The sequence below is a fragment of the Siphateles boraxobius genome, unplaced genomic scaffold (genome assembly GCF_051911475.1).
Source record: "Siphateles boraxobius isolate OS27281-9 unplaced genomic scaffold, OSU_SipBor_1 25, whole genome shotgun sequence".
NCBI lineage: Eukaryota > Metazoa > Chordata > Actinopteri > Cypriniformes > Leuciscidae > Siphateles > Siphateles boraxobius.
The window spans coordinates 16,348,265-16,597,368 of record NW_027508866.1 but is presented as its reverse complement, the minus strand read 5'-3'; the positions used below and the strand labels follow the sequence as shown (position 1 = coordinate 16,597,368).

The 249,104-nt window shown below is 40.5% G+C and overlaps 1 protein-coding gene and 1 long non-coding RNA gene across 6 annotated transcripts; one reads left to right on the top strand and one right to left on the bottom strand.

The window, feature by feature from the left end:
* Positions 1–15,258: 15,258 nt before the first annotated feature.
* Positions 15,259–220,068, top strand: LOC143750108 (uncharacterized). Of its 4 annotated transcripts, XR_013207113.1 has the most exons (5): positions 15,259–15,350; positions 32,281–32,365; positions 68,691–68,736; positions 218,422–218,492; positions 219,837–220,068. It is a non-coding gene; the product is annotated as an uncharacterized LOC143750108 (long non-coding RNA). The 4 variants fall into 4 exon arrangements; XR_013207114.1 differs by lacking the exon at positions 68,691–68,736; XR_013207112.1 differs by lacking the exon at positions 219,837–220,068 and having other exon boundaries at positions 218,422–218,747.
* Positions 89,823–166,560, bottom strand: gfra2b (GDNF family receptor alpha 2b). 2 transcript variants are annotated; one of them, XM_077242942.1, is made up of 10 exons: positions 165,594–166,560; positions 163,415–163,729; positions 144,196–144,273; positions 114,564–114,948; positions 101,338–101,447; positions 100,667–100,807; positions 100,255–100,442; positions 91,829–91,879; positions 91,093–91,236; positions 89,823–90,978 (listed from the first exon to the last, which is right to left on the bottom strand). In XM_077242942.1, exons 1-10 carry the CDS (start codon positions 165,643–165,645, stop codon positions 90,910–90,912), a joined length of 1,533 nt encoding a protein of 510 aa, XP_077099057.1. In that variant the 5' UTR covers positions 165,646–166,560; the 3' UTR covers positions 89,823–90,909. The 2 variants fall into 2 exon arrangements, with proteins under 2 accessions (XP_077099057.1, XP_077099058.1); XM_077242943.1 differs by having other exon boundaries at positions 90,942–91,236.
* Positions 220,069–249,104: the final 29,036 nt, after the last annotated feature.

Here is a 249,104-nt window from a genome sequence, read left to right as displayed (position 1 = left end):
GTTGTGTGTGTGTGTGTGTGTGTGTGTGTGTGTGTGTGTGTGTGTGTATATATATATATATATATATATATATATATATATATATATATATATATATATATATATATATATATATATATATATATATATATATATATATATATATATATATATGGAAAGTAAAAATATCAGGAATCTGTATGACTGATCTTGATGTTAAAATATTGGTGATTGGTATCTGCCTCAAATTTCCTGATAGGTGCAAAACTGTTTCTATTTCTTTTCTCTTTCTATTTTCTTCAAAGCTATAACTTATCAAAATCTTATTTTACTTCGAGTCTTATTTCACCTCCAATGTTTTTGCTCTGAGCCAGACCCATGGTTGATTTCAATTTGAAAGGGTTATTTTTGGCAATTGATTAACAATTGCACAAAAGCATGTTGGGCAGAGATACAAATCAGTAAAACTGAGGTTAAAAAAACTGAAGATAAAAAATGCTTTCTACACCAGTTCAAACTTAAATCTTTTGAAGTCTGTAGTAGTTGGCAGTGCTGCAAGGTTTGAGTGGGAGAATCATGTTATTCAATGGCTATTTACAGTAGATAGTCTGTAGGGCTACCAAAGTTCACAGTTTACTTTCTCATATTACTGCTAAAGATTCCCAGCCAGAGGAAAATGTCAGGACAAACACCATCGACCAGGCTTCTGGTCCATAATAAATCTGCATTTATTTTGTGTTAATTTAATCAAATTCCAGATTTCATTTGTCCAAAGCTTTAAACAGTTATGAATAAGATCTTGTAGATGACATTCAGCAGGCTCCCACAGAGTGGTGCTGTGGTCATTACCAAGAACTATATAAAAATAACCCATATCTCATTGGGCTGTCTTTTCTTTTGAGGCTATTTCTGAGAAATTTTAGTGGGCAACAGTGCATAAACAACATGGCATTGTACGTATGAAATTATGCATATTTGGCATTGATTTGATTAAATGAATGTTTAACTCCTGATTATACTGTGCACTGTACAATGAACAGAGGAAACATGAGATTAATATAAAGGCCAGATCATCCAAAATATTGCTGTGTATTTACTACAGATTTGATGATTGTGGTCTGGTTCAGCCCTGTTATCTCATTTTCATGTAATGTTCTTCTGTGATAATGCTGCTTTAAAGGACATGCGTTATATGTTTTCCATTCTGTCCAGCTGATGCGAGTACGAAATTGCTGCAACCCAGTGTGGGTTCAGTGTTTGAGGAATTTTGATGATAGAAATGGAGTAGTATTTCCATGGGTTTATATCTAACTGTACAAAGTCATATAAATAATGTTATTTGCACAGGAGGGACCAAAGTGAAGGTGTTCGGGCATAATGCACAATGCTATTTCTAGCACACTCCTAACCAAATGTATCACAAAAAGCCCCAAATATAATATGAGATATCAAGCCTGTTGGTGGAGGGGTGATAATTTAGGCTTGTTTTGGAGCCACATGCAGGATCTGGCCTGCTTCCGGTCATTGACCCATATGAAAAAAACCTGCATGGTTCATATACAGCAACCATATATCTTCCTTACTTAAATTGGCCAGAATTACATTGTGTTTCATGTTAGACCAATACATGTCCTATACAAAATCAGACCGATTATGGCCCCTTTCATACTAAATAGCACACATACAACTTATAGGGGATTTTTGCGTCATATATGAATACTGTAAAAAGTCTTATGAGTTGTACATGACAAAAGTATGCAATGGTGTATGGTATTAGTAGAAAACACCCGATATTCATATACAAATCATTTAAATTTCTTATATTGAATCATATGCTAGTCAAATTAAAGTCATATAGGATTTATACACATTTTGTGTCATTTTTTTATACGTGTTATATAAAGTGTATCATACAGATTTCATGTTTAGATGACCAACATCACTTATATGAAGTTTGCAAATTTGGAAATTGTACAGTGCAGAAGCTGGTTGGAGGACGTAGTGTCAAAATATCTCTGACCTTTATGAGAACTGGTCATTTTCCTTCAGGATTTGGACAGTAAATTTGAAATCTCAACACTATCAAAAGTGTTTCCTCTTCCAACACTGACACAGTGGTACAATATGAACACTAAGAGTAAAATATGACCACCAATGCAGAGAACAACAACACTGTTACAGAGCTGGGTGCAGCTTTGTAGCAAACACTGGCAGAGTTACAATTCTACACTGTTCGGGTGTCGACCTAACACTTTAAAAGAAGATGAAAATAATTCATCATGGAATTCTTCTCAGCCTTAGGAGTCGAGTATTACACCATCCTGGTGTTGATAGAACACCTTTTTACAAAGAAAAACAACACTAAAGGAGTTACCAGTTTTTCTTATTAGGGTTCTGCATTACCTACTTTAAAGAACTGTACAATAAATTGACAAATCATTTAAAATGAAAAGAATAAATTCACTTTGAAATAAACATCACTCTATATTACTCTTTCAAAACTTTTTTTCAAAACAATCCAGAAAGTTAAATCGTAACCTTAGTCTGGGATTATAGCGGAATTCTGTTCATTGTAAAGTAAAAAATAAAGGCAAAATGCAAACAGTGGTTTTAACAAACTATTTATTTTATTAACGAACAAGCCCCTTTACATCATAGGTTATCCTTTAAAATAAACAATGAATGCACACTATAGGCATTTCTGTCATCAGAATAATATGAAAGCTGCTTATCAAATGGTCTGTAATACTTCAAATCCTGAACATGTTAGTGAATGTAAGTCCTGTGTCAGTGAAGTTGATTCAGTACCTTCGACTCTGCAATAGTACAGCAGTGCTCGAGTCAACAACATTCAGCAGATGAAGAACAGTTGCAGGATACGAGTGGATCAGTTGTGTCCAGTTGCTAACAGTAGTCAAATATCTTCATTTGTGTTGTGAAGATGAAAGAAATTCTTACATGTTTGGAACGACATGAGGGTGAGTAATTAATGACAGAATTTCCATTTTGGGTGAACTAACCCTTTAAGAATAAATTAAGACACCCACCTTAAGAAATCTCACTAATAGTCAGCCGCCGGAAGAATCTGTGTTCCCTTTTTGTGGCTGTGATGTTGGACAGGTGATGGGCAGATATTTCCCAATCAGTGGAGTCTAAAATTAAACAGCAAGAAAACATCTACCTGTCAAATCATGAAAACATTTGGTTTGAAAACTAATTTTAAGTAAAAAATAAAAATAACTTTTGTTAAGTAAATTGACTGGACAAATTCAAAATGAGTGGTAAGAAACACAGAAAATCTAGTTATACCAAATAGCAACAAAGCTATAATTATTTTTTATGTTTGTGCCCATGATTCTCTCATGTTATCTGTTAAATCTTAACATCACCAGGTTCTAGTCTGTACAGTCTTTAAACACCAAGCCTGGTTAGCCTTAGCCACTCGGTGCATCATAGAAATGCTCCTAGCAAACACAAATAGCTAAATCAATACATTTAAACATGAAAGCATAACCACCAAACATCAATCAAAAGTTATTCTGATAAGTACATTTTGCATAAATATTTAATCTGAAAGAATTAGTTACCCATTATAAGAATATTGGTCCTCCAAAAAAGGAAATAAAGTGACAATTTCACGTGCATTGTTGGTCTGCAGTCTGTGGAGTTGTTCTTCTGTTTTTCAGTTATACTAGGGGTGCTGGTAAACGAGAGTAAAAGATAGTTTGAGGATAAATACATACTTTTAACATTTGCACATCACAAATATTGTCATAAAACTATATAAAACACGTATTGTAATGAGTTAAAACACTTGCTATTTGTTTGTACTGTTAAAAGCAAAATCCGTGTCAGCACTGTGTCACGACTCAAAGAAGATGCAGGCCTAGTCGTATAATGCCATGAAATACATTTTGTAAATTAGGTTAAAACACTTAACCCTCTACCGCATGGTGTTGCCATATGGCAACATACTCTTTGTGTTCATTTCATTGCCAATGTTTCTTTAAGAAAACATTCTAATGTTTTTTTTTTGTTGGAATGAGAAGACCTTAGTTTAGCCAATGATGTGCTTTGGTTAAGTCACATGACATGCAATTTTTTTTCTGTGGCGCGATTTTTGACAGACTGCTGTCTCTTGTCGGTAGTTGCTGAAAGCAATCTAGAACGTCAGTAACAAACAAGGACCATCCCATATCACATACACAAAAAAAAATCAAAACATCACCTCAGTTAAGTTATGATGACATATTCACCAAAAAAAAAAAGTTTTTATGAAATCAGTTTTTGGTAAATCGATCAGATGTCTGTGTTGCCAAGCGGCAACACTGTGCAATAGTGGAATGACATTATTGCAATAGTTTAGCTAGCTAGACAGGTCAGCTGCAATCTGTTTAGCTGTAGCAATAACAACATTAATGCTAGTGATATAATGTTGATTAGTCATAGGTTAAGGACTGCCAATATGGAAAGCTGTTTGAACTTTTATTCATTTCCAGGATATGAATTCTTGATATCCATAATTGTATTTTCACTAAAATGTCACCATAGGCTGCCATTCAAAATCAATTGTTGATATCAATAATTGATTTCTTACTATTAGAAATATAATTTTGATATCAATCATTTCTTTGTTAGTAAATATGTGAATTCCTGATATCAATAATTCAAATGTCACTAGTTGAAATGTCTATTCTTGATATCAACAATTGAATTGCTACCAGTAAAAAAATAATTTTTGATATCTGAAAATCTGATATCAATATTATTTTAGATATCTAAAATGTCTAAAATTCTTACTAGTAACAATCACATTCATGATATCAGAAATTAACATTGTCACTAGTGAAAATTAAATTATTGATATCAAAAATTGCCATTGTTATAGTAAAAATCTAATTCCTTATATCAATAACTATCATTTTACCTAGTAAAAATGTAATTGTTGATATTAAGAATAAGTATCCTGGAAATGAATAAAAGTTAAAACAGCTTGTCATACTGCCAATGCATTTGTAGGCTATTAGGGGAAAAATCTAATTTAAATGGCTTTTTTTTCTAAAAAAAATCCACTGTTGTACGTTGTTGCCGTATGGCAACATATAAAGGACCTTACAATTTAAAAAAAATCAAAAAACAATTTTACAGCACATCAAGTTAAGCCATTCTAAGAAAATAAAAAGAGTCAAATATTTTTTTCTATAACGTTAGGTCTATCATAATGTGTGCGGTAGAGGGTTAATTTCGGTGTTTTTCCTGTTAACGTTAACGTTACAAGCAAACCTCCTCGTCGTCAGCTCCGTATTGAGTCCAAGAAGATCGTCGCCTTTGAGAAAAGTTTCGGCTCGTTTAAGCGCGCAAAGCATTTAAATATCGCTATAAATCAATATATTGTAAATTAGATAAAACACTTAAGTTCCCTTATCGAGTCGGTCTCTCGACATTACGTATGGGGAAATCCATTTTCCTCGAATCATGAAGTCTGATAGAATAACTCTTTTGCTTGCAAATAGCCAATGCCAGTCCCGCCATCACCTGATTGGCTGACACTGCTCAATATAGGTGACGGCGGGCGCCAAAAACCTCAGAATCTTTTTTCTTCACTCGAGTTTGTTTCACCGTTTGATTTACGCATTCAGAGCGGAGTAAAATTAGGAGTTTTTATCCCCTCTCGCGTTCCGGTGGATTCTACTATGTCTCTTTGTCGCACGTGTGGTGGACCCATCGAATTCCCGGATGCACACAAACTTTGTGTGCTGTGCCTGGGTCGGGACCACGCTGAGGCGGCACTTGAGGGATCGGGATGTCCCGCCTGTGAGGAGCTTCCCATCAAGATCCTTCGTGCAAGGCTGGCCGTTACACGTAACGACGACCTTGTGTCTCCTGCCTCTCCCCAGTCTGCCGCCGTCGAGCCACGGACCGGGAGACAGCAGAGATTTCCATCCGCGGGTTCTGTTGAGGCGCTGTGGTCGGCCCAAGGCCCACGCCATCCTCACGTGGCAGAGCCCGTGACTTACTCTGAGGCCTCTTACCGCCCTCCTCAGGAAGCGCGGGAAATGGTCTCGTTTGGAGACGACGATGACGACGCCATGTCCACCAATGCCTCCGACCCCGGAGCATGGTCCGAGTCTCCGTCTGAAGGCGCCCCCGCCTCTTTGGATGCGGAGCTAATGGCCATTCTCTCAGAGGCGGTGGCAGATATGGAGCTGGAGTGGACGGCTCCCAAGGAGCTGCCGTCGAAAAGATGGATGGACTGTTCCTTCCTCGGCGCGGGCCGTCAAGCTGAAGCCCCGCTGAGACCCGCCCCCTTTTTCTCTGAGGTCCACGAGGAGCTCACCAGATCATGGCGCTCCCCTTACTCAGCCCGAGCCCATGCACAAGGTACCCAGCTGCTGACTGCAGTGGAAGGAGCTGAGAAATTAGGGTACGCTCGGTTGCCTCCCGTCGAGGATGCCATCGCGGCTCATCTGGCGTCTTCTCCTGGCTGGAAGACCGCCCAACTGCCTTCCAGACCATGTCGCGCTACTGCCCACATGGCTGAGAAGGCTTACACTTCTGCGGGACATGCAGCATCTGCCCTCCATACGATGGCAATCCTGCAGGTTTTCCAGACGTGACTCCTAGGGTCCCTGGATGAGGGAAGCCCGGACCCTGAGTTGCTCAGGAAACTGCGCACGGCGGCAGATCTCGCTCTGGCGGCGTCTAAGAAGGTCGCTCAGGGAATCGGACGCAATATGGGCAGTCTTGTGGCCCTGCATCGCCATCTGTGTCTAACGCTGTCGGGGATGCGCGATACTGACAAAAGGCAGTTCCTGGACGCTCCGGTAAGCCCCACGGGCCTTTTCGGTGTTGCGGTGGAGTCGTTATCCGACAAGTACGCAGAGACCGTCAAGCAGTCTAGAATGATGCCGCATCTGCTGCCGAAACGGTCTCAAGCCCCCCCGGCGGAGAGATCCAGATCTTCCTCTGCACAGCGCCCAGCGGGACCTACCAGACGCGCGCCCCCGAGCGCGGCAGAACGTCGCGAGCCAGAGTCCCCCTTCCGCCAGAGGCAGTTCAGGAAGCAGCCCCGCTTCGGTGCGAAGCCGGCCTCTAGTAGCCAAGGACGCCCGGCGGGCAAAAAGGAGCGGCATTCCTGATGCGTGTGTCGGGGAGGAGAGAGCGCGGGACGTGTTCGTCGGACCCGCTGCAAAGAGGGCGTGTTCCCGCCCAGAGTTCGACGAGAATGTGTTGATTTTGAAACCGCTGTGTTCTGTTTCAATAAACAAAGTGCATTACATGTCTCAGCAAAAGAGCTTTCCTCCTCCCAACACTATTACCCGCGCCATAAGCAAAACCTCTCCCCCGGGAGACGTTTCGCAGAGCGGAAGCTCGGGGAAACCCGAGAAGGTGGTTATTTATGTCCCCGCGCTAAGAGCCGCGGACGAGCCATCTGCCCTCAATATAGCGGCCAATGCTTCCCCGGTGGCTGGCGCCCAGCCCCCGCCGCAGCATTCATTAAAGCCCCCCCTATCGAGTCACCTGAGTGCGTGGTCAACACTACCGACGGCTTCAATGTGGGTGTTAAACACGATAAAACGCGGCTATACGCTCCAATTCGCTCGCAGACCACCCCGCTTCGGCGGTGTGATTTTGACAGAGGTGTCAGAACAGAGCGCCCCGTTACTTCGGGAAGAAATCTCCTCTCTCCTGGCCAAACAAGCAGTAGAGATAGTTCCCGAAGAGCGGAAAAACTCCAGTTTCTACAGCCGTTATTTTCTTGTACCAAAGAAGGACGGAGGTATGCGCCCTATTTTGGATCTGAGATTACTGAACAAAGCGCTCGCGAAACGCGCGTTCAAAATGTTAACAGTGAAGCAGATCCTCGCGCACATTCATCCCGACGATTACTTCCTTGCAGTGGATCTAAAGGATGCATACTTCCATATTCAGAGAGCCCCGCATCACAGGCGCTTCCTTCGGTTTGCTTTCGAGGGTGTGGCATACCAGTTCAAAGTGCTGCCTTTCGGGCTGGCCCTGGCATCCCGTGTGTTTACAATGTGCATGAACTATCTGAACTATCTCGACGACTGGTTAGTCATCGCGCGTTCGAAGAGTGTCCTTGTGGAACACAGACACAGACTCCTCGTTCACCATGACCCGCGGGCATGGAGAGCGGGAACGGAACGCCTTGTTATAACGCGTTCATGCCTGGAGACTCTAGCACCGTGGTTCGGCACGACCATGTTCGAGCTGGGAGCTGCTTTGGGCAGAGTGGTCAGACGCGTAGTGGTCACTACGGATGCGTCGCTGTCAGGCTGGGGAGCCCTTTGCGATGGCAGACCGGCATTCGGTACGTGGACAGGAGATCGGACGCGCTGGCATATAAACTGCTTGGAGATGGAAGCGGTTCATCTAGAGCTGCGTGGGTTCCTCCCATTTGTGAAAGACCGTCATGTTCTCATCAGAACGGACAACATGGCAGTGGTGGCGTACATAAATCGCCAGGGAGGTTTACGTTCGCGATCCCTGCAGGGGCTAGCGAGGCGGCTATTATTATGGACGGACAAAGTACTACTGTCGATTCGAGCAGTACATGTGCCGGGCAGTTTGAATTGCGGCGCGGACATGCTGTCCAGAGACGGCATTGTGCACGGAGAGTGGAGGCTTCATCCGCAGACGGTAAACATGATCTGGAATCTGTTTGGCAAAGCGGAGATCGATCTCTTCGCATCGCAGGAGAACGCCCACTGCCCGCTGTTCTTTGCATTGACGACGGCCCCTCTAAAGGGAGACGCACTGTCGAGCCGCTGGCCGAAGGGGCGGAAGTATGCTTTTCCTCCGATCAAGTTAATGCCGCTGGTGCTGCAAAAGATCAGGGAGGAGAGATGTGCGTTGGTTCTGGTAGCGCCGAAATGGCCCAACCAGCCGTGGTTCCCGGAGCTAGTGAACATGGCGCTTTTTCCCCCGTGGCGGATACCGCCGAGAAGAGACCTCCTATCTCAGGCGAGGGGGACCATATGACACCCCAACCCGGAGCTGTGGGACCTGCACGTGTGGCAGATCAGCACGGAGTATCACAGCGGGTACTACAGACAATAGCAGAGGCTAGAGCCCCTTCAACGAGGCGCTTATACGCTCTAAAGTGGAGGGTGTTTGCTAACTGGTGTGTTGACAAAAAGGAGGACCCCGGGAATTGCGATATCGCCATTATTTTGACCTTCCTACAGGAGCGTCTGGATGCTGGCAGTTCGCCATCTACACTGAAAGTTTACGTGGCCGCTATTGCTGCTTGTCGTAATGTAGATGGCCATTCAGTGGGGAAACACCTTTTGATAACGGGTTTCCTCCGGGGAGCGAGGCGGCTTTTCCCCCCCCGCCTTCGTCAGGTGCCGGTGTGGGACCTGTCGTTAGTGCTTAGTGCGCTGTCTGACCCGCCTTTCGAACCAGCTGAGTCTAGTGACATCAAAGTTCTCTCATTCAAGACGGCGCTTTTGCTCGCGCTAGCCTGCGGTAAGCGGGTGGGGGACTTGCAGGCTCTGTCAGTGAACAGTGCATGTATGCAGTTTGGACCGGAAGATTGCATGGTCAGACTTTTACCCAAGCGCGGATACTCGCCTAAAGTGCTCTCAACTCCATTCAGAGCCCAGGTGATTACAATTCCAGCATTTTGCCCCGATGTGGTCAGTATTTCAGAAGGACGCTTTGTGCCCCGTGCGTGCCCTGCGTGCTTATGTGAACAGAACTAGCCATTTTCGAACTTCCGAGCAGCTCTTCGTCTGCTTCGCGGGTGCCAAGAAAGGCGGCGCGCTGTCGAAACAGAGGCTATCACACTGGATAGTGGAGGCTGTGCGACTGGCTTATACTTCTCGGGGAGCTGTTTGCCCTATAGGAGTGCACGCCCACTCCACTAGGAGTTTGGCGTCATCATGGGCGTGGGCGAGAGGTATGTCTATCCAGGACATTTGCTTTGCGGCAGGCTGGTCGTCGCGTAATACGTTTGCGAGATTCTATAACTTGAATATTCCTTCATTCACACCGCATGTACTGTCAGTACAGGGAGAGAAAGCTGAGCTGTCATTGGACTAGGCTAGACATGCCCCTAGTGGCGCACACTCTAGCCGCGGTTCCAATTAAGCGTGAGTTATTAGCAATATAAAGCTATCTATTCTCTATGTTGTGTCCTTATTATTATGCCCGCATTCATAAGCCGGCAGTGTATTCCTAAGCACCAATCACATTGCTGCAATTCCCCACTCATTCAGTTCAGTGTTGCTTAACTGTGTGGGAGGGGCCACGTTGGTGCGGTTGCCGACTTGGCTCTGTGCCAAGAGGTGGTTTCGACCAGGTCCGATGGCGGTTCCTGAGCTGTATAGGGATTAGCGCTTGTGCTATCTTCAGCTCGTTCTAGCTGGGCGGGGTTTTTCCCACGCGGCGGGGGTTTTATTGCTCCCCATACGTAATGTCGAGAGACCGACTCGATAAGGGAACGTCTCTGGGTTACTCACGTAACCGTAGTTCCCTGAGAGGAGGGAACGAGACATTACGTAACCTGCCGTGTGGGAAGGGGCTCACAGTTCCTTACTCTCGTTCAGCTAAGATTCTGAGGTTTTTGGCGCCCGCCGTCACCTATAGTGAGCAGTGTCAGCCAATCAGGTGATGGCGGGACTGCCATTGGCTATTTGCAAGCAAAAGAGTTATTCTGTCAGACTTCATGATTCGAGGAAAATGGATTTCCCCATACGTAATGTCTCGTTCCCTCCTCTCAGGGAACTACGGTTACGTGAGTAACCAGAGACGTTACTTTCGCCGTTTTCCTGTTAAAAAGCAAACCCATCCTGGTCTGATCTGCATCGCGCGTCAACGGAAATGCCCCCCCTGAGAGCGGTTTAGCCGTGCACAGCACATACACATTGTTATAAAACAATAAGACGTTATAAAATGCATATTTAAATGCGATAAAACACTTAATCCCTGCGTTTTCCCTCATCGTATGCCTTGCATCGCGAATCAAAGAAAATGCCGTCTGTGAAAAAATTCTCAGCTCGTTTCGTCGCGCTCAGCGCGTAAATGTCCCGGATGTAACTCATCACAGTGTTATTTAGATCAGATGTGCGGCAAATTAACAAAGTTGAGTCAAATATGTTTCTAGAACAGTGAATAAAATGTTGAAAATTGGCTGGAATATATTTCTGTATATGTGACATGAACTCTGGTGGTGATATGCATAAGAATCACTTCGACATTAAGGAAAGTTTTATGTTTGTACTAGGTTAATACTATCTTAGTACTGTGATAAAGTTTAGAGAAATTGTCACAAATGAAAATGAAATCTGGTGATGCAGAATTTAAAATAAAAAAACTATGGATATGTAAAATATTCAACTGTATCGCACTCTAATAAATCATTTTTGTAATTAAAATGTGTGCTTGTGTGTGTAGTTTTAAATATTGTGTTTCATCTAATGTTGATTAACAGTAGCCTATATGACCATGATTGACTAGGCATAGGAGTCCACTTAGGGCTCCACAAGATAAGAGCAAGAGCATGAGTGAACTGCAGCCTTACACTGATTGGTAAACTGCACTGTCTTTTATTAGTTCACTTTCAAAAAAAAACAACCATTCTGATATTTTACTCACCCTGATGTCATCAAAGATATCCATGACTTTCTTTCTTCAGTCGAAAATAAAATAAGGTTTTTGAGGAAAACATTCCAGGATTTTTCTACACAGAATGGACTTCAATGGTAACCAAATATTCAAATGTTCAAAGAAGATTCAAATGTCCGTCTCAATGTAGCTTCAAAGTCTCCACCCGATCCCAGTCGAGAAATACGGGTCTTATCTAGTGAAACGATCGGTCATTTTCAAAAAAAAAAACATGATTATTTAATTAGCATTATTTTCCTACATTTTTACATCAATAAAATATGGCTTTTGTACATAGGACATACAGTATATGACATATATGATTAAAAATACATTAATATTATGCAATTTATATATGTGGATTTTGCAGCATGTATGTCCTTTACAATATTCTGTTGGAACATATAAGAATCACAGGTGTTTTTAGCAAACCTTTTCCATATGGGGAGTCCTCTGTACAACAATATATTCTAGGGACAAATATGAGGCTATCTGCCCAACATCTGTCCAACATCTTAAGCTTGGCTTTTAGTTTTACAACAGAAAAATAACACCAAGGACACCAGAATATTGAAAAGTCATGGTTTTGGAATGACCAGGGAAGCCCAAATCACAACCCTGTTGTGATAGTCCATCCAAAAGTAAAATGTGACTGAAACATTTCTTAAAAAAACTTAAATTCCACAAGGTGAAAAAATTATGATGACAGAAAAGAATGTCAGACTTTTTTTAGTATCCCTTTAAAATGTGTAAGGAATAACTCAGACTTCAATGAACTGTAGAAATGTTGGCATTTCTGGCAACATGCTCAATCTACAACATAGTGAAATTGTGGCAAAAAGGAACCTGTTTGAAAAAAAATTATAATAAACCGTAATCAGCATATAGATCGTTTCTTACTCTCTGACTAAATGCTCACTTCAGAGCATCTGTCAGGCTCTATATAGACAAGCAGTGTTTTGTGAATGAGAAATGTTTTTGATGAAAGCTTGAATAACTCTCGTCTTTTGCAATGGGACAAATCCTGGCATGCAATGCTCCACCTGGTAGCGCATCTCTCTTTTTTGTAATCATCATTAGAGCCATTTGTCCTGGCTGCACCGGTGTGACCTCTTTGTCACGTCTCATAGGTCAACATGCGTCTGCTCAATACTAAGGCCACTATCATGGACAGATGTGTCAGTGGCCCTCAGGAGGTGACAGCATTCTGGTGCCAAAAAAAAAAAAAACAGTAATGGATTATTGCCATGACACATCACACATAACAACAAATTGTATGGTGGGAACATGAGAAGAGTGGTGAGAAAACTGAAGACCCTTCAGTAGGCTCTCAGGTATCAATTCATCATATCGTCATCTAAATAGTAGAGCTGGTAAAGCGTAGCATGTTTAATGTGTGCTATGATACAGTTATCATCATTATCTTCTCTGGCCTGCCTAACAGCTTTACAGTCCCAATGAGCTTTCTTGGCAACAATATTTGCCCTACTTTATGAGAACATTAATCACATGTCCATGTACTTTAAGTCACATAATTTCCCTGATGTCCTGGGGCTCTGCTGCAACCTCCCTTTGCAACAGTCCTCCTGGATTATGTTTATTCATACTGTGAGCATCCTCAGTAATTCTAATGATGTCAGTATATTTTTGAGTCTGCTGCCCTTTTGCTCATACATTTTAATATGGAGCCCCTGGCAAGAATGTTGCATTAATGTGCCGCCTGCAATGATGATATATTTAACTTTTACTTTGTTAGTTTGTATGCTGTTATAATCAGGTTGATTACTGCCAATTTTAAACGGAGGATTCAACACATCAGTACATATATTCAATCCCCATGGTGTCATATTACAAGCTGATGTTAACATGCGAAATACTTAAGTAATCTAAACAACTGAGGTGTATTAGCATGCAGCAAAATACAAATAAATGGCTATTTCTGTTCGTACCAAAGGTAATTCAAGGATTTCAGTGTGATTTGGCTCAGATGAGTGTTAGTTGCCTAAAGTGAGTGAGGTCAGGTATAACTTGACTCATAAATTAGATTAAAATCATTAGAATTAAAAATACAATTTAATTTACTAAAAAGAAGTTCAAATTCCACTCTTTTAAAATTATTAATTAAAATATTTAAGCAATATTTATCCATTAAAAAATCTGTTTGTCAGTGGGAAGATTGGTGACACAGATTGGAAGATCTCATTTGTTAACATTAGCTAATGTAAAAACCTGACAGTAAATTCTATAATTTTAGGACGTTTATTAATCTTTGTTAATGTTACTTAATACAAATGTGTTTGTTTCTTTCTTTGTTCATGTTAGTAAGTTCACAATGAATTAGCTAAACACAACTTTTGATTTTAAAATGTATTTTAAAATGTAGTATTAACTAAGATTAATAAATGCAATAGAAGTTCATTTTTAGTTCATGTTAACAAAATAACTAATGTTGATAAATGAAACCGATAAACCTAATCACATATTTTTAAGGTTGCTGTCAGCTGTGATTTTCAATGATTTTCTTGATTCTGAGATGAACGATGGAGACAGAAGCCCTCCAAATCAGAGTAATGCTTATGTTTTGTACAATAAAATTAAAATTTTCAGCCATGAGATTTCTGCAACAACAAATGTTGTTCACTGTCCATTTAGTGAAGCCTTTGAGAGAAGGTCATAAATAAAAAACACTACATCCAGCAATGAAAATTTAATTTATTGTGCCCTGAAACTGAACTCTGAGAAAATCGTGGCCTCTTTTGACTGCGTGTTGAACCCGGGAAAAGTGCCACAGGCGTAAAGAAATGTGATGCATGTTTCAGGGTTGGTTAGTAATGCTTTAGCTGTAATAATGCTCAGATAAAAAAAATAAAAAAAGGAGAAATATGTGTGTGCGTCTTAACAGCGACAGATCTTAGAGCTGGCAGAGCTTCAACACTAAACATATGGAGAGTACTGATCTGGCTCTATTTAAGCAGCCCGGCAGATGACTGATTAGATGGCCTGATTCCTCCAATTATTTACATTTGAGGCATCCGTGGGATCCTTAGGCAGGCACGTTAGAGCTTGTTTGGAGTGTCATGAAACTGGCCAGAAGTAAAGAAAAGTAATAAGATTAGTGTAGTGCTGCTGGTCAGTGCAGTAATAAACCTACATGCTTACAAGAAAGAGTTGAAAAAAAAGCACATTTTCTACCTGCATAATACAATAGGAAATGCATTGTCATATGCTTGAATATGACTCCAAGCTTAAAATCAATGAGCATGTCAATTACTAATCTGGATGATTTATTAAGATGGCCCTAAATATTGGTCATAAATTAAGATGCATGAACACTATTAAGTTGTGAACATAATTCTAATCCAGCCTTTATTACTTTCGCTTTCTGAAGAAAAAAACAACCCAATTCTCTTCGTTACATTAGTTGAGGATCTGCCCTTATGTTGTTGAAGTTTGCCTATATGCAACCCCTAAAAAAACTCTGGCCATACCGCCTCACCCCCTATTATTTATACTTTGCATATAATTATATTTTAAGGGTCTACACATATTATCAAACAAGGACTTTAATATTGTACATCAAAATTCAAAAGCAACACACGTTCCTTTGATTTCCGTCTCAAACTCCGCCCACAGTTTACTCCTGTAGCCTAAGTATGCGCGATTTAGTGCCACTTTAATCCTAGCCTACTTCAGTGTTCTTGTGAGGATCGATTTGACCTTGAAAAGAACAACACTTACAAGTGAGGCTGTATATATTACCTCATGTGTGTAAAAGAGATGCATTTTGTAGCTTTATAGTCTCACCAGGTCATCCCAAAGTGTTTAACTCCAAACGTTAACTCCAAATAGGAAATCGGTCTGTTTTCAGTTTGGATGCATGAACAAACATAACTTAACTAAACATTATTTGTAGCTCCTGACATCCAATAACCGCAATGAGCTTTGTGCTTTGCTACACTGTAAAAAAAGTATTTTATGGCAAAGTGAATAAAACAGGAAAAATCATGTATCTTTGCTAAGAATAATTTTGTAAAAATGAAACCTTTAGAATATTAAATCCTAATTATATACTAAATTTTTACTTGGAAATTGTATACATCCAACAGACAAGTAAATTTGACTTCTGACTCTCTGGCATATTTACACGCATTAATTAACTACTTGAAGCAAATTTTTAAAAAATCAAGTAAAATTTACTTCATTGAATAAAGGAATCTGCGCATGCGCGGAAAGAAGAAAACGCGTGATCATTGAGAGATTTGGATTTCCAATCTCCACTCCATCTGCTCTCAGGTAAGCAACCAGTGGCGGCTGGAGAAAAATATCTGAGGTGGGGCTGTGTCATATTCTGTCGGTTTCAATAGTCTGGTAACATGGGAGTCTTTTAGTGTAGTGGCTTCGAGGTTGTTGAATGCTCTTCCTCAAGACATCCACCCTTCTCTCCTTCAAAAACACATATTTTATCTGATTCTGTATATTACACTTCAGCTCACAGTCTGTAAATTAATCATTGTTATTGATATCCTATTTGTTTGAATCCGTCTTTGATTGTATCTTTAACCTAACTTTGAGCTAACTCTGACCATCTTTAACCTAACTGGGGGTGGTGATGGCGCAGTGGATAAGACACATGCCTTTGGTGTGACAGACACGGGTTCGAATCCACTGTGAGACACCATTGAGTCCCTGAGCAAGACACTTAACACCTAGTTGCTCCAGAGGCGTGCAACCTCTGAAATATAGCACTTGTTAGTCGCTCTGGATAAAAGCGTCAGCTAAATGAATAAAAATGTGTAACTTTGTAAGTGACCTCTGTATATTAGGCCTACTTTCTTCCCTTGGTATGTGTATTGTGCTTTGATGTTGATTGTTCTATTCCTTAACCCAGTCCCAGTGCTTCTCAATCTTTTAGAGTTGTACCCCATGAGGCTTTTAACATCTTACTTCGTACCCCCACTCTTAAGTCATACCTTTTTCAGTAAGGGACAATGTGTGCCCCCTTAAAATCGATTTAAATTAAAAAAAATCAATAGAGAAATGCGCAATGATGGTAAAAACAAAGTTATGCTTTTAAATGTTAAATTAAAACTGCCAATAGGTGGTGAGTCATCGAGTCATATATTCAGTAACGAAGCCAGTGGATTTATTAATGAATTAATAATTGAATCATTGACTCTAATGATTCGTTCAAAGCCGCAGATTTGTTCACAATTAACACTGCTGTGTGTTGCAGTTCTGCTGTGGCTTTCGTTGGAGCTATTATTTTGTTGTAAAAAATACTGACAACTGTGTTGTGGCCTAAATGAACATCATTAAATATTAATATTTTGGTTGTTAAACTGTTGTATAAAATCAATGTCACATTTGCAGTCGTGTGGACCTTCATATAATGTGATCAACATTAAACACAGGAACTCACACAGGGAATGTGTCCGAAGAGAGTTTGAATCTTATATCGATCTCCATGCACAGCATGTGTCTACATTTGTTCTGCAAGCTAGTAAGTGCTAAATCTCTTATTTTACAAAGGTTCATTGTCTAGAACGCATGGGCGTAGGTTTGGTCTCAGGTTTGGTGGGGACATCCCCCCCTCCCCCTTCCCCCCCTCCCCCTTCCCCCCCATTCTATTCTTAAAAAAAAGTGCATTAGATTAAACTGGGAAGGGTCATAAAACTTGCATATTGTTATCCTAGGTTTACAGCTTCTATTGTTCTCAATTGTAAGTCGCTTTGGATAAAAAGTGTCTGCTAAATGAATAAATGTAAATCTGTTGTGGTTTGATGCTGTCTTTTCCTGCATACAAAATGGTAAATTAATTTTGTAGTCTATCCTATGGCTAGCAAGTTTAACCCTCCTACCAGATATTGTTATTTGGATATTATCAATCAAATAATGATTCATTATATTTGAATAACCAAGTGTTAACTTTTGCCTTTTTAACATTACCAACATATTTTTACAGCACATGTGTCTAGCAAGTAGGCTACACTCACAAATACATTACATAAACAGAATGTAGAAACGAAAAATGTCTCAGATGATCCACTGTTTATGACTGCAAGATTCTAAGTTCAGGTAGGCTAATTAACATTCAGTGACTTGCTAACGTAAGTTAGCATTCTATCATGATAGCGCGACTTCTATGAGTCTATCCGTGCTGCACACCCCTAATTAATGCTCCTAACCTTGAAAGATTGCAGAAGCTAGGTTTAACTGTAACAATATCCTGGGTAACCAGGATCACCAGTTAATACTATTTTCCACAGTAGAATCTGCATTTGAAAGCCTGGTCAGTCACTACTACTAACTGCTATTTGTGTGACTAGTTATTTTTGCCTACTTACACTCTGCTTTATGGAAAAAGCTTCGTATGTCCCCTTTCTTCTTCTTGGGTGACATAGCTGATCTACAAAGTACAAAAAGGGGCAAAAAACCAGAATATTAAAATGTTTTACTCTGGCCTTTGAATATGGCAGGCAGAGACAGCCCTGGTAACTTACCGTCGGCGTCGTCTCACGCGCGCGCGCACACACACACACACACACACACACACACACACACACACACACACACACACACACACACACACACACACACACACACACACACACACACACACACACACACACACACACACACACAGGCACACACCCCCCGTGACCCGACCCGCTCGCTGCCAGTGAGTGCAAGCCCAAAAAGTAGTCCCGGCCAGCGCGTGTAGCCTGCCTGTCAGATACCCCGCCGCCAATCAAATTACTGACTCCGGTAACTGTCCATGCTGGATCTGTCACTGTTGTTTTAAAAAGTAATCACCAAAACAAGGCATTAGCATGACCACATCCAGCTAGCCAGGCCTTTCTAGGCTACAGCTACGATTGTGTTGCTGTCCGATAGAGATGCGCGCGCAGTTTGGGGCGCTAAAAGAATCGCCCATAGCTGACCTGATTGGAGCTCGCTGATTGGCTACAGATTATGTCAAACATTTATATCTTACATCAGCAATTGGCTAAACTGCTCCAGAGACCCGCCTTTCTGGGGCGATTTCTCCAGCGCCCCAGAGCTGATCACGTGCACAGGGCTGGAGGGGACGTGTAGGAAAAAACAGACATTTTGAGCCCTCTATTGGCCAGCCGCCCCTGTAAGCAACAGTTAAAAACTGCAGTATATTACGGATTTTTAGATGTAATTTATTCAGTAAATGTAACTACGATCAACCATTGTGTTTTCACTCAATTCTATACATTTGAAAAGTTTAATGTTCTCAATGACAAGTTAGCTTCGTTAGCTTTCGACGGGTTAGCCACAGGCCTATTTTTTCCTCAGTTTTAAACCTTACCTTTTACACAAGTAAATTATGTCTAAAACCCATGAATATGTTACTTAAATCATGATCTTTTCGTTTAATATTTGTTATTTTGTGTGCAATTTTCTTTATAGATGACAAATATTGTGGCTACGAATTAACAATAGGCCTAACGGTGTGTTCACACCGAACGCGAATTTAATTAACTTATTTGCGCGAGTAGATTTCATACAAAGTCAATGCAAAGGCGCGAATAGACGCATCATTCGCGCCGGGCATCGCGAATTGGGCGACGCGTTTGCCGCGAACGTCTTCTGCGCAAGTTGAAAAATTGGAACTCGAGCGAATGTTCAAGCGTCTAACTAGACGCGGCTGACGCGTATTTGACGCTTTATTCGCGTTCGGTGTGAACACATCATAAAAGTGAGCAGGTTTTCGTTCCCTCATCGTGCACTATATAATTCATTACCTGATTCATTTACTAAATCGTGAATACTATCTATTAAAGATCCCAGCTTTTACTAAATGGTGACCACGTTGTAAATAACAATAATTAGTTGCCTTATTTAAATCAAAATGAATAAAAAATTAGAAACTTAGCCATAAGTTACTCTCAAATTCCTAATTCAGCCATGATAAATAAATTTATCTGCATCCTGTGTGCATTAATGTGAATAAATGGCTAGGAGAGTAAGGTCATGCGGGATGTTTTTAATGTTTTTGATATGATTTAGCATGAGTGAAATTAATAATGTGAATGCAAATTGAATAACTTTTAATTTAAAAGTATTTGCTGTTTACTGGATTTTTATTTCAGGATTTCAGGATTTTTTAGTTCAGGATTTTTCTCAAATGCATTCATTCCTTTGTGCCTTCGTTAAACCGGTTGAGAGGGACAAGGAGAGAGACCGAACACGCTGAATTGTGTGCCCAAAGTGATCTTTTCTGTAGATGCTTATTTCTTAATAAATTACTCTAAACTGCACATTTTCACTGTATTATTTTGTCACATTATAAGAGTAACATTTAACTTTAAATAATTACCAACACTGCATAAAACAAGATGTATTTAAAATATCAAATGGTAAATAATATTTACTTAATTATAATAATTACATCAGATTTGTAAGTAAAAATTACTCAATATAATTTAACAGGCCAAGTTATATGTATTTCTTCACTTTTTTTATTTTACTCGGCTTAGTTAAGTAGATTTACTTTATTTGCATAAATGTGAAATTTATTTGAAAAATATCAGTGCAAAAACTTGCCTTATAAAAATTGAGTAAATTCTACTTATTTTTTTTCTCAGTGTACTTTTAACATTAAACAATATCTCAGCTTCCAGAATCTGTTGATTGTATCGTGGAATTCAAACAATAAATGGGTTTTGGGCACCCAGTTCAAGCTGCACGTGAACCTATCATATCATTATCATCTTTACTAGTTATTATAGCACAAAATAAACATGAATAAACATCAGAAAGTATAGATACAGTACAAATGACTGAAACCGAATAAGCTGTTTAAAATGTCAAAAAACGTCAATAAAACACCTAAGTTAGCTAATGTCACTTGATGTAGGCTAACGTTAACATTTAATGTTAAGGTTACCTCAGGAAAGCTATTCAGTGTCCACAACTCAGTAACTGAACTAGACAAGAATAACTATAGAGATGAGTATTTTAATAAACATATGCATGAGATTACATATTATTTTTACATAACCTGTTCATTATACTTTTTTACTTAACGTAACTAGTTATTTTTACATTATTTAATGTAGCCTGCAAATAAATCAGCCATGAAAACAAGTTAGGCTATTACCGGCTGTTGTTTAAATGTTTATATTTCACTAAGAAATTGGAGTAGCAACATAGGCCCAATTCTATTATTAAAAAGTCGAAATAAAAACTGCCTTAAGTGTAGTTTAGACTAAATGTGTGTACAACTAGGTATTATTTGAGTGTTGATTATCTGGCTAAATAAATTTGATGAATTAATTGATTAAGACAGGGATTATTCGTTTTCTGTTTCAGGTAGAGTACTGTATGATATTCACCTCTGCAATGCGGGAGAAAGCTATTTTCTGTGAGTGTGAACTTTTTAGCCGCTGGAAGGATAACAAAATACAGTAAATGGTCAAATAATTTGCACTACAAACCAGTGTGTTCATGATTACGATAATAAATGTAAATAATATGGTAACAAATAACAGTTACTTTGTGATATCAAGCAGCATGACGGACAGTTTTTGTACAGCTAAAATAACTGGAAGGGGATGAGACACAGCCTTGACACATTGAAGTTATGGCCGCACCCTTTCTTATGTTAAAAATATGGGCCTTACTGTTGTCGGCGCTGTGCCACAAACAGGTCTGGTTTAAAATAAAAGACGGAAAACAAATGTTTTTTCATGCTGAGGATAAGCATATGTATGTGTTTGAGGAAAGTTAGTTTATTTGAGGTCCATTGAGAAAAGTTAGGTAGTTTATTTGAGCTTCAACAGATAGGACATTACATCTAGGGACATTCTCCTGCCATTTACAGTCACTGTCAGGGTCTTTTTCTCGGAGAAGGCTAAAATTTAATGATTTTACTTCCAGAACTTAACATATCAATAGATACATTTTTTGGCTTGTGGTAACCGTTTTATAAAAATAAGATACTCTATGGGTGCTTTACCTACATGACCTGTGAATATGGTCATGGCTGAAGGGGCTGTTTCATCATGACTGTATTCACAATAGCCCACAGCACAGCTTTTGAGACCTTATTGCTTACTTGACATGATTTTGACATTTCATTAATCTACGAATAAATTAAAATAAAACTCAAACTACTTTTTCCACAGTTCTCAACATTTTGGCTCTTAATCTTCAAGTTAAGTTAATTTGATTCATGGAGGCACAAAGCTGAGTTAAATGTGGATGTAGAATTCATTACGTTTTGGTCCAAACAGCTGAGGTCACCCTTTTACTCCAAACATCTGTGAGCATATTTCATATGTAGGGCCAAAAACACTGCTGATGGAAAGAGGAACTCTTAAACCTGAAATCAAGCCATGATCCATTTTATTTTTGGTATAATATCAAATTACCGCCTGTCTGAGAGCACACTATAGACAGCTGCTATTGCTTTGCAAAGCAAAGGGATATTAGCTTGATAACTGTGGCTTATCACCAGCCACTGTGCAAAAGGAAAGGCACATGGTTAGCTGACTGGTGAACAGTCAGGTGGCCAAATAGGGTTGGCTCAGCCAAACACAACCAATATTTCCCTGAAAATCATTTCCAAACATTGATTAATGGAATGGCGAGTGTGTAAATGCTTTCTCGTATCCCAGATGGGGAGAAAACTGCAGGGTTGTTTTCCTCTCAATGCAGACAGTCTGTTCTAAAGCAGAGCATTCCATCTAAAGTAAATGGAATGTTGAGAAGGGTGCTCCGGGCATTGAACATGATCAGCTTTACCAGAACGGAGGGTATATCTGAGCCGTTCCGAGCACTGTCAGAGAGATCAGTGAAGTCAGGGTGACATTTGCTGGAAATAACATTTTCTGGAGTGTCATCCAAAAGACCAAATCAGTGAGAGTCAGCCAAGCAGCTGTACAGGAGCCATGAGAACACTACCCTCATTCAGCTGGAATATCGTTGAGGGACATTAACTAGAAAATGAGTTCTCTTTGTGCCTTTCCGAACAATGTTATCAAGTGCATAAGAATACTAGAGAAAAAGAGACTTCCAATGCAACACAAAATGGAAGCCATTCTATATGTGATGCTTCAGCAGAATTAAAATGCCTGTTTTGCATGCAACTGCGCTACATTTCCTTTGTTTTTTCTATGTTAAACATGCACTAGACTGACGTGTTTGACCGTTGCGCTCACGTCTTTAGCAGCATCTCATGCACGAGACAGCGTTCTAAAAATGCGGCACTCAAGTTAGAAGTTCAACTTTCTTCATTCCACTGCCCTGTCTCACATGTTTTAAATCGCACAAAAAATGAGTTCTGCAGGGCTACAGACTGGGACTAAAACTGTCATTTGCGACCAACAATATGAATTTGTGAGTGATATTTTTGCTAAGATCACCACTGGTGACCATATTAATTTACATGTTATGGATAAAAATTGTGTGCCTTTTTACCTGCATGTTCTGTTATGTAGCCCATCACATCTTTTGTTTTGTTGACGTAATAAAATGAGACGATGTGCAGCAAAGTTGCAGTATAAAAACCTCACTGAGTTCGAGCAAGCGCCAAAATAGGCATGGGGACAGCAAAGGATCAGCTTTCCGTGTCAGAAACACATCAACCCGAAAAATATCACGCTTTTTCAAAGCCCTCGTCTCAATCGAGCAACATGACAGCGGTGCCAGCATGAGAGATAAAACGGCAGAGACGTGTCAATTAATTAACAAGCAAGAACTATAAAAGTGCAGGAAGACAGTCTATTTCGTGTACACAACATGGATGAACTACAACAGATGAACATGTCAGCTGTGTGGACACTAACTAATCATTAACAATTCTCGTTTTTAATTGATTCGTGTTAATCTTTGCTGTTTTCGGTTACTTTCTAAACTTCACATTTGTAGCACAGTCATCTATAATCACAGTAAGATTTGTACTTAATTGTCACCTTTAATGTGTTTGTTAATTTTAGTACAAACTTTCAGCTTTCAAATTCTGTCAATTTTATCACGAAATTAAAGCAATAAATATTGTTTTTGCGCTCTTTAATGTGGCCTGAAAGATCGCTCAATCAGTATTTAGACCTTTGAAAGAACTTGTATAAAACAGCTTGAGAAGAATCATGTCATGTAACGTCAAATTCACCTCAGAAAAGCCATTCAATGCTCATAAACTCTTTAGTCAGCTAGAAAAAATACCTATAGAAAGCATTTTGCTAAATATATGCACTATCACATAATCCTTATATTTTTACTTGACCTGTTGTTCACATGAAAAAGAATGGAAGGAGCTAAAAATGTAATTCAAGACCACCTGTATAATTGCATATGAAGAGCTGCATTTCACTAAATTTAACTCTCAGATATATTACTATAAAATAAAAATAAATTGGGTGTGTGCAAGACATACAACAACATTTATAGTATTAGGAGGAGGCCAAACTATACTCATTGGCCAAGTGATGCTGACATTTTTATGGTCACTGACACTGGTTCAGATTCTGTGTAAAAAACAATTCTTTGTGACTGTATGTAGTTCTCAAGTTGGAAAATCAATCCAGTTCCTACTTTAACTGAATCTTAGGGGGCTTTCACACTGGCAGTTTAGTTCGGAACGGGGCACGGTTCGCATGAAAAATCGCTAATGTGAACCCTGTCATGGGACCCGGGTGCGCACTGGGGTACCGAACCCGAGACTACCTGGAGGAGGTGGTCTGAGTTCGGTTGCTCCCGAACCGTGCTGCGATTCGCGTGTATGTGAAAACTACACGGACTCGGGTGCGCACTTGTTCAGGAAGTAAAGTATCCTGCGCATGCGTTTTAGTCGACTATGATGTATTTAGTTAAATAAAACACACGTAAGGGATGAAGATTTACCCTGGATACGAGCAAGAGTGAGTCTGCAGTGTATTCGCGCATAGTGCGTGCAATCAGGGCAACAAATTAATGGAAATCCACTGTCTCCTCAAAAGAGTCCATTTGCAAGCAGCGGAAAAACAGCTTATGCGAAACACACACACACACACAGTTAACCTGGGTTGTTTACTCAGCTATGAATAATGGCACCAAATTAATAAAAAACACAATATATTGACCCGCGTCGTGTTTTCTATCATGCGCCGTGCACGTTTGCAATGACGTAAGATGCACGCAAACGCACCAGAGTTCGATAGAATCAAGTTGAGTGTGAAACCAGACCAACGCTGCGGGGGGCGCCGGGAACAAACGCGCTTGGGCTCGGACCGCAGCAAACGAGCCCAGTGGAAAAGCCCCCTTAGTTCCCAGGACATCTACAGGATGGATGAAAATGTTGATGCTGTAAAAAGAGGGCAGACGTGACAACACATGACAAAATTAAAACACGTTTATTCTTTTGTGGCACTTAAAGAAATATTTGGCGCCTATTTTTTCCCCTTATAGGAGACAATGGCTCCTTAATTATTATTATTTTTTGTCTGGAGCCCTGTTCTGTCAGAATAGCCCCTTTGACCATTATGCTTATGTCGTTTGCAATGTCTCACACATGACATCGCTTTCTAAAAACTCTGCGCCCGAGTTAAAATAAGTTCTTGAGAATTTTTCTATTTAATTTCTTGTGTCTTGTTTTTCAAACATATTTTTGCATGTCACTTTACTGCTTTTCAATAGTTTTTCTTTACAAAAATGCACTTGACGGATGTGTTTGACCGTTGCGCTCAAATCTTTTCCAATGTCTGGCACATGACATGGTGTTCTAAAAATGTTAGAAAAAGGTCTCAAGTTAAAATTAGTTCAACTTTTAAAAAGATGTTGTAGCAATGTTCAGGGGAGAAGGAGGGAACCGGCGAACATTTAAATGATGTTTTATTAACAAGGTTCGGGAGGAGCAGGTGCAGATAATTAACCCAATCAGCACAAGTGGAGATCAATCAGTAACGTTAATCGACTCAGGACAAGATAAATAACAGCAGAACCCAGGGACGTGCACAGGAATTATGAGGGGCAGTTGCTCTGACCTGAAAAAAGGGCTTCCCCTACATTCAGTTGTGCTTCTTGCTCGTATTCAGTTCTGATGGTAGGCTACGGGCAACTACGCATGATTTGTAGTATGATTGCGTAAAGGGAACAGGAATTCCGGTAGGGAACAGAATCGACTGCTAAACCCAGGGCCGATCCTGAACTCCCCCTGGGGCCCTAAGCAAAAGGGGCCCTCTACCTGACCTGTGACGCCGTGAGCTATGTAAACCATTTGCCATTGCCACACAATCACACCTGACACTTCAGTGCTCCCAATACAATCCTCCCTCCTTTAAACAAAACAGGAAAAGAATAAGTACAACAATATAGAACAGAATGAGGTTCAAACAAACAATATTTATTGAATAGAGTATTTTCTATAGAATGTTAACATAACAAGTGAATATTAACGTAAACATAAATAAGAAGAAAATAATAAATTATAACCCTGAGCTTTGGCTTTTGGGATTAACTTTGGTTCTCTCTACAGCCTGGGTATTTTCGGCATCAGTATGATTTTTTTTATTTATTATTATGCATGTTGAAGCAATTCTTGATTTATGGTTATTATTTACTGAGGGATGTGCATCCATATTGACCAGTATGTCCAGCTAATCAACATTTTAAATTCAATATAGCCTATAAATCAATAGTCAATCAATGTCAAATTGTCAATACATTGCTTTCTATCTTGCATAATTAGTGCAGTTGTTTAGAGTTTTTAACTACACTGAGACTAGATCATCAGTTTCTTGTTTTATAAATGTGACTTTGATTGGGAGTGCCATCATTCACGTGCATGTATTGTACAGTATGTCTTGTCTCCACATATTTCTGCTTGAAAAATGCGAGTTTCATTTCGTGCACGCGCATATGAACGCACGATAACACAAGTTTACCTGATTGTTGTTCCCACAATTCACTCTCATGGGTTTTTTCTTCTTCCTCTTTTCGTGACCAGAAGGATAGTTTCGCTTCATTTTGTCATGGATGTTGTACACATTAACTGACACGCTATGACACGAGATGGAGGCGGGGCCTTAAGTAATTTGTGGGGTCTTACGCACCGGTCGCGTGCAGCGCTGCAGCCACGTAAACAGTTTGCCCTTCCCTTACTGACTTTCAAGTTCGGTGCACGAATGGAAGTGAATGAGGCTTTGCGATTTAAAAAAAAATAAAATAAAAAATGTATCTAGGCCTATGTGAAATTCTGCAGCCATTGTACGATTTTTTTTTTCTCGGAAGGGCAACTTGAGTCGAGAAGGGCATATGGGCAGTTGCCCGGGCAACCTGAGCAACCCCCCTGTGCACGTCCCTGGCAGAACCCACTTGTGTTTCTTGACGGTTTATCAGCATTTGGCCCCGCAGTAGCCTACCTTCCTATCATGTCCGAATCGAGCTCTTCCCGTTTGATGAAGAATCTTTCGTCCGTCAGAATCAGGAATATTTGCCGCAATCCTCTGGTGTTATCTCGCGGGCGTCAGGCCAAACAAACGGGTCCTCGCCACCGCGGGCGAAACATCCGCAATCTACTTCCGCGTATTTCTTTAAACCGGAGCTTTCAATAATTCCTGCCATAGAGAAATGGACAATAAGGCCATGCCGCCCTCTTCACACGAAGGAACGGGCCTTCCTCCAAGGCCAGGCCGCCGCAGCAGGCCCTAAGTAAGCCGCGCTGCAGATTCAGTCCCGACCAGTCCACACTCTCAACGTCTGCCGGGTCAACTCCGTGAGTGCTCAGCTCAAAACCTTTTCGTTTCCGTCCCCGGTTGAACTTCGCATCGCTTCAGTTGTTGAATCACGAGCCAGTTATGCTATCTGGATACTCATTTTTGATCGGGGAACACTCGCTTTAAATCATTTCTGTACAAATGATTTGCCGTCATTAACGCGATGCTTCCTCGTGGCATAAACTCACACGTAAACAGTAGGTCTCACATTACGTGCATATTGCACACAGAATAATCAAGAACCTATCACTAACACTGTCCTGCAATGTATATACAAAAATCGCTTAGAAACTTAAAGTTATAGCGTAAATGTATTTTTATTTAATTTTTTGAAGTAGCCTAATTTAAAACCACTGCTTCACTATTGTTTTTCTGATTCATAACGAACAAATCGGCAGGGAATGTGACCCATAGCCATAGAAATAATTAAAATAAACTCATGTTGACGTTCCTGTTTGATGATCATCCAACATCAAACAATGATTACTGAATCAAACCGATGGGTCAGAGGTGAATATATGCAGGTTCTAAAACGTTTTAGTCTTATGTAAGCAGTCTAAACTGTTCTGAACGCGGACTGCTATCTTTGCTCGGCCACTTAAACTTCAGATGCGCATAATCCTACAAGGATTAATCTCTCACCTCCTCTTCCTCGCGTCTGATTAACGTGCAAGAAGACTAGCATCGGTCTGCCAGGCCCCAATCTCCTCCTCCCTTCACTCAGCCTCACACCACACGCTTAATTTCTCCAGGTAAGTTTCTCCACTGCCACAGCAGTAATGTCTCCTCTGCTCCCGCTGGAGCTCTGTTTCTCTGGCTAATTTTCTCCACTGCCCCAGCAGTGATGTCTCCTCTGCTCCCGCTGGAGCTCTGTTTCTCTGGCTAATTTTCTCCACTGCCGCAGCAGTGATGTCTCCTCTGCTCCCGCTGGAGCTCTGTTTCTCTGGCTAATTTTCTCCACTGCCGCAGCAGTGATGTCTCCTCTGCTCCCACAGGAGCTCTGTTTCTCTGGCTAATTTTCTCCACTGCCACAGCAGTGATATCTCCTCTGCTCCCACAGGAGCTCTGTTTCTCTGGCTAATTTTCTCCACTGCCACAGCAGTGATGTCTCCTCTGTTCCAACAGGAGCTCTGTTTCTCTGGCTAATTTTCTCCACTGCCACAGCAGTGATGTCTCCTCTGCTCCCGCAGGAGCTCTGTTTCTCTGGCTAATTTTCTCCACTGCCACAGCAGTGATGTCTCCTCTGGTCCCGCAGGAGCTCTGTTTCTCTGGCTAATTTTCTCCACTGCCACAGCAGTGATGTCTCCTCTGCTCGCACAGGAGCTCTTTCTCTGGCTAATTTTCTCCACTGCCACAGCAGTGATGTCTCCTCTGCTCCCGCAGGAGCTCTGTTTCTCTGACTAATTTTCTCCACTGCCACAGCAGTGATGTCTCCTCTGCTCCAGCAGGAGCTCTGTTTCTCTGGCTAATTTTCTCCACTGCCACAGCAGTGATGTCTCCTCTGCTCCCACAGGAGCTCTTTCTCTGGCTAATTTTCTCCACTGCCACAGCAGTGATGTCTCCTCTGCTCCCGCAGGAGCTCAATTTCTCCAGGTAAGTTTCTCCACTGCCACAGCAGTGATGTCTCCTCCGCTCCCGCAGGAGCTCTGTTTCTCTGGCTAATGTTATCCACTGCCACAGCAGTGATGTCTCCTCTGCTCCCGCAGGAGCTCTGTTTCTCTGGCTAATTTTCTCCCGCAGGAGCCCTGTTTCTCTGGCTAATGTTCTCCACTGCCACAGCAGTGATGTCTCCTCTGCTCCCGCAGGAGCTCAATTTCTGGCTAATTTTTCTCCACTGCCGCAGCAGTGATGTCTACTCTGCTCCCGCAGGAGCTCTATTTCTCTGGCTAATTTTCTACACTGCCCCAGCAGTGATGTCTTCTCTCCAGTACCTCACTATTCAGAATTGATATTCCAGTTAAAAAAAAAAACAAACAAAAAAAACCTAATTGATGATTTTCTCTGTCCAGCGCGCATTGGTCTCCCAGCGGACGTAGTATGCATCTGTTTCTTCTTTCTCTGTCCAGCAAGCATTGGTCTCCCAGCGGACGTAGCATGCATCTATCTCTACTCTTTTCCATCCAGCGAGCTTTGGTCTCCCAGTGAATGTATTATGTACTTGTGCTGCGTTCTATTATTTATGCGTGTCGGAGTTCCGATTAGGAAGACAGACGTTGCCTAGCAACACGCCCCCTTTCCTCAGATTTCCCAGCTCGGTAGTCAGACAACCGTGAGGACACTGAGCAAGAATTCCGATACGGAATCCAAGATGGCTGCGCCCTGTGTGACTTGTATGAATTGTTTTCATTGTTTTGGACCGCTTTGGTTGTTTAAATTACGATCTTAATCACTCGTATTACTGCGATACCTTACTGCGTCGGTATCACTGCCTGTGGGTATGGGAATCGGCCTTGTTCTGAGTGCAATATTGAACGAAACCTTGTTTCAAACGGGTGTTACTAACGTGGCTAGCGTTGCTAACAGAAGATAACTAAAACATGAAATAAAGTGAGAATTTAGAAGTTCAAACGGCTGCGTTTTGATAAGCGCCTGGTACTCGGCCAGTTCTACCATAGCAACAGCTTTCTGGGTGGCGTCTATGTTTTTCTCCGACGCGCAAAACATACCAGAATACTTGAAGCGTAGAAGTGACGTCATATACGAGGGCCGAATCGGTTCGTTGATAAAAAATCGGTTCGTTGACAAAAACCGGTTCGTTGACATAATAGAACGCAGTGTTATCTCTACTCTCTCCCATCCAGCGAGCATGGGTCTCCCAGCGGACGTACTATGTAATGTAGGATTACAAATTTATTAAAATGTTAATTTAGGTTCCAATACTATAGTATATAAACTGAGAAAGTTTATTAGTGTGAATTTTTATAACTAAGATAAATGTCACAAACCTGCCTGTTCCTGTCTGTCCTGATCTCTCTATTGTAAGTTAAATTGATCAGAGCACTGAGAATATCACCTTTTGTCGTTGAATGGTCTGGCTGATTAGATTAGTTTCTATGCATTCGAATCACACTGTTAATGCCGATGAGATCAGGGCTGGGGAGTTTCAGGTAGCAGGGCGGACTCCTGTGCCTCATTTACATTCCCCCTTGAAAGATATATAAACTACAATGTATTTTGCCTTAGTCAGATCTTGGACGAAACAGACTACAGCAATAAAAAAACCTGCTTGAAAGATATCCCAACGTCTCCTGGTCTTCGCATCTGAGTTCCTACACTTTAGAAGAAAGTTCACTACAGTACTTATCTCTACTCTATCCCGTCCAGCGAGCATGGGTCTCCCAGCAGACACTGCATGTATCTATCTCTTCCCACTACCTCTGTCCAGCAAGCATTGGTCTCTCAGCGGACAGCATGTATCTTCCTTTTTCATATTTCTGTCCAGCGAGCATTGGTCTCTCAGCGGACTCGACAAGTATCTATCTTTCCTGCCCAGCCAGCATTTTAAAATTCATTCCACCTCGCATGTGGCCGGTAGAGCCCAATATCCTGACGCCATCGAGCCGCTCACGTCAGAAGCTACATGGGCCCTCCCGGTCAGCCGTTTTTCGATTCCCGCTTCACTCACCCATTAACGCCACGGAGATATACTTTATCAAGCGATCAAGCTTATTGAAAAGCCAGCCCGCCAAATTCGCTGCATCTTTGGGGGGTCTATAGTCTGGCGGCTGTCCTTTTGCTCTTTTGCTTTTTGGGGGGCGTATTCTGGGTTCGGGCAGAAATTCTGAGCTCGGAGCCCTCCACCCGGACAGCACGCCAAGTACGCATAACCTTTACCAAAATAATTATATGTAGATGAGAACTCGTGAAATGATGTTTTATTAACAAGGTTTGGGAGGAACAGGTGCAGATAATTAACCCAATCAGCACAAGTGGAGATCATTCAGTAATCGACTCAGGACAAGATAAATAACAGCAGAACCCACTTGTGTTTCTTGACGGTTTATCAGCATCCCACCTCCACCCCATCTCCTCACTTTTAGTTCCATCTCTAGTTCCATCTTCTCTTACCAACAGGGGGAGTACTCTGGGTTCGGGCAGAAATTACGAGCTCGGAGCCCTCCACCCTGACAGCACGCCAAGTACGCATAACCTTTACCATAATAATTATATGTAGATGTGAACTCGTGAAACATACTTTATTAAGATAAACCAAACAAACCAAAATACCGCCAGCAGCCCCTCGCGGACGACTGCTGGCTAGGCCTACCGAAAATAAACGTAACTGCCAGCAGCCCCTCGCGGACGACTGCAGGCTAAAATAAAATACAAAAACACAACTAAAATAAAGGCCTGTTCCTCTCTCGATCATCAAAGTCGTCGCTCCTCCTTTATGCTCCCGCTCCTCCGTGAGAGATGCGAGATGGTGTGCTTCACAGGTGTTGCTCATTAGCAATCGCACCACCGGCCTCGCGCAGTTCTCTCACGTCCCTCGGCCGTCCTGTTCGCCACAAATTTGTCTTTCATTTTTTCCATTTCACTACCCTCCATCTCACGTTTTTCCAATGCAACCATCCCTGATGCTGTCCTACTGAACTGGATATGCAATTTCGTAAATGGTCAGTGTTACAAGCATTTATATATGAAAGTGACATGTAAAGGTCCTTCCACACTGAGTCCAAAATTCTTGTCCGACATTTTGAATTATTAAGAATGTTCTACACTAAATACATTTGAAAATATCAAAAACTAAAATGCAGAAAATGATAAAAAGCCAAAAGGCTATATCCTGCCAGTTCACCTTCAAGAGAACACGTGTGTGTGTGTGTGTGTGTGTGTGTGTGTGTGTGTGTGTGTGTGTGTGTGTGTGTGTGTGTGTGTGTGTGTGTGTTGTCAGATTCCTATCCAGCTCTCTGATTTTCTGATTGATGGTCTCGTCTCCTCCAAACAGACATGAAGGCGAAAGAAGAGGGGCTCGAGCAACTGCCAGTGGACTAAGGAGGAAAAACAGATACGTGCTTTTGCTTTGTTCAAAGGTAAAATTCGTAAATAATGAAGAGGCAGATCCAGCAGCTAATCTGAATTTGAGCGAAATGTGCATTTTCAGCAGCGCGCGGTAATTGTTAGGCTACTCGCGTTTGCATGTGTTGAATAACAACGGGTGCTTTGAGCAGCTGTGTTGATACTCACCACACACACCCTTTTGATTGTGTAATGTGTGTAAAGGGTGTCTTGGATGCAAATATAATATTCTCTGTTAATTAGATGAACCTTAATGACAAAGTTTCTTCCCCCACATCAATGTCTAAATTTATTTGAAAGATCTGCAGGTAATTGTCATGCATAACTAGTCATGGTTACAAATGGGTTTACAGGCTAACTATATAAAGAAACACTCTCTGGGCAGTTGTTTTGCAATTAAACCACAATTACCATGTAGAGTGGTGATTGATTGGGTGGCCGCACTGTATAACAGGCAGCAAGGTAGTTTAATGCCCTGAACGTTATTAGACCTATTTCAGGAATCACTGGGGTGTATTGCTATGGGAGTAAAAACAGCCTTCTAAATGTATGTCAATTAGAAAACAACTTGCGGACTAACATGACCTTTATGCTTAAGCAAACATCATTCTAAGATAATTGTTATATCAAGACTATATTTATACTGATATTAATACAGCATATAGACATTGGCTAACTGTAGAATACATTATTCTGGATATAGCCTACATTATTACATGACTATCTCAAAAAAAAAAAAAAACCTGTTCAGTCAGATTCAAGAGCTGTGCAATAAGGAGCTGGTGCTTATTCAATTTATTTTTAATTAAACAGGACCACAGTGTTTTGCGCTTTGACAAAATTCTTAATTTATTTTTGGTGTCCACTAAAGTGGGTTTTGCAATACAATAATTTTACATTATTGCAGCATCTCTCTTCCCATTCTATCAGTGATGATGCCCTGTTTAGTTCCTGTCTCTATGAAACCCCTCCTTCTGAAAGCGCAATGTGCTCTGATTGGTTGGCTAGACCAGTGTGTTGTGTTTGGTTAACCGGTACAAACATATTTCTGAAAATTCATGCCCTATACGATAACCATAAGTTTCAACACACTACTAACTAGTGCTGTTAAATGGATTAATCACGATTACCCCATCTAACATAAAAGTTTATATATATATATATATATATATATATAAATATATAAATGTGCGCGTGTCTCTTTCTATATACATATACACATACACACATATACACGCATATATAACACAGACACGTGTGCGCACACACACATATAATATAAATATAATAATATATGCACACGTATATTAAATAAACACAAACTTTATGTCGGATGTGAATAATCATTTTGACAGCACTACTAACGCAACTCAACCAGGTCTCGAACCTTTGTTTTGCGTATGCCTTATTTATTTAAATGAGGAATATTGTGACATTTTTCATGCTCAAACAGCAATATTTAACACACTAAAGAAAGTTGAAAATGTAAAAAAGCATAATAGATTCTCTTTAAAATCTCAATCAAAATACACAATTCTTATATATATATATATATATATATATATATATATATATATATATATATATATATATATATATATATATATATATATATATATATGTATATATATTACATAAGACTGTGGCAGTGTTTATTATAAATTATTTATCCATTCACATCATTATTTAAAAAAAAGAATTACGAGCTCAACGAGGACATGAATGGTTTTTACTCATTAAGTTAAACTCATGATAATGATATTTTCATACAATTTTAATTTCCTTCCATCCTGTATGATTTTCTGTGGAACACAAGAGGAGAAATGAAAATTGACACAACTGTAACAATAATAGTAAATTGTGAATAAGAGCTGCCAAGCTCAAAAAAGGACATAAATAAAATAAAATAATAGTTCTCTCACGAGATGTTCTCTCGTATTACGCAAGTTAGCTTACGCTACGGGTAAAGTCATCTTTTCTCGAGATATTGAAGCCAAAAATTATCCTTAATTTTGCATTTTTCAACGCAGTGCAGCAGCCAGCAGACCTAGAGCAGCTCTCCGCATCGCTGGACTCTGAGAGAAATTGCCGCCGTTGAAACCAGCGACCAGAAAGCAGAGGAAAGAGCCTGAGGAAGCCAGCCGTCTTCGCCGCCTTCAGCCTTCCGTGCCTGCTACGCCATCCGGCGACGAATATCCTTTTAATGCTATTGCTTTCTGTTAGTGTTCGCCGCTGCGACACTCACTTTCTTAAAAGAGCGTGAGGCGTTTTTCTAAAAATGCCTCGCATTTCCTGTGGCTCGTGCAGAGTCCCGCCTCTGGACCGTGCAAGAAGAAGCGCCGTTCACAGAAACGAGCGGAGCCTGAGGTCACACTGAAGAGCTCGCCGGATTACGTTACATCCCGCCAGCTTCTCTCTCTGCCTCTCCGCCCCTCCCGGACGCGCAGCTGCCGGCTTCGGCACTCACTGCCGCCGCCTCAGGGGACGGAGCTGAAGGAATGGACCCAGGTGACAGCTGTTCCATCCTGACATCGGACAGCGAGGAGTGGTCGAGTTCTTATCACTCCGCCTCCTCCTCGATCCAGGAAGGCTACAAAAGCTACTGCAGCGGTGTATTCGGCAGCTAACGAGCCGTTAATGCAACCCGCTCGCCTGCACACAACCGCAGTTGCTACGGCGACCCAGACAAATCTTTCAAAAGATGGTTGAGTCCCGCGGCGGCCGGACCACCATTGAAACATCTCGCCCTGTCAGTCCCCTTAGAAAGGCTACTGAAGCGACCTACTTTCTGCCCGCTCTGTCACACGGCCAAAACAGCCTCATATCGGTCAGGTTACAAATGTAAATTACGAGCCCGCTTACGAGCGCTCACGCTTACAAGTAAACCCCCTGGCGCTGCTCGCACATCACAAAGTTATCTCAAACCTTTCCCCGTTCAAGCAACCTGGACGTCACATGTGAAACAAGCAGCCTTCGCTGTCAGCGAGCTGCTGTATTCATGCACCGAGGGCGCGCGCATGGCTATGAATGTAAGTTACGTGCCCGCTTACGAGCGCTCACGCTTACTAATAAACGCCCAGCGTTGCTCACGCATCACAAAGTTATCTCAAACGTTCCCCGTTCAAAGCAATTGGGACGTCACATGTTAAACAGCCAGCCATAGCTGTCAGCGAGCCGCCGTATTCAGGCACTGAGGGTTTGCGCGCTACGCCCATACCTCCGGTTCAGTTTTCCGAGCCCACGTGTGGCGATCGTAACCTGGAGGAAATTCTGCCCGAGGCCATGAATGTAAGTTACGTGCCCGCTTACGAGCGCTCACGCTTACTAATAGACGCCCGGCGCTGCTCGCGCATCACAAAGAAGGGTATAATGTCTGGTTATCCGGCTCAGGCCGATGGTGTCATAAATTTAGAAAAGGTGCCCACATCTCAGTGTTCACCCCTACAAACAAACAATATCCCGTGTCTCTCGCTCTCACAGAGCCCACTCTCTTAAAGCTGGCAAATGCCGCTCGAGTGCTAGATGTAGAGAATGTGCCCACAAACCTGTGCTCACACCTACTCGCTGCCCGCTCTGTTACACGGCAACAGCCTCACAAGTTATGAATGTAGCGCATCTACTCCGTGCAGAAATAGCCAAATTGCTGTGCAAAGGGGCCATAGAACCAGTACCTCCTTCTCTGAGCATGTCAGGCTTTTACAGCCGTTATTTTTCTCGTACCCAAGAAGGATGGAGCTCTAAGACCTATCTTAGATCTGAGACATTTGAAAAAAGTTCTAATGAGACGGCCGTTCAAAATGCTCACGACCAGACAAATCCTCACGCAAATTCGCCCGAGGGACTGGTTTATCTCTCTCGATCTGAAAGATGCATACTTTCAGATCCCGATAGTCCCCCATCACAGGCCATTCTTGAGATTCGCCTTCGACGGTCGGGCATATCAATACACCGTCCTCCCGTTTGGCCTGTCTTTGGCACCCCGTACATTACGAAGTGCATGGATGCGGCTCTCGCCCCCTTGAGAGTGAAAGGGCTGCAAATTCTGAATATTTGGACGAGTGGCTGTTTTTAGCACAGTCAGAGATAGAACTGTTAGAAGTGCGACTGGTACCAGTGGGGAGTGACAATGGGGGCTGTCTCACACCGAAAGGTCATCTCGACGGACGCCTCAAAGTTAAGTTGGGGTGCCGTCTTCGAGGGCAGACCGGTCTTTGGCCTGTGGTCAGACCAAGAGAGACGCTTCCACATAAACTGTCTGGAAATGATAGCGGTCGAGAACAAGCTCAAACACTTCCTCCCGTTCATACAGGACCACCATGTGCTAGTCCGCTCGGACAACATGTCTGTGGTGTCCTACATAAACCGTCAGGGCGGTGTCAGATCCAGAAGCCTCTGCCATCTGACAGAACACCTTCTTGTATGGTCTCAGTACCTCCTGCGCTCGCTGAGAGCTGAGCATTTGCCAGGCCACTTGAACGACGGTCCAGACAAACTGTCCAGGAACTACATTCCCCCAGGGAAATGGTCCCTGCACCCCCAGACAGTCCAGTTACTGTGGCGCCTTTTCGGCAAAGCGAAAGTAGACCTGTTTGCGTTAAAAGACAACGCTCATTGCCCACTGTTCTTTTTTAAAAGAACGAGGATGCGCTGGCCAAAATCTGGCCCAGCCTCCCACTTTATGCTTTCCCTCCGGTCTCTCTGTTACGACAGGTAATCAAGAGGAGCAGGTAAAAACACCACTCGGTGCTCCTTATAGCCCCGTGCTGGGAGAATCAAACCTGGTTCCCGGAGCTGATGCGGCTGTCTCACACAGCCCCTGGGCCGATTCCGGTGAGGAGAGATCTCCTCTCTCAAGCCCGCGGCTCATTGTGGCATCCCCATCCAGAGCGCTGGTCTCTGCACGTATGGTTAATCAACGGATACCCGTTGTCCTGTCAGAAGAAGTTATGAACACGATTACGCAATCCAGAGCTCCCTCTACGAGGCGGCTTTATGCGTCTAAATGGTCGTTGTTCTCCAAATGGTGTGCTGATAGAGATCTAGACCCACGAACATGTGGGGTCCCGGGGTTGCTTGGCTTCCTTCAAGAGCTGTTGGACAAGGGCAGGTCCCCATCCACGCTTAAAATTGATGTGGCGGCCGTTGCAGTTTTCGCTGAGTCGACGCGCGGTCAGTCAGTAGGAAGAAACAAGTTCGTCATCCGCTTCCTTAGAGAAGCCAGACGGATGAATCCCCCACGACCCCCGTCGGTTCCCATATGGGATCTTTCATTGGTCCTGGAGGCCCTGAAAGCTTTCCCCTTTGAACCGATAGACTCCATGGACCTAAAGTACCTCTCGCTCAAAGCCATTTTCCTGACAGCTCTGTCATCAGTCAAACGTGTGGGGGATTTACATGCGCTATCTGTTAGCGCTGCGTGTCTTGAGTTCGGGCCACATGACTCTAAAGTCATCCTTAAACCAAGACATGGTTATGTCCCTAAAGTGTTGGGCACCCCCTTCAGAGCACAGGTCATTTCTGTTTCGGCTCTGCCAGCATCCGATGGTGAAGGTTATGTTAATCTCCTCTGCCCCGTCAGGGTGCTGAGGGCTTATATTACGTGCTCCGCCTCTTTCAGGCGTTCGGAACAGCTCTTTGTCTCGTTTGGTGGGCGCACCAAGGGTCTCGCCGCCTCGAAACAGGGCCTGTCCAGATGGATAGTGGAAGCTATTGCATCCGCTTATAAGTCTAAAGGTCTGCATTGGCCCTTGGGCATCGCTGGCCACCTGTTTCCCACTTATCTATGTTCCCCGGGAATCCCTGGGACTCATGAAGTGGAGGCTGGGCGCGCACGGCGTTGACAATGGGTTCCCGTAGCGTAAGCTAACCTACGCAATACGAGAGAACCTCTCGTAAGAGAATGTATTGCGTAACCCGACCGCAAAATCTTAATTTAGCAAAATCGCTAAATTAAGGATAATTTTTGGCTTCAATATCTCGAGAAAAGATGACTTTACCCGTAGTGTAAGCTAACCAACGCAATACTCGTTCCCTCTTCTAGAGAGAACCGAAGTTACGTATTTTCTGCTGATATTTCACCAGTCTCATCATCGTCTTCACTGCACACAGACAGGCTGTCACTCAGCACGCAGTCACATTGTTATGCAATGGACTGTCGTTGTGTGAGTCATTCAACTGTTCATTCAACTAACACGTTCAAAAACGCTTATTCATTAAAAGATAGATGCAATGAAACAAGCCAAGTTGTTAATTATTTTTAACTTTTTTTAACTTTGGTCTCCACTTTTCAAAGCTCAGCTGACCAGCAGTGCGTCACATGGATAACGCTGAAGCTGATGCTTCACTTATTAGAGACCAATGGCATTGATTCAAAGGATTTACCAAAGCTGCCACTGACGCCATTCATAAATACCCAGGATGATATGACAAATAGTTAGCTTTCCTTGGACACGGCAACCTTTTCACGAATATATATGACTTGACCTCAAAGACGAAGCCTCTGTACTAATCACCATGATAAACATGGCCTTGTTATTTTTAATTTAACATTCAATACACATGCACAAAGTTCAAAACAAGAAGGGTATAGCCTTATGAAAAAAGAAAACACGCGAAAATTGTGGTTGCTGCGGTTACTTGCATTCCTCTGCGGTTGGATTGTCAGTAGAGCCGTACTACAATATTGCGGTTATCGCGACAGCCCTACTCCTGAAGCCAAACGATACCTTTTTGTGTGAAATTTCAGTTGTAGTTTGTGAGGTACCCAGTGGCACCCCAAATACTGGGATGTGTAGGCTCACTGGCTTTAGTTGGTGGCAGTGGAAAATACGGTTACCAGAGCTCAATTGTTCCAAAAATAGAATAAACTTTATTGATATTTTAACCCAGAAGTCAAGAAAAAAATATCAAAAATAAATCAAAATAGCACAATGCTTCTAGCTTTCAACAATAGTACAGCAAACACTTTGTACATAGCCTCACAGCAAGCTAATACTCACCCTCCCTCTTCTTAATGCAGAATGAGGCCCTCTTAAATAGGCCAAAGCATTAAGCCAAATTGGCCTGTTCAGGACCAATTGGACCATACCAAAAATCAGGGTATTACTTTTAGCCTAAGGCCATAAATAATCTATAAACTAAGGAGAAAATAAACATTACATGAAAATAAAATAGTATCATCATATCACTATCATTTTATACAACATTTACACCACCTATTCACACCACCCATATACATACAAAACATTATTACAAACAAACACCCCTATGACCTATGCTCTGCACCCTCTGCCCTATGCCAAGGATAGATACCGCCCCTACAGCGGCGCGCGCATCCGCATAGGAGCAGTCGATCCGGACCGGGATGCAGGAAAGGCGTGAGTCGAAATATGTATGAATTCACCAGGATTTTAGCCAGAAACAGGGAGTAAATGGGACATGGACTAGTGGGTACCGCACTACATGTCATGGAGGTGGTAAAGTAGGAAGTTATAAGCAGCGACAAAATAGTTTTGAGTGTTGTGAATGAAATTGCGAACTAACCGCACTACAAACAAATCCACGCGAATGAGTTAATGGCGCATAGCCTCACGCCAGCCTTCTCTTTAAACATAACCCCCTCCCCCCGTGTTCATTAGCCATCCATACACCTTCACAAAATAACACAATTAGCCTAAGTAAGGCATCATTTTCATAAAGGAGCGTGCGGCTGTATGTGTGTGTGCAGATGCATATGCAAATGTCCAGCTCTCGCGTGTAAAGCCATTCACAGTCAATGCGGGAGTGCGTAACAGTGATAAGTGAGGTTCACTCTCTCTAGTTGTTAAAGCTAACAAATAGCTTGAAAAAACTTCCAAAATGGATAATTCATTTTGGGAACTTTACTGAGAGGTCAAAACAAGCTACAGTATATGGGTATATTTCTCACATTCAAGGATTATCAGCCTGTTTTCCTTTAACTATCAAATCTCAATATTTTTTTTGTGTTGAGCTTTGGTTTTGAAAGAGTTTGCTGCGGTAATGAGTAGCATAGCTATGGTTGAAATGGTGATCTTGCTGCTGTTGCTGCTGTTTTGTCTGGTCATTTGCAGATGCTAACATCCAGTGTGTCTCTCATGAACACAGCAACCTTCTAATCAAATAAACAGCAGAGAGGTTGAAAGGGTCTGCCGTGCTATTGGAGCAAAGAAATTGCTCCATTCCAGCTCTGCAGTAGACTGATGCCTGGCAGGATTAACTTTTGATGTGGTAAAACTTCAGCATTAAGTCATCTCTAGCTGTGATGATTCAGGCATTATTTACTCAAACTTGTGTGACTTTCGTACTTCTGTGGAAATTCGATTGAACAATCTTTTCATGCCTTTTCTGCACCTAAAATGAAAGTCGTATGGACACCCTTTTTGAGTCCATACAAACTCATGTGCTATATTTTCAAGACTTTAAAATAAGCCATAAAGTTTCGGAACACCATGACTAAATGTTAATTTTTGGATGAGCTGTTTCATTAATGATTAAAGGTATAGTTCACCCAAAAATGAAAATTCTGTCATTAATTAGTCAAGTCAAGTCATCCTCATTTATATAGCGCTTTTAACAATGTAGATTGTTTCAAAGCAGCTTTACAGAGATAAACATATAATTTAAGGTAACAGAGATTGGTTTAGTTTTATAGTGGTTCTTGAAAAATGTTTTTTTTCCAGCTAAAGTTAGTTTTGATTGATTCACTTCCGTCTAAATGATAGTTTGTTATTAAATTAGGGGCCGCTCAGACGACACCGTTCTCTCTAAACAGACTTTAAACACGAACCTGTGATAGACGCTGATGGCGTTCACACGCGCATTAAGAATTGATTCTATAGTTATGTGCGTTTGAATATATGTGCCGCAGGTTTGTAATTCCTTACAAACCATGCCTAAACAAACTACTTGTCTTGTCTATAAATTTTGATGCAGAATTTTATTTTATCTTATCACTTCGGGTAGGTACGCGAACCAAAAAAAAATCCACAACGCTTTATCTGTAGAGTGGTATAGGGATCCACCATAAGGAGAGGCAAGTTGGCACTTCAGCACTGCATTGTCATCTGGAAACGGCCTGGATCCGCCAGGCTGCGGGAAAACCTCGGGATAAAAAAAGACACTAAAATTAGCGTAGATGCCATTCTTCTTATGATGTAACGAGTAAATCAGGATTTAAGGACGTGTTCCCAGTTCCGGCTGACCTAATCTAAGCAGCCTAATGTTGAATTATAGAAGTCTATAGAGTGTTATGTGAATGCTAGGTCAAAGAGATGTGTTTTTAGTCTAGCTTTGAACTGACAGACTGTGTCTGCTTCCCGGACAATGTTAGGAAGATTGTTCCAAAGTTTTGGTGCTAAATAGGAAAAGGATCTACCGCCAGCAGTCGATTTAGATATTCTAGGTATTATCAACTGGCCAGAACTTTGAGATCGCAATAGACGTGAAGGACTATAATCCATTAAGAGCTCGCTCAAGTACTGGGGAGCTAAACCATTTAGTGCTTTGTAAGTAATCAGCAATATTTAAAAATTTATACGATGTTTAATAGGGAGCCAATGCAGTGTTGACAGAACCGGGCTAATATGGTCTTACTTCCTGGTTCTGGTAAGAACTCTAGCGGCTGCGTTTTTAACTAGCTGTAGTTTATTTATTAAGCGTGCAGGGCAACCAGCCAGTAGAGCATTACAATAATCTAGCCTTGATGTCATGAACGCATGAACTAGTTGTTCCGCATTTGTCAATGAGAGCATATGACGTAATTTAGATATATTCTTAAGATGGAAAAATGCAGTTTTACAGATACTAGACACGTGACTTTCAAATGAAAGATTGGTATCAAAGAGCACACCCAGGTTCCTAACTGACGACGAAGACTTAACAGAGCAGCCATCAAGTGTTAAACAGTATTCTAGGTCATTGCGTGTGGAAGTTTTTTGTCCAATAATTAGAATCTCTGTTTTTTCAGAATTTAGTAGTAGGAAATTACTAGTCATCCATTTTTTTATATCAACTATGCATTCCGATAATTGTGTGAATTGGTGAGTTTCGTTAGGTTTGGAAGAAATATAGAGCTGAGTATCATCAGCATAACAGTGAAAGCTAATTCCATGTTTCCTAATGATGTCTCCTAAAGGTAGCATGTACAGAGTGAAAAGCAGCGGTCCGAGAACTGAGCCTTGTGGTACGCCATACTGAACTTGTGACCCGATAAAACATCTCTTCATTTACTGCTACAGACTGATAGCGGTCAGATAAATATGATTTAAACCATGCTAATGCAATTCCACTAATGCCAACATAGTTTTTTAGTCTATTTAAGAGAATGTTGTGGTCAATGGTGTCAAATGCAGCACTAAGATCAAGTAACACTAATAGAGAGATACAACCACGATCGGATGATACGAGCAAATCATTTGTGACTCTAATGAGAGCTGTCTCAGTGCTATGGTGCGGTCTAAATCCTGACTGGAAATCCTCGCAGATAGCATTTCCTTCAAGAAAGGAACACAGTTGTGAGGATACTGCTTTTTCTAATATCTTTGATAGAAAAGGTAGATTTGAGATCGGCCTGTAATTGACTAATTCTGTAGGATCAAGTTGCGTTTTTTTAACAAGTGGTTTAATCATAGCCAGCTTAAAGGTTTTTGGTATGTATCCTAGAGACAAAGACGAATTAATGATGTTAAGAAGAGGATCTATGACTTCTGGAAGCATCTCTTTCAATAGTTTAGTCGGTATAGGGTCTAACATACATGTTATCGATTTAGATGAATTAACGAGTTTGCAAAATTCTTCCTCTCCTATGGCAATGAATGAATCAAATTTTATCTCAGGGAGACTATAATGCACTCCCTGATGTGATGCTGTAGTAGACGGTTGCATAGTTATAATTTTGTCCCTAATATTATCAATCTTATAGGTGTAGAAGTTCATAAAGTCATTACTGCTGTGTTTCTTGGAAACTTCTGGGCTTGAAGTTTTCTTTTTCGTTAGTGTAGCCACTTTTTCAAATAAATACCTAGGATTATGTTTATTTTCTTCTAATAGGGTTGAAAAATAAGCAGATCTAGCAGCTTTTAAAGCCTCTCTGTAAGCAATCGAGCTCTCCTTCCAATTACTCACCCTATAGTCGTTCCAAACCCACTAGACTTTCAATCGTCTTTGGAACACAAATATATATATATTTTTTATGAAATCTGAGATCTTTCTGTCCCACCATTTGCAGCTACTTTGACGCTTCCAAAAGCTTAAGAGATCATAAAACTAATTCATATGAATTGAGCGTCTTAGTCCAATTTTTCTGAAGAGACTTGATCGCTTTATATGATGAACAGATTAATTTAGGCTTTTATTCACATTTAAATATTGATCAGTGAACATAAACAGCTCAACCAGACCTGCTTGACGCACGAGAACAAACCTCATTGGTTCTTGCGGAAGCTCAAACGTGCTGCGTAACACGAGAATGAAACTCATTGGTTCTTGCGGAAGCTCAAACGTGCTGCGTAACACGAGAATGAAACTCATTGGTTCTTGCGGAAGCTCAAACATGCTGCGTAACATGAGAATGAACTTCATTGGTTCTTGCGGAATCTCAAACATGCTGCGTAACAGAATGAATCTCATTAATTCTTGCAGAAGCTCAAATGTGCTGCGTAACACAAAAAAATGAACCTCAGAATGAACCTCATTGGTTCTTGCGAAAACTCAAACATGCTGCATAACACACTAGAGAATGAACCTCATTGGTTTTTGTTTAAACCAATCCAAGCTCAGACGTGCTGCATAACATGAGAATAAACCTCATTGGTTCTTGCGGAAGCTCAAATGTGCTGCATAACACGAGAATAAACCTCATTGGTTCTTGCGGAAGCTCAAATGTCTGCTTAACACGAGAATAAACCTTATTGGTTCTCCCACGTCAAGCAAACATGCTTGAGCTTCCATTTACCAAAACTGATGTGTGAGTTGATGAATGTTTATATGTGAATAAAAGCTTAAATTCAATCTGTTCATCATATAAAGCGATCGTGTCTCTTCAGAAAAATTTGGACTAAACCACTCAATTCATATGGATTAGTTTTACAATCTCTTTATGAACTTGTTGAAGCGTCAAAGTGGTAATTGTGTAGCAGTCTATGGAGGGATAGAAAGGTTTCAAATTTCATCAAAATTTGTGTTCTGAACATGAACGAAAGTCTTACAGGTTTGGGACAACATGATGGTGTAATTTTTGGGTGAACTAACCCTTTAACATACCCTGTTCAGCTGAAAATGTTTAACCTTATTAGTATACATTTATTCTTATTCAGCTTAATATAACAAGTTTAGAGTGCCTGCAACATTTCACAGAAATCTAAGTTCTTATAGCATTTAGCTCATCATCTTAAAGTGTCATCAAACCCCCCTATTTTAGCCTGGTTGTTCACACCTCAGAGTTGAAAAAGTCTCAAGAAATGGGTGTGTAAAGCTGTGGAAACGTGAGAGTGTAGAGGGTGGGTAGAGGAGAGAAAACCACCTAATAAAACACAGACCTCTAGTACACTCATTATACAGACACATGCATTTTAAAATATGAAGCAAACATACAAAAAAACGAGTTGAAGGCACTTTCATTTGCATATATATATATATATATATATATATATATATATATATATATATATATATATATATATATATATATATATTTCATTTGAATAAGACGTGATTAAAGTCGTTCATGACCCTTTAAATGCTGTTGAGATATCAGGAATGTAAAATTACTTAAGGAGATGCCTTCTCTACTAGCATGAACAATCGTTGTTATTACAGAAAGTGTTCATGTGGCACTGCCTTCATACTCTTAAAACTGATGTAAGAGCAATTGACATACACACAAAAAAGAAACCGTCAGGCTTCACAACATGTTGATTTAAGGATGTGAACTTTTTCACTGCTTCTCATTTTTTCTGTACAATGAAAGTCAATGGTGATCACAGCTGTCAAACTAAATTAAGGATCTCAGTGAAAACCAACTTAAACTTCAGTCTGTGCCCCACAAAATGCTGTTAAATGCCTTTTAGAAGGGTTCAAATATATATTTTACGAGACATGGACTACATTTGTTATACATAAATGGTTATTTGGGGCTTTGAAGTTGGTCCCCATTAACTTTCAAGGAACATCTCATATATTCAAAAAAAATCTCTCCTTTTGTGTTTGTGATTAATTAATCAGCTGAAAGTCCTGAGTATGTGTAATAGTTAAAATCACAGAGAAATCAAAATGGATAAATCTTATTTTTTTATTGGTTATGTTGCAGTATTGATTATAAATGATTTATCCATGCACATCATTATTATTATTTTTTTCATGTTCTCGTAATCTAATCAAAATAACTTCCCCTTCCTCTTGCAGCAACATCTTTTCTATTTTCTAATGACGTGTTTATTGGTGTGAGGGCAGGACAAGCTGTCACTCGCATGACATCACAGCCATACAATTCCCGGCCTACGCCTAAGTCCCGGCCTACAATTTTCTTATTGTTTGAGACTCTATTTCACTCAGATATACATCACAACTGGGAAGAAAAAACTATCACAACATCCGTTTCATGCCCACTTTAACTTTAGAATGGTTTTCTTTAATGTAGAAAAAAATGTTCTTTGCCAAAATAATGGTGTAGTAATAGCATCTAGCAGCAGAGGTTAACTGCCAATGCTAACCAGCCAAACCTTGACGACCTGCAGATCAGAAATAAAAACCAAATCCCAATCAAAGAAAGAAGAACTCCAGATCTGTAGATTTTCTTTTTTTAACACTCCTCTCCTCACAGGATAGTCTACCTTTTCAAGTTCTACAGAAGACATGAAATCTATACCAAGGTCGAGCTATTAAGAGATACTTAGAATGTGGGGAGTCAATATTTCAATAGTTTTAATCCTGTAGTGAATGTCACATGACATTGATACATACACATTTCAAAAGGCAAAAGATGGAAAAGAGAATGGTTCAGTCAACTGAATTTTTCCTCTTAAGCATTGAGAAGTAACCTAAATGTAACAAAATGGCTGACCAATATACAGACACTTCTATTCAGTTGTACCATGAGTTTAACATTTACATTTTACATTTATTCATTTAGCTGACGCTTTTATCCAAAGCGACTTACAATTGCTATATTTCAGAGGTCGCACGCCTCTGGAGCAACTAGGGGTTAAGTGTCTTGCTTAGGGACACTTGCAGAGAACCCGGGTCTCTCACACCAAAGGCATGTGTCTTATCCACTGCGCCATCACCACCCGAGTTTAAGGTCAATATCATAGGAATCATAGTTCCCTTCATTATTTTTAGAAGAAGCTTTTTTACAAGCCATTTTCTAAAAGAAAAAAAAAAACTTATGTGGCTGTATATTGTGTTAGTTCGCAATACACTAAGCAATGGACTCAAAAATGCAATTTTCTGCCTTTGTGAGTCTGTGATCTATTATGCGAAGGCTCACAAAGATGTAACACGTGTGCGAGAAACTACTTCAATAATAAATGATTTAACAACTCTGATCATAGATCACACTAAACAAGACATTCTTAGTTAGAATAGGTTTTCTGATTGAGACATCAGATAAATTGTCCAGGCCTTCCTCTTGGATTGTTTCTTTTTTCATCGTCATTTTTCATTCATGCTAAGATTAGACAGCCTCAATGTGATTATCTATAAAGCGCTTCACCAGGCTGAAATAATACATGAGTCAACTCATTGTGCCTCTTGTTGGGGTCAATTAGCTTCTCACTGACCCCAAAATTATGTTGATAACACATGCCTCTCTTTGAGGTCAGTTTTTTTTGGTTTTGTTTTCTCATTTAAATGTTAATTTGATTTTTGTTGGTAATTTCCAGAACTGACATGGTCTTCTCCAATGGCGCTTTTCCACTGCATGGTACGGCTCAGTACGGTTCGGCTCGGTGCAGCACGGTTCGGCTTGCTTCGCTTTTCCATTGCGTGGTACGACTCGGCGTGACGCGGCACGGCTCGGTTCGCTTTAGCTCGGTTGCTTTTCCACTGCAGTTAGTACCGCTTCAAAGTGGGTGGGATTATGACTGATCGTTATAGTTTATCCGCTCCTCGGCAACCAACAAGAGGAACGTCTGCGCTTCTCGTCCACTGACCATGATTCAGCCATTTCTTTTTTGGAAGTTTTTTTTCTTCAAGCAAGTCAAGCAAGTAGTTTTAAAACAGGTGCTACAGCGGTGGCTGTTACTGGCTATTTAAATCTAGCGGGTTTGATGTCTCGCAAATACAATGCCGCTGGTAGTGACGATTCTGTCTGTCTGACCAATCAGTGATCTACAGTGCTTCACCGTCAAATTTTAGTATCGGTACGGTACGCTTGGAACCTCAACAGAGGTGGTACCATTTAAAGCGAGCCGTACCGTACCGTACCATGCAGTGGAAAAGCGCCAAAGCGTGCCGTACCGAACCTTACCGTACCATGCAATGGAAAAGCGCCACAAGACACCAAGAATTGAAAAGAGATTTTTAATAATGACAATGCTTCCCCTCCATTTACGATTTTTTCTAGTAATCTGGAAGGGGTTCTGATATGTATCTTTTTAAATACATCAACTCTGGATCCAAAAATATCTGCGTACAATCAAAAGGAGTGGATAGAAGTTTACGCACAAGCAGTGGTGTAAAATATTTGAGTAAATGTAATTAATTACTGTACTTATGTATCTTTTTGGCTGTTTGTACTTTTACTTGGTGTGTAACGATATTCAAACCGAACCGAAAAACCGTGATACACCACTCACGGTACGTATAGCAATACACTCATGGCGCACCAAACGCGCCCCGCCCCCTGCTGCCTCGGCCAGCCCTGGCTCATTGGACCCTAATTAGACCTTGTGTCTTATGAACATGACGAATACAGCGTTGTAGCTTAACCTCCAATAATTGTTTAAGCTCTGCGTTTTGTTACTTTTGATAATAAACAAAGTGTCATTTTTCAAATTCTGCCCATTTTATCATGAAATTCAAATGAAAAATGCTGTTTTTACACTTTGATGTGGTGCGACAGATCACTGCATAGGCGCCTTTTATATTTTGATTATTCAATTTCTGTGGTATTTTTACTTAATTCCTACTGTTAGACCAACCTGAAAAATTCTAATGTGTTTATTCATTCTTGTTTTATTACTGCCTATTGCAACAAATTACCTCATAAAAACACAAATAGATTGAGTGAGCAAACATTTTGGTGAGATAATTGTAATTTATTTTTAAAAGTATTAAAATGATTGGAAAGGATGAGTTTGGAGATTTCTCTTTTGGTATCGTGACATCCCTATTTGGAATGATCTGATGCATTCTGATATGTAAAGGCGGTCTCTGTGGATTTTAGAGGGATGTTCGTACTGTGTTTAAGAGTTCACTCAGAGGTCTTTTTCAAAAAAGGAAGAATGTCTGTTTTAAGTCTGTGTCTTAGGGATCAAACCATCTTTGGCTTTATCTCATGAATTGGGAGACTCATGATGTTCCACCTCCGAAACCAATCCATCTTTTTAAAACTGCCTAACATTGACATCTTAAGTGTCCGATCTCTAGTTGGGACCATAACTTACAAGCTTTCGTTGTCCTATGTGTAGAAGAGTCAGTTTGTTTTTAGACTGAGTGGCACCCAATTGACAGGTCTCTTATGTATGGAGTTAATTTGGACTTGAGTTGATTTGGACTCTCTGGAATTCTTACCATTCCCAGAATTGGGAATTTCAGGAAGATTTTTCTAAAACTCAATACGAAGCAGTCGCTATTTGTAATTATCTTTGGAATAATGCTTCATAAACGGTCCTCTGAAATTGTCTCCAGTGCTATAACGTTTAGATTGCGACCCGCTTGAAACATTTTTGCTCGGATTGATCTGTACTGACATAGTCACTTTCATCTCTTTTTGCAGCGCAATCATAACCCATTTAATTTAAGCTCCAGACTGTTCAGACAATTGGACAGATAGTTAAAAAACCTACTGATGACACATTCAGAAATAAAAGTAAAGGCAGGTTGTCAGTCTGCGCGATCGAACGAGTATACTTACTGTGATGATTTGGGTAATCTTCCTTTTATATAAGACTTCTTCTCCGCCAATTGTGCAGACAAAAAGCTATTTCACACAAATGTGAAATTCTCTAATATGTGAAACGATCGTCCATGCCTTTTGTGGCTTTGTGCTTTACAGACGTGTTGATTGAAAGAGTATATCAGTATTAAGACATGGCTTTTGAGTTCAGAAAAAAAAAATTACGCTGAAGCATTTTGATGTTCCGAGGCGGTTTGGGCTTGTCTATCAGGTAAGTTAAAAATATTAATGCTAAAAATATCTGCCAATAGCCACTGACCCTTAAGTCTCTACGGCACTATTCATTTAGAAGGTCAAGGTCTCCGGATTAACGTGCAAGCGCTTGGATTCAAGTCGGGGCTAATTCTTTCAGCTGTCCGTGGGGAGATTCTGAGGTAAATGGACGGTAGGTAGGCATTAGTGCTTGTAAGAAACTCACCGTTGGTGCTAATTAAATATATGATTCAGTGAGCTGTGGGTGTAAGAGCATATATGAGCGGCAAGTTCATCATCTCACTCCCATAGCTCTTGTTTATGAGATAGTTCAGAGCTTTTTAACTTGCAGCCTTATTCTCTCCAAAACTGGTGGTCTATCTGTAATTATTGCGTAGGCTTGGTATATTCAGACCCCATGGAGGGACCACGTTTTGGTATTTGGTTTGTGACATTACGCTAGCTTTGAGGCTTACAAGGCTTTTTATTTCAATTATTCACCCACACGCTGTGTTTTTCTCTCTAATCAGCATCCAGACTAATTAAGCACACATTTCTGCAGCTAAATGTTAGTGTTTGTTGGATGTCGACCAATCCATTATCTCTTGTTTTGAGAGTTCCCTTTAACTGGCACCTTAACGTGCCATTTGGACCCCTGCAGGATGTCGAGTGAGATCGTCCTATTCATCACATAGTCATTAAGTCCAATTTAATAATGGAAACTAGCAGCCCACACAGTCAGAACGATCTACTGTATGACATAAAAATGACACGCACATCTTTTAAGTGTGCAAAATTCAACTTTTCATTGTGCAATGTCTAATTAATGCTGTCTTTCAGAAAACAGAAGTAATCAGTTCAGAGGAAAAATGGCTGGCATGGCAACCTTTACCTGTCATGAATGCTATTTTCGAATGCTTTTTGCACACTTTTTCTTTCTATCCATGTCGATGATTCTAACAGACATTTTTGAATGCGGTTTAAATGTGAGTCATTCAGAAGTCAAAAGAGCACTTTGGGTAGTGGCTGTATGCTAAATAAGAGCATAATTATAGCTTTAAAGTTAACAGTATATGTTTGAAAATCCTTGGCATATTCAAAGAGCATAATGAGTAATAATTTTTGACTTGAAAGCATAGTGACATTTATAAAAATCCACGTTTCGCTCCTATCGTGAATCAAAAATCCTGGGGGAGACAAGTATCTTTCTTATTAACACCTTTTTCTACCATAATCAACTCTGACAGAGCATCTTGTGAGCATTTTGTGGCATCCAGCATCAAAGAACCGTGGATCAAACACAGTCCAAGCAAACCAACACAATTATAACCAGCTCCGTAGGGAGTAAAATAGAGAGTCTCTGCCTTTTTCCTCTGATGGAAATGGCAAAACATCCCGCTCTCAAATTCCAAGTTCTTCACTGATGTAGTTTGGGGAGAAAGGGATTGTTGGAAGTAATGTGTTTTAATAAGTTAGGAAACACATGGGGTGGATTTGATTCAAGCTGTTTGTTCCCTTTATGGAGCTTATTAAACGGGAGTAGCAGATTCAGGCCCATATGCTCATGCTATCTACAACTTTATGCGGCTGTTGGCATTGGCAGTGAGATGAATTATTGAATCGGTTAACGAAACTCATTAAAGCATACTGCAACACAGAAAAAGGAAAATATATTTTGCTTCATCCTCTGAGCTGTCTGAATAATGAACAGCTGAAACTATTCAGCAGAGCTTGTAGCGAATAAGTGAGTATACAACATTCCTCAACATTATTGACAATATATTAACCATGAGATGGGTAACAAACAAGCATTGCAATTTCTCGTTTCCATATAGCCAAATTGTGAAACTTAGCTGCAGAAACATCTAAATCTTCAGTTACAATCTTCAGTTTGCTCAAATCTGTTCTTATCCTTGCCGGAATGTTGGATCAGTCACATTCACTTCGATGCTAACGATATAGATAATATCTATATCGTTAGCATCGAAGTGAATGTGACTGATATATAAATGGTGACTTGTGCCAGCTTTTGACAGTAAGGGACAAGAGTGGCAAGCGAATCACATGACTCAGCAGTACAAATAGTAGATTGAAAATTCTCCATGCCCCACTTGTTTCAACAATAATTTGGGATGAATGCTAATATTATTAAGGGGCTAGCCTTATGTGCAGAACATTTGTGCCTAAACTGAAAATCATTATAATTATGTGAGCTCAGGGAAGTACAGTCAAGTTAGATAGCAGCTAAACTGGGTTATTTCTTTCTTTATTGCGCTGATTTGCACTGTTAGCATTAGTGTTGTTAGTTGCGCTGTTGCTGAAATATCGAATTGGCTGGTGTGTTTATTGCTAATGCTGCAGCTCTGCATTTCCTTAATAAAATTAACTTGAAGTATACTTATTTTTTGTAAGTATATTTAAGTAAATTTCAAGTATATTTTTAATTATACTTTATGTAGCAAGTATACCAATATCAATGTACTAGTAGTATACTTGTAACTGTACTTTTTCAATACTACTTAATTGTCCTACTTTTAAGTATGCCTATACTTTAAGTGTTACAGCAGTAAACTTCGAATACTCAAAAAACAACTATATTTTCCGTTTGTACTGCAACTATACTACACGTGAACTTATAATACTGATAGTTTACTAGTTAAATACTTGTAACAGATTTTTAAGTTTATGAAAGCACACTTTGGAGTATACTCCAGTAAACTACTAGTTTCAAATTGTGCAACATGATTAACCCTTAAATACATTGGTGTTTTGCCATTCACTATTACACATTCGGGTCTTTAGTGACCCGGATATACATCTAACATGGATGGATCTCTACCTGTTGCGATAATATAAAACTCTACTGATATTAGAGTAAAAATTACAAAAGACTAAAATAAAGCATAATTTGTTACCTTTTGGAGCTTGGAAGGATTCAGTTTGAGCAGATGTTTTATACCATCATCACTGTCCTCGTCAGAGCTAATTTCCCAGTACATTCAGTATCTGGCTCATTTTGGCAATCTTAAACATATTCTCAAAACTATCATTTTCAACATCTTCAAAATCAATATTTTGATTGCTGACAGGTTCTTCACCAGATCCACCACCAAGTTACAGTGACACTAATATTTGATTTTGATCAGTACTTGCTCTGCAATAAATTACTGAGCCATTTCGAGTTTTGCTGATGATACTTCCTATTCTTTTGTTTTCTGCCTGCGGTAACTGTAAGTGGAACGTCACTTCATCCTTGTGTATCAGACATTGACACCTTGTGGAATAAAGGTTAATTGCACTTATTCAGTCATCAAAGATTCAATTATTGTTGTGCAAATAAAATACATACTTTTACACACGTCAGGTCATTAGCAACCCTATACAATTTTTACAAAAAATGAATGGTAAAACAGGCATTATATATATATATATATATATATATATATATATATTTGTTGTATTGTTTATAATTAATTGATTGAGGAATACTAAGAAGGTTGTATAAATGAGAAGGTAGTAAATGATGTCCCGGGTTACTAAAGACCAGAGGTATGCTTTAAAGGGTTAAAAATGTCTTTATTGTCATAAAATAGAAGAATATATGACATTTGCATGACAGTGTGGTATTGACATTTGATTATGCCTTTGCTAATTTTCTTAAAGAGACAGTAACTGAATTAACAGTGCCCATAAAATGCAACACAAAGTAAGAGAACTTAAAAAACCCCCACTAAATTCAACTATTAAACTTAAATTAAATCTCTAAGGATTTTCCAATTGTTTCCACTCATACTCGAATGAATAAACACTCAAAGGCTTTTTTTTAATTTACAAGAACAACTTTTTACTTTACTACTGTTATTTAATTTACAAAAACAATTTTTAATTTACTACTGTTATTTCTCATGATCAAATATTGATACTAATATCATTATTACTTTTAAATCGGACTAAATGTTTTCAAATTGATCTTTTAGTAACCACAGTGCGTACAAAATGCAATTGGGATTGTGCTTGCAATCAAAACTAGTATTAACGGTACTGGCCTGACATTTCTACTTAACTACTGATGCATAACAACAAAAGAGGATATTTTGAAGAACGTTGGACTCCACTGACTTTAATTTTATGGATAAAAAATAAGTTTTTTAATCTATTTGTGTCTTCCACAGAATAAAAGAAAGTAATCAAGGTTTAGAACAACATGAAGTTTTGCAAATTATGAGAGAATGTTCATTTTTGGGTGAACCATCCCTTTAATATTAAAGCCCCTCATTCTGTCTGTTGATTGTGGGTAGTAAGAAATGTGTGAGGTTCAATTCTGTCACAATGCAAACTGGAGCATAGTAAATGCTTAATGTGGACGCGGTTACAGCATTGCTTTGAATTTCTATGAATATTCATGCATTAAAGCACAACCGTGCCCCAAATGCATCAGCTCTTAAGGGGACACCATCAACATGTAGACTTCCCTTTGCCATGACACATTTCACTTGTATATTTTTCTTTAATTCTACTGTCTCCATTCTTGCTGTTTCTAATTTCATATTCAGTCAAGATAAGCAATCATGTGTTCTTCAGCATAACTGAATATAACAATAATTCATGAGTAGTTGTGTGTCTTATTTAATCTAGTCATTGCTTTAATGCAATGCTTCATTAAAGAGAAAAGCCTCATTATCATTATTCTGTTGCCATGGGATCCTCTTCTGAGCTAGTTTGGAAGCAGTGAATAAGAGTTAGTAATATATTAAGTTCTTGATTTTCTAAATCACTGATTAATGTGAGTAACAATCTTTTTTAATGTGAGTAACAATCTACTCTGTGCATTAGATCAGTGGCTGCTATAAGACGCTTGTACATTGCAGGAAGCTAGTTCGATATTAGAATATCATAAAAGCTGGATGACTTATGCTGCTAAATGGCATGCAATTAATTGTTAAAATATATTGCATGGTGGAGAAAATGCTGTATTTCTTGTTTTGAATTCTGATTTGGCGCTGTGACAGACGGCTGCCTCTACAGTAACTCTACAGTTTTTAGCTCTTTTTAGTTCTTTTTACTTACTTAAACCTCTTTTTTCCTATCTTTTTTAATTCTTTGCGCAAAGATAGTGTGTGCTCTATATATCCCATGGATATTTCCAATCTTAAAATGCAACCAGGAGTTAGCTTTCTCACTCATTCAAGGGAACTGAGGAGGAGACCCAGGGGCTGCAAGGCCGGGGCTAAGCTAAATGCCAAGCTAGCGGAGAATCGGAGGCGCTACAAGCCATCGATTCCCTCCGTAATCACGGGGAACGTGAACTCGCTGCCAAACAAGATCGACGATCTGTCCGCGTTGAACATCCAGCGGATTTACCGTGAGATCAGCTTGTTTAGCCATGTCTTCACGGAGACATGGCTAAACCACCTTGTACCAGAGGCTAACGTGGACCTACTTGGAGTCACTGCCGTGAGAGCTGATAGAGACACACAGGCAACTGGAAAAAGCAAAGGTGGAGGACTCATTATGTATGTCAAAACCGCTGGTGTAACCCAGGGCATGTCTCCGTAAAGACAGCCTCATGTTGCCGGGACCTCGAGCTGCTAGCCGTTAGCCTGCGGCCATACTATCTGCCGAGGGAGTTCAGCCATGTGATCACGCTCTGTGTTTACACCCCTCCGAGAGCGGATGCAGACGCTGCTTGTGAGAAGATCCACTCCGTCACAGCAGCGCTGCAGACACAGCACCCTGATGCCTTTATGATCATCTCGGGGGATTTTAATCATGTAACTTTGGACTCTACTTTGGCTGTTTTTCACCAGGTTGTAGATTGTCCTACAAGAAACAACAGGACTATTGATCTCCTGTATGCTAATGAGGGATGCATACAGAGCAACTCCCCTCCCCCCACTGGGGAAGTCTGATCACAACCTGGTTCACCTACAGCCACAGTCCAAAAACAACCGGTGACAACTCGCACCAGCAGGAGGTGGTCCCCTTAGATGGAAAGTGCCCAGAGAAACTGCTATAACATCACAGTCTGGGATGTGCTGATCGACTCGCATGGTGAGGACATAGAGGAGATGACACATTGTCTGACGGACTACCTGAACTTCTGTGCAGACGTGGTCTCCCCCATCAAGACTGTCCGCTGTTACTCTAATAACAAGCCATGGGTAACACGGGAGGTCAAGGCTGTCCTCAACAGGAAGAAGGCTGCCTTCAGGAGCAGGAACAGGGAGGCCATGAAGACAGCACAGCGGGAGGTGAAACACTGTGTGAGGGAAGCTAAAGGACAACTACAGGAGAAAGGTGGAGGAGAAGCTGAGGGAGAACAACATGAGGGAGGTCTGGGATGGCGTGAGGACTATCACAGGTCACAACACAAAGACAAGAACTACAGGGGGGACAATGGAGATGGTCAATGAGCTGAATTACTTTTTTCATAGGTTTTAACCAGCTCATGCCCTTGACCCCCCCCCCAACCCTCACCCTCACCCCCACCGCAGCAATGTCTTCTTCCCCCCACACACCTCCCCCCTGACACCACCATACCCCAGTCTACACACCTCCCCCCCGACTTTGCAATACCTCCCTCTACACACTTCTCCCCCAACACCACATTACCCCCATCCTTCTCAATACAATCACCGCCCCACATCACTACAGACCAGGTCAGAGAACAGCTGAGGAGGCTCCGGCCCAGGAAGGCAGCGGGCCCGGATAAAGTGTGTCCGAGACTGCTGAAGACATGCGCTGCAGAGCTGGGGGAGCCGCTCCAACGGATCTTCAACCTTAGCCTGCAGCAAGAGAGAGTGCCTACCCTCTGAAAGACATCCTGCATCGTTCCAGTTCCCAAGAAGAACAGGCCCAGCGAGCTGAATGACTTTCGACCGGTGGCACTCACTTTACACCTGATGAAGACGCTGGAGCGGCTCCTCCTCAGCCTCCTCGGACCCCAGGTATAGCACGCCGAGGATCGCCTGCAGTTTGCGTACCAGGCAGATGTTGGTGTGGAGGATGCCATCCTCTACATACTACACCGGATCCACTCCCATCTGGATAAGGGGATCGGCACAGTGAGGATACTCTTTTTGGACTTCTCCAGTGCCTTCAATACCATCCGGCCCCCTATACTTCAGGACAAACTGATCGGGAGGGGAGTGGACCACTTTCTGGTAGACTGGATCAGAGACTACCTCACGGACAGGCCACAGTATGTCAGGCTGAAGGACATCATGTCTGACACTGTGGTCAGCAGCACTGGAGCCCCTCAGGGGTTGAATGGCATGTATGCATGGTATGTATGGCAGCATATCCAAGAAGGACACCAACAAGCTGGATAAACTGATCAGGCGGGCCGACTCTGTGATCGGCATGAAGCTGGACTCACTGGTGATGGTGGCAGAGAGGAGGACACTGGACAAACTGCTGGACATTATTGACAATGGATGTGACATCATTGACAGGTCAACAATAATATATAACATCTAGCAGTTGTCATGTTCAAGTGATGTTTAAATATTTGAATCCAAAAAATTTACATATTGGGTCAGCATAATAGAATGATTTCTGAAGGATCATTTGACACTCAATACTGGATAATTCAGATTTCCTATCAGAGGAAAAAAATCATATTTTGAAATATGACGAATGTGATTTTAAACTGAGTAAAAATACAGTATTTATTTGTAATAATATTTTACATTATTACTGTTTTTAAAGCTTCAGAAGAGACTGTCCCTATTGAACATTCTGTTGACTATAATTAAAGGTGCTCTAAGCGATGTCGGGTGATGTCACTTCTTGATGACGTTTAAAGTATTGTCAAACAAAACGGAGGCTAGCTAGACCCTCCCTCCTCCTCATCCGCCCACTAACCCCCCAAACCCCACCCCCAAATCCTTCTTGTCGGTTATTGGCTGGAACAGTTTGCTATGTTTCGTGGTGCGGGTTAGCCCAGTTTGTTTTTGTTGCCGCTTGTGGAGCCTGGGGTGTCTGCAGAGGCATTTTTTTACAGTGTGTTCAGGGGACAGGAAGCTAGCGGATAGTGAGGAGATGTTTGCTGTATGTGACAAAAAACATGTGACATCACTTAGAGCACCTTTAACTCTGCAACTGCAACTACTGTAACTCTAGAGTATTACTAGACTGTCTGCTTAATATCTGCTAACTCTTTATTGTGATGCAGATAACAGATATTCTACTGATAAGTAACTTTGCAAGAACATGTCAACTTATTTTAACCCTACCAGTCTACTAATACTCTACTAACAGTCTAATGAGAGCAGTGTTACTTATAGTCAACATAATGTGTTAGAGGGAACATCAAAATAAAGTGAAACCAACTTCTTTATTCCAAACTTTTGACCTGTGGTGTACATTTTACCAAATGACTTTTACTTTTCTTTACCTTCAACACTTTTATATATCTTACCAATATATAGTGGGCTCCAAATGTGTGAGACTACTAATGAAAATGCTTCCATTTAGATTTTATATCTCATATTTAGTCAATAAGTGGCAGCAGTCCAGTGGCACAATGCAGCTTGCATCTATAGGGTCGCATTTACACGCGGATTTTACTTCAGCTTTCTCATCAATACAGATATTATTATATTTCTCATAGCTTTGTTGTTTCACCTCCACACTCACTAACAAGCCACACGCTTACACACAGCAGTCAGCCTGACTTCCAACAAAGGGCCATGACATCACTCAGGCCTCACACGCTGTTACTGAAGAAATGCTCAGTGGCTGGGTTCATTGCTCTTAGGTAAATACCTTAGTCAAGTGCAAACATATGTTGTTAGACATTGAGATTACATTTCCTTCTTTGGTGCTTCTTCTTATTAATGTTTGCAAAGATATATTTAAGATGACAAGATCAATTCATTTTCTAGTGTGTTTTGTTTGTTCATACTATCATGTTTTTCAAGCTGATCATAAGCCTGGTGACATTTTATGGAAATCAGCTGGAAAGTGAACACAAGGTTTAGGCAATCATGTCTTCAAAAAAGCACTCTATCTTGCACAATAGTTGTCTGTTGCCCATTGTCATCAAAATTGTTAGTTTCAAACAAACTGCCCTGCAAGGCCAAACATCATATGTAGATCACAACAACCTCCAGTCTTTTGTGAACGAATAACTTTTTTCTAGAAAAGAACACACCACCAAAGATAAAAGGACAGATTTTGAAACTATAATCCTTAAATAATGCCTTTTCTCTACATTATTTTTGCCCCCCTATTTTGGGTTGTTTCCATTTTCATTCTGCGTTTTTAGCACCCAAATTCACTTGTGACTGACTTATGAGTCAGACTCAATCGCTGCATCCCGAAATCAAGTACTTCCCTACTGAATAGTGTTGTATATGTCAGAAGTAATTAAACTATAAAGCTGATGAGACAGAAGTAACAAACTTCATCCATCTTATTTTTACACATTTCCATTCTCGGATATTACGTCATTACATCATTCAGGCACAACTTCAACAGTTCTGACTTCCTCTTCAAAATAGTAGTCAACAATACAATTGCACTTATGTTCATAACATGCAGTATGCAGATAACCGTACAGCAAAAGAGTAGAATGTCAGAATACATACCTGACCTACAGTACTACTACCTGCAAGTTTCTGAAGTGCTCATCTGATGGACACAATAGCCACTTTTTCACTGATGGGCCAAACCATTCTCATTGTTTAACTGTTGCATTTCATGCCGATACGGATAAGCTTTCGTTTTCACTTGAATCCGTGAATAAGATACATTCTATTAGTATAATCTACATTCTTAGATTTAAAAAAGGGGATTCTTTCCATATAGAACCCTAGGGCTTTTGACTCAATTTTAAAGAACCCCTTTATGCAAAAAAGGTTCTACACAAGGACAAATTTATAGATGATTGCATAATATTTTCATGTTTAACTGGTTATTTCAATTTTAAGCCTACAGTTTACATCTCTTGAGAATAATGCACAAACTGTACCAAGTCAAATTCCAGATGCTTAACCACTTGTAAGTGGAAGCCATTATGGATCCGTGTAAAGACCACACTTATGTATGCTATGAAATCTTTCTGTATTGAACAAGATGCACATGTTCAGCATTACTTCGTGTATTTAAGTGTTCAATAAGAGAAAGAGCTTGCTCTACCAAAAGATTGATTTCTAAATCCCATTTGTCTTGATGTCTTAGCTGTATTGTGAATAGAAAGAAAGCTCAGGCAGGTACAGTACAGCTATACTTAACCCTGCTTTGACCTGCTGTAGTCCTACATGGTAATTGATGCTATTTGTATGCTGCTGTCGGCAGTTAAGAACCATACACATTATGGAAGGACCATTACGTTGTCGGAGTTGTCAAAAGAAAAAGCATCTGTCCGTAATGGAAGACAGACTCCAGTATGATACAGGAAGGGCTACTGATGCACACAAAGGGAAAATAATAGCATGAGGGGAAAACTAATTTGGATTAGCAGAAAATCTAAAACTATAGATCTTATTTTGAAGCCACACAGCAACAGAATTATTTCTGCATATCTCCTAGCAACCACATGGTTCATTTTGTTCTTTCTTTGTGCTGCAATCATTAGGGTCTTAATTCTTGTAGATTGTGTGGCTTTTATTGACGATGCATTAGTTGTATCATAATATTATTGTATTATGATGAAATTACCATAATGGGAACCAAATAATAACTTGCCTAATGGAAAAACTTAATGGAAAGGAACATCTTGTGTCAAACCAGAACCTAGATTTTCATTTATTTGTCATGCATGACTTTACTGACTGCTTATTGCAAAACATCTACTAAAACATTTGTTCTCATAATCACAACTGGATTGTCATACACTTCAATCAAAACTGTTTACAAAAAGTTAATATAAAAAGGCCATAGAATCTCACTGGATTATCAGCTTTGTTAAAACAGGCAGAACAAAAAAATACTTTATTGTTTTAACTTTTTTGTAGTCTGAAAAATACAAAATGACAGTAATGGTTTTGACAGCAATTGCGTAAAAAAAAAAGAGTGATACCATCTACATTATTCCTACGCCCCATGACGCTTTGTTTACAGCTCAACGGAAGTTACACCCATAATTCACACAATCAGTGAAAGACTAGCTCTATGGACGTAATAATATATATATTTTTAAACTGTGTACAATGACATTACATTATTCTACTTACCCTTCAACCATCGAACATTAAAAGGACATTTTAAAGTGTAAAAGCATCAACAAGGTACTTTCAACAGACCATGAATAACCCCAAAAGCGTGAATCTTTCCACAGCAAAATCGGATGGTTAAATATCACTGTGGTAATCTGTATTATGTAACATACCTTGCCTTAATATATATGTTTTATTTGGTAAATTGTATATACCTATGAAAACAAACCTGGAAAGAGACGTGAGGATTTGGGGAGAAAAAAAGAGATTCTTCGTGCATTCCAGTGAATTATTAATGGCATACATCGTAAATTGAATAGTTGAAAACAGACCACAAATTTGCAGTATATGTTGACCTTTTTCATATTACAGCGGAATGCAAAGGGAAAAAGAAAATAATAATGAGGAAAAGAATGCAGTGACTGAAAAGAGCTCTTGCCATAGATATTCTTGTTACAACATGTCACTTTAAAATACCAAGTGTTACGTTATTCTCATGAAAGAAAACTGATAGCTCATTGAGTCAAACTGACGGTTAAGCTTTATTTGTAGGGCAACCTTATGATTTGAAATTATTCGTTTCAGTCTTTTGGAGGTTCCCCAAACCGGAAGTGCCACCCACCATTCAAAATGCAGTAAGGTCGTCAGGAATAAGGTGGATAGAGACATGGACAATGGTGGAAATATTTGCATTGATGGTGATGTTTTAAAACAACAATGTAGCAATAAGTATTTAAGAAATTATCTTTGTTCTGTCTCTTTTCTTGCAGCAAGATTTTATGGTAATTTTTATTAGGTAATATCAATTGTGACAAAGCATGGAAAATGCTAAATAAATAAGTTTTGGAACTATGAATTTTGTGGACATGCATCTATTTTGCATCTGCTTTATTGGTGTTGTCTTAAGATTATTTTATAAAGATTTAGACATCTACTGTATATTATTACAAAGTTTTGGTGTATGAGAAATTTGTGTATTTAATGTGCTTTTTTATTTTCAGAATGATAATGTGTAAGGAAAAGAACAATATATTATGCTTATATTTATTTTATATAAAATACTAATATATATATATATATATATATATATATATATATATATAGTATTTTCATAATAAATACACACACACACACACACATATATATATATATATATATATATATATATATATAGTATTTTCATAATAAATACACACACACACACACACACATATATATATATATATATATATATATATATATATATATATATATATATATATGTGTGTGTGTGTGTCTGTGTGATTTAAATTATAACACAAAAACAAAATAAATATTCATAAAAATTCATAAAAAAATATACAACAAAAAAAAATATACAAATATTCATATTTGGGTGAATTGGGACATTTTTTGCCATTACGATGACTGGGGAAAAAAGAGCACTGTCATAGTCTGAACAATCGGTTTGAGTATCTCTAAAGCTGGGTCAAGTTAAAGGCCTGTTAAAACCTCTCAGAAAAAGTGATTGTGAGTGCTGAACTTTAAAATGACCTTGACGGTGACCACACCACAGGAGAAAAGCGGCTTCATGTTGCCCCTATGAAAATGAACAAAGAACTCCTACAGATCATGTAACAGCATGACGCCTTCACAGTAATATGGACACACCATATTATTTTGGTATTATGGACACATATACAGATGCAATTTTCACTTTCAATTGCACATTAGTTTTTCTGACAGTTTTAAGAACCATAAGCTGTTCAATCAGAGAAGAACACCATCTGCAAGCAAAAAAAACAACAAAACAAAAACCTTGGGAAATTCCTGCAGATTTAATTTGGGGGTGAACAAATCTTTTTGGAATGAGACAGACAACTATAGCACTGAGTCTGTCTGCAGTGCTCCTGCTCCTGAGGTGTTACTCCCATGTTAGTGGACCACAGCTCCTCAAGTGGCTCCGCTGGAGTGTTCTGGCCCTGATGACTCATGCCATCTGTTAGCAGCTCTTGAACCACCACACTTCTGTGTTCCTTCCAATAAAAACAAAGGTGAAGATTATATTTTTTAATTTTTTTTGGTTTTCGATGAGTTTGGTTTCCAGATGGTTTTAAATTTGATTTACTGTTAGCAAAGCATCAATATTTATGTACATATCAATTTATGTAACTCTCATTTTCAATTTGCTGGATTTGATTAAATTGAATGCATGCTACAGATTACTTTTGGATTATTTTTTGCTCATTAAATACATTTGAGATTAACTTTTATATAATTTTATTAAGTACAAAATATTAAAGGCTTCATTGTCATTAAAGCTTGCTGTAACACTATTTCAATAGTCATTCAATTTGACATTCTTCTTAATATAAGTAACTTTGCAACTACGTCCCCTACCAGGTTATCAGATTATTAGTAGACAGTCTGCTTAATATCAGCTAACATGTCAGCTTATACTACTAACTTTAATTTTAACCTATATCAGTCTGCTAATACTCTGGGAGTTAGTTGACATGTAGTTGCAAATTAATGAGTTTACTGACATTTAATTGCAACGTTATTTTTAGTTAGCAAATTATCTAAAGTTGACGATTGAAATGAAGTGTAACCAAACATGTAAATTATACTAATACTGTTGAGCTTTTGTCATATAATTACTTTAATTAAAAACAAATTAAAATAACTTTAAATTATCTTGATTGTGTATCTTACATTTGCCATAGATAATCAATCAAGTCAATAAAACGTACTCGGTTCTCTATAGAGAGGGAACGAGTACTGCGTAATATCTTACGCTATGGGGAAAACCTCTTTTCCACGAGATATTGAAGCCAAAAGTTATCCTTAATTTTGAATTAATGTAAAACGCTGTGCGGTAGCATGCAGACATAGGCAAGATGGCTTGCACGCCTATTGGCTGCCCTGCGGCAACAGCAGCAGCCTATCGAGAGAGGCCCTGCGTGACGTGATACCCAATGGGGGCGGTTCGCACCCATTTCGTCAAGTCCCGCCAGAATAGGCGTGGCCTTGGCCTATAAATACGCTCGACAGGCTGATACAAACTGGTTTTCATCACTGAAGCGAACCAGCGCTGTTGTATGCACGGCAAGATACGCAGTACTCGTTCCCTCTCTAGAGAGAACCGAGGTTACGTTAGTAACCGAGTACGTTCTCTTACGAGAGTATCTCTCGTACTGCGTAATATCTTACGCTATGGGAACACAATGCAACACGCTGTATGTACTGGGATCCGACACCAAAGTCCCAAGGGCAGTAGCCTGGGGCCAATATAGTGCATAATCACCGTAGACTCACAGAGAGTCGGAGAAGAGAGGCTACAAGCATCATTCCCCATGAAATAGCATCCCACAGGAGCTAGTTATGTTTCACGCAGACAGTGTTTCACGCAGACACAAGTCGTTACACGACTTAATTAAGGGCAGAATCTGGGTAAGGGGCAGAAATCGTCTCTTGTTACAAATGTAGCCCTCGTTCCCTGAAAAGGGCGATGAGACACAGTGTCTGGTTTGACGCTGTGCTAGTAAAACAGATAGTTCTCATCGGCATTGATGGTCCCATGAAGAACCTTTAAGATTCATGGAGCCTTTCCATTGCACAAAAGATTATTTATAGTGGGGGAAAATGTTCTTTAGATTCCCTTACAAAGGAACTCGAGCTGCGTGATTGCGCAGGAACACCCCTGCGTGATTGCGTCGTGAAGCACGTGTATAATCAGTCCAATTGAGAGATGATACGTCATAGGTGAGAGACGTCATCGACCAGGAAACTACTGTATGAAGCACACCTAAAAACAGACCGCGCTAGCTTCTGTGACAAACCTTGGTTCCTCGCCCATGGCCCAGTGCTGGGGGCTTCTTGTCCATGCGAAACTATATCGACTGATGCCTCCCTCACAGGTTGGGAGGCGATCATGAGTGGTCGCTCGGCGAAAGGTCTATGGCAGGATCATCTACTTTCTTGGCACATAAATTTGCTAGAAATGATGGCGGTGGTTCGAGCTCTCAAGCATTTCCTGCCAGACCTGAGAGGTCACTATGTGCTTGTCTGCACGGACAACACATTTCATCGGTCTCTTATATCAACCATCAGGGGGGTCTGAGGTCACGTCACCTATGCAAACTGGCTCATCAGATCCTCCTATGGGCCCAAGGGAACAAGATTACTGTCTCTCAGGGCAGTATATATTCCAGGGCATCTAAATCAGGGAGCGGATATCCTGTCAATGCAGGGGTTGAGGCCCAGGGAATGGAAACTTCACCCGAGGTGGGGAAGCTCCTTTGGGAGAATTTTGGTCAAGCTCAAGTCTGCCTTTTTGCATTGTCAGATACAACACATTGTCCCATGTGGTTCTCTCTCTCTCTTCTGGCCAAGGCTACACCTGTACGCTTTTCCCCCAATATCCATGCTTCCGGGAGTTCTGGAGAGGGTTCGCTGGGAAGGGGCCTGTCTGTTTTTAGTAGCTCCGTACTGGCTGGCCCGAGTTTGGTTCTCGGACCTGGTGTCCCTTCTAGATGGCTCTCTGATGGAGATTCCGATCAGGAGGGACCTACTGTCCCAAGCAGGGGGCACAATTTATCAACCTTGTCCAGAGTTGTGGAAACTGTGGGCTTGGCCCCTGAGGGGGCCCAGCTCATAGAATCAGGTCTCTCGACCAAGGTCGTGGAGACCATAGTCCAATATAGAGCTCCCACCACGAGAAGACTGTATGCACTGAAATAGAAGCTGTTCTCTGCTTGGTGCGGAGAGCACCAACTGAATCCTGTTTACTGCCCTGTTGGTACAGTACTTGATTATCTGCAAGAACGTTTCTCTGCAGGGTTATCTCCTTCCACATTGAAGGTGTATGTGGCGGCTATATACCACACTTCTCCTGGGTGGTGCATCTTTGGGGAGAGATCCCCTTATTAATTGTTTTCTTTGTGGCACCCTGAGGCTGAGGCCTGCACTGTGCACTAGTGCCCTGATGTGCCCTGTGCGGGCTTTGGATGCCCTGTTGGGTTAAATCGAATCAACTCTTTGTCTGTTTCGGGTCACCCATAAAAGGTTACCCTACATCAAAGCAGAGGATGAGCAAGTGGGTAGTCGAGGCTGTCTCTCTTGCTTATGAAACGGCTGGGCAGCCTTCACCTTTGGGTATCCGGGCCCATTCTACCAGAAGTATGGCTGCCTCAAAGGCTTTTTTTATCAGGGGGTTCCCTTCATTCCATCTGTGATGCGCCAGGCTGGTCCTCACGGCATACAGTTATTAGATTTTATGACTTGGATCTGGGCTCCACCCCGGGGTCTAGGGTGCTTGCTTCTAAGGGTGTATTCACACCAGGAAAGTCCGATAGTTCACTTGCTTTGGTCCGGACCAAATAATTTTTTTTTTTTTTGGTACGGTTCGCTTTCACACTGCTCTTTTTGCAAGTGAACCAAAATTTGTAAACAAAACCACACGTGTGCTAAGGTCGTCCATTCATTGGACAAGGATTCTCAAGTAGGGTAATCAGGAAGTGCAAAAAAGGCTCAACATGGAGATATTTCGTACTGCAATATTTGTTCTTTTACTAATTTTGTGTTATTCTGTACAAACGCAATATGAAGAAACTAATGAGTATCATATGATACAATATCATCTATACGATGTTGTAATTCGGATTTTGAGAAGACGACGATGTGCTGCAAGACGGTTCCGGCGGAGAGAACATGCTCTCATGTGCGCCTACCATGGCATGCTGACAGTGGCACTGCGCACGACTCATTTTATCAAATGTAGTAGGCTACAACAGGTCACTTTCCCATAACGTAACTCCGACTACGGAAGCCTGTTAACTCAAAGGTGCAGTGCTTTCTTGCAATTGGGTCGGTTCATGTTCACACCGTAAACGAACCGTACCAGAGTTCGTTTGGAACCGTACCGAGACCAACTCTTCAGCTGGGTCTCGGTTCGGTTGTTTGGTCCGCACCCGAGTTCGATTGCTGTATTCACACCAGCCCAAAAGGTCCGTACCAAGGGGGGAAACGAACTAGAGTTCGATTCAATCGAACCAAACAAGGCAGGTCTGAATACATCCTTAGTGTGTGCCATGACTTCACACAGAACAGGCATTTGCTTATTATGGCGTCGTGGATATTGTGTTCACTCTTCAGGGAACCAGGGTTACATACGTAACCTGAAACGTTGTTGTTATTGTACATAACAATTAAATAACAACAAAAAAGTTATTTTAAGAACTGTTCACTAAAAGGTTCTTTGGGGAACCCAAAATGTTCTTCAATGGCATCACTGCGAAAACTCACTTTTATAACCTTTAATTTTAAGAGTGTATCTATAGGGTCTAGCCAACCACTACGTTGTCAAAAAATGCTATTGAATGTTTTCTGATATTTGAATTTATTTTCCATCAACTTTTGAGTGGCACCTAGCTTTTGAGATAAAGATAATAGCATATTCTTATTGGTTTTTGGATTGTATTCTTATTTTGACGTACATACCAGAGGTATTTTCTCTAAGGAGGCAAGGAAGGCAGTGTCTCCTCCAAAATTTCAGATGAGAAAATAAATGACAGTGCACAAAACTAATTGAATATGAAAAACACTGCATGAATTGTCAAACATTCTAATGCCAAGGACCCACAAATACCAGGAGCCACTTGCAAGAAAAAAAAAAAAGTTTTTTCAGACACATTTATATTGTGTGAGGAAATGTGAGAGAATGTTTTGCTAAAAGATAGCTTTAATTTGTTATTTTACTAAGGCCAAAATAAATTAATTGAAATATTAAATAGAATATCTACGCAAAATATCCCAAACTTACCTCGCCATTTCAGAAGACCACCACACACTACTGTTATATGCACATTTGTTTTGTGCATAATGACAAATTGTCTTTAAAGGATTCACTGTTTAGGTCAAAACTGTTTCCCTGCAGAAGCGGAAACAGTCTGGCTTTTCTATTGATCTCCCAAGTTAACAAATCTCATTATCTGTGAAAATGATCTCTGAGATACACAGAGGAGAAAAAAAAGCTGTGAGCCTTTCTTTCAACATGAGAGGGTTATTTCAAGTACTGTGTCTGGCTCTGATGAAAACCATTAGATGCAGGCCTTGTTAAGAGAAGACATGGTGTTCTGATCATTTATACCATAACAGTATGTGGTCTGCACATATTTAACTAGATTGTCGAACAAGTACACCGTGTCATTTTCTAATACAAAGATTAACAATTTAACTCATTGTTGAGCTATCTTTAACCTATATGGTAGTATAACAAAGGGTCTGATAACCCTCAGCCAATTTTTAGTATGACTGACCATTTCATGATTACAAAACCTGGCAAACAAATCTTAGCTTCTGCTATTATATTACTGGGAATAAAGGTAAATTAGTAATTTCTGATACCTTTTGAACTTTGCAAGCAAGAAATTCAACCCAGGCTTATTGGAATTACATCTGTGTGGTGCATTTCTGCAAAATGATACATTGTTTGCACAATTTGACACATTAGTTCAAATGGCGTATGCCTCTACACTCGAAATGCAATTACCGGGTAATGTATAATTAATAATTCTATAGTTTTTGTCATTAAACATCAGAGTCTGATAGATCCTCCCCCTACACCACCAATGTTCAATTAAAGCTGTGCCAGTTGGGTGCATGAAGTGTCCGACGTTCTACACTTTTTTTTTTAAATAAGTGCATCATCTGGATATTTGCACTGCAGAAATTAGTTCTTGCTCAGTATTTTTGTCTTGTTTCCAGTACAAATATCGAAACATATACTTCTATCAAAATCAAATGCATAAAGAAAGCATTTGCAGAAGCAACCATCTTGCTTCAACAAGGGTTTGTACTTTTGTTTCACAGGATTCGTACCCAAGCTCTCCACATCTCAAGTGCAATGCTGTACCAGGTGAATTACAAAGTAAGTATTCTACGCCAGAACAACCACACATATGGAGTTGGTTATCTGAAGTAAACGTCAGAATATATTACTTTATAAATCATGCACATGGTAAAATGTTTTGAGGTTTGTACTGCATGTTTTTGGATAGCTAGTGGCACGTTTTGCTGATACATACTGACTTTGGTGCTTTTGTTGTCCCACTTTTGTTAGAGGAATTTTACAAAAGAGTAGCAGGATAAAAATGAATTTTGATATTAAGGACACAAGAAAAACCTAATTTCATTAGGATCGAAAATGATTCCTTTGAGAAATATTGATATTATGGATAATTAAAAAAATATGGAAATGAATCATTGTAAATGTTTGTTTTTCTTGTTTATATGAGGCAAGAAGGCAGAACTAGAATAATTATTGTAATAGTTGAATGTCTTGGCCAATATATTAAGTCATATTATGGGAAAAAAAATGTATGCATGGTATGAAGAATCCAAATGAGAGGAAATAGGTTTCGCAAAGATAATTGAGGATTTTCTGGTTCAATACGTTTTTGCTTTCACCAGAATCTCAAACACTTTTGTTTCAACTTCTTTTGACAACATGATTCCGTAAGTGACCTCATGCAGGTTGTTTTCCATCCTATTTCTGGATCACTGTGTGAATGCAGCACACAAACACAGACGTTTGCGCAATATATTTGGCCGTAATCGCAATTGATTCGTTTTGACCTAAGTGATTTGGGTGAACTTTCAAAACTCACTCCCGTAAAGTTATTGGAAGCTTAAAAGAACAATTATATGGGTGATTTAATTTAATTAAACTCCAGCAAGGTTTAAAAGGGTCAGCTCGAGGGCTCGCTCAAATAAATAAGTTCTAACGTAGCCATGCTAATTTAATCTAGGAAGGCATCAGCTCAATGGCACTACAAAAAACATTGTGCTACTCTCCTCTCTAGACAAGTTGTACCTATAATTGTGCTTTTTAAAGTTCTCCTTTCATCGTCCTCTCTGCCGGTGCACCTCATCTCTTTTTATCACCCTCTCGGACACCTTTCTGTTCCCACGTCTAGTCTCGGCTCCGGTCAGATGGGAGCAGCTGTCGGTGTCTAACTGGATAACTCATTACCTGGGAACTCTTATTGAGCCCGTGCAAAGCTGTGTCGGGATTTCTGAGGCTGACTAAAGGTTATATCAGACTGTAACATGATAATTTGAGATGTATACACAGTGTGTCAAACACATCAAGCCTAATTAATATTGAAAGCAAGGTCAAGTGCTCTCCTTCATTGACAACAACATGCTAAAGGCTTCTTAATTGATGAAGTGTCTGGAAAAGATAAGGACGATGGCTGTACAGATGACCAATGTGATCCACAGCTCAGTGGATTATAATAGAGTTCTTTGTATGCTTTTTGTATTTCTGAGCACTGTATTGGCAAATAATGGTTAAATATCTGAGTTGGCAAGTTATAGGTTTGAACCTTAGATGGGGTGATCCACAAGCTGTTACCTTTGTGCAAAACATTTAATACGAGATTGCTCTTGTAGTAAGTGTACTGTAAGGTGCTTTGTAATGAAATTCGTTGTTTTTTGATGTGAGGAAGCATTGTTTCTCTACTCAAAATATTACCGTTGCCATGATATTTCTCAAGTGTTTTTGTCTCATGAGTGTTCATGTAGCCCAATTAATATTCATGTGATTTTGTCAATCAAACGGTTTCGTTTCCAAAATATGGTCCTGCATGAAATGGAAACCGATCTGAAGCACATAATATTGAAAAATGTAGATGAATCTTTTAAGGTTGATACTACTTTAATTAAATCTACTGTATTATATATTTTAAGTCATTGCAACGACACAGGCTGAATCAGAAATCGCCCCCTGCAGTGGACGTTATTGAGTTCACTCAATTCAATCCCACAATACACCTCAATAACGAGTGTGCAACCAATGTACGCTCAACGGCTGTCCGAATTTGCTCAATGTGTCCTGATCTCAACATGGCGGCCAACATGAGATGACCTACCCCATGTTAAATAAAGCTTTAATCAGGCTTTTGTGTTATGACTGGTGTTCAAAAGTGGGCCTACTCTAAATTTCATTGTCTAAAATGTTTTCATGAATACCTAATCCTAATAAGTTCAACATGTTTTAGCAGCACTGTATCCGAGAAAGGACCCTTTTGGTAATGGCTGCTTATGAGCACAAAAATGTTCACTGACTGACATCTGAGATGCAGACATTGAAGTCTAGTTCACTCCATTTGAGGATTATTTTGTCCCAGCATCAGTGTTGGCATGACAAAACCTTTTTTCTGCAGGATGAGCCAGATCAAGAATGATCTTGTCCTTACGCGCACTTTGTAAGTTATTCATCTTGACTCTGCATCATTCACATTCATGGCTGCTGATTGCTCTAAATGCTTTAGCCCTGGGGGCTGAACAGTCCCCTGACTGCTCACATTAATAAAAGCTAATTAATGGAAGGGTTAGTAGAGCAGTATGGGAGTAATGAATGATGGTTAAAGCTCTGATCAAATACTCGGCCATTAATTGGCTTTACAAAGTCACCCTCCACGATCACAGTATCTGCCATGTCATTGACTCTGTGCTTAACACATTACAGACTAGAAGCATAATGAGAGAGAACAATATGTGTGTTTTTCTCTTTTGTATGAGAATCAAAACTTTTTAAAAATGCATATATTATAGTGGTTACTAGTTTATTGAAAGAAAAATGTATATATATATATATATATATATATATATATATATATATATATATATATATATATATATATATATATATATATATATATATATGTGTGTGTGTAGATCAACATTACAATAACATATTGATCATGTTAAGCTATATAACATTGATTAGTTCTGGGCCGAAACCATGTTGCTGTGTGTGCATATACATATATATATATATATATATATATATATATATACAAGTTTATTGAAACAAAAATGTTATATATATATTTTTTTTTTCTTTCAATAAACTTGTGTATATATATATATATATATATATATATATATATATATTAACGCATTCTCATCCTTTGGCGGCATATGTGACGCCATATGACAAAACGGTGAAATACTACGCACATGGCACCCTTTATCGTCAATATAACACGCACTGTGATGGGTAGGTTTAGGTGTGGGGTAGGGTCTGCGTCTCATATTCACGCTAAAGGATGCCAGTCAACTTTATGACGCCTTGGGTTCGCGTGTTATATTCACGCTAAAGGGTGCCATGTGCGTAGTATTTCGCCGTTTTGTCATATGGCGTCACATATGCCGCCAAAGGATGAGAACGGGCTCATATATATATATATATATATATATATATATATATATATATATATATATGCACACACAGCAACATGGTTTTCGGCCCAGAACTAATCAATGTTATAGAGCTTAACATGATCAGTATGTTATTCTAATGTTGATCTAGCTTACTGCTAGTCTCATACAGACAAACTAACACATAGAATAACATAACTTTCAACACACTCAAATGCAGTTTAGTGTGATAGTGTAGACTATTTGTCTATGTCTGTCTATGTCTGTGTATTTGTCTAATAAACTGACCTGTTCGAGTATTAATTCAGCACTTGCGGGTAGTTTGGTAGAATGAAATGTCCTTATTCCTTTATATTGGCGGGACTCGCGTGTGGCGCTGATATCTGTCTCTCATTAGCAATCGCGACCTGCTTCATACCACAGTCATGTTAAAAACATTAATGTATTCACTCATCCGTAAAAATTTTTAGATCCTTAAGCATGATGACAAGTTCCATAATTCTGCTTATGCGTCATCAACCTACGCCTTTGTTATTGTAAGAGGTTCATTCAGCACGACCATCAAAGTGCATTATGGGTATTCTCTAGCCGTTGTGTGTACATCGGTTGAACACTTGTTATTGCAGTGCATTATGGGATTACATGATAGAATTGTAGTCTAGACCGCCTAAACCGAGACCAAGACAATACCAAGACCAGAGGGTATCGAGACCAAGACCAAGACCAAGACAGACCAAGTCGAGACCAAGACCGAGACCAAGTCGAGACCGGAGAGGAAAAAACAGACTAGTGTACAGTGTCGGGAAAGTTCACTTTCTACATGAACTAGTTTAAGTTCAGTTCACAAATTTTAAAATGAACTAGTTCAGTTCAGTTCATACTTTAAAACTAGTTCATTCAATAGTTATTTTTTTTCCATATGTTGCTGCAAGCTATTATTTAAAAAAAAAATAGAGAACCACAGACAGCAATTATTTTATCGGCGGGCAAAGCTTGAACAGAAATGTAAGATTTTTCCCATCCTCACCAACCTTGTCATAAAACTCGTTTAAATGATCATACGACGCTTCCTTGCTGCATTTTGTTTTGATCACGCATGCGGCGGTGCGACACTGGTGGCTGGTGTTGCCAGATTGGGTGTTTTTCCCGCTACATTAAGGCCTGTTTACGGTGTATTTTAGACGGGTTTTCGCCTGGAAGGCTCTATAGAAATCTGGCACCCTATTGAACGAAGTTAAACTGAGAGCGCGCCGCGTGCCGTTCACAGACACCAGAATGAACGAGTTCACAGTAACGTTCGCCAGGCAGTAATACAATACGTTCAGTTCACGTTCGTCCAAAATATGAACGAGTTCATGAACTATCGTTCAATGAACGCGTTCAGGCACAACACTGCTAGTTTACTCTCTATTCGTTCTGGTGAAATCACAAAACATAATGCACACAAAAGTGTCCCTGCTTGATATACAACCACTGATGAACATAATCTGTGTTGATGAGAATAAAATTGCTCATTGCGTTATCGAACGTTGTGTCGTCATGGATATTGTAGTATTGTATTGCTAAATCCCCCGACCACTATGTCGGTCTGAGACAGCGAGACCAAGACAAGACCAAGACCAAAGACCGTCAAGGCCGTGACAAGACTGAGACCACGTAAAAGTGGTCTCGAGACATACATCACTATTACATGAGTGCGTTAAACAGAGAAATAGCTAAAGCAAACACACACCATTTTTGAAGTAAAAGAACTAAGCAAATACAATATAACTGTAACGATGCAGCAAGGAAGAAGCGGAGAGAGAATCCAAATGCAAGCACTTTAATAAAACAAGCAGGTAATCCAATGGAACTCAGGACAGGGACAAGAACAGCAAACAACTTCAACGACTGACAAACCACAACTGAAACACAGAGGTATAAATACACAAGCAGACAAGCTAAACAAGATAACAAGGGGGCGTGGTTAATCCGAGACACCTGGGGAGACTAATCAACAAGACAAGGAACACCTGGGGACAATAAGCAAACAAATAACAAAATGACAAGACACATGGCAGGATCACATGAAAAACAGGGAATCACATGACAGACAAGACAAAACCCACACCGTGACAATAACTGCACAGTCAATTAAGTATTTTTTTTATTATTTCTGACGTTTCAGCAGTCAAAATGGAGAACACCATAAGAAGAACCAACAATTAAATGACTGCACACGATAACATCCACTATGGTTTTTGACACCACTACAAATTGCTGTTCCCTCAAATAGTGCCCCATTTAAATGTATGGGGGCGATTTCGAACACAGCCCATGACTGCAAGCGCCAATTCTCAGCAATCAGTTCTATCAGAACACACCTTTTAGGCATAAACTGTAAAAAAAAAATATGGATGTAGTGTCCGTGATGTCACTCGTACGTTTCTGAAGAGCATTTTTTAAGCTCGATGGCGTCACCATCTTGCCAGCCGCACTCCCGGGTCACTCCCGGATAACTGAATATTGGCAAAGAGGTGGGATTAGCTGAGCTGACGTGACGGCTAACAGACAGCAGACAAACGGCTTGTAATGACAGCAGCGGCAATCCACCTGTCACTCAAGTGGCCACAGCCTTAATTATACAGAACTTTAAGGCTTAATATAATTTAAATGGATGAGTTATAAAAAAATTCACCCCACTCACAGTTGTCATGAAGGGCTAAATTAGCTATATAGACCAAAACCATTTTTTTTACCAGGCTGTAAAAACAAATTCTCCTCCACCTATAGCTGGTGTGTGGTGAGCGCACTGGTCCCGTTGTACTGTGGCTGCCGTCGCATCATCCATGTGGATGCTGCACACTGGTGGTGGCTGAGGAGAGACCCCGACATGGTTGTAAAGCGCTTTGGTTGTACAAAAATGCCTCATTCATTCATTCAAAGGTGGGATCAGTAGTTTTTGAAAAACACTTTTGGCCAAAGTTGACATATGAAATCACCAAAACAAGCTCCTACCTCAAAAGGATCTCACCCCTAATTTGATAGCTCCACCCCACACTTACGTACACGACCGTAACACAGGCTACCGACTATGGCGGAATCTGCTGTATCTGTCGGCCGAGGGTAAGTGAGAGCAATGTGTTACTATGGTAATCCATGTAGAATGTGTTTTAGTAGTAATGTGTGTTTTAACACGTCAATGTTTCAGCTCCGTTTTACGTGGAAGATGACACTCACCCACAAAGTTATCATGATCAACTCGATAGCACAAGCACAACAGTCATAGTAACGAATATATACAACTATAACAAGATTAGGGGGTTATCGATCACTAAATGAGGAACCAGAGGAAACAAACATTAGGAGTATATTATCTTACTTTTAATACAAACTTTGGGAGCTGACGCTTGAAAAAGCAGTGGAGGAGGTTTAAACATGCCAGGCTTATGTGTCTTTTTCATAGCTGAATCGAATAACAATAACATCGCAAATGAAAAACACAAGCAAAGATGACACACTGTCACGGTGCGTGGTGTGGAATAAATCCGTGGATTCAAGTGCAGAGGAAGAAGTATTTAATAAAGACCAAAACATAAAATAAACAAATGAAAACTACAACGTACAAACTTAATCCAGAACAAACAAGGCAGGGCAGGAACAGGACTCAACACGACGAATACACGTAACAAATACAACAAACGAGCACAGGACAGCAAACACAGGAAGACTAAATAGGAAGGCAAATAAGGCGGGTAACGAGGATAACAGGTGGGACAAATAAACCAATAATCAGATAACAAGGGGGAGGGACCAGACAATAACAAGAGCACATGGCCCAATATAACAAAACACTCATGTGCATAACCAAGACAGGACAGACATGTGACACACACAATGCAATGGGCAGCATATATTAGTTCTGTGAAACAAAGCTAAACAATGTTAAGCAAGGGCATTTAATTTCAATTAAACTTTTATCTGAATTCATTTTATCACGTCCTTGAATTTAGGTTAGAATGTCAATTGGTTGTTGGTCATTTATATACAGTATATAATAGTTTAGCAACACATTTGATTATTCTATTTAACTCTTTACTCTTATTATCCTCCTTCATTCGGGTGCCAAAGTCGCACAAGGTTCTCACACCTCGCCAGTCTGAATGATAACCAGAGGATATGGCTAAAGCAGTTTAACAATGCCGCCCCTCGCTTGCTATTGTTAAAAAGTACCCATGTAGTCCCCTACAGTGGCCTATATAACAACTTAGTTAAAGCCCAAACAATAACCAGAGGTTATGGCTAGTACATTATGATAATGCTGCTTCAACGCTTGCTATTACCTCAATAGTATTTTTATCTAGCCACCTATAGTAATGCGACTGCATAAGAAGTTAGTTAAAGTCAAGCAGTTATTCAGGAATCTAGAATCTCACCAGATGTGCCCCATGCTCCATCTAACCTGAGACATTGTGTTCAATCAACCCAATATATTTAAAACTGAAGTTTACTTAATTAATTTGTGAGAAAACTACATGAATCATTTTTGTTGACAACTAACTGGGCAGTTGATCTGTAGTTCCCAGCATGCTTTGCAAGGGACTGCATTAGTGGTAAATTTAGGGATTAAATAGGTAAATTTAGGGATTAAAGTGTTATGTTATGTGTTTTTCTGTAAATGGAAAGATGTTGTTAGTTAATGTTAATGTTTAATATTCAGTAATGATAGAAACTTAGAAGACTTTCTATGATGTTTTTGAATTTTGTGGTTACCATTATGCAGAAGAGTGGTGACTGTGTTTAGTTTAGGGCTGTAGGCACTCAATATACTCTATACATGCATTAAACCTCATTTGCAGACCTGCATAAGTAATATTCAATATTACTCTGTAAAAAAGTCGTTTTAATTAAACTGAACATTAATAGCTCCTATCATTAGCCAAAATTATAATGTTGGGGATTTTAGGCAGGGCAAAAATTAAATATAGTCAACCTGAAAAAACTTTATCTAGCAGGAATGACTAAATTCATTTGAGTTCATACAACAAGATTACAACATATAATTTCAAACAAATTACATTTTGTTGGAAAAATCTAATTCATTTTCATGGAAAAGCTTTCCTTAATTTAATTAAGTTCGTTCAACAGCTTATTTTTTGTGTAAGAGTGCTGTATTACCTTTTGGTTTACTTCTTTGCCAGTGCCTCCAGAAAAACGCGATTAATGCGATCGCATAATTCAATGCATAATCACCCAAAGTCCGCATATTTATGCAGGGGACACATTTTTTCAAATACGCCGCACTTTCGCCGCATAAATTGCCGATTTCCGAGCAAAATATGCAGGGCTTGCATGATTTCATAATCCCCACATTTTCGTTGCAAAAAAGTCACATATATCTTAGCAGAAAGTTGAAAAATGTTGCGTTTACTTCACACAAGAGCAGCCATTTTCCCCTGTTGTCATGTGAACGTTATGAAGCGACGGGAAGAAGAATCGGAAATGACGCATATTGCATCTTAAGGTTGTCCGTACGTCTAGACGCTAACCGTGCATCGCCGTTTACATCGGGATATTGCAATTCCATGTATACAGGAGAAACTCTCTCTGCTCACACATGTAAACGGGTTATCCCTAATGTTTCAGAAACCCGAATAGTGACCTTAACCCGACCATAACCCGAAAAATGGCTGCATGTAAACGTAGTCACTGTTTTGTAAGTTTGAGCCATGTGTTTATTAAGGTCTAAAATAAAACAAGATGAGAACTTAAATATTCCCAGCACTTTCTGTGATTTAGTATGCTTGCTTATCATAGGAAGTAATAAGAAAGGACTATTTACATTAAGGTAGTAGCCTAGTGAGAACAGGGTGTTGGAGGAATCTTTTTTTCCTGTCTTTTTCATCAATCCCTCAGTTTTTGCAAGTTCCCGCAGTTTTTGCAAGTTCCCGCAATTTTTGCAAGTTCCCGCAATTCCATCGCATAAAATTGCATAAATATCCCGCATATTCCATTGCATTTTTTAAGAAAACGTGCCGCATAATCAAGGATTTTTGCCCGCAACAATCACAAAAAAACACTGAGACATTCCAAATGATACCAGACATGTAAAGTGTTGTATGATAATTGTTCACATTATACCATATAGATTTTTTGGTGGATTTTGGTGATCTCAGCATGCGGGAGAGAAGGAACGAGGGAACGGGGGGTCAATGGAAAGAGATGTAGATTAGGATGATACTGAGGTGAGACTTGCGTCTCGAATGGTGATGCTAATTTCACGAGAGAGTTCAAATGTTAATATCCTAAAACATTGTTTGTCTTCTTGGGGAGTGGTCGTTCCTTAACCAGACTGCCCGGCATTTTATAATTTCTCAAGTTTTACAAAGGTATATGGGATTGACTCTTTTGGAGCCTGTCGATGAATTGCAGTTTAAGTCACTTCCATGTTGGATACAAGAGAGAGACCAGAAGGTTGCCACTTGCTTTTAGCTCATAACTGACTCTACCACTGAGACGTGAATCGTTTTTGGTTATGTCTGATTTGAAATAGAAATGCTTGCTTTATGTATAATTTAGGTTTGTGAGACTTGCATTATATTAGACAATGTACTATATATATATATATATATATATATATATATATATATATGTATTTTTTTAACAATTTTTTTTTAATTTTGTTTAAATTGGCATGCACCTCATGCATGCACATTACCAGATTTCAGTGTTTTATTCTAAGAACATTGTTTGCTTTTTGTGTTAAAATATTTCAGGATTCTGTTTGGTTGCCACTTAAACCCCAAGTAAAATCTCAAGCAAATCAGCTCAGAATCACTATAATATAAGTTAACAGAATGAATAACAAGAAAAAATAATAACGAGGTATGTGTCAGTTTGCTAATTAAAGGTGCCTCAAAGAACTGTGAGATCACACACTTAATGGCAATTACATTTTTCTACATATAGCCTACCAGCATAACCTATTAGACATTTTCACAGAGAGAAATCAAGTCTGCACCACCTGAAAATGTGTTTCAGTATAGATTAAGTGTTTGTCATACCCTCTTATTCACTTTGACGTGTACAATCTCTAATGACCAATCAGAGTATAATGCTTCATGTGGGTCAAGACACGTATATTATGTTTTAGTCAGTCCCAGTCCATGGGGATTCAGTTTTTTATCCTCTGGAATCTAGTGGGTACATCGAACCTCTCTTGCCCTCAAGTCAGTCCTTTTGTAGTCTTTCAGTCGACACTTCCTCTTGTGAAGATTGCTGTGAAGCAGCCGTTTGCCGCTAGTCAAAGTTTGAGACCCTTTTTTTGTATAGAGGTCTTTCTGGACATTTCCATCTCCCCTATAAAACGTTGTCGTGCCATGGTGATAATTACTGCCGTCATCCCCCAAAGGCATCTTTGGTCTTCCAGTGCACTACCAGAAACAAGTTTTACTGACCTGTCAGAGCAATGTGCATATCTCTATCATGCAGACAGCGTATCTCTATCATGGACTATTTTAGTGTTTTCCCGCCCACCTTCAAAGATAATGTTTGCTCTAGTGTTTGTGTATGTTGCCCTTCCCTGGGGACGACAAACCTGTCAGCTGTTGATTTGATTTTCTACATTTGCTGCTCTTTTGCCTAGTCCACCCATTTTAGCCTGCTGGGGCTCAATATTTCTGTCAAAAGCCCATCTGCCCACTGAGCTGGGTAATTTCCAACCAATTGAGTTCTTCCTCAATGTCACCTTTTTGTATCAGCTTTATTAGCCGCATACATGTTTCACGTCTCCATAATAGAGCACCTAATATAATATTGTTCAAGAATTCAGCACTCAGGGACTCCAATTTAAAAGTGACAGAAATATTCAGACAGTTATTTAAATGGGGTGCTTTCATTGAAATATGCCGCAATTTTGACCAAAAGCCAGAGTACAGCTCTGCTAACACTAACAAAAATATGTTCTAAAAACGTTTTGCTAACGTTCACTTTGTTATAAAACATTATCTTTTAACATTCTTTATAATGTTTAATAAATGTTATGTGAATGTTAAAGAAACGTTCCATTTTATAATTCTGCAAACATTATAGTAACGTTACTTTTGAATGTTCTCGAACATTCTGAAACAATTAACATTTAAAAAAAGTTAGACTAACTAAAACATTTCAGAATGATGTATAGATAATGTTAACATTTTGAGAATATTCAATCAACATTTTAAATAATGTTGATCGAATATTCTATTATTAATGTTACTGGAAGACATTTTGCTCATAACTTTAAGAGAACCTAGCTAGAACATTGGCCAAAGTTCTGAGAACGTTTCCTGTTAGCTGGGTAGTAAGATGCAAGGCAGCCTCTTATGGCCATGAAATCTATGTGATTTTTCTATGATGGATCAACTCGTAAAAACAGATTCCAAAATGTAAAATGTTTTGAAAATGACAACTTAATTTTCCCCAGAGCTGCCCATGTCAGTAGCCCCAAAATCTGGCAGTATAGTTGACACCATATCTTGGCCTCAGTGTATATTCTCTAATCAGCCACTTTTGTCTGTCTGAACTCCCTCAGGTTTTCAGGATGGTGCTACTGCATGGATTAGACAATAACTATAATCCCTGTATTCTAGTTGCTTAGCAATATGAGGCAAACTTGAGTTTTCCCTTACTACAGAGTGTGGCATGTGCTAAATGAATAATTTTGTATCTCTAAATGGATATCAGCATTTAAGTGAAAGTAACCTAAGCAAATGTATTTAACTTATTTTTCATAGATTTTTGAGTATAATATAAGTAAAATATTTAAGCAAAAGTGTTGTATAGATTATCAGCAAATTGCTGTGGTATTGTTTTTATAGAACACTTCTTTAATCTGATAAATTGAATGAGTAACTTAAGTTACTACATTTTTTGGGTTCCAGAAGTAAAAATCACATTCATTTTCTCCGTAAGGAAATAGATCTTTAATGATAATCATTAAATACAGACCTACAAGGTTAAACAACCTTTATGCTTTTTATGAAGCCATCAGTCTGCACTATTTCATCTTTTTTTTTTCATCAGTGGATTTCCTGGTGAAAAACTACATTATGGATGATCCAGCAGCGAAATCTCCACCAGTCAGAAAATTGTGACAAGCAAATCACAGCAAAAAACGACTTTAGTGCTCACTCACTCCAGTGAAGCACCGCAAATGACATAGTCAGTTTCCCGATATGCTTTTTAACCACTTAAATATTTGTATGTATGTATCTTCCCAATCACAGAGATCGCTGTCACCTGTCACCTGTCACCAATCTTCACTGATCACCATCTCTATGTAACTCTTTCCACTCACCTTTGTCTGGTATCTTCAGTCCCTCAAAGAACACTTACCTAACTCGTTACCTACACGATACCTACCAGAATGATTTGTGTTCAGTCATCTGCTTCCTTCGTCCAGTCGTCTGCCTCAATCTCCATTTCAGAACCTGCAACAGAGAAGACCATTACTCATCCAGATATCCATCCTGACCTGAACACTATATTCATAAGTTACTCACCTGCTTCCACCGTTGCGATCACATACTCCTGCAAATAAACCTGTTGATTACTTTACCTGTGTAAATCCTTCTGTTTCATGACAAAGGGTGAGTAAACGACAGGATCTTCATTTTAGGTGAACTTTTAGGGAGTCTCAAGATTCAAAACTTATAATGAGCACTTACAGTAAATTATAGATGTTAACTCAGCATGAAGTTCCTGGACAATTCTGCCTGTCTTTTTACCTGACAGTTCTAGATTTATGCTACATCATTGTTCAAGATTTGGTAGGAACTGATGACATACAGTACTAACTTCATTTTAATCATACATGTATTCTTAAAAAAATATCTGATTTGACTAGCTGGATAAATATCATGGTTTCTCCATACATGTGAAAGTGTTATTCAAATTATTACTTATGAATGCATAATATAAGAAAATGCATGAATAACACTGTTATTATTTGACGTTTGCTATTATTTTACATAAACCCTTGTTTATTGTGCACTTTATTATTCAGTGCAGTGCAAATCTCAGCAGATGTTATCAGTTAATGGTCTCATGACATGCAGGTAAACAAACTGTTTTATTTTATTTTTAATTTTTAAATGATTTATTTCAATTGAGCTTTTTTTAATGATTTAATTACTTAACCCTTTATAGGGCACGCATTGAAATAGTTGGAAATTCAATATTTCAACCCTGGAGTGTTATTGGTGGTTATAACACGACACGAAAAATCATGTTTATGTTGCAAATCAAGGTCTACTATGGTAAGACCCCACCCCCCATCACCCCAAAAAAAAGTGTGTATATATATATTAATATATATTTATTTAGGAATATTGTATTTACGAACATTTCTTCTTTTTCTTGTGTCAAAGTCATTACAGTACTTCGACGAATTAGGGTAATTTGTTTTCCAAAAAGTGGATATATACAAGAAACATAAAATATTAAAACATAAACTTAAAAAAATATTTAGGAAAAATATATATATTTTTCATGCGTCACAATTCAGTACAATCACTTCGGCAACTGCTTCATGGTACATTTTTAATACACTTTTTAACATGGTACATTTTTAATCATGTTTAATACACACTCTTCGTGTTCGGGCTTCAGTTTGCTAATGCAGGGAATATTCTCCACAACAGAGCGAATTGCGTCCGCGTCTCCATATCAGCGGTCGTTTTCGATTTCCCTGACCTAATCTTAAACACGGCACTTACCGACTACGTCACGGCTTTCAGCCCGCCCTCTGTTCGTTGATTGGCCAGGCTGTTTTCAGGCCGGTGGAAAACAGAAAGATAGGCTGCTATCTCAGACTGACTACAGGAGCGAAATGAAATTAGCGGAAGTAGGAAGTCTGATGTAGTCAGGCTAATTGTATTTATGAAATATGCTAGCATATTTCGTCTGCAGCAGCATTGTGAACTTTTGTAGAGATACGTTTTGCCAAGAACTTTTAAATGCATCATTATATTCAAATTGCAAACACATGAGGAGGGTCTCCGCATGAAAGACCCACGACTGGCAGATGAACGTGCTACTACATTTCTCTCCGAAACGGTAGGAAATTAAATTAGATTGAATGGAGGATTTTAACCGACAAGATGATTGACAGGGCAGTTTACGGTGACAGGACTCACGTAACTAAGCGACAGAGCTGTCTGTTAAAGATGCCGAAGTAGTATGTCGCAAAGTTTGCCTACTCTTTTGCTGCACACTCAATTTCTTCACAAAGACTAGGACATAAAGTAGGCGAATTGGGACGCAGCAACAGTCCTGCAGATTTCAGCTCCAACCCCAATCAAACACACCTGGACCAGCTAATCAAGCTGATCAGGGTTGCTAGATAATTACAGGCATGTGTGTTGGAACAGGGTTGGACCTGTAGTCTGCAGGACAGTAGCCCTCCAGGAGCAGGGTTGGAGACCCCTGGTGTAGACGGGCATGGAACAGAGACATGTCAAACCACTCAGAAGCATCTGGGGTGTGGCTGCGGTGTCCCCGGACAGGCTTGGGGACATCAGCAAAGGTGCTAGGGGCGCATGGAAATGAAGAGCTACTTCGGGGGGGCGAGACATGACTGTTCTCTGGCTGCTGCAACTCCTGAACACCTCGATCCGGAAGTTCTTTAATGACAGGCCATCCACAGCAAGAGCCTTGCTGTTCCACCTGTACATGATCAAGGCATTCGTGAGGCTGACATCTATTGCATATGCAAAATGTAAAACAAAGAATATACATATAAATTGTAAATATATAATATATAATAAGTGAAAAATAGCACTAAGTACTGGTGTTACCACTTATTTTAGCAGTAAAAAGGCTCACAGTAAAAACTAAACACCAATATGCCATAATATAAACTGGTTTAGTAGTAATAATTATAATAATAATAATAAAACTGTTACAAGTTAAAAAAATCACTATTTATGGCTTGATAATTTCAATAAATGGCTATATATGCCAATATATGTAATTTAAGTATAATAACAACTTGTAAAGTCACAAAACTGATCAAAATAACACATATTTTACACACTATTACACTATTTATGGCTACTGCAAGTACACTTACACTTTTTACTTGTGTTTGCAGTCCTACGTTATAATACATTATTTGTAAAAAATAAAAATATCCTTAGTATGGCTTACTACGCATCAGGTGTATGTCTAAAAATGGATATCATGTCACTTACCTGAACGGTATACCATATGATCACACCATTTTTCATGCCACAGCGTTCACTTATTTCTAGAAATCCTATGCAAACAACATCCATCTCACCATTTAACACAACTATTCAACCATGTAATGTGTGAGTTTCATTAAATGGTAAGTTTGGTATTTTACACTTAAAGCCCTGTTTTAAGTTCGTTTCTGATTAAATAGAACAGTTAACATTGAAATTTGGACAAATGCTGCTGTCCCGAGAATTTTCGGTTTCTGTGGTAGCACCCCCACCTACACAATGGTTTCATAGGTTCACTGGAACAAAAGATGCTTTCCAACAGGTTTTATCGTAGTTTTTGCCCAACTCTATTGACTTTTATTGGGACAAAAACTACGATAAAAACTGTTGGAAAGCATCTTTTGCAGCGATTTTTGTGTGAGCATATCAGTGAACACCCCAGACCACTCGGTGAGTTTCACGTCTTTGTAAACTAAAGTTTAATGCGTTTTATGAATGATTGTTCCAGTGAACCTATGAAACCATTGTGTAGGTGGGGGTGGGGGGTGTGGAGGGTGCTACCACAGAAACCAAAATTCTCGGGACAGCAGCATTTGTCCAAATTTCAATCTTAACCGTTCTATTTCATCAGAAATGAACTTAAAACAGGGCTTTAAGTGTAAAACACCGAACTTACCCTTTAACTTACCATTGTTCGTTTTCGATGCTATTTCAATATGTGGGAGTAGGTAGGGGCATAAATTTACATTTACATTTATCTGACGCTTTTATCCAAAGCGACTTACAATTGCTATGTATGTCAGAGGTCGCACGCCTCTGGAGCAATTAGGGGTTAAGTGTCTTGCTCAGGGACACATTGGTGTCTCACAGTGGATTCGAACCCGGGTCTCTCACATCAAAGGCATGTGTCTTATCCACTGCGCCATCACCACCCCGCATAAATCCGTACATCACAAATTCCGGAATAACGCTGAAGTTTGAAATGCTCAGGGCAACTCCTGTTTGGTTCAGATGCCATGGTGTCACTATCTATGACGTAGTCTGATGTCCGTTGATTGGCTGGGAGAAATCCATGTGCATATACAAGCTTACGGAGAGGCATGTAAATGCCATTGTGAAAGATCGATTAAGTTACCAAATATGATTCTTCACTCGATTCACAAACCCCTGCAGTTCCATCACAAACCCCAATTTGAGAAACTCTGATGTAATGTAATATATAATACACTTCATGTTGTTGATAACAAAAAATATATATATTTTTTTCTCTCTATTTTTATATCAGATTATTGTAAGATTATTGTAGCCTACTCAAATCAATTTGATAAACGAGTTAGGTCAAAAGTAATCTAAAAGTAATCCAAAAGTAGTCTGATTATATTACCTTAAATATGTAATGTAATGGATTATGGTACTAACTACAATTTTTGTCATGTAATTTGGAATCAGTAACTTTCAATTTGTAAGTAATCTACCCAGCTCTGGCCACAGTCCTTGTGGCTGAATGGAAATTAAATGGATGAGTGCACACATACCTGCATATGCTTATGTGTTTACAACCGATGGAAGGCAGTTTTGCACAGGAAGTTATGGAGAAGCATTATTAGTTTTCATTTTCCTTGAAAATAAATAATTATCATGGACTGTTAAAAATTAGTATTCAAGTCATAAGACAGTATGAATTGTTCTAAGGAGTTTAATGGTTAATCTTTAAATATTTATTCTGTTGATTACATTCAGTGGGGGTCAAAAATTGTGTTAATGTGTAATGAAAATGGTCTTAAATGTATACTTTTACTGGCATAAGGATATAGTTTTAAACTGCCCTTGTAGTTGAACAGCAGATGTAGGCCTATAGAACATATTAATTAGCTGTCATGTTTTGAGACAAATTAGTGAAGAGAGATAGACACGTGATGGCTGAATGATGGGGGAAGTGGAGCAGATGGAAACTCACTGATGAAGGACATCAAGATGGCAAACTGGAAATAGATACATATGTTGAGCATATCATGGGTATATATTATACTTAAGTTGGTGGATATGCAGTCCTAGTGGTTGAAGTCTGGGCTGGTAACTTGAAATGTCAAAATTGTGCCCTTGAACAAGACATTTAACCCCCATTCAACCCCAGAGGGACTGTCTCAATAATAATTCATTGTTGCTTTCTCAGTGAGCACATGTTGTTCAAATGGACAGCGGCTGCAATGTGTTGGTCGAGCATTTTTCTGTCACTTTGGCTAAAAGTGTAAGCTAAATGACAAATTAGTATGTTAAAATGCATTAATGATCTCAGAGAGAAAAAAAATACCCCATTTAGCTCCAGCAGCAGATAAGCCAAAGCATCATACAATAATAAAAGCAGCTGAATTGCTACAGCTGGCAAGCACTTTGGCAGCAAACATCTCGCAGTGACAACACCCATGTGTTTGTGTGTTGATTCCATTCATAACTGCCAAGGATTATCATCAGACCTTGAGCAGATATCTGGGGGGCAGTGATGATTTTTTTTTTTTACAGCTGTTTTTACAGAGCGACAGAGTCTTTTTTTTTAAATCAGTTGATCAAACTGTTTGCAACATGTAGCTTAATCTATTTTTTGTTCACACGTGACAAAGGCTACATTTGAAGTGAATATGAAATGACACCCATTTTTCCACATTAATGTGATATATTTTAAAGTAATACTGAATGTTCAGAGGAAGAAAAAAAGACTGGCTAGGACTTGTTTGGATTGTGAAAAGTAGGCATTACATACCAGAATGGAGCCAGAATGAATGCAAGTTTGCTATGGGTTAAAATTGTCCAAAACAGTGCAACAGTTGGTTTTGAAGTGAAAATCCTATTTATTTTCTCCATAAAGGAATTGTTTTTTAACAAGAATGGTTAAAGACATACCTACTGTAAGCTACAAGGTTGTTAATCAATGATATATGCTATTGTTGAACCCATCAGCCTGCATTATTGTAACTTTTTTTATTATTATTATAATTAACAGCAACATTCCTGGTTAAAATCTACATGATGTATGATTCAGCAGCAAAATCTCCTCAAATCGTAATGCTCCATGGAATTTTTGTTCTTTTCCTTATTAAAGCCATCTTGTACCTTTGTCTTTTTGGACAATTTTGGAACACTTTTTTTGTTTTAAATCAAAGTTTGTTGTTATTCACCTCATAGCTGGTTTGGTTCATGGCGTTTAAAGGTGTAGTATGTAATATTGGCAGTCAAAATTCAAAATGTTGGAGAGAGTTATTTCCCCTGCCCCCTCCTCCTCCGATTCGACGCTCACACAGGTTGCCAGATTGAGGACAGGCAACAGGAATGAATGCAATTGACAATGGAAAGTGATTAGCCTTACACTGAAAGTTGATCAGCTAATTTGCAACATTGGTAACACTTTACAATACGGGTGCACTAATAAGCATTAATTAATACTTAACTAATGCACAGATAATCATGAGTTAATGTATGACTCATGAAGAACTAAACCATTAATTAATTATTACTGCATCAGCAACTAATAAAGAGTCTATATGATTAATAGATTAAGTAATACATGAATTGCTATTAATTAAACGTGTCATCGTATTAATTCCTTAATAACGTGTGTTAAATGTGTTAATTACCACAATTAGTCAAAGCTATGCACTTCAACTTCCAGTTGTCTGCTTTAATTAATCATTAGCTAATGATTTGCAAATCTATCATTATGTTATGACTTTACTTGTTGAGGCACATTACTAATAACTAATTGTTAAATAATATGTAATTTTGGTTTTGACATCCACACTATGGATTTCAATTTCCCGCCTTTTACAACCAGGATTCACTGTGCCAGATGAACCACCGCATCCAACAGTTCATGGGACAGGAGTGTGTCAGGTTAAGCTTGAGCTCGAGGATTTAAAGGAAGAACACTGAGAACATGCGGCCAAGCTCTGCTATTTCATACCACTGTGTCTAGACCAGACAAAGACACTAGAACCCATTATAATCATTGATACAACACTGGATGCGACACAATGCTACACGACACAACAAAACCCAGACAGTAAACTGATGCCTTACTCTATTTCTGACGTACTCCGAGCTCTTGCGCTACTTCTATTATCAAGGACAAATGGACTTGCAATGGTCTGTCATGTCCAGTGTAAACAGCTGTAATGGTCTCGTCCAGTTTAAACACGGTGTAACAGCGTCAGTATTTCAGATTCTGGTGTGCTGATATTTGTGTGCGGCCCAACTTACCCATCCTTCAAACACTCTCTGACATTACACTCACTGCATGTGCAACTGCCCCACAGACCTTTAGTGGGGATGACAAAACCCATAACCATAATGACATATTATTTAACAATTAATTAATAGTCATGTGCCTCAACAAGTAAAGTCATAACATAACATGGAAGTTGAAGTGCTATGTTGACTAATTGTGCTAATTAACACATTAATTTACATTATTAGTTAATAAAACGTCATTAATGAATTAATACATGATGACACGTTTAATTAATAGCAATTAATTTATTACTTAATCTATTAATCATTTAGACTCTTTATTAGTTGCTGATGCAGTAATAATTAATTAATGGTTTAGTTCTTCATGAATCATACATTAACTCATGATTATCTGTGCATTAGTTAAGTATGAATTAATGCTTATTAGTGCACCCGTATTGTAAAGTGTTACCGCAACATTTGTAATGTTTTTATTGCAGAGCCTTTTTAGCACAGTTAGAATCTGCGATCCCTGACCCAGTTTGTTTTCTGGCTTCCATGGCTGCAATACGCTGTATTTTCCACCAACTGGCAATCTGTGGTGTCGATATATTATTGGGTAAATTGGCAGTGGGCTGGATCACACATACCAAAACAAAAACAGACATTTCGACACGAAATGCACATTTCAAAGTAGAATAATTTAGTGTCCTAAATCTCTGTAAATATATTAGTTTTATGCTTTATAACAATAAATAAAAATTACATACAGCACTTTTAACCAACAAATACTTTTTTGAAACTCCTTATAGAAAAAATACTGCCAGATAAAAGGCAATTGAAAAAGTGGGCAGACACTGTTGAACTATATATTATATTTTATTAACAATATTCAGGACGAGCCCGTTCAGATAATCTACCCTATCAAAGCGAGAGGAGGCTTATATATAGGGTCGAATTACCTCTGTTCCACGACGCTGTTTCCTATCCCAGCCAGGGATTGGGGCGAGAGTGCTCTGGGTTCGGGCCAAATTCCAAACTCAGAGCCCTCTTCTCTAACAGCACGCCAAATACACATATTTTATACACATATTTTATACTATATTAGATTATATGTAAGTGTGAACTCGTGTGCACATGGCCTTCATGACATCAATAGAAAAATAGTTTAAGATGAAAAGCAAAACATTTTTCTCCTTAGAATAATGTTAAACGGGGTCAATTCTCATTTAATGTTGACTTTAAATATGTCATTTTAGGTTAAAGAAAGCTTTTCAAAACTTACTCCAAGATAATCACTCTGACCTAACTTAATTCTACAATAAATGCTGCAGTCATGACTCTTCGAGACATTACAAGGATGTTTTTATTCAGATTTAAACAAATATTTCTTGACACATTCTTGAGCCTCCGTCTTGCCTCACTTTAAAGCATCACAAATAAACCAAGACATTTTTGAGTCATAGGAGCTTCTATTTTTGAACGTCTAAAATCATCTCAGTCGGACTTGGTGGCAAATCTGCAAGTGGTATGGTCTGAAACCATTACATAAGAGAAAGGAACAGATCACAGACAAAAAAGTAAGGCCACACGATAGATTGCACACTATAAAATACACTAACAATTGACCCTCTCCTCAAATGGATCTTTTGTTCCAGTCTCCACGGAGCATTTTTCTTTGAATATAATCCAAGTCTTTTGGCAAGAAAGAAATGATTACACATAATAACAGCCTAAGACGAACATCATTGGCACTGACGGCTCTCCATGGTGAAACGTTTCACGTGGCACTCCACTTTTGTTCTGGTTCCCCATGTCTCTCGGCTTTCCAGCACATGCTAAAGGTTCTTTAGAGATAAAACAGGAAGAAAAAAAAAAAAGCTTGACATTTTCTCAAAGAATCTCATATACTTACAAACATCATTATACACATTTTACACAGGGCAGTATGGACCAAGTCTAGCCAAATTGTATGTTCCAAACGTGTCGCTGATGAATCCTTGTAGTTGCCGGAAACAAATTTGAGAAATTAAAAAGGGCACAAATTGAGATTTCATCAATACATATTTTTTCTTTGAACAAAATAAACATTTACATAGAATTATTTGGTAATGATCAAGGCAGTGAGCAATATTGTACTGATGTGCGCGGGGGTGCGAATAGTGATGTTTTTATAATGGTTACTTTACATCTCTTGGTACATATACAGAGAGAGTTCATCAATGGGTCACATGATCCTCGGCTGCATTATACAGCATGTTCTCAATCATCTGTCCATCATAATATGAGCGAACATCGTGGGCTACTTTCCTCCTGGCAAGAGAAGAAGTTCATAGAAGTTCTCTATGTTCCCTGTCAGCTTCTCAACAAGGCTGGTGCTTCTTCCCTTTCTCTTGGATAGGGCAGTGGTATTTCTAGTCTTTTTAAAGCTCCTTTTAGGGATTTGCTGTTTTTTGTTTCGACTGGTTTTTAAAGATGGCGTGTGATGCACACATACACACACACTAAGAGAGAGAGAGAGAAAGATCAATGTCAGTTTAAAGAAGTTCTTTGATTGAGGTCAGAAGAATCCTTCAGATGCTTCCTGGTGTTGTAGAGTCAGGTTGTGTTTACAGAACCTGATTGACCAGTGCAAAGGCCAGTGTCAGTGTGGCAGCAGAAACACTGATTGAAGTCACAGATGAATGTCTGGCTCTGTTGTTGTCAGCGTGGTGAGAGCCCACCGAGTCAATGGATCCCTCCATATTGGGGTCCACCACATTCTGTAGAAATATTACAAGCTTTTTTTGGTTATATGCTTTGTTCAAGTATTCAGATTACGGGTAATTCCTGTTCCTTTATGTACTCAGTAACGTTAAAACAAATAATTGGTTTGTGCTGTAATTTAAGAAGTATTTCTATAAAAGCATATAGGAGACATTCAGAAATATGCAGTTATTTAAACTTTATTAATTTTAACTTCATTATTTATCAATGATGTGTGGTTTTTCCAGAATTAATTCACATCGTGCAGCATGATGCCATTAAAGTTATGCTTTATTTAGTTACAGAGATATTACAAGACTAGAAGCTGGAAAGTGCAATCAAATTGCCAAGAAATTGTAATTGAGAGAAAGAAAAAATGAAAATATGCAATATATATGAATACATTTTTAGTTTTTCAAGTTAGAAGTGCAGCATTGTGACAAAATGAAAGAAAAATGAAATTATGGTCACTTAGATATGAGTGTGATAAAAAAAATAATATGATTTCCATTTAAGAGTAAATAAATGTGCATAATTAACCCAGAATACGTAGGTAAAAACAAAGTAGGTACAACAAAATGATGTTATGATTTATGAATTTTTTCTTACCTCGTCAGCACAATCAAAACTGTTAGAAGGAGAACATTTCTGCTCACTGTCCTGTGAAAATAGAAATAATTAATATTCCTAAGCTTCCTAATTCTTAGATTCGCCACTTCATACCCCCAGTCTGACAGGCGGGTCTGTGACCAGCGCCATAATGGCTGCAGGACCGGATGCTGCTTGCCTGGGCTGGACTACCTCCATCCCCCACTCCCAACCGTGTTGCAATGTCTTGTTTGTAGAGTATGTGCTAATGTTGCTGAGGTGTTTTTTCCTGTTCCCAGACTGTACTCCTTACAGGAGCATAGTCTGGGGGTTGCCTTTTTTCTCCTCACCTCTCCTCATGTCATGCTGTATTTTTTCTCAAGTTGGCGCTGAATATAGCAGCCTCGGTAACACCTTATTACCAAAGCAAATTCCTTGTATGTGCACAACACTACTTGGCAATAAAATTGATTCTGATTCTGATTCTGATTGCATCCATAACCTCAACACAGCACTGGTCATTGTTGATTGTGTCATCCTGCCCAACATCCATCATTCCATCATGAATAATTACCCAAGACATACTCTAAGCTATAGTGGAACAGTGTAATATGGATGTTAAAGTAAATTGTGTAATTTTTTGATGTTGCAATACTTCCATCCTAGTTTAATAGAGAGAGACTGCGAGTAAGCTATTTGATTCCCCTGAAATGTAAACCCTGTGAAGCCGTGAAATCATAATGTGTTTGTTTGGGCATCTCAACAAGCCCAATATAACAACAACGTCTCAACCAATAACGTGAGTTACAGGTGGGACTATCTGTTTGGTTGACCAATGACAGTTGGGGGTGCAGAAATTTCAAACGTTCCCTTTAAATATTCAGAAATCAGTTGATTGTGAAGATGGAAATTATGTGACCAATTTTGTTAGAAGGATTCACTTTGTAAGTGTAAATTCTGTGTGAAATGTCACTCATATCAAGGTGTTTTTAGCAGGTGGGTTTTTTACATGCCATGAAGCAGAATAAATGCATTTGATATTGGAAAGTCGTGCACTAAACATGTTCAAGAACTTCTCAGCTAGTTACAGTTCGTTAACTACAAGACAATCATAAACGTATCATCTCCTGTCTTTGTGAGAAAAAACAACAACTGCAAACCCATAATTAAGTTTCACGGACAAATTCTATTCTTTGAATTGCTTTTCCCACAAGAAACATGTCGTTTTTAGAGCTGTTTTACGGTAAAGAAAGAAAGAAAGAGCATGAAATCAATGAATAAAGTTCATTTTTAAGATAAAACACTGACTTCAGAGGATTAACAACGCTGTTGAATAAAAGCAAACAAACAGAAACCCAAGCAGAATGTCTCCTCCTCCTGTCTATTTCCAAAGCTGGCAGCTCCTCTTCTGAAAACTCTGGTTCGTATAGGTATGGTTCTGGATCTTGACTGTCTGAGAAGTCACCCTCTTCATCTCTCACAAAATCCACCATGTTCATCGCCATTCACTATGTCTACTGTATGTTGAAAGATTTCAGGTGTTGCGTGATATCTCTGCGCCCAAGTAGCAGTGCTTCGCCAGTGCTTCCCCCCATAAAGTCCCAAGTCAATATCTGCCTAAATCGCCTAGTCTTAATCTGCATTGCTATTTGTACTCGTTGTGAATACGCAGGCCAAAAGGAGTAATTACGTTTTTTTTTTATTATCACTTTTACTCACAACATGATAGCTGGCAACAAATGATTCCATTCATTATGCTAAGCTAAACTAGCAGCGGCTCTGCCAAACTAAAACAATGCATACACTGAGACAAAAATGTGTTTGCCCACCTATCTAAATGTATGAAAGAAGGTGAATAAGCCCTATTTCAAAAGCGGTGGAGTGTTCCTTTAAAGGGGTGGTAAAATGCCCTTTCCACAAGATGTAAAATAAATCTCTGATGTCCCCAGAGTGTGTGTGTGTGTGAAGTTTTAGCACAAAATACCACACAGATATTTTTATATAGCATGTTAAAGTTGTCACTTTTTGAGGGTTAGCAAAAACGCACCGTTTTATGCCTGGCCCTTTAAATGCAAAAGAGCTGCCTCAGAGGGCGGGGTTTCAAGAGCTCTTGTGTGTTAGCAGCTGTGATAACCTCACGCAGACACACTAAAATGACAGAAACTGTTCTGCCTTTAATGTTAAAACAGAGTCAGACAAAGATGGAGAGACTCAAGAAGAAGTGACAACATGTAGAATGCAACAGGACGTCTCTGAATGGTTAGTTGATGAATTTATGTTGCTGATGTGGAGTTAACTATCTTCAATTAGTATATTCTGTCATGATAATCTATAAATCGCTCATATAGGAACTGTTGTGAGATGCACACAGATTGACTTTTTATTGCATGTGAAAAGAAGGATGCTAAAGTTTGAGCTGACTCACAAATGTACTCTTATACAACAACTTTTCCTCTTCTCAACATGGACTGTGTGTTCCTGGGGGTGGGGTTTATGTACATTTTAGGGTTGCTGATGTCACTAACCTGGGAGGAATGTCGTGTAGTCCCTACCAGCCGTTTGTTGTAGTCCTTTTCTTTAAAAGCAAATACCTCCCTTTGCTTTGAACTTTGAGCATTGTAACTTTGCAGATGTTGTTTATGCTCAAACAGCAACATTTCACACAATTAAAGTTAGAAAAGTGAAATCGTGTTTTACCACCCCTTTAAGTAAATTGATCTTGAAACAGGAAATCGGTTGTCTGCAAAAAGTGTTATGCCTTAATATATCCACCCTAAAAATTTTCATCACAATCTAATATCATGATATAAAATGAAAATTCAACCATTATGGAAATGGATGTTTTCCCCTTGTTTTTATGAAAAGCTGGGGTTTTTCAATGAGAGACACAGATAATAACAGACTTGACATTCTTGAGTACAGGTGCTTTTTCAATCAACACATTCCATACTCGCACATTTTTTACTATAAGCACACTTTCAACACACTTGTAAACGCGCCAAGTAATCGAGCAGATATGAGCAGCAATGTCAGATCCCACTTTTTCACAGATTGACTGTTGCCTCCTATGACAATTGCCATAGACATAAATTAAAATAGTTATTTCCCGTGTGACTACATGATATTTCTGTCTGTGGAGTTTTCATAATTTGTTTCAGCATGGATGAGAGACTACAGTCATTTTCTTCAGTACCCAGGGGCTTATAACTGAATCCTCAGGACTTAGGACAGAACTGCAAGGCACGATATGATAGAAGTGGTCACACAAGCCATATCTCTATAATGCAGCCCCTTTCAAACTTGGATTAGCTGACAAATTAGTGTTTATGATGACATCACTCATTTGCATAGGGTTACATAGCTTCCTGTATGCAAGCGAAAGCATACTAACCAAACCATCCTTTAGATCAATGCGACAATCAACATAACATTTAGAGGAGAGAGAAGCGTTAAATGGGATATGGACATGACATGGGCCATATTCAAACCTTAATCTTACATCTGAGCATCAAGGCTAAATATTTCATGAGCATGTGCATTAACCAGTATGCCATGGCAGACAACTTTCTCCAGGAATTACAGACCTCGTTGGTGTGGACAGCCATGTTGAATGTCCCCTGCATGAGCTGACAAATGCTCTTAGTTTATGAATTATTCACCTACATATTGAATTATACAAAATTGTTTTACCTTCCACTAGACACTCTGCATATATTCAGGTAAAACAGGAAAAAAGAGGAATTCTGCTTCCCTCGGTTATTTTAATGATTGTAATAGTCGGTGTCCCCAAGTTTTGGCCTAGATTTAAGCAGGGTTTAATGAAATTTCTGTGTTTTGCTTTTGTACATGCACAAAGCAGATTTCAGCACTAATCTTGACATTCAGAGCAATTTTAATGTTAGTATGTGACACTCACAGGACTATCTTAATTGAATGGAGCATAAATGCAAGCACTACTGCCCATTACACTGACTAAAAAAACAAAGAAAATATGGGTTTCCAGGAGAATATTAGGTAATTTATGTAATTTATGACTTTAAAGAAGCAAACTGCTTGATTTCTATGCTACTAGCATAAGGCTGTGTGTCCACCAAAGCATTTTTTCCTATGGCCAGTGTATTTTTTCAAATAAGCACTGAACATCTATTTTATGCTGAGGGCTTTATGTCACTTTTTCCCAAGCCGTCCAATCACAGTGAAGGGGGGGGGGGGGCAAATACCACACCGACCAATTGTCACATCCCGCTTGTATAACAACAACAGATGACACAAGCAAAACAACGGAACAAAAATCATTTAAAACAAGAGCCAGAGCAAGTACTTTACATGTCATCATTTTTATATGCAGAAACAAACAATCTATAAAATCAGATACTAGTAACACTTAAGTGGATATTCCGTATCATGGCAACCACAGATCCTCAACTGGAAAAAATAAACTGCTGTGCCGTCGAAGAGCTCTCAAGCACCCCCAGCTAAGCATTTTCAGTAGGGCTGGACCAGAATATTCGAATATTCGTTCGGTGGGTTGGTATTTGATTTGAAAATTTGACATTCGAATATTCGTTTTTGTTTTGTTTTTTTGCACACCTGGGATCCCCCGCGAAACGGTTCTCACTCGCGCTTGAATAAGGCCGGCGACACACTGGCTGCATGGCGTGAGCGTCTCAGCTGTGTGGCATGTACGTTTTTATTTCAGCTCCCATGTTAACAGGTTGGAGATTGCACACTGCCTGTGTGAAACACGCGAATCAGGCGCGGCTCGAGCCACGCGGAAAATGCGTGCATGCTAGAAATAGAACCGACGCCTAACTGCAACGGGAGTGTTCTCTGGCTAGAGCGCAGAACAGCGGAGTTTGTATGGACCGAAGTGCATGCCTGAGCTTGTGTTTTGGGTTAAGCTGCGTTGCTTTGACATTGTGGAAAATAGAATAATAGAAACAAAATGTATTAGCCTTTTACCCGTTATTATCAATCTAAATTAATCTCGTTTTTAATTTAACTTAATTTCGTTTTTCTTTATTTAAATTTAGTTTTTTCTTTATTTAAGTTTCATTTTTCTTTATTTAAATTTCGTTTTTTCTTTATTTAAGTTTCATTTTTCTTTATTTAAATTTCGTTTTTCTTTATTTAAGTTTCGTTTTTCTTTATTTAAGTTTCGTTTTTCTTTATTTAAATTTATTTTTTTCTTTATTTAAATTTCGTTTTTCCTTATTTAAATTAATTTTTTTCTTTATTTAAATTTCGTTTTTCTTTATTTAAATCTACCCTTTACTGTGTCAGTAATTTGTTAGTCAGAAAAATATTAGACTACCTTAAAAGTATTGCTTAATTTAACAGACCTGTGTGTGTGCGTTTTATATCATAGTGGAGTGTCCGTTCTCGGAGCATATAAACCCTGCCCGCGTGAGGTGCGCTGCTTCCCGCTCGCGCTGTTCTGTAGCTGACTAAAAGTTTATTAATTCTGAATGTGTCGCGTCTCGCGTGTCCATCTATATTGCACCAAATGCAACACTGCACTCCCTTGTGAAGTCGGTTGGATGAACGGTTCTCGAAATAATCAAAATGCAAAAAGACAGACCCACACAGAGATTCCTGCCTTTATTAGTGAAAAGAACATGTTCAGCCCCCTCTCGCCGAAGCTTCGAATATTCGATGTTCATTACTACCGAAGCTTCGAAGCTCAAAAAATGGTATTCGGACCAGCCCTAATTTTCAGAGCTAAAAACACTTTGGTGGACACATGGCTTAAGCATAATAAAAACAACCCATTGGCCAACTAGCCCAATGACTAATTAAACTAGCCCAAATGCCGTAACTCAAACTATGCCACTGACATACCTAAAATACATATTGAAATACATAATCACTGTACTTTTCACATTACCTTAACCCTCTGAGGTCGACTTTCGCGCGGGCGATAGTTTTAGATTTTGATCTTACATATTATGTGTTGTACATCATTAGATCCTGATAAGTGTCTATTTTTTTTGTGGATACTCACAATAAAAACAAAGTTTTGTGCTTTTCGCCAAATAAAGAAAAACAAACATGATGTGCGTTCTGCCTTCTCTCTGTCAGTTAAGTCCATTCTGAAACGCGTCCGAAAATTAACTGTAATTCCGCGAATACTTGTCATACAGGCACGAGTGTTTTTCCATAATGAAGCTTGAACTCTCTTCTTTTAAATGAATTAATTTATGTAAAAAACAAATATTCTCAGTTTATGTAATCTGTATGAAAAGAGAGAGATGTCAGTCTTTTTCTTTCCAGCTCATTATACCTGATTACGCGTTAATGTGCCACGCCCACGGAGAGCGCGCGGTATTCAAACGCAAATGATCTAAGGCAAGCCATTTAAACATGCCAACGCCCACCAGCTGGATTATAAAACACATCGTGTTTAGTAAGTATCTTACTACAGCTGTGTACACAGCGTATCCTTTCGCTGTGAGGAATAATACTATCTAATAACCCTGGAAAATGTACCAGAAGTGCTGGTAGTTTCATTTCGAGGAGCAACGGATCCAGCTGATGTAGTAAGTCATTTATTCTTAAGTGCTTTGTTCTAATCGCGAAATTGAATAGTGTCTGACTGTAAACAGCATTAAATATGAATTGCGTGTCTGTGTGTAGGCTAAATGATGAATGAACGGCACAGGCGCGCAAACTTTGTTTACTACAGTTATACAGCGCGTGTCTGCCGTTCATTCACTCTCGCACCTACATTAGTAAACGTTATGTTTACATGAACACATCCAAACTATATTGCTATAGCCTATTAAGATGAGTAAAAATAGACTGAAATATGTTGAAATAAAATGTCTGTATAAGCAACAAACTGCAAATTCACATGTATATGCTAATATATCATACACAATATGTTACAGACTAAATAGGAATGTTTAGACAAGATTTTGTGATTAGTTTTGGATATATTATAAAGTTTTGACTATAAAAAAAGAATACTGTCACATTAAATAGGTACGCTTTTGTTCACCAATTTCTGCTCATAGTTAAATATACTATAGTATGATGTTTTGTCAAAAATAAAGTATGTATATTGAATTATCAACTAAGATGTTATTATAGTGTTTGTTTCAATATTCAAACGAATGAATCCTTACCCTTTTTTAATACGTAAGATAAAATGTATACTTTTTACAAAGAAATACACTTGAAATATTGTTAAAATTGTAATTGTTGTTGTAATTGTAACCTATTTGTAATTGGTTACAATTTCTAATTGTAAAATATGTATATATAGATAATTTATTTTGTCCTTGCATTCTTTGGGATCCTGTGACACACCTGTGTGAAAGGGCTAATTAATATGCAGCTCATTATGTATGTGGCACATTATCCGGCCTTTGTCTTCTCAGGTGTGGACACGCCTCCACACATATTGCCTTTCCAAACAAAAGGTATCTTATAAAATTTAAATAAATGTATTGTTTTGTGTAAATGATTAGGCAGGATGATTTTCAAATCATTTTGAAGCAAAAATTCTAGGCAACAACACTCATTAGTCAAAAGTCTTGTGGACTCATAGGTAGTATGTGTTTTGTGGCCTTATTTCAGACACTTTAAGTTTTAGTTTTTTCAATAACCACGCATAAACATTATTCTCTAAAAAATACAAACATGTACATACATGTTGCTCACATATTACGGTAGCCCCGTTTGTGCTATATAGAGTGAATTTACACCTTTGCCATTAACATGTTTATAAATAACTGAAAAAAACACAAATGTCAGAGCATGTCAGAACACCTCAAGGACCCCAAAAACCCCTTAGACCTCAGAGGGTTAAGGCTGACAGCTGGTGAACAAAATCGTTTGGTGTAGGTGATAATCCTTTATTTTTAAGCTATTTGAAAATGAACTATTTACATTTTTAAGATCTTGTTCTGATTATACTTTCTATTTGGTCCATGTCCTATAGTACATCTTTACACCAGTGCCCCTCACAAAAATATAATCTAGCATGGTTTTATCATTAGTAGACCCTAAATTGGGAGTAAATAATTTCAATACAAGTATTTCAGTCAAATGTAAGTTATGGAATATTTCATGAAAAAAAAAATCAACCCGTGGCAACAGTTTTAAAAGTATCCCAATTCCGTGGTAAAACCATAGACTTAGGAACTTTATAACCAAAATTGGCAAAAATTATGACCGTTTCCAAAAGATTTCCTAAACACTCCAGTTGTCTGTAATTAGCTAGAAATTCAGCCCCAAACCCACACCATTGGTTGAGCTGTTGCTGTGCCAGGCTGGTCGGGATTCTCAAACAAACAAAACCAGTGTTGAAAACACCTCAGCATAGCGGTTTACAGTATTTTAGAATCGAAAAACTGCACACAACCTTTGAATTCCTTAATTTTTAGCCTTGGAATCACTGGGTAATAACAAAATGTAATTGACAACAACATTTTCAGACCTACCTGAAGGTTAGCGCATGTGGAGAAAACACATCCACTGTCTATTTGCTTGACATCATTGGAGTTGATGACATGTTTGGTGATGATAGCCGGTTGCAGATTGGTCCGTACTGATGGGACTGCTGACAGAGACTCCGTGATAGGAACTAAACCTGCATCCGTGCCATAACCAAATGCATGGATAGCGTTTCCTGCACACCGAAACAAACGGACACATGTGCAAATAAAAATGTTAAAAAATCATGCATAAAAAGGCCATGAAACTTTCAGGTAGGAAAAAACAGACCATCTGCAAAAGAGATCACATGCCCGTAAGACATAGCATTTCTCATTGATATGCCATCAGGTTAAGCCCATAAGGATGGCTGTTCATGACGTGAGTCGTTAGGTTAGGTGAAATTGTATCTCCACTCACTCAGGCAAGTGTTCTCTCTGAAGTCTCGGAGGAAGGTCTCGCACTCAGCTTCGTGATTTCCACTGCCTCGACAGCCACACCAAGGGGAAATGGTGATGTTGGTGTGGCTGGCATCCACATAGTTTGGAGTCACATCTGATCCTGTAAGGCCAAGGGTAGAGATTCTCATAAATATTCATGAAATGGGAACATGCTGGTTTATAGGTCTCACTATCTGGAGTATAATGTGCTGTTTGGCTCAGTATAATGGCCAGAGGTTGTTGGTCTTCTCTCTTCTAGAGATACATTTGTTCATAGCATGACCCTGGATTTTTAACCCTCCAGGATTTATTCCAAAAGGCTAAAAGGATGCAATTAAAATAATTCTCTAAAGGTTTGCAGTCCTAATTTACACTAGACGTAGTAATTATTTTAGATAATTTTTTTGAAAATTCACACAGACCCACGCACATGCGCGCACACACAAACACGCACACACACCCCTTGTTTGAATTCCCCCAGCCTTCATCGGTTCTCCTGTTCTTTATTATCTTTCTTAAAAGTAAAATTCCTGATGCATCACTTATTGAAACAGCCAAAGAAGACAAAATACATGTTCCAAACAGTCCATTAAAATGCAGTTCCAAATTCTTATTATTGCTGAGCAACAGATTTTTTCCATAATCACTCACCAATGAGTCCAACGTAGGACACCAGACAACCGTGGTAGTTATCATTAGGACAGCTTGTTATTGAATGTGGTGTCGTCTGGCAATTCATGTGGAAGTCTGCCAGCCTGGATCTAGTCCAAAAACAAAACAAATTATAGAATTTAAGAGGCCCATAACATTTTTAGCACATTTTACTGAAAAGGATTTAGATGCATGCCTGAATAACCCAACTAGTCTATCTATATATTTATAAAGCAGAATTACGGTGCATGACGCTATAGAGAGCATGGATTATCATCCATTCAAATAACCGCCGTCTGTACTTCCTCTCTACAAGGTGCTCCAAGAGTCAAACTTCTTTTGATCAAGCTATAAAGGAAGATTTATTCTTGCAGCTATTTATTGCCGCCGCTACATCCGCTATCATTGGTGCTCAAATATACAAGACAGAAACAATATGCAGCAGTGAATGTGCAATATGAGATGCATTCTGTCAGGCCTAACTAGTGTCTAGTGGGGTTCCAATTGAAGGCCATTTTCTGCTCGACTCCATGCGGTATTTCTCCAACTCGAGCAATCTCCCTCAAACAGCCTCTTCCTAGGGGGTTATGTGCATTCAGCAACAGATTGCTTCAAGCACTAGACCTGCGGTGGGCAGGGGGTCACATTAGTACTTATTCTTGAGTATGAACTCTCTCCCCGAGCATTTTGCACACACAAACTCTGAATAAAAGCACGATACAGCCTTCCCTCAAATAACGCGAGCGAGAATGAGATCTCAGGCTTGGCGCCCTCCTCCAAAGGCCCTGATTAATAGTGAATCATCCTTTGCAGCACTATGAACCCCTGACTCACCAACTCAGCTACGGTGTGAATATTAACTGAACCGTTCTTACAGTGGGGTCCATAGGTGTTGCCAGCAGGGTGTTTACCTCCCAGAACAAAGATTGTTATCTGCTTCGTTCTCATGGGCACTGGCCGAAAAGGTCATCCTTTCTACTCTGCTTTATTGACATGGAAATGGATGTGCCTCTGATGCTTTTTGTGCTGTATATTCACCCCAAGCTTTATCTCTAGATAACTGAAACCGTGACTCACAGCAACAACAACAAAAAAACCAGCAAGGTATGTAAAATCAGCAATCAAGGAGCGGTGCATGCTGATGAGACACAATCCAAAGTGGACGGCTCTGAAAGGGCGAACTGAAGTGCTCCCGAATTATGGCAATAGCAGTTCAAAGATATTACTCAATTATGTTAATTCTCAACTACATCATAGCTTTAATTTCCAGAGCTGAAGTTTAAGACCTTGTTTACATAGTGCAACTAGCCGAGACTTTGGAGGGTTGTTACATGGGGTCAGTTGTAACCGTCAATTTAAACAATATGAAGTGAGAAGTGAGATACACTGTCAAATACACATGACACACTAAGACTGCACAAAATGGGACACTGTATAAGCGTATCCTTGATGGATAAAAGTAGTAATGTCAAATATTGTGGCAATTAAATTTACTTGTTCAAAATATTATATATATAAAATATAAAACAAAAAAACAAAAAAAATATTATCTTGCCACAATCGTATCTGTTTAAGTCATTTTAAGGCCACTGAAGAAAAGTTTCATGTGAATTCAGCATGTTACCTCACTTACTTCAAGTTCTATGCAGAGATCATGAATATTCTATCAGTCTATGTAAACTTTTATCCTCACTACGCGTTGGTTATGCGGTGATGCGCTATGAAATGATTGCGTGGCAAATTAATTATAATAGTAAAGCCCTATAAAAGTAGGGCTTCCCTAATAATACAATAATATTAATAATAATTTAATACATAAATTGGAAATCCTCAATCTTCTTATATTGATAGCTGATGCTTGTTTTGATACACGCTATTATGGTCTATCGCGCATATTTCACACGTACAGTGTGAGCAGTCAAGCCACAGCTCCATGATCGGACCGTATAGTGTGAGCACATAAATCCTGAGCTTTAGCTTTACATCGCATGCGATCTACTCGTTCAGTGTGAGTAGGTACCTTGCTGAAATCGCACGGAAATTGCACAGTGTATGCCCGTCATAATATTTTCAGACCTGGAATCCAATGTATTTAGGGCTATTTATTAACAATAATTTATTTGATTTGAATAAAACCAGTTAAAGGTGGAGTGTGTCATTTGTAAACCACCAAAATTAAAACAATGATTGTTGTCAGACATGTTCCCAAAAAACACTCCCCCATCTGCTATCGGTCATCCAGAACGATAACCCCGCCCCTAACTCATACTATTGGTTGAGCTGTGGCTGGGTCAAACTCAAAGAGAGCAATGTTAAAAGCACATGAATTTATTTATTTGTGGGAATCAATTTACAGATTACTTGTGGGTCCCCCCCACCACAAATGGCTAGGATAGAAGAACATTTTAACATTAAAAAATTACAAACATCTCCTTTATTTTGGTTGATACATGAAGTATATTTTTAGATGACAAAATGAGGTTATATGGTGAGGTTTGAGTTTTTTTGAATGGCAAAGCAGGAAAGATGAACACGGACTGCCTTGTTTTTCTATTAAACCAGGAACATAATAACGATGCTTGCCTAAATGAACGGATCCCTCAGTGGAGCTGATGATTTACATTGTTAATTACATTCTGGCTGGCTCAAGGAAGCAGAATAGATATGTGTAAATGAATGCCCCAGGTAACAGGTTTGCAGGGCTGGAGTGTTAAACCTTCATCATCAGCATTACTATTACCCGCTGCCCTCAGGAGACATCATCAGCCCGCTATGTCATTCAGGGACATCTCTAAACGGATGTCACTCTCTCGTTGCCAAACATCCTGTGCAGAAATCATCCAATCATTCTCTAACTGGAGTTAGTGAAAGCTGTGGTGACTTGCAGATGATGAACAAGGGTTACAGAAAAATAATTACCGGGTTTGGTTTTTAATTTCTCTTTAAACAACTGATTGTCAAAACGGTAAGTCAGCTGAATCTATCAAATGAATGCTTTATTCTAGAGCTGCACGATTTTGGTTAAACTGAAAATCACGATTTTTATTTTATTTTGCTTCAAATAGAGATGATGATTCTCCACGATTCTGAACAGAAAACTAAATAAAATAACACATTTTACTAGAGGTTCTGACAAAATATTCATACAATTCTAATTTAATTAAACAAACTATAGAATATGTCACATTGACGGTACACAAATGTTCGTATTAAACTATCTCACCAAACATTCATGTTAATGAGATTTTGTGAGATTTTGTTAATGCGAGATTGATTTTTGCAAAACATATATAATCTGATATTTTTTTTATATTAAAAAGACATTGACTTTAAATTGCTTCAGTGTTGTTTAGCTACTTTTTTGTTTTCTTAAGTAAAAAGTAATTTAACTGCATTTTTGGTGTGGTGACAAATCAGGTCCTCTCTCAAAATCGGGTCTCTGTTAGGACCCCAAGCGATCCCATTGGCTCCAATTACTTTTAATAGTTACTCTCTTTAGCGCCTGATTACAATTCCTACAAAATCATGTTATTATAAAAGCGGTTTGAACTATGTTATAATGACCATTAATGTATTAGTATTAGACCCGATTTGTCATGACAACGGCTTTGCCCAATGATTTTGGTATTTATATTGAAAGTGAAAGTGACACGTGATGGCCAAGTATGGTAACCCATACTTGGAATTTGACCTCTGTTTGGATTTAACCCATCCAAGTAAGTGCACACACATTAGGAGCAGAGTAGTGAGTAGTGAACACACAGACACTGCAAACGTGGATACACACACCCGGAGCAGCGGGCAGCCTTGAGTGGCGCCCAGGGAGCGATTGGGGGTTAGGTGCCTTGCTCAAAGACACCTCAGTCATATTCCTGCCGGTACTGGAATCGAACCAGCAACCTTTGTGTCACCAGTTCAACTCTGTTACCATTAGGCAATGACTGCCCCACATATTGACAAGTAGTGGCTGCCCCACATATTGATATTGACTGCCCCACATATTGACACGTAGTGGCCTGGAAGATGAAGTTTTTTTACTAATCACTGGTGCCTTGCTTCAAAGCTGTTAGTTTTATTATTCATTCTGTCTCAACTGTCTGGTGGATTGCATATATGCTGACCCAAACCATCACGCTGGACAACATAATGTTGCATCTGAATTATTTTTGCTTTGTTTAGACTTGGTTCTCTCTGCACTGGCTAAAAATACAGTATATAAAGTAAAGTATTTGCAAGGCTGGTCAAATGACGTAGAAATGGTGGAGCCAATAAGTTGGTGACCTGCTCCATGCAGAATAAACTTTGTTTTAGAAGACTAATATGTCTGAGAGTGTAAGAGTAAATTTATATTCTTTCATTGATTATTTTTAAGTGTAAAACTATTTTAACTTTCACAAAATTACTGAGTGTACCTTTAAGATGAAAAATATGTTTAATTCTTCAGCAGCATATCATTGTTGCCCAGTCATTTCCTAATTGGAGTTTTTATCACAGATGACTTAGGAACAGATGGTTTGGGTTCTGGTCCTCTTCATACTCTGGCCTCAGTCCAGCATGGATATCCACAAACAATAAACAGCACACATTTAGACAAGCAAAGTATCAAGGCCAAATATTTCAAGAATGGAATTTTAAGGCGTGTCTCTTCCTTTTTACACTTCATTTGAACATGGTTCTTCATGTTCAGTGCACTTCAACTTTAGCATGTCCTTTCTGACATTTTTCTGACACTTTTCTGACACACCATTTAGCTTGTTCACACTTGTAGTTCAGTTCTCTTGGTTCTTTTGGTACGGGCCAAAAAAGAAAATGATACATTTAGTCCTGGTACACTTAGCGCTCAGACCGTCATTTTTAACACTGAACCAAAAGATACCAATACCCCCCACCCCATACATACATATGTCAGTATATGATGGAGCTAAAAACTCTTAAAGAGCTTATAAAATGTGTGAAGTCATAAACGAAGATCTGCTGCAAGGAGACACGGTTCTGATGCCTGTACCGAACTGTGATGGGCAACACTGCGACTATGATGACAAATATGACATATATAGGATTGTCTCGGCCTGCTTGTTTGGTGCGCACCAGGGTTCAGATGGCAGCGTTCACGGTTATTCAAATGAGCCGCTCTAACAGAGCAATCGTACCAGAGTTCGTTTTATTCTAACCACACCTGCCAAGTGTAAACACACCTTCACACTAGCACTTTTGGTGTGCACCCGGGTTCGATTGACGTCAGAATTCGATTCGATTGTTGCCTTCGGAACTCGTGAACTGTACCCGAGTCTGCATAAAAAGGGTGGTCTGGGTCTGGTACGGTTTGTTGCTGATATAAACGCGTATGATTTGCTGCTGTTATTGAATGTGTATGATTCGACAAAACTGTGTTTATATTTAATTTCTGTTTGAATTCAGCAGAAATAGACTTCTTCGTTCTTTAGAGCATTTGCAGCACATTCGCGGCAGATGTACGCAAGTGCAGTTATGTTTATGCTTAGATAACAAAACCAAACGACCAAAAACAAAAATATAAAAGTGAGGTGAGCAACGCTATGCACTTTGCCACCTTCTCCTGTGTCGTCGTTACCAAAAAACGGGGTAAACAGCTTTGATGATGCACCACGATTCAGACCCAAATAATATAATGTGAACACAATCCTGTGAGGGCAAGGGGAGGAGGGAGCAATCGAACTATATCAACACAAATCTATGAATCACTGTCAGAAAAATTGTGACTTAATTATTCTATGACACTGATCAATAATACCCATTCTTGCTGGGTTTACATGGCAATAAAATGTTAAAATAAAAAGTTAAATGAAAGAGAAGCATTATGACTGGTATTTAAACTCTAAACTTTGTACCTACTTTTAATTGGATTTACTTCCTGCTTGTGCATATTTTTACGCTTGTGTGGATAAATTAGTATCTTTCTAAGAAGTCCGGAGGTCCAGCGGGATTCAGGACCATGACCATTAAGTCTAAGAAATAAGACCATGAATCATTTACACAACTCCTGCAGGCACACTGAATCTAATATCCATGTCACCTGACTAAAATAAGAGTCTACGACTGGCTTTTTCAACATTTAAGCTTAAGCCAAAGCTTCATATGTATGGTAGCTTATTCAAAATGGTTTTGGACACTGTCAAAAGCTCAGGTAAATCTTATTTCTGTTCAGGTATGGCATCAAAAAAGCATCAAAGAAGTATTTGAAATGTATCAAAATGCACCATTAAACATTCAAATAAAAATTACATTTTTGTAAATACTTAGTGTTAATTTAGAATGGTATGGTCTTTTGCTACAGTAGATTACATATCTAGGAAAATAAAATGATTGCTCTTCTTCACATTTACTTGTCAACATAAGGATATTTTATCCTTCGGAGACCCAGCAAAAATGATATATTATAGGATTAGGGTTTGGTTTAGAGTTAGTTGCATGTAATTATGCATATTTTATAGTTATTACTATAGTAATTACATGTAAAGTGTAACAAGGACACAGCAAAATAAAGTTTTACCTTAAAATTATATAAAGAGGACAATAAACAATGTCTTTCTTGTAAAATAATACCCTGATTTGAAAACAAACTATATTTTGGTAAGCAATAAGGTTGGTAGGTAGGTAGGTAGATGATAGATAAATAGACAGACAGACAGACAGACGGATGGATGGATGGCCGGATGGATAGATGGATGGATGGACGGACAGATAGTTAGTTGGATAGATAGATAGATAGATAGATAGATAGATAGATAGATAGATAGATAGATAGATAGATAGATAGATAGATAGATAGATAGATAGATAGGCAGACAGATAGATAGGGCTCATGTCCTCTTTAAGATTACAAACTAAATGCCCTTTACAGAGGAAAAAATAAATGGCAGGGTCTCGGAAAGTTATTCAAGTCAGGGATAACAATACATGAGTGTTTCTGTTTACTGTATCTCTCAGCCTGGCCACTTCACTGAGTCAGTTCTGTTGTTGGATGTCCTCCAGTCTCCTGCTATGGGAGATTTCTGGAGGCTATGACAGATAGAAAGGGCAGCCAAAGACCTCAGGTTGGCCTGGTGGGGGCCCTCACTTTTCTCTCAGTTCACAAATCATACAGTGTTGGAGGACAAAGGGTCTGGAGCCCAGTGGCCATTCGTGTAATAAGAGCCAGAGTTAAGGATGCAGTAAGCTTGTTAAATTCAGGATGGATAAAATGTCATGCTTGCACACATTTCCCTCACCCTGTTGTTTTCTGTTGGTTTGTTTTATATATTGGTTATTCCTACAATGCAGTACATTTTTATGCTCCCACCAAGCATGTCTTTAAAAATTTTGATAAAATACTACATTGTTTTTAAATATTAATACTATCATATGAATTTTATTGTAAGAAAAATATAATATCAGTTATTATATTATATTAACTTAAAGAAAATATAAGTTATTTAACCCTGTAAAGCATGAAATAATACATTTTTAACAGAACAGTTTATTGACGCTTTAGACAAAATACGTTTTAGACAAGCTTTAATCATAAAATATGTTTTATGTTTTCTAGCATATTGTATGATGCATCAGGCTTTTATGGCACATATTGTATAGTATGATATATACAAATGTGGAGCTCATACTAGAGGAGGAAACTTCATCGGAACGGAATGAAACTTGATTGATTGATTCGAAAAAGCTAAATTAAATTAGAGGTTGAAATCAGGTTGATTCATCTCTGATAAAGCATTTCTGTTAATTTTTGTTAATTTTTATTTAATTTTGATGTTATGTTTAACAAAATGTATTTCTCTGTGTTCAGTAAAATTAATGCAAAAACTGACACTTCAAATCAACATTTCACCAAAAAAAAAAAAATCTAAGCCGTGACAAAAAGTAGTCTAAATAAAACTTAATAAAAATGTATGTCTAAAAACAACTAGATAATTTATAAGCGTTTTTATATGGAGCTATACAGGAATCTAGTGGTTACAACACAGCATTACACAAGAAATATATTACAAAAAAAAGAAAAAAAAAAAAAAACATTTCAGGTGTTTGGTCACTTTTGACAGCGAACAACACGAGTGTGACTCCCAAATGAACAATACCAGAGTTTTATATTTTTTTTACAAAATTGTTTAATAGGTGATGTATTCAATATCACTTTTCATCCTGTTAGTTTTTTTGTAGTATATACCTTTAACCCTCTGAGGTCTGCTATCGCGACGGCGCGATAGCCTAGATTTTTTTCTTATCAGTGCAAAAGAGACTCAAAATACTCTGTTGATTTTAATCTTATTTGTTAGTGTTATACATCATTCGATCCTGTTAAGTGTGTATTTTTTTGTGTATACTCACGATATAGACAAAGTATTGTGCTTTTAGTCAAATAAAGAAAAAAAACACAATGCGCGTTCTGCCTTCTCTCTGTCAGTTAAGTCCATTCTGAAACGTGTCCGAAAATTAACTGTAATTCCGCGAATACTTGTCATACAGGCACGAGTGTTTTTCCATAATGAAGCTTGAACTGTCTTCTTTTAAATGAATTAATTTATATAAAAAAAACAAATATTCTCAGCTTATGTAATCTGTATCGAAAGAGATAGATGTCAGTCTTTTTCTTTCCAGCTCATTATACCTGATTACGCGTTAATGTGGCACGCCCACGGAGAGCGCGCGGTATTCAAACGCAAATGATCTAAGGCAAGCCATTCTACATGCCAACGCCCACCAGCTGGATTATAAAACAGATCAAGTTTAGTAAGTATCTTACTACCGCTGTGTACACAGCGTATCCCTACGTTGTGAGGAATAATACTATCTAATAACCCTGGAAAATGTACCAGAAGTGCTGGTAGTTTCATTTCGAGGAGCAACGGATCCAGCTGATGTAGTAAGTCATTTATTCTTAAGTGCTTTGTTCTAATCGCGATGTCTGTAAACCGCAAAAAGACTGTTTAAATATGACTTGCGTGTCAGTGTGTAGGCTAAATGATGAATGAACGACACAGGCGCTTCTACAGTTATACAGTCTACATTAGTAAACATGTACATGAACACATCCAAACTATATTGCTATCCTACAAAGATGAGTAAAAATAGACTGAAATATGTTGAAATAAAATGTATGTATAAGCAACAAACTGCAAATTAACATGCTAATCATAAACACGATATGTTACAGACTAAATATGAATGTTTAGACAAGATTTCGGTATTAGTTTTGGATAGATTATAAAGTTTTGAATGTAAAAAAAGACTACTGTCACATTAAATAGGCTTTTGTTCGCCAATTTCTGCTCATATGTTAAATATACTATAGAATGGGATGTTTTGTCAAAAATAAAGTAGGTATATCGAATTATCAACTAAGATGTCATAGTGTTTGTTCCAATATTCAAACCAATGAATCCTTACCTTTTTTAATACGCATGATAAAATTTATACTTTTTACAAAGAAAGAATACACTTGAAATATTGTTAAAATTGTTGTTGTAATTGTAACCTATTTGTAATTGGTTACAATTTCTAATTGTAATATATATATATATATATATATATATATATATATATATATATATATATATATATATATATATATATATATATATATATATATGTATATATATATATATATAATTTCTTTTGTCCGAGGTCGCATTCTTTGGTTCCCAGTGACAGCTGTGTGAAAGGGCTAATTAATATGCAGCTCATTATAGGGCTCATTATCCGGCCTTTGTCTTCTCAGGTGTGGACACGCCTCCACGTATATTGTCTTTCCAAACAAAAGGTATCTTATAAAATTTAAATCAATGTATTGTTTTGAGTAAATGATTAGGCAGGATGATTATCAGATCATTTTGAAGCAAAAATTCTAGACAACAACACCCATTAGTCAAAAGTCTTGTGGACACATATTTAGTATGTGTTTTGTGGCCTTATTTCAGACACTTTAAGTTCAATTTTTTTCAATAACCATGCATAAACAATATTCTCTCAAAAATACAAACATGAACATACAGTACATCTTGCTCACATATTATGGTAGCCCTGTTTGTGCTAAATAGAGTGTAATTACACCTTTGCAATTAATATGTTTATAAGCAACTGAAAAAAGCACAAATGTCAGGGCATGTCAAAACATCTCAAGGACCCCAAAAACACCTTAGACCTCAGAGGGTTAACTGAAATCAAGTTTCCTTGAGTGGGACCTGGGATTTGCCCCGGGTTCGTTTGACTTCGGTTCATTCTCACTGCCAGTGATTTTCCGGAATCAGAGAGTGCGTTCACACACAACCCGTAAAAATCCCATAAAGACACGTGACATCGATGTGACATGTTATGTCTCAGCACCGTCTATAGTTTGCTTATGAGCTGCGAAAACCACGCTTGTGGATTTTTTTCTCTGATTCGATCATAAACTAGCGCATTCAGACTGTTTCACGCTGGCGAACGATCCCGGCTCCAGCGCTATCATTACGACACAGCGTTGATTGCTGCTTTTGTTCACAAAGCGTGCGTTCCGGGACTGAACACGGCAATGTTACTTGGTCCCCAACCCGGCATCGATTCAGGCATCAATCCTGGGTTGTGTTTGCATTCACACAGAAGGTGTTCTGGCAATTTCACGGCAATTTCCCGGGATCAACGCGCTGTGTGAAAGAGGCTTAGGTTCAATGTACAATTCTCTTTCGACTCATCATCTGTGACGTGGTGCATGACAGCGTTGTTCCACAAGTGCTTGCTTTTTGAGTGCTTGTCGTCATTTCAATTGAAACAAAACATGTCCATGTAAATGTGGCTAGTGTTGCATTTCATTTAATACAATCTCCAGTCTTGCAATTCAGTTAAATAGTGTTTGTGACTCCTAACTTATTTTTTAAGTATGAGCAAGACGATTCTAGAGTTACTTTTTCTTTCAATGCCTTTCAAAGACAGGTTTGTGTTCAGGCAATCTCTTGTAGTCCCGTGTGAGCGTTGATGAAAGACGCATGAATTGGGGAGAGGTGAGCTCATTTGACACACAGCCAATCGATTTTCTCGTAGTTCACCAAACTAGGTTAATTAACACTCCCCACTAAATAAAACATCTATTCTAAATGTTAGTAATAGACTACAAGTGTTCACTGGTTGTGTGATCGGTCAATGATTTTTGTTCATTCTACATTAAGACATTATGTGATAAGACAGGGTCAATACATTGCATGCTTGGATACACTGTATACTGATCAAATGTTATAGTCAATGCAGTGCTGCTACGAGCTGTCTGTCAGCATGAGTGTTTGGGTCAATAATATGCTTCTAATAGGTTGTGTGTCCTTGGCTATATAGATTGCATATCAGTTACATCTGTAGTGAATTGCTTTTTGACCACCTACTGATTCAATCTCTACATTGTTTTTGAGCATATGGATCTCCTGCTGACCCAATGTTTGTAATCCGTGTTCAGTATATGAATCACCTACTGATCCAACCTCTTTTCGGTTTATGCTGTCCATTCAACAGCGACTCAATAAGTAGGTCTTTGCACTTTTCACAAAATACCTCAGGGTTTCTGCATGTTGGGGGCAACAGGAGGACAGGCAGGACATATCTAGCAGCTCCTCCCCTTTTTTAAAATAGCCAATAGCGTTTTCGTTTATTTCACAGCTCATCCACATAATTATGCTGAGGAAGTGTAGTTTAAAAAGTGTAAGTTATGTTGGGGCATGGCACCGGTGTTATCTCTTCTACTTGTCAGTGCTGTTTCTAATGATGTCGAACTGTTTCTCCTCATAATCTCCTTAATGTTGCTTTAAAATAAGGCATTTTGTGTAGATATCAAATGGGGCAGATTCGTTTTGTGGTCTGGGCCATCTCGCACATATGATCCGCTCTGTGCTATCGTGTCTCTGAACCGAAGAAAACTGTGTGTGTGCTGCGGTGGTTCGCGTGGCAACGCAACACCAGACTTGATTTACCCCAATAGAAAGCATATTTACACTGTCTAAATGATTCCCTATCCCCTATATAGTGCACAATGTGTCATTTACCATATAGGAAATAGTAATTGTGTGAAAAAGTGACTGATTTCAGCCTCAGCTTCAGCATCTATGTATAGTATAGGGGGCTTTAGCAGCTCATGGCAGTAAATTTAGATATGGCAGATTCTGGGTCTTAGCGCTAGTTTATGATAAACATTTTGGAAGCTTTATATTACTTTATATAACACTTTTGGCAGAGGTCTAGTGTCTTTGGGTTATTCAGCCTGAGAGTGGGGTCTAATGTTGATTGACATACTTTAGTACACACGACACGCGCATAGAATTGCCTTAAAGTAGCACTCATTGAATGTTGTTTTAGAATATTACAAGTTGTGGAGGAATTCCTTTGAGGAAAAGAAAGTACTGTCTATTAGTATCATAAAACATGCCTGCCAAAGCCATGCGCTAAATTTAAATACATCCTGGTCACGCTATGATTTAAAATAGTATAGAAAAACTAGGGCTGCCTACGACGAAAGATTTTTCTAGTCGACTAGAAGTCATTTGTTTAAGCAATTAGCAAGTTGCGCTGAGTTTCGTTTAGTTTCTATGACACACTCAAGTTCACTGAGACCAAATCGACAGAAGCATCATTATTTTACAAAAGCACAATGTTTTGTTGTTATTGTGATTACGCCACTTCCGGAGGAGCTTAGTATCTGAAACTAAACGACTAATAAAATTTGGGTTGACAACACCTCTTCTAATCGACTTATGTTTAGTTGACTAATGGGGGCAGTCCTAAGAAAAATCCAAAAATGGTTGTTGCAGAATGCTGAACACATTTACAATTTATTATTGATTCAGTTCTTATAGAGGTCTATGTTTTGGATGAATAGCCCAAACAGATGAGCCACGGCTGGTTAGGGGCAAGGTGCTTCAGATTGTAGAGAGCATTTGATTGGACAGAAAGTCTGCTGAGAAGCTGAAGTGCAGAGTGATGTCATCAAAATCATTGGTGCATATTGGTTTTTGAAAGCTTATATCTTTTTAAATGCAAATTTTGTCATGGTTTTGGAGGACACTAGCTTATAGACAACCTTTATGCTAACATAATCATACTAAAAGCCCAAAAAATTTGTTGGATATCATTGGGACTTTAAAACTTTAAAACACACATTTAATCGATTATCAAAATAGTTTGGTTGAAGCCCTAGTGAAATTTGTTTTGTTTCTGGTGCCGTGACCCGGACGGGATAACCTTACCTGCAGAGCGGATCTGAACGGCAGGTCCTCCTTAGCTCAAGGCAGTTTGGTTTTGTCTTCTCTTCATATGAACACGCAGGCATGATGGTTTGCCGGCGACGTTCAGCACACGCTTTATCCCGACAGGAGCAGAAGAGTAACGGGTAGCTGAATTCCGTTTGTACGCGGTCGAAGAACTGCCGCAGACCTCTGTGACAGCGTTTTCGGTTACAGGTTTCATGAGTTTGCTGAATGGGAGTTGCAGGGTTACAGGTGGCCATGAGTGCAGTGCGTTGTTTCTTGCAGGTGTCGTTGAGGTTGCAGGCCTTCGTAGCATCCAGGCATGGGTTGCAGGGCTTGCCTGTGTCAGAACACAGATTCCCTTTTGCAGAAGCGGAGTCCATGGCTGTCGGCACAGATAGAGAGAAACAGTGAGGGTCAGCATGCTTGGCTAAACAGAGACAAACCAGATTCAAGTGAAAATACATATTTAAATGTTTCTACTCAGGCAACATACTGTCAGGTTGCTTCTGCTTTTGGACCTGCAAATGTCAATGCTCATGTATTCTTCTAATAAAGGTATTTTGCAAGGCACATATATGAAAATAATCAAGACAAGCACATTTATTAAATATGACCCTAGCTGGGCATGTGTCCTCCAAATTAGCCCCTTTTCACATCTCAGTTAAAAAACCATAACATATTATGACCTTTTCTGACTCTTTGATAAGAGCTAACATGTGCTATGATAGCGTTTTTCATTTCAACATGCACAGGCGGCTTCATGGTAGTCAGGATTTTGTCCTTTGAAGCATGTTTAATGAGATTTTACCCAATGAGAACTGCTGGATAAGCCATTGTTAGAAGTATTGGTTGGTTCAGTGTGAAATAGCTCTGGTTTTTGAAATCTTTTTTGAAAAAATCTTTGAAAGATTTTTGAAATCTTATTGAGATGGCTTTGTCATTGTCATGCTCCAGGATGAGAATCATGCCACACTGGCAATATTTAATTGTCTACAGTTTAAGGAAACATTTACCCAGGATTATTTACCTTTTTATTTTAGTGCTTTTGTCTCAGGTTCGGCTGTTTTAAAGCTGATGTGAATGCTCTTTACAGTCCATTCTGACTAAAAGTTTAATTGAGAATCGGTTGCATCTTTAAAAAATTCCAAAACATATTTTTTTTACTTTGTAATGTTTAATCAAAATGTCATAACTGCATTTTGTTTATGCGGTTTACAGCATGAAACATGCAGTGTACTCCGAATCCTGAATTAAATATTTTTTAACTGATTTTTTGGTGTGAATCAGTAACATACAGTATACAGCATGACCATGAAGTCCGATTTTCAAACAAATTAACTTTATGAGCCGATTCATTTTAGTGAATTAATAACAATGAATAAATTAATGACTCTTCTGAACCCTTAGTGATTTTAAAACTTCTTCTACATCCAGTATAGTCTGATTCTAAAGACCCACTTCTTTTAGGCAAATAAAAAAAACCCACAAATTACATACAGGTACAGGGTAACCAGTGTAGACCAGTGTAGTCTGATTCCTGAAAGCAAGAATGTTTTGAACTATATACAGGTCCTTATCAAAAAAATAGCATATTGTGAAAAAAGTTCATTATTTTCCATAATGTAATGATAAAAATTAAACTTTCATATATTTTAGATTCATTGCACACCAACTGAAATATTTCAGGTCTTTTATTGTTTTAATACTGATGATTTTGGCATACAGCTCATGAAAACCCCAAATTCCTATCTCAAAAAATTAGCATATCATGAAAAGGGTCTCTAAACGAGCTATTAACCTAATCATCTGAATCAACTAATTAACTCTAAACACCTGCAAAAGATTCCTGAGGCTTTTAAAAACTCCCAGCCTGTTTCATTACTCAAAACCGCAATCATGGGTAAGACTGCCGACCTGACTGCTGTCCAGAAGGCCATCATTGACACCCTCAAGCAAGAGGGTAAGACACAGAAAGAAATTTCTGAACAAATAGGCTGTTCCCAGAGTGCTGTATCAAGGCACCTCAGTGGGAAGTCTGTGGGAAGGAAAAAGTGTGTCAAAAAATGCTGCACAACGAGAAGAGGTGACCGGACCCTGAGCAAGATTGTGGAGAAGGACCGATTCCAGACCTTGGGGGACCTGCGGAAGCAGTGGACTGAGTCTGGAGTAGAAACATCCAGAGCCACCGTGCACAGGCGTGTGCAGGAAATGGGCTACAGGTGCCGCATTCCCCAGGTCAGGCCACTTTTGAACCAGAAACAGCGGCAGAAGCGCCTGACCTGGGCTACAGAGAAGCAGCATTGGACTGTTGCTCAGTGGTCCAAAGTACTTTTTTCGGATGAAAGCAAATTTTGCATTTCATTCGGAAATCAAGGTGCCAGAGTCTGGAGGAAGACTGGGAAGAAGGAAATGCCAAAATGCCTGAAGTCCAGTGTCAAGTACCCACAGTCAGTGATGGTCTGGGGTGCCATGTCAGCTGCTGGTGTTGGTCCACTGTGTTTTATCAAGGGCAGGGTCAATGCAGCTAGCTATCAGGAGATTTTGGAGCACTTCATGCTTCCATCTGCTGAAAAGCTTTATGGAGATGAAGATTTCATTTTTCAGCACGACCTGGCACCTGCTCACAGTGCCAAAACCACTGGTAAATAAATGGTTTACTGACCATGGTATTACTGTGCTCAATTGGCCTGCCAACTCTCCTGACCTGAACCCCATAGAGAATCTGTGGGATATTTTGAAGAGAAAGTTGAGAGACGCAAGACCCAACACTCTGGATGAGCTTAAGGCAGCTATCGAAGCATCCTGGGCCTCCATAACACCTCAGCAGTGCCACAGGCTGATTGCCTCCATGCCACGCCGCATTGAAGCAGTCATTTCTGCAAAAGGATTCCCGACCAAGTATTGAGTGCATAACTGAACATAATTATTTGAAGGTTGACTTTTTTTGTATTAAAAAAACACTTATTTTATTGGTCGGATGAAATATGCTAATTTTTTGATATAGGAATTTTGGGTTCCCTTTCAAGGGAACTCGCACTGCGTCAAGCGCTGCGGGAACGCCCCTGCGTGAACGCGTCATGAAGCACTCGTGAAATCAGTCCAATGGCGTGACGAGACGTCATAGGCGGGTGACGTCATTGACCAGGAAGCTATAAAGCACCCCTGAACCAAACCATGTCAGCTTCTGTGTCTTCACAAGCGCTCTATGTGAAATCGTTACTGTCTATTTGATGTGTGTTTGTCTCTGCTATATTATATGGAAAATAAGCAGCAGTTTAAGCAGTGTGTCACTCCTTATCCTCCTTTTATCACGGGCGGGGTACACACAAGCTGTGTGTGAGGTGTTTGGGACTGGAGCATGCCAAGTCAGCCCTCGAGGGGGCTGGCTGCGAGCATTGCGAGAGGCTGACAATGAAAACTCTCCGGTCCCGCCGAGCACTCTTTGAGGAGGGTGTTTTGGCTCGCGTGCCTCAGGGTTCGGGTCCCGCTGCTGCGGAGGCACAGCGGAGACTCAGGTCCTGGGGCTCGCAGATGGATCTGACGGCGGGGTCAGAGACGGGTGATATCTCTTCCTTTAACCGATAGATCAGACGCTTCAGTTTGCGAGTCAGAAGCACACGCTGCGGCTTCTTCTGCTCGCGCTGAAGCGCGGGTGCAGAAGCATTCCAGTTCCGAGGAACTGGATGTTGTGAGCTTTGAAGCAGATGAGAATGAAAATGATTTTGCACTGTCACACACAACCACACACACACAAGAGGAGCTTTTGGAGGTTGTTACTCGTGCTGTTGCTAGATTAAATCTAGATTGGCCAGCCGGTGAGCAGAAAGAACGCCAAAGATCCAGCAGTAAATTAGATGAACGATTTCTGCCACCCAGGTCTCAACCTCCAAAGCGGGGTTTACCGTTCTTTCCTGACCTCCACACTGAGGTGTCAAGGTCATGGATTAGACCTGCATCATTTAGAGTATTTAACTCAGCAACATCTGAATACTCGATTATAGTACGGTTAAAAGAACACGGTTATGCGGCAATGCCTCAGGTGGAAGAGACGCTTGCGAGCTATCTCTCCCCTGAGTCTGCATCGTCGCTGAAAGCCCCGCAGCTACCCACTAAGCCCGTAAGAAAGACATCGGGTTTGGTGGGTAGAGCATACTCGGCAGCAGGTCAAGCGGCTGCCAGTTTACATACTATGGCGGTCTTACAAGCATATCAGGCTGATCTGCTGAGAGATATAGATGATGAATGTGAAGAAGTGGGGAGAGAAACGATAGCGGAGATCAGGAGGGCAGCTGATCTGTCTCTTCGAGCCACCAGGGAAGCGGCGCAATCCATCGGCCGCTCTATGGCAGCACTGGTGGCTACGGAGAGACATCTCTGGTTAAATCTGTATGACATTAAAGAGAGAGATAAAAAGTTTTTGTTAGACGCTCCTGTCTCTCCTGCTGGTCTTTTTGGTCCAAGAAGCAAAAAAGCAGGCAGCTGCGTTTCAGAGGTATCTTCCCCGAAAAAGCTATGTCTCTGGGGCTGCTGGGCGGGAGCAGCCCAAGTCGAGTATGCACTCCTCCTATAGAGCCCAGCAAAAGGTGAGCATGGCTGCCCATGCATGGCCCCTCAAATAACACCAGAGGCCAGCCTCGAGAGGCTGGTTCCCTTAGTAGATTTCCTGGCAGCGTGGAAACTTCTGCCAAATGTCTCAGATTGGGTCCTGCGTACAGTGGAAAAAGGGTACAGAATTCAGTTCGGGTCATGCCCGCCCAGGTTCAACGGGGTAGTACATACGGTAGTAGACTCCGAGCAGGCTCTGGTGATAGAAGGAGAAGTACAGACACTTCTGCAAGAAGAGGCTATAGAAAGGGTTCCTCCCCACAGCAGAGAGTCGGGGTTTTACAGCCCGTACTTCTTAGTTCCCAAGAAGGGTGGGGGGCTACGGCCCATTCTAGATCTGCGCCAACTAAATCGAGAAGTAAAGAAATTCAAATTCAAAATGCTTACGTTGAAACAGATCATGTGTCAGATCAGGTCCGAGGACTGGTGTGTCACAATAGACCTAAAGGACGCATATTTTCACGTCTCCATCCTTCCGCAACACAGGAAGTTCCTCAGGTTCGCTTTCGGGGGCGAAGCATACCAGTACCAGGTTCTTCCGTTCGGCCTAGCACTGTCACCCCGCACGTTCACAAAGTGTGTGGATGCAGCTCTGGCTCCCTTCAGACCCCAAGGGCATCCGCGTGTTAAATTATATAGACGACTGGCTCATCCTGGCCCAGTCGGAACATCAGGTGGCTCAGTCCCGAGATGCTGTGCTAGCTCATATGAAGACGTTGGGGCTAAGGCTAAACGTAAAGAAAAGCGTGCTAATTCCATAACAGAATACCACTTTTCTGGGCGTAGTATGGGACACAAACACCATGAGAGCCCGTTTGGCGCCCGCCAGGATAAAATCGATCCTGGATTCCGTGCGCAGGGTAAGAATAGGCCAGTCACTCACTGTAACACAGTTTACAGAGACTTCTGGGTTTGATGGCAGCAGCGTCCAACGTGATTCCTTTTGGCCTGCTGTACATGAGACCCTTGCAGTGGTGGCTCAAAACCAAGGGATTCTCCCCGAGGGGAAATCCGTTTTGCATGATCAAGGTCACGGGGCGATACCTACGTGCGTTGGTGATGTGGAAAGATCCTTGGTTCTTGTCCCAGGGTCCGGTGCTGGGAGCTCCTTGTCGTCGCTTAACACTAACGACGGATGCTTCCCTCACCGGTTGGGGGGCGACCATGAGTGGCCGCTCAGCTCAGGGTCTGTATGGCCGTGGCACTATGGCCGTGTTTCGGGCACTCAGACACTTTCTCCCAGACCTCAGGGGCCACCATGTGTTGGTTCGCAAGGACAACACAGCGGTGTTCTCCTACATAAATCGCCAGGGGGGTTTACGATCTCGCCGACTTTGGAGGTTGGCACATCGAGTTCTGGTTTGGGCCCAGGGGAAGTTGCTATCAGTTCGAGCACTTTATATTCTGGAGTATATGAAAAAGGCGGCAGACTCTTTGTCGAGACAGGGAGTGGTGCCGGGGGAATGGAGACTCCACCCCAAGGTGGTGGAGCTCCTTTGGAGCCGATTCGGGCAAGCTCAGATGAATCTGTTTGCTTCTCGAGAGAAAACGCACTGTCCCCTGTATTATTCCCTAACACACCCAGCCCCCTTGGGGCTGGATGACATGGTACTGACGTGGCCGAGGCTACGGCTGTACGCCTTTCCCCCTCTGGCATTACTACCAGGAGTTCTGGAGAGAGTACGCCGGGACGGGGTTCAGCTCTTATTGATAGCCCCATTCTGGCCGGGTCGAGTATGGCTATCAGACATTGTGTCTCTCCTCGAAGGTCCTCCGTGGGAAATTCCAGTCAGGAGGGACCTTCTCTCCCAGGCGCCAGGGTCAGTGATTCACCCGCGTCCGGAGCTATGGAAACTGTGGGCCTGGCCTCTGAGGGGGTTCAGCTCGTAGACTCAGGTCTCTCTACTGAGGTAGTGGAGACCATGTTGCACTCCAGAGCGCCTTCTATGAGGAGGCTTTATGCCCTAAAATGGAAAGTTTTTGTTGCTTGGTGTACAAGCCAGTCTGTGAATCCAGTTGACTGCCCAGTTGGTTCAGTACTAGATTTCTTTCAAGAAAAGTTCTCTTCGGGGTTCTCCCCCTCCACCTTAAAAGTATACGTGTCAGCTATATCTGCCTATCACGTTCCTCTAGAGGGGGCATCAGTGGGGAGACACCCATGGGTAACTCGCTTCCTTCGTGGTACTTTGAGGCTGAGGCCTGCGGCACGCTCAAGGGTGCCGACTTGGGATTTGGCCATTGTATTGGAAGGCCTAGCCCTGGCCCCCTTGAACCCATTGAAGAGGTGCCAGAGAAGTTAAAAACTCTGTTCCTTCTGTCTATCTCTTCTCTTAAAAGAATCTGGGATTTACAAGAATTGTCAGTACCCAAGGAAGGGTACGTGCCTAAGGTCCCCACTAATGTGGCAGGTCCAACAATGTTGCAGGCCTTTTCCTCGCCTCCATTCCAAGATCAGGACCAGGAGAAATTAAATCTACTTTGCCCAGTTAGGGCCTTGGATGCCTATGTTCACAGAGCTGCCCTGTGGCGCAAGTCTGATCAATTGTTTGTGTGTTTTGGGTCCCCGAGTAAGGGGAAGCCCGCATCTAAGCAGACCTTAAGTAAGTTATAGTCGAGGCTATTTCACTTGCATATGAGGCGGCCGGTCATCCTTCACCGCTAAAGGTCTGAGCCCACTCGACTACGAGTATGGTGGCTTCTATGGTCCTGTTGTCAGGGGTTTCGATTCAAGAGGTATGTGATGCGGCAGGGTGGTCCTCTCCGCACACTTTTGTGAGATTTTATAACCTCGATGTAGCTTCTACTCCGGGTTCTCGGGTGTTTCTAGTATAATGTACGCTACAATTTCACATATACAGGCACTTGAGGATTATGGCGACGTGGGTATTCAGTTCCCACAGCGATTGACGCAGCGCGAGTTCCCTTGAAAGGGAACGTCTCAGGTTACGTATGTAACCATGGTTCCCTGAGAGGGAACAAGATGCTGCGTCGCTTTGCCATACTCCTGGCATGCCTGTGACCAACTTGTTCGACCTATCAGAAGCTGACATGGTTTGGTTCAGGGGTGCTTTATAGCTTCCTGGTCAATGACGTCACCCGCCTATGACGTCTCGTCACGCCATTGGACTGATTTCACAAGTGCTTCATGACGCGTTCACGCAGGAGCGTTCACGCAGGAGCGTTCCCGCAGCGCTTGACGCAGCTTCTTGTTCCCTCTCAGGGAACCATGGTTACATACGTAACCTGAGACGTTTTCATGAACTGTTAGCCAAAATCATCAGTATTAAAACAATAAAAGACCTGAAATATTTCAGTTGGTGTGCAATGAATCTGAAATATATGAAAGTTTATTTTTTATCATTACATTATGGAAAATAATGAACTTTATCACAATATGCTAATTTTTTGAGAAGGACCTGTATATTTGAGGAGATGCCCCCCTTCCATTACATATAAATGTAACAAATTATTTTATTTATTTATTATTATATTCTGTTCTTTTACGTGATTCGGAAACACTCAGCACAATCAGTGCAGAAAGATTCTTGAACGAATGACTCTTAAGACCCCCCCTGTGAATCATATACTGTAGAGCATGACAGTATAGTCCAATTTCCAAACAAATGGAAATGTTTAACTCTTATGAGCTGATCCTTTTTAGTGAATCAATAACATACAGTGCAACCAGTGTATTAGTTATCTTTAAATATGTGTATTAAATATGTTTTTGTATTTTTTGTTCATGGGCAATCCACTTGTCCTATTCATATGATGCAGAATAACGCCAAAGTGACAGGGATGGAGATAGAAACAAATAAATAATGCGTTATGTTGCTGTTAAACAGAGCAAAGCACATGGGAAATATTTCATAGCTTGGTCAAATTCAACATTTTGACTAAGGGAGGTCTGGCAGCAAAGACATGGCCCACAGAGTCCCCCTTTATCTGTAATGAGTGTGTGTCAACCAGTGTGTGCATGTTAAGCAGTTTTAAACATCCTACCCCAAAGGAACACTGGCTAATATCTCATGTTTCCAAAACTCATTATCACACTGTGCATCTTCAAATACACTGATAAATCTCACAGTTTGCAAAGGGCATAACCGTTCAAGTGGAAAAAAAGGGAAATGCTCTCAAGCCCTGTCAGAAGTGATAAATATTCTTTGCATATAGGAACGCAATGGCCAATTAGCAATACGCCAGAGCAACCCTGTTATCTCTCTGACAGACAAGGATTCTACAGTATCCGCGACTCAAAGTGCTTCCTTGCTGTGTGCTCGCACATGTTTTATTAAAGCTGAGGGAATCGGGTAGGGGCTTCAAAACAGATCTCACCGAGGCCTCGCTTCTCACAAGGTCATGTAAGTGGAACGTGTACCTGTCCGCTGATTACCTCTCTTGCAAAAACATCCTTGCTCTCTTGCCAGACTCACAAACTCTCTTCTGCTTCAGAAACCCCTACAGGTCCTTAGACAATGACTGCATTTATTAAAAAGGCTGCTTTTACATTACTAAAAATGATCAAGTGGTTCTAATTAAACTTGAAATGTTATGTTTTGATATCATGTCTCGAATATTTATGTTCCTTAAACTTTTTTTGGCTTCAGAATATATAATGGACTACTTGCACAGCAACTACTTCTGCTTTCAACTAATTATGGCTCAGATGTTTCCGATAGCAGTTTCCGATAGCACACCACAGACAGTTACTCGTGAGAATAGAGATTATTATATGTTTTAAGGCTGTGAGTGTATTAAAACATTGAATCATGTGCTGTGTTAACATGAATTTTATTGAACCTGCTGGAATTAAATATATTTTCTTTTCTAAATATGCATTCTGAATAATATATTTTCCTACAAACCTGCAGCAGCCTAGTGCTCATCTCCTAATTTTTGTATTCCAATTTGCTCCAATATCAAAAGGGGAAAAAAATCCATGATAGTGTTTCCACGGAATTCCAAAAGAGGGAAAAAGGAATAGAGAGACTCATTACAGCAGTCAAAAAGACAGAATGTTTGCCATCAGCCATTGCATTAGAAACACTCATGCAAGAGTGCTAAATGATCAAAGAAAACTTCACTAGATTTGTAATGTTGATAACTGTGGAAGCGCATCATCACAGTCTGTGAAGAGTCTGATTCTAGTCTTTTAAAATAGCTTGAATGAATGCGGTATACCTGGCTTAAAGAAATTTCACGACGTTAAACATATTAAATTAGTCTTAAACAGTAATGCACTACTACTATAAATATTAATTAATAGTTTTGACATAAAAATTGCATTTAATTAAATGACTGTCAATGAAAGCACATTAAAAAATATAGGCCTATATCCAAAAAACAGCGATCCGTATACTATTTGAAAAAGGAAGTGCTCCATGAAGCAAGCAGTCTTAATACTTTTAATAAGTTAGCATAAAATCAAAATGGAAAATTCTTATTTTTATGTAATATTGCAGTATTTATTATAAATTATTTATCTGTGCACATAAGGGCTGGGCGATAAAACGATAATGACAATTATTGCGTTATAATTTTCCTCAAAAAACGATAACAAGAGTTCAATAGATGTTCTATATAGGAGTAATGGAATATAATTATATATATTTTTTGTGATTAAGCTATTTTGTGCATTTATACTAAATGTAGTTAGGCTACTGCTTTTCATACAAATACCATATATATGTTACTGTTTTCGTTAACATAAATTTGCTTCTGCATCCTAACCAGTGTTGTGCAAGTTACTTCCAAACTGTAATACATTATACATTACTTGTTACTGTAATTTAAAAGTAATTAATTACCTTACAATATTACTGTCTCAGAATTGTAATGCGTTACATTACTCCTGTATTAATTTTGAGTTACTTTCACCAAAATAGCTATACAGTCGTAGAACTTAACATTCTAAAGCTGTAACGATATGCGATCTCGTATAACGAACCTGCAGAATCGTGACACAGCCCTTCCAACTGCAAGAGTTATCCTTCCCGTCAAGATCCAATGCTACCACATCTTTAAATTACTGTTAGTATTGTTTGAATTTTGAAGTTAACATTATAAAATACGTAGACCTACACCACAAAACTAGTTGAGGATAAATTATTTAAAATTGGGGAATTCCAGCGTTTTGGACGTGACATTTGCAGTCAAAACTTAAAATATAAATTCTCAGAAAATGCATTTAATACCAATATATTGAAACGTCTGTTTATCCATAGGATACCCCCTTAAAAGAGTCCAGACATTAGAAAAATATCAGTCTACACATGCATTTTATATTTAATATGAGGGAAATACACGCATAATGTCACAGTCTACTGAAGGACGAGAATACGGAAGTAGAATATACAATATTTATTTGACACCTAAGGCAAGCTCCAAGACAACATGAGACACAAAATCCAAACTGAGGTGCACAGCACACTAGATATTCTTTTTACTGGAACAGTCCTGGGTACCAATCCGTCACCAGAGTGCTTCGTGAAGATTCCAGATCAAAGGAAGAAAGGGTGAATGGAGCTGGGTCATTCAAGGGCGATCTCCGCGTTGAAACTTTTAGGAGACACAGATAGGGGGTTAGCATGAGACTGACAAAACTTTGCGCAAGGTGAGTTCTAGAACCAGACAACGAGGGTTTGGAACCAGAGAGTCCTGGGTATCGTATAGACGAGACCAGACGCTGAGTATCAAGTGACAGGGCCTTATAAGCGGTGAGAAACAGAGGAGAGTGATGATGACCTGCAGGTGGAACTGATCAGAACTCCGGAGATGATGAGCGAGACCAGGTGCGCTGAGTTGAGTTAGGTTGGGCTGTGTCGTTGCTGATAGGATCCGTGACAGTACCCCCCCCTCCACGGCCAGCTCCCGAGGGCCGTAGACTCCGACGACGAGGGCGGCCCCGTGGACGAGGGCCCGGACGCTCCGGATGAGATTGATGAAACTCTTGGAGGAGTGTGGGGTCCAGAATTCATCCCGATGGACCCAGCAGCGTTCTTTTGGTCAGAATCCTTCCCAATCCACGAGATACTGAAGCTGACCCACTCGTCGACGGGAATCTAGAAGGGTGCAAACCTGGTAGATGGTCTCTTCAGCGGTATCTACAGGAGGATGAGGGCGTACTTCGTCGGCATTAGGTTCTGAGGACTGAGAGGAAAGGGGTGCCACATAAGGTTTCAATAAAGAAACATGGAAGGTGGGTGCGATCCTGAAGTGACGGGGAAGGGTGAGACGATAGGACACCTCATTGATCTGTCTTTCGATTGCAAAGGGCCCGATGTAACGGGGACTCAGTTTCCGTGAGGGCAACCAGAGGCGTATGTCCCGGGTCGAGAGCCATGCAAGTTGACCAGGAGTGTAGCGGGGAGTGGCTCTACGACGAACATCTGCTTGTTGCTGATGTCTTCGGACAGCCCTTTGGAGATGGACATGGGCTGAATCCCAGACTCTTTCACTTTCCATGAACCAATGTTGGATCGCTGGAACGTCAGATGTTACCCTGTCCAGGGAAACAAAGGTGGTTGATATCCCAGGACACACTGGAATGGAGTTAAACCTGTCGAGGACTGACAAAGTGAGTTCTGGGCATACACTGCCCATGGAAGGTACTGATGACAGTGATCTTGTGCTGCATGGCAGTAAGTTCGCAGATACCTTCCAATCTCTTGAATTTTCTGTTCCGCTTGACCATTAGACTGGGGGTGGTACCCCGATGTCAGACTGACCGACACTCCCAATAGTTTAAAGAAGGACTTCCAGACGTGAGAGATAAATTGAGGTCCCCGATCAGACAAAATGTCTTCCGGAATCCCGAAGTGACGGAATATCTCTGAGAACAGTAACTCGGCAGCCTTGAATGCGGTGGGAAGTCCGGAGAGTGCCAGTAACTTGCAGGACTTAGAGAACCTGTCCACGACGACGAGTATACAGGTCCTTGTGTCTGAGGGAGGCAGATCAGTGATAAAATCAACTGCTATGTGAGACCAGGGTCTGTTTGGGATAGGTAGGGGCATCAACTTTCCCTCTGGTAGTCGTCGTGGTACTTTGGCCATGGCGCAGGCGGTGCATCCCTGTACATACCGAGAGATATCTGGAGCCATACTGGGCCACCAGTAGCACTGTCTGAGAAGTGCGAGGGTCTGATGATTGCCTGGGTGTCCAGAGCCTGGAGAAGTGTGTACCGATTCCATGAGGGGAATGCGAAGGTTGGTTGGAACATAGATTTTACCCTCAGGACCTCCCGGAGGGGCTGGTTCGGACAGGGTGGCTTCCGCTAACAGTTCGTCGAGGTTCCATCGGATGGGGCTTACAACGATGGCCGGAGGGAGAATGGTTTCATTACTTTCTGCAGAATTCTCAGGTTGATGCAAACGAGACAGAGCGTCGGCCTTGAAATTCTTGGACCCGGGACGGTAGGTTACGGAGAAATTGAAGCGCGTGAAGAACAGGGCCCACCGGGCCTGACGTGGATTCAACCTCTTGGCCCCTTTCAGATATTCCAAATTACGATGATCCGTGATCACTTGAAATGGATGATTGGCTCCCTCCAGCCAGTGTCTCCATTCCTCCAGTGCCATCTTAATGGCCAGAAGTTCGCGATTGCCTACATCGTAATTTTGCTCTGCCGGGGACATTTTCCGTGAGAAGAACGCACATGGCCGGAGCAGAGAAGGGGTTCCCTGTCGTTGGGACAACACGGCTCCCATCCCATTGGTGGAGGCGTCGACTTCTACCACAAATGGTCTGTCCGGATCCGGGTGGCAGAGCATGGGCGCGGAACAGAAGGCACTCTTCAACCTCTCGAAGGCGGTAGTAGCTTCAGTAGACCAGGTTAACCGCTTGATCCCCTTCCGTACCATCGACGTTACGGGAGCACAGACCTTGCTGTAGTCCTGGATGAAGCGACGATAAAAATTGGCGAAGCCAAGGAAACGTTGCAGTTCCTTGAGGGTCTGAGGTCGCGGCCAGTTGCGGACGGCCTCCACCTTGTGTTGGTCCATGGAGATGCCCTCAGGACGAATCACGTATCCTAGGAAATGAATCGTCTTCTGATGGAACTCACATTTCTCTAGTTTGAGGTATAGTTGATACTCACGCAGGCGTTCTAGGACTTGCTGTACCTGTCGTACGTGTTCCTCCAGGCTGGTGGAGTAGATGAGGATGTCGTCGATGTAAATGATTACAAAGCGGTTGAGGAAGTCCCGGAAGATCTCATTCATGAACCCCTGGAACACCGACAGTGAGTTTGACAGGCCGAACGGCATGACCCGGTATTCATCGTGGCCCGCAGGAGTGATGAACCCCGACTTCCACTCATCACCCTTGCGTACTCGCACTAGATTATAAGCGCTCCTGAGATTGAGTTTCGTGAAGATCTTTGCAGACCGGAGTTGTTCGAGTGCCGCAGGTACCAACGGTAGGGGGTATCGGTATTTGACTGTGGATGCGTTCAGAGCACGATAGTCAATGCAGGGACGTAGGCCACCATCCTTCTTACCAACGAAAAAGAAGCTTGAAGCGGCTGGAGAAGTAGAAGGCCTGATATACCCCTGACGTAAGGCTTCCTCCACATACTCCTCCATAGCTTTCCGTTCCGGTATGGATAAGGGATAGATCTTTCCCCGCGTTAGTGTGGCCCCGGGCAGTAGATCAATCGCGCAATCCCATGGCCGATGAGGTGGTAATGAGGTGGCTAAACGTTTGCTGAACACGTCCTGGAAAGCGTGGTATTCTGGTGGAATGGTGGTGACGGAGTCCGTGGCTGGACTTTCTACGGAGGTGGACCCCAAGAACATGGGTGCCGTGGCCTGTGGAATAGTTTTCATAATAGACCGTAGACAGTGTTCTTTGCAATGGTTGCTCCATTGACGTACCTCACCCGTAGTCCAGCAGATGTCAGGCGAATGCAAGGTGAGCCATGGACGTCCTAGAACGATATCTGCTGTAGAGCCCTCTAACACTAGAAACGAACATTCCTCATGATGCATACAACCCATGGATAAGTTTATGACAGAACTGCAATGACGGACGCTTCCTCTGCCGAGTGGTTTGCCCAGAATGGAAAGAATGCTCAACGGATGGGTTATCGTACGACGGCGGGCTTGGAGTCGGTTGAGTAACGATGCGGAGATGAAATTCCCCGCTGCCCCTGAGTCAATCAAGGCCTTAGCTGAAATAGAGTGTTGGTGATAACTCAAGATTACTGGGGTTAGTTTCAAACTAGAGACTGGGAAGGGTAGATCAACAGTACTCACCGCCGAACGTCGGGGACGGACGGGACAGTCTAGGCGATAATGACCCGAAGCTCCACAGTAGATACAGAGGTTCTGGTCACGACGGCGATTGCGTTCTGCGGTAGTTAGATGTCCTGAGTCGATCTCCATCGGTTCAGGCGTTGTAGTGTCTAGGGACGTGAGGGGTCGTGATGTGGGTGCTGTGGTTGAGCTTGAGTTCCTAGAGGGAGAGAATCGTAGAGAGGATGCTGTGGTCAAACTGAGACATGCAACGTGCTGTTGTGCAATGAGAATGGATCGCTGGATCAGCTTCTCAATCCCTATGGAATCGTCATAGATGCCAAGTTGAAGACAGATGTCGGGATTTAATCCTTGACGATAGGCGGACATCAAAGCAATCTCGTTCCATCCGCTGCTAGCGGCGATAGTTCGGAAATGTAGAGCATAATCAGCCACAGTCGATCGGCCTTGGCGAAGACGTAACAACTGATTGTGCACAGAAACAGCATTAGTAGTTTGGGCAAAAACAATTTGAAAATGTTCAACAAAGCTACTTAATGATTGCACTGCAGGTGCATGGGAATTCCATAGTGCCTGTGCCCAGTTCAGCGCGCGTCCAGTGAGTAGGGAGAGAATGAAGGATATCTTGGCACGTTCTGAAACAAACTGGTTAGCGTTGATCTCCATATACAGGCGACATTGTAAAAGAATGCCACTGCATTCACCTTCGCCTGAATAAGATGAGGGTCTGGCCATGGGACTGACTGCGGCGGATCTGAGATTTTGTAGAGTACGACTGAGTTCAGACAGAGTTTCTTGAAATGATAGCGGTTGCGTGGGTAATGCAGCTGCGTCGTTGATGGGAGGTTGAGGTGCCGCGGCAATCAGCTCGGCCTCTATTCCCAATGCCGGGATCTCGTGTGCCGCTGGAGCTTGCATAGTGACGGTCCAGTCTTCTGTCACAGTCTACTGAAGGACGAGAATACGGAAGTAGAATATACAATATTTATTTGACACGTAAGGCAAGCTCCAAGACAACATGAGACACAAAATCCAAACTGAGGTGCACAGCACACTAGATATTCTTTTTACTGGAACAGTCCTGGGTACCAATCCGTCACCAGAGTGCTTTGTGAAGATTCCAGATCAAAGGAAGAACGGGTGAATGGAGCTGGGTGATTCAAGGGTGATCTCCGCGTTGAAACTGTTCAGGATACACAGATAGGGGGTTAGCATGAGACTGACAAAACTTTGCGCAAGGTGAGTTCTAGAACCAGACAACGAGGGTTTGGAACCAGAGAGTCCTGGCTATCGTATAGTCGAGACCGGACGCTGAGTATCAAGTGACAGGGCCTTATAAGCGGTGAGAAACAGAGGAGAGTGATGAGGACCTGCAGGTGGAACTGATCAGAACTCCGGAGATGATGAGCGAGACCAGGTGCGCTGAGTTGAGTTAGGTTGGGCTGTGTCGTTGCTGATAGGATCCGTGACACATACATGCGTGACAAAAAAATATTTAACTTTTAGGAGGCAAAATATATTTTTGTAATTCTGTGAATTACACTGCGCAAATCAAAAGTACTACCCACCGGATGAAGAACGGTTGGCTCTCCACAGAACATAAAATATTATTTTATTTTTCGTGTTCGCATTTATGAGGAAAAAAATGTACGTGACAGTTCATCTCTGTTACGCGACCCCTCTGAAGCGGCACTAAAATACTATTTTAAAACTTTCACAGAGACCTCAAACAGAAGACACAAATTTCTTTAAAGTGAATTTCGATTTGTACTAATTGTATCTTAATTTGAATCAATGTTTCATCAACGAGTTGCCTGGATTTAATAAATAAGAAGTAAATATAGCAGACAATAGATAATCACGACACGGAGCAAAAAGTAATATGTTACTGTAATGCATTACTTTTGTAACGCGTTACTCCCAACACTGATCCTAACTCAAGCTACTACTACTGTCAAATGTGCATTTCTAAGAGACAAAACATGTAATATTATTAATATTTCAGCCTGCACTGCAAACTGTGCTGAAGATACCTGTCATCAAATTCAGGCAACACAAATATGTTTCATGATTTGAAACGATATCACCGGTTAGCACATACAGAAACTAAGAAATATTTTTTCTATTAAGATTTTGTTAAGGAATGCAAAAAAAAGTGATTCCTGTTCTGACAATAAATATTAGTTTAAAACGTACTCGGTTACTAACGTAACCTCGGTTCTCTCTAGAGAGGGAACAGGTACTGCGTAATATGTTACGCTATGGGGAAAACCTCTTTTCCACGAGATATTGAAGCCAAAAATTATCCTTAATTTTGAATCAATGTAAAACGCGTTGCGACAACATGCAGACATAGGCAAGGCGGCTCGCGTGCTTATTGGCTGACCTGTGGCAACAGCAGCAGCCTATTGAGAGAGGCCCTGCGTGACGTGATACCCAATGGGGGCGCTTTGCGCGCATTTACGTCACGGCCCGCCAGAATAGGCGTGGCCTTGGCCTATAAATATAACTCGACAGGCTGATACAAACTGGTTTTCATCGCTGAAGCCAACCAGAGCTGTTGTATGCATGACAAGATACGCAGTACTCGTTCCCTCTCTAGAGAGAACCGAGGTTACGTTAGTAACCGAGTACATTCTCTTACGAGAGTATCTCTCGTACTGCGTAATATCTTACGCTATGGGGAACACAATGCAACACGCCGTGCGTACTGGGATCCGACACCAAAGTCCCAAGGGCAGTAGCCTGGGGCTCATATAATGCATAATCACCATAATCTCACAGAGAGTCGGAGAAAAGAAGCTGCAAGCATCATTCCCCATGAAATAGCATCCTACAGGAGCTAGTTATGTTAACAGTGTTTCACGCAGACAGGGTGAACGTGTTCAGCCCTGAACTGGGTAGCAGTACGGGTTATTCAACACCCATGGAGCTGTTCTATCGATCAGTGAGCGATGCACAAGCAAAACTCATCATTCGGCGCCGGCGCAGCGGGGCAGACAATACTGAATTCTAGACCGACAGCAGCTTGGCCTGTAAAGCGGGAACCTCTAGGTTATAAAACCTTATAAATGTAGACGGCGAGGCCCAGCCTGCCACCATACAGATATCTCGCAAGGAAATCCTGCTAGACCACGCCCACAACGAGGCCACGCCTCTCGTGGAGTGCGCTCTGACCCCAAAGGAAACTGCAGGCCCTTTGAAGTGTAAGCCAGCGCTATGGCATCGACTATCCATCTGGATAGGCTCTGTTTTTATGCAGCCAGTCCCTTGGAGCGTCCGCCAAACAAAACGAAGAGCTGATCGGTCTGTCTGAAGACAGACGAGCGGGACACATAAGCTCTCAGTGCCCTGACAGGGCAGAGGAGACTCGCATCCTCCTCCTCGTCTTGAACCGGGAGGGCGAACAGGGAAATAACCTGCTCTTGGAGAAAAAGTTCGGACAGTGAGCATTTTTTTTTTAAACGCCGGAAAGTGTAGCAGGTACGGCGGCTGAAGGCGGCGAGGTGAAGGCCAGCGCCTTCAGGCTCGAAGGCTCGTCCCGCAGAAGGCTTTTCTCAGACGGCGCGGCTTCTCACTCCGGATCCAGCGATGCAGTAGTGCTTCGCTGAAGAGATGAAAATCAGTTTGTATCAGCCTGTCGAGTTATATTTACAGGCCAAGGCCACGCCTATTCTGACGGGACGTGGCGTAAATGGGCGTGAAGCGCCCCCATTGGGTATCACGTCACGCAGGGCCTCTCTCGATAGGCTGCTGTTGTTGCCACAGGTCAGCCAATAGGCACGCGAGCCACCTTGCCTATGTCTTGATATCAACATGTTTACAGGTGTTTATTTATTTATTTTTTAGAAAGGGACCAGATGCCACTGGATGAGTCCTGCTGACATCAACATTCACATGAGTCTCTGTATATTAACATTGTAAAATGAGTCTCTGTATATTAACATGGTAAAATGAAAAGTCAAACACCTTGGACATGACAGGTATGTAGGCTACCATGTTTCAGGAATGGCACAAAGGTGTGTGACTGTTTAAGTCTTTTTCTTTAGATCAGTGTGTTTACTAATGTGCTTTCTTCCTTTGTTGTGTATTTTTGGATTATGTTGTGATGTAAATAAATCCAGACAATCTAAAAGCCAATCTTTTTTTAATTTCTCCTCATTCTTTGTGCAAGGCTCCTCATAATGATCGGGCCTGATAGCATCTGATAGGGCCATTAGGGGAGGGTCTTTGTCTTTCTCAGGTGTAAAATGCATTCATATTAATGAGAGATCACGCCTCCTCGCATAAAGCTTTCTCACACAAAACACGTCATACATATATTATATCAATATATTGTCTTATCTAAATCAATATATTGTCTTATCTAAATGAGTATGCAGGATGATTTTCACATCGTTTTGGAGCAAATATTCTTGGCTACGTGATACAATTTTCAAAAATTTTGTGAAGAAATAATCACTATGGGTTTTATGACCTTATTTCAGTGACATTTGTTTTTTGTTTTTTCACAAACCATGCATAAACATTATTATCTTAAAACTCCAAACTTTTACATACATGCTGCTGACATATTACTGTAGCAGAGTTTGTGCTGAATACAATGTAATAAGATTTTAGCCATGAAAATGTCACAAGTAACAGAAATAAGCACAAATGTCAGAGCATGTCAGAACACCTCCAGGACCCAGAAAACGCCACAGACCTCAGAGGGTTAAAGGGGCGAAACATCAGTTAAGAGTGGCTCTCGGCTGACGACCCTGCAGCCGCACAAAAAGGCACTGGCGGAAGTGCGTCAGGCAGAAATGCCTTGCAGGTGGTCTCACCTGTGCTTATAACAAATTAATTAATTTAATGCATTCTTACTGAGTCAAAGTATTAATTTCTGTAAAAATAAATAAATAAAATGCAATTCTTGCATTGACAGCCATTCAAAAATTCTGCAATTCTGCGTATTCTGACTAAATACTTCCCCTCAACATAATGACAGGGCAACTGCCTTTATGAAAAATGGGAACGCTAACGGATATCCTCCAGCTTTTATAGACTTCCTTAGATCTCCTAATCATGTTGACTTTCAATTTTTCAAAGGACTACATTTGAGATTCTTAAATAGACTCTCTCTTTCTTTCTACATCTATATCCTTACTACTATACACATGAAACTGTCTTTTCTATTATGCATTATCCTCACAAAAAAAAAAAAAAAAAAGTTCCGTAAAATCTGATTATCATGCATCCGGCACCTGGCTAAAATAAAAATTAATCCATGCTCCTCAGAACCCTTTCTTGCTTTCAAATCCGCTGGCAATTGCAGAGCATAAACAATCTTTCAACATCACTCCCATCTTAGCTGGCTGTTCCACAGTAATCAATTGGAAACACTCATCGAAAACATCCTTTAATGTTGCACTGCTCTCTCTAGTGTGGCTATTTTTTTTTTCTTCAAAAAAGTCCCTTTTTATTATCCTCTTATCTCCCCTTCCTGTCTTGAGAATCTATCATACCCGGGTTCAATGGCAATTCTTCGGTTTAAAGAACCGAGTGGTCATCTGTTCACTGACAAATGAACAGGAGAGCCATGTAACAAGATGTCTGATTATTTTTATGTTATGAGTGCTTTTTCCAGTCTTGCTTTTGAAGCAGAACGTGTGCTTGGAGGTGTGTTGTTTTGGTCCTGATATTCATCTTATCTCATGTTGAAGGGAAAGGGGTCTCTAACAAATCCTCAAGGAGAGACAGCTTTACGGGAGCTTCGCCAGAGAGGGAAGGGATTTATGGAAGAAAAATATTTGATTTTGTTTTGGCTTCAGCTCTGAGTGGAGAAAATATGCTGATTTTAGACTGCATCTTGCAAATCTGCATTTGAATCCCCTTTTAGACTATAGATTGATGGAACATATTAGGTTCATAGTCATATTTGGGGGAGTGTAAACATGTAAAAAAAATGTATAAGTCGATTTTGGGAACATAAATCTAGTATCATCTGAATCAGCTGGTTCTCTTGTATATATTGCAATCTTCTGAACAAGCTTTTTAACTAGCCTATATGTTAACCCCCTGGGGTCGGCGGTATCGCCGGCGATACCAGCTCACTTTTTTTCTTAACAGTGCAAAAGAGACTCAAATAACTCTGTTGATTTTTGTGATACAGGCAAGTGTTATACATCATTCAAAACTGTTAAATGTTTACTTTTATTTGTGTACACTAATAATAAAAACAAAATGTTGTGTTTTTCGTAAAATAAAGAAAATAAACATGATGCGCGTTCTGTCGTCTCCCTCAATGTGAAGTTCATTCTGAAACGCGACATAAAATGATTTGTAACTCAGCAAATACTTGCCACCCACACGTGAGAGTTATGTCTTTACAAAGCTTTAAGTCTCAATTTTTAAATGATGGAAATCTTACCAAAAACAAATATTCTCTGTTTAAGTAATTCGTATGAAAGCAACAACATGTACAGTTTCTTCAGCCCGAGCTCATTGACTAATGTGACCCCGCCCACACGCGCGCAAGCTGTTCAAATTCAAATGATCCACGCGGAGGAACGCAGAGCTGTTATCGCCCCCGTCGCCTCTAAACAAAAAATAGCGACTCATTCACATAGCTTATTCAGCCCTGCTCTGCTTTTCGTCGAGTTTGGAAGTGTTTGGTCTGTGCACCTTGGATTTGCCACAGAAGAATTAGATGAACACGATTTGATTATGAGAACGATTTTTAAGGTAAGACACATAATAAACGTCTTATGGTTGTATATACTTTATATTGTAGCTACTAGTTAAACTGGTGCTAGACTAAAATGTTATGAAATGAGATTGGAGTGCATGAAGCCTAATGCTAAATGAATATACATGTACACACAAGAATGTTTTTATCTTCGATAATTAAACACAGCATGATATAAAGTAGGCTTATTCTTCAATGGTGAATATTATAATGTTTAGACCCGTGTTTACTGTTAAATACTGTGTTTGTGTATATCTGCTCACACGTAGATATGTATAATATGGTAAGAATAATGTTTCATAATATGGTAAGAATGTTTCATAGTTTGGAGCGGCTCGATCGCTTCAGTAAACGTTCTCTGCACGCGCTGTGGTTTTGAAAAGCAAAACACGCCAAACATTAGGCTTCATGTTTTTCTCCAATCTCATTTCATAAACGAATGGAAATGTTTGAAGTAACATGATAATCCATATATTTTTGTCTAGTGTAGTGCTACTGAAGTGTACTTTTTAACGATATATAGGCTGCCTGCTATCTATCTGTTTTTATTTTATGCAGCCCTACACATAGGCTAAAACAATGCACAGCAAACTTGGTGTTTTTATATATATTTAATAATTAATAATTTGAACCAGAAAAATCTAAAATGTATTCCCAAAATCGTGCAGCCCTATAGTTTCTCTTGATATCAGCATGTTCACAGGTGCTTATTTTTTATTTTATTTCTTACAGGGACCAGATTCCCCACTGATGAGTCCTGCTGACTTCAACATTCACAGGAGACTCTGTACATGAACATGGTTAAGTGAAAAATCTTTGTTGTGTATCTTTGGATTACGTTGTGTTGTAAATAAATCCAAACAATCTAAAAGCCATTCTTTTTTAAATCTCATTCTTTGTGCAAGGCTCCTAATGATAAGGCCTGATAGCACCTAATTGGGCCATTAGGGGAGGGTCTTTGTCTTTCTCAGGTGTCAAACCCATCAATATTAATGGTTGGTTAACGCCTCCCCGCATAAAGCTTTCTTACACAAAACACGTCATACAAAGTCATACAAGACTTTATTGACTTATCTGAATGTGTAATCAGGATGATTTTCACATGGTTTTGAAGCAAATTTTCTAGGCTATGTGATACAATTTTCAAAAGTCTTGTGAACAAATACTTAGTATGGGTTTCATGACCTTATTTCAGTGACAATTTTTTTGTCACCACGCATAAACGTCATTATCTCAAAACTAAAAATTTTTACATACATGCTGCTGACATATTATTGTAGCAGAGTTTGTGCTGAATACAGTGTAATCAGACTTTAGCCATGAAAATGTCACAAGTATCAGAAAAAAGCATAAATGTCAGAGCATGTCAGAAAACACCTTAGACCCCAGAGGGTTAAAAACAAGCAAAAATCATGTGAACACAGACAGGGAGGGTTGTAATAATACAACCTTCCAAAGTTCTCTTTGCAATCTTAAGTTGTCTGTGATGCTTTCTTAAAGGGGACCTATTATGTCCCTTTTTACAAGTAATATAAGTCTTAGGTGTCCCCAGAATGTGTCTGTAAAAGTTTCAGCTCAAAATACGCCACTGATTTTTTTATTATAACATGCCATAATTGCCCTTTTTTGGGTGGAAGTAAAAACACGCAGTTTTTGTGTTTGTATATTTAAATGCAAATGAGCTGCTGCTCCCGACCCCCTTTCAGTGGCTCAGATACTGGGAGCTTATGGAGACTCTACTGTTCATAATTATAGCCAACAACAACAACAGAACAGTTTTGATTATGTAGCTGAGACATTTTATCACTATTGCTCTAGCCAGGATATAAACATGGTGGACTGTGCAGCTCACATTTATATAGGCAGGCTCTATGCTAACAGTTCGAGATTGTCACCAGTCGTGGGCGGGGCTTGCCCTACTGTGATATCATATTAGGAAAAAAAAAAATGGGACAGCTCTTATTGAGACACTGTTTCTGATACTGTAGGTATTATAAAAATTGAGTGGGTGTATTTTACAAGATGGTTGTTTACACACACTAGACATTCACGTTCAAATACCATGTAAAAGTGAATTTTGCATAATAGGTTCCCTTTAATGTCAGTTTGCTCAAATAGCATCAATTTGTGTATATTTTCACTTGAAAATGAGAAGTACACGCAAATCCATACAATAAATATGAAAATTTGTTCAAATGCAGCTAACATGTCTTTATAGATTTGCCTTAAGGCAGTTGTTTAAGTGTATAGTAATAATTTGAGTACTTATTTAAGTGTTACATGTGCTTTGTATCGCCGTATACAGGCATTTAAAAGTAAGGCACAATCTATGTGCATTATGCAAATATCCGAGGATCAGTGGCCCTGTGTTTTCAGGTCCCTTAGTAGATTATTAATACAAACACCATCTTGACTGTGCTTGTTGGTCCATGTATTTAGTCTTTTTTATATATATATATTCTTGCAGAAAGCTATTTAGAGGGTTCAGATTTGATTTCACAAACCTGTAAATGAGTGTTTCTTCAATAACAAGCACATGTATGCCCTAGGGGTTGACTTTTATTAAAACAAACACCTTTTTTTCTTTTTGTTATATGAAAGTCACATTAAGATTGTCTTAGAAACATTTCACTGGGATTTTCTTCTATATCTTTGCTACTTCTAAATGCTTTCGATGCATAGACTTAGACTTTATTTTAAAAAAAAAACATCACAGAATTTTATTTAGCAATAATATTTAAAATTATGATAATCTAAACAAAGATAAATAAACCAACCTTTTTCATCACTTTTATTTCAGGATTATGTATACTATTATAGTATTTGAATTAGCTTTTATCTTTATATTTTCAGTTTTCATTTTAATTTTAGTTTAAGTTTTTAGTAATTACCTAGTAATTTTTAATAATTACCTAGAACCTCCCCAGGGACCAGACATGGAGTTTCCAGAGGTCTGGACGCGGGTGCCATAGAGTGCCTTGTCTCTGAGAAAGCAGGTCCTTCCTCAGAGGAATGGGCCAAGGAGGTGCTGTCGTGAGGAGCATGAGTTCTGGGAACTAGGTCCAGTTGGGCAAATACGGAGCAACTAACAAGACCTGCTCCTCGTCCTCCCTGACTTTGCACTGTGTCTGTGCAAGAAGGCTCACTGGGGGAAATGCATACTTGCATAGGCCCTGGGGCCAGCTGTGCGCCAGTGCATCCGTGCAGAGGGTCCCCTCGGTCAGGGAATAAAACAACTGGCAATGGGTCGAGTCCGGAGAGGCAATCAGATCTATCTGAGCGGCTCTGAAGTCGTCCCTTATCAGTTGGACCACCTGGGGATGGAGTCGCCACTCTTCCGGAGGCGTAGGCTGTCGTGATAGCTCTTCGGCTGCACCATTGAGCACGCCAGGGATGTGAATGGCACGAAGCGACCTCAGATGCTTCTGACTCCATAGGAAGAGATGGCAGGTGAGTTGCGACATGCGGCGGGAGCGTAGACCACTTTGACAGTTGATGTACGCAATGGTCGTAGTTCTGATCGTATGGACCAGTACGTGCTTGCCATGTAGCGGCCCTCTGAGGTGGCCAAGCGCAAGGCGTACTGTGAGCAACTCGAAGCAATTGATGTGCCAATGCAGTTGAGGCCCCGTCCACAGACCTGAATCTGTAAGCCCATTGTACGTGGCCCCCCAGCCGGTAGCAGAGGCATCCGTGAAGACCACAGCATGCCTGGACACTTGTTCTAGGGGAAGACCTTCCTGTAGAAATGAAGGGTCCGATCATGGGCTGAAGGTTTGGAGGCAGTGTGGGATGACGTGCACCCGGAATGTGCCGCTCTGCCACACCAATCTCGGGACTCGGCCGTGAAGCCAGTGCTGAAACGTTCTCATATAAAGCAATCCGAGCGGCGTTACTGCGGCTGTGGATGTCATATGCCCCAGGAACCTCTGACAGGTGTCAGTGCGACCGCTGTCCTGCTCTTGATTGTACTCAAGCAGTTCAACACTGACCGGACGCGCTCCTCTGTGTATCGCGTTGTCTGGTAGACCCAGTCCAACTCCATACCGAGATAAGAGATCCTCTGCACAGGGGAGAATTTGCTCTTGTCCCAGTTGACCCGAAGGCCCAACAGGCTGAGGTGACGGAGCACCATGTCCCTGTGGTTTACGCGGGGTGACAGGGACAGCCCAAAGGGCAGGACTTTGTACTGATATGCCCGTCCCTCATGCGCAAACCACAGGAACGGTCTGTATCGAGTAAGAATCGAGACATGAAAGTATGTGTCCTTCAGGTCGATTGCTGCAAACCAATCTTGGGGATGGATGCATTCGAAAATGTGTTTCTGCGTGAGCATCTTGAACGGCAGGGCCCGATTCAAGGTTTGCAGGTCCAAGATTGGCCGTAACCCACGCCTTTCTTGGGTACAATGAAGCAGGGGCTGTATGTCTTCATATTCATATCGAACTGAATCACATAGCCGAATCTGATGACACGGATGAGCCAGCGAGACGAGCTGGGAAGCGCTAGCCAGGCTCCCAGACAACGTGCAAGCGGGATCAACGGGACCACAGGCATACCCGGGATGGGGCAGCGAGGTGGAACACAGGGACTCGGCTCGGGAGGCACTGAGGCGGCCTGAAGCGGAATCTGAATGTGTTGTGGACGATGGAAGAGGGGGAGAGGAGTGGCAAGGCATGGGAGCGTCGCTCACTGCAATCCGCGCCCTCTTGTGACCCAGATATGAAAGAAATTGCACTTTAATTGAAAATGTGGGCGGAACAGAAACAAAACTAAACAAAAGATTCTTCACCCGGTCCTCCTCCGGGTGAGGGAGAGGGAGAGGTGGGGACACTATCTCCCGGAAAGCAACTTCCTCCATCTCTGGGTCGCCCGTCTCAGGGCTGCTTGCCCTTACGCTTGCGGCCTGATTTAGCGGGGGCCTGGACGGGCTGTAAGGCACTGGGGCGGGGCGCTGAGAACCAGCACGGGCCTTTTACCATATCTTAATTTCAGCTCCGCATCCTCAGGGTCTGATACACAGTGACACAAAAAGGAATGATGGCGTCGGTTTTTACATATCAATTCGAGCGCAAGTCCAAATTCTTTTGAAGTGCTCACAAAGTGTATTTACAGTGATGAGAAGTGTCTTCTCAACATGTCGACAACATAAACCAAACTTTTCCAGGCCTCAGCAACAATTTCAATGTTTGAGGGCGGGTCTAAGTAGACGTTGTTCATCGGCAGCCAGTGAAGACCATGGCTGGCATTATGCACATTTGTTACACTGTTAAAGGTGGGGTATGTGATTCTCTTTTTTGTCCATTTTTTCAAAATAACTTGAAATCCTATTCCTAACCCACTTACAGCCACTGAGTTAGAAGCACTGAAATGAAAATTAAGTAATTGAATCATCTGTGGAACGGGCAGGACTCGAAAAACTCCAGCCAATCATTTCCAAGACCACTTAGAATCATTGGACAGTAAGTTTGTCAATCAAACGGTCATATCATACCCCCCTCCCCTCAGCGCGCGTGACCCCCTTCGTGCGCATACTCAAAGCTCGTGATGTATGCACATCTCGTCAGTAAAGCCGGTTCCATGATTAGTAGTAAATCGTCATTACAATCTCTCGCGCATCTGAGGCCAGTCAGGGCAAGTGTTGGAGGAAAGAAGGTAGGATCATTTGAATTGTATATTTTCCAAATCTGCCGGTCATTTTCCAAATCACATACCCCACCTTTAAGTGTGTAAAAAGAGGTGATACTGGGATGAGCTGATGACTCCTTTTGACAGCTGAGACTCTTTTCAAATGCAAGGATTTTAGATACAATAACTTTATTTGTAGTGCTGTTTGATCTTTAAAACTTTGCAAGCCATTTACATTCACAAACAGCTATAGTACACACTGCATGAAAGGTAAAATAGAGGCACTTATAAATGTAATCTCCATCACAGAATATTTATCAAACAAATGTCCAAGAAGCTCCCAAAATAGTATAGGTAAAGGTATTTAAATAATTGACTCTGAAAAAAGGTTTTAGATTAACATTTGGTCATGTGCATTTATTGTGTGGTAATATAAAACAACAGCACAGCAAAACAGGTGTAAGAGAAATACTGCAGAAATAATTGAAACTGCCACACTTCTCACAAAATATGTCCTTGCTTATAACATATGAAAATATTACACTTCCTCCTAGTGCATTTACTACCTTAAATGTCTCTGACATACAAAATAATTATTGATATGATTGCATATGTTGCCATCGTGTGCCTGGATGTGGTTCTAAAGCACCTGCCGCCCGCAGAGATGGGTTTTCAAATGGCAACCTAGTCGCTTTTATATAAGGCTACAGATTACCTCTGCTGTGATTGAAAATATGAGAAACGTAAACAGTCACATAAAGACTTGGAAACAAAAAATATATTTTTTTTAGTGGCAGTGTGGTGATAGCTTTTGTAAAAAGCCATCAGCGAGACTGCAGCATGTGTTTTATTTTCTATACATGTATTCTCCGTTTACCTTTTCACCTAAACTGGTTTCTGCCTCACAACAAACCATATCCCAACAGCCCCAGCATGTCATCGTGTAGCTGGTTTGTAAGAAAATGTAATCCATTTGGAGCCGACAATGAATAAGAAAGAGGTAAAACTTAAGAATCATAGAAGCTGCTATTCAATGCCGTTCTCAAAGCTGCAATTATGATTAAAACAGTCATTTTGTTCTCGTCGGTGGTCTTCTTGAATGGCCATCATGACTAATACACATAGTCCCATTTACATTGTTTAAGATGAATTGAGGCTGTGCTTTAGTGATAGATGGCGACTGCTGTGTAATTACTGTATAGCACAGAATTGTTCTTGCTAAAAATACATCCATTTGTTGGAATGCCTTTGAATAATACTTTTTGTGTGTATTTTTTTTAATGTTTATATAAAAATTTTCATTAAAGATTAAATCATTTAAAGATTTTCATTGTTAAAGAAAAGTGATCACTTTAATCAAAAGAATGTTAAACTAGGTAGTATTTATCATTAATTTTTTTATGAAGTAAAGAACGTTTATGTAGAGATTTTGAACTGATTTGACGTGTTTTATTTTGAGACTTTCATATTGAGTCATTTACTGTATAATAAGTTCTGACTGGAGTTTGCTTTGATAAACCCATAAAACACAAAATATAAATAGAAATATTGTGGCTGTCAAAAAATGCAATAATAAAAAGAATTAATCTAGCAATTTATGCATTATTTCATTTTAATTAATGGCTAAACACATTCATGTTGAAAGACAGTTGTTCAACAACTGCAGTGTTATTTTAGTGCTAGTATTTTTAAATGAGCTTTTATTTTTATGTCTTTAATTTTCATGCTAATTTTATTATTTTATTATTTATTTTAGTAATTTCTTTATGTGTTTTACTCGTTTTACTAGTTTAAAATAAATAGTGCTATTTAGGTTTAATTTATTTTTATTTCAGTTTTAGTTTTTACAGAGTTTTTATCACTGCGCATGATAAATATATATATTTTATATAGTTTTGGTTTTAGTTTAAGATAACCCTGACCCACAGTATTTATTTAGGCTATTTAAAAAGTTGGTCATTGTAATAACGTGTATAATAATGTTATTTAAATGTAAAATTAATGACAACAATATGAGTTAGGAACAAAAATCTAACTTTTGCTAACTAAAAGACAGTAGCTATCCTTGAGCCTTGCTGTACTGTCACAGTCCTTTTTCAATCATTTCAAATTCACAATTTTGATCCAGAAAATACTTGACAGTGTGGACAATGGACATTGACACGCTGATATGTAAGAAATAGTTCTTTTCACTGTTGACTGTGAGATTTGTATCATGCCGGTTGTGCTAATATAACATCACACTGCAAACTGAATGTTTATAGAAATCAATTGATCAGACTTAAATCGTCTGAGAAAGAGTCTGAGAACATGTATGAACATAAAGGACAGCGCTAACCTTGAACAGAGAAACTGGGCTTGCTTTGACCACTGAACAACATTGAAAAGCTCATAATATATCTTAACTTACCAGAAATAATGGATGCAAGTCGAAACTCATCAGAGAGATGCATTGGTTCATATGGGGAGGTCTCATACAGTTCTTCACCTTGAAAATAATAAAAAACATAGAAATATTAGATATTAACATTATTTGGGTTTTACAAGAATATAATATTCTGGTTAGGACACAGCATACAGGTTAATTAATTGGTATTTTTAGGAATACATCTATATCTAGCAAGAATTGGATAGATACAAAGTCTTAATTCTTTAAAATTATACTTTCAAATGACTTAAATTCTAGTACACTCTCTCAACAATTACAGCTCAGCAGTCTTTTGTCCAGATTTGTACTAGCAAACAGTCACAAATTAGCTCCCTTGTGTTGCATTCCATCGGTTGCGTCCAGAAAATCTGCTGTTTTCTAATCCAGGGCCTTGAGCTATAGCCCACAAAGAAGTGCAACAAATCTGCTAACTGGTCCCAGTAGAGGTGCCAATATAACAATGAAAGCTGTGACACTAGACCTTCAACAGACTGATGGGAAGCTCTCAAATGAAGACTTCCAGCTGTCTAGCTCCTTGACATTTTCAAAACCTTGACAGATCCAGGGGCTGGATTCACAAAAATCTTCTTAAGGAAGAAGTTAAGAAAATTCTTAAGCTACATTCTAAGAGGTGCAATTCTTGAAGAACTTATCAAATATCAACAAAAAAAAAAAAAATCATTTTATCCCTTAAAACTCATCTTTGATTACCAAAATGACATATGTAAATGTTTTTTTCTTGTTAATCTTTTTTGTTCATTCCTTAAAATAACTTCAATGTAACTCTACACCCTTGCTTCATTTAGTATACATGGGTCCATGAATATGCTAATTATCCCGCCTCCACTCACTCACACCAGCTCAGAGATCTAATCGGTCAACTGTACTAGTGAACAATGCACAATGGCTGCATTAATAGCTGGTTTAATTCAGCCATATATGTTTGAAACAGGAACTGATTCAGAAGAACTAGTGGAAAAGCAATTTATACATCCTCGTCTACAACTCGATATATCAGAATGGTGATGTGGTTACAAGGTAGTTTGTGACGTAAGAAACACCTGGGATTTTAAGACTGTCTTAAGATCACTGCATTTTTAAGGAGAAAATTCTCAGCAATGGAGCTGACTTATGAATTTGCACATGGTTAGTCTTAAAGCATATTAAAAACACCACAGACATAAAAACAACATAAAAAATGTGATTTTCACCACAGGGGGTCTTTAAGAAGAAAATGAAAGGCAGGCATTGCTAAAGACTCATTGAATGAAAAACACCTCAAAGCCCTTCTTTTTCCACTGCTGCAGATAACCATAGATATCATAATACTTGTGCAAACTATTTTTGTTGGAACTGGCTTGACAGGAGTTAATCACTCAGAGTCGTATTTTTAATGCATTGTCCAGTTAAAATAGTTATTTTAAAAGAGCCTGTCTCAAGATGCCGCAGTCTTTCTTCCCCTTCATTTGCACATTAGCTAGAGAGAAACGCTTCAAGTAGTCTATACTCACAAATTATTTATTTGTGTCTCTTCAGAGTACTCGTCCACATTCATGGTACAAATGTGTATAGTATAATGTAACAAGTGTTATGTTGTAATGCTTAATATTTGAAACAAACCAATAATTGGCCAACTTTTGCGTATTTCAGACAGGTTGGAGGTTATCCCAACTTTAAGAAGGTATTTACAATGATACATTCACTAATACTTGTGTGGATTATTTCGTATTTGTATGCACAGGAGAACTTCCCACAAAAAAAATATACACCTAATTCACAACACGTGCTTATGCACATGAATTTGTTCTTAATCTCGTTCTAATGTTAGTGAACTTGGAATATTCTAAATGAGTGGCCACGTGCAAGCTATAACGCAGCTTTTCTCACTCTTTGACTGTTTATGATGAAATATATCAAATGAAATTAAATAATATAATATAATATTTAAGATGAGATATAACATTTTAACTTGTTTAAAAGACCGCAGTGTACGTGCTTTTTGCGTATGTGTGGTCTCAGTTGGTCCTGTATTTTTGTTGTAAATTTAGAATAACTTTTCGTGTGAAAGTTCTTGGTGAATCACCATTTGTTTGTGAAAACATTCGTATGCAGATTTTACACACAAATCTGTGCGTACACATGCTTGGTGAATGACAGCCATTCTTTTCAGGAATATGAATACTTGTTGAAATATGTCTTTTAGAACGAGCCAAAGAAAAAAGATCAGAACATTCTTAAGAAAAGTTCTTAAGTTAGGAAATAAGAAGAAATTAGCAGTTCAGAAGAATTGTGTTCTAAAGAATGTTTTGTGAATCCGGCCCCAGTTTTTGTTGGCAATTGGCACTAATTCTCCAAACACATTATGGATATTATGCTCATATGGGGGAAAAAAAAATTTCTTTCCTGAGTCACATCCCAATCCTAATGTGAGCCTGCTTCTAATCTGGCGGCATGTGTATATCATTAAAGAGATTGTTCGTCTAAAAATTTAAATTATATCATCATTTCCTCATCCTCATGCCATCCCAAACTTGTATAACTTTCTTTCTGCTGTAGAATGTAAAAGAAGATATTTTGAAAAATGTTGGTAACCAAACAGTTTCAGTTACCATTACCGTCAGTTACCGTTTTCCAGTAAAGTTTAATTTTTATTTTTTCAAAGATAGATGAAGATGAAGCTCACAGTCAGAGATCCAGATATAAATAATGACACGGGGGTATGCATTGGGTAGGTTTAGGTGCCATGTGCCAGTTAGAAGCCATGTCTGCTACCGTCCACACTGAAGCCATGTGTGCCACCATCACCCTATGATGGTTCTTAACATCATCAGCCCAGCCTGAGCTCCCCCATTCCCTGCCCAATGAGTTCAGAGGGCCTTTTGGTCTACGCAGTGTCTTTGTGTCCACCCCGAATGTACCTCTGGCTGGGAATTCTTTTATGAGATCATCCTGGATCAAGAATTGTTCTGCTGTGTCACTGTAGCTCTCTGCTATCCGCCTCCCAGCTCTGCTGCTGTGTGGCCACCTTTATGTTCTGTTCCTCAATGAGTTAATCCTGCACACACAGCCTTAATCTCTGCCCGCAGTGCCTGCTTGGGGAAAATATTGCAAAGTTCCAGAAGGGAACTGCTAGTGGCATAAAATAAGTGGACACATAAATCTCGGGATAGAGGCATTTGTCCCCCCGTCACATTTGTGGAGTGTATTAGGCATGTATTTAGCATAAATTAGGTGAGTGTAATCTTCAAAACTTGATCCTTCGGAGAGTTTTCAGCAGGGCATTAGAGAGCAGATGCTGACATGATAAATGCAAAAGAGCAGTTATTGGCCGGGAGTTACTCTAGTAAGCAGATTTAACAATGCAGAGAACACAAACATACACTGACATTGTCCTTACCGCTGACTTTGTCCACTGCACTGTTAAAAATGCTGTGACTTGAAGAGTTTAACAGATGGAGAGCGTTCCCAAGATACCGAAATTAGACTCGCTTTTGGATGCTGGAAAGATTTCAAATGTGCAAACTGCCGTAGAAATGACTGTTATGTTCATGCGTGAATTGTATTGTAACTGCTGTTTTGTAAGGAAGTCTGGACTGTTGTGTAATGACGTAATGTTTGTGAGAATAGAAGTGATGAGTAAACAAGATGGATGAAGTTTGCTACTCCTGTCTCGTGTGCTTTTATTGTTTACTAACTCCTGACAGATGCCACAATGACCTTTCAGGATTTTACTGTTTTTTTATGGCACTAATTTGGACTTTATAATAAATGCACTAAATTGGATTGAATAAAGAGATAAAACGGCCTTCATTCATCATAATCTACTTAGTAGCCACATTAAAATTATGTCATGATTGGCTGACGGCAAAACCGTCAGTTCTTACGATCCCAAAACCTAGTTACTGTCCTAAGCTATGACGTCAAAGGCATCAGACCTAAAAATATAAAGTTATTTATTTGCATTGGTTGTTCTATGAAAAACCTTTAACATGCACGGAAACTTTCCATTGCATTAAAGGTTCATTACAACGGAAAAAGGTTCTTAAGATTATTAGAATGTTCTTCACACTGGGTGTCAGGGTTTGGGTAGGTTAAAGGAGTTAGGACTCAAGTGCAGGATAATGGGTATTTATTAAGTAAAAAAAATAAAACAAAATACAAACAAAAACTTCCCAGAGGGGGAAAACAAGACAGAATTGGGCTTGACTGCAGGGAAACACACGGTGTACATACGACGACGAACCAGCACAGGACTGAAAACACAAGGAGAATAAATAGGGAAGCAAACGAAAGAGGACAATGAGGAAGGACAGGTGGGACAAATTAACCAATAATCAGGTAACAAGATGAGCAGGGTTAGACAATGGACAGGAGAGCACATGGCACAAGGAAACATACATGACAAGCCATGTGCTCAAACCAAACATGACTAAAACACAAGCACATGGCCAGTAAAACAAATCACAGGCCATGTGCTCACACAAAATGAGACATGAACACACAGCCAATGAGAACACTCTTACGCCACGTGTTCACACAAAACATGACAACATGAAAGCACACAGCTTGTGTTTACACAGTACAAGACAAAACAGGAATGTCAGGGCTCTGTCACAAAACCAAGAAAAGACTAGACAGAAGTGACAGAACCCTGACACTGAGAAAATAAAAAAGGGTTATTTTAAGAATTGAAAGTTTTTTTTTGAGAACCAAAATGGTTCTTCTAATGAATCTGTACAAAAATAACCTTTTTAACCTTTAAATATTACCTTTAAAGGGTGTATAATATAATATAATATAGCTTTAAAAAAATGTTTCAAAAAGGGGGTGGGGATTCAACAAGGGCTGTGGGTTTTCATAGTAGGGGAGCGCGGGGCACAACCTAACGCGGGGTTAAATGTAACGCGGACCTTTTACTTAATTAGTCAGGATCAAGCGGGGTGTGTTTCCGCTCTTTTTCTCCTGCTGCCAGAAGACGATCTCCCGCGAATTTGTGGAAAGTTTTGATAAGATTTCGTGAAGATACTGGACAAAGAGTGTTTTGACACCATGCAAGTACATTTTTTCATCATAGGTTTTTTTCGGTTTCTGAGTGTGGTGTGTACGTCACCAAATCTAACTTTATCTGACATTAATCACTGTCTTGTTGGCAATAACATAGCACCGTTTTGAAACATGTCAGCAACTCCTAGCAACTGTTAGCTAGGCTTAAAATATTTTTTATACACAGGGGGTTAGTTGTAGCACAGTGTTACAACTAAGCCGCCAAGTGTACAATGATAATCAAATGAAAACGGGAGCCACCCAACTTTTCAGGTTTGAGTAGTTATTTATATATTTAACTTTGTTGGACTTCCACAAACAATGTTGGAATTATTTTCATTTTTTAGTTTACTATGCATTGATCAATTGTTTAGCCTGTTCTCTTTCATAGGTTCACTCAACGCTGCGGAAAGCGCAGTGGGATATTCTCTGAATGTGCCGATTGTCTGAAGCCTTATAGAATCACGCCAATTCATTGGCTGATGGCGTCCGCGCGATATGGCTCCGCCCCGACGCTCTTACGTCGCATCATTACATATTCGCGCGCGCGCCATCTGCTCCTCAGATTTCTCTACCTTCAGAGCGAAGCGGTCACGTTGCCCTTCGCTCGTGATTTTTCTGAGCTACAAATACATCTGGATTATTCTCGGCGCTTCTGCGACTGTTCAAGCGGAACTCTGTTTCTCCTTACGGTGAAGTTGCCATGGATTTCAGACGCTGTACTCCGCCATGTGCTCGTTACATCGCTAACGACGACCCACACAGTAAGTGCGTTAAGTGTTTGGGTTTTTCACATGCACGTGAGGCAGTTATAGGATCGTCTAAATGCAAATTCTGTGAAAATTTGTTGCTCAAAACCCTTAAATCGCGGCTCGCGGTCTTTGAGAGGGAATCATTCGTCTCCCCCTGTCGCGCTCCCGAGGCCTCTCGAGGATCCGCGACATGGGGTTCGGATGTAGAGCTTGAGGATGTGGAGTTCGAGCAGACGAGCCCCGCTCTTTCTCTCCCTCCCTCCCCTCGGCACGCGCGAGGCATGCCAGTCGAATTTTCACACGATTATTTGCGCCCCAGCCCGGGAGCACGCGACGCGGTTTCTTTCGGGCTGGAGGATATACTTTTTACCGAGGCTTCCGACTCCGAGGATTTCGGGCCTACTCTCGCCGACGAGGTTATCCCGCCGAGCGGCCAGGAAGCGCGGCCTACTGCGGCCTATGCGGAGCTCGTTGACGTGCTTTCGCGCGCTACGGAGAAGCTCACTATTGATTGGCCCGACGAGCCACGTGAGTCTCAGTCGTCGAAACTCGACGAAATTCTTCTCAGTGGCCCTAATTCTCTAATCCTCAACGGAGGAAGCTGCCATTTTTCAGTGATCTGCATCATGAGATTTCCAGATCCTGGAAGCAGCCTTTTTCTTCGCGCCTCACTAATGCTGCTGCTGCTGATTTCACCAACCTGGTAGGCTCTGTGGAACAGGGCTATTCAGCCATTCCGGCGATTGAGGAAACTTTAGCCGACCATCTTGCTCCGTCGTCTGCGCCGTCCTGGAAATCGCGCCCCCTCCTCCCTTCTAAAGCATGTAGGACTACTTCCTCTCTCATTGGGAAATCCTACATGGCGGCTGGGCAGGCAGGCATGACCCTGCACACTATGGCCATTCTCCAGGCCTACCAGGCGGACGTCCTGAAGGAAATGGACGAGGGCGACGGCGTGACTCCTGAAGCGGTCAAGGAGCTTCGTAAGGCTACGGATTTAGCCTTAAGAGCCACCAAGCATACCGCACGCGCTATAGGTCGCTCTATGGCTGGTTCTGTTGCGGTGGAGCGCCACTTGTGGCTTAATCTCACGGAGATCCGTGACAAAGAGAAGGTTTTCCTCTTGGACGCCCCCATTTCTCAAACGGGGTTGTTTGGTGAGGCGGTCAACACAGTGGTTGAGAAATTCCGCTCCTCCAAATCCCAATCGGCCGCGTTCAGACAGTTCATGCCCAGGAGGGCTAGGGAACCTTCTGCTCCCGCCCCGGTGCGACCCAGAGAACGTCCCTCTCATAGACCGGATTTCTCTTCCAGAAGAAGCGAACCAGGGCATCTCCCACCTACCACGGTTTGGGGAGCCCGCGGTCGCCCGTTTCCCCGTCAACGGCCTCACAAGCGCCTCCAGTTGAGGCGGTCCGACAAACCGACTGCTCCGGCGGCCCAGAGCCGTTCCTGACCTTCCGGTCAGAAAAAGGAGAGCTCCTCTGCTTCCTCAAGGTTGGGTCAGACCGCACAAGCGTTTCTGCCCACCTCCCAGCTCTCCTTTCCTTGCCCTGTCACCTTCGCCACTCAGAGTGTCTCGAAGTGCAGGTCATATTTCACCTTCTCTACTCAGTCTGGTGCGGGAGGAAGGAGACGCTTTCTGCTTTCTCCCCTCACCCCCCACACTCTCTATAACTACCGGCCGCATCCTCGGAGGCACTTTCCGTTTTCCTCCGGAGCAGGCGGATCTGGTCACCATGACCCCAGCATCGATGCCTCCCATCACGTGCCAGGACGCCGATGGCCCTCCTGCACAGTCAACCTCTTTACTCCAGGAGCGTCAGCACGGCACCCTCACTCAGGTATGTCGTCTGCATTACAACATCCCTCCTCCTCTATCACATTTCCTTCCAGAGTGGGAGCGCTTACCAGGGGTATCGTCTTGGGTTCTTCGCACAATTCGGTTCGGCTACACTCTTCAGTTTTGCCGCAATCCCCCCTGTTTCAACGGGGTGTTTCCTACTGTAGTAGACAGCGCCACTCAGGCTTCTGTACTTCAGCAGGAAATCTCTTCCCTCCTTCTCAAAGGAGCAATAGAGGAGATTACTCCAGGGGAAACCGAGCGGGGCTTTTACAGCCGTTACTTCCTGGTCCCGAAGAAGGGCGGCGGTTTGCGTCCCATACTGGACCTCCGCCGACTGAACTTCGCCCTTTACAAAGGGAAATTCAAAATGTTGACGCTAAAAGCTATCATATCTCAGATTCGGCCAGGGGATTGGTTCGTGACGATAGACCTAAAGGATGCTTATTTTCACATCCAGGTTGTTCAGCGACACAGGCAGTTCCTCAGGTTCGCCGTTGGAGGAAGGGCGTTCCAGTACAGGGTCCTTCCCTTCGGCCTATCTCTGGCCCCGAGGACATTTACAAAGTGCATGGATGCAGCTCTGGCCCCATTGCGGCTCCAGGGCATCCGTGTTCTAAATTACCTAGACGATTGGCTCATTTTAGCCCAGTCCAGGAACCTAGTGGCCCACCACAGAGACATCGTTCTGAGTCATATCCAGTCTCTCGGTTTGAGGTTGAACTCGGAGAAGAGTGTTCTTGCTCCGGCTCAAAGCACCGTTTTCTTGGGGGTGCACATGGATTCCGTTCTCATGCAGGCCCGCTTGGCCCCTGCACGGATATCCAGCCTGATGACATGCTTGGCTCGTTTTTTGCTAGGCCATCATGTGTCTGTGGGCACCTGCCGCAGGATGCTGGGCCTTATGGCCGTGGCCTCCTCCGTGCTACCGCTGGGCCTACTCCACATGAGACCCTTCATGTGGTGGGTGAAACTCTCAGGGGTTCGACCCTCCGGGTCAACCCTTCGCCTACTGAAGGTATCGCGCAGTTGCTTTCGAGCCCTGTCAGTTTGGCGGGACCCTCTTTTTCTTCGGAAAGGGATCAGCATGGGTGCGGTATCTCGTCGCCAGATGATTACGACGGATGCCTCTCTCACCGGCTGGGGAGCAGTTTTCGAGGGCAGACCAGCGTGTGGGGTCTGGACCGGAGAGGCTCTCTCTTGGCACATAAATTGCCTGGAGTTAAGAGCCGTTTTTCTGGCTCTGCATCATTTCCTCCCTCTTCTGGAGGGTCACCATGTCATTGTCAGAACAGACAACATGGCAGTGGTGTCTGATGTGAACCGGCAGGGAGGTTCTCGGTCGCGCACCCTAGACAGGCATGCGCGTCACCTTCTCCTGTGGTCTCAGAGCAGATTCCTATCTCTAAGAGCGGTTCATGTCCCAGGGGTTCTGAACCTCGCGGCAGATTTTCTGTCGAGACAGAAACTCAGATCGGGGGAATGGATGTTGAACCGCCAGACGATGGCCCTGATCTGGGAGGTTTTTGGAGAGGCGGAGGTGGACCTCTTTGCATCTCAAGAGTCGTCCCAATGCCCGCTTTGGTTCTCCCTGAGTCCCCCGGCCCCATTGGGGATAGATGCGTTCGCTCACCCTTGGCCAACGCAGAAACTCTATGCCTTCCCGCCCATCAAACTGATCCAGGCGGTCTTGGCCAGAGTGAGAGAGAGCGGAGTCCGCCTCCTCCTGGTAGCTCCGTTCTGGCCATCTCAGCCATGGTTTTCGGAGCTAATTCCTCTACTGGAATCTTCCCCCTGGAGGATCCCGGTCAGGGAAGATCTTCTGTCCCAGCTACAGGGCAGGATATGGCATCCTCGCCCAGACATGTGGAAGCTGTTCGTTTGGCCGATCAGAGGCCGTCGGCATTAAGCTCTGGTCTCCCAACTGACGTTCAGGAGACCATTGCGAGTGCTAGGGCCCCTTCTACAAGGAGATTATATTCTTCCAAATGGAGGGTGTTTGAGACTTGGTGCTTAGCACATGATAGGAGCCCAGTTAACTGCCCTGCTGGTTCAGTACTGGAATTCCTGCAGGAGAAGTTTGCTGCTGGAGCAGCCGCTACCACTCTCAGAGTTTATGTCGCGGCTATTGCAGCGCATAGGGAATCGGATGAGATTCCCCTGGGCAAATTAAGGTTAGTTTCTGCCTTCATGCGTGGGGTGAAGCGCCTGAAACCGGCTCGCTCCCCTAGAGTTCCCCCATGGGATCTTTCTGTTGTCTTAGAGGGTTTGACGAAAGCCCCCTTTGAGCCCTTGGAGTCAGCTCCGGAGAGGATTCTGACTCTCAAGGTTTCTCTTTTGTTAGCTTTGTCCTCATTAAAGCGGGTGGGAGATTTACAAGCTCTTTCTGTTAGCGAGTCTTGCTTGGACTTTGCCCCTGGCCTGGTCAAAGTTTCCTTGAGGCCGAGACCAGGGTATGTCCCCAAGGTTCTTTCCTCAACTTTCCGCTCACAGGTAGTTAACCTTAACGCTTTCCACCCTCCTCCATTTTCGTCTGAGGAAGATAGGAAGCTTAACTTGCTCTGCCCAGTTCGTTCTCTTAAGATATATGTAGACCGCTCAGGCGGTTGGAGGAAATCTAACCAGCTTCTGGTTTGCTTCGGTGCTAGCCGCCGTGGGCTTGCTGCATCAAAGCAGAGGATTTCTCACTGGGTCACAGAGGCTATCTCGTTGGCTTACGAGGTGCGTGGCTTGCCTTCACCTCTTAGCATTAAAGCACATTCCACAAGAAGTGTAGCATCTTCTCAAGCTCTTTTCAGAGGAGCACTTTTGGGGGATATTTGTGTTGCGGCAGGCTGGTCCTCTCCGCACACTTTTGTAAGGTTCTATAGCTTGGATCTTGACATGACCCCGGGTTCCCAGGTTCTTTCTGTTTGAACTCATTTCGGTCGTTGTTTCTTTTATCTACCAGTTATAAAAGCGCTCTGGCTTGGCGAGTTTGGTAGTCCGTTCCCACTGCGCTTTCCGCAGCGTTGAGTGAACCTATGAAAGAGAACGTCTCTGGTTACTTGCGTAACCTATGTTCTCTGAATAGGGAACGAGACGCTGAGTTAGCGGCCAAGCTCCTCGCGCTGCTGACAGTTTCTTTTCGGCAGAGAAATCTGAGGAGCAGATGGCGCGCGCGCGAATATGTAATGATGCGACGTAAGAGCGTCGAGGGGGAGCCATATCGCGCGGACGCCATCAGCCAATGAATTGGCGTGATTCTATAAGGCTTCAGACAATCGGCACATTCAGAGAATATCCCACTGCGCTTTCCGCAGCGTCTCGTTCCCTATTCAGAGAACATAGGTTACGCAAGTAACCAGAGACGTTTTTAATGCAATAAACCATTAAAATTTTTATTTTAAGCTCATTTTTATTATTTTTACTGTTATTATTATTAATAATAATAATAATTTTACATGCAGCTGCCACACACAAATGTAATTCAATTGCAATTACAATATTTGATGATTTTATTTATTTATTTAATTATTGCAAAACTGTGCAGCCCTTTCCTATATCTCTATCCATGATATTGATCCATAACAGAATGATGATTGGATTAGGGATGGATGTATGGATATCTATCTATACAGATGCACAAACAATATCAAACTATACAGATACAACAGTACCGAATGATGTGTGTTTCACACAAGTGTTACAACTAACCCCTCTGTCTGTTACAATTAACCCCGCACATGGGGTAAGTTGTAACATTTAGACTTCTGTCACTTTCAGTGCAACTGTACGAAAATGGTAGGTCCTAGAAAAAAAACTTTAAGTGTTCATTTGTAGCAGAGATGTGTATGTTGCTTGTGTAAAAAGAAAGATTAATCAAACTTAATTATTTTTTTTAATAATTGAGCCAAAACCAAAATGTGTTAGGTTGTGCCCCGCTCTCCCCTAACCGAGCTGAATATTAAGTTGGCTTGGATGGATACAAATCACCAGACATGAGTCAAAAAGGCTACCCAACTTGATTAAAACTTGCACTGTCTTTGTGCCACCAATTTTAATTACCTCAGACAATAAAGTTGGCATAATTTCTAATTAACCTCTCCATCGTAAAAAATGCACTTGGTGATTTCTTCTTGTAAGCTGGGGCCTTTGTTGGAGAAACGTCTTCAATGGCATATTTCAGACTCAATCGGGGAGCACGACTTTCAGATAAAGACTGTCCCCATCTCTGGGTTTTAACAGCCTATGTCTTCTGCTCATAGGGGCAGAGATGTAACAGCATTGAAAAATCCTCTCATCAGCGGAATTTATCCACTCGCATAAAACTTTAACTGTGAAGATGTGTAGAACTGTTTTCTCCAACCACAGTCTGATCCGTAAGGCTCAAAAATCCCTTCATCAACACCAGACCAGAAATGTGTTTCTTGTACTATCTATATTTTCTATTAATGATTTACTTTGAAATCTTTTTGTTAGAAAATTTTAATATATTTTATTTAATAGATTTGATTAAATTGATTACATTGGATTCATTCAAATTAAATATCATAATTAAATGTATGCATTTTTTTAAATTATTTCAATTGAATTCATGAGAGAAAAGGAAAAATAATTAAAAATATCAATTTCCCTCGAAAATGTTCAGATGGAATAAATCTCACAAATACTGATGCATAGATGAAAAGTCAAAATGAATAGGAGCGTAACTATTTGATACATGTGTTGAGATTTACTGACATTTAGAGTCAAGTGGTCCCATATTTGTATTCTGGAACATTGAATGTGTCAGTTCTTACTCTAACTCATCTGTCTAGTAAGAGCTCTTAAGCAAACTGCAGTTTGTGATGTACGTACTTTCAAAATATATGTGTGATGCTGTTACTTATTATAAGCAACACGATTCTATTATACTCCATCATGGCATTTAAAAAAAAAAGATTCCCTGCAATGATTTTTAGAAAAAGGATCCATTAGTCAGATCCATTATTGAGAAGCACCAGGACCTGATTGAATAAAACATTTCGAGCTTTTAAAACCTTGAAATGAATAATTACTGCCTAGATTAGATTTTATGCAAAAAAGACAAAGTTACATTTAGGCTGACTCGAATTTAGGGACTGAAACAATCTAACCAGCTTATACATTCTCAGGTGGGTGTATTCAGTGACAGAAGGGTGTATGTCACAAACAGCAAAGTGGGGTCTCTGTGGTGTTGAGTTTAAGTGTTTGCTCTTATATGAGCCTAATCTATTATTATCACTATCAGAACTGGTTCAGTCTAGCTGAGCATGGCTCTTCATGCGTTTCTTTTCTCTTGCCACCCCCAGATATGAACCAAATCAGTCAGCAGTAATCAGAACAACAACAATGCGGTGCAAAACAGGGGCTTTAGGGGATGCTTTTGAAATTGCTTTCTTCTTTTAAAATCAATTATACTACACAAATTTCCTGCTCGAACAAATAAATAAAGGATGACTTGCAATGCCGAAGTGAACTCATTTGCATTCATGCGTAATGTATGCACTTACATTTTAGTAGGTTCGGATAACTGAAACGTACAATATCAACATTTTGACTGCATCTATATTCGCAATTTTAGAAATGCATAACTCTTTACTAAACTTCTGAAGGCTGATTGAGACTGAAGAACATTTGTTAGTTTCATACTCAGATTTAATCTCATAGCAAAACTCTCATATCAGCAAATGAGGAGAAACTTTTTCCAAGGAGGAACATTTTAGTGAAAGTTTGTTTAAAAATAAATTTGTAAAAGAGTCACGTTTTGTATGGCTGAATTGAATTAGGTCTTGAGGTATGGTTCTCGCTTTGGGGTGCGAGGGGTGCTGGTTTCAAATCCTGGACGAGCCCTCAATTTATTACCTTCCTGGCATTTGATCAACAATCTTTTATTATATTCTTTTTATAATGTGTCATGGTTTTATAAAGTATTGAGGGGTCACAACAATTGACCTAAATGCCATTTAAAGTTATTTAATTTTGCATAGTGGCGAGTAAATGAATATTCAAGGCAAAGTAAAATGCTTAAGGTTGACTCGATGAGAAATGGTTTGTTATGGTAAGATTTATTATGAAAATATCTCCAAAGAGTCTAGAGACAGTTATTATCTTATTTTCATTAGGAGGTAGGGCTTACGTTTCCCCCATGTTGTGCCTGGTGGGAATCAAAGGATGCAATTAGCAAACAAAGAACAATTGCCTGATACATTGCCTCTATGGAACAAAGTAAATCTGTTGTGGAGTCTAAGCAGATTCATTAATCCACAAATACCAAATGACTTGGCAACAGAGGGCCCAGTTTTGCTTCACAATTTGTCAGGTGCACAATAGCTAATGAATTCTGCCCTTTTCCCATCCTCATATCAACATGCTTGTTTAATTAAAGCTTTGAGAGAGGGTGGACTACACAGATATTTGATTAAGCATGCTGTTTAAAACCTGCACCTCCATTGCAATGAAATCCTGGACTATCTGACGTACTTTGCTAATTATCTTCAATCAATTTAGCTCCCAAAACGTCGCTTGGTTAATACTAATCTTCTGATAAGCTTAAGGAATGTAATTACAGAATCAGCATTAGTAAAGCTGGAAAATTCATAATGATGGTCTATTTTATATATATAATTATATATATATATATATATATATATATATATATATATATATATATATATATATATATATTTATTTATTTGTTTATTGACTCATTGACTGCTGAAACGGGGTCACTCATGTATCATTATGATTCACAGAGAATGTTACAAAAATTACTGCTTTACTGGGACATTATGACAAAATGTCAATATTTTGATTACCAATGTAATTATGAGCTGAAGTACTTGTGAATTCAGACACTCTAATGGAACACATGTGGGACTGGATGTTTAATTAACAGGAACCTGTTTACTTCAGTAATCTGACACAGGATATTTAATGAGTAAAAAATGTAGGATGGGACTTGATTATATCAATGGGCATTTGATTGGATTATGAATGCTGCATTACATATTATGGAACAGTATTATTTTTGTATGTCAGTGTAGTGATAACAGGTAATGTTTTAGCACATTAACTGCTGTATTTCTGATCTGAAAAGGTGATAACAGTGTAAAGCATGTTTCATTGCATTGCATTCAATGGCACAAATAACAAGAACAGCTATTCATATTCTCAATATTTTGAAAATAGATAAGCTATGAATGAAATTGTCATTTGTTCAAAACCTTTTCCATAATAATCTATTTGTACTATAAAAGATAGTTATTTGATTGAGTTTTCATCCTAAATATTTCTAAATACTTCCAAAATAGAATTATACATTGTAACCACAACAGTCTACTATTGTGCTTATATTGGCTTGTATTAAGTATAATTTTGAGTCTTGTATTTCAGATGTACTTGCAGACTTAGTTATGGCAGGGGCCTGAGTTGTTTTACTTAAAGTCTAGTCTCCGAATTTAATCTCCTAATTAACATAGACAGCTATGATAAAAATTAGCATGGGCTGAGGCTGAGGTCATAGGCCACATATTTGACTGTAATTACATAATTGTCCCTGGTGTTCAATGACAGAGATACGGGCAAACTGCATGCAAGCAAAAATGTAAAAAATAACATTGTCAAAAAAGCAAGCCAGATGGTGGGATTAACTAGGTTTGGTGTAGATTACATATAGTGTTCTTATGAAACCTACTTTACTGCAAACTATGATGTAGTGCAATTTATATTTAGGTACAGATTCGTCCATTGTCAGTAAGAAGTCTCTTATCCTCATGCTACTTTTATTTGATCAGAAATACAGTAAAAACAGTAATATTGTGAAATATTGTTACAATTGTAAATATTTTAATTATATATAATAACATATTTATGTTATTTATTCCTATATGTAATTTTTTTCCTTGCATAACTGAATTTACTCCAGTCTTCAGTGTCACATGAGAAATCAGTCTAATATGCTGATTTGATGTTAAAGAAATATATCTTTTTTATATGATTTTTTTATGATTAGAAAGTTAAAAAGAACAGCATTTATGTGAAATAGATTTGTATTTAATACAATGGTATTAAAGTATTTAAAAAGCATTTACTTCAATTAAATACATCCTTGCTGAATAAAAGTATTAATTTCTTTTTTTTATCTCGCTGACCCCTGTATTTTTATGCATGTGGTGTACATATACAAATACAGATATGTATATTTACTGTTCTAACTGTTTTATTATTATTATTATTATTATTATTATTATTATTATTATATTAGGCAAAATGTTTTCATCAGACAGAAACTACTGCACACTGTATGTTCTTTTTCCAGCTTATATTAAAAAGTGCAGTACTGAAAATGCAGTGCTTTTCCATAAAAAATAACATAATTTAGAATAATTATAACAGCCATTATCTTTCCATTAGCACAAAGCAATCATTACGCTTTGAAATAATCACCTAGATGTTTCTTATTAATGTATTCATCAGTGTTCCTCCAGCTAAAATGTAATTCAACAAATCCAAATAGCAAATATTTAGTTTGTTATCTGCATTAAGTAAAAAATATTGTTTTAGGCTCACCACGACACCATGGCTTAGAAGAATACAATGTTTTCAACTACACCATCTTGTTAAAGGGCTCTGCTCTCTCCACCTGATGTTTGGCCTCACAAATCCTGCAGGTTACATAAATCCCGGTCAACGGGAGATTTTAGTTCAGACGGAGAGCTTCATGTAAATTGCAAAGCACAACCAGTCCTGTGTTTTGATTTGGCAGTGTCTGTTGGTGATTTTCTGAAATGCCTGTCTGTGTTATGGATCATACTGACTATTGCCCATGCTGAGAGGACTTTGACTTGGCAAGAGGGAGCGATAGAGGCGAAGGGGTTTTGCTCCAACAGAGCACTGAGTCGTTTTAGCACTGCGATGAGGGAGAACTCTTGCTTCCTGATTTCTTTGGCAAACCGCGACTTCAGCTCCTGTCTCTCATATGCTCTTGAAAATAAAGATTCTTTATTGGCATCTATGGTTCCACATTTAACATCCATGGAACCTTTCCATTGCACAAATGGTTCTTTATAGTGGAAAAATTGGTTCTTTTAAGAATTGTTCACTGAAAGGTAATTTGGGGAACCAAAATGGGTCTTGTATTGCTGAAAAAACACGCGCATATGGAAACTTTATTTAAAAGAGTGAACACTACCGGTCAAAAGATTAGAATTAAACTTACTAAATGTAACACTAAATGTTTTTGATATAAAGTAAAACTGTAATTTTGCTAAATGCTATTACAATTTTAAATTAATGTTTTCTATTTTCAAATGCAATTTATTCTTGTGATGGTAAAAACCAATTTTCAGCTGCCATCATTACTCCAATCTTCAGTGTCACATGATCCTTGATAATAGTAAGAAATGTTTCTTTCGCATCAAGATTTCTGAAGGTTCATGTGACTGAAGTCTAGAGTAGTGATGCCGAATATTCAGCTTTGCCATCACAGGAATACATTACATTTTTTAGTATATTAAAAGGCAGGTTCTTTTAAATTGTGAGTGTATTATACTTCCTTCAAAAACATTTAAACAATCTTTATTATTTAAATTTCTTAACCGATAGTAAATATTGTGCCCATGCTTTGTGTTCCTCTTTTCTAGCCTTTCTTTCTTTATCCTAACGCAGTGTGACCAAGATTTGACCTGTTTTGTTTTGTTTAGAGGCCTGTTTCTAAAGAAACTGAAAATCCATTCCATTCAAACCAAATGGCAGAAAGATGAACCTTTGATGTGGCCACTCTTAGTTTGGGTGATTATTGAGTGTGCTCGTTGGGCCAATTGTGTAGCGTCGCTGAATTTGATAGAGTTCTGTCAAGGTGCAATCATTGCTGCATGGTCCCTCACGGTTCAGATTCAGAGCAACCTGTATTTTTCTAGAGCTCAATGAAATGGCTGTAGTAGATTGAAGAGCAAAGTCACAAGAAAAAAAAAAACATCATAATGAGGGCTGGTGCTATCCAAAGTAGGACACGAAACTGGGTCCTGCCGTTTTAAAGTGTTGGAGCGACATCAATAGAGAAATTCCCAAAGAACAAATTATTTGTATGGGAACTGAGGACATTTATGTAAGTATGGCGTATAAACTTCTGGAGCACCCAAACAAGTTCTTGCTAATTGTCAATACCCTGTATGAACACATTCATGCTAACATGTCTGTTGCATCACTTATTTTTCTCCATTTACGCTAATGTGACGGTTGGAATGTGGCACATTTGCATGGCATTAACTTTCTGCAGTACCTAATCTGTTTGTACACAGCTTCTGATGAAAAGAAGCTGTGTGATTTTTATTTTATTTTTCCCCTTACCTCAGCAGGCAGTAAGCAGGCCCAGCAGTCCACAATGCCTCATTGAAATGCCAGACTTGAGAGGGGCAGTTGCTTTAAAAGGCTCTCTGATTACTCGCATCAATAGGACCCTATTTGTTGTGGCTCTCGCAGCAACTGCCAAAGCAGATGGGTTATAATTCAGGCCGATTTGCACTGCTTAAATCCTATAATGATTCCCCAACACTCCCAAAGGCAAACGCTAACTGCCATCTCAGAAGTCTGAATGCTTCCGTGATGGACTGACTGTAAAGAGAGCAGGTACGTGTTGACTTACTGTGAAATCTGCCTAATTGTCAAATCTGCACATCGATGCCATCCTATAGTATATCTACGCTACAGTTCTCCCTTGTGCCAAAAAAAAATCACCTATAATGCAGCACTTGGAAGAGCAACTGTCATTTGTTTACAGGGTTCTACCATGACCAATTCGATGCACTATGTTTTAAACATCAAATGTCACTTAAAGGTACAGTTCACCCAAAAAAAATCCGCACTACATAATTTATCCCACATAATTTATTCACTCTCAATTTATTCATTCCACACAGTGAAAGTCATTGGGATCCAACTTTTCTTTTGGACCCCATTGACTTTCATTGTATGGACAAAAACATTCTTCAAAGTATCATCGTTTGTGTTTCACGGCAGTGTTATTTCAGTACTGTTCATTGTAATACGTTTCATTAATATTTTGAATTAGTTTTTTTTTTTTTTTATTTAATTTTTTTGTAATTTTGTTGTTGATATTTTTTAAGTCTGTTCATTTCTGAAATATCACTGTTTATTTTATTTCAGTTTTCGTTTTAGTTCAGTTTTAGATTGTATTTCCAATTAGTAACATTTTTACAACTTTAAGTTTGTATTCTAATATGTATGTTTTATTTCAACTTTGTTTCAATTTTAAAAAAAATTTGAATTGTTGTAGTTTAAGTCTAAGATAACCCTGTTTAGAACGACATGAGGGTGAGTAAATGATGACCAAATGTTAATTTTTGGGTGAGCTGTCATTTTAAAGCAGAAGTGTCTCACCAAAGGGATAATCCCGCCCCCAAACTCACCCCATTGGTTGAGCCATTGTTTGGAGCCGATCGGGATGCTTAAACAAACAGCGCCACAGTTTTCACAGAAATCAACCTACTAATATGGCTTTTGTGGGATGGGTTAGAAAATTACTTTAGGATCAAAAATGTACCTTCATTGAGACCCATATGAATACTCCAGTAGCTCTGCAGACATTGTAGCTCCCTCTTCATGCCCCTCTTGCAGCGGCAGTCATACAGGGGGCTGTCCTGCAGCACCTCAAGGGCGGCTTGACACTCCCTGTTGGCCAGCATGGTAGTTCTGTCACGACCTACCAGGCACTGGCGCATGATGCGAAAGCGTGAGCTGCACTGTGAGTTTTGGTTGCACAGCTCACTGGCCCTCAGGCAGTCCATGGGGGCTCTCCAGCCATGAGTTCCCAGCCCTGACAAGGCAGAATGGCTGGCCATGGAAAGTACCACCTCATCTGTGGGAAGGGCATCGGCATTATTAGACTGTGGTCTGAAATAAGTTTTTTTTATTTATTTGTTTTTTAATGACTTAACTTGGAAAAGAACAAAACTAGTCATATTTATTCAGTTGTCGTGAAAATAGAGTCCCAACCATTTTTTCCCCACAGTGACTTTGAGGTTGCAAGTGGAAAGCATTAAACCCTAAGTAAAGCAACTCCTGACGGCGGCGTAAGGAAATGCTTCAATTGGCACTAAATTGAAATACTTGACATTACTGGATATGACAGCTTTAAGTTACATTGAAGGCATGTCAAACACAATCCATCTTACTTTCAAAGAAAAAAAAATGACTCTGCTCTTTCGCCATGTGCTGTTATGAGGTCAAGTGATGTGGGTGTGTCTGTTGAAGAAAATCAGTTTGATGGGTCCTGTGGACCTTATGTAGCCCCGCCCTTTTTCAGCGCTACGCTCGTTATATTCTGATTTCCGGTTTGTATTTCCACTGCATGAAGGGAAGATCTAATGTATGAACCACTAATTTGTTAAAAAGTGGCTGCGCACTTGTTTATCTGGCACATAAAAAGGTATATATTTAAGAAGATTTTATATTTAAAATGTACAATATAATATGACAATGCAACCTGAATATATAGATGTAAAAAAATAAAAGTTATTTTATTTTTAGTGTTTTTCTCCGCGCCTCCCCCTCCCGTGTGTTCGGCACCATGGACAGTTCCTCTTTAGCAAGCACGCAGTACAACCAATCTCTGTGGTCCAATCTGTTGAGGTGTGCTTTGCGTAATTGTCTTTGTGGTCCTAACTGCAACGCTATTTTTTAAATTGCGGTTTTGGTTATAGATAGTTGAGATGAATGTTTAATAAAGTATGTACAATAGCATATTTATGTAGGCTATTTGTATTTCTCCAGGGTAGCTACTGTTTGGTAGACCACCATTACAAACTGAAAGGGCTTGAACGGCATACTGTTGCTATGGTTACCTCAAGCGAACGCGATTTATGTTTAAAAAATATATATATTTCGCGGCAGTTAAAAACGTAATTTTGGGATTGCTTTTTTTTCTCACTGAAAAGTATTCAGGTTATGTTCTTTGTATTTATGCATCCCGACCCCACTCCCCGATCCTAATATGAACCCTGGACCAAATAAATAATAATAATAATAATAATAATAATTATATATATATATATATATATATATATATATATATATATATTAGCCTAAATGAATAAACGAACCAACAAACAAATAAGTGAATAAATAAACAAGAGTTTATTTCGCACAGATTTTGTTAATGTCTATTAAAAGTTCACATGAATAGCCTAAATTTGAAACAAGTATTACCGAAGCAACCTTTAAATGAAATCAGAATCGTTTCGGTTTCAGCGTCAGCATTTTCACGCTATTAAGTTTTGACATGGTTTTAGTTCTGCACCTTTGGACCTGACAGCTCCCGCAATAATCCCCTAAAGTTAACGAGCAATCTACTGCTCGTTGGGAAACGTGTTTCTGCATGTAATATAGCCTATACATGCATTGCGTTGCAACATTACCGGGATGGCAAACACAGTCTCTTTAATATTACATAGTTCATTTAATCTTAATCTTTCCCCTGCTCTGACTGAGTTATGTTGTATGAGACTATAGCCTAAGTATAAAAGACCATGAAAGAAAAGTGAATTTATTCTGTAAACTAAACTGTAATATGCCTACTTTACTAAGGCAGTTAAGCATAGGCTAGGCTACACTCTTTCAATATGATAAATGATTGTCTGCGTGGGTTTTCATCATTCGTTCATTCTCTCGGGTTATTACTTTTTTGTCTCTTCTGTCATTGATGAAACATTAGATGCACTTACCCAGTAAAAACAGGACGCTCAGAATATTCAGTAAAATCATGATAGATCCCATTCGAACTACCAGTGAGGTATGACGATCCCAGATTCCGTTAATGTTCGCAGACAAATCCAACGGTTATTTAACGGACGTCCTTTTCAAACCTCAGGTTCATTTCCAACAGTCAGTCGCTGGTTAAAATAGCGTCAGAATTAGTTTAAACCTTACAATTCCAGGACCTGGATATTTCCTTTTGGGACTTTTGAGAAGTAAGTGAGTAAAAAAAAAAAAAACTAATTGACGTTTATTTGATGAAACATTTCAACATATCCTTTCCACGAGAGCGTCGAAGCATTCCTCTAGTTTGGGAAGAAAAGGTAGCGCGAGCCAGTTTAGACCGCGTTTCCAAATGTGAATAACAATTGACTATACGAACGTTAGACAATCTATAAAAACTTTTATTTCATAGATGTTATAATACCAACGACAAAACTTCGAACGCCAAATAAGTCGGTTTTGTATGTCATATGACCGGTCATTCCTGTATCGTACAAACGCATGTTTTAAGCACGTTCAAACTGAAGTTGGTTGTTTGCGTTAACTAAAAATCTCTCCGGACTCCTGTGAGTAGCAATGAATCTTCCTCGCTGGATAACCTCGACTAAGCTGGACAACCTTGACTTTCATCAGAAAATCCTTGTGTCCACAGCGTGCCTGTGGCTTTAGAACTGCCTTAGTTTTTCCGAGTCGGTGATAATGAAGAAAACAAACAGGAAAAAGGGCACTAGTTCCACTTTTCTGTGGCGCATGCAAACGCTTTCTCCCACGAAACTGAAGTTACATGTCCGACCCTCGGGGCTCTGTCGCTCTTCACGTCAGAGAGGACGCAATGAAAACATATCACCGCATGAATCTGACCGCTTCGCACTGGCTGAGTACACAAGGGCATCGACGCACCACAGCATAGTCATGTCTGAGACGACCTTGTACAATACAATATGACTTGTTGGCACTCTTGTTTGGATTTTTTTCTCCTCCTCCATCATTGGATTAGTTTACTTCCCTCACATTTACAATTGTCATTTAATATATATATATATTAAATGACAATTGTTTGTAGGCTATATATTATATTAAGCCAATTAAGTTGATGGAGGACAATTTGCCATTTTTAAGTGAGCACTATTATATAGAATGGGACTTGCTGCGAATTACATTTCCATTGGTTAGTGTGTAATGTGTGCTATAGTAGCCTACTTCAGTGGCAGTGTAATGGAGACAGGGGCTAGTTGTCACAGGGGCAAATTGACGAATAACAAAAACGTTTTCTCGAGCTGTGGTTTTATATTATGGGTTTAAAATTTAAAATAACAATATCACCATATTTTGGATAAAGACAATAAAAACCACAATCACACATCTCAGATTAAAGCAAGTTATCAAATTTTTAGGGCAGGTTGTATTAATGTGTTAATTAAATAATATTTAATTATTATATTATAATTATAAAGTATTTGTTCACCAAAACAATTATATTTTTGTATAGCATTTTGCTGTCACAACACAAGAAGTGTTCTTATTTCACATGTGTTTAAAAATATGTTGCTACAAACCTTCGGCTATAATACACATTATTTGGCAGGTTTCTAATGTGACAACTAACCTCTATATCATGTGATTTTTGCTATAGCTTGAGGAGGAGATGAGGAGGATCTATTCGCATCAGTTAGATTTTATTAACAATGACTCAAAACAAAAACTCTATACTTAAAACAGAACAACCATGTTAACCCGACGAGAACAGACAATTATAAAAAAGAAAAAGCTTAAATACAAACAAAACAATTAACGAAATAAACAACAGCTGTGCATGATAATGAAATGAACATGAGACTATAGAAACAAAAGCAAAACCAGGAAGCAGGGCAGGTTTATATATATATATATATATATATATATATATATATATATATACATCCACAGTATATCCATTAGCTACACCTTGCTAGTATCAGGTTGGACCCCTTTTTTTCCCTTCAGAACTGCCTTAATTCTTCATGGTGTAGATTCAACATGATGATTGAAGAGATTTTGGTTAGCTTGTGTGAATTGTAGCCTCAGTTTCCTGTTTCTTATCTGTCAGGAGTGGCACCAATGTGTTCTTCTGCTGCTGTAGCTCATCTGCATTAAGGTTCGACATGTTGTGCTTTCAGAGAGGCTCTTCTGCAGACCACAGTTGTAACAAGTGGTTATATTAATTATCAACTAGAACCAGTCTGGCCATTCTCCTCTAACCTCAGGCATCAGCAAGGTATATTTGACCACAGAACTGCCGCTCAATGGATATTTTCTCTTTTTCAGACCATTCTCTGTAAACCCTAGAAATGGTTGAGTGTAATAATCCCAGTAGATCAGCAGTTTCTGAAATACTCAGATCAGCCCGTTTAGCACCAACAACCATGCCATGAACAACCATGCAACAACTTCAGTAGATCTTCTCAACCATGTCTACATGCTTAAAGTCCCCCTGTGGGGAAAATCAAGCTTTTAATGTTGTTTATGTGGTGTTGTTAATATGCTTTCAGACAAACCATGTACAAATTCATAAGTCAACACCATTGCAGAGTATTTTCTCCTTAAAGGCCCACTGAAGTGCCTTGGAACGCGTAGCTTTGTATGATGCGTTGACGTAATTTCCACAGAAACAGGAAGCTATGGCGGGACATATTGAATGACAGTTGGAAAACGGAATAAAACTCGAGCAACTGAACACACATCTCCAACCAGTGGTGTAATTTTGTTTTAAAAGGGGGTGGGACAGGTATGTGGGGGGGTGGGGGTGTTGGGGGGTGGGGGTCGGGGATAGCATCTATAATGCTAAGATTTCCAGAAATAAATTTCAATAGTACATTGGGGTTTAATCTGCCATTTAATGAGATCTACTAATATATATGGTTAGTGTGAATGTTACTTGTGTACTTTCATGGTCTAGTGGTAGAACTTTTGGAAGCGTGTCAGAGGTTCTGGGTTCTTATCTGCACTCGTATAGTTTTTTGTTCCCTCATCAAAACCAAATATGTTTGTCAGTGGTTGTATATCAAGCAGGGACACATTTGTGTGTATTTTGTTTAGGGATTTCACCAGAACGAATAGAGTCTCTCCCCAACGGTGATAGATTGAAGCACACGTCCGAGTGAAGACTGCGTGAGTCACAAGAGAACACTGTATCCGCGTCACTGATAGCAGCGGAAACTAGCTCATCAGCTTGATTTAAAAAACAACATATTTCAGCGCTAGAATGCTTCTTATTTGCCAATCGAATGAAATGAATGCCCTGCTAGTTAACTAGAAAAGTTTTATTTATTTGTAGTACATCTGTGCCATGAGTGGTTTCAAAAAGTGGTGGGGACAATATCGACCCTGGCAAAAACCCATATTGCTCGTCGACGTGCCACTGTCAACAATGGTTGCTTTGGCCAGGTGGTATTTATAGCAGAGGGGGCGGGACGCTTTACATTCTAGAGAGCATTTGATTGGACAAAAGTTGTGATGAGAAGCTGAAGTCCACGGTCAAAAAAATCTGTGATCCATTTTAGCGTAAGTGAGGTACTGTAAGTTTTGAATGCTTATATCTCCTAAATGCGAATTTTGTCATTGGTTTAGACCACACCAGCTTATTCATAATCTTAAGCCTAACATATTCATATTAAAAGCTAAAAAACGTAAATTTTGATTGCAGGGGGGCTTTAAAACTGCAGTGAACCAAAGACAGTCTCAAAAACGCGATTTGAAATCACTGGTGTTTCTGATGTCACAAACTACCTTGTAACCAGTCACGTCAACGTGTGATCGTAAACGAGTAGATCTCTGAGCTGGTGTGAGTGAGTGGAGGCAGAGCTAATTTGCATATTCATAGATCCACGTATAAATGAGGCAAGGGTGTAGATTTACATTCAAGCTATTTTAAGGCGTGAAGACATATTTTTCAAGGAATACCATTTAAATACATGATTTTGGTGATCCAAGATGAGTTTTGTCAGGATAAATTGTTGAATACAGGGGGATTTTAAATGCATTTAGTTGCCGCCATGTGATTAGCTGATTAGATATTTGCGTTAACGAGCAATTGAACAGGTGTGCCTAATAAAGTGTCTGGTGATCAAAAGTGTGACACATAGCAACTAATCCCTAATAGCAATTATAAATGCAAAACCTTTGAAATAATAAATAAAATCTTCAAAAACGTCATTCAAGTAGACACGCTTCAAAGTGACCCTATGTATTTATTTATTCATGATTGAGTGATATATTTGTTACTAATTCATTGACCTAAATAAACTCTAGCTTATGTTTGAACAAATCTATTTGTATGTCTAAATGAAAACAAGAGGAAAATGCCATTTATATAATGGCGTGTCTAAATGAGTAGAGCTAATTAACCATATAAACAGAGATACAATTTTTTATGTAAATCTGTAAATGCACATTGCCTGTCATAAACAAACTGTTTAGTATGAAGCATAAAGGCATTCAATTCAAAAGCTTAATCAGATATATCACTCCAAGTACATGCTAATTCTTCTCCAATTTCCTCTGGGGAAAAAAAGGGTACTTTCCTGTTATATGGTGGGGTGTTATATGACCCCACCATATACCATTTCGGAACTATAGTCATCCCTGATTGGTCTTAACCCTAGTGACGGTAGGTTTAGGGGCGGGGTTAGGGGTAGGCCATCGTCCCTGATTGGTCTTAACCCCAGTGACGGGTAGGTTTAGGGGCGGGGTTAGGGGTAGGCCATCGTGGGGTCCGGATAACAGGAAAGTACCAAAAAAAGTTTTTTGCATTTATAGTCACTATTACATAAATGACTTGCGGTCATTTATCTTGTAACTGTATAAACTGATAATACATGCCATTACATCGTCAAATATAGCTCTGAATGATATAAATAATTAAATACTAACATTTTAAAAGGGCTTGTTTCAGAAGAGAAATTGACTTCAACAGGACATTTGTTTTTCTGTCTGGTAAAAGCATATTCATGCACTTCAAGTAGCTTGATATTTGCCCCATCATCGGTTGCATTGCTCTGCAATTCGGAATGATACAGTTATAGCTTTTTTGAAATCGACAGTCAGGGAAGAGAAACATGGCTACTTTGTCAACATGTCATCGTGCAGGTTTTCCCCCTAAGCCTTTTTAAAGTAGAGAGAGGAAACAGGCAGTCGACATAAAAGACGACGTTCCCTCTTAGCGAACAGAAAGCAGCCTTTGACAAGCCCATTATGAGAAAGAAAATAATTGTCTCGCTTCTCGTTGTGCAGAACCCTTCAAGGTCCTTCAGAATCCTGCACAATGCCGAGACGTTTTGATGTAGTTATCTAATGCAGTCATCAGTAATGTACATTTCATCCTATCTGCTCTGTTTGCTCCAGCGGTGCTTAACAGGGCCGCTGGATACCCATGTATTCCTCTCACCTGGGTGCAAGCGTCTGTAAAACACTTCGAATGATTTAACTCTAATGGGAAACGACTGTTTTGTGCTTTAAGCGATAGTCTAGGATTTCCTGCTTCCTAACAGCTAAATGCTGATTGCAGATTTGTTGTCTCACACACTAGAAGTTCCCAGTCCTATCAATATTTATGATATACAGTAGTTCGATGTTCTGTGTAAAACCGATGGAGGTATTCAAATAAGCCTGAACGAGGCAGGCTTTTACTGCAGAGGAGGATAGAATATCATTATCCCGGCAGGCTGTTGTGCTGTTGTCGTTTATGTGCATTTTATATTTTTTGGCTTGTCTCTCAATCTCCCCATCAGCATTCACTCTGCAGGATCAAACTGGCACGCATAGTGGTCTCATCATTCCGCTATCCTGAAAAAGAGTAACTGGCTGTGTTTTGGTCACTATTATCTGATGCAATAATCATGTCCCGTCTTCATATTTCACACACAAATGCACGAGCCACCATCGTATATTATGCGAACTGAGCCAATCTATGACTCAAAATGCGAGATTCTCAATGAGTTGAGTCATTTGAATCCATGCAGCGTATTTTAATGATGTCTTCACTGTGTTTTGCTAAAACCTTATCTGAGTTCTGGCCGAAATGGAGAGCGTCATTAAATCTACATGCTGTAGGCGTCTTGCTTTTGTTTGTGTGTACGTCATAGATATGAATACAAAAAGTCGTATTAGCAACTCTTTCTAATTACCACACACCTGTGTGTCGGCCAATATTGGAAAGGTCAAGGGCCGCCTGTGAACACATGAGTGTGAATCGACAGATGCCGTCTGCAAAAGGAAGTTGTCTGTTCTGCATATACAAGGGTCAAAGACAAATGAGTAACAACAAAGATGATAAGATAAAAAATGTTTAAAACATGAGATAAGTTCATAGGAATTTACTTTTTCTATTTATGTTGGTTTCCTTTGTTTTTGAAAAGCTTTTAAACCATTTTTACAAATGTTTGAAATGTATTAACTTGAAAAAGGTCATGTGGTGCAACCATCAATAAAAACTAATAATATATTTTCCTTTCACCTTGTACATGTGAGTGAACAAAATGTAATCTTTTTTTTTTCCAAAACGAGAAAGAAGTTAAGTATATAAAAGTTTATTTTATAATAAATCTTTAATTCATAATTATTATTTTATATAATTCATAAGCATCACGTTTTAGGGATTTATACATGGCATTTATAACCTGAACTAAACATGACTTGTCATAAAAGAGCCAAATTTTCTGACACTTTTACTTGACGACCTTGACGAACAGTCACAAGGGTCTGTGGGGGTCTTCTCTATGATGTAATTTCTTGTTTTATAATTTATTTTTTAACTTCAATTTTTTGTCTGTTGATTTGGTGGAGAAAATACTTTTTTTTTCTTCATCATAATATGACAACATTTGTTTCATCCTGACATTTTTGTGTTTATGCCCATGGCAACAAAAATTGAATAAATAACAAAAAATGTAACACAAATCAACCTAATTTACATTAAAATAAGAATAATCAAAACTATTGAAATAAAATATAATGATGTGATGAGTGTCACATTACGTAGTTGCTGGCAGGCAGACGAGGAAGACAAATATAATCCAATACAGGTTTATGAAACAAAAAGATCAAGTGTCAGGCGAACGGGAAGCAACACACACACTTCACATAGACGATAACCGACAGAGGACTGAACAGAACAGTATAAATACACATTGTAAATGAGGGTACTAAACAGGCACAGGTGGAGGAAGATCAACTAATCAAGAACTAATGAGAACAGGTGCAGACATGAGAGAACATACTCGTGACATAACACCCACCCCCGAAAAAGGCGCGTCCTCACGCCGTGACAACAAAGTCTCAGGGAAAAGAGAGTGGAGGCTTCGGTGGGGGGCATGAGCTGATGGACAGGGACCAGGAGGAGTCGGAGGGAAACACCATGGTGGTGCTGATGGTAGGAGGAGCCAGGGTGGAGTCTTGACAGAGGGGTTTGGGCCGCACCCGGGAGCTGATCGACGGCAGCAGAACCCTAGATGGTCAAGGAACCCGTGGAGCCGAGAGGGTGACGGACCGTGATGACATCGCTGACCTGGAGGACTGGAGTCGAGCCGGTGACTCACTGGACCGAGGCAGTGACGTGAGGACGGATGACCGGGGTGACGATGTGGTGAGGGAGGCCGTCGGGGAAGTCGGAGGTAGGAGGAGTCCAGTGATGCCGAAGGGGTGCAGGGTGAGGGTGCAGCCCTAATTCCGGAAGTCCGTGGCTGTAGCTGGACGTCGACCGCCGAAGGCCGACCTGGAGTGGTGATCGAGCCTGGCGGAGCTTCCGGGTAGACGGACCGTGGAGGCGATGAAGGAGTGGTGGGTCGAGGTGAAGGCGATGGGGTGACAGGTCGAGATGGAGGTGTGGGACCAGAGGGCCGAGGTGCAGCAGGGGACTCGGCATCTAGCCGAGCTGGTGGCAGGGAAGCCCGAGGCACTGAGGATGAGCCGCACGGAGTGAGCAGAGGTGGAAGAGCCGTGGAGCTTCACAACACCAGTGGTGCCAACGGATCCAGGGGTCTGGCCATGACCAGCGATGGAGATGGGGTAAGGACAGGCAGGTATACGGGCAGAAGATTTCCGAAGGGGACCGGCAAAGAAGATGATGATGATGATGATGATGATGTGAGGGTGGGGACTTGGGTGGGAATCGGATCCGCGGACCACATGTCAATCAGGCCTTCACTCTGGGCGTAGGAGAAGATGCAGCGTGGGTGAGTCCATCAGATTAATTTTCTCAAATTTGAGAGGTCGGTTATTCTGTCACATTATGTGGTTGCTGGCAGGCAGACGAGGAAGGCGAGTAAATGAGGGAACTAAACAGGCACAGGTGGAGGAAGATCAACTAATCAGGGACTAATGAAAACAGGTGCAGACATGACGACAATGGGTCAATCAGGGACTTTTGAAAATGTCCTTTTACTGTTTATCATTGTAAAGTATATGGTAATTTTCTTCATTTTTACTTGCAAAATAACTACACATTTGACTGTATTTTTAGAGTTGGGGTACTCGGACTCGAGTCCTATTTTGAATGAACTCGGACTTGTCGCGCACTCGGGTGAATTTGTACTCGGATTTGACATGGACTCGGGCATTTTAGACTCTGAAAATTTGCAGAGTAGAGTCAAGTCCGGGCACTGGAGGACACAATATTTTATTATTCAAAAACTAAACTAAACTACTTACATTGTGTTGTTTCAGCTTTGATCATTGTAGCCTAGCCAATCACATACAATTTTGTTGCCAGTTAACAAAATAAATCAATTGACACTGAACTACATTTTAGACTTGCTTTATTTTTTCTCTATTAAGTTAATCAATTGTTTAAATTGTCTTTGTTAAGATCTTCAATGCTTTGAACTGAATGGTTCAACAATTAACAGTTGATAATTTAGTATCACTCAAACTCAACAACACTACTCAAATTTCCCACACTGGGTCACTATAATTATAAAACCAAGTGTATAAACTTAAAATGCATAGTTCACAAAAACATATCTTCACAGAAAATTCAGTAAAGCCTCAAAGTCTAAATTTCTCAGAATTTCCAATTGTTACGAATGTAAGGGCACACTTTCAGGGTGAAACAATACACTTTGGAAGCAAACACAAACACGGTAGTGGCACCCTACACAAACACAAAACCACTGTCAGCATTTTCATCTTGTGCATTCAAACACCATTTCACGAAAATCAAATATAACATACACATGATATTATGCACGCCATTCACATTTGTTATGAACATACACATTACATTAACAACTTACCGAACTCTTTTATAGAAGCTTCGTAATGCAGTCACATGCATCGATCAACCATTTTGGATAATCTCGAACTCTAACCGCAAAATACACATTATACATACACAGGATGAAACTAACACAGCCTATTTCACCAGATTAAATGATAATCATTTATCTGGTTTCGTCTCTCATGCACTGCTTTAGCCGTGGCCGTTTCTCAAAACCAAGAATGCAAAGAACGGACTTGTGTTCTTGGGGAGAACGCTCTTGCTAGTTGTTCTTGGAAGAATGAACTTACAAGGTGACGAGCACACAGAACGCTGCTGACAGTTTGAGGCGATGTGTTCTTGCTGGTATTGCGCTATACCCCCACACAGCGCCGTCATCAGTACCCAAACATAACAAGAATTATTGATGATAACAGCCAGGTTTTTAGCATGACTGCCCGGTTGGCTCGCTTTCTACACCCGCGTGCGCTTATGGAGATTCTTCACTACCGAAAATGTTTGAGCATATTTTCGATTCGCCATTAATTTTCGTAAAAATGGCAATATTTGAAATCTACACAGTAGATTTCTCGCATCAAATGTTCTCAGAAGTGAATTTAGTGATCAAATAGCATACGAAATTGTAGAAAAACGACTTACTGTTGTTCTGCCTTTCTGCTCCCCGCTTCTTCATTGAATGCCGAAATGAATGCTGGGATATTTCTGCCATCAAGTTCACACAAGTTACCAACCGATGCATCCTCGGTAAAATGGGCGTGTCAAGAACACTTCCGGGATTTTTAACCGTTCTTGCCAAAATGCAAACTTGTGTATTGAGACAGTACTTGGGCAGCGACTGATGACGTTTCACAAGTCCACAAGAACACAAGTACAGACAAGAACGCATATTGAGAAACAGCCCGTCTGTCTCTGTTATCGCGCTATTAACACGTCATCAACAGGGTTTGCATTTTTTAAAGGGGAAGTACTCTCTTTCTTATAAGTTCAAATACCGCCCGGCTACATGTGTATTAAGCGCATGAACACACTGGCCAATCAGAGGCGTTTTAGAGTCACCACGGGGAGAATTCGCTCAAACTGTATGTTTAGAATCAGCACAAGCTTTATACTTTCGCAAATCCCCTCATAAACAACAAAGTATAGACGCAATGTAAATAAGAGATTCACTGTGCAGTACGGACCACTTCATTGTTTATAACGAGAGTTTTGGGGAGAGTGCAGAAAGTGGTAAGTGACAGCTTAAAGGGAGCGCAATTGACAATCTAAACAATAGTTTTGTTTTTCATGCTTCTAGAGTACCAGTGGTTACGTTCACACTGTAAAGTTTAAGGAGTGATAACTGCATTTAAATGTGGGAGAATCAGCTAAATTATAGTCACGTGAGTCATGAAATTGCGATGATTGACACAGTAACCATAGCAACATGAGAACATGATAACCATAGCAACATTTTGACGTCAAGTAATTTTATGATTTTTGTTACATTTACACTTTATGCCTGGCTCACACTACAGGCGTTTTAAAATCCTAACCGATTTTGAAATCTGGTTGCACCACACACTTAAGGAGAATCTTTGCAAATTTTCTTCCCTCAAATCTTAAACATGCTCAAACTACAAGATTTGAAAATCATGGCGCATCACACACTACAAAATGTTAATAAGATTATCATGCCAGATATGATTCCACCATGATCACGTGATCTCACGCAACAGATCGGAAGCGGAAAAGTGGATGTAAACTAAATATCTGTCCTTCAGATCAAGTCATATTTGAAAAATATGCCGTGACCAACGAAAGCGAAATCTTAAAAAAAAAAAAAATCATCCTTTTAACATTTAAGGATATTTCTAATGAATGGCGTCATCTCTATGAGGTGACGTGTCAGCTTCAGCGTTGCCTTGCCCATGCGCCGGAATGGGCAGCTGAGCCTTATAAAGTGGAGCTCAAAGTTAAAATTAAATGTTAAAATAATTAACAGCTTGTTTCATTACATATATATTAGAATGAATCCGAATTTCTTTGTTAATTCAACGGAAATGTATGACTCACTCAAAGGCAGTCTCTTGCCGCCACCTAGTGGCCTAACTGTGTAACTGGACTGAGTGACAGCCTGTCTATAACACGCAGAGACGAGCAATGACGATACTGGTGAAATATCAGCAAAAAGCCTCTCGTTTGGTGAGATTACAGGATCGTAACTAACTGTTATATAACAATGATCTAACAAGCTTGTGTCAGGTTTATGTTCTGTTATACTATGTGGACCCTTATTTTGACACTGTATCTTCTGTTTACTCCACTTTCTTTTGTTTCGGTTTCATTACTGAACATGTACTACTCTTCGTGCCTGCCGACAACAGTGTAACACTTTTATTTAGCAATAAATAAATAAATAAAGATAATAAATAAAGATAATACCGCATATCCTTTTTTACAGTCTATGTGCATATCACGCTGATGAGTCACTCAAAATTACCTCATTCCTTCATCACGACAGCCCTACTTGTTTCTTATTGGCTATTGTGACAGTACTGACGTAATCACAATCTTGCTCATCCCGATAAATATCAAACATGTTTGATATGATCGGGGCGAGCCCGATTTGTGTGAGAGCAGATCGGGAGGTGCAAGATTCGATCTGTGAACGCCTCACATTACCAGATAATCTGCGCCGAACATCGTAACCGATCGAGGTCCTCGACAAGATATTTTCTCCGATTCTCGGCAGGGGGAAATCGGGCATAAATCGGCCTAAAACTCCTGTAGTGTGAGCCAAGCATTAGTCATACGTTTACATACACCTTGCAGAACCACCAAAATGTTAATTTTATTTATTATTTAATAAGAAGGATCATAAAAAGATTTTTTTTAGTACTGCCTTGAAAAAGCCTTTTCACATAGCAGATGTTTAAGTATAGCCTATAGTCCACAAGAAAAAATACAGTACAAACTCAAAATACAAGACAAATTACATAAGCTTTATTTTTAATATTGTGTCTCATTACCTGGATGATCCACAACTGTTTTTTTTTTATTTTGTTTTTTTTTATGGTTGTTCATGAGTCCCTTGCTTGTCCTGAACAGTTAAACTGCCCAATGGTCTTCAGAAAAATCCTCCAGCTCCTGCACATTATTTGCTTTTCCACCCTCTTCTGCATATTTGACTCCTTACTAGCAGTGATTGTATGATTTTGAGATCCATCGTTTCACACTGGGACTCATAAACAACTATTAGCCTACAGATGCTGCAAACATTCAGTGATGCTCAAGAAGGAAACATCCATTAAGAGCCAGGGGTTGTAAATTGGTGGAAATTGTTCTTATTTTGTTTAGAAATTCATTAATACATTAAGTTCAGGGGCTAAATAAGATATTAAAATGTAAAAGAAAATAAGAAAAATGTACACATCACCATCATCTTGCTCAAAAGTTTAATGCATCGTGTTGCATTCCTGAGCATTAACGTGCAGATTCTGAAAGTCATCTTCATACATTCATACATTGCAATCCTTTTGTAAAGGTTAAAGGGTTAGTTCACCCAAAAATGAAAATTCTGTCAGTATTTACTCACCCTCATGTTGTTCCAACCCTGTAAGACCTTCCTTCATCTTCGTAACACGAATTAAGATATTTTTGATGAAATCTGAGAGCTGGATCACTCCTCCATAGGCTTCTTCAGGGATTGAAACTTGCCAGCCCGGAAAAGTTATTAAAGACATCGTTAAAATAGTCCAAGTGACTACAGTGGCTCAATCTTAAGTTTATCAAACGATGAGAATACTTTTTGTGCGCAAAAAACAAACAAAAATAACGACTTTATTTCAACTATTCATTTCCTTCTCTGTGGGCCTCGAGTCAGTTCACTAGTATAACAGGTTAAGCTTCTGTTGTTGTACGTCACACGCATCACCCACATGACCAGCGTCGGCCAATAGTGAGCCTACGTGTGACGTAGCTCTACGCTATTACACTAAGTTAACTGACTAGAGGCCCATAGAGAAGGAAATTAATAGTTGAAATAAAGTCGTTATTTTTGTTTGTTTTTGCGCACAAAAAGTATTCTCGCCGCTTGATAAACTTAAGATTTAGCCACTGTAGTCACTTGGACTATTTTAACGATGTTTTTAATAACTTTTCGGGGCTGGGAAGTTTCAATCCCTGAAGAAGCCTATGGACTAGTATGGAGGAGTGATCCAGATCTCAGATTTCATCAAAAATATCTTTCTTGATTCGTGTTTCGAAGATGAACGAAGGTCTTACGGGGTTGGAACAACATGAGGGTGAGTAAATACTGACAGAATTTTCATTTTTGGGTGAACTATCCCTTTAACATAAGAGCTCAGTGTTAAGACTTTTCGCCGGAGTTTAATTGATAGGCGATCTGACCAATCATAATGCAGATATCCGCCATTTTTGTCTGACAAACAAACTTGAAAATGGTGTGTATTGACATATTTTTGCAGTTCTAATGTTCATTCATGTTTAATTCGTGCTTTAACTAAAAGAGATGATCAGTTCACATGCTGCTTGAACTAAGGCGCTAAACATTAAAGCGCCACAAAATGGTATTTATCGTTTGAATTTCACAAAAACGTAAAAATTTGAAAGCTGAGACGGCATAGAGACTGTTGGACGTAGCAACAGTAACTAAGAGGGGCGGGTCTTTAAAGGTCAATTTCTAATAATTAAAATCTTTGTGGACTCGACTCAGACTCGGATGTTAAGGACTCGGACTCCAGTCCGACTCGGCCCCGTTTGGACTCGGACTTGGACTTGGACATGGTCTTGATTGGTAAGGACTTGGACTTGATTGGTAAGGACTTGGACTCGAATCGGACTCGACAACGGTGGACTCGGACCCAACACTATTTCACATTAATGTTACATATACTTTCATATTAAACCATTTACAGTTTTTTCAATATGGTAAGGTAACTTACAGTGTTCCAATAAACAGGTTTAATTGCAGAATTTTTGCAGTATTCTTCTGTAATAAATCACAAAAAATGTTACAGTGTATGTATTAAAATCTATACATGGTTGTATATGTATGTATGTATATATAAACAATTCATACATATTATCTTAAACACAACTCTTACCCAGCATTCTCTGCTCTTCGACCTGGAGGCTCCCAAGAATCTGCGTGGGTTTGTTTGCTCAAACCTCATGCCCATAGACTGCATGACAAGGTTATTCTCTCAGACATACAATACCAGCACAAGCAATGGCATATTTAAACAACATCACACAGCAACAGTGCTTGCCCGAGCTTCCAATCTGAAAGCACTGACCTTGTCATCAGCAGAGACAAAGGTGACTTTAAAGTGAAGCGAAAAAGCGCACTCCACCTCCTAATCTGTCATAAGCGGTGCGGCGATGTTTGTGATGATGGGAAAGGAAACGATGTGACAGACTTTCCTAGTGGAAAACTCTCTGTCCACAGAGACTGTTCACATGTCAGTGGGGCGGGACAGGCTGTTTGTACACTAATGAGAAACAACTCTCTCTTTTTCTTACCTATATTTGTCAGCATTATGAATTCTTACATAAATCTGCATTGTATGTTGTATATTTCAAGATTGAGTCCAATGTCTGCAGGCTCTGTCCCAAATGCAGCTTGACAAGCCTTTAGACAAAATCTTAAATATATATTAAAAAAAGTTTGCATATGTGTTTTTTTGAGTATCATATTTGATACATCAGGCTTTTATGGCACATACATAATCCAAATATGGAGAATATGGAGCTCAGTTTTATTCAGAGGCCTAAACTGAGCAAAAAATATGCAGATTGGTGCAGTTGCTGATATTATTACATGGCCAAAAGTAAGATGAAATTCTGGTGGCTTGAATATAGAGTTGTCGCTCTATAGCTCTTAGTAAGATGATATTTATGATAGTTTTATGATGAAAGCTCTGTAAGTATCAATCAGATGGCAGAAGGCTTGTAAAATATGTACAACAGGTTTTTAAGCAAAATTTTGATCATGGCAAAAATGTAGAGGCCCTGTTTGTATGGATCACCTCAGATCATTACCGTAGCGCATGCTCTCCGTAGGCGTGTTTACATTAGCGACTGGACACCTCTCTACTTTCATACAGATTACATAAACAGAGAATATTTGGTATTTTAATACTTTGGTGGTGGTTGAGGAGATTCCCCCTTCCATGTAAAGTTCTTTGAGTACCCAGAGAAGCGCTATATAAATGTAACAAATTATTATTTGTTTCCGTTTTTGAATATGATCATTTAAAATTAGACACTTAAATGTTTATATTGATATATTGCTCATGTCTGTGTGACAAGTATTCGCTGATTATGTTTCAGTTTAGAGACATGCTCCAGAAAAAGTTTCAGAGAGACGGCAGGAAGCACACCTTGTTTGTTTTCTTTATTTTACAAAAGCACAATGTTTTGTTTTGATTGTTAGAGGACACATACAAAAGTAGACCTTTTACAGTTTCAAAATATGTATTGCTTTTATCTCTGACCATAAATGACGGAGTATTTTAGGATGATTTTGCTGCAATGTCAGGGAGGTTTAGGCCCATTGACACCAAAAACAATGACCATAAACATAACTGTAACATTAACTAAATTAGAGTCCACTCCAACGCATGTTAACACTTTATTTATTATAAACGCATGATATCGTACTTCCGTGTTGTTATCATTATAAATAGTTTATTATTAGCGCACAATATCATTCTTCCATGTAGTTATCGTCATATATTGTTTATTATTAGCACACGATATTGTGCTTCTGTGTCGTCATATATTGTTTATTATTAGCACACGATATTGTGCTTCTGTGTCATCATATATTGTTTATTATTAGCACACGATATTGTGCTTCCGTGTCGTTATAAATCGTTTATTTTTAGCGAACAATATCATGCTTCCGTTGTGTAATCGTTATAAATCGTTTATTACTAGAGCACAATATCGTGCTTCCATGGTGTTATCTTTATATCGTTTATTATTAGCTCACAATATTGTGCTTCTGTGTCATTATCGTTATATTATCGTTTATTATTAGCACACGATATCAATCTTCCTTATCGTTATCGTTATATATCGTTTATTATTAGCGCACAATATCGTTCTTTCACGCCGTTATCGTTATATATCGTTTGTTTTTAGGCCACGATAGCACTTCCTTGTCGTTATCGTTATTGTTCCATATCAAATGTGAAACAGCAGGGTCCTTATATAGGGTCCTTGTAGTCCTTCTGTCACACTTTGTTGACACAAGTAGTGTGTAATTTACGTTTGTGATCTGACTTTTCCACTGTTAAGTGTAGGAAGTAAAAAAAAAATAGGTAGAAAGGGGGAGAAAGCTATCAGGACATATTGAAAATCAGATTTGAACCTGTATCTCCAGCATCTCCAAAACCCCTTAGTGGTTTGAATATGCGCTAACCACTATGCCAAGACAGGTGCTACATCTAAATTTGCATTAATTTTGTTAAGTTAAGTGCAGGTACAAGGTTGTTTTCAAGTCTGAAGTCATTTTTGGTTATCCTTCAAGGGCCACAATTAATTCACTTTTTACTTCTATAGGTAAAAGCAGTCATTGTTGTTTTGTGATTGCCGTAAATGTGAAAACACATTCTTACCTGTCAAATTTTCAGAAAAAACAGGCATCCTCATTTGTGCACTGCAATGAAGGGCATGTCATGCAGAGAGGGAATTCTTAAGTAATTTTCAGCGGTACTGTGCTTCAGGTAAATTGATTGCTGAACAACTGCTGTTTATGTGTGTGTGTGTGTGTGTGTGTGTGTGTGTGTGTGTGTGTGTGTGTGTGTGTGTGTGTGTGTGTGTGTGTGTGTGTGTGTGTGTGCGTGTGCGCGTGTGTGTGTGTGTGTGTTTGTGTGTGAGAGAGAGAGATAGAGAGGTTTCTGCGCCTCCGTGGGGAGCTTTGAACTGTAGTGGCTGAGGTTTATAGGTCAAAGATGATTAAAGTTCGGGATGCCCCATACCGTTCTGCAAGTAAGTTCTGATGAAAGATCAGAGCAGCGAGATTGTAAGGAAAAGCATGGCTGGGATTGCAGGGATGCAGTATTGAAAAAGCCAGAGCAATTTACCTGTGCTAACCCTCTGAAAGGGTTCATGTTAAAATGTATGTTTTTAATGTAACCTTCTCCCTTTAAATAGATTGGTCAGTTCAAGAATAATGTATGCAACTTTATATTATTTATTTGAAACAATTAAAAGAGCAGTATAATGTCTATCCTTTTGTTCATCTGGTTGGGGTTGTTTTAGGATTTGAAAAGTAATCAGTAATAAGTAATGCAATTCTTTTTAGAATGTGTAATTAGTAGAGTAATCTAATTACTCTGTTGAAGATGTGATTAGTATAGTACTTATTTAGAGTAACTTACCCAACACTGACTATATGTCCTCAGATATGTCTTTTCAGATTATTCTTGCCTTAAGACATTTACAATAGTCAATTATAGGAATTAATAAACATAAATATTACAACATAACTGCTGAAGCTGCTGAAACTTTGAGTTATTCTGCATGACATTGCAGTGGTCTGGTGTTACAAGTCGGAGCTTGCAGAAAGTTTGGAGTTTGCAAGCTTTAATAATAAGTTGTACAAAGATGTGAATGCTTTTTAGCAAGTCAGAATCTCGTAATTACAGTAATTTTGACATGCCGCGAACTCACCTTTAAACCACCACTACTCGATCTCACTTGTTTCAGAAAAAAACAGACGGATTATTTTGTAAATTGGTAATGGACCGATTGGTAATTGGTAACAAGCAAAAACTACAACAGCTACTGTAGGAAATTGGTTGCTGGAAAACAATCAGTTAGCTTTTTATAAAAAAAAATATTTGTCTTCGGAATGTCATGACTGACCAATCAGAATCAAGTATTCCAGTGAGCCGTGTAATAACTGTTGAGCCAGCTTCACATACTCGAATCAATAACATAAAAGACAATTACCATGCAAAAGGCCTTTGAACTTGATATGTTACTTAATTAGAAATGGCCAACGATAGCACTGTTACATGTTTCTCCAAGCATGCCAAGAACTCAAACTCACTGTCTGTGCTGTTTAATTAACGTTAAGCCAATTTAAAATATGTTTACATCCTGGTGTCTAAAGTTGTTTTGGACTATACAGCTAATTTTGTCCTTCATGACAACTGTGAGGGGGGTGATTTTATTTTTTTTATAACTCATCCATTTAAATTATATTAAGCCTTAAAATGCTGCATAATCAAGGGTGTGGCCACTTGAGGGACAGGTGGATTGCGCTGCTGTCTGGCCGTTTGTCTGCTCTCTGTTAGCGTCACGTCACCTCAGCTGATTCCAGCTGCTGAACTTGCCATCTCTGCCGTGTTTATACTTCTTTCGGGATTATTTAATAAAATTTAATACACGATTTAGACCTTCGCCCACGGCGTTGGATTCCGTCGTTGTCGAGAATCGAAAGAACAACCAGCGCTGTTTTTCAGTTGTTTTCCTCTGTGAACATGCACTCATGGATGTCTGACAATTTCGTTGCTTTTTGGAGTTCAGATTTAAAAACGTCTAAGATATAGAGGCTACACTCGTTCTGCGGTACCGTTGATCTTACAGAACAGATAGGCTATGCTTATTTAACTTTTTAGTGTTAAATAAAAAGTATCGTCAGATGAAATCCTGCAGGTGTCAGTGCTTTCGCTCCGTCCCTTAAAGGAGCATTTCACCCGTGGGAACATCTTTATTGAAAGTGGGTCATATATGTAGTCGAAATATAATAAAATTTTCGAATTTGGTGCCTTCTTGACCGAGTAAAGACAGAAAGTAACTTTAGGGCGCATTTGTATTGAAAACCACAACTCCCACAATGCAGCACATTGCACAGCTCCGCAAGCCACTCCCACTAATCCAGAACAACACTGAGGAGGTATCTATGGAAGCTTGTTTCCGCCACAGAATGAGAAATTAAAAAGGTAATTGCGACTTTTTATTTCACAATTCTGACTTTATTTCTCAGGAATTGCGAGATATAAAGTCAGAATTGCGTGAAATAAAGTCGCAATTGCGTGTTATAACGTCAGAATTGAGAGATATAAAGTCAGAATTGCGTAATATAAAGTCGCAATTGCGTGTTATAAAGTCAGTATTGCAAGATATAAAGTCAGAATTGCGTTATATAAACTAGATTTTTTTTTCTGTGAAATGAATTTCAAACTCTGGTGGCACCCAGCCTTCTAGACGGTAGAGTGCTTTCTCTGAATCTGATAGGCAGATACCTATGGAAGCTTGTCTCCGCCACTAAATAAATAAATATTAATTATAATTGCGACTTTTTATCCAACAATTCTGACTTTTTTTCTCACAATTGCGAGTTTACATCTCGCAATTCTCACTTTATTTCTCAGAATTGCGTGATATAAAGTCGCAATTGCGTGTTATAAAGTCAAAATTGCAAGATATAAAGTCGCAATTGCATGTTATAAAGTCAGAATTGTGATATATAAAGTCGCAAGTGCATGTTTTAAAGTCAGAATTGTGAGATATAAACTATTCTGAGAAGAAAAAAGTCCGTCTTTTTCCCCCCATAGAATTGGACTTTATAACTCGAATTTGCGAGTTTATATCTCACAATGTAAACTCGCAATTATGAGACAAAAAGTCGGAATTGTGAGATAAAAAGTCGCAATTATTATTATTATTTATTTATTTAATGGCAGAAACAAGCTTCCATAGGTATCAGATTCAGAGAAAGCACTCTACCGTCTAGAAGGCTGGGTGCTGCCAGAGTTTGAAATTCTTTTCACAGAAAAAAAAATCTAGTTTGTTGCCGAAATCATTATTGAATTACTCCTCATTTCTATTTATGTTAAATGTTCAGTCCGAACATTGTAATGCAATTTGGATTTACAAAATAAGAATAAAAATATGTAGGCATGACCATTATTTTGTTATCTATTATCATGTAAGTTAACAGTAGGTTAGTAACATTAGTTCCACTAATGGAATGTTGGTCGTCCAAATTTATCTAACATACACGTGGAATAAAACACTAATAAGGAAAACAACGTAAATGTGAACCATTTATTTCAATAATGATTGTGGCGAACAGGACGGCCGAGGGACACACAGGTGTTGCTCATTAGCAATCGCACCACCGGCCTCACGCCGTTCTCTCACATCCCTCGGCCATCCTGTTCGCCACAATGATATCAACAAAAATAATTATGTGAACAATAGAAGTTCAACAATACAATAGTAACAACAATAGTTCCTCCTGAGCTTCCTCAACTGTGCCCGCAGTACTGGCAATCTGGAGCTGGAAATTTAAGTCGGATTGCCGACACGAGCGGGTAGAACGACACGACCAGTCCGCCTCAACTCGAGCCATTCCGGGCTCCTCGTCCGCGACAGGCAGGTCTTCTGATTTGGCTGATGTAGGAACAGGGCGCGGCTGCTGCGGCTTCTGCAGCCGATGCAGAAGACCTGCCTGTCACGGACGAGGGCCCCGTACTGGCTCGAGTTGAGGCGGACTGGTCCTGTCGTTCTACCCGCTCGTGTCGGCAATCCGACACTTCGCTATATTGTGGCTCGTAAAGATAGCCACGAACATCGGATTTGAGCAGAAGACTTTCAAAATCATCTTCTTCCATATCATGTTTATTTCCTTCCATCATTGTCGTAACTTCCCATCTTAACCATCTTTATAGTCCCACCCACTGATCTGTAATAGGTCTGTAGCATGAGTGAGCCCCTCCCCCTGAATAAATGATGAGCTAGTGTTTGTAGTCTTAACCCTTATACAAAGAAATTGGACTTTCTGCTTTTTATGACGCAAAATGACGATTTTTACATCATAAAAAGCAGGAAGTGGAACACTTAAATCCTTATTTCTCCCATCTCAGGGGAAAATAAGGGAATAAATCATGACCATTCAAAAATGTGACTGGGTTTCTAAAGATACAAAGCTTAATGCAAATGGGTGAAGTGTCCCTTTAAATGAGCGCAGATTTCTAGTGCATTACTTGAACTTCTTAGGTAATATCTATCAGAATTTAAAATGGACTGAATAAAGGTCTCTACGAACTTGACGTGCGATGTTGCGCTGACTGACATGTAACATTATGCCCATGAATCACTGTCTCACACACACGCTCAGAGCAAATATTGTAAGTTACAGCATGATACTGCATGATAATACACACAATACACATAGTCTCACGTTTAGTTATGTCTTTTAACTATTATAGTATTTCGAAGGGCAAAAAGATGAACTTTAACTATTGGCTTTAGGCCTACTTCTTCAAGTCAGCTGTCACTTTAGCGCGAGTCCAGTAGCACATTAGCTCCTTAGCCTGAGCAAACTCGATCAGGGCGAGCTAGGCGGGCGTAGTTTTAGCATCCAGGCACCTCAGCTCCACCCACAACACGCTTTTTTGCCCATTTTCGTTCATCCGGAATCCCTTTCGTTTATTCGGCATCCCTGCCAAGATGGCGACGGACGACTCCGCCCAATTTAGGCTTCAAAAACGCTCTTCAGAAACCTACGGGTGACGTCATGGACACTACGTACATATTTTTTTACAGTCTATGGCTTCATAGTAAAGTGAAATGGATTAAAGCTCAGTAGTGAAAATACCATTGATATCTAATTTGTTATTATCTATGAATTTAAAAACAGGGACTATACTTTTTTTGACAATTATTTTTAAATTATTATTATACTACTGTTATAATTAATAATTATTTTGATTCCTGTTTTAAAACTGCTTTTAATACAGTTCACAAAAAATAACACTATGAGAAATAGTAAATAGTAACCTTTGCAAATAGCAAACATATCAAAGCAGTATTATATTATAATAAAAAAACTCAAAAAAATGAGAAAATATGATAATTACAAGTCTACATCCCTTCCAGAAGCCTACGATCGGCCAAGGAGCGACGGATCGTGGTGCCATCACAGCGAGGCACTAAATAACTCTCCAGAACATTCTCATTCACGGTTCCATGCTGGTGGAATGTTCTCCCCACTCTCATCCGGAATGCAGAATCCCTGACAGCATTCAAAAGACAACTGAAAACTCATCTCTTCCGTGAGTACTTAACATAAAAAATAAATAAATAAATAAATCCTTCTCTTTTTAATCTTTCCTTCCCTTTTAAATCTTCCCTTTCTGAGCAATGCCTGAACTTTGTATTTTGAGCACTTCTTGCGTTGCTCTTCCCTCTTCACGATGACTCGCTTGCTTTAGTCCTCAGTTGTAAGTCGCTTTGGATAATAGTTTTTTTTTTACATTTTCAAATTGTATTTAATCACAAACTGTCAATATACTGTTTCCAGTAAATAAAATGTTGTATTAAAATGTATAAATATATGTATAAATATATGGTCATTAAGTTATGACAGCACATGTTTTTACATTCATCAACACAATTATACAGGATTCAACAAAATTTAAGTCAGTATAATGTTATTTAAGTTGAAATGACTTAAAAATCCAAATTGATTGTACTTAAAAATTTAAGTCAGCAACTTTTTCTTTTTTTTCTTTTACAGTGTATTACTTTAATTTATTATGAATAGCTTACAGGACATTACCTTGAACTCGAAAACGGTGTCTTTTTTGATAATTGATAATAATGGTGCTCTTGTTTGGGATAAGTTCTTCATGTAATCAGACTAGTTGCAGTGCCCCTTTTGGTTGGGGTTATTTTCTGTATTTGCAAGCTGTAAAATGGGTACATTCTCGGGACAGCCAGGACACCAAAACTGGGACTGTCCCTGGAAAAACATGGATGTCTGGTCACTGTACTTCATTGACACGAAATATTTTAAATTTGTATACTTAATAGACTATTGTGTACTTAGCTTAGCAACAAGCTAACACCAAATTATTTTTGAGCCATGTGTTTCTGTGATCCATTTCTGTTAAGATGCTGTCTTAAAAGTCAGTGATCTGCAGTAGTTATATAGCAATACAGCTCTTTTGATTTTAGATCAGAAAAATAATGAAGTCCCATCTCTGTTTTTATTGATTGAACAAGCTTCCTCTCAAAAACGTATTTCATCCCCTCCGCTAGCTTTATCAGAACAGCAAAAATAACACTTATGTCTAGAGTTGCAGATGCCTCCATTTTCCAAACCTAGATATTTTTGGAGGGGATGTATTTTTATACCTGACCTTGTCGCCTCAACACTTCTAAAACTGGGTCTCTTCACCCAAACACTCTCTCAAAACAAAAAGTCTCGCTCTTCCAGTCAGGAAAGACACAAAGAAGTACAATCTCTTCTCTACATTTCTACAATCTCTACAACCTATTCTTATAAATCTCCCCTTCAAGCTCGTTCACGTCCCCCAGAGTCTCAAACTTCTCCATCTACACCCTGCTCTTCGCTGCCAGTGCGCCACATCTTTAAGTTAGGGACGAGCATAAAGTGAACCATAATAACTGCAATTTCCCTTGCACAAAATGTTCTTTTCCACGACTGCTGCAAGCACTATTTCACTTGTCAGGCGGTCTGATATCTTCCAGCAATTCTTCTAGAATCCTGTTGCCAAAGCTTTTTTAGCCATCAATATAATTAGACAGCGCAAGAGCAGAGAAAAGGAGCCGAGGGACTGCGGGAAATATGAGCTGGGTACAATGATGGGGTTGGTCCGTGGCTCAGAAGATATAGAACTCGATAGAAAAGTTCTAATTAAAATGCATTTCAGCACATTTGCCTTAGCGACTTAGCTTTAATTTAATTTAACTCATTCCCCAGTGAGAAAGTAAGATAAAATTAATTAGTTTTTTTTCTTTCTTTCTTTTTTTAATGTGTAACATATAAATCTATATTACTTTGTTCTTATGCAGAATAGTCTGGACCCTGAAAATTATGCGTATTGGTTTCACATTTTATGCCTATAATCAATAATGCAGCAAAGAAAAATGGATTACAATAAATAATGTTATAATATTCACACACCAAAAAAACTTGTATTATTTATTTATTTATTGTTGTTTATATTATGTGTTAGTTAGTTAGTTAGTTAGTTAGTTAGTTAGTTAGTTAGTTAGTTAGTTAGTTAGTTTGTTTGTTTGTTACCAAGGTGACAAAGGTGTCATTTTTGTCAGTACTAATTCATTTATTTATACATTTCAAAGAATTGAGAAATTTCATTAAAAAATTTATATTTGCTTTTAATATACGTTTTTTAAGCTATTTTGATCTCATAACTAAAACATTTTTAACAAAAAACAACAACAAAAAGTGTTGATGTAATAAGTAAAGCGTACAAAATGTCAATGTGACAAGCTCTGCCCTCAAGTTACTTAGGACATTGGACATTTCTCTTAGAGAAAAATGAATTCAAACAATATCTTTAGAATGGCCCTGAGGGTTTGTCCTCTGCTGTCTGCGAGACTGTCCTCTGCTCACCCTTATGCCTTGAACAAACATTGTATTTTATTGAGCTGATGTATGGAAGTTTCTATAAAATGATGACCATGAACAACCACTAATCAATTGTAACAACATTACGCTGAGGTTATACCGGAATTTAGAATTTTCTCTCTCTCTCTCTCTCTCCTCTCTCCTCTCTCTCTCTCTCTCTCTCTCTCTCTCTCTCTCTCTCTCTCTCTCTCTCTCTCTCTCTCTCTCTCTCTCTCTCTCTCTCTCTCTCTCTCTCTCTCTCTCTCTCTCTCTCTCTCTCCTCTCTCCTCTCTCTCTCTCACACACACACACTCTCACTCTCACACACTCTCTCACACACTCTCACACACACTCACACACACACACACACACACACACACACACACACACACACACACACACACACACACACACACACACACACACACACATACACACTTGTCTTTCAGAGAATCAAAAGGACAAAATTGGTTAAAGTCACAATGCGCAGGGTAGATTAAGGAAAGCATGAGACCTATTGCTCAACATTTTGGGGTGCTTGTAGGTTAGTCTGAGGCCTATTTCACAGATGGACAGTAAGGAGTTCTTGTTCCAAGAACTATCTTTTCCCTTAGACGCAGCCGGATAGACACTACTTCTTGTCTTAGACACAGTCTACACAAAAAGTAGACCTTTATGAGTATGAGCCATTACAAAGACACTCTCCAAATCAGTTATACAGGTAACATACAATGAAAGGCTTTGGAAGGACTTGTCATTAAGGCAGAGTTACAGTAGAGAGCATTTTATTGGACACAAATTTGGATGCAATCATAATTGTTGGATGAGAAATTATACTGATAAACAAAAAAATATATAAATATGTGCACACATTTATTTGTTCTATCAACCATTAGAGTACTTTTAAATGTATAAATTAAAAAAAAACAATGTAGAATAATTAATTAATCTCATGATTTCTAACTAGCAATGTTAATGTTAAAATTAAAAAGTAATCATTTTAACTAATTTCTTGTACATTAATAATAATAATATAGTATTATAAATGGTTGTTTTTATTATTAATATTAATACATAATTTTGATTTTTATTACTATTTTCCCCTGGACCCTAGTTTAAAAACCTCTGCACTGCCATAATAATAATAATAATAATAATCCCTGCACTGCCATGTAGATGACCTGCTATATTCAGCCAAACTACGAGAGGTGAATCTTTGGTTGAGTACTTTGCCCACATTTTCATCATTATAGTCTATTAGACTGAGCAGAGTAGACTCTCCTCGAGAGCTTGAAAAATGTCATCTGTGAGGTGTTCATCACTCTAGTCAGTCCCAACCATGCCAAGAGTCATTACACTCATTTATTCAATATCCTCTCCTGCACATAATGAACTCTTTGCAGTGGACCTTGGTAAATATGCTACCAAAAGATGAACTATTGAACTACATTTGGCATATCATGATTTCATGGAACAAATCATGGCTGTGGAGTGAAACAGCCCTCAGAAATTCATAGTAAAGCCTTTGAAGATGGGACCAACATTAAAGTCATGGCTATTAATCATAGGCACATTGCTATATTGCTATGATCATTTCTTAGTAATGGGAGGGAGACAGAGAGAAGCTAAGAGGAGTCCGGTCAAATCCAGATACTGTACAGTAACTGTCCATTGTTCAGTTTAGGCTTAAGTGCTGAAACCCTCAGGACTCAAATCACAGCTTAATACAGTTCAGATGGCTCATAAATGTCCATTGGTAATGAAACAAGATTAATTTCTTTCATTAGCTTACCTCCATGCTAATATAGTCTAGCACTCTTCAGTATCCAATAAGACAAAAACGATCCCTATAAGAGTCACTAGGCCAGTTTGATCTGACATATAGGAGTTATTTTGTTTGCCTTAAAACCCCATTAAATAAAAATGAGAGCTGTGTGGCTTCTACTCCTTGTCTCTTTGCCAACATACTCCTATAAAGGTAGCAAAATCCACTTTTAGCAAATAAACACAATTACAATATTTCACTTGGAGCAAAAATATTGATGACTAGGGCACTACACAGATTTTTTTCCAATCAAATGCCCTCAAGATTGTGAATGAGTTCCTGGGACTGTAAGTGTAGCAAGCAGCAAAACAAGGAATTTAGCTTGTTAGCATATCTACGTTAGCCCTTGCTTTATATTCATTAGTTCTAAAAAGCATTGTAATGTGTATATGGCTTTCTCCAAGTATTACAGACACCATTAGTAGCAAATTAAGGTTTAGGCCCTATCCACCTTTTTCCTGGTTAGCGAATTTACCCATGATTCATAGCGGGTTTGAACCGGAAGCCGGTTGTCCTTTTCCGGTTCGAAGCTTTATGAAGATTAAGCGCCGCTTGCTCAGAACGCCGCAGTGATGAGCTGGTTAGAAAATATGTGAAATAAGTAGGGCTGCCCCTGCCCGTGCACTACTGAAGTAGGGTTGGAAGTTATGTATACTATATGGGAGAGAATGCTAAACCATAATGAGCGTTTTCGTAATATATTGCCTATTCTGCATCTCAACGCATAAGCTTGCCACCAAAAAAACGGCAAAAGTAATGATTAAACATTTGAATTGTTAAGGGGACGGATTGGGCGGTACCGCCCAAAATGACATACTTTTACAAATGTGTAATTATCTTAAAAACTATTAATGATAGAGAGGTGCGGTCTTTTTTGCCGTCTTCCTCGGATTCCGCTGAAAACAATGATAACAAACTTACCCGGCTTGTATACACACTTCCTTGTTGCGCAATACCACTTTGTCAAAGTCCAATGAAATCGATGTTGTTTGGCAGATTCACGAGCAACAACCAATGGAAAAATTGCCGATGGAGGAATATTTTTCTTACCCAATCAGAGGAAGGTTACCATGACGTATTCTAGCAAATTGGAGGACTCTGTAGCCTTGCAAGGGGTGGTACTATATACTATTACGCAAACAGCGTTGAGTGGCAGAGATGACAGAAAGCAAACGGACAAGTCGAGTATAAACAAGGCTTTACGGAGCGAGAGCGCACAGAGATATGAGAGAGAGACAGAACAATTATAATATATATATATATATATATATATATATATATATATATATATATATATATATACACATACAATTATAGCATTATTTATTGTTTTAGCACTTTTATGATGGCAAGCAGTAAACGATTTACGGTGGAACAAGCTCTGGAACAATTACTGGAGAGTGACGAGGAGAAAGCATTGCTTAGAAAATTCTGAACATTCCTAAGAAAAACGCCTGGGACTATTTGTAAATAAAGTTAAATTTTTCATTGTTCTTTACACATTTTATTTAACAATTACACATGTCTGTCAAGCAAAGGCTTTGACAAATATATTTTTTTGTTCAAAAACTGTTCACTATTGTTGTGTGATGTGTGATTTACAGAAAAATAAATGCCAAAAATCTAATTTCCGTTTTTGAAATTCTCTAGTTTATGGTACATTTTCACTCATACATCCTTTATAAACATATTACATGTGTGCTTATGTTAGCTTAGGGTCTTCCGAATCCATAGATACCAAACACATAGTGTTCCATCTCCATTACATATAGTTTATAAGCCCAAATGTAAAAATAGAGAAAACGGACCAAAAAGAGCTTAGTCCCCAGAGGGTTAATAAACTAGTGTTTTCTGTAAGTGTCGACTGCAAAGATAAATTTGATGATGCTGACTCGCAATGTTCGCAGTAGTGAACGCGCCTATAGAGAGAAATGCACACTTCATACGAATTAACCTATACATAAGCAGAGAGCAGCCCATTTCTGCTCGTTTTTAATTATTTTGTTTAAAAGTACACATTTCAAGCTTTCTATAGATATACTTCTCATGTATGTGAGGCAAGTAACTTATACGCTGAGTATTGTTGATTAATAAGACACACTCCAGTTCACGCGCCCATGCCTCCGTGTCCTGTATATCTACTATATTTGCTTCTTATTTATTATTCCAGGCAATTTGTGCAAAACAAAACTTAATAAGTGGTCAAAATCATGTCTGAGCCATTTCAAATGTTTTATGATATATTGGGCATCTTATGATCATATCTGACTCATCTCATGTGGTTCCCTTTTCATATAATCAACATAGATGAAATAAATAAATAAAAACATTATATTGTGAAACTTAAATATAAAACGTATGTTTAGTTGTTGTTTTTTTACTTATATTTAAGCGTCACACTGCTCCGCTTTGCTCATGTGCTCTGGTGTGTAGCCTATAGCCTATACATGCATGTGTGCGTGATGTGATGGAGGGGTGCGATTTTCGAATAATAATTGAATAATGCCCAGCGATCTTCGATTATTATTTTTGCTTGAAATGCCCATCCCTACTGGTAATGTATTACACCTTTTTCGTTGGATGCTTCAGAGCGCAGCTAACCAAAAAACGTCTACTCACTGGCATTGAATGTAGCTGATACGAACCGGACATAGGCTTTCTCTCCTTTTTATTCTCTCCTTATGCTCAAAGCACCCAGTTTCTAAAAAGTTTTTTTTTTATCTTCTTTGAATTGTTAAAACAACCAACAACAGCACACGTAGAGCCTGAACTCATTCTCTCACTGCTAATACAGTACAAACCGGAAGTAGGCAACCGGAGTCGCCGTCACGGCGGCGCGCATTGTTTAGAGCAGAATAAGGTGGATAGCTGTGACTTTGATATCTCCCACCCTGACTTCCTGTTTCAACAGGGAGTATGTCGACACAGGACAGAAAACGTCTACGGTTACGTATGTAACCCTCGTTCCCTGAGTAGGGAACGGAGACGTTACGTCGGATGACGACGAATGGGGTTTCGCTTAGAAAGCCTATCAACTTCGAGTATTACAAAACAAGCCAATGGCAAATAAATGCCATGGGTCTGCGGAATTTGCATGGCGCGACTCCGCCCCACCTCGTGGGTATAAAAGGAGGAAGCCGGCAGCAAGCAGATATGTTTCTTCACTGAGGAGCCAAGACTGAGCTCAGGTGATCCCCGCGGTACAGCGTAAAGTGGCAGGCAGACGTAACGTCTCCGTTTCCTACTCAGGGAACGAGGGTTACATACGTAACCGAAGACGTTCCCTTTCATTGTCACTCGGAGTTATGTCGGATGACGACGAATGGGGTTACCAGTCTAATCACGCCACCTTCTCAGCTGTCTTCCAGTGCCCTGCGTAAATCGAGATCCCTGTCGAGACTGGACGAAGGACTCCATTTAACACAGGAATACCAAGGTACACTGGGGAGCATATCCCAAAGTTTAGGGGAATATGCAATTACTGGCAACCCAGGGGGGGGACTTAGAGAATACACATATGACCCGAAGGAGACATATGGAGAACACTGGGGTGTCCAGCCGCAGGTGGAATATTTCAACCCCAGGGGTGGCAAGGTGGCTTGCCAAGGGAAAGACACATGCTCAAAGAGGCTTACAGTGGAAATACACATGTGGGGGTCGCTCAGAGGAGGGACCATGCACACGGGAGGCACCTAGCCGACACGCAGGCAATAGACACTGGCGCCGACGTCAGGAGTGCTCCGGGTGGAGTGGGCAGTCACACCAAGGGGGCACGGTCGACCTTGCTGCTGGTAAGCCAAAGCAATGGCGTCCACTATCCAGTGAGACAACCTTTGCTTGGAGAGAGCCTTTCCCTTCAGCTTCCCACCATAACAGACAAAGAGCTGGTCTGAGGTCCTGAAACACTGCGTCCTGTCTACATAGGCGCGGAGAGCGCTTTCTGGACAGAGCAGTGCCAAGGCTGGGTCTGCCTCCTCCGGGGGCAGCGCTTGCAGGTTCACCACCTGGTCCCGGAAGGGAGTGGTAGGAACCTTGGGCACATATCCAGGCCGGAGTCTCAGGATCACGTGAGAGTAAGCCGGCCCGAATTCCAGGCACGCTTCGTCAACGAAGAATGCGTGCAGGTCCCCTACCCTCTTGATGGAGGCCAGAGCAACCAGGAGCGCTGTCTTCATAGACAGGAATTTAAGCTCGACTGATTGCAGTGGCTCAAACGGATCACTCTTCAGGGCAGTTAGAACCACTGAGAGGTCCCAAGAGGGAACGAGAGGAGGGCGAGGCGGATTTAGTCTCCTCGCTCCTCTCAGGAACCTGATAACCAGGTCGTGCTTCCCCACCGACTTACCTTCAATGAGGTCATGGTGTGCGGCAATAGCGGCAACATAGACCTTCAGGGTGGAGGGAGACAGCCTTCGCTCCAGCCCCTGTTGAAGGAAGGAAAGCACAACGCTGATCGAGCATCTCCGGGGGTCTTCTCGGTGAGAAGAGCACCAGCTGACGAAGAGGTTCCACTTCAACGCATAGACGTGTCTCCCGGACGACGCCCTAGCGGAAGTGATGGTAGTGATGGTTCCCTACCACCACCACCGCTGGTGGTAGGGAACTCAAACCTGCCTCGTCCCGTCGAGGAGCCACACGTGGAGGTTCCAGAGATCGGGACGAGGGTGCCATAGGGTGCCCCGTCCCTGAGAAAGAAGGTTCTTCCTCAGAGGGATCGGCCAGGGAGGTGCTGTCGCGAGGAGTACTAGTTCGGGGAACCAGGTCCGGTTGGGCCAGTAAGGGGCAACCAGGATGACCTGCTCCTCGTCCTCCCTGACCTTGCGCAAGAAGGCTCACTGGGGGAAAAGCATACTTGTGGCCCTGCGGCCAGCTGTGCGCTAGAACATCCGTGCCGAGCGTGCCCTCGGTCAGGGAATAAAACTGGGCGCAATGGGTCGAGTCGTGGGAGGCAAACAGATCTATCTGTGCGTCCCCGAACTGGTCCCAAATCAGCTGGACCGACTGGGGATGGAGTCGCCATTCTCCAGGGAGTGGCTGAAGCCGTGAGAGCTCGTCGGCTGCACAGTTCAGCGCTCCGGGAATGAAAATGGCTCGAAGCGACCTCAGATGCTTCTGACTCCATAGGAGGAGGTGGCGGGCGAGTTGTGACATACTGCGCGAGCGTAGACCACCTTGACGGTTGATGTACGCTACTGTGGCGGTATTGTCTGATCGGACTAGTACGTGTTGACCCATGAGCAGCGCCCGGAAGCGGTGCAGGGCAAGGCGTACTGCCAACAACTCGAGGCAATTGACATGCCATAGCCGCTGGGGTCCTGTCCAGGAGCCCGCAGCAGCATGTCCATTGCACATGGCGCCCCAGCCCGTGGTGGAGGCATCTATTGAGACAACAACATGCCGGGAAGCTCGTTCCAGGGGGACACCTGCCCTGAGAAAACTGAGGTTCGACCACAGGGTGAAGAACTGATGGCAGGTCGGAGTAACTGGTACTCGGAGCGTGCCGTGTTGCCATGCCCACCTCGGGACTCGGTCGCGAAGCCAAAGCTGAAGCGGTCTCATATGAAGCAATCCGAGCGGCGTGACCGCGGCTGCAGATGCCATATGCCCCAGGAGCCTTTGAAAGAGTTTCAGTGGAACCGCACTCCTGCCCTTGAACTGTCTCAGGCAAGTCAGCAGTGACTGCGCGCGCTCGCTCGTAAGCTGCGCTGACATGGCGACCGAGTCGATGTCCATACCGAGAAAAGAGATCCTCTGCACGGGGCAAAGTATGCTCTTCTCCCAGTTGACCCGAAGGCCCAGACGAGCTAGGTGCCGAAGCACTAGGTCCCTGTGTTCGCAAACCTGATCTTGAGAGTGAGCTAGGATCAGCCAGTCGTCGATATAACTCAGGATGCGAACCCCGTGTTCCCGAAGGGGAACAAGGGCAGCCTCGACGACCTTCGTGAAGATGCGAGGAGACAGGGCTAGCCCGAAAGGGAGAACCGTGTACTGGTATGCCTGCCCCTCGAAAGCAAACCGGAGGAACGGTCTGTGTCGAGGAAGAATGGAGACATGAAAGTAGGCGTCCTTCAGGTCGATCGCTGCAAACCAATCCTGGGGCCGTATGCATTCGAAAACGCGTTTGGCGGTGAGCATCTTGAACGGCATCCTGTGAAGGGAGCGGTTCAGTACGCGCAAGTCCAGGATTGGCCGTAACCCACCGGTTTTCTTGGGGACAATGAAGTAGGGGCTGTAGAAGCCGGACCTCATCTCGGCTGGAGGGACAGTCTCGATTGCACCCTTCGCCAGCAGGGTGGCAATCTCTGCTCTCATGATGGGGGCATTGCCCCCGACCAAAGTGGAGCGGACTCCCCTGAAGCAGGGAGGAGACCGTGCGAACTGAATCGCATAGCCGAACCTGATGGTCCGCGCGATCCAGCGGGACGGACGGGGAAGCTCTAACCAGGCTCCCAGGAACTGAACCAGCGGGACCATGCGAACCACAGGCGTCCCCCCGGAGGGGCAGCGAAGCGGAGTAACTGGCCCAGACGTTGACGGCATAGCGGCCCGGTGTGGGGGTACAGTTAGCAACCGCGCCCGGCAGAGGAGGCCAGGGGAGGACCAGGCTGGGGGCCTGCTCTGCCAGGGGTCTGGCGACAGAGGGGGACAAGGGCGAAGCGGTCCGTGGACGGCACGCCGTGTCAACCGCCTCTGTGACAGAGGGGGGCGAGGAGAGCACGGCTCGTGGGCGGCGCTCTGTGTAGCCCGAGAACTCTGTGAGCTCAGGGAAGAGGGGATTGTTTCTGACAACAAAAGATTCTCCCCCGGCCCTCCACCGGGGGAAGGAGTGGTCCTGCTACCACCTCCTGAGAAACAACCATCATCCCTGAGCAGCCCGTCTCAGGAGCGCCGCTTGGCCCGGCGTTTAGCGGGGGGCGGGGCAGGAGAGGGCTGAGGCGCCTTCTTGCGGCTTCCTCCGCGACCGGCCCTGGGTGGAGGCTGCTGCCTGGTACCGGCGGGAGGGGCGGGAGCCGCAGGAGGGCGCCCTCGGCGGGAAACAGGTCGAGGCGTCTGCCCGGCCGGCTGGGTGGAGGCAGCAGCGGGCCGGCGGGGCAGAATATGTTTGATGGCCTCGGTCTGTTTCTGGGCAGTTGAAAACTGTTGGGCAAAATCTTCAACTGCACCGCCGAAGAGGCCGGCCTGGGACAAGGGGGCGTTAAGCAGACGGGTCCGCTCCGCGTCCCGCATATCAGCCAGGTTCAGCCACAGATGTCTCTCCTGGACCACAGCTGTGGACATCACCAGACCCAGGGAGCGCGCGGTAACCTTCGTCGCCCGGAGAGCAAGGTCGGCTTGTTCCAGACCGTAACCCTCAGGTCACCCTGGCCACCAGCCGCAGGGCGGGGGGTGGATGAGGGGACTCTCACTCTTGCGAGTTCACAGAGTCTCGACCGTAATGACGCGATGGTCATGTTCCCACAGAGAGAACATGAGTCATCCACGAGCGCTGCTCTAGCATGATCAATGCCCAAACATACTATGCAACGCTCGTGCCCATCAGAGTCCAATACCAATCTGCCGCAACCAGAAGTACACGGGCGAGACATCTTTAAAAAGACGTGCCACGTGTAAGCTCTTTTGTGAGAGAAAACTCAAGTGTTGAAGCACCCGGGGAGAACGCACCGACTGGCAGACCACTGCAACAGATCAGCAGGAAGCACGCTCTCGCCGTAGATCGCCGTCACACCAACACTCGATGTACTCGTTTGTAAAGCTGACAATTCAGAGATGGCTTGTGGAGAGAAGAATACACTTGGCTCCGAAGCGAAAAACATATCTGCTTGCTGCCGGCTTCCTCCTTTTATACCCACGAGGTGGGGCGGAGTCGCGCCATGCAAATTCCGCAGACCCATGGTATTTCTTTGCCATTGGCTCGTTTTGTAATACTCGAAGTTGATAGGCTTTCTAAGCGAAACCCCATTCGTCGTCATCCGACGTAACTCGGAGTGACAACGAAAGGGAACTGTGGTTGTTCTTCCTGATATTAGCCACTTCATGCTATTTTAACATCATGTAGCTTGTGGGAACTGCTACTTTGTGAAAAGGTATACTAGTGTGCAAATCATATACTAGTGTGCAAAACATAAGTATTTTAACAAGTAAAGGTGTGCGGACACATTAGCAAAACTTCATAGGCAAAAAGGTCCATTATTGTCAATACTATTGTGATGTATGAATAACAGCTCACACAAGTCACTTTCAAACCAAGTAATTTTCTTTTGGTCAACATGGCAAATCCGCCTGACTAACTTGAATCCGTTGTGATATCTGCTTGGGGGAAATATTTCGCCCTCACACAAAGTTGTAGATTCCTATTCAAATGACTGGATTTCACCCATGAAAACTCAGCAAACAATGTTGAATGACACCACTGGTAATTTCTAAATAATAACTACTTTGTCATGGTCCATGCTCCTCTTACATTTTATGGATTCAACCTTGTCTCCTGTTGTGATTGTGACCGTTACCATTTTAGGAGGCCCGAAATGGACTGAAACTGAAAAATGTGAGCTCATTTAAAGAACAGCAGGATGCTCGCATTTCTGTGGACTAAGTGTTTAGTGTAAATCACAATTAGCGTAGGCATATGTAAACACAACGCTTGTCCTAGCTGCTGTGAGCCAATCATCGAGTGTCATGTACTGCGCAGGAAATAATGGGGTCTCAGTTGAGCTCTTTTGCATGCTTTGGCCTACATAATCATACACATCATCTACCATTACAACACACACAAAAATTTAAAGTTAGAAGGGCAGTTATTTAACAACTTTTCCAGATGTTAAAATTGCACTTTTTTGGAATATCAAAATTTGGGTCACCACATAAAAGCAATTTCTTCAGGGCACTAGTTCAGCTGCTGGATGAATTTGTCGCATATTGTATAATGAGGATATCCTTAACCGAGACATAATGTAGGACACAAAGACACAGTGCCGACTGTAAGATGATTTACAAGCCCATTTTGCAGCTCTGGTCCTCTGTAAAGTGATCACACATGCTGTACATTTTTAATGGAATAATGGTCGACTCGCAGTTGTTTTTATAAAGCTGCACTGCAGACAAATACTTGTTTTGTTCTTCACCTCACATAGGTTAATAGCCTATTGGAAGTCTTCAGATGTTCGATTATTAAATATAGCATCATAATTTCCTTGAGCGCTTGGGTATTTGCTAGTTTTGTGCAAACATGAGTGGTGATGAAGGCTGTTAATTACTGTGAAAGCTTAATGGGAGTGGAACTCTTCACAAAAGATGCTTCACTATGGGGAGCCTTGGAAGCATTGTTGCATCTGAGAGCCCTTTCAATGCACAATGATTCCCCCCTCCCTTCATCCTTTCTTTTTAGAGATGTATAGTAATTATGTTGAATAGGCTGATGGATGTTTTCGCGTTGTATTTGCTCAGAATGTATCTGGGTATGAGACGTGTGCCAGTTTACTTTCTGAGATGTCGATTGCTGTGATTTGGTGGTGAAATATCGTCCCGCGTAATCATTCATCTGTGAAATTACTAATTATCCTTTGTAATTACAGAACTTCATACTCAAAGTCGGTATAATGTGATTGTGTGTCAAAAGTGTTAGTGTCATCACCCCCAAAAATTTAGGGGCGTGTTTATTGAGCTATTGCAGTACTTTTGTGTTTTTATTTCAGCACAAATATCTGCGTCTTAGGGTGCTTTCACACCTGCCTCATTTAGTTCGGTTGAATCGCACTAGAGTTTGTTGTTCCCCTTGTTCGTTTGGGCAGGTGTGAATGCAGCAATCACACTCGGGTCGGCACCAAAAGCGGACCAAACAAGCGGACTGAGACCTCCTTGAAGAGGTGGCCTCGGTACGCTTTCAAACGAACTCTGGAGCGGTTCGTTTGTGGTGAGAACGTGATCCGACCTCGTACAGACCCAACTGCCAAAGAACTGCGCATTTTTGGACTAAACCAGCTGCTGTAGTCAGCTGCGCTGTGCATAATGGGATGAGGATTAATGTTTGTTGACAGTTTGCACTTTTAGCATGGCAGCTCGCGGACAAACTTGGAGTTGTGAGGAGGTGCGTAGCCTCATAGAAATTTGGTCTGATGACCATATATAGGTCCCAACTTTCAAACCCTCACAAGAACAGAGTAATAACTTGCTAGAGACAGATCCTTTCAAGATTTCATTCATTTACTCAGGGAACATCAACAGCCAGCAGTACACTTGATAACAGCCCAGGTGGATTCCATCTGTACCAAACAGGTTCTCCTTTGCTACTTTTAAGCCAAAGTCGAACGGCATTAGGTTGCCCCCTACAGGTCAATCTACAAAAGCTCGCTCTAAAACAAACAGCGAAAACTTCGCTTTGTTTAGCACGCAGCTCTCCATAGTAAAAAGCGGCGTGTTGTCTGCCGGATTTTCTTCCTCTTTGTTTACTTCGGGGAGTTCTGTTGGAATTTTCTTGCACATTAATTCTGACCAATCGAAGTGCAGTTATGGAAATACGTTCAAGACACATCTGGCCAACGAGTGATGTGGATGTTGTCACGTGACTGCATTTTGGTTCGTTTCATCAACTCATCAACTGATTCGGACCAGAGCAATCAGTGTGGTGTGAAAAGGAACCAAAACGGCTGAAAAATTCTACAAAGTATAATTTTTTGCCCTTGGTCCGGACCAAATGAACCGAACAACAGATGTGAAAGCACCCTTATTCACTAACCAACCCCAATCCTGTTTAACTAGATGCTATCTGTGCTGATACAGTCTCATGCCTCCCTTTTAAATAAATTAGGCTACTTTACTTATTTTTGCTGTTCACAAAACTCTGTGAAAGCGTTGTTTAACGTTGTGTGAAAGCTGGTGGGAAAGCTAGCACACAATTCAGTCTTAGTGAATTCACCCCTACAGGAATATTCAGGTTCTTTACAAGTTAATCTTAATCAGCATCATCTATGGCATACAGGTAGCATTGATTGCAACAAAAAAATTATTCCACTCAGATTTTCTTTAAAAATGTGAGGCACTTACAACGTACTGTAAGTGCTAGGACAATGTTATTTAGTTTATTTTAATTTTTAATTTTAATTTTAGCTTAAAGAATTTCCGTTTAGCCTTAATTTTTTTTATTTATGTTTAGTTTTAGTAATTTTAAAAATACTTTATTTCAGTTAACATTTCTAATTTTTTATTTTTTTAAGTTTAAGTTTTCTCATTATTTCAATCAACAAAAAATATTTTGAATTGTTTGTTGACAATAACAACACTGATTAAACACAAGACATAAACAATAAACAGTCAACATGATTTTAACCCTCTGAGGTCTCGCTTTTTTTCTCATCAGAGCAAAAGAAACTCAAAATACTCTGTTGATTTTGATCTTACATATTAAGTGTTGTACATCATTAGATCCTGGTAAGTGTCTATTTTTTGTTTTGTGGATACTCACAATAAAAACAAAGTGTTGTGCTTTTCGCCAAATAAAGAAAAACAAACATGATGTGCATTCTGCCTTCTCTCTGTCAGTAAAGTCCATTCTGAAACGCGTCCGAAAATTAACTAATTCCGCAAATACTTGTCATACAGGCACGAGTGTTTTTCCATAATGAAGCTTGAACTCTCTTCTTTTAAATGAATTAATTTATATAAAAAAACAAATATTCTCAGTTTATGTAATCTGAATGAAAAGAGAGAGATGTCAGTCTTTTTCTATCCAGCTAATTGTACCTGATTACGCGTTAATGTGGCACGCCCACGGAGAGCGCGCGGTATACAAACGCAAATGATCTAAGGCAAGCCATTCAAACATGCCAACGCCCACCAGCTGGATTATAAAACACATCGTGTTTAGTAAGTATCTTACTACAGCTGTGTACACAGCGTATCCTTTCGCTGTGAGGAATAATACTATCTGATAACCCTGGAAAATGTACCAGAAGTGCTGGTAGTTTCATTTCGAGGAGCAACGGATCCAGCTGATGTAGTAAGTCATTTATTCTTAAGTGCTTTGTTCTAATCGCGATATTGAATAGTGTCTGACTGTAAACCGCAAAAAGACTGTTTAAATATGAATTGCGTTTCTGTGTGTAGGCTAAATGATGAATGAACGGCACAGACGCGCGCGTGTTGTTTACTTCAGTTATAGAGCGTTCTGTGCCGTTCATTCACTCTCGCACCTACATTAGTAAACGTTATGTTTACATGAACACATCCAAACTATATTGCTATAGCCTACTAAGATGAGTAAAAATAGACTGAAATATATTGAAATAAAATGTCTGTATAAGCAACAAACTACAAATTCACATGTATATGCTAATATATCATACACAATATGTTACAGTGTAAATATGAATGTTTAGACAAGATTTTGTGATTAGTTTTGGATAGATTATAAAGTTTTGTCTGTAAAATAAGACTACTGTCACATTAAATAGTAACGCTTTTGTTCACCAATTTCTGCTCATAGTTAAATATACTATAGTATGATGTTTTGTCAAAAATAAAGTAGGTATATTGAATTATCAACTAAGATGTTATTATAGTGTTTGTTCCAATATTCAAACTAATGAATCCTTACCTTTTCTAATACGTATGATAAAATGTATACTTTTTACAAAGAAATACTCTTGAAATATTGTTAAAATTGTAATTGTAACCTATTTGTAATTGGTAACAATTTCTAATTGTAAAATATGTATATATAGATAATTTCTTTTGTCCTTGCATTCTTTGGGATCCTGTGACACACCTGTGTGAAAGGGCTAATTAATATGCAGCTCATTATGTATGTGGCACATTATCCGGCCTTTGTCTTAGGTGTGAACACGCCTCTACGCATATTGCCTTTCCAAACAAAAGGTGTCTTATAAAATTTTAATCAATGTATTGTTTTGTGTAAATGATCAGGCAGGATGGTTTCAGATCATTTTGAAGCAAAAATTCTAGGCAACAACACTCATTAGTCAAAAGTCTTGTGGACACGTATTTAGTATGGCCTTATTTCAGACACTTTAAGTTTTAGTTTTTTCAATTACCAAGCATAAACATGTACATACATGTTGCTCACATATTACGGTAGCCCCGTTTGTGCTATATAGAGTGAATTTACACCTTTGCCATTAACATGTTTATAAATAACTGAAAAAAGCACAAATGTCAGAGCATGTCAGAACACCTCAAGGACCCCAAAATCCCTTAGACCTCAGAGGGTTAATGTGAAAACAAAAATCGCCTACTAACCGTTTCTCTGTGAACTTGTTAATATATTTGATTTTTTAAGCATCATTATTTCTGAGTAATTAATTTCCCTTGAAAAAGGGATTACTCTTCATTTTTCCTGTAATTCAATTACAGTTACTTCTGATGTAATTGCATTAAATACTTTATAGACTATAGCACAAATATAAAACATTAGTGGATTTAAAATCAGGATTCATTATCTGGGGCCCTATTTTAATGATCTGAAACGCAAGTGTCAAAGCGCAAAGCGCAAGTAACTTTGTGGGCGGATCCCGGCGCTGTTGCTATTTTCCCGGCGGGATAAATGCCTCTTGCGCCTGGCGCAAATCTAAAAGGGGTTGGTCTGAAGTAGCTTCATTATTCATAGGTGTGGTTTGGGCGTAACGGGAAACAAACCAATAAGAGCTTTATATCACATTCCCTTTAAGAGCATGATGAACGAGGTGCGCTTGTTCCATGGCGCAATACTATTATAATGGCGCATTTACCAGGCGCGCTTCAGAATCGGTTCTCAGCCGAGGAGATCGATGTTCTTGTCAGGGCCGTAAAAGAAAGAGAAGTGACATTGGGGATGGGACAAACCCACCCAAATTAGCGTCCCGGGTTACGTATGTAACCCTAGTTCCCCGAAGGGACGGACGCTGCGTGAAATCGCAGTGGGAACGCCCTCAGCGTGACGCGTCTGAAGCATGAATGAAATCAGTCAATGGAGAGAATGAGCGTACGGCGAGTGACGTCATCGACCAGGAAGCTATAAATATTCCCTGAGTACACAAGACGCCAGCTTAAAAGTTACTGAAGCAGCGACCCAAGGGGATGCCGAGAGTATGGCAGGACACGCAGCGTCCGTCCCTTCGGGGAACTAGGGTTACATACGTAACCCGGGACGTTCCCCTTCAGGGACTACCGCTGCGTGAAATCGCAGTGGGAACGCAATACCCACATCCCCATACGACCAAATCCCCGTCGTGTGTCATTAGGAGACACAAACCGACGAGAGAACCTGAGCCCCGGGAGTGGAGCTAAGATCGAGGGAATAAAATCTAACGAAAGTGTGCGGTGAGGACCAGCCTGCCGCATCACAAACGTCCTGAAGAGAAGCTCCTGAAAGAAGAGCTGTAGAAGCAGCCATACTCCGGGTGGAATGAGCCCTTACAGCCAAAGTGAAGGCTGATGGGCCGAACCATAAGCAAGTGGGATGGCCTCGACCACCCACTTGCTCATCCTTTTTCTAGATGCAGGACATCCTTTCTTAGGTGACCCAAACAGACGAACATTTGTTCCGATCTCCTCCACAGGGCAGCTCTGTGGACGTAAGCATCAAAACCCAAACTGGGCACAGCAAATTAATTTTCTCCTGGTCTGACGTCAGAAAAGGCGGAGGACAGAAAACCTGCAGAACTATAGGTCTAACTGAAACAGTTGGAACCTTAGGAACATAACCTGGTCTCGGAAAGAGAAAGGCCTTAACCAACCAGGAGCAAATTCCAGGCACGAGGGAGCCACCGAAAGTGCTTGAATATCTCCAATTCTTTTTAGAGATGAGAAAGCGAGAAGAAGGATAGTCTTTAGAGTAAGAAACTTTTCCGAAACTTCCTCGATGGGCTCGAAAGGAGCAAGGGAGAGACCTTCTAAGATGACGGCCAGATCCCAAGCTGGTACCCTTGTGCGAACTGCAGGCCTCAGCCTCAAGGTGACACGAAGGAAGCGAGACATAAGCGGGTGTTTCCCGAGGGAACCTCCACTTGAAGGGTTGTGGTAAGCAGTTAAGGCCGCCACATACACCTTCAGTGTGGAGTGGGATAACCCTGTGGAGAGACGGTCCTGCAGGAAATCCAGGACTGTACCAACCGGGCAGTTAACTGGGTCCTGCTGGCGCTCTCCACACCAAGAGGTGAAAAGTTTCCACCTCGCGGCATATAACTTCCTCGTGGAGGGAGCTCTGGATCGGAGGATGGTCTCAACGACCTCAGCCGAGAGACCAGAATCTATGAGCTGGGCCCCCTCAGAGGCCAAGCCCACAGCCTCCATAGCTCTAGACGGGGGTGAAAGATCGACCCACTCGCCTGAGAGAGCAGATCTCTCCTGATCGGTATCTCTAGGGGAGAGCCGTTGAGGAGAGACACTAGGTCCGCAAACCATACCCGGGCCGACCAGAACGGGGCTATTAGCAGGACACTGAGCCCGTCCCGGCGAACCCTCTCCAGAACTCCTGGGAGCAGAGCGATCGGGGGAAAAGCGTACAAGCGTGACCTCGGCCACGGATATACCATCGCATCCAACCCCAGCGGGGCTGGATGGCTGAGAGAGAACCACAGCGGGCAGTGTGATGTTTCTCGAGAAGCAAATAGGTCTACCTCGGCAAGACCGAAATGTTTCCATAGGAGTTCCACCACCTCGGGGTGAAGACTCCATTCCCCGGGCCTCGGCCCCTGTCTTAACAGGATGTCTGCCCCCTGATTTAAATACCCCGGGAGATAAAAGCTCTCAGAGAAAGAATTTTCCCCTGGGACCATAGAAGGATCTGACGTGCCAGTTTGTAAAGCGGGCGAGAACGCAAACCCCCTGACGGTTGATATAAGAAACCACCGATGTGTTGTCTGTCTGGACAAGAACATGGTGGCCCCTTAGGTCTGGGAGGAAGTGTTTCAGAGCCTGAAACACCGCCAACATCTCTAGGCAGTTTAAGTGCCACAGACGATGATGGTCCTCCCACAGACCCTGAGCCCACCCGTGAGAGAGGCATCTGTCATTAGCATAACGCGACGACAAGGAGCTCCTAACACAGGGCCTTGGGACAGAAACCAAGGATCTTTCCACATGATCAGGGCGTGATGACACCGTCGCAAACTCACGATCATGCGAAGCGGATTTCCCCTCGGGGAGAATCCCTTGGTCCTGAGCCACCACTGTAACAGTCTCATGTGCAAGAGGCCAAGAGGTATCACGTTGGACGCAGCTGCCATGAGACCTAGCAGTCTCTGGAACTGTTTTACAGTGGATGACTGGCCTAGCTTGACCTGATCTACTGCAGCGAGAATCAAAGCAATACAAGCAGGTGACAATCGTGCCTGCATCGTCGTTGAATCCCACACTACACCTAGAAAAGTGGTTCTCTGTAATGGAGAAAGAACACTCTTTTTGGCGTTGAGCCTCAGCCCCAGTCACTTGATATGAGCAAGAACGACATCTCGGTGCCGAACCGCCTGTTGTGCCGATTGAGCTAGAATCAAGCAATCGTCTATATAGTACAGAAAGCGGATGCCTTATAACCTCAGCGGGGCTATAGCAGCATCCGTACACTTCGTGAATGTTCGGGGTGACAGTGCTAGGCCGAACGGAAGAACCCGATATTGGTACGCTTCGCCCCCGAAAGCGAACCTCAGGAACTTCCTGTGTTGAGGGAGGATAGATACATGGAAGTAAACGTCCTTTAGATCTATCATGACAAACCAGTCCTCGGATCTGATTTGAACATCCCCAGTGACAGACACAGCGCCCTGTAACGTACTGGCAGGGAACAGCTGGTCTGGGCACTCCACAACCCTCCTCGGAGGGGGCGAGCGTCCCTCGGGAAATCGCTCGCCGAGTCTCTCTACGCCCTGTGAAGGCAGGGTTAGTAGAGCAGACCACTGAGGGCATCGGAAAAGACAGGGCACCGTGTTCTTGTGCAGTGAACTCAGGTCTTTCACGATAGGGACCACCCTCAGAACCCTGACGTTCAGCACGTCAGGATTTTTTTTTTTTCGATGAAGTAGTATCCTAACTCCCTGCTGGGTGGGGGACCCATTCCGGCAGGAACTCTACTAAGGGAACCAGCCTCTCGAGGCTGGCCTCCGGATGAACATCCCGAGTGACAGACACAGCGCCCTGTAACATACTGGCAGGAAACAGCTGGTCTGAGCACTCCACAACCCTCCTTGGAGGGGGCGAGCGTCCCTCGGGAAATCGCTCGCCGAGTCTCTCTACGCCCTGTATAGGCAGGGTTAGTAGAACAGACCCCTGAGGGCATCGAGAAAGACAGGGCACCGTGTTTTTGTGCGGTGAACTCAAGTTTTTCCCGATGGGGACCACCCTCAGAGTCCTGACGTTCAGCCCGTCAGGACTTTTTCGACGCGGCCTTTCTGGCGACAATGACTGTCCTCAGATCAGTCCTGCCCCGAGAAGGCCGCGCCGGAGAGCACCCCGCCTCGTCCCTCCAGTTTCTCTGCAGGGGGGCACGAGACGTGACACTCCGCTTCTGCTGTGCTCTTTTTGAAGACGAACTCGACGAAAGACTTTGCTCTGGTTGAACATTCTGCGTGACAGACACAGTGCCCTGTAACGGCGCACCGGCAGGGAACGACTGGTCTGAACACACTATAACCCTCCTTAGAGGCGGCGAGCGTCCCTCGGGAAAGCACTCGCCAGACCCTTCTACGCCCTGTTTCGGCAGGGTTAGTAGGACGGGCCCCTGAGGGCGCCGGGAGAGACAGGGCACCCTTAAGGGAGGTGAACGCAAGTCTCTCTCGGCGGGGACCCCCCTCAGATTTCCTTTGAGCAGGTTGGCCTGAAAAGCCTGCATAAAAGTCATCGTATGCAAACATGCAGCCGCCTGCCGAGCCACCGAGTAAGCCTTCCCCACCAGCACAGAGGTATATATATTTATTTATTTATTTTTTTGGTGGAAGAGCCGGTGCTTTAAGTGAAGACGATGAAGCAGGAGAGAGATAGCTCGCAAGCGTCTCCTCCGCCTACAGTATCGTCACATAACCAGCAGATTTAGCACCAACAATGTTACCATAAGCATTGGACTGATTTGTGTAAATTCTGCTTGAAACCGGTCTAACCCAGGTCTTTGAAAACTCAGCATGAAGATCTGGGAAGAACGGTAAGCACCGGCTAGAAGGTTGAGGTCGTGCAGACAGAAATCTATCATCTAGATTGCTTTTAATTCTAGAAACCTGTCTATCAGCTGGCCACTCGATACTGTTATTTTATTATTTTTTTTTTAGCTTTTCAACAGCCCGAGATAATACATCCATCAAACCTTCTTCATTTGCAGTATAATGTGATAAACTAGTTTTCTCTGATAATAAACTTTCGACATCCAGCTCCTCAGAACTGGAAAATCTCAATTCAACATCATCATGTGCCTCCACCCGGGCAGAAGTAACCGCCGCAGCGCGTGCTTCCAGAGCCGGGTGAGAGGCACTAGATCTCGTCGGAGATAGCTGAGATAGGGCGGAGCCCGTCTCAACGTCGCCAGCGAGATCCATCTGCGAGCCCCAAGACAAGCGCCGCCGCTCTGCCTCAACAGAAGCGGGACCCGAGCCTCGGGGAGCTCGCAGCAAATCACTCTCCTCGAAGAGCGATCGCCGCGAGCGCAGAGTTCTCAAGGGAAAACGCTCGCAATGCTGACAATCGACTCCCTCGAGAGCCGACTGGGCATTGCTGCACTCCCAAACAAGCCACACTTAGCTCGTGTGAATCCCCACCCGTGATGTGCCGAGTACAGGGGGGAACACACTTCTTATACTGCTCGCTCATATTGGTTTTTTTATATAAAATATATATATAGTGAAAACTCCTGACAAAACAGACAAACACAATCGACAGATTCAGACACACACAGAGCTGCTGAAGTAACTAAAAGCTGGCGTGTTGTGTACTCAGGGAATATTTATAGCTTCCTGGTCGATGACGTCACTCGCCGTACGCTCATTCTCTCCATTGACTGATTTCATTCATGCTTCAGACGCGTCACGCTGAGGGCGTTCCCACTGCGATTTCACGCAGCGGTAGTCCCTGAAGGGGAACTTCGGTTACACATGCATATAATAATTTGGGTAAATGTGTAAGCTTTATGCCTATTTTCCCCATCGTCATGGAAACAACAATGATTTCCCTCGTGTTTCAATATTTTTCCTTATAATAATGTATCATTTGCAAAAAGTTAAATGCATCTGTGTAGATGAGAGAATCATCTACAGTGTATGCGCGTTGTTCACACTCTGTATTATGGCCAAGCATGCGCGCTTAAAATAGCATCTGAATGTACGCGCAACGCGCCACTGACTTTAGACTAGGTTTTTTCTGGTCAGTGGCGCAATGGTTTTATAGAACAGCAAAATAGCATGAGGGAAAGTTTGCGCCGGAACACGCCTCCTCTTTGCGCTGAACCGCCCGAGGAGCGCAAGTGTATTTCTTAGTTAACCGATGTGTGTCTGTGGAGGGAAAAATGTCCGCTTTGCGCGGGTGCAAAATAGGAATGATACATGCGTCAGTGTACAAAGTCATTTGCGCCGGGTGCAAGATAGGGCCCCTGATGTTAAAATGTATGTTTTTAATGTAACCTTCTCCCTTTAAATACTTTGGTCAGTTTAATAATAATTTATGCAATTTCATATTATTTATTTGATAGAATTAAAAGAGCAGTTTTAATGTCTATCCTTGTATTGATCGAGGTTGAATTGGGATTTAGAAAGTAATTTGTAATAATTAATGCAATACTTTTTAAGAGAGTAATAAGTACAGGAAAGTAGGATGATCACACTGTTAAAGATAATTAGCTAGTAAAAACTTTTTTACAGTAACTTACCCAACACTGGTCCCTGTGACCTTGATTTATGCTTTTTTATAAAAAAAAGTAAACAGACTAAAAATAGACTAAAAATTAATGTATTTTTTTAAATCAACATTATGCTTCAAATGCTCTCGATTAAACTTAACTTGTATTGAATCAATTGACTTAACTTAAAAAAGTGAGGAAACCCGTTGCCTTAAAATTAAGTAAATAAATGTAATACGTAATTGAAAAAATTAAGTTGTGTGAACTTTCATTTTTTCAATTAGCATGAAGTTAATTTACTTAATATTTTTTAAAGCAACAGGATTCTTCACTTTTTTTTAAAGTTAAGTCAACTGATCACTTTTTACAGTTAACTAAATAGGCTTGTACCTTAGTAGCACTGTTTGAAGACCCATATGGATTCACAATTAGAAAGAGCTATCACATTTGTGTCATTATCGATCTGAAGACTTGATCTTTCCGCAGCTTATAGCCAGTTCAGTGTGCTGCGTTCATTTCGGTATAAAATTGATTGTTGCCTTGGGCGAGTTTCTCATGATTGAGTCTCCAACTCACTCAAGTCTGACTCTTAGCTACGTATTGACCGTTTAGTGACCACGTGTAGACCGTTTAAATGACTTTGTACTGCATACTGACCTGACCTAGATAATCGTAATAGTTTTTGTATTGCCGTGCGCTGCTTTTCTTGCCTGTGTGACAGGCTAGTAGTTCATTTGAAAAGGTATCAATATAAGCTGAACAAAATGAGATATGCCAGGAAAATTAACATGGAAGAAGGACGTATGAATAGAGGGTAGTCATTATGGAGATTGACATTAAGGCATTGAAAAAATTATGTTTAAATGTATGTCCTTAGCAAACACTCTTCTCACCTAGAAGTGCACACATTGTGTCAATTACCAGAACAGGTAGCTCAAAAAGATGTGAAAGATTACCATTAAATTCTCGCATTATCTGACGTTTCCTGTCACTTACTGTGAGATTCTGCTGACAACCTTGCAGGTATGTTGAAGTCACAGATTTGCATAGAGCAAAGTCCCTTTCACATGGATTGTGACAGGGTTTTAATGCACCTCTCGACACAAACGCCATGCATGCTTTGACCTGCGCATGAAAAGAGGACACGAATAGACAAGATAGCAAGAAAAGCCTCATTAAAAGAATGAAATTCTTGGCATCATTTTTATATGGTAAATTCTTGAAAAAAAATTTGAACAAAACTGCTTATTGATATAGTTAAAAAGTTGAAATGTGTTGTGTCATGAGGTCATGCGGAGCGACCAACGCTATCTCACGACCGATTGTTACGAGTGAGTATGAGGTGGCTAATTCGTACGTATTTGCACAACCTCACTCGTACAAATTCATACGATTTGTCTTAACCCCAGTGATGGGTAGGTTTAGGGGCGGGGCCAGGGGTAGGTCACTCATACGAACTCATACAAATTGGGCAACTCGTAAAATATGTGCGAGTTAGCAAAAATCTTACGAATTCGTCCGAGTGAGGTCTTATGAATTCTTCGAAAATTATAGATGACAATAAGTCAATCTTAAAATATCAGATAATTTGACCTTTTATTATAAGGCAAGTTTAGTTTAGGTTTTAAAATGTCACATGGTGCGACTACCCCAAAACATTAGATTTTTATAAATTAATTACTCATGATATGTGTAATAAATGAATGAAGTATATGTTGAAAACTGTGGCTTAAAAAAATATTTAGAATAATTATTCATGGAATCAAAGTATAATGAACATAAGTTATATTGTTGATTACATTAAGTTCACATTAAAAATTGTCAGTCAACTTTTCTAAAAGATTTTGCAATGTTTTTTTCAAAACCAAATTAACTCAACATCAAATACATTTGTAGTAAAATAACTTGGCATGTGTTTGAAAATAGTTTTTTTTTTATCATGGTCACTTTTATCACAAACTTTGCATTCTGAATCAAAGATTTCAATATAAACAATTTCACGTCAGTTACTTCTGCAAAATCAAATAATCTGAGCTATGCTATCCACAATAATATTATACCTCTATAGTCCTACTGTATGACAATAGTTCCCTTTTGAGAATGGTCACTTCGTATTGCATAGCTAATACGGCGGTGGGGAAACTCCTCTTCCTCAAAATATTGAAGCAATAATTTCAAACGCAGTGCATCTGCACAGCGAACACAGCAGAGCAACTAGCTCACTCATTGGCTGTGCTGCGGCAAATGCACAGACGCCCGACGCAATAAACTGACTTGGCGCAGAGTACGTAAGAGCGCACCTAAATGGATGTCGCCTAAGCCTATAAAGATCGCTCATTTCGGCCAATACATCAGATTTACTCAACTTCAGCGACACTTCATGTCTCTGAGTCCTCCTGAAGCCTTTCGCCGTTGAAACAAGCCATATCAGCTAGAGCGAGCCTTGCAAACAGCAGACAGCGCCTTTCAACTCCTTTCAACAAGCCACTCCTCTTCTGTCGCTGCTCTCCTGTGGCCATCCGGCGAGTAAAAAATGCTATATATTTTTTCTGCTACTGTTGAGTTAACTCTGCGACACTCAGTTTTGTGAACGAGCAAGTTTTCGCGAGGCGTTGTTCCAAATGCCTTGCTCTTGATCGTCCACTGTGCCTCATGTGCAGCCTCTCAGCACGAGGCGGATGGACACTTGAGCGCGGCTTGTGTCTGGGTTCACCACGCACAGGCCGCGCTTCACAAGGGGTGGCTGTTCCAGAAATGTGACACCCTGCTTATTTACTTCCCGCGTTCGCGGCTAGCTCTCCTTTCGGACAGCAAACCGCTTCTCGCACTCCCCCCGCTTCCTTTCCCTCGTCAAGCCTCGACGGAAGAAGCCTGCGGTCAGATGTGTGTGCGGCTAGCTCTCTTTACGTCAAGAGAACTACTACGTCCTCCCGTTCTGCACGTCACGCAGAGCCCTCTCCGTGACTCAGACACATTATGCTTGGGTACACCGCTGCAGACAAACACTGTTCTCACAGCAGCTCAAACAGAGCGAGAAATAAATGTTTCCACTACAGCCCCCCGCACACGGGGAAAAAAAACTGCGGGATCTGGAGGTAGCCTAGCAAGTCGACATGATGGGGAGATGTCAATAAATTATGTGAAAAAGAACCTAAAACAGGTATTTACAGCACAAAACCTAAGCAAGGCTGACATTAAGCAAGGCTGACATTTGGACTACTATTCATCCTCCTGATCAGTGCGTCAGAATACATGCAGTCCAGGGAAACGAAACAAACAACCCCATGAATCTCTTTAATTATAGCAATACAAATACATGCTTTTTCCTGCGGGACAGGAGAAGACACAAAATCAATGCATCTCTATTATTGTGCGGGAATAAATTCTCAAAGTTTTGCGGGTGCGGGCGGGAGTGGACATACATATTGCGGGAGCGGGTGGCAGTGTAACACATACGTTGCGGGAGCGGGCAGTAACGGTCAGAAATTCGGCGGGCGGGAGCGGGATGAAGAAAACAGGCCCGCGCAGGGCTCTACACCAAGACAGATAGTCACTGCTTCAACAGCAGCTCTGACAGAGCGGGACATATGTGTTCACAAACCAGTCCAAGCCCGTCATAAGACACGCTCCTCTGAAAGAGAATATTTGCACCAATCACAGCACAAGGGTATTAGGTCCCCCTATGCTAGGCGACCATCCCCAGTTGTCATTCAAACCCTAGCCACAAGGACCGAGGCCTGACAAGCCATCCCCGAAGTCTCAGTCTGGGTTATGAACACTATAAATCGAGGATATTCGCTCCAGTTCGCTCGTAGACCCCCGCGATTTCAGGTGGTTGTCGAGACAACGGTGAGAGGCAACGTGGGTCACATACTTTGCACCGAAGTACAAAATCTGCTGGCAAAAGGGGCGATAGAATTATAGAATAGGGCGATATAATAGGTTTCCAGAACTGGCACAGAAAATGTGCCAGTGCCAATGAGGAAAGACCTCCTCACACAGGCGATCTGGCGCCCTCGCCCCGACTTATGGGCCCTCCATGTATGGCCCCTCAACGGGTATCCGGGGACCTCCCAGAAAAAGTCTTAAATAACATCACTGAGGCTAGAGCACTGTCTACAAAGCGTCTCTATGCTCTGAAGTGGTCAGTATTCGCTGGCTGGTGCTCAGCCAGAGACCTCAAGCCCCACTCATGCAAAGTATCAGTGGTACTCTCCTTCTTACAAGAGCTTGGATGCGGGTCACTTCCCATCCACGGTCAAAGTGTATGTGGCAGCCATGGCAGCTTACCATGCTCCTGTGGCTTGCCAGTCGCTGGGGTGAAACGACCTCATCGTTCGTTTTCTCAAATGAGCCAGGAGGTTGAACCCCGCCAGGCCTCCCACTATACCGGCATGGGACCTTTCCATAGTCCCTGAAGGGGCCCTGTTCGAACCGCTACAGTTGGTTGATCTCAAACCACTTTCGCTGAAGACTGCTCTTCTGCTGGCTTTGGCATCAGTCGTGCGAGTGGGGGATTTGCATGCGCTCTCTGTGAGCCCCTCCTACCTGGAATTTGGGATAAATGACTCCAGGGTCATTCTCAAGCCAAGGCATGGTTATGTACTTAAGGTGCTCTCAACCCCGTTCAGAGCTCAGGTTATTACATTATTAGCACTTCCACCCTCGGAGAACGATTTTATAACCTGGAGTTACATTGCCTGCAGGCCAGGGTCTTCTCACTATGATAATTGACCCGACGGTGTCTGGTTTGTATCTGTCTAATATGTTACTGTCCATAAGTACAGGTAGTCTTAGGGCTGTTAATGAGCCCCAGTTTTTATTTATGAAACCCGACTCTGTCTGGTTAGTGTCACTTATACTGGGATACTTATTATTGCTTGTTCTGTTGAGCCTCGGGGGGTTTCCCTAGGCTCCAGTTGGATTCAGCCAGTTGCTAATGTGCAGCATTTTACATTGCGTCCCCACTGCGTATTAGCTACGCAATACAAAGCGACCGCTCTCGAAAGGGAACGTGCTCGGTTACTAACGTAACCTTGGTTCCCTGAGAGTAAGGGAAGGAATATTTCGTAGCCTGCCGCACTATTGAAATCTGTCAGGATGTGTCGCTTCAGTCGATTTAAACCTGATGTATTGGCCGAAATGAGCGATCTTTATAGGCTTAGGCCACACCCATTTAGGCGCGGTCTGACATACTCGGTTCCAAGTCAGTTGATTGGGTCGCGCGTCTGAGGCGCTCGGCCATTGGATGTGCAGTTGCCACAGCACAGACAATGAGCGAGCTACTGCGTATTAGCTACGCAATACTCGTTCCCTTACTCTCAGGGAACCAAGGTTACATCAGTAACCGAGTACGTTTTCTCTTTGGTGCCTATTTTTATTACACCTGGGGAAAAGGAAGAAAGAACAACCTTTGAGCGATACAATTTCCCCTCAAGAATGGCATCATTTTTGCAACACAGACTAGATATCAATACAGTTATGTAATCATGTGTCTTGAGCTATATGAGAGATCGCTTCATGCAACTTTTTTCATATCACTGGATAGAGAGTTGTTAATAGAACATTTAGCTAGAGAATGAACTAGTTAAATCTTGGCAACCATCTGTGAAAATATAGCATTACAGAAATACTGTTCATTCATACATGTAGTGTCCACGTGTATTCTGTTCACAGAAACATAAGCTGCCGTCTATATTTGTTTAGGTTACTGCAGAGTTTGTTAATCATTAATTTCTTAAGCTAATGACATGAATTGTCCATTTCTCTATGCGTGTGAATGATTAACTTTGAGATTGCTGTAAATGTCAATTAATGAAGTGCCTAGAGCAGAAATATAGGGTTTTCTTCTTCAAATGATAAGAAAAATTACACAGCAAATCTCTTGATGCAGAGTCTGTGGCTGGTATATGCAATAAAGATTTTTTTTTTATAAGAGAGAGGGTAGTCAAATTTCAGCCTGTAATTTATCTGTGAGTCTCTCTCTGTGTTCGAAATGGAATGCAAATATTCATTCTGTAGTTTCAGGGGAAAGCTCTGTAGGGTTCACTTGCTTTTTCCTCAGCAGATGGAGGCCTCTAAAGAATTTAAAATTTCACACATAAAAGAGTCTGACAGGAGTGAATTATTGCAAACATATGCAGCATTATTTTGTCTTTACTCTGTGCTGGTGTGATGTAATCTGACTTTGAAGAATATTGTATTTATTCAGAGATCAGTCTGATCTCTTTGCCGATTGGTGGGATTAAGGATTAGTTCAGCTGCAGATATAAATGTATTCAGCAATTATCAAATAGGATAATGCTCTTTCAGCATGTTTTATTCCCCCCTTTTTTATTTGGGAGTACAGTCCCCCTAATAATGTCGCAACAGCTAAGAACCGATAACAAGGAATGAATCAGAACTGGACTTTAATAAAGATATCTTCAAGAACAACACACACAGGAATGTAAGGCAAAGTGTGAGATTCAACAGGTTAACTTAGCTTGTTATAATTGTCTTTGATTTCCTTGCAGGACTGAAGAAGATGATGCAACTTGACTGAAGAGAATTAAGATAGTCGGATGATAACTAAAGAGGAACGCAGGTAGTTTGTGACGAGACCAGACAACGGTGTGATAGGGGGATCTGGATTTATAGGAGTCCATGATGAGCTGTGATACGTGGCGGTGATTAGAATTATGGGGATTGGGAACAAGAGGGAGAAGCTGAGAAATCTGGCGCTGTTGGGTCGGATGTGTTCATGACAAATAACATGCTGAACAAAAACATTATTTTTACAGCATATTTAGTTTGTTTTGTTTTTAATTGAACAACTAGCTGGTAACTGATGGAATTTTTTGATAACATTTTTGCCATTTTTGCCATTTTAAAAGATCGAAGTAAGGATTCTCGGCTCATTTTGTGTCAGACATAATAACTGCATTTCGGTGAGCAAGTGAATAATACAAATTAAAGATATTGTCTGATAAGTTGGTCCATAATTCAGACTGATGCATGTGTTCAATTCAGGTTTATTATGTACTCATTTTATAATGACATATTTCATGTATATAATTCTATATACTATACAGTAGTGTTAAAAATTTGGGGTGAGTAAGATTTTTGAAAGAAGTCTCTTCTGCTCACCACAGCTGCATTTATTTGACCAAAAATACAGTGAAAGCAATAATATTGTGAAAATATTATTACAATTTTAAAATGTAATTTATTCCTGTGATGGTAAACCTGAATTTTCAGCATCATTACTCCAGTCTTCAGTCACAAAATCCTTCAGAAATCATTCTATAATGATGATTTGCTTCTCAAGAAACATTTCTCATTATTATCAATGTTTAAACCGTGATGCATTTTTTTCAAGATTCTTTGATGAGTAGGAAGTTCAAAAGAACAGCATTTATTTGTAACATGTTTGTTACTAGTTTAATGTAACACCAACAAAAATCTTATTGAACTAAATGTTTGAATAGTAGTGTGCAAAAATTGGCAATACTGTACTGTTTACCCTGATGCCAAAAAAAGCCATTTTGAATTTTAAGTTACCAAACACTTTCATTAATATCAAATACATCAGTATATGATCACTATCTAATTTTTTGGGCTTTCTGCATTTATAGGCTTATACGGTATGCAGGAAGGTGTTTAATATATTCGTTATTTTACATATTATGCAAAACTGTGTGGCCGACCTGCAAGTATGACGGCAGCTACAACACGTTAGTCACATCTGCTTTCATTTAAATAGTGCAAGTACTGCTATGTGTTGCTTAAAAATCAACAAAAGAGTAAACGCATTTGCATTTTAATGAGGGAAAGCTAAGGCATTTGTTATGTTTGTTCGGTGGCAGGCCAGAAGAATTGACAAGCTTCTAAAAACGTTGAGTTCATGGTGAATAGCGCATTAATCATTGTGACTGGGCTTCCATTACAGCGAGTGGTCTGGAAGTAGCGTTCCACTTCATTATCCGTGTGGCACAATACGCTGTCATAATAGGCCAAAGAGAAGCGTGAAGACTTCAGATAGAGGAAGCAAAACAACTGCCTCATCTCATTCCCAACAATCCACGTGGGGGCTCAGTGATAGTCCTGCACGCAACATGACTATTATATCAACTTCATTGGTGGTTGAGAAATGTTTAGATGAAGACTGGCATCATCACTGGTCTGCCGGTTTATATATGTGATTTACTTGATTATAAATTATAAATGGCATTATAAAACTTGAAAAAATAAAGGATTTACTTTGAAACTATCTTCACTCAGTAATTGCATAGTGAATTTTACAAATAATAACAAAGGAATGGCAAGTAACACATATACATACATGTATATACAACACCAAATTAATTGACAGCCCATTTGCTGATCTTCAACATGTTTGCTCTTATATATACCAGTCCAAAATGAATGTATATATTCATATATATATACATATATATATATATATATTTTTTTTTTTTCACTGAAAAAATGCTGTTTTATAAGAGAAGTCACATACATTTTTGTGACTTGTATGATTCAGTTTACGTCATTTCTTATTCATTTCTATGGTATCCACAAACAGTGACTGTCGCACAACTGAACAAAAAAGAGTTCATCATTGAAATGACATAGAAAGTGGAAAACGTTGGTCAAAAACATACATTTACACACAAACTGACCACAAACCGCAATTTTCAGATGCCATCATTATTTTTTAGCTCAACTACCCCTGAGCCCGCTTCAGAGTCTTATCCTGCCCATGAGCCCATACTAGAGTCCTCTCCAGCCCAGCCTTGTAAATAAGCCCTCAGTTTTAAGTCCTTGTCCAGTATTGATGTTTTGAGAAGTGTTGTGAAGCCTTTCTCCCTGTATTTCCCTAAAGTAAGTTGCATTAAAGACTGTTCTCCTAGTTTGTTAGTCTTCATGAGCTCTTTATTCTTACAATATGTGACAGTTGTAGGTAATCTGGGTACTTTTTTCCTACTCTTTTATGAGTACTGTGAATTCGGACATACTACTTTTGTTATGTACTGTTTTTCGTCTACTATTATAGTAGGTGAAGTATGTTATTTCAGATGCAGCCCATCTGTTGTTATCATTCATCAGCTGAAAAAAAATGTTCTGAAAGTGATTCCAACTATATAGTTTCACTGTGCCATTATCGTTAACACTATTTTTTCTGAGAAATGACCCCAAAAAGATAATTTAAAGTCATTATTGTGTTAAATGAGAAAAGCATTAAATAGACTCTGCTACTCTACTCTGCTACTGAACTATATCATTATCGTCCTTGGTGTGAATGGGTCTTTTCAGTACCATGGTATGTATCAAGGTAAGTTTTTTGGAAGGGAATTTTGGCTGACTTTTAAGTGAATGAACTCAGCTGTATTTGAAGTCAGTTTCAGCTAAACTTTAAATTTTAATCTAGTCAAGATTGTGATAACATACAAAGAATTACAAATATTGCTGGCTTGCCAAGTTGCAAATTTGCTATATTGGTTAATGAATGCAATGATAATTGTTAGTGCCATTTTGAAGTTATTTTCTGTGCTGTTATAAACATTTTTAGTTGAAATTATTAGACTCCAAATGCATCAGAAGTTTTGAGAGATAATTAAAGTGATAATTTCAACACAGCAGTGGGGAAGCGCAGTTATGTGGCTTGAACAAAAGTTAATTGAGCAATCGATGTGTTTTTAATGAGTGACTGTCTCCAGAATATTTATATCATAATTTCTCTCTCAATGCACCAAGGTGACTTGCTCAGTGTCCTTGTGATGAACACGGACAACCGGACCGTCGGTTTTGGCTGTCGTCGACACAGTCTACTGCTAATCTGATTGAGGACCAGGACTTTGACCACAGGCCATTTCCGTACTACTAGAGAGACCCGTTTACTGATCTAGACAGCGTCTAATGGGTTGCTTTAAATAGACGGTGTCCTAAAACAGGTCCTGAGCCCCTATGGGTCCCTGTACCGATATCCTGACTATAACTGATGACAGCTAGTGTAACAGCAATTAAAGTGGTGCATTTGTGGGCAGTGTAGATTTTCCACTTCCTCTGTCACATTAGTTTTTTCCAAGAGTCTAATATCCTGGTATTTCTAGCATTGCCTTATGTTACATTTGCCTTCTATTTGGAAAGTAAATCACTTTCAGAATATGTTGTCATGGTAACAGGAATGGTTGGCAGGGTCATCACTCCAAGGGCATAGTGTTATGAGACAGAAAAATAATGACACAGTAGATGATCCTTAATGGCCTTGACTATTAAGTCAAATCACTCCAATAATAGGCAGGTAAGTGCAATGCAATTTTGCTCTGCTGGTGGCCTCCCTCTTCGCTTTCTCATTTTCATTAATATTTGCATCATTTTTCCCCAATCACTTATTTTTCTCTTTTGTAACGCTGAAATGGATGGGGGAAAAAATCTGCACCTCAAAGAAAATACAGTACTATTGACTCATGTCATCATTATCATGGATGTTGACATTTTTCAGTCTGAAAGTAGAGTGAGTGATCAGAACTGATTCTGATATATTTGGGAAACATGCTGTTTTCAGCAGTAAGTAACACCTATACATAGTGACTGTACATTAGCCTCCAAGATACTGGATCCATGGCAATTTATTTATATAAAGCTGTTAATATACGGTATTAGTGCTAGGGGTTGACTGAAATAAGGAGGAAGTGTTTTCTCTCCCTGTTTTTTCTCTGTTCTCAATTCATGTTCCAGCTCAATTGAACATTGAAACACTTTATGGAACTGTATTTATCTTACACTATATAGTAAGCAACCAAACTATAATATATTTTTATTTACACTTTACAACAACAACCAATAAATGTATGGGAGGGGGAAAAGACTTTCAAAATCTCAAAATGTGTCCATTTATTTATCAAACCAAATATATATTAGTGTATACTAATCTAACGTATTACATGATTAATTCATCTAATTAATCACACATCAAATTTGGCTGAGAAATTACCCCCAAAAGATCATTTAAAATCATTATTGTGTTAAATGAAAAAAGCGTCAAATAGACATTGCGAAAAGTAGCTTTAGAATGAAATAGTTTATTTGATTCAAAATAGAATTTATTACTGTCATAAACATGAAGTGATACTCTAAATAAGAAGCTAAAACTGTTAGGTGGCGTTAAATGTCTTAATGAGGAAGTCATTTGCTGAAATGGGAACATTTGCACTATTCAGGACAAAAACAGCACTCACATATGATATATTGCACTCATAACTCATGTTAAATTGCTTAACTATATCATATGATATACATATGAAAGATCATACAGAGGCATTTTTGCCCTGATATCTTGAATTTTAGGTGCATTCCAACTGCATTTTATAGCCTACATCATGCACTGAGCTGTTGTCCCGCTTCATGTTTGTCACCAATCAACTGTATGCAATGTGAGATTGCTCAATAAGGCTGCATTTACTTTATTTGATCAAAACTACAGTAAATACAGTAATATTATGAAATGTTATTACAATTTTTAAAAAACAGCTGCCATTACTCCAGTCTTCAGTGTCACATGGTCCTTCAGAAATCATTCTAATATAGGCTATGCTAATACACTCCTCAAGTAACAATTATTGTTATTATCAATGTTGAAAACAGTTTTGCTGCTTAATATTTTTTTATGGAAACTAGTAATACAGATTTTTTCAGGATTCTTTGATGAATAGAAAGTTCAAAAGAACAGCATTCATTGTAAATAGCAATCTTTTGAAACAATTTAAAAATTGTTAATGTCACTTTTGATCACTTAATTATATCCTTTCTGAATAAAAGTATTCATTTCTTTAAAGAAATGTCATAACATTTGAAACCCCCAGTTGTATATGCTGATGTCACTATTGGACAGTGTTCCTTTGGAAAGTGATTTAAAAATTATTAAATGTCATATTTCTTAATATTTGTGTTGTATTTTCTTGTTGATTGTTATATCATCCAACTAATTTGTTTTCTTGTTTTGAGAGGCACTTTGTCCCTTTTTTTCTCTGTGAAAATGCCCCTGATAGATGTATTTTGGCAGGTTATTTAGAAGGTCAGGTGATGTACATAAAAGAAGAGAACACTTGCTGAAAGACGACCTTCCTTGATGTCAGCTCTTTAGACTGCCATGTTACTCAGATTCCAGGATCTAATATAAAGTCTGACTCCTGAGTGCTTTTACCCCCCCCCCCCCCCCCCAACAATGTGAAATGATTGCTGTGGAAAATTGCAGCAAACATATCAGTCACATTCCAGCAGCAGGCTGAGATTACGTCTGCGTACATGTGCCAATATGAATTTCTGTACATATGAAGAATGACGTTTAGTATCAACACACAGTAAATCTGTGTTCATTTCCCACTGTGGTGGCAGAGACTGAGATATCATGAAACATTTTCTTTGTTCTGTGACGAATCCTAAGGTGCATCCCAACACGCGTACTTATGCACTATTCTATGATGTTTTGTAGTTTAAAGTTATGTTTACATATATTATTATGTTTACATATAGATATATATGTTGTAAATACTTATTTATAAGTATGTGGTGTAAAGTGTGTCATTTGGGACACAACTCTAGAGTACATGGGGTTTTTCTAAACCATATAGAAAAATGTTCTTGCATTTATGCAGCTTTCCTCTTTTATCTGTCACTGTCAGCAAATGATCTTTACTATGAAATCAAGAACATTTTAGTCATTTTGTTTTTTTTAAGGTAAACAAATAGTTTTTCTCTCTTTTTTGGTTCTTTTTTTTATCTGTGCCATCGTATCATTTGAATCCCACCAATAACTACTGAAACATGTTGTTACAAACCTGTATGTTATTTTTCTTCACTAGAATGCAAAATGAGATATGTCTGTACTGTAATTTCCATACAATGATAATAAATGGTGCACAGTATTCCAATGTTATATAGCCGTAGTCATAGTTATACACTGAAAATATATAGTTTTAAATCCTCTCCACTGTAGTACCCAAGTTTCATTTTTTGTGTGAGAATTCATATTTGGTGTCACAATGGCTTTAGAAGAGATGAAATATAGTGAACAATTCATATGAAGGTTGTAGCCCTGGTCACCATGCACTTTCATTACATGAAAAAGCAGCATCAACATTTTGTTAAATTTCATCTTTTGTGTTCCACAGAAAAGAGAAAATCATGCAGAAATAAAATAACATTTGCTACTATATTTAACTTTAATTTTCAGTCCAGGCCAAATTTCTTCAATTGGCACCACCTGTTTTATACTAGGCAATTATCGTAGGAAATGAAGATGTTTTTAAGTTCTTATGTTCTACTGCAGCATAAATGTGTCTTCAGCCACTTTCCCATGTGATTTCATTGATGGATGGATGGATTGATTGATTGATTGATTGATTGATTGACTGGCTGATTGATTGATTTATTGATTTATTGATTTATTGATTTATTGATTTATTGATTTATTGATTGATTGATTGATTGATTGATTGATTGATTGATTGATTGATATCTGAAGATCACATTCGATTTTTAAAGCTTTTAACCAAGGAAATTTTATGAACTGAGAATTGGGTAAGAGACGAACGTAAATTACTTAATTGGGGAACTTGAGAGATGAAACCATGCTGATGACCTGATGTGTAATTAAACTCGAGGTTCTGTGGGGTGCGGACTGGATTGATTCCATTCCTAGAGCTTCCGAACAAATGGGATTTGGGGTGCGGACTGATGAGGCAGTGAACCCGAGGTTACCCCGTGAGTCAGTCCTAGAGCTCCTCCTGCCCGATTTTAGGGGAAAATCAGGTCCATCGGAGACGTCCAATGGATTTCTCAGGCACGCCAAAAGAACACCACAGACACATTGTAATCCCTGTGTATTGTAATAGGAAAATCTCAAAGTAAAACTGGGAGTTGTGAAAAATTTGATACACCGGTGTTTTTGTCAGATGAGAAGTTTATCTATGTATCATCTTTTTAGTCTTTAATTAATTTTATAATTATCATATATCTCTTTTAACTTCTTTTATAACTGTTTTAATTTTCCTTGCTTTCATTTTGTGATTAAAGCACTTTAAATTGCCATAGTGTAAGAAATGTGCTATTTAAATAAACTTGCCTTGTCTAACTGAATAAACTTTATCAATTTGGTGTAATTTTCACCATGTTCAACAACGTATCAAGATAGTATAGTATAGTTACCAAGGAGAAAAAAGGTGCAAAAATGTCAGAAAAGATCATGATGTGTTAGGAAAAATATGAGGTATCAAGATAAAGCAGAATTCATTAATTGATTCTCTTGTCTCACTCTCTCCATAGCTTCCCATCTGTCTCATCACTGTCAGCTTCCTGCATGTAGATGGCCATTGGAAGAACAGAGATTTACACATTACGCTAATATTCCGCCTGATTAACATTTATGACTGGTGAAAAATCCTGCTGTTTGCTCCTCCACTGTGGCATGAGAATTAATATCGGGCTCCTTTTGATAAGCAGAGCATATCAAACAACAGATGCATTGTTTGTTAAACACAGCTGCCCCTACCAGTGGCGGTGTGGTGACAGAAATTTGCATAGCATTGGCAATGATTTTTCTGTTTTTTTACTCTCAGTGTCACTTTTATTAAAAAATAAAAAGACATTAAAACCGAAAAAACAAAATAAGATTGAATAAATGTTTTCACTTTAAATTAAATATTTACATTCTCCATGGCATCGTTTGCAGGGAAGAGACGCTATTTTATTTCACTGCATGATAATTTGATGTTTTCACTGAAGTTTTACAGAATTCTATGCCGGTTCCAAACACGGAATTAAACTCATTGGCAGAAAGGCAAGCGCAATCCTCCTTATATGTGGTCTAAACAAGACAATTACACAGAACTCAGGACTGCGTGACATCAGCTTCACATTCTTTATTAAATATAATGTATAAGACTGAACTTCGCACACATCTCAGAATAGCTCAGAGGATAACAACAGGCACATTGTCCTCTTGTAATCTGCAATTGGTGGCTTAAGCCCCTGCTTATTGTCAAATTCCCCTGATATTTGTGTTATAAAGTTATAAACGTCAAGTAATATAGATTTTAATATAAATTCTTGCACTTAATATAATTCATTCGCCCTAGGCTAGTGGGACCTCTGCTTTTTCAGTTTTTGAAATGCCATGTCAAGTTAAAGGCAGGGTAGGTGATTTGCTTTAAAAAAAAAAAAGATTGCCATGCTGGTTGAAAGTCTATTCACATCCCGATAGCAATTACTAAGTTAAGTGGTGTAAATGTATTTATATCGTCTGTGGAAGGCGTAGGACCATAAAATGTTCGTCCAATCATAGACCTCGTTCCGTAGGCTACGATAGGATGTTCTACCTGCCTGTCAATGTATGAATTTCCATACCTCCGCGCTACTGCTAGCGCAGACATCACACATCATCAGTGCATTTCATGCTACGCAGAGTTAGACAGACGTCAGTCACCGAGCACTGCAACATCTGCCTTTTACAGTTCCTGCTGAACCAAAACAACGAGCTTATGCTGCGTTCACGCCATAACCACTGTAATTTGTAAAGAGATGGAAGCGTGATGTTATATCACAGAGTGGTCTGTGACTCAAATTTATGCGTTTCAATGGCAACACTATCAACGTTGAAGCAGTCAGGTGATACAGGTCTGTGCTTTTAAAGTTGTTTATGTTCATTATTATAGTAATTTGATGTGCTTTGAGAGATAAGGTAGTTTAATACCATCTCTCGTGAGACTTTTTTTTTTGCTCCCTGCTGTACACGTTCATGTGTTTAGAAGGAGGCGTGGCTTTGGAAAGACTCTGAAGGGTGGGTGGGATCTTCAGCCGCCTTTCCCCTATCTCATACAAACGACGAGTGAAAGACCGTAAGTCATTCATTTTCAATGGAGAACACGGGACCTGCGTGGAATTCCGACCGTATGCGTATGCAGAATTATAGGATCTGATTTGAGCTCCGGATGCGTTGAAAAATTTGAACTTCTGCGGATAGACCGAATTTTACCCTACCTTTTAAACTTCAACTTTTTAAAACGAGCCTTGACACACTGCACTCTGTTCACAAACACATTCCTTTATTTAGCTCACTGCAGTTTTAAGCCCTCATTAGCTTTTCCAGCCAGTAGCTGGGACTGTCCAGACATAGGCCCCTTTTTATGGGATTTTCAGTCTGAAGGTTTCAATAAACCGTTTGATTCAAAGCGCTGATAAGGTAATTGTAACAATGTTCAGGGAAGAAGGAGGCGGGAACCGGCGAACAATCACACATACTTTATTTAAAATAAAATGAACAAACTAAAATACCGCCAGCAGCCCCTCGCGGACGACTGCTGGCTTACTCAAAATAAACATAATGGCCAGCAGCCCCTCGCGGACGACTGCTGGCTAAAATAAAACACAAATACAAAAACCAGAACAACTAAAATCAGGCCTGTTCCTCTCTCGATCATTAATGTCGTCGCTCCCCCTTTATGCTTCCGCTCCTCCGTGAGAGATGCGAGACCGGTGTGCTATACAGGTGTTGCTCATTAGCAATCGCACCACCGGCCTCGCGCCGTTCTCTCACGTCCCTCGGCCGTCCCTCGCCACAGTAATAATAAAGATGTTCTGGGAAATCGACAATGTGCTATACAGTTCACTGTGACCTTTTTAATCTATAGTTTTAAGGTAAAATAAAATAAATGCAGGATAATGAAGTTATCGATGCACTTAAAATATTTCTTAACACCCCTTCTGAACTGTTAGGCACCCACAAGAAAAAAATACTGAAGCTGCCACTGGCACCTGGAGAAGATTACACCTTTCTCACAAACATCTGCCATGTATGTTAGTTCAATGGAAGATATCTCAGAAGGAAAGGCTCTTTCTCTAAACTGGCACGCTGTTGCAAGCAAAAACCGTGTTTTACAATTCACCTTTTACGTAAAGATTATCTTCTGAGTGGCATTATAATCTGCAGACTTGTTTATCAGTGGTACTCTATAAGAAAAGGATAAGCGGCCAGTCTGGTTAATCACAATTCAGATTAAAATGAGGTTTTTAATTATTTTTAAGGTCATTTGGCCCTTATCTCTTCACTGATTGGTATGTCTGCCGCTTATTCTTTTTTTTTTTCTTAGAGGAAATCAGTGAGTCTTTAGCATATTTGTTTTCGGTCAAGTGTATTTTCTCTTAAAGAGCAATTATTTTGCTTTGTCTTCTAGCATTTGACTTCTGTGAATGTCACTTGCTTTTTATATGCGAATATGGGCAGGGAACAATAAAGACCTTGTATCAAATGGACTTTTCAAACATGTATATAAAAGCTTTTTGATGACAGGTAAATAGCTGTAAATTGCATTTTGAGCGATTGTTTGTCTTTGTTTTGAATTCTGGCTGAATAATGTGTGCCTCTATGAATGGCAAGAAAATTACTTTCAAATATGCTTGTGATGATGTTGTATGTTTCTCAAGATACCCGGTCAATATTTATCATCATTACTCTTGTTGCCAAGTGTCATTTGACAAAATAAGAGCCAGTTAAAACAAATTTTTCCCCAAACTTTGGCGTGTGTGACTTCATGTCTAAAAGGAATAAAACATGGTTGACTTTTTCAGCAATATTTATTAGCTGTATTTCTTAGCATTGTTTTCCACGGGATGTTTTTATATAAGCAGACTACATAAACATTAAAAAGATATTTGTGACTTTCTATCTCACAATTCAGACTTCCGTTCTTAGAATTGTGAGTTTATATCTCAGAATTCTTAGAAAAAGCTGTGTGGGATATCGCTTTTTTTCCTGAGAATTGTGAGATAAAAACCAAAAAAAATTCAGAATTGTGCAATCACAATTGCGAGTTATAAAGTCCAAATTGTAAGATATAAACTCACAATTGCGAGAAAAAAAGTCAGAAGTGTGACACAAAAGTCACAACTACCTTTTTTTATTCTAAAGTGGAAGCACGCTTCCATACAAATGGGTTTGAACAACCCAGCTCTATTATTTTCATGTTTATGAAACTGTGCAGACAGATTAAAAATGCTGACGTACCGGTGGGAAAATCACAATATCAGCCCACATCTTTAACAAACCCCGTCCTTATGACTCCATCTCACAAACACACTCCAGTTATTTGGTGCCAGCTTTTAACCTTTTACTCCCATCAGCATTATTTTGTGCTTACTGAAGAGCATTTTAAAATGCAGAATGCAGATTTTTCAAATGCCATCCCTGTTTAAATATCCGTCTTAAACCAGCCTGGTTTGTTGGAACCAGCTTAGGTTGGTTTAAGCCGTTGGTTTCTCATGGAGTTTATATTTCTACGTAATGCTTTTGTTTATTAGAATCCATGATCCACGGAAATATCTGTGGAGTTCTAGCTCTAGAACGGCGTAATGTTAGTAGGGCTGAACTGGCTGTACTTTCCTCTTACAACTTGTAAATATCTGTAATGGACTGGGCTTCCATCAAGATCCAAAAACCCACAATATATGGGGGCTGAACAGTGCATTGCTGTTGACTTCAATCGATCATGAATTTATCACAGATAACATCTCTAAAATCCTTTTTTTGTATCTCATAGCTATTACACCTACAGCTTGGCTTTCAAACTCACAATCACATTGATCCACAGTGCTGATAAGCCATTCACTTTTCTCCTGCTGAAAATGTGGAATCTTCAGTACCTATAAGCATCATTTTACCCTATAAACTATAGTGACCTCAAAATGTGTTTGTACATTTAAAGGTGCAGTAAGCGATTTCTGAGAATCATTGTTGAAAACTGTTGATATTTGAAATCAACCCAAACAAACACACCCCTCCCTTCATTGTTCTGCCCCAAACTTGCATAAACACACAATGCAAGTGGATGTCCCTTTATCATAGCCGAATTGAAGCAAAATAAAGAGAAGATGATGACCAAATGACAAGGAAAAACAAAAAGTGAATATAGAGTACACAAGTATAAAAGCAACAGTTGGTTGTTAGGCGCCAGCAGCACACACTCAAAACCAATGTTATTCATGTATGTTATTCAGAAACAACACAACTACTGCGTGTGTTTTCAGGCCGTCCCTCTTAAGTCTCCAGTGCTGGAAAGCTTTTCTAATTTTAACTTGTGTCCTAAAGCCTGGGACACACCAAGTCGACATCAAAGAACTAGCGGCAACGCTGACTGTGTTGTCGCTTCTCATCAGCTGCGCCTCGGTCAAAAAGCTGCGCTTGAACACACCAAAAGGACTAAAGGCGACTGTAAACAAGCATATGTGTTTTGCGCCTACGTGTAAAGTATGTAAATATCTGTCTATATCAGCATGTATTTTCTGCGTCTGTGTTCTTTAATTTGAACATCGTCAGTAGATCATGCGCAGAACTTTCCACTCCCATCTGTGCTTTTTTGGAATTGCGGTCATGTTAATTTGCCCTGTTTAGTAAATCTAGTAAATCAAAAAAGATTGCTGTGTGTTTTGACTCATTTTCCTTACGTCTACATGTGAGTGTACACATCGTAATAATTACTGTCAAGTTTTCAGATATATTTTTCAATCTAAAAAGTTCCTTTTACAATCAACATGAATTCATACATATAAAAGTTTTGGGGGGGTCACACCACGTGACATTTTATACCCTAAACTAGCCATGTTGTAAAAAAACTCAAATTGTGTGCAAATTTAAGAATGTTTTTGATATTGACACTCAGTCTTGAGGGTCTACATGGGCTCTCTCTATGACATAATTTCCTGTTTTTTGTTGGTTGCACCACATGATAACTTTTTTTTTTCAAAACATTAATTAACAATGAGAAATTTTACATTCGATTAAAGTTTTTATGTTGTATTTTTTTCTTCATTATGATATCAGGACACCTTTTTACTTTTACCTTTTCAATTTTTTTTACTTTTTGCCCAATAAAAACAACTGAAATTATAAAAAATATAAATAATTGAAATAATAGATCTAAAACTAATAGACAAAAATAACTGGCTTTATTTCATTGACCCCTTAAAAAAACATTAATGATTTGACCCCCCCTATGTGGCAGCAATGAGATCATTCCCAGCAGTGTTGAAGAAGTGCAAGGTGGTAGCACCACATTTCATTCCAAGAGTCCTAAAGCATCACGCTTTTGCACAACACAGCTTCATTTTTCTTATGAGGTTCTGGCCTCTATTAGCCAGCTGTCTTCACTGCCATTAGGTGCTGTGTGGTTTTCTGTGGAACTTTAGCCAACTTTAGTTTGTTTCTGGAACAAATTACCTTGCATCTTTTTCAGAGGGTTTGGTGAAGGCATGCAGTACTATACAAATGGGCCGCATCCACAATAATTGCCCTTGGACGCTCGATGAGTCTGTCCACAGGCAGTGGATGTTCAATTCTTTCAAACGGAGCATAAAAAAACACATTAAACTAGCCTCCAAAAGCAGTGTTTAAAGGAAAAGTCCAAACAAAAATTATATTACTTCATTTTGCTCGATGCCTCTATATAGCTTAATTTCTTCGGTAGATCACAAAAAGGAGATTATTTTAAGAATATCCCACCTGCTAATTTCCATATTATGAAAGTGAATGGGGACAGAGGCTATTGAGCTTCAAAAGTAGGGTTTAAAGGAAAGGTCTACACAAACATTCTGTAATCTGCTCAACCTTAACCCCTGTGGTGAAAATCCAGCTTTTAATGTGTTTTATATGTCTATGTGGTGTTTTTAATATGCCTTAAGAAAAACCATGTGCAAATTCATAAGTCAAACACCATTGCGGAGTATTTTCTCCTTAAAACTGCTGTGAACCAAAGAAAGTCTCAAATACGCGGTTTGAAATCGGCTGTTTCTCTGACGTCACAAACTACCTTGTAACCAATCACGTCACCATGTGATCGTCAACAAATGGATCTCTGAGCTGGTGTGAGTGAGTGGGGGCGGGGCTAATTTACATATTCATAGAACCGCGTCTTCTAAGGGGGCTTTTCCACTGGGCTCGTTTGCTGCGGTCCGAGCCCGAGCGCGTTTGTTCCCGGCGCCCCCCGCAGCGTTGGTCTGGTTTCACACTCAACTTGATTCTATCGAACTCTGGTGCGTTTGCGTGCATCTTACGTCATTGCAAACGTGCACGGCGCATGATAGAAAACACGACGCGGGTCAATATATTGTGTTTTTTATTAATTTGGTGCCATTATTCATAGCTGAGTAAACAACCCAGGTTAACTGTGTGTGTGTGTGTGTGTGTGTGTTTCGCATAAGCTGTTTTTCCGCTGCTTGCAAATGGACTCTTTTGAGGAGACAGTGGATTTCCATTAATTTGTTGCCCTGATTGCACGCACTATGCGCGAATACACTGCAGACTCAGTCTTGCTCGTATCCAGGGTAAATCTTCATCCCTTACGTGTGTTTTATTTAACTAAATACATCATAATCAACTAAAACGCATGCGCAGGATACTTTACTTCCTGAACAAGTGCGCACCCGAGTCCATGTAGTTTTCACATACACGCGAATCGCAGCACGGTTCGGGAGCAACCGAACTCAGACCACCTCCTCCAGGTAGTCTCGGGTTCGGTACCCCAGTGCGCACCCGGGTCCCATGACAGCGTTCACATTAGCGATTTTTCATGCGAACCGTGCCCCGTTCCGAACTAAACTGCCAGTGTGAAAGCCCCCTTAATGAGGCAAGGGTGTAGAGATACATTCAAGCTATTTTAAGACATGAAGAAAATTTTTTCAAGGAAAAAACGTTTAAATATGTAATTTTGGTGATCACAGGTGAGTTTTAAAAGGATAAAATGATTGACTGCAGGGGGATTTTAAGTTGTTCCAAGGCTATATAACTTTCTTTTGCGTAGAACACAAAAAGGGGAATATTTGAAGAATATCTTGGCTGTTCTTATCTGAATGGGGACTGGGCTGTCAAGCTTAAATTACAAACTTTTCCTCACACAAAACTACCTTTTAAACACTTGAATTATAGCACACTTTATTATTTTTGCACACATGTTCTATGGACGACTTTTATGGTCCTTTTTGTCATTTTGCTGCTTGACAGTCCCAGTCCCCATTCAATTCATTATATGGAAAAGAGCAGCTAGGATATTCTTTAAAAAATATCTTCTTTCGTGTTCTACGGATTAAAGAAAGTCACACAGGTTTGGAACGTTATGACAGTGAGTACATAAACAATGATAATGACTCATCCAAGAATTATAATTTTTTTGGTGCACTGTTCCTTTAAAACTTTGTATCCTTCCTAGAGATCATTTCAAAATCTCATTGTTGTTTTTTGTTTTTTTTTGCTCCAGGCAAATAAACAAAACTGTGGAAATATACAAGACAAGCATCATACTTAATAAATAATTTAAAAACACAAAACAATGAGGGTTTTTATGACTGTCTCTAAAATAAATTGCACTTTCCATGCTGCATTAACTCATTTGTAGCACCACACCTGCTTCTGCTTAATATGCGCTACAACAGGAGCTCGAGCGGCCTTGTGTGTTTCAATTAGCTGAGGGTAGAGGGGCTGTTCGAGTTTGAGTTTGTTATTTTACTCACTGTGTAAATAATCAATGGTGTCATCAAACAGTAAACTTTAACCTTGATTTTCTTGCCTGTTGGTGTGTCCATTAAGTAGAATGTGTTCTGGACCTGTAATACTGATAATAATTTAGCTGCATGTTTGTTTTTTAAATGTAGAATCAATGAGATTTAGTAAATAATTTAAATAAGATACTTGGGTGAGTGTGTGTTAGGCATATTTGCACATCCCATAATTGCATCTGATGTATTTATATATATATAGCCTTTAATGAGGGTGTTATGTAAGTGAATGCATTGTGGGGCCTGTCCAGCCTTTCTGCACATTATCTGATGTGTCTCACAACATTGAATTATGAGCAAAAACTATCTGACAGAGATGCCTGTCGGTGACTGTTAAAAGTGCTGTAAGCTTTTTTTTTTTTTTTTTAAATACCACTCTTAAAATGTCTCCACTTCCTTACATATATCACTGAAATAGGTCTCCTGGGAGAACACACCTGTCTCTGTGACAGCTACATGTTCTGTAGGCAGCAAAACAGAAGAAAACTAGCCAGTCTGAAATGTTGTCTGCCCATGATTCGTTTTGTGTGTTCAGATTTTCTTTGGTGAGTGGGCTTTTGGAGAGAGAACATGCAGTTGGATCCAGCAGTCAAAATCAGTGGCTAAATCTGGTGGAAGTTACAGTAGCTAAAACAGCTACAAATGCTTGCAAAAGGTATAGAGACTAACATCTCCTATAAAATACCTATACTGAGTAGGCATGTTCATGCATGGAACAAAATATGTTTGTTGTTAGTCCTGGAACAACATTGTCCAACAGTCTTAAACCTAAACCTGACCCTATATCACACTAATCATTTACTATCCCTAAATTCAATCATAGGTTAAAAATGTTGTTCAGGCCCTAATCTTAAGCCCACCTCTAAAATCTGACTGATTGTTATGGTGAGTAACACTTTATCGTAAATATACAGTAACAAAGCGCTTAAACATAATTTGCAGATTAGTTTGACAGTTAACATTCATTTTATTCTCATGACAGTGCAGTGATGCAGTTTTGGATGTCACTGGTTCTTTTGTGTATTAATAGGGGACAGGTGGCTTCAATTCTTTTGCCCCATTTGTGCATGTTTCTGGATATTCACAGATACTCCGGCTTATGCTGAAAGGGGCATAGACATCTGGCCGTCACAAATGTGACCTGCTAGCAAATAAAGCTGATTGATACAAAGCATTAGAACAGTATAATATTCAGTTGATTTATAAGCTCAACACATTTGAAAGTGCTTTTTTTTTCTTTGTTAATTGCATATATAACAGACTGTTAGATATACTTTTGTTTGGTCTAGAAGTATTTTCAGCACCTTCAAACCATTTTAATTTGCTCGCTGTGTAGAAAGAGACCATTGTGTTGTGGAGATTTTAGAACTAGGCTGCTGTACAATAGCATATACAATTTTCCATAAGTGACAAAAGCTTTTTGTATGCTCATACAGAACAGGTGCTACAGCTGTAAAGTGCCTCTCCACACCTAATGGATCTGTTAAAGACTTGAATGTATGCATGCATATTCATCTATTTAACTATTTTCTATTTCATATTGCTTGGCCAAAAGTTTTTCAGTTGTAAATGCGGATATTATTACAGATTGTCAGTGTTCTAACCATTCAAGATATGTATAAATTCTTAATGGCGTGTTTAGTTAAATTCAATTCACATTAATTTGTATAGCGCTTTTCACAATATATATCAATTCAAAGCAGCTTTACAGAAAATTCATGTGTTTATGTTACAATTAAAAGTAATCAGGTGCCTGTCAAAGTAATGTCATATTACAGAAATGTACAGTTCAGGGTTGGGTATTGTTTGAATTTTAACGATTCCACTTATGCTTATCGATTCAGATTCTTATCGATTCTTCATGGGAAAAAAACGTATGTCATTCACGTTTATTCTATGGTGTTACAAATATAGTTACAAAAGTTATTGGGCCCTATTTCAATGATCTACGGCCTCATTTACACTGCAGGTCTTGATGCCCAATTCTGATTTGTTGCCTATATCCATTTTTTTTTGACCGTCCGTTTACACGTTCTTTCAATTGTGACCCATATACGATTCACGTGTTTACACTTGACATACTATCTGAAACATCGCGCATGCTTAAAGGGGGTTCTTGTACAGATGGACGAACACGAAATATGCTAGCTTTGCTATATATGCGAAGTTCGCCAAACATCACCTTGATTTTGAGGCGGAGGATGGCGAAAAGGGCCATCGTTGCAGCCTGTGCATATGCTTCAGTTATTAGTTATCGTAAATGGCACGAGAAATTAAATTCGTGCTAAAGATACGCACTTTCATGAGATCGTGGCGGGCTTTAACAAGGAGCAGTGGGTCCGAAATTGTATGACTTAAGACCAGGTTTTTATTGGTCACTGGCGCAGTTTATTTCAGTTGCCTCAAAATAGCAGCGTGCCAACAATGCGCCTGAACATACCTCATTTTCAGACCAGCACGCCCATGGGAGCGCAAATGCATTTGCTATTTAAACAACGTGGTGCAGGACGTGAAAATGATACGTCCTTGTGTCACGCCCGGCGGAAAATTGAGCTACTGTCACTTTAAGAGTTGTACGGATCCAATATAGAAATGTTTTTTGTTTTTTGTTTTTTACTGTTTACGTCCACTTACTTGTAACCAACTGTGTATACAAGGATATTTTGATACAAGGATATTTTGACAAATTTGTGTGCGTATTTGTAAAAAGATGTGGAAGAGAGGTGTTTTTTTGTGTGCACATTTTGGATTTGTGTGCAGCACAGAAAACAGTGCGTGAGTCTACTTGCGCTTGAATGGTTTAAAATCACTTTTTCTGTGTGCAGGCTTTGGAAGTGTGTACAGCACAGAAAATGGCGTCTGTTTGCAGGTGTAGTGTCGAATTCTGTGACCCACCTAATTATGTGACCCTAGTATGTGGCGCTTGAGCTTGCTGTAAATACAGAGCAGATCTTTGGATTTAGCTGTTCTCGCTATATATTGTAAATATTGTACAGTTTCATGGACTTTCACCATGTGGCACCAATAAATCACCCTCAAACCTTACTCAGCCGTTTCCCTCGTTACTTCTGGCCTCCATCCACCAGTGCAATCTTAACATTATCAAATAGTCTTCTTAATAGAATCAGCATACATCTTAACAAGGCACCCATATAAAACACCGAAGCAATCTAGATTTTTAGTGATACCTTTATCTGATTTCTGTTGTCTTTTTTTTAAAGCTGAAAGTGTCCAAAGGTCTGTTGAAGGAATATGTTTTTCTAATGGTGTCAGAGAGGCGCACTGTTGCAAGGCGGTTTTGAATGCAAACTTTGTTGAAATTCACCTGCAGTGCAACACTGTTGACCCTGAGGGCCAGACTACTCACCTCAGCACCATTCACAGCTGTCCTTCCTATTTTGCTCCTGTTATATCCATTCCTTTTCATCCAGGTTTTTTTCACCGTTAAACAGGTCGCTGTATCACTGACAAGAATCACTGTGCCCCACAAGACTATGCCCATTTGTTGTATGTTACATAAACATTGCACTTTCAACGCTATGAATTCATTTTTGAAACATTAGTGAGTTTAAAAAAAAAAAAAAAAATCATTGATGCCATTTAATTTTTGCCAGTTGTTTTAAGTAAGGATGCACAATATTTTGGTAGCATATTGTTTATCGGTCAACATGCTTATTTCCTATGTTATTTTTGTTGTTGTCTTTTTACATTAGATTACCTTTGCTGTCTAACACCTACAGTGAATCTTTAAACACTTATATTACATGCATATTGATCTATTTATCTATTTTATATTTTATATTGCTTGGCCAAAAGTTTTGCAATCGTAAATGTGGATATTATTTCAAACTGTCAGTGTTATAAAGTATAATACAAATTCTTAATGGCATTATGCTCTCTTAAAAATTAAGGTTCCCTTTCAGTCGATAACGTCGGACGTAGTCCACGCGACTGAAATGGGATCACGCTAGGGAGCCTATCATCTTCGAGTACTATTGAACGAGCCAATGTAATTGGCGTGCGTGATTCGCATCACACACTCCGCCCCCGCGGCGCGGGTATAAATACGGAAGTGGATGCACGCACTAGTTGCCTTTCGCTTCGGAGCCGATCGTTTGATGTCTCTGAGAGTGCTGTTGTCTACAACGAGCGAGTGTGTCGGTGTTCTTCAGGAAGACTCTCCCAGTGCTGGTGTTCTACAGCGCGAGTGCAGCGGTGATCGCGAGCTTTGAGCTCTCAACTGCTGTTTTAACAGCAACAAATTTCTAAATGTTTGTGTGTGTTGATGGCTGGTTAGAGGGCGGAAAAGTGAGTGCTTCACTGTTTCAGTTCTCTGTTCAGTGTTGCCGCGGTCATTTCCCTGTGTGCTCCGGCACTGGTGACGGTCCTATTTTCTGAAAGAGCAACACGGGTGCGTTTGCGTCTTTTTCAAGATGTCATTCCGCCCGTGCGTTTCTGGGTGCGGTCGTTCCCTGTCTCTCTCTGATGGTCACAACTGTTGTGTCACGTGTTTGGCTTACAGCACGCTGAGACAGCTTTTGTGGACAGCTCATGTTTTCACTGTGGGAACATGACTGTCGCAGTGTTGAGGGCGAGACTCGCCTTCGTTCGCGGAGAGCGAGTCCCCATTACCATGCCCCACCCTCGGGTGCTGTGTGGGATGGGTGACCGGAGGATAGTGTTGGATGTCCCGCCCGGTAACCATTCCCTGTGGGCTCCTCACTCCTCCCTTCCACTGCAACCACTGGAGCCTCCTGTGTTGTCTGCTGGTCCATCTGTAATGGGTGGGCCAGCGGTTTCACTCGGGGCTCCCCTGGAGGACAGGACGCCGATTGCAGCATCAGAGGGTGAGCTGACTTCTGGAGATGATGACTCGGCTGCATTGTCTCCCTCCGGGAGTTCAATGTTGCCCGAGCCGGATCCAGAATTATCAGCTATGCTGAAACGGGCCGCCGAGGCTGCCGGGCTCGAGTGGAACCTCCACCGTGTCCCGTTCAGTCTCGGTTGGAATCTGGAGTTTGGTATCTTGGGGCGGGCCGCGCTGGTTCTCAGCTCGCCGCCCCAGTGCCTTTCTTTCCCGAAATGCATGGAGAGCTTATCAGGTGGTGAACAGCATCTTTCTCTGCCAGAAACTGCCTGAATAGCTTTTCCCCCTCATTACCCTTGATGGAGGAACGGTGAAGGGTTGCGAGGTGTCCCTCCATTGGAGCGGTCTGTCGACACAGGTGCACCTGTGTCCGGCGGCCGCTGCCTTTTGGGGGGATCCTCGTCTCCCCCCTAAGGCCTGTGAGTTTCGTCCGTTCCGACGGGCAGAGCTTACAAAGCCTGTGGGCAAGCCCCTTCCTCTTGCGTGCCATGGCGTTGCTGCAGGCTAGGGCACCCATGGCATGCACGAGGGTAATCCAGACCGTGCGCTCATAGGTGAGCACCGCACTGCATCCGACCTCACCCTCCGGGGTACGGGTGTCGTAGCGTGCGTGATCGGTCTGGCGATGTCCACCTTGGTGGTCCAGTAGCGCCTTCGTTGGCTCAGCCTGGTTGGTATGGCGGATGCGGACAAGGTTCGGTTCCTGGTCTCCCCAATTTCCCAGGTTGGGCTGGTCGGCGACGCGGTGGAGAACTGCATCAAACAGTTCTCTGCCGCTCAAGCGCAGACGGAGGTCATCCGGCACATCCTGCCCCGGTGGCCAGCTGCTGCCTCCACCCGCCGCCGGTGGCAGCTCCTCCGCCTGCTCGTCGCCGTGGGCGTTCTCCGGCCGCCGCTCCTGCTGGCCCTCCGCAGCAGCCTCCACCCAGGCCTCAGCAGGGAGCCGGCCGCAGTAGAGACGCCCAGCCCGCTCCAGGCGCTGCCAAGCCAGGTGGCAAGCGACAGCGAAAGCATTCCGGAGCGGGCCGCCCAGGAATGGATGAGATGCTCTTGGAGTGGCACGATCACTCCCTCCCCCCGGGTGAGGGCCGGGTGGAGCCTTTGTTTGTGTGTGTGTCTGTTCCGCCGCTGGCTCCCTAAAAAAAAAAAAAAAAAAAAAAAAGCGGAGCAAGCGGTACCCACACTTCAAAGAGAGAGCAATTTCATCTGTTCCTGGGTCCCAAGAGGGCCAGTCTGGCGGGTGTGACCCTGTATAGCCTTACACCCCTCAGCTCCCCCTTGGTCGCCAGCAGGCAGCTTGGTGCGTTCGAGGACCCGGTCATCCGCCTTCTCACGCGCCCCCTGCCGCTTGTGGAGACAGGTAAGTGTTGCACAGCACACTAACACCACTCTCTCTACTTTGCTGCCCCACCTCAGGCTCGGCTACCCCGCTCAAGTCAGTGATAGTCATCACATTAGGTGTTGAGCAGACGTGCTCCTGAAAATTCAGTGATATTCATCACACCGAGTGTTGAGCAGTGCTCCTGACTTGTGCGTGCTTATCTTATCCTGCTGGCGAAGGATTTGATATAGCCGCTCCTCCAGCCGGTACGAAGGCCAGTTGTAAACTCGTTCTTCGTGCTACTAGGTGGTGGGTCGTGACCATCTTGGCCCAAGATTGGTCTGCAGCTTTGACCTGAAAGACATGTGCTTCAGATCTCTACCTCCCGCACCGCAGGCCATCCTGTGTGTTGCGTCTAAGGGTGGAGTATCAGTACAGTGTCCTTCCCCTCGAGTGCTCCAGAGCCCGTTGGGTCTTCAGGTCAACTGGAAGAGAGTAATCTCGCCCACGGGCTGAGTATCTCTTTTCTAGTTTTGGAGAGGTACTCGGTCCAACATGTCTCTCCAATGAGAATGTGTTCAGCTGGTGTTGAAGTGAGAAAGGGTCCCACTGAAAGAACTTTCAGAGGCTCCTGGGGTATATGGTAGTCGCAGCCTTTTGCTCCCTCCATATGTGACCGCTTCAGCGCTAGCTTCACGATCGAGTCCCGAGGTGACCGTGGCAGAGCAGCTCACCCTGTGTGACTATAGTTCATCCCGGTCTGCTGCCAAACCCTCTTCAACAGAGCGGCCATGTACAAAGGGCGTGTTTTAACGGGGGCCTGGGCGACCCCCGACTACACGGGCATTCGTGCCTCGAGTTGTTAGACATTGCGACCGTTGCGCAAGCTTCCCCTGCATGTCACAAACTCTCCCGTCACCTCCTCCTTGGAGTCAGACGCTTCTGAGGGCGCCTTATTCCACTCCTCCCGCTTACTCAATCGTGCCGCCATCGAGCCTCACGACAGTTATAGCCAGGGCAAGTGGAGACTCCATCCCCTGGGTCCGGCTGGGTCATGACCATTCCGGGGCCGCTCAGTTGCCCCCCCGGTTTTATTTTTCCGCCAGTGTTTGGGTAAACCGAGCGGACTACCCTTGGACAAACACTGGGACTCAGCGGCCCCAGGGGCCCGCAGAAATGCGTTTAACCCCAGTGAGCCTTCTAAAAGTGACTGCGACTCATGGTCGCCTTGCGCCTGCAAGTCAGTGAAATCATCACTCTTCATGTTGAGCAGATTTGCTCCTGAAACTCAGTGAAGTTCATCGCACTCTGGTGTTGAGCAGCAATGCTCCTGTAGCTCAGTGAGTCCATCACAGGTAGCTCAGTGAATTCATCACACGCAGTGCTGAGCAGAAATGCTCCTGGTGCTCAGTGAAGTTCCTCGCACTCAAGTGTTGAGCAGAAATGCTCCTGAAGCTCAGTGAGTTTATCACACTCAGGTGTTGAGCAGGAATGCTCCTGAAGCTCATCGAACTTGTCACACCCAAGTGCTGAGCAGAAAATGCTCCTGAAGCCCAGTGATCTTCACATGTTGTGTTGAGCAATGCTCCTGTCTTTTGCGCCCGTCACTTGCACCTACGTGCCATGTCAGGAGAGGAACAGGTCTTCATAGTTGCCCCTCATTGGCCCAACTAGACCTGGTTCCCTTCAACAGCCTTCCTGACTTCCCCTGGATTCGGGGACGGGGCACGATGGCACACGCGTTCTTCCCCCGGAGATTCCGGGCGGTCTTACATCCGAACGCGGAGGTTCAGGTGGCTATCACAAGAACATGTGTTAGTTACCATCACTTCTGCGAGCACCCCCTAGAATTGGGTAGCGTGCTTACGCCTTTAGAAGTGGAACCTAGTCGTTGAGTGCGTCTTCTCCCCTGAGGAGATCCTGAAAGCTTTCGATCACTTCAGTGCTCTCTTTCCTGCAAAATGGGTTGCAGTAGGCTGTTTTCCTAAATCACCCTCAAAATGATGTTGCCTCGGTGTTTAAATGACGCTCATCGTGTTGCAGAAGTATGCAGAAGCACGTTCTGATCGTCAGGTTCCTGAGGAGCAAGGTCTTGTAAATCCTTGTGTCCCTCTTTATCCTCTTGGGCCTTGTCCCTGGTGCGACTGCACTGCAGAGACCGCCCCTGAGCCACTGCGGGTAGTGAGTTAAAAATTCTGTTATATCAGTTCTCCTGCTCGCGTGGTCTCTACTAGAGGGTAGGGACTTGCTCGCTTTCGGTCAACGTATTGTGCCTGGAGTCTGGGCCGGCTAACTCTCACAAGCTGAGACCCCGGCTCGGATTGTGCCCAAGGTTCCTACCTCTCCCGTAATAGGAGCAGGTGGTGAGCCTGCAAGCGCTGCCCTGGAGGAGGCAGATCCAGCCCTGGCTTCTCTGTCCGATTCGCTTGGACGTGTACAGAATGCAAGTCATAGACCTCAGACCAGCTCTTCAAATATCTGTTGGAATTCAGCAGAGAGGGAAGGCTGTTTCCATGCAAAGTTGCACTTAGTGCTTGCCTTCATTTCGGCAAAGATCCGAGATGCAACATGTCCACTTAGGTGTTGAGCTCCTCTATGATGAGTGTAAAGTGCTCCGCCTGGGCGTTGACGATATACTTTGCTAAACAGATTCTAGAGTTGGGGGCTGGACGACACCTAGTTGAACCGCTGCTTCCCGTGGGCTCCCTTCTCATGAAGCCAGTTTCACCGTGAGCCCGGTTCAAGTGTCGGCTTGCTGCGCCATTCCCCTCCTATGGACTGGATACGTGCGCCTTTCTACTCCAGTTGAGTTCCCTTAAAATTGAACCCTGTTGAGTTCCTCCACACCCCTCCGACGTCGGACGTGCGGAACGTCTGGTGTTAGGCCTACCACTCGTAAGCAGTGTGGAACCTGTGTTAGGCTGGGTCCATATGTTGCGGTCCCTTCGGTGACCCCATATGTGTATTCTTCCACGATACGGCTCCCTGCGGTGAGCCCGTGTCTTCCCTCGGCAGAGTCTCTCTGCCGTCACTGTCCGGTGTGTCTCCCCCCGTCTTAGGCTGGAGCCACCCCAGTGACATTCCATATGTTAGACTGCCCGGTTTCCGCCCAGTTCATATGTGTATTCTCCACATTTCCTCCCTCGGGTTGGATGTGGCTTCCGCAGCGTCCCTTCCTTCCAACGTACGGGGAACGCTTTCCCAGTGGTCCTGTAGGAACAGCAGTGACTTCCCTGGCCTAAGCCCTGTCCTTCCCCGCCTTAAGTTTGCGGGGGCATCAGGAGGCTTTGGTTTAGGCACTGGAAGGTGGCAGCGTTAGTGGCGTGTTCAATGGTTGATCCCATTTCAGTCGCGTCGACTACGTCCGACGTTATCGACTGAAAGGGAACGTCCTGGTTGCGTATGCAACCCACCGTTCCCTGAAGGAGGGAACGGAGGACGTAGTCCCCTTGCCACTACCGCTGGACCACCGCTGACCCCGGGTTACTCTCGGCTCCTCAGCGAAAAGCAACTAGTGCGTGCATCCACTTCCGTATTTATACCCGCGCCGCGGGGGCGGAGTGTGTGATGCGAATCACGCACGCCAATTACATTGGCTCGTTCAATAGTACTCGAAGATGATAGGCTCCCTAGCGTGATCCCATTTCAGTCGCGTGGACTACGTCCTCCGTTCCCTCCTTCAGGGAACGGTGGGTTGCATACGCAACCAGGACGTTCTTTATAAGCATCTATGGTTCCATGAAGAACCTTTAACATCAACAGAACTTTTCCATTCAATAATTTAATAGTATAATATACATTTTAATATCAGCAAGTTTTCGACCATGACACGAAAATAATTATTGAATTACTTTTTACAGTACATCTGTGCAGTTTGCAGTTATAATATGCACTTCAAAGAATAAAATAGTGTTGGATTTGCCAAGGTTTGCAAGGTTCATTATGCACTAATAAAAGAAAAAATTATAGATGTACTACATAACACTATATAAATGATTGATTGATTTTAGCTTTTAATGTTTTTTATTTATTTATTTAGACAAAGTAATATATAATTTTAACATTACACGATAAATTGCTGATACATTTAATTAAATGTAAAGCTACTACATTAACAATATTAAAATAAAATAAAAATAATATATTGCATGAAAATAAATATTGTTTTTATTTATTTTATTTAATTTTACATTAATGTATCCATATTTGTAGGTGTTGTTCAGAACATTTGTGACACTGGATCACAAAACCAGTCTTAAGTAGCACGGGTATATTTGTGGGAATAGCCAACAATACATTGTATGGGTCAAAATGATCAATTTTTCTTTTATGCCAAAAATCATTAAGATATTAAGTAAAGATCATGTTCCATGAAGATATTTTGTAAATTTCCTACCGTAAATGTATCAAACATTTTTTTTTTTGTGAGTGAATTCAGCACAATCGTGAACATAAATGGACAACTTTAAAGGCGATTTTCTCAATGTTTCGATTTTTCTGCACCCTCAGATTCCAGATTTTCAAGTAGTTGTATCTCGGCCAAATATTGTCCTATCCTAACAAACCATACATCAATGGAAAGCTTATTTATTCAGCTTTCATGTGACGTATAAATCTCAATTTCAAAAAAATGACCTATAAGACTGGTTTTGTCATCCAGGGTCACATTTACCAGTTATAATGAACACTTCTGAGAATAAATTATTTGTAATTATTTGACAAAGTTTGCAAGATATTATAATCAAAACCAAAAATATGTTTTGTCAGTTTTTAGCAGAGTATCGGAGGCACAAGCTGTACAGGCTCCGCCCTAGAGAGGGGGCGGGGAGCAGCAGCTCATTTGCATTTAAAGATACATGCACAAAAACAGCATGTTTTCCTTCCACTCAAAATTGGGCACTTACAACATTGTATAATAAATGAGCTGGGTTTATTTTTTTTTAGCTGGAACTTTACAGACACATTCTGACATTCTGATATTATATCTAAAAGGGGGCATAATAGGTTCCCTTTAAATGAGTTTCCATTTTGCTAAGGCTACAGGCATATGGGTATATATACTGCACAGGCAAACATTTTGCAGATGAAAAAGATAAATTCCATTTCATTTTAGTTTTTTTTCTTTTTTTTTAGTCCTTTAAGAATATCTGTCTATAATTTTGGTACCTTTATGTAGCACCCCACACGTCACATGTGCTGCATATGTCAGTTATTTTCATATAGCATCAACATTAGAGAAAATCAGATCTCATGTTCTACCCTCTGCACCAACTCAAGCTATTGACCTAAATCTTGAAGAAGGATTCTTTTGGGGTCTTTTCTTGAACTTGCCAAATCCCGTCGGAGGTTCTGCAGCAAGTAATGAAATTTAAAAAGCTTGAGCATGTCGTTATACTTCACCCCGAATGTCTCTCTTTTCACTTATACGTACGAATAATATATTTTATTGATGTCTTCTCACATCTTGCTTTCACACTAGAAATGACAAGCCATGCTATCAACCCACATCTGTTTATCCACCTGTTAGCATCATAATGAAATGTTTACACCAACTGAATTAATCATGTCAATTCCCATGCTGTTTTAGGTAATTGCTAGGCAAAATTTGCTAAAGAAAGTCTTTGTTTGTGCTCATAAACCAGGCGATGCTTGGCTGGAGAGACAGTTGTCAGACTGTCGACAGTCTCGGCACCACTGCAGGCATGTTTAATGATACAGTGGGGAATAGCAGGGCTGCCACTGCCAGTACTTCCCTTTAGAAGACACATGTTGAGTGGATGAAGAGGAAAAACAACATGGAGAAGCTGCCCAAAAAGGGAATAGGTTAAAAAGAGAGGACTTATTCACAGATGGTTGCCATAGCAGCACAAATTGAAAAGAGGGTATTTAGTGCAAACAGCATCTGGCCGTAGTTATTATTTTTTATATCTAGCGGACGTAGCGTTGGGATACACACTAATCCCTGCATTATTTCAAATAATGTTTGACATTTTCAACAGCTTCATTCGGTCCTTTAATTTTTCAGTTGGTAATATAAATATAAATACCTGAGATGCTTAAATTAAGCCCAGTGGGAGCTTTGTTAATCTGCCAGAATTTGGGAGATGCAAATGTGTGCTTTGCTCTAAAATGAATGTGGGACTTCCAAGCTGTCCTGTCTATGTCCTTGCGATAAAGCCTATTATTAGTGTGAACGGCTGAAAAATAGATTGGTGTGTGTGTGTGTGTGTGTGTGTGTGCGTGCGTGCGTGCGTGCGTGTATGTATATGAGTGAGTGAGTGAGTGTATGTGTACTGTGCAGTATATATACAGTATAGGGGGCATTCAAATATTGTGTTGGACAGTGGTGGGCCAAGTCAAAAAGTTTGAGAGCCACTGTTATGTTAAGCAGATCAACAGTTTTCAACATTGATCGTTAGTTTCTTGAAGGGTAACTAAACCCTAAACCAACTTTTTTTAGTTAATGATCTGTAAGAATGTGGCTTTATTAATGCAGTTCATTGATTCGATTAACTTTTTTGACATTTAGGTATAAAGTGTTTTAATTCTTCAATATATGGTGTAAAAACGTCTAAGTGCTGCCCTCTTCAGGTTGAACGGTGGCTACTGCAGTTGAATTTTCCTATTGGATGTTTGGGGTGGCAGGTGACGTATGCGGTGGCAGGTGACGTAAGCAGGTTCCAGCTCACCACGCCCTTGGTATGAGCTACCACTCCCTTGCAGTATAAAAACCATCTTGTTTCGTCAAAACCACGGTAGCGAGCTAGTCAGGAGTTGGAATTGCGAGTATTGAAAAAGATCAGGATGAATTAATGAATTAACTGGACTTAACACTCTGGTCTTGTCATATTTCATAGCTAGACCTTGGGTATCTCCCTACAACAACGTTTGTGTGCAATTTACTGTGCATGACAGAAAACACTACGTGGGTCAATATGTTGTGTTTTTTATTAATTTGGTGCTATTATGCATAGCTGAGTAAACAACACAGTGTGTGTGTGTCAGTGTGTGTGTGTGTGTGTGTGTGTGTGTGTGTGTGTGTGTGTGTCGCATAAGGTGTCTTTCCGCTGCTTGCAAAAGAAGATAGTGGATTTCCATTAATTTGTTGCCCTGATTGCACGCACTACGCGCGAATACACTGCAGGATCACTCTTGCTCATATCCAAGGTAAATCATCAACACTATCATCCCTTACATATGTTTTATTTAACTAAATACGTACATCATAATCGGCTAAAACGCATGCGCAGGATACTTTTATTCCTGAACAAGTGCGCACCCGGGTCCGTGTTGCTTTCACATACACGCGAACCACAGCAGGGTTTGGGAGCAACCAAACTCAGACCACCTCCTCCAGGTAGTCTCGGGTTCGGTAACCCAGGTGCACCCGGGTCCACATGACAGCGTTCACATTAGCGATTTTTCATGCGAACCGTGCCCCGTTCCGAACTAAACTCCCAGTGTGAAAGCCCCCTCAGAGTCTGACAGCAGCCGTCAATTAATCCGTCACTGCGGGTCTCAGGTGCAAATCAGCATATCAGAATTATTTCTAAAAGATCAGGTGACACTGAAGTCTGGATTAATGATGCTGAAAATTTCGCTTTAACATCACAGAAATAAATTACATTTTAAAATATATTAAAATTGAAAACTGTTATTATAAATAGTAAAGATATTTCACATTATTACTGTTCTTTTTACTGTATTTTTGATCAAGCAAACCTTGGTGAGCTTCTTTAAAAAAAAAAAAAAACAAGCTTTGTTATTTAATCAGAAAGTGACTGCATTTTCAAACATCAGATAAAATCGAAGCCGAGTTCCCCAGTTAGCAGTCAGTGTTATTGTGCATCATCTAGCTAGAGTCACAAATGGCGTAAGAGAGCATCTAGCAATAAGTGCCTGATTGCCTAGGGGCTTAATTGCACACCCCTGCTGAACTTCCTATTAAACGATAGCTGAAAGAAAGATAGCTGAAAGAAAGGGGCAAAATAAATACGGCCAGAGGGTTCGTCTTTCCGCTTTGCAGTTTACACACACATGCTGAAATATTTCTCAGAAGAACCCCTATTGCCAGAACATGTACACACATACAGAATGGGCGGGAAAAAAGCCACGCAGCATGCCGGTCGTTTGCACCCAGTTCTCTCCGCTGTTGCCATTGAGTGTTTGAAATTATAAATGAAGCCAAAGCTGCAGGAAGAGAAAGCGCTTCAAAGGGTCTGATGACAGGATAGTGGGGGGCAGCGCACGTCTTGATACTTAAAAGTATGACTGCAGGCAAACCTACCACAGGGAAACAAAAACCTTCCTTTCTGTGATTTTTAGCCTGCTTAGAATTGAAACAAAGGGCATGACAATGAAAATAAAAGGTGAGTTCTTTGTTGTCAGCCTTGAAGTGTATGATAGTCGCTGAAACTCAGATTTCCGGTTAT

What these genes read in the sequence shown, in the direction of transcription:
- gfra2b (XM_077242942.1), bottom strand. Translation starts at nt 165,645, where the DNA reads ATGGGATCTATCATGATTTTACTGAATATTCTGAGCGTCCTGTTTTTA. An exon ending in CAGAGAGAACACTTGCCTGA is followed by an intron (nt 100,443 to 100,666) that starts GTGAGTGGAGAT and finishes TTCGGTGTGCAG; the next exon opens with GAAACGCTATCCATGCATTT. An exon ending in CCACATGCGCTAACCTTCAG is followed by an intron (nt 91,880 to 100,254) that starts GTAGGTCTGAAA and finishes CTATTTTCACAG; the next exon opens with GACAGTGAGCAGAAATGTTC.